General features: G+C 37.7%; 1 protein-coding gene and 1 pseudogene across 1 annotated transcript; one reads left to right on the forward strand and one right to left on the reverse strand.

Moving 5' to 3' along the window:
• Window positions 1-40,425: 40,425 nt before the first annotated feature.
• Ccdc148 (coiled-coil domain containing 148) lies at window positions 40,426-238,525 on the reverse strand. Its single transcript, XM_042683543.1, has 11 exons — window positions 238,442-238,525; window positions 230,840-230,922; window positions 229,495-229,590; window positions 229,230-229,411; window positions 188,156-188,294; window positions 185,124-185,330; window positions 118,136-118,276; window positions 94,653-94,771; window positions 48,692-48,809; window positions 45,236-45,376; window positions 40,426-40,690 (listed from the first exon to the last, which is right to left on the reverse strand). Exons 2-11 carry the CDS (start codon window positions 230,885-230,887, stop codon window positions 40,544-40,546), a joined length of 1,338 nt encoding a protein of 445 aa, XP_042539477.1. The 5' UTR covers window positions 230,888-230,922; window positions 238,442-238,525; the 3' UTR covers window positions 40,426-40,543.
• LOC122110753 lies at window positions 131,265-131,692 on the forward strand (annotated as a pseudogene).
• Window positions 238,526-288,358: the final 49,833 nt, after the last annotated feature.

Genomic DNA, 288,358 nt, shown 5'->3' on the forward strand with positions numbered 1-288,358 from the left:
TTACCCCAAGTACCTACAACAGTGTCACTCACTCAGTAAATACTGTTAAGTGAGGAATTAATGCTCTGCAGGGAAAAACCCTTGTAAACTATCACTTTAATGAGCAGGTAGAGTTGTCATTATATTTGCAGAACCTGGCCCTATGTCCTATGACACAATATTCTAATATATCTCTGAATCCTGGGATACATTAGGATCATCAGGAAAGTCCTTCAAAAAGATAGATCCATTTGAGGATCCATATTCAGTCTTTGGGAAGGGGACTAGGAAGCTGTTTTAAAATGTCCCACAGTGATGGTTTGAGAGCCACTGATTTAGAAAAATGAGTGGCCTTCTGGCTAAACTGCTGAAAGTCTTCAGATGGTTCTGTACCAGAATTGTTCTAGAACAATCAACTCTTTTACTTGACTTGACTTATTCCTTGATGCCAAGAACAATGCCTTAATCATTCTACACCTGCAACCATGGCCTGGGGCATAGCAAGATTGGATGGATTTTATACTTATACACATATAAAATTTGCATGTATATTAATACTATAATAATCATAGATAACTGTAAATTCATGTTCCTTTCAAAAGAATTTTAACACTTTTAGAAAGATAATTCTCTAGACAAGAATGTATTATTGTATTTAAGAGTTTTCATATGCTCCAGGGCAGGCAATTTGGAAAGCATGTTGCTCAACTTATTTTGCTAGCTGGCTGCTGGGCATCACGTATATGACAGAATTGGAAACCTGAGTAAAAGACAGATAAATGGACTCTTCTGCTTGTCTCCAAGCTATAATTCCTCCTGTCTTTCTGTCATGAAAATAAATTAAAATGGTCTGACACATACTGAATTTCACAAAGCCATGGAGAGTTCCCTCCAGGAACACTAAGTGCCTCTAGACATGCCATAGTTTTTGTTTTTGGTTTTTTTTTTTAAAGGAATGCTGGGGTTTGAATTCAGGGCCTTGAGTTTGTTAGGCAAGTTCTCTACCATTCTTACCTCCAGTCACAAGTGGATTTTTTTTGAATATCTAGTCTACATTATTGATTTCAGAGTGAGAGTTAAGTAAACTAATCTCCCAATTGTTAAATATCTTCTTTTGTTCCTTTTAAAAATAAATGAGCAATTATTATCCTTTTCTTTTAAGAATCTATAATATAGCAGAAACTTTACAATACAGTGTTTTCTAAAATGAGTAAGTAGTAACCTTATAATTTTTAATCTGCTTTATTATTCACTTCTCAGATTTTCCCCATTTTTAGTGTGCTTTTTTGCTCTTCCCCATAGGTGCCAATCTACAGTTTCTACAAAATGAGCAATTTTCTTTTGAGAACAGAAACCTACCATTAAACTTTTTCTCCTCTGAAACTTGTGTAAGTATTATTTTTATAAGTATAGTTCTAAAAATCATTAGGCAAACCACCTAGAAACGAAAATCTTATGTTTGTAAAGGGTAGGTCTAGAATTATCTTACCTTAAGGATACTAATTTAGTATTATGCCTATTCTTATAAATTTCTAGAATTTCCTGAAAAAGCTAATACTGTCTACAGTCAACTGTGAATATCTTGAAGTACTGTGTATACTCCCGAAATATACAAATTATCCTGGTCATCTGATTTTTACTACAGAAAGAATAGGTCTTTCAAGATGTTTTTTAAAAATTCTAAATAACTTTTCATCTGAGTTCCTTCGAACTTGCATTTCTTCCTAAATTATACCCAACAAAAACCAGCGATAAGGTAAAACTGAATGTCACTGGGTCACCTGTTGGTTACTGAGACCCATTTTCTACACTTCATGAACCAACTGTCAGCGCTGGCTCCCTTCTTCCCTTGCAAGTAGAGATGGCTTTTAAAGAGCTGGTTTCATTATTAATCCAAGGTTACAATGCCATGGATCCACTCCAAATAAACAAGCAAATGAGAGGACAAATGTATTTACAAACAACCCACTTCCTGTAAGCCACAGGGATAGCAAGGCACAGTCACTCAAAGCAATTTTCAGCCTAATTTGTTTGTGGCACTAAGACAAATATATGAATGACTCCATAGTCATGAAAGAATAGAATGATTATATGAATGACTAATTCAAAGGAAAGTAGGATAGACTAAAAGAGAGAGATGGAAGCAAAATGTTTTGTACCATCTTAAAAAAGGGATGATTATATGGCCTGTCAAGGACTTGAATTTCTTGAACAAGGTAGGTATTTGAGGTGTGCTTTAAGGGTCGTCATTTTGACAGAGACTACAGGCAACATGTTGCCATTGAGGGAAAGCATGAAAGAAGAGGAAAGAGGAAAACAGGAAATATCACTATGGTAGTGAAAAAATCTGGATTGGATGGGGCTGAAGAAGTAATTCCAGAGTCTATTATGTGGAACAAAAGTCAGGTTAAGGTGATTGAATTTACTGTGTGGGCAATGGGATGTAGCTGAAAGATACAAAACATAAAGCAGAAGCAGCAGAAATAAGATTAAGATATAAACCAATAACAAGAACCTGAGGGTTTGGGTGACCATGCCTGGACTAGCTGCATTTCAAAGTGTCAAAATGGATGAAGGGTAGCAATGGATTAAAGATAATATGAAGCCCTCAAATCTTTATTTTTTTGTATATTAGTCAGTCTTTCCATTTGAGATACCTGAGAAGTTCAATGGCTTCAAAGTTTCACCTGATAAGTCAAACAGCTTACACATTTCAGAATAAAAATTTTCTTTTCATGTGCAGATGATGTGTTTCCAACATTTTTTGCTAAAAGGCTGAAAGTTCAAATGTGACAGAGCCAGAGCAATAGCTGTGGGAGAGAGTGGCATTTAAAGGACTGAGGGAGAGATGCCAGCTATGATCTCAGTGTCAGTGCAGATGAAATGTAGGGCTTTATGGCTAACAAAATCAGCTTTCCAAAGAGAATATCTATAAAATGAAATTTATTAAAAAGTAAGTATCAATACATTCTGATACACAGTATAACATGGACAAATCTTGAGGACGTTATATTAGGTGGAGTAACCCAAGCACAAAAAAAGAACAATATTTTATAATTTTAATTGAATAAAGTTCTCAGAGTTCCATATCTTAGCTATGGTAAATAATTCTGCGATAAATATAGTTGTGTTGGTAACCTTAGTATGGCCTTGTGGGATTGCTGGGTCATAGGGGAGCTCTATGTGGAGTCTTTTGAGGAACCTCCATACTACTTTCCAAAGTGGTTGAACAAGTTTACACTCCCACCAACAATGCAGTAGGGTTCCCTTCTGTCCATATCCCCTTCAGCATCTGCTGTTAGTAGAGTTCTTGATTATAGCCATTCTAACTGGGGTGAGGTGGTATCTCAATGTTGTTTTGATTTGCATTTCTTTTATGGCTAGGGAGGTTGAGCATTTCTTCATGTGTCTATTGGCCATCCTTCTTTTCTCTTCAGAGAAGTTTCTCTGTAAGTCTTTAGTCCATAAATGGATCGAGAAAATGTGGTACATATACACAATGGAATTCTATGACTCCATCAGAAAGAATGGCATTGCCCATTTGTTAGGAAGAGGAAAGACTTGGAAAAAAATTACATTAAGTGAAGTAAGCCAGGCCCAAAGAAACATAAGTCCTATGGTTTCCCTTATTTGCAATAACTAGTATACATCTGAGATAAGCAGAAATGGTCAGATAAGTTGATGTTAGGCAAAATGAACCCCAAGATAAGGACTCAAATGGTTTTTCTTTCTTGCTATTGTTTCTAACATATTTATAAGATGATTTCTTTGTTGCTTTGTATGTCCCTCCCCCATGGTATAACCCCTGTTTTCACTGTATTTGATGTTGGTATAATTTGTGGAGGGGAAGGGAAAAAACAAATTGTTTAAATAGGGATACAGGTGGACCCATTGCAACAATGAGATGTACAAGACATTATGTCGAAAAATGAACTTTACAAGTTTGGCGCAAGGGATGAGGGTGGGGCAGGGGTGGAGATGGGCAGGGATGGTAAGGGTAAACAAACTAGGAGACAACAATCCTTGATAAGAAATGTACTCATTACCTTGCTCATCTAATTGTAACCCCTCTGTACAGTATTTTCACAAAAAAAGTTCCAAGAGTAATCATATTTACACAAAAGAAGGTAGACCAGTAGTATTTGGGGCTGAGCAGGAAGAAATGAGAGTTATCATCAAATTAGTGCAGTCTAGAGCTGGACTGTTGGGAATAGTTTGAACAAAAATATGAATGTACTTCAAATTATAAATTGTACATGCAACAAAGGTTAAAATAGCAAAGACTATATTTTACCATAATAAAAATGTAAAGATTCAATGTGGTTGTGTTGGTGGTTTTTATAATATGAACCCCAGTTTAACCATTTTTAGAGAGTTCATGCTATATGTCTTGATTCTCATGCCTGTGAGTTGGCATTTCTACAGGCAGAAGATAAATGACTCTCAGAAGTTACTTGTGAAGAATTGGAGCAAAGGGGTTGGGTACTAGCAGGAAGGAAGATAGTTTAGCCTGATGTCTTTAACTCTATATAGAAGTATTTCTGCCAAGGAGACCTGAATCTTTTCATCAGCCAATATGGGCTGGTGCAAGATAATATACCTGACCAAAGTTGTTTTATAAAGCACATACATCAGAGTCAAGAATGCAGTGAGAAGATATGACTAACACATCAACAGCTATCACAAAAAATGATTAAATCTAAAATACTCACTGGAGAGAACAAACAAAGAAAGATGCCAAAGAGTATTTCCACAGGATTGAAGTCTGTGAGTTTAAATGAAATTTTCCTGCCTCTAACCCACTATGCATTGCCCTTTGCATAAATGTTTTGGCATCTCAATGACACCCAAAGGCCAACTAATAATACTATTTATCTTCTCAGGTTGTCATTTCATATGGGAGTATGCTGGGGCAAAATACACTTCCAAAGAAAGAATGATACTGTAGGAAGTGATGAAAGGTAATAAGGAATAAAAGTGAAGGAAAAGATAGAGAAGGAGGAAACCTCATAAGGAAGACAGTGGTAAAAATAGGATTCTTGGAAAGATAAAGTCTGGGCTAGGAAGGTGGCTCAGTGGTAGAGCGCTTGCCTTGCATACATGAGGCCCTGGATTTGATTCCTCAGCACCACATAAGCAAAAAGAAAAAAGCCGGAAGTGGTACTGTGGCTCAAGTGATAGAGCACTAGCCTTGAGCTGAAGAGCTGAGGGACAGCACCCAGGCCCAGAGTTCAAGCCCCATGACCGGACTCCTCCCCCCCAAAAAAGAAAGAAAGATAAAGTCTTTGGGTGTGGGGGGGGCTTCCACGAGATGGAGAGCTGAGGGCTGGGATGTAGCTCAGTGGCAAAGTGCTTGCCTAGCAAGTGCAATTTCCTGGGTTCGATCCCCAGTACCAAAAAAGAAAAGACAAAAAAATACAGTTAAAAAAAAACCAACCACGAGTTCCGGGAAGATGGCGGAGGAGAAGCTGGAATCTGAACAAGCTCTTGCATAGAAAGCAGTTTCAGAGTTCCAGTGAACAGTCCCAAGCCAGAGAATCACACCAAGTGTGCCATCACAGGACAGAGAGTTAGTCAAGAGAGGGGAAGCCAAGCAGACACATCTGAGCAGCTGCCGCTGCGGCGGCAGGGTCGCAGCGGCGACCACCGCCGCGGAGGCATACCTGAGACGCAGTCCGGGACGAAGGAGCCAGACGCAGCGGATGAGCGGATTCTACTCAACACCAGCAAGAACCGACAAGGAGCGGACAACTTCATCCTGCACTTTGCAGACCAGAGACGACCCGGGATCCAAGACTCGACGTGAGTAGAAGCCCCACTTCCTCACTCCTCTGGGAGCAGAGGAGGGAAGGCCACCCCTCCCCCCCCAGCACCGGTGATCTCCATCTTGGATACCGACAAAGCTCGGAGGAGCGGCTAGCTCCAGCTCAGGCCTTGGAATAAAACGAGTCATTTAGCAGGTCACAAGAACTTAATGGCGAAGTGACCTCACAGACTCAGTTCCATCCAGGGAAAAGTCACCCAGCTCAGGCGCCAGCCATTGGAGTGGCTTTCCTCACTGGGTAACCAGAGCCAGAGGCTGCCCCGCCCTCTAGAAGCCTCCACAATCAATTGAAAAACAGAAACCCTGAGAATGGCTCCAGGCTGGGTGCTGTGAGGTTTTTTCACAAAATAGCCCCAGGGAAAAGCTACTGTTCTTTGAAAGGCCTCAACTCTACCCAGCCTAGCCTCATCACTGCATCCCCCTCTTTTGTGATTCTCAAAGCAGATCACCCTCCCAGTAAACTAACCTGGGAGGGGGATCTCAAAATCTTGGGTAAAGCAGAGCATTTTTCTGCCTGTTCCAACAAACTGACTTAAGAAACCAATCAAGCCACAGGACCTCAAGCTGACCAGAGACTCCAACCAGACTCTGGTTACAGACAAAAGGGAGATACAGGACTCTTCCCACCCCTCCCAAAAAAAAAAAAAAAATCAAAGAACTTTTTTTTTTCTTCTTCTTTTCTTTTTTTCTTTTGTTTTGTTTTGTTTTTTTTTCGTTTTTTGTTACCATATATATATATATAAATTTTTTTTTGCTTTTCTAAAACTTTTATTAATCTTTAATTTTTGCCTCTTCTGAAAAAATAATTGTTTTCCATTAACTTTTTTTTTTTTTTTCTCCTCTTATAATTTTTATTTTAGGAATACGTGAATGTGTGTTTTCCTTTCTTTTCTTGTCTTCTTTCTCTTTTTCTTTCATTCTTAATTATCTTTTTGTTTTTTTTTCTACCTCTACTGAACTTCTGATCTTTTCTTCTCACTTTCCTATCCTTTCCATCTTTTCCTCTTTGTTCATCTTTATGTGACTTAACTCTTGTCCTGCACATCCTCAGATAAACCCGTAGTTAACCAGTAGACCCTATCCCCCATTGTGTACACACTTAATCCACAAACTTATTACTCAATTCAAAACCTCTGAGACTTAAATTCATTAATAGCAGTACTACCTCTTTATACCTATATAATATTTTAAGCATTTTTTTAAAGTTTTTCTCATCTCCTCTATGTCCCTCCCTTTCTCTCAACATATTCATATTCCTCTATAAATAGATGGTCTTTTAATCTCTAAAATAACATTAATTTTTATGTTTCTATTTTTTTTTCTGGTCTCTTTTCATTCCCCTTTCCCTTTCTTCTTTTTCTCTCTCTCTCTACTTGCATCCTACCCAACCTATTTCCTGCATTGTGATTAGGACATAGTTAACTCTCCCTGTGCCTCCCCACACCAATCTATTCCTATTTTTTACCCACATCTCTCCCTAACCCTAATAATTTCTGGTTTTCCAAATTCTTCTCTGCGGTTCGAAGTCCTTTAACATATAGTTGTTTGATGTCAAATAGATGTATCTGTTGAACTAGATTGTATCTGTAGACTATTGACTGTACAAATGCAAACTTTGGTTGATGGTTGCCTTAAGATAGTGTTCTAGCACAAAACTGGTGCTATCTTCATCTCAAATGGGCAGAGTAAGCCGGAAAAACACAAGAAAAATGGCAAATTCGGGTATCTCAATTCCCAATCCTGATAATCAGGGGTTAGAACAGATAATGAATAATCCAGAGGAGAGTTCCCAAACAGCTCTACAAACACTGCTGGCAAACATGATAAATGAGAAGTTTGACAACGTACAAAGGACTCTGTATGAGCGTGATAGGGAGAGAGAGGAGGCATCCCAGAAGTTTATACAGGAATATCATAAGCGTGAGGAAGCTACTCAAAAACTGATACAGGATTTGCGTGAACAACTTGAGAATACTCAAAGAGAAAGGGAGGAATGGCGTGAGCAGGCTGAGAACACTCAAAGAGATCTGCAGGAATCCCACGAACGGGAGGAAGCTAATCAAAGAGTAATACAGGAATTGAGAGACCAGGTAGAGAACACACAAAGATCACTAAAGGCATTCATGGAATCCATTAACAAAGAGCTGAAGGAAGTCAGGGAGACCACAAAGGGAATGCTGAATGGAACCCAACAGAAGGAATGGGAGCCCAAAGAAACCATAACCAATCAACTAAGTGATTTGAGGACAAACACTGAACACCAAATTAAGGAAGTAAAGAAATTCATACAAGACCTAAAACAGAGCTTCAACAAAGAACTTGAAGGCATCAAAGCTGACCAACTAGAAGGAAAAGAGATAAAAAACAAAGTAGAGAGTCTTGACAGCAGGTTAGACCATGCAGAAGATCGAATCTCAGGGATTGAAGACAGCCTAGATATTATAGAGAAAGAACATACAACCATCCAAGACAAGTCCAAGAAGTATGATAGATCTATCCAACACCTGGAAGACACCATCAGAAGGCCTAATCTAAGGATAATGGGTGTAGAGGAGCACCTAGAAACAGAAGTTAATGGTCTAGGAAATCTGTTTAACAGGATCCTAGCAGAGAACTTCCCAAACATGCAAAAAGATAGGCCTGTCCAGATACAAGAAGCCTTTAGAACCCCAAATAGACCAGACCAGAATAGGACATCCCACCGTCACATTATAATCCACACAGGATCAACTCAGAACAAGGAAAAGATCCTTAAAGCTGTCAGAGAGAAAAGGGTAATCACTTATAAAGGGAAACCAATTAGAATCACCTCAGATTTCTCAGCAGAGACAATCAAAGCAAGAAGAGCCTGGAATGATGTATGCCATGCCCTAAAAACAAACAACTATCAACCAAGAATACTGTACCCAGCTAAACTCTCCTTCATAACTGAAGGCCAAATAAAAACCTTCCATAGCAAAGAAAAATTGAAACAATACATCTCCACCAAACCAGCCCTACAAAAGATTCTTAAAGATGTCCTACACATAGAAAACCAACAAGACCGCAATAAAGGCCAAGAAACTGCACCCAAACTGAGAATCCAAGAACCATAGGAAGAACCCAGTTTTCGCAGCCCCCAAGAAGGTAGATAACATGGCAGGAACTCCCAAATACCTCTCAGTCCTATCTCTTAATGTTAACGGACTGAACTCTCCAATTAAGCGACATAGACTGTCTAGTTGGATTAAAAAACAAGACCCTTCTATCTGCTGCCTGCAGGAGTCACATCTTGCCCGTAAAAACAAACACATTTTCACTGTTAAAGTCTGGAACAAAATCTACCAAGCAAACGGACCACATAAACAGGCGGGAGTTGCAATCCTAATATCAGATAAAATAGACTTCAAATTAAAATTCGTGAAAAGAGATAAAGAAGGTCGCTACATACTAATTAAAGGATCTCTCCTTCAGGAGGATATTACAATTCTAAATATCTATTCGCCAAACAATGGAGCACCCAAATTTATCAAAGAAACACTACTTTCCCTCAAATCCCATATAGATCCAAAGACATTAATTGTTGGGGATTTTAACACACCACTCTCCCCACTAGATAGATCAACTCGGCAAAAACTCAACAGAGAAACCGCAGATCTAAACAGCTGCATAGATCAACTAGACTTAACAGACATTTACCGAACATTTCACCCAGCAGCATCAGAATACACGTTTTTCTCAGCAGCACATGGAACGTTTTCTAAAATAGACCACATTTTAGGCCACAAAGCAAACTTGTCTAAATTCAGAAACATTGAAGTTATACCTTGCATTCTCTCTGACCACAAGGGAATAAAATTAGAACTCAATACCAAAAGCCACCAAAGAAAGTCCGGTATCACATGGAGGCTGAACAACACACTGCTGAATCATGAGTGGGTCATGGAAGAGATTAGAAAAGAAATTCAAATGTTCATGCTATTCAACAAAAATGAACACACAAAATACCAGCTCCTCTGGGACACAGCAAAGGCAGTACTCAGAGGCAAGTTTATAGCTCTGAGCTCCTACATCAACAAATTGGAGAGATCTGAAACCAACAATTTAATGACACATCTAAACCTCCTTGAAAAAGAGCAGCAAGATAAACCCCAATCCAGTAGACGGAAAGAAATAATCAAAATTAAATCAGAATTAAATGAATTAGAATCCAAAAAAACTATAGAAAGAATCAACAAAACAAAGAGTTGGTTCTTCGAAAAACTTAACAAAATTGACAGACCCTTAGCAAATCTTATCAGAAAAAGAAGAGAACACACCCAAATTAATAAACTCAGAGATGAGAATGGAAACATCACCACGGAAACAAGCAAGATTCAGAACATTATAAGGGAATACTTCTCAAAACTTTATGCTAATAAGTTTGAGAACTTGACAGAAATGGACCTCTTCCTAGCAAATATTGACATGCCAAAACTAAACCAAGATGAGGTAAACTATCTTAACAGGCCCATATCAAGCATTGAAATAGAAACAGCAATAAGAGACCTCCCAGCTAAGAAAAGTCCAGGACCAGATGGTTTTACAGCGGAATTTTACAAGGCCTTCAAAGCAGAGCTCACACCAATTCTCCTCCAACTCTTCAATGAAATTGAAAGAGAAAGCTCACTACCGAACACATTCTATGAAGCCATCATAACCCTCATCCCAAAACCAGGCAGGGACTCATCAAAGAAAGAAAACTATAGACCCATTTCTTTGATGAACATTGATGCAAAACTTCTCAACAAAATTTTGGCCAACCGACTTCAACAATTCATCCAAAAAATCATACACCACGATCAAACAGGATTCATTTCAGGGATGCAAAGCTGGTTCAATATACGCAAATCAATTAATATTATTCATCACATCAACAGGAGCAAGAATAAGAACCACATGGTTATCTCAATAGACGCAGAAAAAGCATTCGACAAGATCCAACACCCCTTTATGATGAAGGTTTTGGAAAAATTAGGAATCCATGGAACATTCCTCAATACAATAAAGGCTGTATATGACAAACCTACAGCCAGCATTATACTCAATGGTGAAAAACTAAAGCCATTTCCTCTTAACTCAGGAACAAGACAAGGATGCCCACTCTCTCCACTTCTCTTCAATCTAGTATTAGAATGCCTAGCTACAGCAATAAGACAAGATGCAGACATAAAGGGGATCCAAATTGGGAAAGAAGAAATAAAACTCTCCCTCTTTGCAGATGACATGATCTTGTATTTAAAGAATCCCATAGACTCCATTCCCAAATTACTCAAGCTGATTCAAAACTTTGGCAAAGTAGCAGGTTATAAAATTAACCCCCAAAAATCAATGGCTTTTCTGTATGCGAACAATGAGAAAAGTGTGGCTGAAATTAGGAAAGCAACTCCATTTGTAATAGCCCCACAAAAAATAAAATACCTAGGAATTAACTTAACTAAGGAAGTGAAGGACCTCTATGATGAAAACTTTAAAATCTTGAAAAAGGAAATCAACACAGAACTTAAAAAATGGCAAAACCTCCCATGCTCCTGGATTGGAAAGATTAACATCGTGAAAATGGCAATACTTCCCAAGGCTATCTACAAATTCAACGCAATACCTATCAAAATTCCACCCTCATTCTTCAAGGAAATAGAAGAGGCAATCCAAAAATTCATATGGAACAATAAAAGACCCCGAATAGCAAAAACGCTCCTCAATGGAAAGAACACTGCTGGAGGAATATCAATACCAAATTTCAAACTCTACTATAAAGCCATAGTAATCAAAACAGCTTGGTATTGGCATAAGAACAGACCTCAGGACCAATGGAATAGAATTGAAAACCCAGAAATGAACCTACAGACCTATAGCCATCTAATCTTCAATAAGGGAGCTAAAACAATAGAATGGAAGACAGACAGCCTCTTCAGTAAATGGTGCTGGCAAAACTGGTTAACTACATGTAGAAAACTAAAGCTAGATCCTTATATATCACCCTGCACCAGAATCAACTCCAAATGGATCAAAGACCTTGAACTCAAAGCAGACACTCTGAAAACATTACAGGATGGAATAGGAGAAACCCTGGGTCTCCTTGGCTCAGGCCGAAATTTTCTGAATAGAGACCCGGAAACACAACAAATCAAAGAAAGGCTGGACAAATGGGATTGTATAAGGTTGCAGAGCTTCTGCAGGGCAAATGACATAGCTAGCAAGATCAATAGAAAGCCCACGGATTGGGAGAAGATCTTTACTAGCCATACAATGGACAAGGGTCTCATATCTAAAATATACTTGGAACTCAAAAAATTAAACCACCCAACAACAAATCCTCAAAGAAACAACTGCCCAATAAGTAAGTGGGCGAAAGACTTAAAGAGAAGCTTCTCTGAAGAAGAAAGAAGGATGGCCAATAGACACATGAAGAAATGTTCAACATCCCTAGCCATAAAAGAAATGCAAATCAAAACAACATTGAGATATCACCTCACTCCAGTTAGAACAGCAAAAATCAAGAACTCTAACAACAACAGATGCTGGAGGGGATGTGGACAGAAAGGAACCTTACTTCATTGTTGGTGGGAATGTAAACTTGTTCAACCACTTTGGAAAGCAGTATGGAGGTTCCTCAAAAGACTCCACATAGAGCTCCCCAATGACCCAGCAATCCCACTTTTGGGCATTTACCCAAATGATCACAAACAAGGCCACACTAAAGCTACCAGCACAACTATGTTTATTGCAGCATTATTTACCATAGCTAAGACATGGAACCAACCCAGATGCCCCTCAGTAGATGAATGGATCAAGAAGATGTGGTATATATACACAATGGAATTCTATGCCTCCATCAGAAAGAATGACATTTCCCCATTTGTTAGGAAATGGAAAGGCTTGGAAAAAATTATATTAAGTGAAGTAAGCCAGGCCCAAAGAAACATAGGTCCCATGGTTTCCCTCATTTGCAATATCTAGTATAGGTATGAGTCAAGCGGAAAAAGTCAGAGAATGTGATGTTAGGAAAACGAAACCTCAAATATGTATTTTAATGTTTTTGTTTCTTTCATGCATGTGTTTCTAACGCATTTATAAGATTATTTCTTTGTTGCTTTGTATGTCCCTCCCCCACAGTGTAACCCCCGCTTTCACTATATTTGATGTCAGTATAACATGTGGAGGAGATTTGGACAAACAAGTCATTTAAGGATTCAGGTGGACCTGTTGCAACAATGAGAAGTACAAAATGTCATGTCAAAACCAGCTTTACAATGTCGGTGGGGGGGGGAGGGGGGTATGAATGGGTGGGAGGGAGGGGGGAGGCTGGGAAGGGAGGTGAAGGGTAAACAAAGGAGGAGGCTGCAATGCTTGGTAAGAAATGTATGCATTATCCTGCCCATGTAATTGTAACCCCTCTGTACAGTATGTTCTCAAATAAAATAAAATAAAATTTAAAAAAAAAAAAAAAAAAAAAAAAAAAAAACCAACCACACAAACAAGATGGAGAGCAGATATACTTTGAAGTGTAACTGTCATCTACAAAACCTGCATGAGCTATTTTTGAAAGGGATCAAATCATGAATTTTTTTAAAAAATAGAAAAATTAAAAGACAGAGTCAGGCCTGAGCTCATCTCTGCAAGCCCACAGGCTTAGGTTTAAAATTCTTGTGGGGTTTTGCAACTAAGACTCTCAACTCCAAAATCTGCCTTTGTGCCTAAGGAGACTCCAGACAATGGGAAAAAAAACATGAATTTCCTTGAGAAGTTCTAAACACAGTGCTGTAAGTCAGGCTTAGAGTTGAAATATACAACACCTTTTAGGACTTGCCTCCCAGGTTTTCTACATTATTTCTCTTTCCAATGTTATATATTCACTGTACAAAATACTAGGTTTCATTATGGTATTTCTACAAATGTGTGTAATGTACAATAACTATATTTACTCATTACTCTCTAATCTACTCTCTTCTCCTCCTGGTCCTCTTCCTCTTCTCAAGTAGTCCTCCTTATTTCATTCTTTTAAAACCAAAATAGTTTTTTTGTTTTTAAAACAAAAACATTAGCTGAATGCTGATGTCTCATGCCTGTAATACTAGCCACTCAGGAGGCTGAGATCTGAGAAAATTGGTTTGAAGTCAGCTTGGGCAGAAAATTCCCCATGAAAATCTTTTCTCCAATTAACTATTTGGAAAAAATTGAAATGATACTGTGGCTTAAGTGACAGAGCATTAGCCTTGAGCAAAAAAAGAAAAAAATGCTTAAGGATAGCACCCAGGCCCTGAGTTCAAGCCTTAGGACCAAAAAAATAAATTACACATTATACATATGAGATAAAATATATAACACTTGTCCTCCTGAGTCTGGTTTATTTTGCTTAACAATTTCATCCAGTTTTGTTCAACCTTATGGCTAAATAAAACTTCATTGTGTTTATTTCTTTCCTCCATTCATGGAAACTGAGTCTGATTCTACAAAGATTTCTGATTCCATACAGAATTTTTTGTAGGACAGAGATGACCCTGGTATTCCTGGAATCATAATATAAAACTATAAAGGAGAACAAACACACACAAGTAGCATAGAATATTCTCACCATGTCACTGTCCTCATAGACAATTAGTTTGTGGCAGAAGGAACAGATTTTGTGTGGGGCACAGTCATTGCACACAAGGTATGATGGGATTAGACCAAAGAACATTTAAAATGATTAAATCTATAACAGAAGCAATAAAAACATAAGGACAAGGAATGGAAAAAGACTAATTTACTATGAATGATGGTGCTGGTGGTAATTATAGCAGTACAACTTGACTGTGCTCAAAAAATTTGAAATGCTCTGCACATATTAACACATTAAAAGTTCACAATAGGGTTCTTATGAGATATTACTATTTTCTCACCTTCCAGATGAATGGACACTGAGGGGTTAAGTAACTTGTCTCAAGTCACAGATCTAATAAGAGACAGAGTTAACATCTGCACAAGAGAATTTTTTATCCAGGAAGCAGGATCATTAAGCATGATAATAATTCGAGGAGTAAATTTTATTTGTAAATGACAGCTTAAATTTCATAACACTTCAAGATTTGAAAATGACATAAAGTGAGAAGATTTGTAATTTTAAAGAGTACTTGGCAAGTAAGCTAAATAGATTAGACACAGCTGAATAATTGTAAAATGTAAAATAGAACTGAGAAACATAGCTAAGAATGCAATATAGACACAATGGACAATACAAATGTAAATACTAAGAAGCAGCAAAAAGAAGACCTAGCTTATTCCTAATAGATATTCAAGAAGGAAAGAATAGAAAGCATTATAAAGAAGTAGTCATCAAAATGGAATGACTAAGAAAACTCAAGAACTGGTAAGAGACATAGATCTTGTAAAAATACAACATAAGTTAAGCCAAATTAAACATGGAAATATTGTACTGAAAATGTCCAAGAAAATTAAGAGAAAAAGGAAAAGAAGATAATAGTGTCAGAGTTCAGAACAGAAACATTGCCAGCTTGAGATTCTGTAACAGGAAGAATATCATTCAAGGGTGAGGACAAAATAAAAGCATTTTTTAAGCAAACAGATGGAGAGAGTTCCCTGAACTTAGATTGTTGATGAAAGAACAACTAATCGAACAATCTATTTCAGGAGAAAATCTGACAAGAAGGATGAGTAAGATGTAAGAAGCAATTGTGAGCAGACCAATTGGCTAACAAATCAACACGGAGAATCATAACTAAGTGCTATATAAAATGAAAGCAGAAGTGTGACCAAAATCAAAGTTTCCTAAGGAATTACCATTATCAGCAAGGAGACAGAAGTGTGAGTGATTTTAGACTTGAATATTTGTGTGGATCAAAATGTAAGGTCTACTGCCAAAACAAATTCATTTAAATGTTGATTTCTCAAGTAATTAGAGGAGAAAAGAAGAAAATACAAAATAATGCGATACATAGAGGAAAAGGAAAAAGAGTTTAAGGATAGGAAAGAATAGAAATGTCATGCTAACCATAAAATAAAACATAGATTTAAATTGACATACCCAGTGAATTATAAGGATACTAGTTATGGTCTATTTGTGGGAGAATGTGCAAGGCATAATAACAGAAAATTGATATTAAAGAGACATATTACCAAACAAAATGGAGAACTATACATTATTTTAAAAAATCCCTCTGTCTTTCCTAAAACACCCAAATCTGGATAAATAATACAAAGATACTTAAAAATGTCATGTTCAACCTGGCTGCCAGAGGCTCACACCTGTAATCCTAGCTACTCAGGAGGGTGAGATCTGAGGATCTTGGATCAAAGCCAGCTTGGGCAGAAAAGTCTATGAGACTCTCAACTCCAATTAACCACAAAAAGCTGGAAGTGGAGCTGTGATGCAAGTGGTAGAGTACCAGCCTTGAACACAAAGAGGCGCAGGGAGAGTGCCTAGGCCAAGTTCAAGCCCCAGAACTGGCAAAAAGAAAAATGTCATGCTTATTTCAGAATTGAGTGGCTGTGACATAGAGCAGGGGTCATATGAATCCCCAAAGTGGGAGTATTTGCTATACAATCTCTAGATAAAAGTTTGCCTACTTCTATTGGGGAATGATGATTGCTAGGCTGATGTAGGGTAAGGGTAAGAAAGAGTAGACTAGACCTTGAGTCTATGAACAGTGGGGAAAATCAGAGATTATCCCCTAAAGCTGACACAAAAGTAAAAAGCTCAGTCTATAAAGAAGTAGGTAAGATGGGCTGGAGGCATGGCTCAGGTAGTAGAGTGCCAGTCAAGCAAAGAAGACAAGCAAGTACAAAACTCTGAGTTTGAACCCCAGTACAATGAAAAATTAAAAAAATAATAACTAAAAAAGACAAGTGGAGAGAAAGGTGACTACATGTAGGGCTCAGATGAGAACTCTGGTTGTAGGGACCTGCTCTGGATAGTGAGTTGTTTTGAAACCCTCAGATGAACTTCTGATGCACCCCCTACCCCTCCTGGCATGGAAATACCATAGGCATTTCTCAGTCACCCCAACTGTGCTCTAAATAAGGAGCTGCTGGCATTTTGTCCTCTTGGTTTTGTGTACTTATCCACTGCGGTAGATTCTTCCTATTCATTCCTCCCTAGATAACAATCGTAAAAATTAATGCTCTGGCTACAGCATTACCTGTATTCAGAGTGAGCTGACTTGACTGATGATTGTTAGCCTTCAGGCATATAAGTAGCAAGAAACAGGTAAATGTAGGTATCATAAGATCTTGGTTAGAGACGACAACCTGTGGGGGGGTCCCTGTTCATCAAAAAAGAACTACAAAGATGTAACTACGGACCAAACAAGATGCAGAACCCAGGCTCTAAGCACTGAGGTAAAATGCAGCAGACTCAGCAGACTCTTTATCATCCTATACCTAGAACCAGGTATAGAACCAGATAGAACCAGTCATAACCTCCTGAAGACATTAGGTTAATGGCTTGGAATTCAGAGCACTCATTCAGAATTTAAAACAAGAGAAAAGAAGTATCAGGCCATTCACCACAGCTTTGGGCTCAGTAAAATCTGAATATTGTAACTTTCATCTCTACTTGCTGAAGGCTTGCTTTGTGGACAGGCCTGCCTGCTCCTCTGCCTCTTGAAAGAACTGTGCAAGAGGGGAAGATTTAATAAATTCAGTCTTCCTCATTTATTTATTAATTTTAGTATTTTAGAGTCAGACTCCACAGATTTTATTTCCACATCACTTTACACCTGACTTTAATCAATTGTGAATAGTTCTTTCATTCACAGACTTCCCTCTCTTCTTTAAATGTTTGTTTTAGCCAAGTATGATGGCACATGCCTGTTATCACAGAATGCTGGAGGCTGAAATAGGTAAGTCTGGGCTACATGTTAGTCAGGCCTACAAAGAAAAATATGGTTTTGGTTTTTTTTTTTTAATTGTTTTGGACCTAGGGATCAGAATCAGGGCCTCATCTTAAACATGTGCTCTACCATTGAACTCCACCCAAGGCACCTCCTCTCGTTTTATCTGATTATAGACAGCTCCTGTAGATGCCTTCTTGAAGCAATTATTGTCTGATTCTGTGCCAGTAAACATTTGAATATTGAATATTTGTCCATATGACAAAGTGCAAAGACCTTGGCTGCCATTCGAGGCCTGTAGGTCTGGATTTACAAAGAACGGTGTTGAGATGGAGAATGATAGGAGTACAGCATAACAGAGAATGCTCTCAAGCCCCCAAAGGTACCAAAAAACAGTAACAGAGTACAGACATAATAGCAGATTCTTTTTTTTTTTAACCAGTCATGATGTTTGAGCCCAGAGCCCCGGCGCCATCCCTGAGTTATTTTGTTTCAGTGCTCTACCACTTTAAGCCAAAGCTTCACTTCCAGTTTTTGAGTGGTTAATTGGAGATGAAAGTCTCATGGAGACTAGTTTGCCTAGGTTGCCTTCGAATCATGATCTTCAGATCTCAATCTCCTGAGTAGCTCGGATTATAGAAGTGAGCCACTGGAGCCAAATAGCATACTCTTCTTTCTTTTTCCTTTTGGTCGTGGGGCTTGAACTCTGGGCCTGAGTGCTGTCCCTGCGCTCTTCAGCTCAAGGTGAGAGCTCTACAGCTTGAGCTACAGCGCCACCTCCGGTTTTCTGGTGGTTTACTGGAGATAAGAGTCTTGGGACTTTCCTGCCCGGGCTGGCTTTGAACTGCGATCCTCAGATCTCAGCCTCCTGAGTAGCTAGGATTACAGGCGTGAGCCACCGGTGCCCGGCACATACTCTTTTTCTTGTGAGGTTGACCAATGGTCAGTAGGCTGTAGAAGTGAAAATTTTGCTCCCAGAAACATATAATCTTTCCTTCTGGAATGATCCCATTGCCACCCAGAAATCATTGCTACTACTTTCTGGAGGCATTCGATAAACTTGGTTCTGTGTTCCAATATCAATGCATACGATCCCACAACTCTCCCTCTGCTGCAGTACACTTAGTGCAAGTTCCTTTATCTACAAACTATGTAGAAGATGAGGGAGCTTTCCATTTCTCACATAGCAGTCTGTGGAATTTAATTGAATCATAGATTTTGGAGTTTGAAAATGAGGCAAAAGAAAATCAAATTATTTTGAAACATAAACTCCGAAGCTTTCACTGGTCTCTTCAGCCAGTTTTAAGCAACTGTTTATATTGACATAACAATGTAGACGAGGAAATACTCTTTAGATAATCTGGTTCGTTTTTAAACAAAACGCTAATAGGGTCCTGCTCCATGTAGTACCTTAAGTTCATGTTGTACTATGCTGTACTGAGTTTCCTTTAGTGAATTTCATTTCCAAGTAAAGTTTTATTGTTGTAGTAGTCTCGAATGAGACTTATTTTGAATTATCTTTCCAAACTATCAGTTTATAACATTGTAATAATAATAATAAGGCATTTTGGCAGCATGTTTTAATTATACTGTGTAGGTAAATATTTCAGATTAACAGAATATTTATACAATGTCTCCATAAATGATGTAAATTGTTTTTTAATTTGTTTATAAATATTAGGAATTGTAAGCATATGTGGTGCTAAGTATTATTGACATTTCTGAGAAAATGTGAAAAATGCAAGGAAAATAAAGCAACCAAACTTTTCCACCATTAATTTCCTACATAAAAATAATGGTTTTGCTGAAGCAAACAAAAATATTTAATGAAATTAGTGAGGCCCACATGACATTAGAAAAATGTATTCAGCACAGTGTGGGGGCTATAATTACAGACAATATATATTTAAAAGAAGTTAGAAAAGGATCTCTAATGTTTTCATTATATGTTTGCACCATAGATACATGTATTGAAACTGTAAGTACTTTATAAATATGTAGAACTTTTGTAGTCAATAAAAGTGCAAATAAAAAGCCAGCATATAGGAAAAAATAGGTAATGATGAAACACAAATCTTAGGGGGAAAAATGTAGCCAGCCAAATCTGATCAAAAGAAAATTGGATTTAGTAGAAATAATGTCCACAAAGTGAAACAAAGGCAGATGTCATGATTGGTCAGGTTTGACATTAACAAAACTTTGAAAATGAGCCAAATTTTACTGCACAATTTCAACAGAAAAATAACTGATGCCAGTGCAAATAACTTCAATAGGCTATAAATAAAACTGGTAAAAACTAGAAACTAAAAAACCTCCCATATATTGAAATACAAACTAGAATTAAGTAGTGAAAAGAATTAGACAGAAATACTACTGAAAATATGAAAGAAAAAGAGTACAGGTATTCATGAGTGAAAAAAATTACCATGCAGCTCTCAAACCACCTTTCTGGAGATTTCAGAATATAAGTACAAAATAAGTTTGATGTTCCATTCATCCCAGAAGATGGAAAGATGCCTTGAATCCTACAAAGTGTCATGCAGCTTGTAAATCCGTTATTGTCATTCAGTGCTACATGAAGGTCAAGGTGAACTATTAACTCTTCCTGTCCTATCAGGATCTCTCTAGTACTTGGTAGTAATCTACCGAGCAGTCATTATCAAAGATATCAATCAGATGTCAGGAAAAGTAGAATTCCAAGATTTTTTTCAGATTTTTGGCCAAATGCCATCATGTCTGAAGTTTAACTGTCTTAAAAAAAAAAAAAAAAACTGTTAGTGTCTTTTCATGACTTTTCTAGGCAAAGTCTTAATATTAAAATCTTTCTGCTGAGGACTATCTCATGCCTGGAATCTTAGATACTTAGGAGGCTGACAGCTGAGGATTGAGGTTTGAAGCCAGCTGGGCAGGGAAGATTCTTATTTCCAATTAGTCACCAAAAATCCAGAAGTAGGTCTATGACTCAAGTGGTAGAGTGCCAGCCGTGAACAGCTTGGGAACAGAACTCAGGCCCTGAGTTCCAGACCTAAGACCAGCACACAAATAAATATACTCTTCCCCATTTAAAAAATGTGTTTATCTTTCTAATGGCTTTGTGTTTTATTTCTGTATTCTTCACTTAAAATCTAAGGAAATAATAGAGTTGTTTAAAGAAGAGCAACATAAAGAAATACAGATTCAATGAAAAATTAACCAGCTGCATGCGGTTCTTACAAATATCTGGACTCTAATAGATGGGTTGAGCACTTTAACAGGGATGAAAATAATGTTATGTTTATCTTCTTTTCAGAGTCGAGGACATTCTATGAAAACAGTACTCAGCAATTACGGTGATACTCCAAAAAAATGAATGTTCCCATCTTCCTATTTTGTGAAGAAAGTGGAAATAAGAGTTGGATAGGTTGCAGAAACGCAAGAGTTATGTGCAGAGGGCAAAAGATTGATGCTGAGCTGAAAAAAAAAGACCAGTGTATCACTGCATTCATATGAGACAGTGAACAGTAAAACACATTCAAGTTATTTAAGTAGGAAAGCAATTGTTTAAAGGATATTAAATAGAATTTCTGCAAGGGATAGAGAGATAGTGTTAGCAGATATCAAGAGGGAAATATGCTCAACTTTCACCTGGAGATTAATGTACCAAAGCATCACTGAGAGCTAAACTATAAGCTAACATTCCCCAATAGCTGAGACTTCACTGAGATTCCTGCCAGAAAATGGATTCTTGCCTTCTCATATAGATCTTTAATGACATCTCAATGAATGCATCTGATTGGCAGGTAATCTACCACAAAAGACTGGGGAAACAGTTTCTAACTCTGAGAGATGAGTATATAAGGTTGGATGTTCACTGGTTGTGAAGGTGGTATGGATAGGCAGCAACAACCCTGGCAGAAATCCTCCTTCAGTGGTATAGCTCCAGTATTGATCCATTCATCCACTGACGCCTGGATTGGTTCCATATCTTAGCTATAATAAATAACGCTGCAATAAACATAGTTGTGCTGGTAGCTTTAGCATGGTATTGTTTGTGTTTATTTGGGTAAATACCCAAAAGTGGGTCATAGGGGAGCTCTAGAGTCTTTTGAGGAACCTCCATACTGCTTTCCAAAGTGGTTGAAAAAGTTTACGTTCCCATCAACGTGACATAGGGTTCTCTTTAAATCTTTAGCCCACTTATTTATCCAGCTGTTGTTTCTTTGAGGATTTGTTGTTGGGGGATTTAATTTTTTGAGTTCCAAGTATATTTTAGTTATGAGACCCTTATCCGTTGTATGTCTAGTGAAGATCTTCTCCCAATCCATGGGATTGATCTTGCTAGCTATGTCCTTTGCCATGCAGAAGCTCTGCAGCCTCATGCAGTCCCATTTGTCCAACCTTTCTTTGATTTGTTGTTTCTGGGTCTCTATTAAGAAAATTTTGGTGAAACAGAAGAAGCAATCCAAAAATTCATATTGAACAATAAAAGACCCTGAATAACAAAAACGATCCTTAACAGAAAGAACAGTGCTGGAGGAATATTAATACCAAATTACTACAAAGCTATAGTAATCAAAACAGCTTGATACTGGCACAAGAACAGACCTGAGGACCAATGGAATAGAATTGAAAACTTAAAAGCTGGGCGCCCGCGGCTCATACCTATAAGCCTAGCTCCTCAGGAGGCTGAGGTCTGAGGATTACAGTTCAAAGCCAGCCCAAGCAGGAAAGTTCGTGAGACTCTTATCTCCAATAAACCACTAGAAAAACCAGAAGTGGTGCTGTAGCTCAAGCGGTAGAGCTGAGCTTTGAGCTGAAGAGCTGAAGGATAGCGCCCAAGCCCAGAGTTCAAGCCCCACGACCAAAATAAAAAAAAAAAAAAAGAAAAAAAAATGAAAACCCAGAAATTAACCCACAGATCTATAGCCAACTAATCTTCGATAAGGGAGCTAAAAAAATAGAATGGAAGAAAGACAGCCTCTTCAGTAAATGGTGCTAGCAAAACTGGTTAATCACATGTAGAAAACTAAAACTATATCCTTATATATCACCCTGCACCAGAATCAACTCCAAATGGCTCACGATCTCGGAGTCTAAGCAGACACCCTGAAAACATTACAGGACCGAATAGGAGAAACCCTAGGTCTCCTTGGCACTTCCAGATTTTGAGTGGCTAATTGGAGATAAGAGTTTCACAGGGACTTTTCTGCCTGGGCTGGCTTCGAACCACAATTCTCAGATCTCGGCCTCCTGAGTAGGATTGCAGACATGAGCCACTGGTGCCTGGCTCAGAATGATATTCTTAAGATAAGGAATGCATATCAGAAAGACATTGCCATAGAACAGACTAAAATTATAACAAAAAATCTAAAATAGCTAAGTTAAAAATTCTATGAAAAAACTAAAAGATGCTGAAAATCATATTATATGAAAGAACATTAATCAAAATCAGGAAAATTAAGAATTTAGGTAATCCATTTTAGGAAATATTATAAACAAAAGAAAAATATTTTAGAAAATAAAGACTAAACTAGAAGTAACAATAAAATTCAACAGATGAAGCCAGGCATTAGTGGTGGTAGATTGTAATCCTAGCTTCTCAGGTGGCTGACATCTGAGGAATGTGGTTCAAAGCCAGCCCAGGCAGGAAGTCTGTATTTCCCTTCTCTTTCCAACCAATCACCAAAAAAACTGGAAATGGATCTGTGATACAAGTTGTAGAATACTGGCAAAACAGCTCAGGAAATACAGTAAAGCCACCAGCACAACCATATTCATTTTAGCACTATTCACTGTAGCCAAAGTATGGAATCAGCCCAGATGCTCCTCAATGGATGAATGGATCAAGAAAATGTGGTATATATTAACAATGGAATTACTGATCTATGAAAAAGAATAATATTGTATCATTTGTGAAACAAATGAAAAGACATGGAAAAGATTATATAAAGTAAAGTAAGTCAGTTCCAGAGAGACAAAATTAGCATATTTTCCTTCATGTGTGGAAGCTAGCTTTAGCTTATAAATTTATAGTTATATACATTGGGTGCTATGCAAGTGTTTATGAGTGTATTAACTGAAATATGGTAGATTCAAGGAAGAAGTTAAATTGTGTAAGTCATTTGAAAATAAGTGTCAGGAATGAGTACTTGAAGAGGTGGGGTCAAGGAGGGAAAAGTAGATGAATGAAGGGGGAGGTGGGAATGCAGTCAAAAACTCAGTGCATATCCTAAAATTTTAAGAAAATGAGGGAAAGAGTAGGTTGTTACAGATGAATGAGAATGTGGATAGAGATGACATTGGTCATGATGTATGAGAATGTTAAAGGGGGTGAGATATATCAAAGATGCCTTGTATTCATAAACTGCTTTGGTAAATTACAACTCCTTTGAACAGGTACTTAAAGAAGATAATAAAATAAAATAAAATAGCTTCAGGACAGTGCCCACGCCCTGACTACAAGCCCCAGGACTAGCACTAAAAAAAAAGTAACAGATGATACTTAAAAAAAATAGAATTTCAATTTTACAATAATAAACAAATACCTCAGAGAAAGAATATTATACTTGAAAAATGGATCTACATTTTTCAAAAAATTGAGGCAATCAACAAAATACTAGCAAATTGAATTTATTGCCACAATTAAAGGATTATACACCATGAAAAAGTGGGATTTATTCCTGTGTTGCTTAAACATGAGAACCAGTCAATATAATGTATCACATTAATAAACCAAAAGTGGGGAATGATGCTGAAATAGTATTTGAAATCATTGATTTTTAAAAACTCAATTAACTAGAAGTACAATAAAGTGTCCAAAATAATAAAAGGTGTACACAAAACATTCACAGGTAACATCATAATCAATGTGAATTTTTTTTAAAAAAGCTTTACTTCTAAGATCAGGAATAAAATGTGAATGCTCCCTTTCCTTACTTTCTGCACTTTCATTCAACATAGTATTACACATTCTACTCATAGGAATTAGGTAAGAAAAAGAAATAAAGGCAATAAATTGAAAGAGAAGAAACGATTTCTGTGCAAACCACATAATCATATATACAAAGATAAGATTCATCAAGGAAGTGGCGCTGTAGCTCAAGTGGTAGAGCGCTCGCCTTGAGCTGAAGAGCTGAGGACAGTGCCCAGGCCCAGAGTTCAAGCCCCATGACCGACAAAAAGAAAAGAAAAGATAAGATTCATCAAAACAAAAATTGTTACAATAAATGAATTCAGCAAATTAATACACAAAAATTAATACACAAAAATCACTTCTATTTCTATACCACTGGTAAACAATCTGAAAAGTGTAATACTGAGATGTACAAGATACTATGCTGAAAACGAGTTGGGGAGGTAGGGAGGGAAAAGATGGTAGAGGAAAAACAAAGGAGGAGGTAACAATGTTTGATAGGAAATGTACTCATTACCTTACTCATGTAACTATAACCCCTCTGTACACTATTTTTACAATAAAAAATACACAAAAAAGAGAAAATAAGGAAACAATTCCACAATAAGCACTTAGAAAATGGCTTAGCCATGGAGGTAGAAGATTTGTACAATAGAAGCTACAAAAATAAGCTAGCCACATTGGTGCACCCCTATAATCTCAGTTCCAGAAGGATCAAGAGTTTTAAGCCAATCTGGGTTATTTGAAGAATTCTAGAACAACATGGTGTATGTAACAAAACACTCTTAAAACAAAACAACAGGAAACAAGCAAACAAAAACTACAAAAGGTTGCTGAAAAAAATAAACGCAAAGAAGAGATATCTCATGTTATTGGATTGGAGGGTAATATCATGATGATGTCCATTCAATTCTAAGCAACAATAGATTTAATGTAATCTGTACAAATATCACCATGGATTTTCTTGCAGAAATAAAAAAAAAATCCTAAAATTTTCAAATAGCCTTCTTTTGGAAGAAGGTATTATATCAATGATGGATTTACTATATTTAGTTATTCTGGGATTATGTAAACTAGCATCCTTACCCTTAGTAAGTGTACACAGTGTTATAGCACAGATAGCTTGCTTTTAAATGGTTCTGAGTAAGATGGAATGGGATGGAGGGAGAGAAGAGAGAGAAGGCAAAAATTGTAAGCAAATTGAATAAAATATTAATATGTGAATCTGGGGAAAAGGTATAGGGATCTTAGTTGCCAATTTTTATATAGATTTGAATTTTCTCTAAGCAAAGCCTGGAAAAAATTAACAGAATTCAAGAAAAGGCAACAAATGGGCAACAAAAATATGTAATATAGCATGACAGCACACTGAAAGTATAGAACAAAAACTAAAAGGGAACACAACAAATATTTTAAAGTACAACTTATAAACATCCAGGAATAAAATCAAATTTGGCTTATGAAAGAGAGTTGTTTACCTTTGCTGACTATATAAATGACCAACATTAACACAAAGTCCAGTAAAATTACTGTATCATGAAGAAAGTGGCAAAACAAAACAAAACAAAACCCAAATCTCTGGCTTACTGCGGAAAAAAGACCAAGTAATTATCAAGGAAAAGAAACTACATTATAACCACCATTTGACATTTTATACCAGGAAAGAAAATGTAAATATGTTATTTTATACCCAGGAAAACCTGACGTTCAACTATAAATACCTCCAAAAAATTCCTAGAACTCTCTAGAAAGCATGATTCAGACAAAATGAAAAGTGAGAGATACTACATAAAACATTATGGTATTAGTAAAAATATAATGACTTATAAAATAAGATTAAATCAGGGCCAAAGTGAGAGTGTATAGCATTTATGTAATCCATGACAACATGGATATAGCACAACTTTAACAATAAGAAAAAATAGGAAGTGTGTAATAAAAAAATTATTGTTGTTTTCATCACATTAGTATTTTAAGACATATGAATAAAATTTGAGATAATGTATATAGTAATTATGTAATATTTTAATATTTTTGTCATTGACACCAGAAGTCTTTTTTTTAATTTAATTTTTTTTTTTGTGAACATACTGTACAGAGGGGTTACAATTACATGGGCAGGATAATGCGTACATTTCTTATCAAGCATTGCAGCCTCCTCCTTTGTTTACCCTTCACATCCCTTCCCAGCCTCCCCCCCTCATTCTCTCCCCCCCACACACACACCAACGTTGTAAAGCTCGTTTTCGACATGACAACTTGTACTTCTCATTGTTGCAACAGGTCCAGCTGTATCCTTAAATGACTTGTTTTTCAGAAGTCTTAATGAGTAAAAGAGAAATACAAGTGTAAAGTGCAAGATGTTAAGTAAAAACCCCATAGAATTTGAGTTCAAAGTAATAAAATGGCCAGACTACTCAGGAGGCTAAGATCTGAGAATCATGGTTTGAAGCCAGCTGGATCAGAGAACTTGAAAGCCAGCTGGATCAAAAAACTTGAAAGATGTTTATCCCCAATTTACTAGTAAAAAGCCAGAATTGGAAGTGTGGTTCAAGTGGTAGAGGCCCATTGTGAGTGAAAAAACCAAGCTAGCGCTCAAGGCCCAAAGTTTAAGGACTAGTATGGCATTGTTATGCCTAGGTCGCAGGACCCCCACCAAGAAGACCACCAAGAGTCAGACTCTATAGCTGTTTTAAGGTTTTATTTAACCAGGCTGCAGCTCAGGCCTCGTCCTATACTCCGACACAGCAGAGCCCAGGAAGAGAGCCCTGAGCTAAAGATTTGCAGAGGTTATAAAGGCACACAACCAACCAGGTGTTTAGATTACCACTACGTGTTGCTCTGCTAGAAACAAGCAACAAGTGGTCACTGCCTCAAAACTTTAACCCTTCATTCCCCTCCTTGACTTATGATCCTGAGACACAATCTTGTGGCCCCGGCCCAAAGCTTAACTCCAACAGCTCTTGATCTTGAACAGGTATAGCCCCTCTCTGACCTTAGCCATACTATTAAACAACAATACCAATAACAATCAGTTCCTTTTTCTTTTCTTGAGGCGTATGCGGATTGGTTAGTTAGGATGCTTGGAGACTTCCCATGTTTCCCCACAGTCGTCCAGGGCAAGGGGGTCAGCCGGTCTGGCATGGGAGCAGTGGATCCAAGCAGCAATGCCATCCACCTTAAGGGCAGTAGGTGTAGCCAGTAGCACCATGTAAGGTCCCTTCCACCGTGGTTCCAGAGATCTCAAGTTGTGCCTTCAAACAAACACCCAGTCCCCTGGTTTAAACGAATGGGGGGGGGGGTTAGGAATAGAAGCAGAATCATATAATGCTCTAAGCTGGGGCCACATACTCTTATGCACCAGCTGTAAATAGTCAAGCTTACACAGAAATTCAGTATCACCCAAATCAGCAAGCAATTCAGTCTGAAGGCTAGGGATAATGGGTGGAGGGTGTCCATACATTATTTCAAAAGGAGTAAAGCCAAGCTGATAGGGTGAATTTCTTACTCTAAACAGGGCAAAAGGAAGGAGCGATACCTAGTCTGCACCAGTCTCCAAGGCCAATTTAGTTAAGGTCTCTTTTAGAGTCCAATTCATTCTTTCTACCTGCCCTGAACTCTGGGGTCTATAAGCACAGTGCAATTTCCAATCCGTCCCCAGTGCCATGGCTATTCCCTGACTTACTTTTGAGATGAAGGCCAGTCCATTGTCTGACCCGATGGTGGATGGGAAGCCATAACTGGGTAGAATTTCTTCCAGGATCTTCTTAACCACGACATTCGTGGTCTCATGCTTTGTTGGGTAGGCTTCAACCCATCCTGAAAAAGTGTCTACAAAAACTAGCAAATATTTATATCCAAATTTTCCAGTTTTAATTTATGTGAAGTCTACTTCCTAATACACACCTGGCCTATCTCCATGGAGGTGAGCTCCTTTGGTAACCGGTTGATTGGGGGCATTGGTGAGCTGACAGGCTTTACAATTTTTAACAATGTCCTCAATGAGTTGATTTCCTTGCCTAATTTTTACTTCTGAGTGTCGGAGCAAGTCCTGCATTCTTCGGGTTCCCATGTGAGAGGCCGGATGGATTCTCTTAAGAATCCCCTTGCCCAATCTTTGTGGCAAGATAAGTTTCCCCTCACCAGTTTTCCACCAGTCTTTATTTTCTTCTCTGCCCCGGGGGTTTATAGGCCATGGAAATTTTCTTTATCCACTCCAAGTCTTCTTGGGAGTACTGAGGCTCAGAAGGCAAAGCTCGTGGCCTGGGTCTACTAGAGTCAGTACTTCTGCTCTGAGCTGGAGGGCCACCTCCTTAGCTGCCTGATCGGCCAAATTATTTCCTTTGGTTATTGAATCAGTTCCCTTTTGATGGCCAGGGCAGTGCATAATGGCAATATTTGCTGGTTCCTATATGGCCTGGATGAGGCTTAAAATTCCCTCAGCTGTCAGCAGCCCCTTCTCTTGGTAAATGGTGCCATGGACATGCACAGTGGCAAAAGCATACCGACTGTCTGTGTACATGTTTAGTCTCTTCCCTTTTCCCATTTGTAGGGCATTTGTTAGTGCCACTAGCTCTGCTCTTTGTGCAGATGTTCCCTGGGGGAGTGCTTCTGCCCACACTATCTCAGTGTCTGTGGTGACTGCTGTGCCCGCATACCTTTTTCCATCTTGAATGAAACTGCTGCCGTCTGTGAACCAGGTATGCTCAGCATGCGATAGTGGCGAGTCCAACAAGTCTGGCTTCTTTTCCTTGGCCCGGTCTCTCTTTTCAAGCTCAATTTCATGTTCTCTATCCTTCCTTTTCTGTCTTTGCTCCTCTGTCTCTCTCTTAGTGTAAACCTTTTCTGCCACGGCTACTAGATCCCTAATAGACTTTTCACCAAATCTGGCTAGAGCCTGCAACTTTCACTTTATGTCTGGTGCAGCTTGATTTATATAGGCAAACATAATCATCTGAGCTGACTCCTGGGTCTCAAGATCATACGGGGTATATTGACTAAAAGCTTCCATCAGCTACTCAAGATATGCTGCTGGACTTCCACTTCCTTCCTGTCTAACATCATAAACCTTGGCCATATTAGTAGGTTGGCGAGCCGCCGCCTTGAGACCTGCCAACAGAGCCTGGCAGACGAGGAGTCGCTGCCTACCTTCAACCATATTATAGTCCCATGTTGGTCAGATCTCAGGAAAATGGGCAGCGATCAGGGCAGGATCCGTGATGGGCGCTCCTGTAGGGCCAGGGATGTGTTTCTGGGCCACCTCTCAGATACGGTCTCTCTTCCTTGGTAAAAAGGACCTGCAAAAGCTGACTACAATCATCCCAAGTGGGTTGATGAGTAAAGAGAATAGTTTCAAGCAAACGAATTAAATCCTGGGGTTTCTCAGAAAAAGGGGCATTTTGGGTGCGCCAATTTATAGATCACTGGTAGAAAATGGCCAATATTGGAGTTGCTGTTGACCATCCACATCCACAGGACCTATGGTGCATAAGGGAAAAACAGCTGCACTAGAAGGGGGGCTGATCCCACGGCGTCGTTAAGTGACTGGCCCCTCAGAAACTTTAAGGCAGGTGCCGAGGGTTCCACTGCTGGTTCTATAGCTCCCTCCTCCTCTTGATCATTCTCAGGCTCTGCAAAAGGAACTTGGGAAGGGGAATATGGGGGAGGAAACATTTCTTCCTGAAAAAGTTATCTCCCTGAAAAAAACGGGGGGGGGGGTACAATTTCTTTTGCTCTTTCTCAGTTTCTTTTTGTAAGTCTAGTGGGCTAGATGGAGTGGTGCCCATGGTTTCCAGTCCCGTCAGTCATACAGTCCAAAAACCAATAAACAGTACAAACAAAACACACACAGGCCTGACAGTTATGAAAAAAAAAGCTTACGAAGTGTAGATCTCCAGAATTGGTCCGCTGACTCCTGTCACAGTGGGGTTCTACACCCACACCCCACAGCAGAAGGAGCAGACCCACAGTGGGTGAGTTGGGCCTCAGTTAGGAGGCTCTCTTGGTCAGTTCCGGCCCAACACTGAACTGACCCCCACCCCACAATTCACACGGCAGGGTTCCAAGGACCCCCGCCCCACAAGAGGATCTGGGATGTCTCCCAGTTCCTCCAGGGTTGTCATGCAAGAGTGTCCGATTTGACAACCCTTTACACAATATGAATTGGAGTGGCCGTCCTCACAAAGGAAAATGAAAATAAAACAGACAAACAACAGGACAATACAAATTAACAAAGACAGCGTTGTTTTACCTTTGGAGTCTGAGGTCTCGGAGTTTTTTTTTGGGGGGGGGGGATCCCGGATGAGCCCCCACTAATATGTTGTGCCTAGATTGCAAGACACCCACCAAGAAGACCACTGAGAGTCAGACTCTACAGCTGTTTTAAGGTTTTGTTTAAACAGGCTGCAGCTCGGGCCTTGTCCTACACTCCAACACAGCAGAGCCTAGGAGGAGAGCCCCAAGCTAAAGATTTGCAGAAGTTATAAGGCACACAACCAACCAGGTGTTTGGATTACCACCACGTGTTGCTCTGCTAGAAACAAGCAACAAGTGGTCACTGCCTCAAAACTTTAACCCTTCAGCATATATACAAAAACACGCACATGTGTGCATACACACACACAAATAGAATGAATTCATATAATATTTGTTTATATGTGCACATGTGGGTACATATGTGTGTATATAGATTCTAGGAACATTTATTAAAAAGGTCTGGAATCTGGGCACTGGTGGCTCATGCTTATAATCCTAGCTACTCAGGACTCTGAGAACTGAGGTTCATGGTTCAAAGCTAGCCTGGACCGTAAAGGCTGTGAGACTCTTATCTCCAATTAAATCACAGAAAAAGACAGAAATGGCACTGTGGCTCAAGTGGTAGAGCACTAGCCTTGAGAAAAAGGAGATCAGGGACAGCACCTAGATCTAGAGTTCAAGAGTTCAAGTTTTAAGACAGGACAAAAAAAAGGCCTGGAAGATCAACCCAGAAGCAATGTCTATCTTTAGCATCCAGCTTTTAATCTTGAAATACTATTTTCCATCAGAAGGAACCAGTTTGTTAAAGAAAAGATTGATTCCAGGCCAGAGCAGGAAATGGTTAAAATGAGCCTGGGCTATCTTATCATGCCAGAAAACAACTATGACAGATTTTCAAAGATGGCTGCAAAAACAATCTCCTAATGCACATAACCCTTCTACAATGTGAACAGCCATTGCCACACTCAGCCAAAAAGTGGGGCTCATTCTTCAACCCTTTGAATTTGGAGAGTTCAATGATCACTTTGATGAACACAGAGATTTTGGGAAGTTCCAGCAGATTTTAATAGACCTTCTAACTTTAAGTATATTTGCTCTTGGAATTCAGCTACTCTTCTATGAGATACCCAAGCCAATGAGAGTCATATGTAGGACATTCAGTTAAAGCAGTATATACTACTAGCTATAGCCATGTCAGTGAATCTTCCCAGCCATCCAGACAAGTTGAGCCTTGTCATGTTAGCTACAACTAGTAATGATTGCAGTATGAGAGATACCCTGTGGCAGGCAGAAAATGCCTTCCAGACACTCCAATTTCAAAATCCCCAGAATCTGTGAATATATTAGGTTGCATGGTCAATTAAGGTTATTAATCAACTGGTCTTCAAATAAAAAGATTATCCTCAGTAGTGAGTCCAGTGTAATGTGAGGAATCCTCCCCAATACAAGAGGCAGACAGAAAAAAAGTATGGAGTGATGGGATGTGAGAAAGAATGGACCTGCCATTACTGGCTTTGAAGACAAAAGAAGGCAAGCCTGAGTCCATCTGTGACCATTTTCTAGAATCTAGAGAAGGCAGTTTCTCCTATAGAGCCTCCAAGAAGCAATATAGCCCCGTGAAACTCAATTCTGACCCCCCCACCCCAAACCATAAGAATTACACATATTGTTTGGGCCTCTATATTTGTGAATAGTTTGTTAAACAATTAGAAATTAATATAGGTTCCAAGCAAGAACTACCCACAGACCCCAGTCATAACACAAATAAGAAATAAAAATGAGTTAAAATTTTGAGCCATACATTTTCTTGCATAGCAATGGATAACTGGAATAATGAAGAAGTTATTAAGTCTATCAGATTGTCTAAATGGAAGCACTGAGTCACTGGGATCCAAAAGACAATTTGAGCATCAATAAGAGTAATCCCCCCCAAGATAAGTATTCAAATGGTTTTTTTTTTTCTCCTTTTATGCAATTGTTTCTAACATATTTATAAGGTGATTTCTTTGTTGCTTTGTATATCCCTCCCCCACGGTATAACCCATGCTTTCACTGTATTTGATATTGGTATAATTTGTGGAGGGGAAGGGAAAAAACAAATCATTTAACTAAGGATACAGGTGGACCCATTACAACAATGAGATGTACAAGTCGTTATGTCGAAAATGAACTTTACAACTTTGGTCGGGGGTGGGGGGAGAATAGGGTGGGAGGATGGGGGAGTATGAGAAAGGATGGGAAGGGGAAACAAAGAGGAGCCAACAATGCTAGATAAGAAATGTACTCGTTATCTTGCCCATGTAATTGTAACTCCTCTGTACCGTATTCTCACAATAAAAAAAAAAAAAAAGAATCCATGACCTTACAAATATAAAACAAAACTAATCACTTTGGGGGGATAGAAGAAAACTAATTCATTATTTTGAAAACTTCTAAGAAAAAATGAAAGCCAAAAAAATAAACATTAAGCTGGATGCTGGTGGCTCACTCTTGTAATCCTAGCTTCTTAGGAGACTGAGATATGAGGATCCTAGTTCGAAACCAGCTGGGGCAAAAACATACATGAGACTCTTATCTCCAATAGACTTCACAGAAAAAGCGGGAAGTGGTGCTGTGGCTCAAGTGGTAGAGCCAGTTCTTGAGCACAAAGAGGCTCAGGACAGCACCTAGGCCTCTGAGTTCAAGCCCCAGTACCAGCAAACACACATAAACACACACACACACACACAGAAAAAGAAAACCCTTTACCTACTGCTCTTATAACCACAAAATTCTAATAGCTTAAGAACTTTTATTTTTCCAAGTTAATCAAGGAAGAGGAGTAATTGAATTACAGTATATTTGCCATATGATCCATAATTAATGATTGGATCTAAAGATTGAGAATTAGTAGCAACAAAAATTTTAAAAGCACCCATGGCTCAAGCATGCATTTTGTGCCATCGTAAGATGGTCTGCAGCTGATAAAGCCATGAGACTCAACTAACAACTTACAGCAAATGCAAAGGATAGAGAAGTCAGAGGAAGTAATTAGACTATACCAAGAGGATAATGTGGGTAATCTCCAACATAGAAAATTCTACATGTAGATTTATGTGTTCCTTCCGAAAATAAATTGCAAGGGGTTAAAAAAGAATTGAGAAAGAAAAGCATAACTTATTCAAAAACCTAACTTAAAAGCTAAAAATATAGCTTTTAAAGCTATCCCATTGGGGCATCCTTTAAAGAGCTAGCAGGTATAATCTGGAACATTTCCAATTAGAAAAGGTTAGAGATAGAGGAGTCAGTAATGGTAACTAAGGCATGACCAAAGAAGTGTGCATGGCTTCCAATCCAGGAGCATGGGAGGTTTTTCCACTTTTTAAGTTCTGTTTTGATTTCTTTTTTCAGGTTTTTAAAGTTTTCATCATAGAGGTCCTTCACTTCTTTGGTTAAGTTAATTCCTAGGTATTTTATTTTTTGTGGGGCTATTACAAATGGAGTTGCTTTCCTGATTTTGGCCACACGTTTCTCATTGTTGGCATACAGAAAAGCCATTGATTTTTGAGGGTTAATTTTATACCCTGCTACTTTGCCAAAGTTTTGAATCAGCTTGAGTAATTAGGGAGTGGAGTACGTGGGATTCTTTAAATACAAGATCATGTCATCTGCAAAGAGGGAGGGTTTTACTTCATCTTTCCCTATTTGGATCCCTTTTATGTTTGTATCTTGTCTTATTGCTATAGCTAGGCATTCTAATACTGAATTGAAGAGAAGTGGAGAGAGTGGACATCCTTGTCTCATTCCTGAGTTAAGAGGAAATGGTTTTAGTTTTTCACCAATTGAGTATAATGCTGGCTGTAGGTTTGTCATATACAGCCTTTATTGTGTTGAGAAATGTTCCTTGGATTCCTAATTTTTCCAGAACCTTCATCATAAAGGAGTGTTAGATCTTGTCAAATGCTTTTTCTGCATCTATTGAGATAACCATGTGGTTCTTATTCTTGCTCCTGTTGATGTGATGAATAATATTAATTGATTTGCGTATATTGAACCAGCTTTGCATCCCTGAAATGAATCCTGTTTGATCGTGGTGTATGATTTTTTGGATGAATTGTTGAAGTCGGTTGGCCAAAATTTTGTTGAGAAGTTTTGCATCAATGTTCATGAAATAAATGGGTCTATAGTTCTCTTTCTTTGATGAATCCCTGCCTGGTTTTAAAGAGAAACTTCTCTGAAGAGGAAAGAAGGATGGCCAATCAACATATGGAAATGCTCAAGCTCCCTAGCCATAAAAGAAATGCAAATTAAAACAACATTGAGATACCACCTCACCCCAGTTAGAACTCTAATGACAACAGATGCTGGAGGGGATGTGGACAGAAGGGAACCTTACTGCATTGTTGGTGGGAGTGTAAACTTGTTCAACCACTTTGGAAAGTAGTATGGAGGTTCCTCAAAAGACTCCACATTGAGCTCCCCTATGACCCAGCAATCCCACTTTTGGGCATTTACCCAAATGATTACAAAGAAGACTATAGTAAAGCTACCAGCACAACTATGTTTATTGCAGCATTATTTACCATAGTTAAGATATGGAACCAATCCACATGCCCCTCAGTAGATGAATGGATCAAGAAAATGTGGTATATATACACAATGGAATTCTATGCCTCCATCAGAAAGAATGACATTGCCCCATTTGTTAGGAAATGGAAAGACTTGGAAAAAATTATATTAAGTGAAGTAAGCCAGGCCCAAAGAAACGTAAGTACCATGGTTTCCCTTATTTGCAATAACTAGTATATGTCTGAGACAAACAGAAACTGTCAGACAAGTTGATGTTAGGTGAAATGAACCCCAAGATAAGGGCTCAAATATTTTTTTCTTTCTTGTGATTTTTTCCAACATATTTATAAGATGATTTCTTTGTTGCTTTGTATGTACCTCCCCCAGGGTATAAGCCCTGATTTCACTGTATTTGATGTGGATATAATTCGTGGAGGGGAAGGAAAAACACAATAGGGTTACAGGTGGACCCATTACAACAATGAGATGTACAAGATGTTATGCTGAAAAACGAACTTTACAACTTTGGTGCGGTGGGGGGTGGGGATGGGGAGGTGGGGGAGAGGTAGGGGATGTGGGGGTGGAGGTAGAGAGGGGAAGGGATGGTATGGGGAAACAAAGGAGGAGATAACAATGCTTGATAAGAAATGTATTATCTTGCCCATGTAATTGTAACCCCTCTGTATGGTATTTTCACAATAATTAAAAAAAAAAAGTTTGTTGAAGGGAAAAAAAGAAGTGCATGGTGTTACAGAAGGGAAGAATGGGTCCCAAGATGGGGCTGTGTTGGGTCTTCGTCTGTCTTTGGATGGATGGGGTCCGAGGAGAGGTAAGTGCGAAGTGAAGTGCAGCCGCTGGCCCCTTCCCCAGCCTCCCTTAGCCCAGGAGACAATCAGACGCAGCGGGGAGTCAAGTCAAGCAGGAACTCGTTTATTAACAGGGAGCATCCCCTTTTTAAAGCAAAAGACTGCGTGCTAGGAGAGGAAATGGGATCAACCAATCACTGAAAGGCCATACCTTATCATGCACCCAAGCTTCCATGAGATGTTTACACACTGAACCTAAACAAATCTAGCTCTGCCCACTCAACTTCCTCTCAGGGCCATCTTTGCTACCTGTGTTCCCCACAGATTTCCCCCACAGGGCTGTTGCTACCCAAATCAAATACTGCCCCCAAAGTCATCAAGGTGAAACACTGAAAAGTAGTCATCATTTTCCAATATGGAGTTTGATGGAAACCTTTCTGACAGCCTCAGGAGAAGATAAGGTTAGAGCAAAATCAGAGCTTGTGACAGAATCTGGAAGATCAAAAGAGGAGACATCACATGTCTATAGGCAATCTCTTTGAGTAGAGAAATAGCCAGGTAGCTAAAGGACACAGTGGAACTAAAGGGAATTTACTTCTGATTTGAGACTTATTTAGAAAGTTGGAGTTTATTCCAACATATTTATATGCTGATGGAGGACTTGAAGATATGGAAGAATAGGAGAAAAGAGAAATGCTTGTAGACTTGAGGAGGGACTGAAACTGAAAACACACATGGAAATAGTGCTCTCAGGCCAAGGAAATGGCTGATTTCTCCACTATAGGAAGTAGAAGAGAAATACACTACCCACTTGGAGGTATCTATACACTTAGTAGTGGTGAAAGGGGATGGAAATTCCTGCCACACAAAAGCACAAAATAGCACATTTTCTTTTCAGTGTGAGATAAGTCCTTCATCTTCGAAGAAATGAAGTTGAATCAGGTTGTAGTATTTATTAAGCATGGAATTGAAAGTAATGTTATTCAATTCGTTTTGGACTATTATCCACCAAGAAATATTTTTTTTATTATGACCTAACACACACACATACACCACCACCACCACCACCACCACTACCACCACCACCACATTTTATAGCATAAGGTTAGGCCTATTAGTTATGAATTCTTCTCTGTTCATTCAGGCAAAGTAAACAAGCACCAAAGTGTAAAAGAAACATGGACTGGGAAGGAAAAAGACAAAGGATCCCATCTTATGCCAAGGTGAATTGGACTTCCAGGAAAGATGGTCTTTGTAACCTATGAAAATCATCCATTTGGATATTAAATCAGAAATTAATGATAATTTCTGTTATATTCAAATACTAAGTGATTATACTTGTAGTAATTTGCTTTTCAAATATTAGTTTTTCATTTTATTGGGAATTTATTACATTGATACATATAAAACAGTTTATAAAGCACTTATGCTATTAAAATGATTAGAAACATCATATAATTGTTATCCTGGTTAAGCAATGAAATGTTTTCAGAGGCTTAGAGGTCCTCACTCCCATCTACCTCCGATTCCTACATGCAATTATCACCTCAATTTCATTTTCACTATTTCTATTTTTTCTATTGTTTTAGTATTGATGTATCCCTAAGCAATGCAAATCAGGTTGGCATATCTTTGTACTTTAGAGAAGTGAAATAAAACATGATATTATGCTTTTGCACTTGGCTCTTTCACTAAATATTATGTCCATGCTGATATATTTTTTCCATTTTTATTGTATCACACAATTTCGTAAGTGAATATTCCATAATGTTTGTATCATTCTACTGTTAATATGCATTTGGCTTGTTCTCATTTGGGAAACCCAGTTTGGTCTCCCCATAAATACATGTAGGTGCTTCTCAGTGGCATCTAGCCAGGAGCAGCACTGCCAGATCAAAGGGTATGAGTTCTGTCACACTCAACAGGTGAGTCTGACCTTTCCCGGCTAACACTAGTAGGTGCTTTCTTATTGTTCTGTCACCACTTCACATTGTAGGCTTCTTAGTGTTGTTGCCATCTAGTGGGTGCAAATTGATATTTCATTGGGGGTTATTTTAGTATTTGTATCTTTGCATACTTTAATCATTTTGACTCCGATATTTTATTTTAAGTAATTAATTGATTTTGTGCTGGTCCTTGGGCTTGAACTCAAGGCCTGGGTACTATCCCTGAGTTCTTTTGTTTAAGGCTGGCACTCTGCCACTTGAGTCCCAGTTCCACTTCCAGATCCTTTGGTGTTTAATTAGAGATAGTCTTGGGGACTTTCCTGGTCCAGTTGGCTTCGAACTGCGATTCTTAGATCTTAGCATTCTAAGTGGCTTGGTTTACAGGTGTGAGCTATCAGGGCCTAGCTCTTATTTTGTTTCATTAAAAAAAAATGCTCATCATGGTTCACTAAATTGATATCTCCATTTGAAAACAACTGATGTAAGGCACACTATTTTACTTTTCTGAACCTGTCTCCTTATCTGTAAAACTGAGATAACATCTCATAACATCTCATACCTGATGATCAGGTATATGAAGAAAAGCAAATATTGTGCTGAATGTAATATTATTTTTCCAAAAGAAAAAAAATAATTAGAGTCTGAGTCTGGACATGACCAATGGCTAGAATGATTCCAAAATGTCCACTCCTGTTTCCATTTAACCCACAATGTTTTGAGTCTTCATTTTCTCTCAGATGGCAGCACCACCTAATTCACGTCCTCCAGCTACTAGGCTTGGGCCATAAGCAACGCTTCACTGAGTTGATACTTAGTAGGATTGGGATGGGATCCTATGGACATTGGGAAGAACTGTAGACTGAGTAGCAGCCATGCCTGGCATTTAGTGAGACCTGTTGTGACAGAACATGGCTAACATGGGTTTCCATTAGAGCACATGGAAAAGAACATGACTCCGAGAGACACCCTCAGGACAAACACCAAGGCTCCCTACTCCCTACCTCTCATCTTTTTTCTTTTTTAAAATAGGCCTCAACTTAGGAGGCAAACACTTTACCACTTGAGCCACAGCTCCATTCCCTTTTTTGCTTTAGGTTATTTTTCAGATAAGGTCTCATGTTTTTGCCCAGAGCTGGCTTCGATTATAATCATCCTTCCTATAACTCCCATGTAGTTGGGATTAAAGGTATGAATCACCACACTCAGGTTATTTGTTGAGTTGAAGTCTGCTAAAATTTTGTCCAGGCTGGCCTTGAACCATGACCTTCACAATCCTTACTTTCCCAGTACCCACTGTACCTGTCCCTTTGTGCTTTTTCTTAAAGATTCCTTTCCCCTCTTTTATGAGATGTTTTGATAATACTGAAGGTTGAACTAAGAGGTATATGAATGAATTATACAATGTGAATATGGGGTTTCCCACAGCATCACCTGTAAAAACTTATTTTTACAAGGTAGACTTGTTGTTTTACTTATTCTCGTTCTGAGAACAACCATAAAGATAAAGAACCCACCAGGCAGTCTGGCTTCTCTCCTTCTTGTACATTATTGCAGTAACTGTCTGGAGGTTACAACCCCTGGGCCGGAAGTGCATGGGAAATGAAGGGAACTGGCAACAGAGTGAATAAAGTGAATATCTTTCTAAGAGTAACCATGGCAACATTCACAACACTGATTAGCTAGGTGCATTAAGCACTTTTTAGGAATAGCCAAAATTTTATGCTTGAGTTTTATTTGAAACACTTCTTTCCTACAAAATCATCGAATATTTCTTGGTATTTTGGAACTTTTGGCAGCATTCTAAATATTATAAAATTGTAAATGTCCACATGTTCCTTCTAATTACATTCAAATGCATTTTTCTAAACTAGGTATTTTTATGCTTGAGATGGTATTTCTAATTCCCAATTTATTATTAAGGGCTAATTTACAAAATGGAATTGTTTTGATGATTGGTTTGCAGTAAACATTGTGTACCAAATTGGTTTCTAAATTTAGAGAAAGATTGATTCTCCTCTTATAATAATTAAGAAATAATAGAGGTATTAATGTTAATGAAGCTTCCATAATCAAAAAGCCAAATTCTGAAAAAAAAAGCAGAAATTAATATTAACAGGTGGAAGCTACATAATTTATAATTCTTACAAAAGCTTGTTTTGAGATCTTTTTATGTGATAATCTTAAGAATGTAGTTTATTAAATGATAAGATACATACCAAAATGTGCCATACTTTGGTGAATTTGGTAATATTAAATATAAGGTAAAGATATAGAAGATAGTGCATAAAATTCTAAAAGCATAAAAAAAGAAAAAGCTGTTTTAATAGATGCTATGATTTCTATATCTGTTTTTAAAATCTTTGAAAATGGTAACTATTATTATCCATATAAATGTTCTCAAAGAAAAAATAATGTTCCCATATAATAAGATTTGAGTACGTGCTCTAGATTTTAAATACAGTAGACTCCATGTCCTTTCTTGGAGGTTTCTGAGGGCTGATTTTTGGTAATACTTCCTTGGCATACAATGCTTTATGAAGTCCCGCCTCTCGAAGTGCTAACTCAAAACGAAGTCTAGGGTCCGAGATTATCTGTAGAAATAAAATGCAACTTCAATAAATAACTCACTGAACTAAAGTAAATCTTATCATTTAGCTTTATATTTTCCCAAATAACATAGATTTTGTTAGTTAAATGACAATACATTTTATGAGTACTGTAATTACAATTCTGATCATTTTTTATTAATAGGTTTTTTATTGTGAAAATACCGTACAGAGGGGTTATAATTACATGAGCAAGGTAATCAGTACATTTCTTATCAAGCATTGGTGCCTCCTCCTCCTTTGTTTCCCCTTACCATCCCTGCCCTCCCATCTCCCCCCACCCCTGTTTCTGATCATGTTTTACTAATGCCCAAGCACTTATGACATTATCACTTTCTAGGATGTTACTTGTTTCCAACACAGGTTGTACAGAATATTGTATATTAGATTAGTCAAAATACAATACAGTAAATGACGAAATGATGAAATAAAATAAATTTTTATTCAATACTGTCATTGATTATTGATGACTAGAATTATAACATATAGGTAATTATTGATTAAAATTAATCTATTTTAATAAATAAATTAACCTGTGCATGTCTTTAAACAGACATTTTAACCTCTCCATCATTGAACAATATGCAAATCAAGTTTACTTAAAAACCAAGATCAATAGAATCTTCTTCAAGACTGGATTTCTATTTCAAACAGAAGTAGAAAATGCCTCCATCAATCTGAACTAAGTGGGAGTAGACAGATGAGTAGATCAATTCTTGTTTTCATTTATAGCAAATTGGGCCTGATTCTTCTTTCTCTCCTATGAATAAGAAATGTCAACAGACACTGTTTGTCATGATAAGAATGTGGTCACATATGGATTTCACCTAATGAGGCATTTTACCTGGATTTGAATCCCCCTAAATGAATGAGGGTAATAAGATACATAGATAAACTGCAGTTTGTGGCAACATGTGCTTGATGCTATATGGATTGTAAAACATGGAGGTACATTGGCTCTGGTTTCAGCTAAGAAGGAATCCAGCTCATGTTAAAGTCCAATTTAGTCTTCTGTAAAGCAGAAGGGGAGAAAGAGAGATTGGACCAGAAAGGAAGTCACACACAAACTTAGAAGTGGATCAATTCTGGGAACAGGGTAAGTTTGGGCAGAACACAGAGTGCCATTGGAGCACACTGGGAGAGCAGGTGATTCTCAGACTTGGATTTGAGTTCAGAAGGCTTGAGGACATGCCATAAATGTGAAGAAGCTAGTGGATGGAAGGGGTTACACCATCACAGTTGTTGATTAGGAAGATGGATGATAAGTTCAGAAGAAATTAAGGTGACAAGAGAAAGTGGTTAGGAATCAAGTGGGAATGTCTGGACATGAAGAAACAACTGCTTGAACTTGGTAGCAAAGAAGAGCTGTTAGAAATACTGAAAGAAAGAATCAATAGAACTTGGCAACCTATCAGATACAAGGGTGAGATGAGCCTGAGTTGAAGAACAGTACAGAAATTTGCATCTGAGCCATCAACCGAGCTGACCTATACATCTCATCTGTCTCGCTACAGTCTCTTTGTTCATTCTTACACACTCCCAGTGATTTGTGTTTGATTTATACGTTATCTCCCCCCCAGGTTTCACCTCTCTTCAGCTTCTGAGTGCTATAATTTTCTTCTATTATTTATTCTATTTTTGAATACAAAGTATAAATGAAGTGGAAACTCTATCCTATCCATACCTCAATTGTGGTTCCAGAGGTTGCTCATCAGTTTCTTACAAATATCTACTAGACACTTTTACTCTAAATACGATGTGAGCATAACAAATTCTCCTTGTGTCTAGGTTTGTTTTCCTAATGTTTTCTTAGGTGGTTAATGGAAGTACCACATAGCAACTATAACTCACTGAATTACTACTTGGTTCAGGCAATATTCTAGACAGTTGCAATTTATTATTTCTAATCCTCCCAGGGACCTTGAAAATTAATTATTTTATAGAAGAAGTAAACAAATATTAAGACATTAATAGCTTTCACAAATGCATTCAGACAATAAATAGTGGGTGTGAACCATAATCCCAATGCAGGCTCTTCCCAATACTAATTTCTATGTAGGTTGGGACCAGCAAGTAATCAGCAACTTTCTCAGCCAGAGGCATTTATGACCCCTTTGACACCACTTCTACAAGGCTTCTGTCATCTTAAAAGGACTTCACCTGATTCTGCTACCATCCTGTTATAAGAACACTTTCAAAAAAAAAACAAGAGTTGCAACTAAAGAAGTGAAAACAAAAGAGTTATCTCAGCAAGACAAAATTTACTACTTTGCAAAAGGGCCCACTATCCGCCAAAAATCTGGCAAGCAAGCACACACAGCAGGCCAGGCTGCTCCTTCTTGATTCTTAATACAACAGGCCCCACCCCTCTGTTTGTATTGGTTGAGCTCAAAATTGCTAGTTTAAAGAGGTTAAGCTATATTAGCATAAGATGACCATTAAAAGACTTTGAAATAAGAATAACACTACCCAGCCTATCTCAAAACCTAGGGTATATCTTCTTTGTGTCTTAATTCCATCTTGGAACTACCAGTTAAGACAAAACTCTGGCCCTGGGCACTGTTCCTCAGCTCTTCAGCTCATGGCTAATTCTCTGCCACTTGAGCCACAGGGCCACTTCCAGCTTTTTCTGCTTATATGGTGCTGAGGAATTGAACCCAGGACCTCATGCATGCAAGGCAAGCACTCTACCACTGATCCACCTTCCCAGCCCTTTTTTCCCTTCCTTAACTTGATGATATTGTTAGAGTAATCAACAAGAACCAAGCCATCAGCTCAAAGCAGGAACTTTCAAGCAAACTACTTTTTGATAGAAAAGATGGCTTTTTTCCCTCAATCCTCACCAAATTTCCACTCAGGACACACAGCTAAAGCATAAATCTGACTATATAATATATAATAGCTGACTACATACTATACTTGCTTTAAAGTCTCATGCCAGATTACAGGAAGAAGGCCACATGCCTACATAGCAGAATTGACTGTGTTTTCAAACTCTCAGGTCTCAGCATTTGTCATATATTCCTCCTCATGGACTCACTGCAAGGGCCCCATCCCACCCTCTTCAACTTGTAAAACCCTAATTTACTTAGCCACTGAGACTTTTGATTCTTGCAGGCCCTATCTGTCTTCCCTACTTGGGCCTCTTGTATCTGGACATATCACATCCTTATAAGAATGTCTCTCCTAATGTATGCTCAATCTATTTTTAGCTTGTTTTATTTTATTGTTTGATTAAAATTCATCTCTAGTAAATTCATCCACCTGAAATCTTGGATGAATGTAGAGCTCGGAAGCTCCATTTCTGATCTGTTCTCTAATCTTCCTATCAGGGGTGAGCATTCATCCCTTCCCCTTGCCACAATGGCTCTGAGATCCCTGTTGAAGAGTTGATCTCATCCTCATGACTTACTCCTGTGTCCCAGCTCCCTTTTCCGGCAGGACTAGTCTATCTTGTTTTGACTGTAGCCCTATCTATATCTTATACAAAGCAGGATCAAGTGTACATTCCAGAAATATTTGTTCAACTAGGAAATGAACATGTGTAACTTTTTGTTCTTTATCAAACTATCCAGTGCGTAGTAGAGAGACCAAAGATTCAGTAAACAACAGAAAACTGCAATTTTCTCATTTTAAAATAAGTATGTAGCTTCTCAGCTTTGATTTGTAAGCTACTAATTTTGCCCTAAATTTCAGAAATATCCATTCATTCTTACATATTTCCATCCACCATCTATCTCTTCATTCTATCCACTTAAGAGATCTTTTTCATATCCCATCTTAGTTCCAGGTACTGTGACTCCTAGGTTTCTAAAATGATTAAATAATCCTCCAGTGGTTTTCCCCAGGAAATGTTGTATTTTACCACCATTCCCATGCACTATCTTCCATTCATTCTCATTTCTAAATGCTTTGCCTCCTCAGCATCAGAAGTTGATTTTTTATTTTTATTTTTTTATTTTATTTTTTTCCCATTGTGGGGCCTGAACTCTGGGCCTGGGCGCTGTCCCTCAGCTTTTCAGCTCAAGGCTAGTGCTCTACCACTTGAGCCACAGTGCCACTTCCAGCTTTTTCTGCTTATGTGGTGCTGAGGAATCGAACCTAGGGCCTCTCATGCATGCAAGGCAAGCACTCTATCACTGAGCCACCTCCCCAGCCCCAGAAGTTGATTTTTAACAGGATTCATGTCACAAGTTTAAATATAAATTCTTAAAACTACAGAGAAATATTCAATCTATAAAAACATTAACACATTTTTAATAGAACTTTATAAAGTTCATTCTTATTGAAAAAATAATTTTCAATGGTGGATTTGAAACCATTTAATTCCATCATCACCCATTGCCCATTTTATAATCTTAAGAAATATGCAGTCATTATGTGCTATTGCGAAGGAAGTCAAAATCATGCTACTACATGCTATTTTTAAAGGTAAATATTGAAAATAATTTGTTACCCAACACACACTTCCATAGCTCTTCCTATCCCCATCCTTACTTTTGCATCTATCATATTAATTCCCATAATTACCTGCTGCTCATTGTATGTGTTCAACGTGAAGAGTGGCTTTTGAAGAGAAAATTCTTCATCAGTGTCACTATCTACCCTTGCTTTCCATGCCATTGTATCTGACATCATCCTAACAGGATCAAATTGGGCAACAACAGCAACCTAAAAAAGGCAATGTGCAACCACTGTGAGCAAGGTACAAGCTAACTAGTTCTGGAAAACTGTATAAATACTAATGACCACTAAACAAATTTTATTGAAGATACAACCCAAGTGATAAGGGCAGAAACAATATTAAAACCAGGTCAGTTCTACAAAATTACAAAGGAGTTAAAACATATATCAAACAAAATATAAAAGACCAGGTTGTTGTAATTATTTGCTAATGGTTAGGGCTTGCTCAAAGACCTGGGTTTGATCCTAAGCATTGAAAAAAAATGTTATTTGTTAATAATTTAAGTAGTCACAATTATGATTGTTAAAAATTTCTCATAAATTTCATAAGGAACTTATTTTTTGTCCATTTTGAGGCTTGAACTCAGGGACTAACTGCTGTCCCTGAGCTTTATTTCCTTAAGGCTAGTGCTCCACCACTGAGCCACAGAATCACTTCTAGTTTTCTCGTGATTAATTGGAGATAAGAGTCTCACAAATTTTCCTGTCCAGCCTGGCTTTGAACTGTGATCCTCAGATCTCAGCCTCCTGAGTTGCTAGGATACAGGCAGGAGCTACGGGCAGCACCTGCCATAGGGAATCTTATACAGAAGTTTTACATCTTGAATGTGATCAAAGTTTTTTTTAATGCTTTTTAAATTAAATTAAATTTTTTAACCTGCTCACAATCTAGGCTATGACAACAATCTCATGAAAGCTTCTTGAAGTTTTAATAACTCTTGAGCATATCACTCATGGTAAAGCCAAATGTGTTGTGAGTGCAGAAGAAGGGTAAATTTCTATTATATCAGGCAATTAGATTTCTTTTTTATATAAGTTTTTTATTGTGAAAATACTGGACAGAGGGGTTACAGTTACATGAGCAGGTAATGAGTCTATTTCTTGTCAAGCATTGTTGCCTCTTCCTTTGTTTTACCCCTACCATCCCTTCCCTCCCACCTCCACAATTACACTCCCCCCCTTAAATTGTAAAGTTCGTTTTTCAACATAGTGCCTTGTACATCTCATTGTCACAATGGGTCAAGCTGTATCCCTATTTAAACATTTTGTTTTTTCCCTTCCCCTCCCCAAATTTGACCAACATCAAATACAGTGAAAACAGGGGTTATACTGTGGGGGAGGAACATACAAAGCAACAAAAAAAAAAACACATAGTACCTTATAAAAACCACCTGTGTCTCTATCTTGGGGTTTGTTTCGCTTAACTTCATTTTATCTGGTCATCTATACATAGCATTTGACCTTTTCTACTTGTCCCAGACATATACTAGTTATTGCAAATAAGGGAAACCTTGGGATCTATAATTCTTTAGGCCTGGCTTACTTTACTTAATATAATTTTTTCCAAGTTTTACCATTTCCTAACAAATGGGGTATTGTCATTCTTTTGATGGGAGGCATAGAATTCCATTGTGTGTGTGTGTTTGTGTGTGTGTGTGTGTGTGTGTGTGTGTGTGTGTATTACATTTTCTTGATCCATTCATCTACTGAGGGGCATCTGGGTTGGTTCCATATCTTAGCTATGGTAAATAATGCTGTAATAAACAAAGTTGTGCTGGTAGCTTTAGTATGGTTTTGTTTGTGATCATTTGGGTAAATGCCCAAAAGTGGGATTGCTGGGTCATAGGGGAGCTCTATGTGAAGTCTTTTGAGGAACCTCCATACAGGCAATTAGATTTCTAAGGACTACGATAAACCATTTTTCCAAAACTGCACAGTCATTTTAACACCAATTTCCTTATTCTGTATGATAATTCAAATCTGCATCTTAAAATGAAAAGAAGCTATTAATTTTGTAAATTATATGTGGCATTCGCAACACCTGCCTGTTAATTCTACAAGAATTACTGTGACATAAATGGCATTCTTAATGCCATTTAGGAACTGTAATAAAATAACTGGAAGGTAAACCTACCATAATCATTGTAGGTTTTCTGGATAAAGTATCTTAGAGTATAATTCTAAACACTGATTACAGAAAATGAGTTCTGATATTTTTTTCAAAGGACTTATAGATGGAAGAGAGTTTGTCCTAATTATTATAAAATAATTATACACCATGGTCTTTTATATTTTGTTTGAGTAATAGCAAAGTGATATTTTGAACAAAAATGTGTCAGCCATTTTATCTCCAAAAGGCTGAGGTATGAATTACTTGTTAGTGATTGAGTAATTTGAATTTTGCCAGATCTAGGGTAACCAGAATCCTTATGCTTTGAATTTATGTCTATAATCTAATTTCTTGAAGAGGACAATGATTAATGAGTTGTTTGTGTTCAGATTGTGTACTCTCACTTAACTAGACCATCTTGTTTTGAATCCCATCTCACATTTAGCAGCTGTGTGACTCCTCAGTTCCCTCTTCTATAAAATGGGGCTGTTAATAGCTGTTACATTATAGAGTTACTCTCAAGATTAAGCCAAGTGACACCTAGGAGTGTTTAGAAGAACATGTTACACTTAGTAAATATCGATTTGAACTTGTATTATTACAAACCCATAAAGCAAGTACTATTATCATTATTTTTCACATTTTTCAAATGAGGAAATTGAGTCAAGGGAGGTTAACCAAATGGCTTAACTTTACTCTGCTAATGAATAGCCAACTTTTGAAGGTCAGTTTCTCACTATGTTGCTATTTGACCCTCATGCACATGGATGGGAAGACAGACAGCTGTTTCCTATGGCTAAGATTTTGGAGTTGGCAGCATCAACCACTCACTTTGGGTTCAGAGTTCTAAAAAAATTACCAGTAGAACAATTTCATCACATTTCCCAAATTCTTAAATTGCCATCTACTATTTACTTTTATCTACTTTGCCAACATCTATTAGGCAAGGTAGTAGGAGTTTGTGTTTCTTCACACACACAAAAATATTTTAAGTACTTTTTAATGTGTTTGTTAATGGTGGGATGATTTCCAAACTGAGATTCCTCCTCCAAAGTTGGTTATCTTGCTCTACCACATTCTTTTTGCTAACAATAAAGTCCTTTGAGTAGATGAAAGGCTCACCTTGCAAATGGATGCTGTTCACCTCATAATCTAGGGTAATATGGGTACATTTAAATCTTGACAGAGCTTTTTTTTTTGAGGCACTGAGCAAGTATTTTTTGTTGTTGTTGTTGGTTTTTAATATATAGAGAAACTGAAAACGGTCCACTACAAATCTAACCCTTTCCATGAGGACGTTATTTTTATAACAGATTCAGTGAGCTAAACCACAGTTTGTTCTTAATAATAACATTCCTTAAGAGTACATTAAAGAGAAACAAATAAACAGACCTCCCAGGAAAGTTCCACACCTGCTTCCGAAGGGCTTCCAATCTCCTCTCTCTCTCCTCTTCCTCGTGTGCTTCTTGAAGGGCCACTTCCTTTTTTTCCATTAAATGCCTCTCCAACAATTCTTGTCTATATTTAACCCTTTTTGAAAAAGAGCACACAGGCGAGTTGAGTGAGCAGGATAATGACTGTGGGGAGTATATGGACAGGAGAGGGGTGGGTTCAGGGCAAGATGACTCCCACAGGTGGCCTCGTTCTCCTACTTCCGTTTTACTTGTCTTTGATTTCCCATATCCAAACATTGAAAGGCAAGTGTGTGCAATTTACAGTGATTTTATTAACAACCAGAGGAATACAGTGAGGCCTGGGGTAAAACCTAGTTCATCTCATTCCTCATGGAAGATTCTTTATACTTTTAAGCCCTGGCTGCCACAGCTGCAACTAATCTGCTGGCAATGACCAGCCCACCCCTGAGACACTGCAGCAGTCTTTTGAGGACAAGTTTTAACATAATTTGTGTAGTTTTATAAAGGCTGCCTTCCTGATTAACATATAAACATTTTTTAAGAAGCAAAGGAAAAGAAATGACAATAATATGTCAGTATTATTTTGCTTACTAAAATTTCAAATATATACAAATAAAAATAAATATGTATATTCACTCATAATGTCAGGAGTGTATTTTCTGAGTGGGTGTGTGCTAAGGAACTTCAAAAATTACACTTTGACATCTGTAGATGGCAGCATAAACATGACTTTCCTTTCTCATTAGATTTGCATCCCCCTTAAAATAATCAGATATTGACCCAGACACATTTAAATAGCACTTAAATAACAGATTGGCCATTCTGTCATCTGTTTTAGGACAGCCTCGATTGCTGTCTTCTTACCCTTTTCATCTCTTCAGTTATGGAGATGTGATACACCTTTTCAAAAAAGTAAGCTCCTGAGTTCTCTTCTATCTTCTACCATTATCAGTCTAAATTTAGCTTTCTCTGTGACATCAGTGACAAATGTCTTTTAGAACACACATTCATATTTTCGACAAAGGTACCTTCTCCAGATCCTTCATGTTCTGAAGCTTCACTATGCATCAGGCCTATGCTAAGTGCTTTGTTTTTTGTTTATTTTTTCTGAATATTTTTATTATCTTTAAGTAGTTGTATAAAGGAGTTGCCACTCACCAATGCAATTCATGAACACAGTACACTTTGATGAATGTCACACACCTACCTCTCCCCTATCCTCCCCTCCCCTTATTTTAAGTTTAGGTTATATATTGCATTTTTTGCCATCTAACAAAGCAGTTTATGTGTATAATGATCTGTGTCACCATTTTAATATCTTTGACCCCCTTTGACCCACCCCTTCCCTTATATTTCTCAATTTTGTGGTGAATTCTTGCCTGCATTTTCCTGCCTTCCCCCTTCATTCTTCTTCCCTCCTCCCCTTGTCTTTACCCTTTCCTCTTGCAAGTGCCCATTTCCTGGTACTTATTTTGTTTATTTTTGTTTGCTTAGAATTCACAACAACTATATATTGAAGTACTTTTTAAAAATCCTATTTGAAAATCTCACTTTGCCCCTTTGGAAGCAAAACAAGTGATATAACATGTCCAAGGTCTTATATTCAGTGAGTGACAGCATCAAAAATCAAATCCAAGATGACTGATCTCAGAGTCCAAGACTACGCCTCACTATCAGACCCCTTTTCCAGCACTGTCCTTTCCCCTTGATCTCTCTTCTCCCCTTCTAAATAATAATCTCTCTTTTCTCTTAAATACCTACTATGTATTAAACCCTTGGCCAGATAATTTGGGCACATTACCAAGAAGCTTACAAATGTCTTTTGGGCAGAGAAGGCAAGTGTGAGGTTGATATATGAGACCCCAGTTACCAAAGGTCACAGGGAGGGGAAAGGTTCTATGTGGCAAGAGCAACATCAAGGATATATGTGGACAGGGAGGTACAGGGAAGCACTGGTGGGCTGAGCCCAACAGTCATATTTTAAGAAAGTATGGAGTATTTTAAGTATGTATGGGAAGGAATATTCTTTGCAAACTGGTAGCTTGGGAGGCTGGCACTGGAGGAGAAGCACATGCAGGGAAAAGAAGGACAGAAACACAAATCTAGCATGGAATTTAGAAGGAAAACCCCAGCTTCATTTGGGGGATCATGGCCATCTTCTAGTTTATCTCCAATATTATGAGTCAGAACAGTCAAGAAGAGTGGATTAAAAGACCCAACAGTCCAGAACTCTCCCTCTCTCCTATGCTTCCATGTCACAGAAAGCTCTATTTCTCATTTTCTCCAGTATCACCAAGGCATGACACAACCTCTCTAATGAAGTTCTACTCAATTTAAGCACTGAGTACAAGCTAAGTGAACTACTGTGAAGGTTCAATTAAAAGATACCCTGGGACTTGGCAATTACCATATGCTAATTCTTGGAACCTTTGGAAAGTTTCTCTTCCTGTGGGATATATAGGTTGCTTTGTCTGCAACAAAGTTTTTCCCTTCTCTGCTTTGTGGGAAAGTAATAGCTGTTCCTGCCAGGGGAGCTTGACAGTGAGGAAGAAACTGCGAGTGAGATTACATGCACTAGTGTCATAGAGAAGCGTAGCTCACATCTACTGTGAAGCTCATTTAACAGTTATTTACTAAGCTAGTTGCCAGTCATGAGTTAAACACTGTACAAGGCACTTGCAACACAATGATCACTATGGAGGTCTATGCTGGGAGAACTGACAATCTAATACTAAGAGTAAAAAAAACAAAAAACAAAGGCAATTATAATTGTTCAGATTGTCTATTCTCTGATAAGACAATGGGGTAGAGGCCTTTGGAGAGGTGCCTTTGCTAGATTTGAGAGCATTTGAATTTGAGACCCAACAAAGGAGTAAAAATTCACCTAGGGAAAGAAAAGATAGGGGTTGTAGGCATGGCCCAGTTGGTAGAGCACCAGCCAATGTCAGGTGCTGAGTTTGAGTCCCAGTCTCAAATCTTAAAAAAAAAAGAAAAGAAAGAAAAGATTTTTAAAAATATGCCAGGAAGAAGAAAAAAATAACATGTGGAAGTCTAAAGCGTGGTGTGTTTGAAAAACTAGAGAAGAGTTAGAAAGACCAAGTACAAACAATGCAAGGTTGATAGGTGCCAAGAACTCAGGATGAAGTGTAAAGATGGGATCAGGTCATGGGGACTCTGCAAATGTGAGAGTTATTAATCAGAGAAATACAATGATCCAAATAAATTTCTCTGCAATATAGAAGATGGGCAGAGCAATTCAGATAGAAGCTGATTGTTTTCTGACCTACGGCAGGGGAGAAATTGCTAGGAGGTCAGAGAAGATGAGAATTTAAAAGATACAGAGGAAATAAAATAAATAGAAAAAGGTTAGTTTATCTCACGGGGAGGGAAAGAGAGACAGAAAGAATATGAGGTTTCTGTCTGGCAGAGTAAACAATGGTGTCTTTCTAAGGCTGGAAACCTAAAAGAGGGACAGGCAAACGAAGAATAAAGGTTCAGTTTGGACACAGAACTACCTTCTGATAGCTCAGCTGGAGAAATGGAGAGGACTGTCATCCAAAGCATGGAATTGAAGCCACCCCAAGGAGCACATGGTGTATCCAGGATGAGAATGTAAAGTTAGAAGACAAGTAGGCCTAGGACTGATTTCCAAGGAAATAATACCAAATGAAGGGACACAAGAAAACTCCTTAGGAAAATGAGGTGTTATAAACGACCCCAAAGTTCTAAAGAATTGTTGATCATTTTTGTATGCACCACACTCTTAAAAAGCGAGTACATAATTGCAAGTGATTTAAAAGCACCTTCAAGTGTAATAACAGGATATGGTTGGTGATCTTGGCAAGAGCAGCCAGTAGAGAGATAGCTGAAGAACTAGTGGCATAAGGCAGTAAGAGATGCAGCAGAGACTCAGGGTAGACCTGGAGGAAGCACAAGATTGGCCACAGAGGAATAAAAGTTAATCTGATGACCTTAAAGACCTGCATAAGAAAATTTAAGGACAAAGGTCGCACATCCATTCTTTATTTTTACAGATGCTGTGACTGAAACTCTACCTCATTTTAAAAAGAGAAAGTCTTAGTTCTTCTTCTTCTACTCTAGCTAGAAAAAAATTCTTTGCCTAAAGAGAAGTGATGCAGAAAAGCTCTTGGGAGAAGGCCAAACACTCACATATTCATGGGGAAAGAAAATAGCAACATAGTAAAGTCAATCATTTGGAAAATTTTTCCACATAAATACTTTTAGCCATTTGAGGTAGCAGATTTTCTCCAAATTAAACTGTTGCTATGAAAGTCAATGTCAGGAAGTGGCTAAACTCAATAGTTTTTAAGTTGTGCTCTGAATTCCCAAATAGGAACCTTGCATTCATTTCTCAGGCTATTTTACGCTCCCTGAGTCTACAAAGGTGAAAGCACTGCAGAAGAGACAGTTTCCACTTCTCTTGGGGGGAGGAAAAGCATCATATTGTTCAAAAGCAACAGCTGCTGTTGAATTGGGCACAGCATTAACAATAACCTGAATAGGAGTTTAGTTAAACCTCCAGGCCTGAATATAGTTGAAGGGACAGTAAGCTTTCATGCAGAAATGGAGAGTTGATATCTCATCCGGGAGACTTTTTATGTGCTCACTATGCTCTAAGAAGTGGGTCCACAAATGCAGGTGGTTTGAAAAACACCTTGAGCTGCAGTAACAGCCCCTACTAGCTTCAATAAAACTTCAGTAAGAAATGAGCAAAGTACACCATTTTGGCTTTCCTGTTATGTGGAGTCACAGGTGATTCCAGTCTCAACAGCTATAGCAACCAATGGTGGAAAAGACTCTTCAGTAAGAAATCAGTGGCAAGTTCTACAGTTAAGAAGCAGAAGAAGAAAGAAGAAGGAAGAAGGAAGGAAGGAAGGGAGGAAGAAGAGGAGGAGGAGGAGATTTAAGGAATACATAAAACAGTCTAGAGACAACTCTTAAGGTGTGGGCTCCAAAAGGATTGAACACATACAAAAATGTTTTGGGGAAGTGATCAAAGGCACTTTATAAACAAACTTACTACTTAGTGTTTAAGTCACAAACTTCCCTACTGAACAGAAAATCTTTAAACAAGCCCAGGCAAGAGGCATTCCTGCCATAGGGTTTCAGGACTAGGACTGTGGGGGAATGTGTTTCTGCCTGTTGGGAAATCCTTTTATTTATTTATTTAATTTTGGCTCCAATCCACTCAGTAGGTGATTCTTCCCAGCAAGAGAAAGGACTTCTCCATTTTCCACAGGATATTGTGACAAGGAACAATGGGCACCTCAAAACAGAGGTAGGCCAGGTGCCTGCACCTCTCAAGCAAAACCGGGGAATGAAGGGAAAATTGCATGAGCAGATGTTCACGATGCACAACATAACCCTCCTGAGTTACCCACAGCCAGGAACACTCCTACACCGTGGGGATTCTGGTGAGGACATCTGCAGAGTCCAATTTCTGCAAATAGTAATGTGAATCCTGACACAAGGCTGTGAGATCCTGGTACAGATGGGCGTGGGGCAAGAACAAAGAGGACTCAAAGCACATTTGCAGAACCAGAAACAGATGAACCCCTGCCAGCCCCAAACAGAGACTATTCTTCCAGTTCAGAGCGCCTACTGGCTCCTTTGTGAGGCTCGTGGAACCCCATTCTTTCACTGATTGTTAATTCACTAAATTAACACATAGTTATTGAAGCACATAGTTACTAGGTGCCAAGCACAGCTCTAGGTACAATAGTAGGGAAAAACAATAACAAGGTTACCACCCTGTGAACTTTTATATAATTCCTATTTTTATGTATATTTTTATGTATTTTATACCTACTTAAATTCATACTCTGGTAAAATGCATAGTTTTTTTCTGAACAAATTATTTGTATTGATTATGAAATCTTAAAATAGAGAGTACTGTTGAGATTGTGGTAGATTGTGATGCTGGTTTTCAACTATGACTGTCATTAGAATCACTGAAACATACAACAACAACAACAATCACCAAAAACAACCTTCAGTGGTCAGAACCCTGGGCCCTACCCTACTAACAACATCACAATCTGATTGTGGAGCCCATGCACTATGTTTGGTGACAAGTGCCCCAGATGAAGCTGGTAGCGTTCAGGGAAAACCAAAACTTCATAGCTCGATAATTCTCAAACACGAGCTTACATCAGTGTCACCTGAAGGATGACACTTCTGGAGCCTCTGATTCCACAGCAGTGGGTAGAGCCCAAAATATCTCCATTTCTAATCCACATGCTGCTGTTGGTCTGGGGACACATCAGAGGGCTCTACGTGACCATTATTATCAAGACAAAAATTGGTACAAATTACTGTCTAGGCACACTCATTTGTGTTTGAGTACTAAACATCACAGTTAACATGCCTCAGAACGGATCCAGCCTAGAAATTCCTGTGTGATGTTGTTGACATTCAATAGCAAAGCATCTTTCAACCCTGTCCTTCCCATCCCTGCCCTCAACACTGTGGCCCAAACATAGATGAATGTCAGGTTCCCTGCCTTTTTAGGCTTGGCTTAGAGCAGATGATGGACAGCTGTAACAATGGCTGGTACTGAGCCACTTTCCTTCTGATGGACAAACCACTGAGAGTCTTGATGACAGTTGAGAACCTCAGGCTTCTTGCTCATATTTAGAGTCTATTCAGAAAAATCAAAGAGGAAGTAACTCGAGGCATCTTGGCCTTATAAAGAACTATGAGCCACTTTCTTTGGTAATAGTTTTTGCAGCCATGAGGTGGTAGATATATTTTATTACACTGGAAGCAAAAACCCATAAATGGGAGTGAAGTATATTGTTTATTGTTGTTGGTTACAGTCAGTTCCAAGCCTACTGCCCAAGTTCACCTGAGATGGAAGTACAGAGATATAAAAGTGCAGAGACTATGTACCAAAAACATGAGAGAGTCCAGAACTGAAAAGCATAATTATTCCTAACTCTTTCTACTTGCTATCTGACTTGCCTAGACTATTCATTGTCAACATTTCACGTGTGAGATAGGCAATGCAAGGTGTTTTATCTATACACATTTAACTATTATCCACAAATAAATAATAATACTAATAATAAGTAACCAAAATCTAATTTTAATCATCACACACCAGCAACTCTAAACTCTGTTAATGATAAATGCTCCAACCTCTAGATGATACTCCCCACCTGCCTCTGCTTTTGATTGGTCCTTTCAATAGTTTTCAGAATTGGGAAGCACAGTTTCTTGAAGGTGACACTACTCTATTGTAATTCCTGGAAATAGAGAGTACCTGTGGAGAAGAGGCTATATTGTCTTTAGTCCCTAGTGACAATTCTAGAAAAGTTTATTCATTTACTTCATGTATTTATTTGCCATTAGGACTTCTCTTGGGAACTATCTGTCTATTTTCTCATTGGATTCTTTTGTTGTTTAAAATTTGAGCACTTTATATAGTCTAGATATTCAGCTTCTGTTCAATAAGTCGATTACAAAGATTTTTCTCCCATCCTATGGATTGTTTCTTCATTTAGATAACTATTATCTATGATGGAAGGTTTTAACTCTGATGCAACCCACTGAATCCATCTGCTCCTGGGCTTTTCTTACTTGAGAGACTGCTTTAATATCATTGTTCATCATTGATCTATTTATGTGGATTTTATCCTTTTGGTTAAATTTTGGTAGGTCATATGTGTCTATAAATTTATTCATTTCTTCTAAATGTTCCAATCTACTAGAATGTAAGTTTTCTAAGTATTAATCATCTTCTGAGTTTCATTGTCATTTGTTATGATTACCCCTCTTTCATCTCTATTCTTAGTAATGTGGGTCCTCTCCTTTCTTTTGGCTAGTTTGCCTAAGTTTGTGAATCTTCCTTACCTTTTAAAGAACAAACTCTTTATTTTATTATTTTTATTGTTTAAATCAACTCTGTCAAGATCTCTTTTTTGTCTTTTCTTTTTTGGTACTGGGAATCAAACCTAAGACATTGCAGTTGGTAGGCAAGAACTTTGCCATTGAGCTACATCCTAGCCCTGTCAAGAACTTTATTAGTTCTTTCTACTAATAATTTCAGGTTTGGTTTAATCTAATGGTACACATTATATTTGGATTTTTATGAGTTTTGAATATAGGAACTCATACTATAAACTTCTTTACACTGCCTCTTCTTAGTCCAAAAAGTTCTGGTAATTTGTGTGTTCATATGCACTTGATTTTTAGGAATTTTTATTCTGCCTCCCTTATTGTTTCAATGACTTATTAACAATCCAAAACTGTACTGTTTATTTTCTACATGTTTGAATATTTTATGTAATTTCTTTTGCTGTTGATTTCTAGTTTCATCATGTCTGGTAAAATGAAGGAGGTTATTTAAATTTTCTTGTTAAAAGTTTAGGTTCTAGAATGATCTATTTTGGATAAAACTCCATGGGTTTCTGCACGTGGCAGTTGTTAGAACATCCTGTGCATGTTTGTTATGCCCATTTCACCTGTAGTGTTATTTGATTATCAATTTTTTATTGACTTTTTGGTCTATCTATTGGTGAGAGTATGGTTATCCACTATTATTTTATTGAGTCTATCTGTGATTTTTATGCCCATGAGTGTTTGTTTAATGAAGTTGAATGCACCAACATTTGGTTTATAGATGTTAACAATGGTTATTTTCTCTTGAGAGATTGTTCCCTTTATTAGTATGACGTAGCATTTGTCTCATTACTCATTTGGATTGAAGTTGACTTCATCAGATATATTTCATCAGTCTAGCTCTTCCTGCTTGTTTGGAGGGCCCTATTGCCTTGGAAAACTTTTGCAGCTTTTCCCTTCAAGCCTGTGTTTGTCTTTGCCTTAGAAGTGCATTTCTTGTAAGCAAGGAATGGTAAGGTCTTGTTTTTTAAACTAACCCACCAACCTGTATCTTTTGATTAAAGAATCAAAACCTTTAATATTCAGTTATTACTAAAATTATACAGTAATTTTTGTCTTTATAATAGTTAATTCTCTCCTAATTTTCACTTGCTTATTACTCCTCTAGTGAGATTCGTTCTTTCCTATATTATCATTGTTATATGTGTATCTTCATCTTCTGTATGTAAGATTGCTTTTCCATATTCTGTAATGCTAACTTAGTAGTTACAAATTCCTTTAGTTTTGCATGTCATAGGTTTTTAATTTCTCTTTCAAATATAAATGAGAGCTTTGCTGTATCAGTAATGTAGGTTGGCAGCTATTTTTTCTTTCAGAGCTTGAAAGACATTATTCCATGCACTCTTTGCTTTGCTTTTAAAGTTTCTGTTGAGAAATTTGCTGTTACACTGAGCATTTGCCTTTATAGATTACCTGGCACTTTTCTCTTGCAGCTTTTGTATTCTTTTTTTTCTGTATAATACTGGCAATGAAGAACTGAGGAACTCTGGCACTCTGGCTGCCAGTCTCAGTGTTTATAGACTGTACCCAGCAGTTCACTACCCTGTGGGAGGGAGGAGGTAAGGGAGATCACGTGATCCTGAGTCTGGCTCTGAGCTCTCTGGCAGCAGACACCTGCAGCTAGTTGACTGGAGGGTAAGCACTCACAGGCTTCGTATTCAAGTTTTAGCTTAGACAGTGGGACTTGTTCATGACATGGTTGGTAGGGCAACTGAGCTGCACACTGCCTGAGCTCCCTACTGAATCAACTTCTATGCAGGTCCACATTAGATTCTCTCCTTTTCCATGACCACTTCTCATGCAGATTCAGTGGCAAGATGTTTCAAGGCTCCCTAAGCCATGGTTGCCTCTTGTTTTCAAGTCTCCACAGTAGCTCAGTCTTTCAGTAGGCTCCCTCTCAACATATAGCTCTCTGAGAAAAGGAGAGTTTTATAAAATGTCTTTCTTATTCAATGCTAACCTGTCACATTGATATAACTTCTTATTCCAAACCCCACACTAGGTTTAATGTTTGAGGGAAGTATGAGCTTACGCCATAGGTAATTCTATGTACTGGGGCCAAGGGCACCTAGCTTGCCTTGTTGTGGAGGCTTCAAGAGCCACTCCTCTCTTGTGGGGCAAAGAAAGTGGGGCTGCAGACTGTTCCCAACTTACTCTGTTGCCCTTCAATTTCTCTGTGTTTTTCAGCTGCTCTCTCCCTGGTTCCTGGCTTCTGATGCTCTTCCTCTTCTTCTGTATTCTGAATATAGAACTATTTGTGGCAGAATCATTCAAGGAGCTGAAGAAGAAGAATTTGAACTACTAGGGAACAAGTCTGTGTCTGGTTTCTTCAGACAACCAGGAGCCATGAATGCCAAAAGCCAAATTAATTCACAATATCCACAATGCAGACTTTTTAGGGTCATAATTTTGGAGGGAGGTCATGGCCAAGAACAATAGGACTGTTTTCAGGAATTATTTATGATGAACTGAAAGGTAAAATGTTATCTAAGAAGAGCAGTATTTATTTGCATAATTGCTTCTATACATTGGCTTATTTAACAATCATATAGGAAAGCACCATGTGCAGGCATGTATAACAACCATATTTCTGCACAAAAAACAAACTTGAACATAATTAGGTTTTTGGTTTTTTTTTGTGTGTGTGTCGGTCATGGGGCCTGAACTCTGGGCCTGAGCACTTTCCCTCAGCTCTTCAGCTCAAGGTTAGCGTTCTACCACTTGAGCCAAAGCGCCACTTCCAGCTTTTTCTGCTTATGGGGTGCTGAGGAGTCGAACCCAGGGCCTCATGCATGCAAGGCAAGCGCTCTACCACTGAGCCATCTTCCCAGCCCCAAACTTGAACATAATTAGAAGCACAAATCAAAGGTCCTGCCTTTGTACACACAGAAGCTGTCACTTGCCCTATGAGTTCACTGAGAAATTATGTCTATTTCACACAAATTAGGTAATTTGCACAGTGACTCTTGAACTCACAGCTAGTTAATGGTCAATACAGTTTAACCTTTCAATTAATATATATTAGACTTTAAAAATCTTTAAGAACCTAAGTGATTATTTAATGATTATAACTAGGGAACTTCAGGTTTAGGGTTTAACATACAACAGCAAAAGCTTTCATTAATTTTTTAATCCCACTTAAGTTTGTAAAGAAAAAGAAATTTATTGTTGTTTCCTTTTTATTTTTGCTTTGTGCCAGAATTAGGGCTTGAACTCAGAACCTTGGCACTATCTCTTAGCTATTTTGCTCAAGCCTAATTCTCTACTACTTAACCACAGTTCCATTTCTGGCTTTCTGCTGGTTCATTAGAGGTAAGAGTTTCATAGACTTCTGCCTGGGCTGGCTTTGAACTATCACCCTCAGATCTCACTCTCCTGACTGGGGAGCCACTGGCACCTGGTAAGAAATGTTTTTAAAAGTAAGAAAATGCTAAGCATGAGTGATTAGGTTTATTCAAGGGTTAACAATTAATTCTCAAAAGGTATATATAATTTCTGAAGCCCAGATTTTCAAAGGGAACCTTCTCAGAATCGCAAATACTCAACAAAGCATACACAATGCTGTTAGTAAAACAGACCACCATGTTGTAAGATCATAACCGTCTGTTTGTATCTATTTTAACTTCTATTTATTGTGAGAATTGGCATTAATGCCCATCCCTGCCCATTTTGGGAGGTAAACATTGCAGAGTGATGTCTTAACTGTTTCCCTTGTTCACTGTAGTGTTGGGTGGAGTGGCACAAAACATGAAAGCAAGCACAGTCCTCTCCCTCAAGCAAATAATTTATGTAAATAATAGTAATAAAACTTGGCTTCTGTAATACTTCTTACATTCTCTTTCTTCCTTCTCAGGCCTCTCAGAACTTTTGTAGACACCAAACATCAAAAGGACCAAAGATTTCTTTTTTTTTTTTTAGTGATTCAGCCGCCCAAGGCAATGAAGTCAACCTTGATTTTCTTTCAGCCTAAAAAAATGATCAGCAAAGAGGCTTCGCAAACAGCTTCTTTAACATTTGATGTGAAGGGAAACAAAAATCAGTGTAACAGAACGGTTACTTTCATAAACACCTTTGGGGTTTTGGTTTTCTTTCATTTCTTTTCTTTTCTTTTTAGTAACCTTTCTAACCTCCCCTCTAGGAACACTATAAACTGTTTTCTTTAGCAAAATGTGTTGGTTAGACATTCAAAATATGCTTTCAAAAAACAAAGACAATAATTTATATTTTGGGTTTGTGGGTTTTTTCCTAGTGCTTTCCCCTTAGCTCTCTAGGAAGCTGACTTAGTCCAGCTATAGTTGATGTTGAACCAGCTTTTTCATTGACTCACTCAGCAGATTCTGTCTCAGGATCAGGCCTTTGGGATTGAGTCCTCAACTCATTATCACTTTTTTTTCTTTAAAGACAGACACCTCCATAAAAAGTACACTCAGGGGGCTGGGAAGGTGGCTTACTGGTAGAGTGCTTGCCTTGCATGCATGAGGCCCTGTATTCAATCCCTCTGCACCATATAAGCAGAAAAAGCTGGAAGTGGCCCTGTGGCTCAACTGGTAGAGTGCTAGCCTTGAGCTGAAGAGCTGAGGGACAGTGCCCAGGCCCAGAGTTCAGGCCCCGTGACCAAAAATTTAAAAAAGTACACTCAGAAAATGAGCCTTTATGTTTATATTTCCAGAGAGAAGACCTTTCCCCAGAGCTCTGGTGCATATCCTTCAGTGTTTTTTGGTGAGGTGCCAAAGTTGGCATTTCTTTTTTGTTGTTTTTTGTATGTTTTTATATTGTAAAAATGCTGTACAGAGGGGTTACAGTTACATGAGCAAAGTAATGATTACATTTCCTATTGAGTATTGTCTCCTCCTTCCTTTTCTGCCTACTATTGCCTTCTCACCCACCTCCCCCCTCCCGCCCCGCCTACCCCTACCCCTACCCCTGTCGAAAATGTAAAGTTCGTTTTCAACATAGTTTTTTGTACATCTCATTGTTACAATGGGTTCAGTCTGTATCCTTACTTAAGCATTTTGTTTTTTTCCTTCCCCTCCCCGAATTAGAGAAGTACATATACAAGATGCATGGCACCAACATCAAATACAGTGAAAACAGGGGTTATACCATGGGGGAGGAACATACACAGTAACAAAATCGCATGATAATTATAAATATGTTAAGAGAAACTTCTCTGAAGAGGAAATAAAAGTGGCCAATAGACACATGAAGAAATGCTCAACCTCTCTGGCCATAAAAAAAGTGCAAATCAAAACATTGAGAGTCCACCTCACCCCAGTTAGAATGGCTATAATCAAAAACTCTAATAACAACATATGCTGGAGGGGATGTGGCCAAAAGTGAACCCGACTGCACTGTTGGTGGGAGTGTAAACTTGTTCAACCACTATGGAAAGCAGTATGGAGGTTCCTCAAAAGACTCCACATAGAGCTCCCCTATGATCCAGCAATCCCACTTTTGGGCATTTACCCAAATGATCATAAACAAGGCCATACTAAGGCTACCAAAACAACTATATTTATCGCAGCATTATTTACCATAGCCAGATGCACCTCAGTAGATGAATGGATCAAGAAAATGTGATATATGTATACACACACACACACACACACACACACACATACACATATAATGGAATTCTATGCTTCCATCAGAAAGAATGACATTGCCCTATTTGTTAGGAAATGGAAAGACTTGGAAAAAATTATATTAAGTGAAGTAAGCCAGGCACTAGTTGTTTGCAATAACTAGTAGATGTGTTGGACAAGCAGAAAAGGCCAAAAGCTATATATATATGACCATATAAGATGATGTTAAGCGAAATAAACCCCAAGATAGGGACACAAGTGGTTTTTTCTTGCTTGCTATTGTTTCTAACATATTTATAATGTATCATGTGATTTTTTTTGTTGCAAAGGTGGCATTTCTACCAAAAGAGAAGTGTGTAGCTCTTTCCCGAGGCCAAGCACATAATGTTGAAATAGTATTATCAATTCACTAGAGAAGGAGCCAACTTTATCAAAAAAGGTAATAAACAGCAGAGATCCACATAATTTACAAATAATACCTAGATCATTGAGCTTCATCTTCCATTTTAAGGACATATACATTGATACTTTCTCAGCCTCATTTAGGTGGGAATGAAAATGAATCTTCAGAAACCCTGTATTTTCCTTTCCTACATGAAGCAACAGATGTCCACAACTATCTTCCATAGGGCATCTCTTTAGTCACTTTCCAAAGGAAATGAAGAAACTTCTAGATGGCAGTATAATTAGGGAAGTATCATGAAATGGGGTTCTAACCAGTCACAATTTTAAAAATTCAATAGTATATCCTAACCCTAATTAAACCACTAACTTGAGAGTAGCTGGAGGGGGGGGGGGGGGCGGGAATAATCCTAAGAGAAGCAGGGAAGCGTTTCTTAAGTAAGTTTTTGGAGTGAACAAATAGTTACCTAACTTTTACAAATTTTCACTTTAATAAATGCTGTGTACCAGCCCAACATTGCTCAATTTCAACAGAGTTGACAAGGGTCACTAAAAGAAGAGCCCTGTCTATATCAACACAGATAGTCAAGCCATATCATGAGAGAAAATAAAAGCAGGCTCCTAACATAAGGAGTCCTCTGATCAGGCCCAGAGGACAGACTGGCTCTCTCCTGGAGCCATGTCATGACCCTATAATCAGTAAATATGCTGAAAAGTTTATTTCATCCTTTTTTTTTTTTTAAAGCAAAGTCTGACTATATATCCCAGGTTGGCCTCAGATTTTACTCTGTAGCTCATGGTAGCTCACAACCCTCCTACCTCAGCCTCTTGCATTTTGATATTACAGATGTAAACCACTGTTCAGCTTTCATCCACATTAAGCTGAAAAAAGGTATTATTAAGTATTAATGGTGCCCCTTAAAGTTAGGTTGCTTACTTTGACATAAGCTATTAGGTAGTCCTGTTGTCTGGGTAGAAAAAAGAAGGATATTTTATTTTTTTTCCTAAAGCTATAAGTTAGTGTTTATATGATTCCAGTTTCTTAGAGGCATAGTCAACCTTGCCATGTATATGAAAGGCAACTCACATTTCTAAGTGACTCTGTATTACAATCTTTATTGTCTTCTCCCAGATGTCTCAACTCCTATCTGCCAGATCCTGTTATTTCAAGAGACAAGAATATTCCCTAAAGCTCCCTTCTGAATATACATCTTCCTGATATCATGTCTCTGCTTTGTCTGGTACCTGTCACATCAAGAACTCTATCTTCTGCTCAGATTCTTGGCTTTAAAAATAATTTCATCACTTGCTCACAGACAAGATTATACATATGCATATATGTGTACATATATATAATATGCAGGTATATATTTTTCAAGTAGAAATACCTTGCTTAGACTGACTCAATTCTATGCTTTAAAATGTTCACATATGGATATCAATGTAATTATAGACAGTCTTTCTGCACTGTCTAACTGCTATCCACCAGAGGAGGACCCATTCTGAGCCCATCCAACATAAAATTTGTATAGAAATCTTAGGAAGCTAGAATATTTGGAGGATTGCTTAGATTAATTTACACCAAAGACTTCTAATGTGAAAAAAAAGGCTCCAGTAGCCTTGTTCTTTTAGAAACACTTAGAACTTTCAAACCCTCTCAATCAAGCTAGTAATGACAATTTTTCATTTGTGAGATTTGGAAGAGTTATAAAGAATAAGAAGCTATAATATTTTGACAAAGTGATACATTTTTCTCCTAGTTTGTTTGATGGAAACCTGTGGACTTTTCCTCTTCAATAATAAGATATTATAACAACAAGCACATTTGATGATATAAAGTGTTTTTAGGAACACTTAGATACACATACTTATTAGGTATGTATGAAATGTCTTATGTTTTGAAAATCATCTATTTAAAGGTATCACATATACATTATCAAGCCATATTCTCATAAAAATACTTATTATTCAACTAATATGTAAAATGCTTGTATATACTTCTGACTGAATAAGAAAGAAAGCAAGTCTAAGCTGGGCAACAGTGGCACATGCCTGTGATCCTAACTACTCAGGAGCCTGAGCTCTGAGGATTGTGGTTCTGAGCCAACTCAGGCAGAAAAAATCTTGAGACTCTTATCTCCAGTGGAGCATGTACACATACGTGCAGAGGTGGACCTATGGCTCAAGTAGCAGAGCACTAGATTTGAGCTAAAAAGCTCAGAGACAGTGCCCTGGCCCAAGAAGAGCACAAGAAAAAAGAAAATAAAATAGTTATAATTTTTTTACTTTAATTAAGATGGATACTCCAACTATTTCTAAAAAAATTTGAAATCATATATGTGTGTGTGTGTGTGTGTGTGTGTGAAAAATCAAAGATAAAAAGTCAAATACAAGGAGTGGATATTTCCAAAGCAGCTGACAGTTAATTGTCCCAGCTGGGCCATGAATTTGCTTCTCACAGCACTTGCTCCCCAGGTTGGACTGCAAATGCTGTACCTGTTCAACCCCATGTTCAGAAGTGTTTCCAGCCCTGTCTCACCAGCAGAGGCCATGGATTAGTTATGCTGTATTACTCAGAAACCAGCTGCACTGGAATCTTCAATTACACCTGTTTTTAAAATGTAGGTTCTCAATCCTAGGTTCTGTAATCTGTATTTCACATATTCACCAAGTAATAATTTTGCTCTCTAAAATGTTGAAACCCCTGCCTTTCTAGAATTGGTGCCGATGGCATAGAAAAGCCAGTATCACGGAGATAAGAAAATTATTCTACTGAACAGTACATTGAATGCTACTTTATTTCCTATTATTTTTGCCCTGTGCTAACAAGGTTTTCCGATGTCTGATCCAAAATCTACTACATTTTCCTTTTGGTTGGACAGGGTCTTTTCTGATTATAATGTAATTCTCTCTCCAGTATCCCATCTGCATCCTGCTCATATACTCTTTATTATTTCCTACCATAGACTCCTGATGGTTGTGCTTGTCCTATAACCTAAACTACTCTGATTAGTCCATTAAGTGTTAATATCTCTTTTTGTCTTGTTTGGGACCATTCGCCTCATTTTGGTTCTGGGCATGTGTGAGATCCTTCCTCCACCAATGTCCCACATGTAGGAGAGTTTATCTGTTATCCTTTGCCCTCTCTCTCTCTCTATTGGTCTGGGCTCTGTCTCTGAGCTTTTTTACTCAAGGCTAGTGCTCTTTCTGTTATTGGTGGTGGTGTTGGTCATGGTGCTTAAACTGGGAGCCTGGACACTGTCCCTGGGCTCTTTTCTTAAGGGTAGCACTCTATCACTTTGAGCCATAGCTCCAATCCCATTTCCAGCTTTTTAGTATTTAATTGGAGATAAAAAGCCTCACAGACTTTCCTGCCCAGGCTTGCTTTGAATCTCAATTCTCATATTTGGGCCTCCTGAGTAGTTTAGGATTACAGGTGTTAGCCACCAGCTTCCAGTTAATACTTTGTTTTTTAATGCTGTTTCTAGTTCACTGGATTTATTGGCTTATCCTCCATATTTGAATTATATAGCTTCTGTTTTTTCTTCTCTCCAAGTGCTCACAGACACAGTTTGCATTTGTCATTTTCCACTTTCCCCAATATATTCATTGACTTATACAATTGTCTTCAGAGATGCTTTCATAATTGGCAATTTTGCATGAAGCTACTCTATACCAAAGTGATCTTAATTTCCACACTAAAATTATCAACCGTGTAGTTATATGTCTGAGGATTCATCATCATTTAACATTCATTTATCACCAGTAATTTTGTTCTTTTTTTATTGTGAAAATACTGTACAGAGGGGTTAAAATTACATGGGCAAGATAATGAGTACATTTCTTATCAAGCATTGTAGCCTCCTCCTTTGTTTTCCCTTCCCATCCCATCCTTCCCCCGCCCCCCCCCCCCAATTTTGTTCTTTTTGTTTGCTGTTATTCCCAGAAAACTTCTCCTTTTTCTGTTAGTATTGCTTCCATAGCCTCCAGTTTCTTTTTGCTTTCCTATTATATTTTCTTGTCTTTTTTTAAAATTCTAAGACACCTGTCAAAAATATTCACTCCACTGGGTACTGATTGCTCATGCCTATAATCCTAGTTATTCAAGAGGCTAAAATTTGAGGATTGTCGTTCAAAGCCAACTTGAGCAAGAAACAAGACCAGATTTCCAATTAACCAGCAAAAAGCTAGAAGTGGAACTGTGGCTCAAGTAGTAGAGTACCAGCCTTCGGTGAAAAAAACTAATGGACATTGTCAAAGCCCTCAGTTTAAGCCCTACTATCAAAAAAAAATCAACAAAAATTTCATTCCATTTTTGAGAATTTTTTTATCCCTACCTAAGATCACTCAGAAAACTATTTTAAAAAGATAATACTTGCTGGGCATTGGTGGCTCATGCTTGTAACCCTATCTACTAAGGAGGCTGGGATCTGAGGATCAGAGTTCAAAGCCAGCCCTGGCAGGAAAATCCATGAGACCCTCATCTCCAATAAACCTCCAGAAAACCGGAAGTGGCACTGTGGCTCAAGTGGTAGAGCACTCGCCTTGAGCGGAAGAGCTGAGGGACAGTACCCAGGCCCAGAGTTCAAGCCCCATGACTGACCAAAAAAAAAAAAAAGATAATATTTAGCACATCCTGAGAGTTTTCTGTTTTCTTTGCTCCCAAAGATATCTGCCTCAACAAGAAAAGATGGAAACACAAACTTCACACCCAGCTTCACCAAACTACTACTATACAAAACTCTGTTTCCAGGACAACTTTCACCTGCCTTCAAATTCACTGCACAAGCCAGGACAAGGGCCAAGGATCTGTTGGATGTAGTAAGGCCTCGGACGTTACTTCCTGTTTTTTTTATAAAATTCACTAGGGGAGGTAGCACAGATAATGTGACATGTCAGGCCTGCTCACAGGCAATTCCATGTAGCTGGGGGAACCAACTGTCAAACTTTAGTATCTTTGCAGCCTACTTGGTAAACTTAGCAATTATTATACATTAAACTATATAATATAAACACACAATGAAAGAATATATTAAAACAAAGATAATGAATACTTGAAACTCAACTCTTTCTAGCATCTTACCATGTTTTACATTTATTGATGCTTTGGAGGTTATGTCTATATAGTTAAACATGATGTTGTACAATCACATATCTCTTTCCAACTTTGTGTTCAATGACATCAGCTTGCAATTTGACCTAGGTTATGGTGGAGATACTTGTGCCTTAGAAACCAGCATATGCAACAGTTCAGGTCCTAACCTGCATCCCTCCTTCTACCCACAGCCAATTGTTAAGTGCATGATTAAGATGGAAAACACACAATTACACTCGAATTATGGGTTAAATTTCTCTTATTTACTATTTTCTCCCTTCTATACAACCTTCTTTCTTTCTTTTCTTTCTTTCTCTCTTTCTTTCTTTCCTTTCTTTCTTTCTTTCTTTTTTGTCAGTTGTGGGGCCTGAACTCTGGGCCTGGACACTGTCCCTCAGCTCTTCAGCTCAAGGCTGGCACTCTACCACTGGAGCCATAGCACCACTTCCGGCTTGTTCTGCTTATGTGGTGCTGAGGAATCAAATCCAGGGCCTCATGCATGCAAGGCAAGCACTCTACCACTGAGCCACCTTCCCAGCCCACAACCTTCTTTCTTTTTAATGTGGTCAAGCACAAATCTAGCCAAAGACTGTGGAAAGATGACTCAATCTAATAATCACCAGAGGAAAGTTCACACTAACTTGTTTATTATCCCTCCTTCAGAAATCCTTTCACATAAATTTAATTTCCTCTGCTAATTGTCCTTGCTCTTTTACAAACTATGTTGTATTGAACTTTACTCTCTACATATGTGTTTGGACACACACACACACACATCATTATATTCTAGAGAGTATAATTACTTCTGGTTGACTAGCTTCCAATTAAAATAACTATGACCCCAATTTAATATCTACTAAAATGCTAGAAAAGAAAATCATTAAATGTCTTAAAATCAATATTTGAATTCTTAAGAGGTAATTCAGAAGGCAAGCAAACACTAAAAGATCAGAACACTGACTCAGGAAATCTAAAGAAAGTTAGACTCCTTACATGGCACTGATAAGACTAATGGGAAACTGAAAGTGATCTTGAAGAATGATTGGGACTTGATACAGAGAAGTCATTGTTCTCTGTTTCCACTCAGGATAAGTCAAGAGGGATTCAACTTACAGCATTTCATCAAAAGAACTTTAGAAGAATTCAGTAAGAGAAAATTGTCTTAAGATATTTTTTCTCTTAAGACACTTTTAATCAACTATTTTTATCAATGGTTCTGTTGAAGTTTAATTTGAAGGTAGGGAGTTTTATTACTGAAAAGTCACCAGAAAATACACTCAATAGAAGATAGGATGGCTGTGTTTCCCCTATATAGATAGAAAGTCAAGCTTTCTAGATATTCTCCAAAGCTCTAAGCTTAAGTAAAGATCATATGTACTAAGGCTGTCCAAAGTAAGAGATATGTATAACTATGAGATAAGGCAATAATACATAAGACACATGATACTGAATAAAACCAAAGAAACATCCTGCTAAAATTCTATTTCTGATGATGTTCCTGAGGTCATTTTGTAGGAGAGCTGGGCAAGGCCTCACATAAACAACTTCTTTCCCCTAATAACGCACAGATCCACTCATATGCCTAATGCGATTTTAAATCCATTTATGCAATTAATATGTGCAACCTCCATGGTTAACTGTATTTGTACTTTTTTCTGCTGCTCTAATGGTAGATAGAGTTTCTATACAAGGTTCTTCTAGGATCCTGGAATTTATTAAAAATCTCTCTACATGTATCATAAATACATTACTGCATCACCTAAGACAACTGTAAGAACTTTAGAGATGCTGTACTTTCACCACCTTCACATGGTGGTGGTTGAAGGAGAGATACAGATTAGATGTGGAATATAGAAGATATAAACCAGTAAGTGCATTTAATAATTGCTTAATGCAATGACAGAAATAATACATTAATTAAAGCAGCCACCATTTATCACATTCAAAAATTGCAAGATTTAAGGCCTTCATAAGACTCCCATAATTTGGCTTTTACTTTACTTCTTTTCTTAACATACTTTCCTAATACACTCCAAGTTCTATTTTCCAGTTATACTAAATTAGTTTATTCCTTAAAAGTGCCATGGCTATTTGGTTGGGCTTTTTTGCTTGTTTGTTTATTTGTTTTTGAACTCTGAGCCTGGGCATTGTTCCTGAGCTCTTCAGCTCAAAGTTAGTGCTCTACCATTTTGAATCATAGTGCCACTTTTAGTTTTCTGGTGGCTAATTAGAGATAAGAGTCTCATGGACTTTCTTGCTCAGGCTGGCTTTGAACTGTGATCTTCAGATCTCAGTCTCCTGAGCTGTAGCTAGGATTACAGGCATGAGCAACCAGCACCCAGCTGGATATTTGTTAAGAAGACATGTCCCATTCCTGGAAGACTTCCTCATGAAGACTTCTTACTCATTTCCTGTTATCCACTGCCTAATTTAAGTGCTGTCTCATAGCACTTTGTGCTTGGCCTCACCAACAATTATGTCCTGAAAGACAGGACTTGTGTTTTTGCTCATCACTGTGTCCCAGGATAACAATTATTCAATAAATATTATTAAATGTTTAAATTAAATACGTTGGTGGTGCTAAAATAATACCACCATTGTTTTCCCATATAAGAGACGAGTCTATCCACTCTTTAACTCTGCAAAGACTGGCTCAACTTCATAGCCATGATAGTCATCATTCTCTGACACACACCAGGAATCAGGAAATCTCTTATATTAAGTGAATGATTTTAGGCTTTCATCCCTACAGTTGCCAGGGGTTTCTTTGGGCTTTTGGCTGATGTCTTCACATGATACCTGCAATGGCGTCATGCTTTCTTTTTTTGTAGTTTTTTTTTTTTAAAGATCTCTTAGAACTATCAACTTCTAAGCATTATTTGATGAGTAGAAAATTAAGAAATGGTGAAATAAGTTTAACTATATCTTAGGTTCCATTCTGTATGTTACCAGAAGCACAAACTTTATCCTGTTGATAGAGGAAATTAAAAGGCCAGTGTAAGGTCCAAGAACTTCTACTCCCCTAAAGAACAAAAGGAGGAGATAACTTCTATTGTAATGAGAAAAAAAATACGTTTATAGCTTTGCCCTTATGAAGATGACTTCTAATGGAGAAGAGCAAACTAAGTAGAAAACAAGAGGCAGGAATTTTGAGATTGGTAAAGATCAGAGGTTGGCTCTAGGATTACATATGTACAGGCTCTCAGAAAACACGGAGGGATATGACAGTACGATATAAATTAAGAAAACATATTTGGGTCTTAAGAGATCTTGTTTGGTTTTAATTAGTTTGCTCTAAAATACATGGTTATTTCAATAGACATATGTTGATATTGTTAAAAACTTGTTTTCAGCTTCTAAGTTATTTTAAATGATTTTTCTCTAACAAAACTCAGGTCCTTCTAGACACCTTTTCTGAAATAAACTGAGGTTTTTAATTCCAAGTCCTACTTCACAGTAAGTTCAGAGATAACAAAGATTACTTTAGGGCAGCTATGATTAAAATATCTGTATAGATTTTTATTAGAAATGAGGAATTTTTTTCCTTTGGGAATGAACAGCTTGGGGGTGTAGCAATCCTTTTGAGCTGCTTTTCCTCTGAACTTTTGATGAAAAAAATCATTAAGAAAGCAAGTTTATGAAGCAAAAGAGAGTCAAAGAGGCCTGTGTTTTAATCCCCAATCTCCTCATAAGTGGGAAATTTGTATCAGTTCATCATAAGTGGATAGTCATATCAATTGTATCAACTGAGTCATGCAGTGGATTGGCAGAAGTAATATTACGAAAATGACCATACTGCCAAAAGCAATGTAAAAATTTGATATAATACCCATTAAAATTACAGTATCATAAAATTACAGACATCAGTACAAAAATTCACATGGAAGAAAAAAAGACCCTGAATAGCAAAGTAAAAGAGTACCACTGGAGCTATCACAAGCTAGGCTTCCAATTATAATTGAATATAGAGCCACAAATACACCATGGTTACTGGCACAGAAATAGACCCAAAGACCAGTGGATCAGTATAGAAAACCCAAGAATAAAACCTACAACCAACTTTTTTAAACAAAGAAGCTGAAAACATACAATGAAGAAAATACATCCTCTTCAACAAATGATGCTGAGAAAATCGGTATCTACCTTCAAGAGACTGAAACTGGATCTCTATATCTCACCATGTACAAAAATCAACTGCATTAGACCAATGAGCTCAAAATAAGACCTGAAACTTTAAACCTACTACAGGAGAATGCAGAAAAACCCTGGGAAGTTTTGGATACATGTAAGTTTTTTTTCTGAATAGGACACGGTTGCCCACAGAATGGGAGCCAGATTGAAAAATGGGATGATATCAGATTAAAGAGTTACTGCACAGTAATCAAAATAATCACCAGAACCAAAAGACAACAAAAACAAAACAAAACATCCTTTGGATTGGAATCTTCACCAGCTACTCAACAAATAAATGATTGATATAAAAAATAAGAACTAAAAAAATTAAGCAGCAAGAGAACAAATAATCCAATTAATAAATGGACATGTGAAGTGAACAGATTGTTCTCACAAGAAGAAATACAAATAGCTGATAGACACATGAAGAAATAATCAGTATCCTTAGCCATAAAAATGCAAATCAAATAACGCAATAAAAATCCATCTCACTCTAGTCAGAATGGCAACTTCCAGGAAAATAAATAACAAAAATGCTGATGAGCATCAGGGGGAAAAATCAATCAATCAATCAATAATCATACACTGTTGGTGGGAATATAAACTAGTACAACCCACTATGGAAATTTGTATTAAATTCTTCCAAAGATGACCTAACCTATGACAAAAGTAACTTTATAAAACCATAAGTCTACATGCACAAGCAAAAAGAACCTCAGTAACAGCTGTTGATCAAGAGGGACAATGCAAGAACAAAACATTGACTCTGTTCAAGGAGTGGGTATTAGTAGGAAGGGGTTATGCTAACAAGGAGGATAAAAGGTTTAGATATACTGAGTTGAAATAGCTTGTTTGCAGCTCTGAAAATAGAACTATGAAACTTACTGAAATTGGTTGGGAAGGGAAAAGAAAGCAGAGGGATGCGGGAAGAATATTGATTGAAATATATTGCAAATGTGCGGGAATATAACAACAAAATCACTTTCTCCTTCCAAATAACTGATGTAAGCCAATTAAAAAAAACTTGAAGAGATAATTATACTAACAGGTTCTCCAATAGCAACAAAGGAACACACACATACATACACACACCATGAAAAGCAAGGCAAAATGACTCCTCTAAAAGCTTATAACTCCTCAATAACTGAAATGCCAGACAAAATAATTTTTAAAATATTATTTAAAAATTATTGATACTTACAAAGATGATTCAAATAAACAATGAAAGAAGAAATTAATGGTGGGATGAGAAATTCAACTTGAATGAAAAATTCAGCAAAGATACACAAACCCTTAAAATTATGGAAATGAAATCCTGAAATCCAATGAAAAGTAATCAATTGAAAGTCTTACAAATTGACTATGACAATCAGAACAAAGGCAGAGAAATTATTGTATTCAGATAATTAAAAAAGGAGTAAGTAAACATAACCACAAAATTCAAAATCTCTAGAAGACAACTAAGAAACCCAGCCTATAAATGTGTGGTATAGAAGAAGGAACTGTGATACAGACAAAACACATAGAAGCTTCTTCAATGAAATTATAGTAGAAATTTCCCAAAGCTAGAAAAAGCAAGGAATCTTAGGATAGAAGAGGCATTTAATCCCCAAATAAACATGACTAGAAAAGAACTTTCCTGCATCATATTGTAGTTAAAATGACAATAGTCCAAAACAAGGAAAAACTGCCAAAAGCTGCAAAAAAGTAGCATCAACTAATTAATGAAGTAAATAAATCAATGTTACTAAAGAAACATTAGACTTCTCAGGAGAAACCCTAAAAAGGAGAGCATGAACTAATGTATTTAAATCCTTGAGGCAAACTAATTGCCAATCAAAAGTACTATGTCTAGAATAGCCTTTCAAATAGAAGAAGAAATAAAAAACCCTAAATATTAAGTATAAACAAAGGCAATTCATGATTTCCAAGCCAGGAATGAAGAAGATATTTAAAGGAATACTTTCAATATGAAGAAAGGTATACTCAAGAATGAGAGTTCAGGAAATAATGAATCTTGCTGGGAGAATAGATAAATGAGATGTAGGAAACAATCAAAGATTACTTATTTATAAAAACAACAAACTATTAAGGTATGGAAGGGAAAATTGGTAAATCTATTTCAATAATTGGCCTACAGATAAATGGTCTTAATTCATCTATTAAAAGATAGAATGGCTCAATGGGTTAAAAAATGATTTAACTGCTGTCTATACAAAATTTTCCTTAATGGCAGAAAAACGTTTAGAGACATGGGAAGGATGGAAAATGATATACTAAGCAAGTAAAAATCAAAAGTGATCAGGGATTGCTATATTTGTATCTGAAAAAGAAGATATTAACCCAAAGTTAGACAAAAGGGATGAAGAATGTCAAATATAAATTTAAAAAAGCAAATATAAATAAATATAAATGTGCCAAGTATAGGTGCAGTCAATAAAATAAAAGGAACTGGACGCAAAGAGACAGATGTGCACAAAACAATAATAACAGGTGACTTTATTTTTTTTTTTTTTTGTCGGTCGTGGGGCTTGAACTCTGGGCCTGGGCGCTGTCCCTCAGCTCTTCAGCTCAAGGCGAGCGCTCTACCACTTGAGCTACAGTGCCACTTCCGGTTTTCTGGTGGTTTATTGGAGATAGGAGTCTCACGGTCTTTCTTCCCCGGGCTGGCTTTGAACTGCGATCCTCAGATCTCAGCCTCCTGAGTAGCTAGGATTACAGACGTGAGCCACTAGCGCCCAGCAACAGGTGACTTTAATATACCACTGTAATAAACTGAGTGACTAGACAAACCAAAAAATCAACTATGAATATTCAGAGTTAAACTGGCCAATAGACTGAACACTTTTAACAAACATCTACAAAATCTTTCACCCAACCTCTGTGAAATACACATTCTTTTTAGAAGTTCATTGACTTTCTCCAAAATAGATTTGAGTCCATAAAGTTTATAGAAATACCTAAATAAATAAAATAATTTCTTGTATCGAATCAGATCATAGTGAAGAAATGACAGAAACTATGCCAAGATTTGTAGATTTAACAGTACAGTTTTAATTACCAGGGAAGAAGTTTAAAAAATATAGAATGACATGAAAATGATAACAAAATTTACCATTACCTTTGGAGATACTAAACAGGGAGTTTATATCTAGCAATGCCTGAATTAAAACAGTGAGATTTCAAATAAATAACCCAATAATACACCTCAAACTCTTAGAAAAAAAAGAAACCAATCCCAAAATCAGCAGTCTGAAAGAAATAATAGAGATCAGAATGGAAATTAGTGAAACAGAATAAACAATATAAAGAATTAATGATTGTTCAGTCACTCAGGAAAAGCAGTATGGAGATTCCTCAAAAGACTAAACATATACCTACCCTATAACCCAGCAGTTCCACTCCTGGGCATTTATCCCCTGGAGTACAAACAAGGCCATACTAAAGCTACCACCAGAACTATGTTTATTGCAACATTTTTTTTACCATAGCCAAGATATGAAATCAGCCCAGATGCCCCTCAATGGATGAATGGATCAAGAAAAGATGGTATAAATACACAATGGAATTCTATTCCTTCTTCAGAAAGAATGATAGTGTACCATTTGTAAGGAAATGGAAGGACTTAGTGAAAATTATATTAAACAAAGAAAGCCAGACCAAGAGAAACATAGTTTTCATGGTTTCCCTCATTTGTGGTAGCTAAAATGTGTCTATAAACCTACCAGTAAACACACTAGATGGTTAAAAACATACTTGGACATGATAAATTATACAAGTCTCAAAGTAATCACACATAGTGAGACCAAAGGAGGATATTCTTAGGAGAGGAACGCAAAGGTGCAATATTTTGTGTATCTGATCATATAAAATAATATTTTTCAAAAATGTACTCCAGGAAGTAAAAATAAGAGGTTTTTTCCTTGTTGCGGTTTATCTTTTCTTTTCTTTTTGTCTTGTTTTATTCATTTATAAGTCTTTGGGAGGGTAAGGTGGGACACAGAAATGGTGGGAAAAGGGTGAAAAAATGCAACAGTGGTACTCATTAGACACTATGTTGAAAATGAACTGTACAACTTGTGGGTAGGGACAGGATAGAAAACCTGGGAGAAAACAATGGAAGAGGTAACATTACTCAAGATAAAATATACTCTTTATTTATGTAATGGTAACACCTCTGTGTATTACCTTTATAACAACAATAAAAATGAATGAAAAGAAAAAAAGAAAAGAATTTGACAAATCAATAATTCATAAATTATATAATATTGTGGAAAAATTTTAAACCAAATAAATACATTATTAAAGTTAGAAAATGAAACAAAAATTGTTTCTTTGACAAGACTGGCAAACCACTAACCAAACTAATCAAAAATTTCAAAAAGCGAGAAGGCCAAAATTAATAAAATTAGAAACAAGTGGATATTGTAATGGATACTGCTGACATCCACAGGATTATTAGGTAATACTTTGAAAAATGATATTCTAATACATGTTGAAGTAGTAATAAAGTCTTAAGATGTCCACAACTTTCTTTCAAATGGGATGTCAAAACCAAGTTGTGTGTGAGAAAAAGTAGACAGAATAAGCAAATGATAAGTAAATAAAGCAAAATATTGAATAAGCAGATTGAGTAGAAATTCTCTGTATTACATTTATAATTCTTCTTTAAACTTGAAATTTTATCAAAATTTAAATTAAAAAGGAAAATGGTGAAAGGAAAAGAATAATTACGAACTTTAAAACTGGTCCATACACACATACACAAAAATTTTGCCACTACTGATTAGCTTCTCTCAGGTGGAAAAGCTTGTACTTTTGCTCTGCTTTGGTAGAAGGGCCAGACCATACCCAGAGCTCTGAGTGCTTTACTGTGAAAGAAAGATACAATGCCTTTGGTGTAATGGAATTTCAGCTTTTGTTAGCTTTCCTGAATTCCAGTACAATTTATTAAAAGGCTATCTAGAACCTAAGTATGTAAGAATATTTTGTTTTTAAGTAGCAGTATTAATGCTCTCCCTTTTTCTACAATTCCTACTAGTCATGGGGCCAATAAACTTAATCTATAAAGGGATAAAGGGTGGCCAATATAGTCTCTAGGACTTGTGTAAAACTCAGTGACTGCAAAACATAAAAGCAACTAGAGTAAATAAATAAACATGACTCCGTTCCAACAAAGTTCTACTTATGGACACAGAAATGTTCATTTTGTATAATATTTTTCTCTTTTCCACTTAAAAAATGTAAAAACAACAACAACAAAAAAAAACATTTTATCTTGCAATGTAATACAAAAACCAGGAAAGAGGGCCAGATCCAGAGAACAACAGAGAAAAATAGAAAATTGAATTTTTGGTTGCTTTTTAAATGCCTCACTTAACAATAACAAAGAGCCCCAGCGGACAGTATGACAGGTCTGAGCAGTTCTATGCCCTTAACTTGATGGGGAATTACAGTGGGAATTGCATTCCAGGCCACTAAGATTAAGGAAGCCCAAGAGCTGCTTTACATAGAGCAACTTGCTGTAAGTTTGCAATCAGTGTTATTTGAGGGAGTTTTAATGTGGGTAGTAACTAGCACACAGTATCCACTTCAAAACTGGAGAGAGGACTCCTATTCCCTTCTGAAAGTAATGCCATCTTGTCTATTCTGTGTTTTCTGGTACCTTTACCTTGACAGACTGATTTCATGTTAATACTATTGTGCAAGGAAATTTATTTGTTTTTTAATATATACTTGTCTTATGCAAATAGATTTCTAAATAATAATCTTTGTTGTAATAATTCATATCCTTTACTTATACAGCAACACTAAGCCACAAAATATGCAAATCATCATGCTGTGCTGTTTTTGGCCAAGTGAGCATTTTCCCCCTGAACTCTTCTCCATTGTAAATCGTGAATGAGTTGAAAACATACTCCTTTCAAAAGCTTATAAAAGAAAGTTCTTATAGAGACAGAGATGGTATAAGAAAAGAGCTATATATAACTATCCTCAATACTTAAAGGTTATCAAAGGAAGGAAGTGTCATATTTATTCAATATAGTCTCAAGCAATAGAAGAACAATCACTATAAGGAAGCTACTGGAGACAGATCTGGGCTTAACAACAATGAAAAAACAAAACAAAAAACAAATGAAAAGAAAAAAGTTCTATAGCTGTCTAACAGTGAAATACACTGGCTTAAAAGAGAGCAAATTCAGAGTCAGAGATACATTCATGCCTGGAATGTAGGAGCATTGAGTGGATAAGTATTAAAGAGAGTTGAACCTTAAAACCATGTAACAAGATGACTTTTAAGAACCATGAGTTTTAATGGTTAGGGTTGATAATTTTAAAATTAATTTTAAAGAATAAAGAACAGCCAGTCATGGTAGTATACCCCTGTAATTGCAGCTATATGTGAACAGAAGCAGAAGGATCTCAAGATCAAAGCCAACCCATATAAGAATTACCAAAATCTATTCTGAAGACAAAATAAAATAAGAAAGATGGGGGTGTAATTCAAGATGTAAAGTATGAACCTAGCGTGTTCGAGGCCCTGATTTCAATACCTAGTACCATAGTCAATTTATCATCCATAGAAATCACAAGTAACCAACAAGTTTAACCAGAAGGATTCAACAAATTATGACCTACTACAGACCTAAGTTGATCTAGTCTTATTCTTTCCTCCTCTTAAAGATTATTAAGATTGAGTTACACACAATAGGTCAAATACAAAGATTTGACCCACAATAGGTCAAAAACAGACACAGATTCCTCTTTCAGAGAATTTACCGGAGGAAATAAATTTTAATAAGTAATTAAAATGTGTTAAGATCAAACAGATGAAGGGCACTGTGGTTTTTTTTAAAGACTCACAAATTCTTTGATATAACCCAGATTATATCCCTTTCACTTAAATATGGATAGATCACATCTCTATTTTGACCAGAGATTTCCAAAGCTAAGCAGTGAAAGCTTCTGCTTTCATTAATGGACAATGAGGTCCTAGAGCCGCAAGATACCATATGTGAAGTACTCCTCCCCTGAGAAGCCACATTTCACAGAGTGACTATGTATGACCCCACTTGACAGTTCCCGGCTGTGTTAGTCAGCTTTCTATCACTGTGACAAAACACCTGAGATGATTGACTTATACGAAGAATAGTTTATTTGGGGCTCATGATTTGAAGGTTTCGGTTCATGATTTCTTGGCCCTGTCATTCTAAGACTGAACTGATGATGGGACATGGTAGAGCAAATCATTCACTTCATGGTGCCAGATTGTAAAAAGGAGAAAAGGGAAAGGGAAATGTCCCAATATTCTCTGTAAGGGAATGTTTTCCAGTGACCAAACTTCCTTTTACTAGGTCCTATCTCTTAAAAGTTCTATCACCTCCTAATACTGCCCTGGGCTGAGGAACAAACCCTCAACGTATAGGTCTTGGAGAATATTGTACATTCAAGATCTTGTCTCCCATCAATAACTAAGCTCAGTTTTATAGATTCACAACTTAAGAGTCACCAGATTACTCCTGCCCAGCCATTCAAGTCACTCTCAGCCATTCAAGAATTCCCAAGTGAGACTGCAAACATTATAAAGAAGAGATAAACTGTCCATTGCTATGCCCTTGCTTAATTATTATGTAAAATAATTAATAAGCTAGTCATTGTTTGTCCTAAAACGTTGGAAGATAGTTTGTAATATTGGATACAACTTATTTCAACAGATAACATGGAGGGGGGTAGAATAAACAAGACCTACAATCACTCACTACTGTAGATGGCCTCCCTGAGAAAGTAGAGAAGTAAAGAATACTAGTTGGTCATAAGAGTGTTCCCAATAAGAGAAACACCCAACTGAAGATAGAATAAAGGCAAGAGAGATTCTGTGGCTCTTGAAGGGTACAGAAGTATGGAGAGGGAAGGAATGGACAAGTCAGAAAGGGGAGAGATAAGCTGGTGAGATCTGAACCCACAAGCAGCCTTGATGACTCTTAACTTCAGCCAAAAGAGGCAATCCCACTGCAGGGTGCTTGGCATGAGAATGTATGCTTGGTTTGCACTGTGGTTGTGGCTGAAGTGGTATACTCATGTTCAAATGAGAGAGGGCAGTGACCTGGTCAGGGTGAGAACAAAAAAGGTCATCAACTATGAATTCACAGCATTAAATAAGCAAGGATTCAAGGATCAGGGAGTGAAAGGAGGAGGTGCTGGGCTTTAACTGAACAGTGGGTTGGGGAAGGGTTTTGGTGTCATATGTGGAAAGGGAATCATTGGAGAACAGGCTAGAGAAAGGTATGGATTGCTCCATCTGGGGCATGGAGAATTTGAAGTACTAGAAAGATTGTCATGTGGCAAAGCTCAGGAGCCAGCTGGATGAACCCTGGAGATAAGGAGGAGAATGTGGTAGGAACTAATACGACAGAATGTGCTTTACTCCAGTTAATTCACATGTCATTTCCTCTTATTCTGTTAACAATCATATGGGAGTATTCATAGAGAGAGGAAAGGAGACCAAGGCCTTGGGAATACAAGTGGTAAGGTCAGATTTCAATACAGATGTTCTAACTTCATGTTCAAAGTGCAGAACACTGCACTTCTTTACACCCACACACCCACACACACATACACACCAGTGCCCGGTGATACAATTTAGATTTGGGAGGAAACAAAATCAGCATTTGGGAATGCCTGGCCAATCAGTTAAGTGGGTGACCTGAAAAAGAAAACAGTTCTGAACAAGGGTCAGATCTATAGAAAGCTCTGCAGCTTGCCCAAGCCACATAGCAAACAGCATTGCCACCTGACCTCGTGACACAGTGCTTGTGGTGCCCTAATTGTTCTGATATTCTTTAGAGCATGTCAAACTTTTTATGTGTTTTTGTACAGTAGAGAACCTCGGGGTGTGTGCATTTTTGTAAACTATTGCTTCTCTTGTAGGAATAATTAGTGGCTCACTATTGAACCGTGGGACTTGCTATGAAACTGTCACTTCTCAAATACTTAAAATATGATAGGCTTTGGATAAGTACTTCCTATGTTTTAATTAATTTATTTCCTACAACAATGAAAAGAGATATTGAGTTTGTTAGTATTATTTCCTAGACAAAGGTTAGATTCTTGGCCATAAGAAATCAGGTGACAATGAGACTCTACATACACATAGTGAGCTGTTAAAATAGGGACTGCCCATAGCACAGACTCATGAAAGCAGGTTTGACCTGAAAACATAGGTCATAAGTATATACAGGTGGCTTACATTTCTTTAAACTCCTAGCATACAACTCTTGCGACACTAACATCTCTGTTAGCTGTGGCCCATGGAGCATTCCCATTAAGTAGCTGACATAGAAAGAAAAACCATGACCCATTTTTTCAGCTGCGTCTACATGTAGAGAAGGCCCACATAGAGGAAGACTGCTACAGTGGACTTCTGGCTCAGAGATGTTCTTGAAAGGGGATGGAGAAAGCAAATATTCCACGCAAGCGCAGCTTTAAGAGCATTGTCTTCAATTGTTTTAACTGGGGTAAAAGACTGGTGCATACTAAACAATACAGATAAATGACTGAGTCATGGATTCATAAAATTTTGGAGATAGTAACTAAAAATATAGGCATATTGATTAGAAGAAGTTAAAAAAATAGAACTGGAGATATGAGATAATAAGACTCTAAGACTATACAGATGGGCCTGTTGGATTCTACCAAATGGCAATAGTGCACAGAAGTGATTTAAAAAAATTAAGAGGTATTGGGCAGTGAAGGCTGACATCTGTAATACTAGCTATTTAGGAGGCTAAGATGCTTCAAAGCAAGGCTGGGCAGAAAAGTCTGTAAAATCCATCTTTAATTAACTAGGGCTGGAGGTCTGGCTCAAGACGGAGAATGCCAGAGTAAACATGAAGCCCTGGATTCAAACTCCAATAGCAGAAAAATATTAGAAGGAAGGGTTAACCTGTCAGTCTTGGAGCTTGGTTCTTGGTGAATCAGCTCATGAACATGTTATCTGTTAGTTGATAGGTCATGAAATTTTAGGATTGATTATGGCTAGAAGACGGTTGTTCAAAAAGACGTTTGGGATTCTTGGATTTGAAGTTGATGTTATTAAAAAAAAACAAGAATGTTATTTTAAAAAAAAACATACTCCCTTTGGCAGTAGGGTGAGATTGTTTTAGGCTATAAACCACATAATAACACAAGGTTAAGCGAAAGGTAAGGTTTTGATAGTCAAGTATAGAAAGAGAGTATGTGTTCATTTAAATTGTAGATTATGTTCTTTCATTTTCTTTTTGTCTTCAGCAACTCAGCTTCTAAGTCTTCTTCCTTTGCTGAAGAAATCCTTACTCTGAACTTACTTGCTCTCCTAGATATTTTTGCAGTTAGATAAACATTGAACTGATTTCAGCACATCTCATCCTTTGAAAGTCAAAGAACCAGGCACTGGTGGCTCACGCCTGTAATCCTAGCTACTCAGGAGGCTGAGATCTGAGGATCGCGATTCAAAGCCAGCCCGGGCAGGAAAGTCTGTGAGACTCTTATCTCCAATAAAAACCACTAGAAAACCGTAAGTGGTGCTGTGGCTCAAGCAGTAGAGCGCTTGCCTTGAGCTGAAGAGCTGAGGGACAGCACCCAAGCCCAGAGTTCAAGCCCCACGACCAACCACCCCCCCAAAAAAAGAAAGAGAGAGAAAGAAAGAAAGAGAGAAAGAAAGAAAGAAAGAAAGAAAGAAAGAAAGAAAGAAAGAAAGAAAGAAAGAAAGAAAGAAAGAAAGAAAGAAAGAAAGAAAGAAAGAAAGAAGGAAGGAAGGAAAGAAAGAAAGAAAGAAAGAAAGAAAGAAAGAAAGAAGGAAAGAAGGAAAGAAGGAAAGAAGGAAAGAAAGAAAGAAAGAAAGAAAGAAAGAAAGAAAGAAAGAAAGAAAGAAAGAAAGAAAGAAAGAAAGAAAGACAAAGAAACAAAGCAGCACAGTCTCTGGAGAATCTACTGAGATCCTGGACTTTGCAGCATGGCAGGACTGTGAAGAAAGGCAACATTGCCGTCAGATGCCCAGAGTCAGGAGACGGCAGAGGGAGAAGCAGCCCATTGCATCATGATCAGTGGTTGACTTCTGGGATGATTCTGCAGAGGAAATTGGGTTTCAGTCCTGGTTCTTTCCTGTCTGTTATTCTCAACTGTTTTCTCAGTTGTGTCTGCCATCATATTGATGATTCTGTGAACCCACCAAATAGCTTTCAATTAAATTGTGTGTGTGTGTGTGTGTGTGTGTGTGTGTGTGTGTGTGTGTCTGTGTCAGTCGTGGGGCCTGAACTCAGGGCCTGGACGCTGTCCCTCAACTCTTTAGCTCAAGGCTAGCGCTCTACCACTGAGCCATAGCACCACTTCCGGCTTTTTCTGCTTATGTGGTGCTGAGGAATCAAACCCAGGGCCTCATGCATGCAAGGCAAGCATTCTACCACTGGGCCACCTTCCCAGCCCCAATTAAATCTTTTCACTTCAAAATTCAAATAGGAATAAATACTATTGTTTAAAAACCAGAATCAGAGTTAATACAGGAAGAGTGGGCTATGTACTTCTATAGTTCCTCATAACTTTCAAATTAAATGCCTGTATAATCTACATAACTATATATATATAACAAATATATATACATATATATATATATGTATATATATAAAACAAGCCAGATTGCAAACGTGTTCCCTTCACTGACTTTCTAAGTCTTAACATTACCTCATAAAAATGTGTAAATATGTGTGTGTAGGGGGAGGGATGTGGATGTATATTTGGGGCATGGGGTAGTTCCCAACAAAGAATACACATATTCTGTGCTGTACTGCACTGTACTGTACTGTATCCATGTATCCATATTGCACCCACTACAGCAGTGGCATTCTGTGAAAGCTGTCATTACCTTTTACCCAGTCCATGTTTTTAAGCCTGGTATATTTAAGTACACTTGCTAAGTTTCTGCCTGTCTGCCCCTGAAGATTTTAACTGTATTTTTTTTTTTGTCTTTTCTTTTTTGGTACTGGGGATCGAACCCAGGACGTTGCACTTGCTAGGCAAGCGCTTTGCCACTGAGCTACATCCCAGCCCTGCCCCTGAAGATTTTAAAGTAAAATCTTTGAAAACTCTATGTCTACAAGTCAGCATTCCATTATCTAAAAGTGCTCAGTGAAACTCCCTAACTAAGGATTGGTGAAAAAGACATCAACAAAGTATATAGTAATGGCTTCCACTTCACTCACAAAACTGTGTGAAGCAGAGCTACGATGTCCCCCTGCTGCTAGGGAAAAACAATCAATTACGTCTTCACATTGGTGTAAATGTTGAATGAGAAAGTAAATACAGTTTCAAAACAACCTTATGTACAAAAAGAAAGTGTCAAATATTTTGTAGCATTAATGATGCAATAAAATCAAAGTTATTTTACCAGTTGTGGTGATAGCTACTTCTAATCCAATTACTCAAGATGCTGAGGCAGAAGTGTAATCTGTCCAAGGCTAGCCTAGACTACATAGGGAGACTCTGTCTTGAAAAACTTGTTTAAAAACAAGCTTTTGAAAATTTGAGGTACTTTGAATCTCGTCAATCCATAGCACCTTGATGTCCTCCTATTTGAAATGAACTATTAAAAAACAAAAATAATATTTATTAAGGAAATATAATAAGATAAAAATGTGTAAGAAAGTGTTTCTGAATATCATCTACCCCCTACCAAGTATGTACTTACTGGCAATTCATTTTATAACCTACATAACTGCAGCAGACAGATCAGCATGCCATATAGTAGAAGCCCTGAAGTCTTTTTAATGAGTTCTGATATCTAAAATCATAAAGTTATCTTTAAAAAGTAAAATCAGCTCGAGCTACTAAACAAAAGAACTCTCAGGTTCTTGTGATTTAGAAGGGGCCATAGCTGAGCAACCAGACTTGCATACATTAGGAACTAAATCATCACCCAACACCTTTAGGAAGACCCTCAGCTGCGCCTTCTGTGCCCAGCTGGTACTCCATCTGCCCCTTGGCCCAAGCTACTTGTTTGATTTTCATATGAAAATGGCTGTACATCCTTCTATTCATAAATTTCCTAGGCTCCTTCTGTCAATCAGGCTTGCTCAGCTACGTTCTCTCTAGAACATTACAATTATATCAAAGTAATCTGTGCAACCATGCCTCAGTTTATGAACACATGCCCCACAATTAGTTGTGCTATCCTGATGAGCAGGTATACATATTGTTATTATTATTGTCATTATCAACATTACTTCAATGGGCTGGAAAACAGCATGTTGCCTATCAATGAGATCCTTTTAAGTCTTTTAAATTAATGCTAATTTGCAAAGCATTTCTACTATACATTGAAAAGATATGCCAGCTAGCTTTACTACGAATTCTATTTGTTTAATGGCTCACAGTGACTCTTGAACTACATCATTTAGCACATCCACTTGGAATGAGGATTTGGTTGACAGAGATTTAATGAACAAGAGCATTTCCACTAATTTGGGGGAATCTCATGCCGAGAAGTAAACACATAACAAATATTTGTAAAGTTTCTGATTTAATCACTTTACTAAAGATACTATTTAAAAATCCAAATCACTAGGCCGTTTCAAATGCCCTTCATGCTTTCCAAAACATCATGCTGAAATTTGCACATTGTTAAGAAAAGACATGGGAAATAAAGAGCAACATCTGGTTTTACTACGGAGAAAATGCAGTAACTGTCAGTTCCCTGATGTTGGCAAGCAACTGAAGACCCACATTAGATTAGCAAAGCCAATTCAGTGTTAGGAAGCCAGCTGGTACTAGTCTTTTTCTTCCCAAATGGCCACCCATATCCTTGAACTTCAAATATTTTCTGTATTCCAGCACAGGAAAATGCTGTTACAGTGGAAAAAATTGTACTAACAACTAATATATTTTTTTAAGATACACACACAACTGGTTAGTTAGAATCATGCATAACTTTTTCTTAGAGAGAAATTCTAAAATTGATCAAAATTCCTCCATGAATGTAAATTCCCGTCTACATAACTATCTTGAACTATTTTCAGTGTAGGTATAACATTGGGGGGGGAAGAAATTATGGGTATTTCTATTAAAAAGGTGGGATCTTCTCAAAAACTCAATAAACAACTTCTTCCATACTTAAGAAGGTATAGAAGGAACTCTTGTGTAATGGTTCTCAAACTTCATTGTAGTGTGTAATCCCATGAGAATTTTCATAAATAATATTTTAAGGTTAGAATCCTATCCTCCAAATTACTGATATAGTTGGTCTGGGGTCTGGGGTGGACTTTGTGTTCAGGTGATTCTAACAAAGAATTCAAGAATAGCTGCTGTGGGGTTTAGCAGTCACTGCTCAACTTGTGAGAGCCTGGATTACCATTTGCTATTTTTGTCAGCTTCAGTTCTGTAGTTATGAGATTATATCCACAACTATTTAGCAAGGTAAATCTCTTTTTAGAAGTTCTTCAAAGCATTGAAAAGGTAATTTCAAAGGACATGAGATAAGAAAGGCAATTTATTTATTAAACCACAAGAAAAAGATGATGAAAACAAATAAGAAAAGGCCACAATTATATTTACTCTTATAAATACTATAAAAGGAAATACTGTAAAAAGAGACCCAAACTTTAGTTGGAGATTGAACATTCTACCCAGCATGTACAAAATATCATCTTTGAGGGAGAGATGCTCTTGTGTATAGGAGAATGAAAGGTTTGATTTTTGTACTCTGTAACTTTCATTAGTAATGGGAAGTAAGGATGCTAAGCAGATGCAAGAATCTGTAACCACCCTGTATCCCCACTTCCTGTAAGCATAATCTTTCACCATTCCTCAGGAAAGTTTTAGAGTAGGATAGAGCCATGGCATCTCTATAGAGCTACATGCTATAACAACAAAGGCTCAAAGTTACTTAGGAAGACTGTGGGAGAAAAGTATTCTCAGAAACCCACATGGAAGGAAAGAAAGTATGAAAAAGAAGGGAATCGTTAGGTTCTAGCAGTGGGTGGGAAAGGAAGATGGTGAAAGCAATTAGGAAATCAAAATAGCAAAAGGTTGGGATGGCTAGAAAAGGGTGTGGAGAGTAGAAATCAAGAATTATTTCTTTGTTGCTTTGTATGTCCCTCCCCCACAGTGTAACCCCCGCTTTCACTATATTTGATGTCAGTATAACATGTGGAGGAGACGGGGACAAACAAGTCGTTTAAGGATTCAGGTGGACCTGTTGCAACAATGAGAAGTACAAAATGCCATGTCAAAACCAGCTTTACAATGTCGGTGGGGGGGAGGGAGGGGGGGTACGATTGGGTGGGGGGGAGGGGGGAGGCTGGGAAGGGAGGTGAAGGGTAAACAAAGGAGGAGGCTGCAATGCTTGGTAAGAAATGTATGCATTTTCCTGCCCATGTAATTGTAACCCCTCTGTACAGTATGTTTTCAAATAAAATAAAATAAAATAAAAAAAAAAAAAAAAAGAAAAAATACGAAGTTTACAACTTTGGCAGGGGAGTGGAGTGGCTGGGGGGGGAGGGAGATGGGAAAGGATGGGAAGGGGAAAAAAAGGAGGAGGCAACAATGCTTGATAAGAAATGTACTCATTACCTTGCTCATGTAATTGTAACCCCTCTGTACGGTATTTTCACAGTAAAAAAAATTATTGAAAAAAAAGAAATTAGACAATGCATAAATAAATAATGTTTTTTAATATAAAAGAAATGTATGTTCTTATGTCTACTTTGGATTCTTTTTGGGGGGGAGGGTCGGTCATGGTGCTTGAACTTAGGGCCTGGGCATTCTCCCTTAGCTCTTCAGCTCAAGGTGAGAGCTCTACCACTTGATCTACTTCTGGTGGTTAACTGGAGATAAGAGTCTCACAAACTTTCCTGCCCAGGCTAGCTTTGAACCGTGATCCTCAGATGTCAGCCTCCTGAGTAGCTAGGATTATAGGCATGAGCCACCTGCACCTGGCTACTTTGGATTTTTTATATTATCTTTAAGTAATTGTATGAAGGAGTTTCAATTCAACATGTCAATTTATGAGTACAATGCATCTTGATTAATATGTTTCCTTCCATCATTCTCCCCTACCTTTCCTAACATATTTTGAAAACTAGGTTTCAACTATCTTTAAAAAAAAATGAAGAGTATCTTCTATTTGATACACTTGTATTTGGGTTAGTGTCACTTTATTTCCCAATTGGCTCAGATTTGAAGTCCACAACCAGATAATCAAACAAACAAACAAACTTGAAAAGGCTTTAAAAACAACTACACTGTGTTGCTTTTTCTTAATATCAGAAATGCAGGTTCACAGTGGAAATTTAGAAAATGTAGAAATATAAAGAAAAATATCTGGATGGCAGTGGCTTGTGCCTATAATCTCAACTATGTGGAAGGCTGAACATAAAAAGATAACAGGTTAAGGACAAACCAAGCAAGAAAGTTCATGAGTCACACTGGCATGCATGGTGTCCTATGAGGCCTATGTGGGAAAAAGAAATTGAGAAGATTATGGTTTGAGGCCACTCTGGGCAGAGCAGTCCCCAAGACTTTATCTCAACAGAAAGAAGGTGGATGTGGCAGTGGGTGCCAGCCATATTAGCAACTCTGTGAAGCCTAAACAGTCAATGGTAATCCAGGCCCTGGCAGTAAGTAAGAACCTATCTCAAAATTAACTAGTGCAAACAAAGGGCTGAGGCATGCTTCAGTAGTAGAATACCTGCCTAGAGTTTAAACCCTAATACTGCAAAAGAAAGAAAGAAAAGGAAATTATCCTTTATTACCTAGAAATAACTTTTTTCAGAATTTTTCATATAGATAGATATAGCATATATATATATATATATATACATTATATATATATATATATAATATAATATATAACACTCAGAGCCCAGGAACTATTCCTTAGGTTTTTCATTCAAGGCTGGTACTCTACCACTTGAACCATACTTCTACTTCTAACTTCATACCCTCCCCCCACCCCTCCCCCTATTTGGAAGTCATGTTTCCTTGTGGCCTTCCCACACTACAGAAAGGATTGGTAGGTAAAAATTTCTGATGCCAGCCCCATTATTTTCTGCTCATTGGTGTATCAAACTAAATGGTGGGAAGCTAAATGGAAACACTGAGATATATATTATTTACAAACATTTAGACTGAAGTGGAATACCCCAGAATAAAAAGAAAAAACTAGAAATACATGAATGAACATTTTTGTGATAATTGTTTTCAATAAAGACGTTTTATCAACTTTTTAAAAGTAGCAGTGTTTACTAGTCCACTCTTATGAAAAGACATGGAAAGAAAAAAATTCTTAACAACCTTACCTTTGGTAAGCACCCACATGTCTACCAATTTATTATCAGGATAGCAAAAATGAAATGAATACTACTTCAAAATTAAATAATCAAAGCAACATTTTAAATTTTATAGAATATGGCTGAAGATTTAGAGAAAGTAAAAAATACTAGAGGCAAATGAATTTGTTAGAAGACAGAAAAAAAATGGAAAACCCAATAGCTAAAGCACTCAACTCGGGAGGTCAGATAAACTCTACCACATTCTAGGTCATGTTTCTTTCTTTGTCTTCCCTGAGAATCCATCCTCAGAGTAACAAGTGACCACAACTAAGTGCCATGAATTTCACATCAATGTCTGTCCACTTCCGCACTACCTCTACCTCCCCACCCCCATCTCCTTAATGCAGACATAGTTTCTCACAGAACTTACTGAAGGAAACATCAACTGCTTCCCTGCTCACCAATTTCTACCAAGATAATTTGTTAACATTCACCAGAAAAAAAAAATCTATGAACCTTTCCAAAGGACTTCAGAGCAACCTGGAAGTAGACAGCTACTGGAAGCAAAGACCTAGATTGGATACTAGATTTGAGATAAACGCCAGCACACTTCATTTCAGTACAAAGTCAACAGAATTTTTAAGTTACAAATGACACAAGAATATTTTCAAAAAGAACAATGAGTGAGTACCATGGATCCATGTAGAAATAGCACTATACATGTTTATTTTTCTCAGTACTCAGGGCTCAGAATCTCACATTTGCTAGGCAAGTGTTCTATCACTTGAGCCATATCACCAATTCCTTTTAAAAGTTATTATTTATTTTATCATTTTAAAGGTGATGTACAGAGGGATTTCAATTACATGAGTCAGATAATAAGAACATTTCCTTTCATTCAGTGTCTTCCCTTCCCTCACTCTCTCCTGGTCCCTCCCTCCCATCTCCTCTTACAAGTTGTACAATTCACTTTTATCAGTGTCCAGTGAGCCGAGCTGTACTTTTTCACCCTTTTCTCCTGCACCTGCCCTTCACTTTCCTGAGGATATACACATGGATATACCATGCATAAAGAAAAGAAGATAGAATCATGAAAAAATTAAAATTAAAAAAGAGATCTTATTTCCATATCTTGGGGTTTGTTTCAATATATATATATATATGTATATATATACACATATATACATACATATGTTGTTTTAAATAAACATAAAAGAGGCATGTAGGCATTGAGCTTTTGTGTTTCTCTCCTAAGAGTATCTCTTTTAATCTTTCTGTGTCTGAACATCATTAATAGAATCCTACATAATTTACCAGCCATTTTTGTATTGTTATTTTTCAGATAACATTATCTGGGCTAATCTTTCTTCTGTTACCACCTTCCAAGTAGCTGGGATTGCAGGAGTATGTCACCATACTTGGCCTAGATGAGTTTTTTTCCCAGTTTAATCAAAAGTCCATGTGAATCTAAAAGTAAAACTCAAAATGTAATATACAATAAAGGTGGCATTTCAAAATCAATGTATAAGGATGAATCATTAAGTAATTGGTACTGCGATCGTTGGTCATCCATTTAGGAAAAAAATAGAAGTTAGACATTTAGCTCACATCATTCATAAAAATAAATTCCAGATGGCTACAGAGCTAATTTTCAGAAGAGTTATGAATAATATATGCTCTCTCAAAAGAATTAGGTAGATCTATTTTCAGTAATACTATATATCATTCTGAAGTTTGTGCTTTACTAAAATGGTTCCTGACCCAGGTTATAAATGGGTCAGGATGTCCAGTGCTGTCTCTGCTTGCCAAGCCATGGTTTGGTTGGTTTATTTTAACTTTCTTTAATTTCTGTGCACTCTAATGCTAGAAGGGGACATCTTTCTAATTGGCACAAAGACATTCTAGGCTAGCAGCAACCATTAAGTAGCAGATTGTGGGCAACAGGTATATATATATATATATATATATATATATATATATATATATATATATATATATACTTTTTTAACACAAAGGGTTGAACTGAATATGCCCCTCTTCCATAAAACAAATTATATATTGAGCTGAGTACTGGTAGTAGTTGTAATTGTAGCTACTCTGGAGGCCGCGAGGTTTGTGGTCAGCCAGGGCAGAAAAGTTCACTGAATTCCATTTCTAAAACAAACAGCAAAAAGTTGGCCTGGAAGTATAGCTCAAGTGGTAGAGTATCAGCTGATTAAGTGCAAGGCTCTGAGTTCAAACACCAGTAGTACTAAAAAAAATTCATACATTCATACCTTCCACCCTGAATATCTTAGGAGATGAGGTCTTTGTAAAGGGTGGACCCTCTTGAGGTGAGTAGTGCCTTCTAAGACAGCAGAGGACTTGCTGTCTCCCATTCTCTGAGGACTCACTGAGAAGACTGCCCATTGCTGGCAAAGAAGCCCCAGAACTATGAGAAAAGAAATTTCAGTTGTCTAAACCACTTAAAGTATGCTGTTCACTTATGGCAGCCCTAGCTGACTAATACAGTAGGATCATGGGTTTTATATGTGCTGAGCTTGACAACTTGCTTTAACTTGAATGCCTTAATTTTTATAAGAATATCTTCATTATTATGTATTTTATGTAAAATGTTTGAAACATTAAGTAGAAAGAAAATGATGCTTCCTTGCAAAAGTTAAATGATTTTCCCAAGGTCATACATGATTCACAGAGCAGTAAAGAATAAAACCCTGCTCCATGGCTCCTACTCCTTCATCCTTCTTGTTGTGTTATAGTGTGGCTATTTTTCTCCTGTTATGTAATGTGGATTAATCTTATTTTCTTTTCCTTCTTTTCAACTGAAGTTCTGAATCAGCTAATCTTGATAATTACTGGGACAGGAAGCAAAAGTCTGAAATGATTGTGTAGTAAAGAAGCTCCCTGCTATGTGGGATGATTCTATTAGAAGCATGTCTGCTAATGCTGGGACTCCACATCTGTTCTCTTTCCTTCCAGCCCTTCTCAATTTCTGGGCCTCTTTACTCTTACCTTAAAAAAGTCGTTAGCTGTTTAACTAGTCCTTTGACCACTAACTTTGTCTTAAGTATTTTGTTGTTTGGCAATTGTTGTCTACTTCCTTATTTTTTGAATCACATTGTGGCCCATTTTTCTGCTATTTACTTGTTATCTTGATTTATACTTGTGTTTCTGGTTTCCCCTTGGTTGCTTGACCTCTTAACCTAGAATCCCAGCTTTACTGTATTTCTTGGGTCTCTCAGTAAGAGATTTACATAACTCTAAAGTACTGAGCTGATTGGCAAGTGATAGGCATTTTATCCAGAGAATCCTCAGAAGTACCTAGCATCTGTTTGTACCTCTAGACTCACTCTGCAGTCTTGCTAAGTAGACTTTGAGATAACTGTTCACAGAGGAAACTTCCTAGATATCAGCAAACCTCATTGCATAAAATACATATGTCTTCCAACGTGACATATATAGACACACACACACACATATATACATATATGCATCTTTCTTTCTTTCTCTCTCTCTCTCTCTCTCTCTCTCTCTCTCTCTCTATATATATATATATATACAGAGATACATATATATATATTACATACACACTCTGAGGAGCAAATTTAATAGGCTTTATTTCTCAGAGTAACATGAGGTTGACAGGAAAATTAAGTGGACAGGATTGAGTTCTGCCTTTTTTTTTTAAGGTGACTAAGGTAATCACTAACTTCACTCTTGGAAGGAAACTTGCTGAGATTTGTGTTACAAAAGGAAAGATCTCTCTTTAATTTACCTCTTGTAAAAAGATGACTAAGGATCTAGTTACACTAGATAACTCTGCCTGATATCAATTTACTGTCTCTCTGCTCCAAGCCCATTGATCGTCGTCTGCCGTGTGAAAATGGAGCTGAATCCCCAGGCTCTTAGAAGAGGGTGCTGGAAGGATGCTGCAAAAGGAGAGAACTTCCCTTCCTGACCTCCGGTTGTTCCTGTCACACAGGTCGTTTACATCCGGAGTTGCTTCACTCCTGGCGTCCTCACAGCCACCCTAATCATCTTCTCGTCAAATTTAGAGATACCATCACCATCAGATTTTTCTTTTGAGTCTTGCAGGCTTCCCAGTAATCAGCTTCCAGAGTGCCTAGGCAAAACCCAGATGGGTTCTTCCTGCTGGATGGGTGTTGATGAAATCCGGTTGGCCCACCCATGACTCTCTCCACGTGCCATGGATATTAACTGTAATGTCTACAATGTGGTCTGAATCCGTATCATGAAAGAGAGTCCCCAGTTACAAATGTGCTTCTTCTATTGAAACTCTCCTCAGAATTTTCTACTGTTCTCCACTGTTCTTTATATTTCTCATTTTTTGCTTGTTCATATTTTTGAACTCAGCTCCTCATGCATTTTTAGTATTCTTACCCAGGGCTGGTGCTCAACCACAATCCCACTTCTGGCTTTCACTGGTTAATTGGAGATAGGAGTCTAATGGACTTTTCTGCCTGGACTGGCTTTGAACTGTGACTTTAATTTTCAGATCTCAGTCTCCTGAGTAACTAGGATTTCAGGCATGAGTGACATCCAGCCTACCTATATATATATTTTTTTTATGTAACAAAGATTCTTGTTAGAGTTTATGATGGTTCTTCGTGTTATACTTTTCATATTCATATTTGCTATACTGTTACTATTTTCTGATAGACTCTGATTGACACAGTAATCATAGAAAATAATTTTTATTTATTTATTTACTTATTTTGCCAGTCCTGGGGCTTGAACTGAGGGCCTGGACATTGTCCCTGAGTTTCTTTTGTTCAAGGCTAGCACTCCACCACTTGAGCTACAGCACCACTTGTGGCTTTTTCTGTTTATGTGGTTCTGAGGAATAGAACCCAGGGCTTTGTGCATACCAGGCAAGCACTCTATCATTGAGCCACATTTCCAGCCCAGAAAATAGTTTTAATATCTCAGTATACTCATATTAAAATGAAGAGACTGGGCTAGGTAATCTCAAATGCCCTTTCCAACTCTCAAGTTACATATTTATGGGAGATTCTAGACAAATTTTTATATATGTGGTGAATAAATATATTATGAATACCAAACAGCACTTTATAATTGTTCATTGTCTTCTCCATTCCCAGTCATAGTAAATGGTTTTCCTTCCTATTAGAATAATGATTTCCCCCTTCTGGATCAAAATATTAAGGCACAGCAGCTGCCAGAACCATTTCCTGCACACGGCGGGCAATCAAATACTGTCAGGTCCTCTGTGAGGTTTAACTAGGAAGCTAGTTAAGGAACAAAATGGAAAACTAGAGGTTTATGCATAAAAATGAGAGTTTAAAATACATGATAGATATCATTTTATCCACTTGTGAATATAAATATTGAATAGGTACATTAGATATAAAAATGCTGTCTCTGATATTGTTTATTCTAACATATTACAGGAGATTTTATTACCACCTCCATTATCACACAATTCTCAATGGGTATTTTACCTTTCTCTGTCTTTCACTGACTGCTCAGCCATTAATTTCTTCAGTTCTTCCAGACGCTGGAGATCTCTCATTTCCATTTCTTGCCACTTCTGTTCTTTATTAGCCCAGTATTTTCTTATCTATTGTATAAAGGTGACATCAAATTTAAGTTAACAACAGATTAAAAATAGAGAGGAGAGCTGTAACATTATCCATTGGTTCACATAACAAAGATTGAATTTAAATGGCATTTCTACTTTTTGTTGTTGTTATTGTTCCTTAAAACTGCCTGTAGTATATTGGCAAGAGAAAAATAATTTAAAACCTGAAATGATATGCCCCAAGAAATCTTGTGGTTTAACAATTTCTGAAGTGGAAATGCAGCTTGTGCTAAGACCCAAGGTTTTAATGTTGGCTAAAATAATCAACTTCCAGGGACCCACAATAAAAGCATGTTATTGTTTCTAAAGCATGTGATCTACCCGTTATTCAAGAATATTTTTCTGCTCTTATGGTAATGCAGTATTTAACAAATATAGCATTAAAACTATTTTTACTCTAAAAGCATGGGCTTATTTATGCTAATGGACAGCATGATGTTGAAAACGTTTTGCTACTGGGGAAGTGGCAGGAGATGGGTGGGAGGAAGGAGGGAAAGAACAAATTATCAGGTTGTGGTATTTAGTGGTCCTGACTTATGTGGTAAAATAAAGGTCAAGCTTATCAAGTTCACAAAAGCGAACATATTTTCTTCCTATGCCTGGTTTATTTCTCTTCTCTGGAAATAGAGGTAAAATTTAGAAAACCAAAAGTATACATGTGCTATGTTCAGGGGGCTGGAACTACTTCAGGAATTTGCTGTGTTAATGTTGAAGTTAATACTTATTGTACAGAGGTCTGGGCTTCCATGTTCTATCTGGTACAAGAGACTGTATCTTGCTGGCAAAAGCTACAATGGACTCCAGTGGTGAACACTAGACCAGTGACTGGCAGCATGGTGACTGTGGGATCAGCTAGGTTCATTAGCCTCTCCTTCCACATATGGTGCTTCTTCTGAGAAGTGGATATGAAAAGTTAAGTGCTTTCCTGATGTGACCTAGAAATATGGTCTCTGATTCTTAGAAGATTCCTAAGGAACAATCCTAAGCAACATGGCCACAGTCATAGAAGTTCTGCTGTCTCATTAGTGACATCATTGACTCAATGTAAAGTGATAACTACCCCAGAGATGACTGAGGTATAAATTAGGGAGGGGAGAGATGATATATGTAAGTATATGTAAATATATATACACATATATATCCATAGAGAGAAACAGAAACAGAGACATACAGAGAGAGACAGACATTGAGAAAGAGAGTAAAGACTGACTAGAAAAGAATAATCCAGAGTACTAACATAAATGCCAAATCGAGAAATGCTCACAATAATTACTTTGTCTCTATAGAATTATAGCAGTTTTTATACTTCTGCATTACCTTGTTTTATTTTATTTCTTCCAGTGAATATGTCTGTCCTTATCAGAGGAAAATAAAGTGACTTCAAAACTAAATATTTTAAAAAGGAATTAGTTTCAGTTAGAGTATTTTTCTCTAGGTTGCAACAAATCACTGTTTACTTACTGGCCTTTCAGAAAGGGCAGTAGCCCTTTTGCAGATAATACCTAGACATAAGCAGACTGACCCCAGGGTGCTAACATCCTCAAATCTCTGACACCGCTAGTTCTAAGAAGTATGCTAAACTGGGGGCTTTGGGAAATCTTATAACCAATTATTTCTCTTTCTGGCTGTCTGGTAACTCATCCGCTGCTATGCTATGAACTCTCTTGTATAAATCCCTCTCTCTCTCTCTCTCTCTCTCTCTCTCTCTCTCTCTCTCTCTCTCTCTCTCCTTCCTTTCCTTTTTCCTTATCTATCCTCTACCTCCTGCATCCCTCTTTCTCTCCTTTCCTCTTCTTAGCTCTCACTTTACTCCTTCATAATGCTCTCTACTTATTCCCCTGGAACCTCTGTCATCCACGTAAAATCCTTTATACCTTCAACTCTCAGAACACTACTTTCTTTCCACTGACATTCTCTTAAGTGAAGTCTTCACATTCTCATGTGACATGTAACATGTGCCATGGAGCTAGGTCATGGGTTGAGCGTTTTCTTCATTACAAATTGGCATTTAAAATTTATAGCCTTCTGTCTAATCCTTTCTACTTTTCACATGTGTACTAATGGAATAGATTGCCCTTTACCTATCCTTATCACTGGGCATGTGGGGATTTCCAGGTCACTCAAAAGTGGCTTAATCAAGAATTCAAATATCCAAGCCTCAACCTTTTCCATCATAGCATCTTTATCTTTTTTCTAGACAATATCAGCCCCTGGTAGTCTCACAGTTCCATATTTCCTCCATTCCAGGGAAATGCCTTCTCCTTCAGGACTCTTTATCACTGGAAACAGTTCTCCCTCTGAATCTTGAATTATAACATAGACTCTGTGACTAGAACTGACCCCTTCATCCATTGTCCTCTGGGATCCAGTTGAATAATGCTATTCTAGTTTGGTGCTCATCCCAATGCTTTGATCATTAGTATATATTTTTCCCTCTCTCCTACTAGATTGTTGAAATTGTGGTTTATTTATCTTGGCACTTCTGAAAGAAACTAAAATATCTAGAACATTGTGTGTACTTAATAACCATTTGAATGATGACACAATTGTAGGAACTGGTATCAAATTTATGACTTTAGTCAAATCTTCAAATTAATCCACATTCACTTGATGAATTTTGGTCTGTGTCTCTCAATTTTTCATAATGATATTCCACAGCATTTTTGTTAAGTTCAGCTCTGTGTCTTCTTCTACGTCCTCATGTTATCACAGGAAATAGCAGCTCTAGAAGATCCCTTGCCCATCAGAGCAGAAAGTCCTTCTGTTGATGACACTGCCTCATCAGGACTACAGTCCACATGCCCACAATCCTCTTCTCTAGAACCTTAATCCATCCCTCTACCTCCATCTTCTTTGTCTTTGCCTCTTCCTTCTCTTCACATAGAATTAAACACACATCCCTCCTACTAAAAGAAGCTTAGGAGGGTTTTATTTAGATATCTCAGACTATAATACCACAGTCTTCATTTTTGTTGTTGTTTTCCCCAAACAACTGAGAATGCTTGCTATTCTTCAGTTTTTCATTTCCTCACCATGGCATTTCCAATCTTTGCCTTCCCAACAGGAGGAATTTACCAGGGAATAAGGCAAAGCAGAACATTTCTATACATGTGGTAAATGCCCAAATATATTAGTAACAATCCAGGGAAGATTAATTGCTCTCATCAGTGCCTTCTGAAGGGTCAAATAAACCATCTTTTCTCAGTGTGTGTGCTGTACCTGGGGCTTGAACTCAGGGCCTGGGCGCTGTCCTTGAGCTCTTTTGCTCAAGACTAGTACTCTACCACTTAAGTCACAGCTCTGCTTCCAGCTTTTTGGTGGTTAATTGGAGATAAGAGTCACACACTGCCCTGCTCAGGCTGGCTTTGAACTGTGATCCTCAAATCTCAGCCTCCTGAGTAGCTAGGATTACAAGCCTGAGCCACTGGCACTTGGATGAATAATCTTTTAATTTGTATTTTACTTGGTGTCTCTGTATATTTGATTCCAATAATACTTATTTATCAAGTTACAGACTATTGACTTGGGCATTCATTTGTTCAACAAATATTTACTGAGCACATATTTGAAGCTAGATATCTGTACTATGTACATTGAATACAGTATTTAATAATAGATAAGGCTTCTGCTTTATGATACCAGAACTTCCTAGAAAAGGAAAGAGGCAATAAGCAGGTAAGTAAATAAACAAGATATTACCTGTTGTGTTAGCTCCAAAAAAGGAAATAATCAAGAAGATTATTTAGAAGAATTGGGGTAGAATTCTTAGAAGGCATATTGACAGTAATTTTAATGGGATATTTGGATGGAAATGTGAAGGAGAAAGCCATGCAGGGGGAAAGGGGACAGTGCAAGAACAGGAAGCTGTGGCTCCAAGGGCATTTGACTAGAAAAGATGACTCATATGCTGGGAATCCAGAAGAGGCCAGCACAACTGGAGAGGTACGATGCCTTATGACAAGAAGTGATATTGGACAACTGTAGGAGAACTAGATAATTAGGTGAGGATTTAGTATTTTGAAACAAAGAAAAGTCATTAACAAGTTTAAAGTAAGAGGTGAGAAGGTACAAGTTCCACTAAAAAAAAAAAAACAACAACTCCGACAGTTAAGTAGAGAAACTAATAGCAGAAGGGTTAACAAGAAAACTAAACAGAAGAAGACAGAGAGTCACTTGGACTCAGAGACAGTGAAGTGTTCAGATTTGAGATATGCTTGTGAGTTGGAGGGCAGGGTGTTCTTTAAGGGATTCCATGGTTAAGGAGAATGATTCCTAGGGTTCTCCTTGGGCAACTGGTTGGATGTTGATTTCACTGAGATGAAAGGTTTGGAAAACAAAGGTAAGAGCTCAAGTTTGAACAAACAATGCTTGATGTGCCTATACCACTTCTAAGTGGAGATACCAAGAAAACAAATGGAAGCCCAATTTCATAGCTCAGTTGAGAATTCTGTCCTGGAAGTCTACATTAAGCATTTCTCAACTGAAAATGCTCTTTGATTCCACAAGGCTAGATGAGATCTTTAGAACGAGAATGTAATAGAAAGAAGATGACCAATCATGTAACATCTGTTGCTTTCTTCTCAGCTTCTTCCAGCAGAATGACTTCCCTCCTCCACCTATCAGTCAGGCTCAGTCTTTAAGAGCAGAACAAATGCCAGGGCAAAGTAGTTCCATTCTGACCACACCAACTGCTCTTTGCCTATGCTTATTACACTCTTGTCTTTGCCTTTTGAAACTCTGCCCTGGATTGTTCCTTAGACATTTGGGCAATTACTAGAATGGGTCTTGTAACTGCTGTTTTCCTGCCTGGTAAGTCCCTCCTGTTTATCCTTTAAGAATCAGTGTTAACACAGTCTCCTCAGCCTTTCTTCTCCTCCTCCTCCTCCAGATATAGCTAGGTGTACCCCCTGGGGCACTATTTATGTTTCTTTATCATGGCATTTTCCATATTGATGTACATTATTTATCATTGCATCCCTAGTACCTTGCATCATGTCTGACTCATAATAGGGTTTAACGGATCATGTTTAGGTGAGTAGAGGCTTCCTCTGGTCTTTAGTCCAAGAATAACAAAATCGAGGATGGGAACCAGGCCAGTAGTTTTATTTGCAGGATGGTAAAGTCTGAACTAAATACTTCCCTAAGGACAGTTCCATTCACTTTCATCAATTAATAGACCAGGAAGTGTGGATCAGGAATTATTGGCCTTGTAAGCTTCAAATTAAAGTTAAGACTAAGGGTGCCTTAACTAGCCCTTTGGGACATTTGTTGAAATATAGAAATGTGCACTGACTTTTAGGCTTTTTGAGTGATCCTTAAAATATTCCAGTGAATGTTTAGAAAGTGATGAATTGAATTTATAACCTCTACATGAGATTTCTAAAGAAACAACACAAGCTCTCAGTACCTGCCATCTCCTCTTATTGCCTTTGATTTGTATTGAACACAAGATGTTCCTTTTCATAGTTTCACATATTTTATTCAATTTGGTAAAGTTAAGCCGGTATAAGTGTAAATAAACTGAAGAAATAAACTATTCTCCATATATATTCATGTGCCAAAATAATGCTATATTATTTTTCCCTAGAGGTTTAAGATTATTTTTATATTCTTCCTTACTATTGTAATCTTGAAATCAATGTTTTTCTTATTAAAAACTTAACTGGTAAGCATGATGTTTATGGTTTGAGAATACATCAAAGTTGAACTCTAAGAAACTTAGACTAATATTATACAACCATTAAATTCAGCATGAAATGAGAATTCCTTATGTATACAAAGAAAGAGGAGAGAACTAAAGCATAATATAAGGGAAAGTGAGACCCTCTAATTTCATGTTATCTGTGCACTATTGAACCTTTGAGTGACCAGACTTCTGCACATTGTCCCCTGGTCATTATCTTGAGAGCTTTAATAAAGTTTCCAACAGGAGGCCATAACACTTAACCAGAAACATAAAAGATATGATATATGAATCTCACAGTATTCAGTTCCACATCCCTCAAACAATCAAGATAAAGTATATTGCTAGTCTATTTCCTAGCATCTAATTTCTTTAGATAGTTCCTTGAAACTTAAAATATCTCATTTCTACTTTTGGCCTGGAATATCCAACTCCTCTAAAATATATAGCACTGTTATATATATATTTTTTAAAAAATTAGGATATAATGATGGCGGTATAATTTGTGGAGGGGAAGGGGAAAAACAAGTCATTTAAATAAGGATACAGGTAGACCCGTTGCAACAATGAGAAGTACAAGTTGTTATGTCGAAAACAAACTTTACAACTTTGGGGGGGGCAGGGAGGATTGAGTGGGGGGGAAGTTGAGAAGGGGAAACAAAGGAGGAGGCAACAATGCTTGATAAGAAATGTACTCATTATCTTGTCCATGTAATTGTAACCCCTCTGTACAGTATTTTCACAATAAAAAATTTTAAAAATTCATTTTTAAAAGTTTTTAAACTTTTTTTCTGATCACTTCATTAAGAACAGTGCTGGTATTGCTATCACATAAAATGATGACCAATTGAAGTATAAGTCATCTTTCTACATAATCCATTTATAAACCATATAGATATAGATTTGAGGCAAGTTCTCATTATATTGCTCAGTTTGGCCTCAAACTCACAATCTTCCTCCCTTTGCCTTCTGAGTGCTAGGGTTACAAGCATGCACCATTAAAAGCATCTACAATCACCTGTATTTTGTCATATAATTTTTGATACATTTGCATAAACATCTAGAATGTAAGGAATGTTCTTTTACAGGAATATTTATTTGTATCTAGAATTACATCTTGCAGAAGAAACATGTAAGACATATATTTATTAAATTGATCATATGAAAAAGAATATAGAAAGGTAGCATTACAAAAATACTTTTCATATGTCAGCTTATATAAATCTCTAAGTACCTGAATAGACAATGATGACACTTCTCAGCTAGCTGGCCCATTTATTAAGTCATGTGGGGGTGTGGGGACACTTAATCCTAACAGAGCATGGAGACCTGACACTTCTCTGAGTCAAGTTGTTTGTAGGAGCCAGAATCAGAGTATTTTGTTCTGGACATGGACATTTAGTCACTCATGCTCTCAAAACTCTTTTATCCAATGACATTTCTTCTATAGCCTGTGGTATAACATTCTGTGTGCTTCAAGTTATGACTGACTTCCAGTTTAGAATTTTTAAAATGGCATGAATAGAATTACTTTGTAGGGCAGTAGGGCATTTATAATGCAAAAATTGAGTAAGTCTCTACTTAGGTAAGAAATGAAAGCCAGATCTTTGGTTTTCAAATTGAAGTCAGTTTAGGGGATGAGACATAGTTCAGTGTAGAGCACTTGTCCAGTGAAAATAATGCCCTAGCAAAAACTAATCTCCAGCATTGAAACAAAGGGGAGGAAGGGAGGAAGGGAGGGAGGGAGGGAAGGATGAGAAGAGAGGGAAGAAAGAAGGGAAGGAGGGAGAAATGGAAGGAGGGAGGGAGGGAAGGAAGAAAGGAAAGGCAGAAAAGGGAGGAGGGAAGGAAGGAAACAAAAGAAGCAAAGAAGCAAGGAAGGAAGGGAAGGGAAGGGAGGGAAGGGAATGGGAGGAAAGAAGAAAAGGAAGAAAGGAAGGAAGGAAGGAAGGAAGGAAGGAAGGAAGGAAGGAACTATTGAGTGTGTTTTATTCTTTCCTTTGACATGTGATCCCACTCTGGTGAGCTGCCATGTTGTCTTCCATTAGCAAGGAAAAGCTAAATGCTTTCCTTTAACTTCAGCCAAGTTCAATTACAACACCCTTGTTTACTGTTCATTTGCTGACATAACTATTTTCCCATCTTCTTCATTTTGTCTCTGGTTCTCTCACTGATTTCCCATTTTAATGATTCCTAATAGAAAACAGATGGCACAATCAAAATTAAGATAAATTGAGAAGAATGTAATAAAGGGACAAATGAGACAGGAAGGTTGGGATGCAGGGTAATCACAAGGGATCACTCAGTGCTTGGTTGCTTTACCACCTGTGGACCAAACACAGCGCAGGCTTAGGTGGGAAAAGCTACCAAACCCCGTGGAAACATTTGTGGAACAGACAGACAGACAGACAGACAGACACACACACACACACACACACACACACACACACACACACACACACACACACACACACACAGCTAGTCAGCACAGTCCCACAGAACAAAGGATTGGGGAAAAATTCCCCAATTCCCTCTCTTTCTTTATTCCGCTCTCCTGTGTTCCCCTTTGGCTGAACCAAACCAGAAGCCAAAGGCCAAGGGAGACACACAGAACACTCCCTTCCCCCACCCTCTGGGCACCTACTATCAACGCTGTTTGTTGTGAATTGTTTGGAATTAGGTGGTACCTATGAGCATAAACAACATTAATTCCTTTTAGGCAGTGTTCACTTCAGTCACTTTTGTGAACATTTTTTCTGTAGCAGAGCTGCCTACTCAAATTGGCAATAAGCTATTTTCTGCTGTGATGCATCCTATGTCCTTATAACAGGATGAGGCAGGGAAGTATTCTAGGGTAAACACATTAGTTATCTCCTTCTTAATTGAAATGCCAGGTGGATTTTAAAAAATAACTGTCATGTCTTCTTTAAGAGGAACGTCTATTTTCAGTTTGGGCATTAAAAATTACATAATGATCGTGTCATGTGTTGATATAGTTGAAATGAATTTGTCGGCAATCTTGTTTAATTCCTCTCTTTTGGCCATTCATTAAGAAGGGAGTGTATATACTGAGGATGTTGTATTTACAAGTATGAAGTGTCAGGGAGAGTGAAAAGTGAAAAGTAATCAAATCTCAGAGACATTCAATCATGGCTTCTTAAAGCTGAGGTGATTTTTGTGATCATTTAATCCAACACCACATTTTACAACCAAGGAGGTAAACTTTCTGAGGGGCTGCAAAACTTACCCAAGGCCATCAATCACATTACAGCCTCCAAGTTAGGCATGTCTGCCTCCTTATACAACATCTAAGTTGCATGGTATATAGCGTTTAGTAGCTGTAGTTGTAGATTGCTTGCTCATTCAACTCATTTATTCACCAGTAATCTTTGAGTGACTTGCATCAGACATTGAGGTTAAAGAAATGAAGAAAATGTCTAATTTCTGATGGGGTTTTCATCCACAAAGGAAGTGAAGAAGGTCAACAGATAAATAAAAGTTAAGGAAAATTAATGCAGAAGAATAGATGACAAGGGAGGAGAATTCAGTTTTAAAATGAGTCACCAAGGATGTTCTCTCTAAGATGACATTTGTATGGGGCCATGAGTGGAGTTCAGGAGTGAGTTATGCAGATACCCTGGGGTTGGGGAGGGTGTACCAGGAAAAGGGAACAGCAAGTGCAAGAGTGTAAGAGGTATATGCTATAGTCTCTCAGGGGAAGACATAGCACTTGTGGCTAGAGCAGAGTGGGGGGGGAGGGGGGCAGTGGTGTGTAAGGTCCAGAAGGTGTGGGTGCAGTGCAGAGTTAGATCTAGATCATGCAGGGCCTTCTAAGCCACTGTTAGGATTCTGAATTTTAAGAGGAATGCAAAGCTACTGAAGTGTTTTCTATGCAAGAGTAACATGATCTGAAGTTATATTTAGAAAAATCAGGCTGGTTTATGTTTAGATTGGGGAAGAGTTGGGAAGGAAAGGGGAAGAGGATTTTAGGACACTTTTGTAAAAGTACTGATCATATTTGAAAGCCAGTGCTTTCTGGCCATGCCAACAGCTAAAGGTACTGGGAAATGGGATATTAAGAATCACAGATGAGATTAAGACTTTTGAGCACTGGAGTACAGATTTCCATGTAGAGATATAAGTAGGAATGGATGGGAATACAAGACTATTGTTTGAGCATATTAGATTTGAGTCAGTGGGATGTGAATTTGGTTTCAGAGAGAAAACAGTCCAGAGATATTAAATGATACTATTCAACAAAAGAAATTGAACAATATATTATATTATTATTAGTTGAGATCACCCAGAGAGTATATAAACTTAGGTCTGAGTCCCTAGGGCATTCCAAGGCTTAAGAGACAGAATGGAAGAATAGCCATCCAGCTTTACTTAGATACTTTTGAAGTAGAAGAACACTGATAGAATGACTTCCTAGAAGTTAAGTCAAATTATCCAAAAAGGAGGATAAACTCCTTAAATAACTCTATCATAATAGCTTAAGGAAGATCAGGTCTAGGAATTGGCTACTGGACCCAGAAGTCAGTGGTAACCTTGGCAAGTGCATTGTTGTAATTGAGGGACAAATGGTTCAATAGAGAACAAGAGTGAAAAAAATCAACATCACTAATCGCCAATGGAATGCAAACCTAAATCACCATGATGCATAAACCAGACTTTACCTAAAATGGTCATCATTAAAAAAACAAAAGATAACAAGTCCTGACAAGAATGTGGAAAAATCAGTGAATTCTCACACACTGCTGGTGAGACTGTAAATTAGTTTAACTAGTATGGAGAATAGTATGCTGGTTCCTCAAAAAATTAAAATGGAACTCTCATCTGATGCACTAATCCCAATACTGGGGATGCAGCCAAAGGAACTAATACAAATCAGTCTATTGGAGAGATACTTTCACTACCATGTTATTGAAGCATTACTCATAAAAGCCAAGAAATGGAAACAACTTAAGTGGTCACTAACTGATGAAGAAAGAAAATGAGGTACATATATACAGTGGCATGCCTGCTGCTCATTCATTAGAAGGGATAAAGTCCTGTCATTGGTGACAACATGACTGGTAATAGTGGTCATTAAAATAAACCAGTCACAGAAAGAGAAGACACAATCTCACCCAGGTGGAATAGAAAAATGTTGATATCATGGAGTTTGAGACTACAGTAATGGTTACCAGAAACTGGGGTGGGGGCCAGCAGGAAAACGTTAATCAAAGAATACTAAGTTGTATGTAAATGGGAATAGGAAGTCATATTGTGCTGCTGCACATCTAGAGAGCAATAATGCATTCTTTAATCTTGAGGAAAAGATTTTGAATATTTTTACCACAAAGAATTGATAAATATTTGAGGACAATGGATAGATTCGCACTGGTTTGAGCAATATACAAAGTACACACCTACTAAAACATCATGATACTCTTGGAATATGCATAATTTTAGTGTGTGAATTAAAGAAAATTAAAGTATTTTAGGAAAAGGAATCAGAATCACAATGTTCAGGCTCTAGAATGACAAGAAGATCTCTTCTGAAGAGGATATGGGCTCAAGGAGGGGTAGCTTTTAGATGGAAAGGGCACTATTATACTTATGGACAAGATGAAGAAGGAGGTAAATATGGTGGGAGAAAGATTGTGACAACACTGAGTGGGCATGACAGGACAGGAGTCAGCGTGCTACGGCAGCTGCTCGTAAGTGGGCACATATCTCAATGCTATCAAAGGAGGTAAGGCAGAGTCATGGGTACAGACACTGATAGGCAGTAGGTTTGATATTAGAAGCCTGTGGAAATTCTCCTTACGAAAATATCAAGCAGTTAAAAAATATGTAAGTCACTAATATTTTCTTCAGCCTACTCAAGTTGGATGACACTAAGGAAGTAATGAAGAAGTCACAAATCTGGTTGTAATGTAACCTTATTATAATGACCTAGTTTCTTTTTTTAATAAGTTTTTTATTGTGAAACTACTGTACAGAGGAGTTACAGTTACATGAGCAAGGTAATGAGCACATTTCTTATGGAGCATTCTTGCCTCCTCCTTTGGTTCTTGTTGAAGTGTTTAACTATAGTAGCTCATTAACTCAGAGACATCTGAGAGAATATTAGAAGAGTAGGGAACAGCACCAGTGAGTATGTGAATTTCTAGAACAGAAGAAATTCTACTAGTAAGTAGGCAAGTACCTTTAAAGCATCCATTGGACAGTTCTGAGTAAGCGAGGTCAAGATCAAATCTATGAAAATGATGTTAAAACAAAAAATAGCTCGAAATCAAAGTCGATGAATCACAAACAACGATCAGCAAGGACAATGACAGAATCGCGAACAGCAAAGCATAGTGCTTAAAACAACCTATGGAGACAGCCTGCCTGGGTTCCAATCCTATCAAGGCCACTGAAGGGGTAGGTGACTTTTGGAACACTATATAGAGTCTGTGTGTCTCATTTTCCTCATTCACAAATGAGTATCATATCATCAGTTCCTTAGAGTTGTTAAGAAGATTAAACAAACATAGAGAAGTATGCTGTGCATGACAAACACTGTTAAGGACTCTGTTAATTGTATCAGCTCAATGTGAATAATCAAGACCCAGCCAGAAACTATAGCCAAAAATTAACACCTGGAGTTCATTTTTCAGTTTCTTCCTCCAAAAAGGCCTACTGAGAAATCTTTTGCAGAAAATCAAATGCATCTGGCTCTTAATCATCTTGGCTCTCCTTTTCTTTCTCTTTCTCCTCCTCTTCCTCCTCCACTTTTCTCTTCTTTTTGTTATTGTTCTCCATCTAACTTTGTCTTAAAATTACATCATAACAAATAAAGTGTCCGTTTTCCCATGTTTAGTGGAAATTTTCACTTTTAAAGGACAATTGAAACCAAGAGTGTGAGCTTCCTCCATGGCTGGTTGTCATTCTGTGTTTGCTGACATGCTTTCCCCCATTGACTCATACTGAGATTTGACTCCACAGTTTTTCATCTCATGTTACAAAGTTGCCCTCCGTTCATTTAATAGGCTTGCCTTAATGTTCAATTGTAAAATTTAATAACAAAATAAAGAACACTGAGCATTTCTTTTTTTGTTTGTTTGTTTTTTGTTGGTCATGGGGCCTGAACTCTGGGCCTGGGCGCTGTCCCTCAGCTCTCCAGCTCAAGGTTAGCGTTCTACCACTTGAGCCACAGCACCACTTCTGGCTTTTCTGCTTATGTGGTGTTGAGGAATCAAACCCTGGGCCTCATGCATGCAAGGCAAGCACTCTACTACTGAGCCACCTTCCCAGCCCTAGTAAGCATTTCTTTTTTTAACTGAGCATTTCTTAATTAGCTTGATTCTTGATTCATTTCTTTGGGATGATATGCTTCTTATTTTATGTTAGCTTTTTATGTAAACTATTATTTGGAGTTCTGATATTAAACCTATTATTATTATGCCTCTTGTTTTCTATTAGCTTTTTATGTAAACTATTATTTAGAGTTCTGATATTAAGTCTTGATAAAATAAACTCTGAACCCCCCACTTTATTCTTGAATCCTATCTCTATAAAATATGTGCTATCTTCTCCTTTTTACCATTAAACTACCATAATAGTTAGGCTTTCTTAGTCCCCATATTTGGAGCATTTCATCAGATACCCAAATAAAAATAGAAATAAATAAAAAGAAAAACACTCCCTCAAACTTCTCTATTTATAGGAGTTTTGGATTGAGAAAAGCACAAAATAGAATGTAGGAAGTAATTCAACAGATTGGTCCTCAGCCCAATAGACACACTTCAAGTCTAGTGGCAGGTGGCTGTTTTTTGCAGAGTCTGCTTCGGCTGAGGGATTTGGATGGATGGATGGATGTTAGAACAAAGGTCAGGCTCATATTCAGAGGGAATCAAAGACATGATTTTGTGGTCAAAGAGGTTTATGGGAGTTCTTGTATGCCATATTCTCCATTTTATGAAAACGTAAGAGTGTTAGAAACTGATTTACAATCATCTGAATGTCCCAAAAGTGAGAAGAGGCTACCATGGTGACTTTGCTGCTAACATTTCAGTTGATCCCAGTGGTATATTTCCTAAACTAAATATTTACATGTTTTTAGTCACTTCAGTGTTATTTAATCCAGTTAGTTCTCCTCCCACTTCTTTTCTCTCTCCACCCTACCTCCTTCTCATATACCTTTCAAGGGAACCACAGTCTTCATGATTGTTACACAGATGAGAAAGGAGAATCATGAGAGAAAAGGACCTAGAAGAAAAAAGGGCTTGGCCTGCACCAGAGGGTACCATCTCTGAAGGGCTGTGATTTCTAGGCAGTGCTCTGATTCCAAAAGGTTCTTTTTCTACTACCTAAAGCCCCGCAATCTATATCACCCTCCCTCCTCTGCAGCAGAGCACTCAATGGAGATGAAAGGCAATCAGTCACAGGCATTTGAAGGAAATTGCAGAGGACAGTTCCATATCCTGCAGTTCCTGTGGTGCACAAATGCATGCAATAGCAATTAAGGGCCTAAAAGAAAAGAGGAAAATTAATAGAAAGAGAGTTGATGAGCCTTATTGGAGTCAGTCAGGGCAAAAAGTCTATACTCTGAGCCTTGAACTTTGATTAACGATGGCAAAACTAATAACTTCTATTAATATAAGGGCATTCACAGTAGGAAGCAATCAGACCAGCATAGGCCAGTGTGAAGATAGATGCCCCAAAGATGGTTACCTGATACAAGGCCAGGAAATAAGAAGAGGTCAGGGCTCCAAGGAGAACAAAGGCACTGAGTTTAAAACTTCATTAGTGTTCCCTGAATGGGGCAGGAAGTTCATCTGAAAGCCATATTCTAAGTACCTGTGTATGCAATTAGATATATGTATGCATATACAAACATGCATTTAATTTGCTATGTGTAGTCATGTTTAACAACTAATTACAAGTCTACATACTTTATTATGCATTTTAGTTTATATATAAGGTGTGTATGTGTACATATATATATATATATATATATTCATATATATCATGCTGGAGTTTGAACTCAAGGCTTTGCTAGTCAAGCGCTCTACTGACAGAGCCATGTCCCCATTCCTTTTGCTTTAGTTATTTTTCAGATAGATCATTGGCCTTGGACCACAATGATGCTTTGTTGACTGTCACCTCAAACCACAGCATAAAGAGTGAATCACAATCCTTTGGATTCAAGTGATTATCTACAGCTGAAGATACCTGCATGCTTTTTCTGTGATTAGAAAATTTCATCTTACTAGATCTTTAAAATAGTTACAGTCACTGGTGTTGATGGAGCTGTCACTTCAGAATTGTTCTCCTGACAGGTAAGAGTAACTATATTAAAGCTAATATTTAAATTTACCTGACTTGTGTAACTGTAATCTCTCTCTGTACATCACATTTACAATAACAGCAAATAAATTTGAAAATAAAAAATAAAAATCACTAAAGACTGTGCTCAAAACACTAGTTTCTAAGTCAGCCTTAATACTAGCAGCCATAAATATTATTAGCATTATTTCATTCCTACCCATCTTGTTGGATTCTAATGAAGATTTTCCCAATACCATTCCACTAGAGTAATAATAAAAATAATATCAAGAATTATTTCATTATTTATGGAATAATTTCTAGGTGCCAAGCATGTGCTAACTACTTCACATACACTGTTTTAATTTTTCAGTATCAAAGAGATACAAACATTAAACTTTGGAGAGACAAAGCAATTTCCCATTATGGTCACACACAACTACCAAGTACTGGACCCTAGCTCAGGTCTGAGGGAGTGAAAAAGCCCATGAGCTCAATTCATCCTGAGCCATTGTCCTCTTACAATAGGTTCTTTGTGCTCCGTATCTGCTATCCAGTTTATAGTCTATTTCTTTCCACAATGGCTCTTCCTTATCCTTATTCTGGTAACCAGATCTTCTCAGATCAGCTTCAAGATCTTCATTTCTATGCACTTCTTGGCTCCCTTCTCAATGAGGTTGTTAATATACCACTTGGATAAAGTGGTAAGGTGAATGCATGGTTGTTCTTTGGGCCATGGTCCTTCCTGTAAGCTATTAGTCAAGTATCATTTCAGAGCCACTGACGTGCCAGGTGACATCAAATGTAGCTGACACCCTTGTTAGCAGAAATGCTCATCTTCAACTCCTCACATAGCTTGGCACTCCCCTTCCTTGAGGAAATCACTACCCCTCACTTCGACAAACTGGGGAGCAGTAAGCATGCTCCATTCAGGCTAGTCTTAAACTGCCACCTGTGTTAGAAATTTACACATGACACAGGTTCTCTCTCTCCTGTGCTCCTTCATTTTGAATGGAGTAAGCCAGGTAGGCAAAATGGTAGCTAGGAAAAAACAGAACACTAGTCAGCAAGGCAACATGTCTCAAGTCAAGAGAGTTGCCTATGGGATTATTTGCCAAGCTGTGGTTAAACTATGAGAACCAAGATTTGCCTCCACCATGCCAAATACTTAAAACAAAGAGAATCTGTGTTTGGGGTTAATACATATAAAATATCAAAACTTTTGGGGCAATACATCTGAGTTGTATGGAAATCTCCTTTCCTACCTCAAACACATAGTTATGATATACAAAATACAACATAGCAACTGTGGGTTTACACACAGAGATAAACACATCACTGTTCATAAAGACAAAAATTAAAAACATTGATTAAGGGCTTTGACCCATTTGGAATTGATTCTGGTGCTTCAATTTTCTGCCGTTTTCTGTATAGCCAATTAGACCAACACCATCTGTTGAAGAGGCTTTCATCTATCCTATGTTTTGGGCTCCCTTGTCAAAGATTAGGTTATTACAGGTCTGTGGGTTCATTTCTGGCCTTTATTCCATTGGTCTTCAGGCCTATTCTTGTTCCAGTGCCAAGCTGTTTTTATTACTATGGCTTTGTAATAGAGTTTGAAGTTGGGTATTGATATTCCTCCAGCACTGTTCTTCCTGGTAAGAATCGTTTTTGTTATTTGAGGTCTTCTATTATTCCAAATGAATTCTGGGATGGTTCTTTTATATCACTGAATAATGTTCTTGGGATTGTGATGGGTATTCCATTGAATTTGTAGAGAGCTTTGGGCAATATTGCTATTTTATGATGTTAATCCTTCCAGTCCAGGAGCATGGGAGGTTTTTCCATTTCCTTTTTTGATTTTTTAAAATTTTCATCATAGAGTTCCTTCACATCTTTTTCTTTTTTTTTTTTTTTTGGTTAAATTAATTCCTAGGTACTTTATTTTTTTAGGCTATCACAAATGGAGTTTCTTTCCTGTAAGACCAGACACACTGAAAATATTATAGGAAGGGATAGGGAAAACACTAGGGCTCTTTGGCACAGGTCAAATTTGTAAGTAAAGATCCAGAATCACAGCAAATCAAAGAAAGACTAGATAAATAGGATTGGATCACACTGAAGAGTATCTGCATGGCAAAAGATATGGCTAGCAGGATAAATAGAAAGTCCACAGAATGAAAGAAGATCACTAGCTATACCTCATACAAAGGCCTCTTCTTCTTCTTTTTTTTTTTTTTTGTCAGTCATGGGACTTGAACTTTGGGCCTTGGTGCTGTCCCTCAGCTCTTCAGCTCAAGACAAGCACTCTACCACTTGAGCCACAAAGCCACCTCCAGTTTTATGGTGGTTAATTGTAGATGAGTCTTACAGACTTTCCTGCCCAGGCTGGATTTGAACCAGGATCCTCAGATCTCAGCTTCCTGCATAGCTAGGATTACAGGCGTGAGCCACTGGCACCTGACAGAGAAGGGCCTCTTAGCTAAAATATACTTAGAACTCAAAAAATTAAGTCCTCCAAAATCATATCCTCAAAGGAACAACCACCACACCAATAAGTGAGCTAAAGACTGAGAGACTTTGTTGAAGAAATAAGAATGACTAGTAGACACATGAATAGATATTCAACATATCTAACCATAAAAGAAGTATAAATCAAAACAACATTAAGATTTCACCTCACCCCAGTTAGAATGGCCATTATCAAGAAAACTAACAATAACAGATGCTGGTGAGGATGTGGCCAAAACGGAATACTATTATACTATTGGTGGGAATGTAAACTTGTTCAAACACTCTGGAAAGCAGTATAGAAGTTCCTCAAAAGAGTAAACATAGAGCTCCCAGCAATCCCACTCCAAATGACTATAAACCAGCCTACACTAATGCCACCAGCACTATCATTTTCACTGCCACATTATTTACCATAGTTAAGATATGGAACCAACCCAGGTGCCTCTCAATGAATGAATGGATCAAGAAAATATATACACAATGGAATTCTATGCTTTCATCAGAAAGAATGACTTGGAAAAAATTATATTAAGCAAAGTAAGCCAGACCCAAAGAAATATAGGCTGCACATTATTTACTATAGCTAAGATATGGAACCAACCCAGATGCCCCTCAGTAGATGAATGGATCAAGAAAATGTGGTATATATACACAATGGAATTCTATGCCTCCATCAGAAAGAATGACATTGCTCCATTTGTTAGGAAATGGAAAAACTTGAAAAAAATTATATTAAGTGAAGTAAGCCAGGCCCAAAGAAACATAGGTCCCATAGTTTCCCTTATTTGCAATATCTAGTATATGTATGAGTCAAGCGGAAAAGGTCAGAAATGTGATGTTAGGAAAATGAACCCTTAGATATGTATTCTAATATTTTTTTCTTCCATGCATTTATTTCTAATGCATTTATAAGATTATCTCTTTGTTGCTTTGTATGTCCCTCCCCCACAGTATAACCCCTGCTTTCACTATATTTGATGTCAGTATAACTTGTGGAGGAGATGGTGAAAAACAAGTCGTTTAAGGATACAGGTAGACCTGTTGCAACAATGAGAAGTACAAGTTGTCATGTCGAAAATGAGCTTTACGACGTTGGGGGGGGGGAGGATTGGGTGAGGGGATAAGGGGGGAGGCGGGGGGAGGATGGGAAGGGATGTGAAGGGTAAACAAAGGAGGAGGCTGCAATGCTTGATAAGAAATGTACGCATTATCCTGCCCATGTAATTGTAACCCCTCTGTACAGTATGTTCACAAAAAAAAATTAAATAAAAAAAAAGAAATATAGGCTGCATAGTATCCCTCATCTGCAATAATTAGACTGTGCCTATAAATCTACAAGTAATCCCAATGGATAGTTAAAAACAACTAATTACACTTGGACAGGATTAATTAAACAGCACTCTAAACATTCACACAGAGACAACAAAGGAGGATATTCTTAGGAGAGGATCACAAGGGCTCAAGAGCTATGTGCATGTGATCTCATAAAATGGTGCTTATCAAAATAAACTCCAAGAAATGAAAATAAGAGGCTTTTTATTATACTGTTTTCAGTTCCTTATTTTTCCTATGATTTATTCCCTTTTGTCACTGTCTTTTATTTCTTTACTCTTTATCATATATAAGTTTATCTGGGGAGGCGAAGGAGAAGCACAGAAATGGTGGGACAAAGGGTAGACCAATTCAGCAGTGATATTAGACAGTTTGTAGGAAATGAACAAATTGGGAAGGGGAAGGGGAGTTAAGAGAGAAAAAACTGGGAGAAAATGAGGGAGGGGTGACATTGTTCAAAAAGAAATGTACTCATTACCTGATTTATGTAAATGTAACTGTTCTGTATATCACCTTTAAAATAATTGTTTTAAATTTTAAAAAATAACATTGATTGAAAACTTTAAATTTTTCAGAATCCACAGACACTTCAGGAAAGACTAAGAAGCAATGACCAATGGAAGAATGTATTTTCAATTTATATAACTAATAAAAATAGTATCTAGAATTTATTTATATATTTTAAATTTTTTAAATATATATTTTTGTTGTAAAGATACTGTACAGAGGGGTTACAGTTACCTGAGTAAGGTAATGAGTACATTTCCTATCGAGCATTTTTACCCCCTCCTTTGAGTATCTAGAATTTATAAGGAATCTAAAAGAGCACTTAGTAGTATTTAACTAGGTTTTATGTGCATTAACATGGCAATGTCTTAAAGCCTAAGGTTGAATGAAAAAGTAAAAGTTGCAGAATAATGTAATATAATAGTGTTTGTGAAAAGAGTGAAATCACAAACTATATATCAAAATATTTTAAAATCAATATATGCCCAGGAGATAGAAATAAAATTTATGGCTGTGATTAACTTTAGGGAGGTTAAGAAGGGAAAGAATACTAAGGGTTCAAAAAATGACTTCATAAATAATACTCAATTTAATTTAAATTTTGAAAAATGAAACATTAAGATTTCAATCTAGGTCATGGTTACTAAGTGTGTATATTATGTTAATTTCTGTAATATAAACATATTTGCCAAATATAAAAAGTATTTTTAAAGTCAAATAAATGAAATAAATCTTACCTTTTGTCCTACACAATTGCTGGGGGTTGAAAACAAATCTGGATTAGAGCTTGCTAAAACACCAATGCACCTGTACTGTATACATGCAATACAGAATACTGAATAGTGCATCTCTTACAGTGTCCCTCCTTGTGACATTCAGGATAATGAAGAAATGCCCTACATGATGCTTAATAGAATGCAACCAGAAGCTGAACTATGTATTCTGGGTATAAAACCTGTGATGTCTCCTGTATATATATGTCCTTAATTCTCAAAGGCATAAGTTCAATTTTGCTTTCTAAAAATGTAAGGAGAATAGTTAAGTGTAATTTAAACCTGAATAATGCTATGAAAATTCTCTGGCCTTTGTGCCATGGGCCTAGGCACCTTCTTGCTTTAAGCTACACATCAGTTACCTCTTTCATGAGTCTACTCACAGTTATTGCCTCATTACTCCTTTAATTACTGTTTGGTGTTTCTTTGATGGTTTTAGTTGTTTATGAAGCCAAATATGAGCCCCATATCTAACTCTAGAAGACTTTCTCTCCTACCTTTCAAATTACCTTTCTCTTCTGGAAATCTTTTTTTTCCATTGTATTTTACATTTTATACTAATGTAGAGATCATTGAAGGTATATGGGAGAAGATCATTTAAGGTATATGGGAGAAGGTACTTGGACCATGTAGAAATGTTTCCCATTTTATATATAGGATTTAGGAATCCACAGATTCTGATATCTGAGCTACAACCTAGAACCAATGCCCATATCTGTTGAGGAGGGATTGTCTCAAGGAGATATAATATATATATATATATATATATATATATATATGATTCTGTTAATTATTCTTTATTGTTATCATAAAGGTGATATACCTCTGTTATGGTTACATAATCAGATAAAAAGTACGTTTCTTTTTGAACAATGTCACCCCTTCCCTTGCTCTCTCCCATTTCCCTCTTGTCTCCACCAACAAGTTGTATAGTTCATTTTCAACACAAGTTCTAGTAAGTATCAATGCTGCATTTGTTCACTCTTTGTCCCTCCATTTCCCTCCCAAAGACAAATAGAAGAACATATTTCCATATGACAATGACAACTAGCAATGCCTTTCCCTTCTCTTCTGGGTATCCATGCCAACTATCGAACTCAAATTTAATGCCTTTACCCCCATTCTCAAGACTTGAGTTATGAACTTAGTGTATTTTCCATCTTGATAATGGGATTGGATCTAAATCTCTTTATATGACATTTAAGATGATACTAACATGAAATGTTAGAAATACAATACTTTTTGTGGTTATATTAATCCACAGAGAAGAAATGCTATCTCTGGGAATGGCCTAGGTCAAAGTCAAAACTACAAGGACACTCTTTTCCAATAATATACTTCTGTGACAGGAAATAATCATTAAGTTGACCCACAAAGATGCATGGATTACTTACATTATTTGACAGGCTTAATATTTATGAATTCTTGGGGTACACTCAACTATTCCTTTTAACTGTCAACACTCCTGGTAGGAACCTAATGAAACCACCCAACTTACTTCTTCTTAAAGGTGGAAATTGAGTTCGTTTTTAATTAAAAATGTAAGAACTGTGAAATACATCTTCTTAGTAGCTGACTTTGTGAAATGGTCCTCTATTTCTGTGTGTGTTGCTTTTTTCCATCACATTTCCTCTTTACCAATTTGCTGGTATAAAGGCACAAAACAAATCAATAACAATGACCCACAAAAGTATGCATATTGAAGAAAAACTGGCTAGAGTTTAAAAATCTGTCGTTCTTTTATCTCTCCATGTTCAACTTTGAAGACAAAACTTTTAGACAAGACCTCACTGACTTCATTGGTCACACAGCCAAAAATGTCAACCACATTCACAAAAAGATAGTCTCCCACCAATGCTGTGAATCTGTCAGTTGTTTTCAGTACTGTAAACAGTTTTTCCAAAGACAGCATTTTTACAACATGCAGATCAGACCAATTCCAGAAACATTTCTAGGTCCTGATATGTGCTACTGGTAGAAATATTCCAATGTATTGATTTCCTCTCATTGTGCTGATCCAAAAATAATTGCTTTTTTGTGAATTATTTTGAGTCTGAACTCCATTAAAAAAGTTGGTTGAGGGGCTGGGAAGGTAGCTCAGCAGTAGAGTGCATGCCTTGCAAGCATGAGGCCCTGGGTTCCATTCCTCAGCACCACATAAACAGAAAAAGCCGGAAGTGGCGCTGTGGCTCCAGTGGTAGAGCACTAGCCTTGAGCTGAAGAGTTGAGGGACAGCGCTAAGACCCAGAGTTCAGGCCCCATGACTGGCAAAAAAAAAAAAAAAAAAAAGTTGGTTGATAAAAATGATTTTAAAATACCTTTACTACAAGTTCTATGAATTTTGACAACAAATAAAAATGCTTAAGTAAATATTATGTGTGCATTTAAACTCTTTGACTATATCTTACCTTCGACAGATTATCCACAATCATATCAGTAAGTTTTTGGTGAATAGTTTTAAGATTGTGAAACAAATGTTCATTCACCAAAAAAAGAGATACATTTGTGTCAGTAAGTGAAAAAAAAAACCATCCGACAAATAATAAATCAAAATGTAAACACTTTAAAGGAGATTTTGGCATTCCATGAATTGCATTGCTGTCTCTGGTACAATATATTCTGCCAAAAAGAACATTTCTAACAATCACTTGCCATATACCATACTTCAAGATGCTTTCCTAGTACTTACAATTTTTACCATGTCTCTTCTTTTTTTCTTTTTGTTGGTCATGGGGCTTGAACTCTGGGCCTGGGCCCTGTCCCTCAGTTCTTCAGCTCAAGGCTAGCACTCCACCACTTGAGCCACAGCGCCACTTCCAGTTTTCTAGTTGTTTATTGGAGATAAGAGTCTCATGGACTTTCCTACCCAGGCTGACTTTGAACTGTAATCCTTAGATCTCAGCCTCCTAAGTAGTTAGGATCATAGGTGTAAGTCACCAGCGCCCTGCCCATCTCTTCTTCATACCAGACTTAGGAAGAGCCACAATCCTCCACTTCACTTTTTTGTCCCTGCATCTCCTCTTACAATCACAGATACTTGTGCTCCTATAGTTCAGTAATGTAAGTTTTCATCCATACCCATGTCTGTGAAGCTGTAATAACTAAATAAGCATTCACCAGACTCTCACAATGTTCCCAATGCTGCCTCTGCAAATTTCATGTCAAATACCAAAGTGAATCAAAACTCAGTCGCTTAATCATTCACACATCCAAATCAGAAGACTATGTTTCTACCTTTTTTTTCTTCTCCTCCCTTTGTAATAATTCTTTCTTTTTCCACAGTTTTTCTTTCTTCTTCTCCTGCTCTCTTCTTCGAGCAGAAATTTCCATTTCTAGCCTGGCTACTTCTTCCTGATGGGCTCTCCATTGAAAAACCTAAAACACACAGAAACATCCCATTTCAACATCTGGCTTCTCTATCAAGTACAAGTCGAACTTTTTCCAAAGGCAGTTTAAATTCCATGTGCTTGAATGTATGATTTATTTTTGCAAGATATGTGTTTGTTAATATTAAAAAGAAAAAATTAGCTTTAAAATAATGTCATTCAGAAGTACTTTACCTGGACTTATAGAGTGAATTTGTAGACATTATGATTTTTTTCTTTTTTAACTTCAAAGGATCAGTGAGTTCCCATAAATAGTACTAAAAAAAAACCTTCTGGCTGTAAGATGTTGCTCAGTGATAAAGCACTTGCTAGAACATGCAAGGCTCTGATTCCATACCCAGCACAAAAAAGGAAGGATGGAAAGAAGGAAGGAAGGAAGGAAGGAAATTTATTTTTAAATCTTTATCACAGTAGTTTTCCCCCCTAGAAAGTAGGTAAAACAACTCTCAAAAATTCAAAAATGAGATTATTTCTTTGTTGCTTTGTATGTCCATCCTGGTGCCCCAGTATAACCCCTGTTTTCACTCTATTTGAAGTTGGTATAATTTGGGGAGGGGAAGGGAAAAAACAAATTGTTTAAATAGGGATACAGGTGGACCCATTGCAACAATGAGATGTAGAAGTTATGTCGAAACTTTACAAGTTTGGTGGGGAGGGGAGGTGGGGGAGGGTATGGGAGGGTGGTAAGGGGAAACAAAGGAGGAGGCAACAATGCTTGATAAGAAATGTACTCAGTACCTTGCTCATGTAATTGTAACCCCTCTGTGTGGTATTTTCACAATAAAAAAAGTTACTAATATAAAAAAATTCTAAAATGATCCTATGACCTTCAAAAGCTTAAAAACTACTGAAAATTTTCAGTTTTCATATGTTTAAGTATGGAAAATGGGCATGAATTAATATGAAAAAATTATGACATGGAAAAAAATCTAACTGGGTACCAACATTTGTGATAAGAAGCATAGTGGTTGTAACTTTTATGTAGGCTTTCTGGAAATTTTTGGAAATGTTTATCACAATATAAAATATGCCTAATCTTTGATCAACAACCCTGCTCACAGGAAATGATCCAAGGCAATCAACTGGACAAACTGCAAAACATTCACCTGCTCTTCTGCTTAAAATAGGAAGGGAAGAGTCTAAATGTTTAGCAAAAGGAGATAGCTAAATTAATTATGGTACCTGCATGCAGTACAATTGAAAAAGGATGCTAAATTTCTAATTTCATTGACATAGAAAATATCCACAGTGTGTTATTAAACACAAAAAGTAGGTACAAACCATATTTATAATTTTATTAACATATATATTATTTATATATCCACTGAAATAAAGACATTTGGAAAAAGGTTGCCAAAATAATCATATTGATTATCTCTGAATAACAGCATTTCATACCACTTTTTTTAAAACCTGTTCTTTAAACTATTTGGTGTGTGTGAAATTTTTGTGATAAATGGTATTTTCTTTATAAGCAGGAAATCAATAAAACTAAAAAAAAAACACAAACACCTGATCGATCTGCCTGAGGAAGCAGTGTGGCCGATATTGCAGAAGTGTACAAAATTGATTTTAGAGACGAAAAACTATCCTTCTTAATTAAATATCTAATATTGTACATATTTGGTACATTATTCATTAATCATAATATATAAAATAACACATTGAAAAAAATAATGTCCTACAAATATAATTAAAGTGACACCAAGAAGTTTTTGTTAACTAAATTTATTTTAGTTTCTTAAAAACATATTTTGGCATGATCATCAAAATGAGCAAGGGCCTTGCCCCTTCTGGTTTTCAAGCAGATTCCCCACTGCTGGTTTTCCTGTCATAGGTGCCTTCTTCGTTAAAACTGCAGTCTGAGAAGACATCATCCTGGCCTCTGTCCTCACTACTGTTCCTCACCTTTCCCTTCTGTAGTTCATAGTCTATCTGTACCTGACTTCAGTCAGAATCCAAGGGCTTTGTCAAGGTCTGTCAGCAATTTCTCTTGCTCTTGAATTACCAAAGGGTACTCTGTTCACCTCACCATGGTACCTGATCTGTTGACCATCCTTTCTTGTTTAAAATCCTTTCTCTCCCAGGTCAGACCACAGTTCTCTCTTGCTCATTTGTCAATGGCTATTTATCTCTTACTCCTGCTTTCAATTGTTTACCCTGTACCTCCAACTCTACAGTGTTCTCTGCTGGTCCTCTAGTCTTTCAATATTTGTTATTTAATATTTTTATCCTTTTCTATGGGTTCGTCATTTCTAGGTCTATGTCTGCAAGGCCTATAAGATTGGAGTTTTGTTCTTGTTTTTATTTTTTTAATTTTTGGTGTCAATCCTTGAACTCAGGACCAGGCTGCTGTCCCTGAGTTTTTTTGTGCTCAAGGTTGGTGCTCTATCACGTGAGCCACAGGTCCACATATGGCTTTGAGTAGTTAATTAGAGATGGACTTTCCTGCCCAGACTGTCTTCAAACCCTAATCTTCAGATCTCATCCTCCTTAGTAGCTACCATTGCAGGTATGAGCTACTGACACCGAGTTTAGGAATGGTGCAATCAAATCCTGTAACAAATTCCAAAGGATTTGACTGTTTCTATGTACACTTTAAATCTGACCTTTCCAAAATTAAACTAAATATGTATAATTTGCTTCACATTGAGTCCTTTGTAATTGCCACTCCTTTTCAAATACCTGGTTTGGTCTGTGGCACCAGAAGTCTCTCTGTAGTTTGGATTTATTTTTTATGTATAGCCATCAATGTGACTGTTGTATAACTAAGTTGAAAGGGAATATTGTTTTTAAGGGCTTGGGAACAGTTACTTGGTTCATTCAAAAATCTTTCTGCCACATGCATTTAGAAAAAGATATGGGTATCCAGGTGCCGGTGGCTCATGCCTGTAATCCTAGCTACTCAGGAGGCTGAGATCTGAGGATCACGGTTCAAAGCTAACCTGGGCAGGAAAGTCCATGAGACTTTTATCTCCAATAAACCACCAGAAAACCAAAGTGGTAGAGCCCTAGCCTTGAGCTCAAGAGCTGAGGGACAGCGTCCAGGCCCAGAGTTCAATACCCCACAACCGACAAAAAGAAAAAAGGAAAAAAAAGAAAAAAAAAAGATATGGATGATGTGGATCAATATAAGATCTCCGTATAGTTTAACTATGTCATTTCCAGCCAATGTCTAATTTTAATCTGGGGAGCATGCCTCTGGGTGCTCCCTTACATGGCCATTCTGATTCTCAATTTCAGGGAGCAATTCTAAATTCCACCAAGAATGCTCTCAGATGTCCTCTGCCTCATAAAACGTTCACTGTTCAGCTCATAACCTAGCCATGGCCACCGTCTTCCATGAAACATTCTCCAAATTACTCTCTTCTTTCACATCCTTCTGCCCTTATTTCATGTGCCATATCATATCTGATTTCTACTTATTTTAAACATACTGATGGTTTTCACACAGAATATGGCCAACATATTTGCCTTTCCCTTGTATGGTCTAGCAGAGTACTGGTGTATCATAGGATGCTCAATAATTGTCTTTTATCTAATTCACTAAATAGTTTAATAAAACATAATAAATAAGAAGATACAATTATATTAGAATACATAATTTGTAGCATCTAATTAAATAATGTGTGATAGCTAATGACCATCAATGGTTACTAAAAACTTCATATTAACAGTTGCTATGAAACTTTCAATAGGTGACTCAAGCTGGCAACAAGAGAAACAAGCAGATACTTTGCCTCCTTGTGAAATCATGTGGCATTCACATAACTGTTCTTGACAAAAGAAAAAAGAAAAATAGAAAAGAAACTGGGCACTAGTGGCTTACACCTGTAATATTAACTGTTCAGGGGGCTGAGATATAAAGATTATGATTCAGAGCCGGCCTGGGCAGGAAGGTCTGTGAGACTCTTATCTCCAATTAAATGCCAGAAAAAGGAGAAAAAAAGCTGGAAGTGGAGCTGTGGCTCAAGTGTTAGAGCCCTAGCCTTAAAGGAAAAAGAAAGCTCAGGAACAGCACCCAAGCCCTGAGTTCAAGCCTTAGGACCAGCACAAAACAAACAAAAAAATGAATGGGGCTGAGAAGTTGGCTCAGTGGTAGAGTGCTTGCCTCGCATGCATGAGTCCCTGGGTTCAATTCCTCAGCTCCACATAAGCAGAAAAAGCCAAAAGTAGCTCTGTGGCTCAAGTGGTAGGATGCTAACCTTGAGCTGAAGAGCTGAGGGATGGTGCGCTGGCCCAGAGCTCAGCCCCCACAACTGACAAAAAAAAATGAATCTGATCAAATGTCTAGATCTATGTACCAACTTATAGGAAATTCAGCAATAGAGAAACACATTAAATGTTAGTAGATAAAAAAAATAGACCTGCAATATTTATGAGAAAATTTAAAAGATCAAAAAATAAATTACAAAAAGGGGATAGGACAATTATGGATTCAAGGCATTGATGCACTACTTGGGTTACATTTAGATTCTTATTTGAAGAGAACAAATGTAAAGAGAAATTATGAAATAATTAGAGCCATTTTAATACCTCTTGGTTAGATAATGGTATTAAGAAAATAAAGTTTCTAGGTATAACTTTGAAGGTTTCTACAGTTATGCTCTCTTATTATTTCTTTTCATGTTAAAGAGCTATACTTAAATCTTAACAGACATAATGTCTGACATTTTCACTATTACCCAAGGGGCATAAGAGAATAAATGAAAGTATGAATAAAACAAATCCAACTAATGTGTTGATAAGTATTGAAATGAACTGATGTTAGGCTTTGTATATGTTTTTAAATGTTCATGTTAAAACTTTATTTGAAAAACATAAAACATGATGTCTAATGAATTTATCTACTGAACTACAATGTATTCTATCAAGATTCTGAGACAGCAGGGAGAAGACTGCACTACTTTGAAGTAAGTTTCTTTGTTATGCAAAGAAACAGAGTAGATCCAGATTTCCTGAGTACTGAAACTATGTTTATAGATTGCAATGCAAATAAGTTTGGGTCTTGGAGCTACTTTTCAGCTTTTGCTTTAGGACATATTTAGGAGAATTATCGTTGAATAACTTTTATATATTCATGGAAAGGTCTATAAGTGGAAAGTTCTGTTATCTAAGGCAAATACAGCAAAAAATGATAAAATAGAAGAGAAGAAGGAGGAGGAGGAGAAGAAGGAGAGAAAGAAAGAAAGAAAGAAAGAAAGAAAGAAAGAAAGAAAGAAAGAAAGAAAGAAAGAAAGAAAGAAAGAAAGAAAGAAAGAAAGAAAGAAAGAAAGAAAGAGAGCAGGAAAGAGCCCAAAGCCAAAAATCAGATCAACCAAACTGAAGTAAACAGTTAACCCAACAATTTCCCAACATTTTCAAATCTAAAGGATGCTTCATCTGTTCTCCAGAAAAGATAAGAGTATGTCAATTTTTTAAAAGAAATGCATACTCCATAGGATCATGAAAATACCTGGAAAATTCAACAATCAGAAGACAATGCTATGTAGGTGTCAGGTAACATCTGAAGAAGAGAAAAAAGAATTTTTTGGAGTGGAGGAGGAACCCAGAACAAGGAATCAGCATTCAGAGACTAAATTGCTTCCACTTAATATTTGAACCTTGGGGAGCAATCAAGGACCCATTGATGTTTACTTGAAGTCAATGATTCACAGCATTATTTCTAATTATTATTAAGCCATGAAAAATAGGAGGGTTGAGGCCAGAATTGTGAGATCTTGACAATGAGAAACAAGCTCAGTAGTAATTGGTATCTAAGTAATAAGGTAAAGCTGGGATTTTATGAATGCACAATGGAAAATGGTGAAGTATCTGGAGTAAAAGAGTATCATAGGGGCTGGGAAGGTGGCTCAGTGGTAGAGCGCTTGCCTTGCCAGTGGTAGAGCAGTTGCCTTGCATGCATGAGGCCCTGGGTTCGATTCCTCAGCACCACATAAGCAAAAACAAAAAAGTGGGAAGTGGCGCTGTGGCTCAAGTGGTAGAGTGCTAGCCTTGAGCTAAAGAGCTGAGGGACAGCGCCCAGGCCCAGAGTTCAGGCCCCAGGACCGGACCCCTCCCCCCCCCCCAAAAGAAAAGAGTATCATAGAAAATAATCTTATCCAACGAATCCTCCCAGAGAGAGTCAGGAGATTGGATGGCTTCCATGTAGAGAGAAAGACACTATTACTGGCTTTTCTGAGATACCTAACAATAAAAAAGCAGGCAGGTGGGCAAAAGAATCAATATTAGCACAATAGGCTCACAAAGCACAGAAGGCTTCTGAGTGAATATAAGCAAAAAAGAAAAAAAAGAATGGCCCAGAAGAACATGTCAACAGTTTTATTTTAAAGGCTTTGCTTAATTATATAGCTCTAAACAAAGTATGTGAACATAACTGTGTAGCAGTAATAACTACCAAAGAACATTGTCTCAGTGGTAGTCAGGTACACATTATAAGAAAAGCATTATTTAGATTATTAACTACAGGATATTTTTCTAGATCTTTAGTTAATACTTTAATATTCCTGCCAAGCTTACTAACTTTGAACAAATGAGATTTTAACCTAACAGAAGAAAAATAGCATTTAAAAAATAATCATCTACTACAAATTACAAATGACTTGCTCAGTTGTCTAACATGTTAAAGTGAACAACGGTGCTAGCTGATCTCTATGCTTCCTTCAAGTGCTGTCATCTGATCCTATTTTTATTTTATTTTTTTACATAGAGATATAATAAGGCAGAACATTCTGCAATTTTCTTCTGTCAGCAAAACATTAGAGTCTGTGGGATTTTAGATAATTATAGATAATTAAACATTAATGTTGCCGGGCGCTGGTGGCTCACGCCTGTAATCCTAGCTACTCAGGAGGCTGAGATCTGAGGATCGTGGTTCAAAGCCAGCCCGGGCAGGAGAGACCGTGAGACTCCTATCTCCAATAAACCACCAGAAAACCGGAAGTGGCGCTGTAGCTCAAGTGGTAGAGCGCTCGCCTTGAGCTGAAGAGCTGAGGGACAGCACCCAGGCCCAGAGTTCAAGCCCCACAACCGACAAAAAAAAAAAAAAAAAAAATTAATGTTCAATATTTTTCAGCTGTATTTATAGAAACATAGTATGATGTGGTTTATTTTGTAGGAGAAATCAAAAGAAAGGCACTGTCTAATCAGCAAATATAAACTGACAACGATAAGTCATTAAGACTATTGTTTGTGAGAACTTGTGTGTCGGATCTAAGATCCATTAAGGTGTCAAATATGTGGTGTAAATGAGTGATGTATCCTTGAAACTAACAAGCTTGTCTCCCCTCTTCATCTGCCTAACTTTTTATGTTACCTAAGTCTAAGTTTAGATGTCAGTCACTGAAGGAAGCCTCTAACTCGCCAGGTCATGAACTGGCAGTGTCACTCCTCTGCTTCTCCAGAATCTTGTCCATCTTCTATTATAACATGAATCAAAACATTTGGAAGAGCCAGGAGCCAGTGGCTCACGCCTGTAATCCTAACTATGCAGGAGGCTGAGATTTGAGGATCATGGTTCAAAGCCAGCCCAGTCAGGAAAGTCCATGAGACTCTTATCTCCAATTAATCACAAGAAAACAGGAAGTGGTGCTGTGGCTCAAGTGGTAGAACGCTTGCCTTGAACTGAGGAGCTGAAGGACAGCACCCAGGCCAAGAGTTCAAGCCCCACAACCAATCCAAAAAAAAAGGGGAGGGGGTCAGTATCTTTTCTCTTTAGGACAAGGAATAGATTTTTTTGTGTATTTATAGACTGTGCTTGAAGAGCCATCATAGCATATGGAACTTATTAAAGGTTCAGTACTTGTTGGTGCATGGCTAAGATTCTGAGGTATCTGTATAGTATTTTCCCATTTGTTTCTTAGATTGGTGTTTGTTTGTTTTGGGTGGTAGTTGGGGTTTGAATTTGTGGCCTTATGCTTGTTAGGCAGAAACACTCTCACTTGAACTGTGTTCAATCTTGCTTTCCACATAGCTGACATGACAGGTATGTACAACCATGTCCAGCTGTGTGTGTGTGTGTGTGTGTGTGTGTGTGTGTGTGCGCGTGCACCAGTCCTGGGGATTGGAATCGGGGGCCTGGGCACTGTTGTTGAGCTTCTATGCTCAAAGTTGACACTGTACCATTTGAGCCACAGCTCAACTTTTGGCTTTTGGTGGTTAATAAGTGTCTCACAGACTTTCCTGTCTGGGCTAGTTTTGAACCAAATCCTCAGATTTCAGTCTCCTGAGTAGCTAGGACTACAGATGTGAGCCACTGGCACCCACCTCAGGTCCAGCTTTAATGGAATGAGATGTTGAAAACATCATGCCTAAACTGGCAGTGTATGATCTTCCCCATCTCTGCCTCCCAAGTCACCAGGATTTTAGTTATGAGCCAGGAGGCCCAGCCTCTAACATTTTCCAAAAATGTCAGAGTTTCCTAAGTTTTACTTGTGCCTGTCTGATGAGGAAAATATCCAGAGACTTCATCAGGATTTTCAACAATTAATTCATATTCAGCTTTCTTGGGCTGGGATGTAGCTCAGTGGCAAAGTGCTTGCTCAGCATGTACAACGTCGTGGGTTTGATCCCCAGTAACAAAAAAGAAAGAGAGAAAGAGAAAAAAAATAGAGGAAGGAAGAAAAGAAGGAAGGAGAAGAAAACCCCTTTCTTTGTCTCCTCCCTCAATGCCACTATGTTTATAAATTCAGTTCAGCTGAGTAAACTTCAATTTTTCATTTTATTAAATCTTAAAGAGTTTCATATTTCTATTAATTTTTCCAAAGCTCCATCATTTTCCCATATTATGTATTACCTAGGCATTTTTACCTTGTGTGTGCCTTTTATACTTAAATTCCATCCACAAATTACAGTGCCTGTGATTTTTGCAGATTTTATTAAAGCTTTCTATTCAGCAGTTGGCATTTTTTGCTTAGCAGGAAGATTTGGATTTTCCTCTTGGTTTCACATTTTCTTTTGATTTCTTGGATAGTTTCATAAGTACATTTTTATCACTTGTCTTTGATAACTGCTTTCCATTTGCTGTGGCTTTTTGTCTTTCAGAATCTCAAAGAATTATGTACCATTATTATTTTGACTGTTCCATATCCTATTCTTTTCAAATAAAAATCTTGCGATGTTTAATTTAATTGCATCCTGGAAGGCCTAACCTTAATGTAAAACATGACTTACAGAGGAAGAGACAAACTCAATACCAATAAGCAGAAAATAATCAACAGTTATTTTTTCCCTCAAGGGACAAAATTTACAAACCCACCAGTCAATTTTATTTATGAGGCTGAAAAAGCCAAACCTAGACTAGGAGTCAGGAGCTCACTTGCCTGTGGGTTATTAGGTCTTCAAAAATCACTTATCAGTTCTGGACTTCATATTCTCTTCTAAATTTAAGAGGATTTGATTAGTGTTTTTCAAACCACTCATTAACGGATTAAGAAATCACTTTTATGGTTTAACTAGTATTTTTGATATATGTAAGAACAGAAAAAAACCAGAGTGTATCTGTTGACAATGTAATAATGCTGTTTTAAGAAATCTTTGTTTTCATCCTGCATGTTCATTTGTGATGTAAAATACATTTCTCCTGCAGGTCATTTGTGAAGAAGCTTGAAAATCCGGAAGCTCTGTAAAATCATTCCCAAAACTAAGATTCCATGGCTTTATGATCTAAAGACCAAAGCTATTGTGTATCCTCATTGAGCACAGCCCTCCTACAATCAACTCAGAAGTACAACACAGATAAGAAAAAGCAGTCTTCGAAATCATAAAATGGGGTTTGAGTTCTACCTCTGCTACTTATTAATGGTATTTCCTAGGGCATATTGTTTAGCCACTTTGAACTTTAGATTAATACAAAATGGAAAATAATTATGTATAACCTAGAGGGTTGCTATTCAAATACCATATATTTGCATAAGGCAGGAATTCTGATATCATCTCAACATTGAACTCAAATCTATTACCTATTCCTCCTGACTGTACCTCTTGGCTATCTCTGGGACTCATTTATTTCTCTCCATCTCCACAGTTTCCAGTCTAATTCAAGAAAAGCTCCCATAACACTCCCCTCCCTTAATTTACTGAGGCCAGAGTGAGTATTCTTCAAAATGCACATCGGAACTTGTTTAACTCACTACCTATCCCCTTTCCCCTGTCTGACGTATTTCACTCATTTCCAAAGTATAAACTGCCAGCTATGGACTACCAGGTCGCCAGCCTTTAGCTCTTCCCAGATCTGTAGCCCCAGTTCATAATCCTCTGATAATTACCAATTCACCCCCAGGAGCAATGGACTTTTAACAGACAGATTCCTGCCATGTTCTTCACAGCAACGTGGGTGTTATACAAGCAGTTCTCTTTGCTTGAAATGTTCTTTCCCTCTGCTTCCTTTACTCCTCTTTTCACTCCTCTTATTCACCCTCCAATGTTTAGATCTATTTTTCAGGGAAGCTTTATCCTTTACCCAATACATGAGATAAAGTTCCAAATTGTGTGTGCCCATAACACTATGTTTCCTTTGAGAAGCCTACCCTGGTTTGAAATGAGATATTCAATCTTGTAGTTAGCTGACCAGTGCTAGGTTTTCCACTAGACTGACACCTTGAAAGATTGAATGTATCTGATTGGCTCACGATAGAAGCTCTAGTGCATTATCTTTTCCACCTAATAGATGATCAGCAGATGAGTGCGGATGAAGGTACAATGAGAGGGAAAAAAGCCAAAAGTACCTCACCAATGTTATTTATGTTCCTAGATGGCTGCTGTTACTTTCTAGCCCATTTTCAACACTTGCACTTGACGCATTATGCACACATCTGTTTGATTAACAGTCACACTTTTTTTCTCTTTCTGCCAAATTGCTAAAATAGTGGCTTTGGGGCAGCCATTTCAAGTGGCTTTATAACTACTCATTTATGTATTTTAGACACTGCATTTTTCTAACTTGTTGTAAAGGAAGACTCAAACTCTGAAGGTGTATTTGGACTTGACCACATACACACAACTTTATTTTCTATTACTCCCCAGAGCAAACAGATCAGCTCTTCTTCTTTTTCTGGCTCTTTCTTTCTTCTTTTTGCATACACATTTGTTTTAACTCTGTCCTAAGACTTTAACCTGAAAAGTTCTCACTCCTCCTCCTCAGTCCTTCAAGGTCAGTCCCAAAGACTGCACCCACCATTTGCCAATCCTGTCTCTGATGTGCGCCCAGGACTAGTACCTAAAGTAGTCGCCTCCCAGCTGTCATGCTTTTTATTTGCATTCAATTACCATTACATAAATTATATTATTAGCTGACTGATTTTCTTGGCTATTTCTCATTAGACTATTGGTTCCATGATAATAAGGAATTAATTGCCTTTTTCTAAACCTGCTCCTGGAATAGTGACTCTCCCAATGCAGGTACTCAATGACTTTTTATGATGAATTTAAAAAGTATCTAGCTGGGCACCGGTGGCTCCCACCTGTAATCCTAGCTGTTCAGGAGACTGAGACCTGAAGATCGTGGTTCAAAGCCAGCCCAGGCAGAAAAGTTCCCATGAGATTCCTCTCTCCAATTGACCACTCAAAAACCGGAAGTGGCACTGTGGCTCAAGTGGTAAAGCACTAGTGTTGAGCATGAAGAGACTCAGGGACAGCACCCAGGCCCTGGGTTCAAGCCCCAAAACCGACCCCCAAAAAAGTGTCTAAAGAGCATCAGTTTAGTAATCAAATGCTTATCTAGTCTCTAAAACTCATGACAAGATGACTGTCATTCGGTATATAACTGTTGGTATCCCCTATCATGAGTAAGGACTTTAGGCTGATCAATTCCTTATGCAGACCACACTTCCACCTAGCCCTTCAACCCTTATACCTCTTTATCCTTTTATTAATAAGGTAAACTAAAAATTATTTAAGGTTCCCATAGCTGTAAAGACCTGAGTTCAGTTGTGAACAATTCACAAAAAAAGCAGGCAGATTTTGACTGTAAGACAACAGAAAAGACAATCATACATTTAGTCCTTTTTTTAGGGTATATATTCTATGAAAAACAGATTGTATTAATCAGCTTTCCATTAGTCTAAAAAAAATTGGAGAGAATCACCTTCCAAGGAGGAAAGTTTCTCAGTTTCTGAAGTTTCAGTCTATCATTACTTGGCGCTGGAGCTTTGGGGCAAGAAAATACATCATGGATGGAAAGGAGTGGTAGAACAAGCCACTTACTTTGTGGTGGGAGAAAAAGAGAGCGCAAGAGACAGTGCTTCATAATTCCATCTATGGGAATGCCCCAATGATCTAAAACACCCAACTAGACCCCACCTCTTAAAAGTTTCTACTACTTTCCAACTGCACCAAGATGAGGACCAAGCCTTCAACACAGGGGTATATGGAGGACATTTCAAACTGGGAGACAGATATTTAGATAGACACATACATACATACATACATAGAGAGATGCATTCATACCTACAAATATATAGATACAGATACAAATATGGATACAAGTATAGATATAGGTGTAGACAGATATACCCAGTAGATAGAAGGCGTTGATTTTTTTTCTCCTGTATATCTCCCATAGAAAGTACTGCAGTGCCTGTCACATAGCAAATGCTTAGTAAAAATGTTTTGCTAGAGGTTTAGTCAGAGGCACAGGACCATCTGCAGCTAGGTCTCCAGTGTTCCTGGCTGTGCTCCCTCAGTGCCTCAGTTCCCCTAAAAGGAAGAAGGCCTCGATGTCAAAAGGGAGCTGCTGTGGCCATGGGACATCAAAGTCAGCGGGACTTCCCTCAAGCTTGTGTGCAGTGGAGACTCACAGGTTGTCCTCAGCTCTTAGGTTAAGCTCAGCAGACTGGCCCATGAAAATTTCTGTATTGAGACAAAGGAAAGACTCTGGCAGAAAGCAGCACCTATTAGCCTGGGCTTAACTGCAAGGAAGAGTAACAGGTAGAAATGTAGCCATCTGAAAAGCAGACTGAAAGATGACACAGAAGCTGAAGATGGCTGGTAGAGAGAGGTATAACATTCCGGCCCCTTGATCTAGAAATATTAGTAATAACGAACTATAACTTAATAGAAGACCAAGGATCAGAATTCCCAGATGAAGATTGTTCATGCAAGAAAAATGAAAAGGACATGGTTATAACTTACCACTAGCTGTAGAGCAAGCCATGCAAAATGAAAGGAAGACCAAAGACTTCCCAAATAATCCAAACTGGAATACGAATTTATCAAGCCTAGCTTGCTTTCAAGTCTCAAGCTAAACAGAATTATTGCTGGAGCCAAATCCAGTGAGCCACCATTTCCAAGTGTTCTCCCCAAGCCACCAAGCCTCTGGGCTCCTGTGTCAGAGAATCCTTCAGATTAGAAAACAATGATATGTCTACTGAAACCTTACTTAAATTACAGGCATAAGATTAGGTACTAGTGTTTAAAACTTGCCATGTTTACAAATGATGCTTGATGGGTCTCCAAGTCATTAGGAATGAATTTGTGCAAAACTGTTAGTACTGTGCCAGGTGTCGGTGACTCACACCTGTAATTCTAGCTACTCAGGAGGCGGAGATCTGAGGATGGTGGTTCAAAGTCAGCCTGGGCAAGAAAGTCCGTGAGACCCTCATCTACAATTAACCACCAGAAAACTGGAAGTGGCGCTGTGGCTCAAGTGGTAGACTGCTAGCCTTGAGCTGAAGCACTGAGGGACAGTGCCCAGGCCCAGAGTTCAAGCCCCATGACCAACAAAAAACAAAAACAAAACTGTTAGTACTGCAAAAATATAGACTACATAATGTTTTTATATGCTGTGTGCACTGTGATGTAATAGTACCAGTCAACTTCAAATAACTAAATGATTGTACTTGATAGTGTTCTCAACTGAGGAACTTGTAAGTGAGACCATAGAAGGTTAGATTTGGGAAGAATATTAAAGGAATCTAACTTCACTATTGCAGGGGAGATAGCAGTTAAGGTTAATAGGTCAGGAGGTCAGGTTTACTTTTAGCCAATGATGTATAAAGATTGAAAACTAGGCTGACATTTCAAAATTTAATGTTCTAGAAACACTCAAAACAGTAACATGATGAAAGCTTAATGCACTGTCAGAAGAAAAGGCGAATTTTCTGTAATAGTAGCAGCATCTTACTGAACTGTACAGTAACTAATGTATCACTGGTGCTTGGAAGTTGTTAGACTGAGGGAGAGAACACACAATCTAGTTGAAGTATATGAAGTATAGAATGAAAGTACGAATGAACAAACTCTTTAACATAAGGTAATTAACTGCTAACTATTATCAAAACATCTTCTGGGGGAAGGAGAAAAGACATTTTTTTAAAGTTCATGTTTTGAATTCAGATCATGTACTTTTAAGTGAGTACAAAAGCTTAGGGACAGTACCCAAGCCTTATGTTCAAGTCCCCAGACTGGCACATACACACACACACACACAGAAAACATCCTCAACAAAATTCATTCTTAAAAGTATCTATGATATTTCACATATCTGTGAGGAAATTTGAAGTAATTTTCTGATGAACCCTAAATTTTCCTTCAATGCTGAGGTTTTCCTCAAAGCAATCCAACCCCAGAAATTATTATCCTCTTGATTCTGTGATTCTGAGTTTTCATACTTAGGACTGCAGCTAAAAATAAAGTACAAACAAAATACATAGTACATTTACCCAATAGGGCATGTTTCTAATTAATGCAAAAGAAATGGATTACTGAGAATAAAAAAAAGTTATCTAAAATCCTTTCCTGTAATTAGAGGATTATGATGTCTAAAAGGAGAGGGTGAGAGATACTGGGTATATTATGTAAATAAGTATTTGTAAACTATTTTTAAATTCATGAGGTTTTGTTAGCATAACTGTGGAGCTCACAGCTCTGGTATTTTTCTTAGAGTTATTATTTTAATGAACAGAACCTTGAGAGGATGGCATGTAGATCAGTAACCACTGGAATACTTTGTTTTAAATGAGAATAAGGCCATTTTGAAGCTATGAAATGAAGACCACTGCTGAGAATGAAAATTAAAGGAAGTGATTCTTAAGAGTGTGATAAAAGTGATTACAGTTTATGAATTTCCTAACTAATAGCACCTAAACAGGGAGCCTGTAGTGAGTACTTTCTTCCCGTCTGCTTAGTTCTTTCTAGATAGAGTACAGAATCCACAACAAATACGGTAAGGAACTTAGCAGAACGTTTAATCTCTTCACATGAGAAACTCATTACATTTCACCCATACAAAAGGCTGAAGGGAAGTCAAACAGAAATTACAAGAAAATTAACTGGGAAAAAATCATAGAAAAAATGGCTTCCGTTATTTTCAGCATAGCCACCTTCACTTGTGATACAAAATACTCAGCCATACATATTTCAAACTAGATATGGCATATATATATATATATATATATGTTGCTTGAATGGCTTTCTCTAGAAAGAACTGTCAGAATCCACCCCCCCCCCAAAAAGGCAAAATTTTCATGATAGAAATAGGTATAGTAAGAAGATAAAATGCAAAATTTAGGAGCAATTATATCCATACCAAGGTCTTCACTCTGATTATAAAAAAATGCTCACAGAAATTATATACATTAAATCCCTGATTCATAAGATGGTAAATTGCAGTGTCTTGAATTTCTTCCAAATAGACACTAAGAAAGAGGCAGGATGCTATTCTGGTACAACACAGTATGCTCATAAAAAACAGGAAATCTTATTCTATTCTATAAATTCTTGGTAAACCTTTGAAATAAATGTTTTGGGTAGAATAACACTAGAGCAGTGTGCATTGTTTTAAATTCATTGGTTTTATGTTCAAGACTTAGCCGATTTTACTTCTCAAGGACAACTCTACTGCTCATTTATATACATTCCTTTAACTTCTCCAGTCTTCTAATGACTTACTCTACATATGCTTCTCAGAGGAATAACTGTGACCCTTCACATAAAATTCTACACTATTCAGCCAAGGAGACAACTCTGTCCTAATCCATAAAACCGTATTAAACAGAACATATAAAGCATTATGGTGCGGATCTAATTGCCACTTACGCTGAGAAATTTAGAAATTTGAATTTTGTCTTTTAAGTCTATGTCCTATTGAGTATGTCTTGCTTATCAATAATTATTTTCAAGCAGAAAAGGTGCGGTCATAACGGAGACAATACAACTAACTAATAATTCTAAACAACATTATGTGCAAATGTATCTCTGACATATAAAATTTACTTTAAAAAAAGTCAGATCTGTTCCAACATTTCAGTTTTTTTTTCTTTTTTATTGTGAAAATACCATACAGAGGGGTTACAATTACATGGGCAAGGTAATGAGTACATTTCTCATCAAGCACTGTCGTCTCCTCTTTTGTTTCCCCTTCCCATCTTCCCCCCCTTCTCCCATCTCCCTCCCCCACTGCTCTCCCCTTCTCCCCCCTCTCCTTCCCTCTCCCCTGGCCCCACCAAAGCTGTAAAGTTCGTTTTTGACATAACGTCTTGTACATCTCATTGTTGCAATGGGTCCACCTGTATCCCTATTTAAACAATTTGTTTTTTCCCTTCCCCTCCACAAATTATACCAACATCAAATACAGTGAAAACAAACATTTCCGTTTTCTAATGTGTGATTCCACTAAGTCATGGGCATGTCCTGGATGAATTGTTGATCACAAACTAAACTCATTTTGGTTTGATTTAGTTTAGTTTCATGGTGACAAAATTCAAGCTAATATCAAGTTATTCATTGTAAACGCCATGCAGTATATTAAGTTCCCTGGATTTGTTCTGTACCTTCATGCTTGTGTCCTTTGACCAAAATTTCCCCCAACATTTCTAACCCTGTGCCATTATTCTACTCTCTCCTTCTATGAACTCAACATCTGTAGATTCAACATATAAATAGGGTTATAGAGTCTTTGTATTTCTTTGACTTACTTTACTAAGCATTAACACCAAAAGTTTCATTTGTTGTCACATATGCAAGGATTTTCTTATTTATATGACTGAATAATTATATATAATATATATATGTATATATATATATACATTGAGAAATACTTACATTGTTTCCATATTGTGACTATTGTGAGTAATGCTTCAGTGAACATGAGGGTACAGCTATCACTATGTGGTGCTGATTTCATTTCCTTTGGATAATATATCCATAAAGGAATTACTGGACCATGTAGTTTAATATTTATTATTAATATAATATTTTTAATTTTGGGAAGAAACTCCATTTTGTTTTCTAGAATGGCTGTAGCAGTTTCTATTCTTATCAGCAGTGTATAGATTAACTCATGAGAACATGTTTTCAGGTGTTTTTCTGCTAATAATCATCCTCTCAGGTGATAAGATAACAGCTCATGGTGATTTTGATTTGTATTTTCCTAATGACTGAACACTGTTCTGTGCACTTTTTGGATTTTGGTCAACCTTTTGACTGCAGCTGTGATTGTGGAAACTAGTTGCTCACAGGTTTGACCCAGCAGCAGCTTGTCCTCAAGTAAAGGCTAATTGCCTTTATTTGAAATATTGTTGAATGAGAGCTGGGTAGTCTGTCTCTCTTCCATCTTTTAGAAGAATATGTTTAAGGCATATTCTCTGTGACTCTTCAGTGTTGTGTACCATAATGATCAGCAAAATAATGCATCCTTCTTTGGTTGACTCTTTTAAAGTCACAGCTTTTTTCTGCTTTTTCTTCCTTGAAAATACTTTTCAAAACAAATTAAACTGTACACAACTCTTTGTCGTTGATTAAGCTGTAGGAGATATACAGGCTAAGTCATCTTTTTGAAATAACACAATAAAGAACAGTCTACACTAACATTATGTGGAACACATTTTTCTCTTGGTGAGTATTATTCCTTTCAGGCCTAGCTTCAATCATGAGACATAAGTTAACTGTTGGATCTGTGTGTGTGTGTGTGTGTGTGTGTGTGTGTGTGTGTGCGCGCGCACGCGTGTGCGTACTTCCACGTCTGCAAGTCCCAGAATTTGAACTTTGGGCCTGGATGCTGTTTCTGAGCTTTTTTTGCTCAAGACTGGCGTTCTACTACCTGAGCCACTACTCTACTACTGGCTTTTTGTTGGTTAATCAGAGATAGGAGTCTCACAGACTTTCCTGCCCCAACTGGCTTCACATTGCAATTCTCAGATCTCAGCCTTCTGAAGGCTAGGATTACAGGCGTGAGTCATCAGTATCTGGCTAACCTGTGAATTTTTAATATGTAAGTTTGTCTCCTCAGTTAGAAACATGAAGTATGTAAATAAAGTATTTTAGGTATATTAAAAAGAAAAATATTGCCTGGCACCAGTGACTTGTGCCTGTAATTCTAGCTACTCAGGAGAGAAGATACAGAGGATTGTGGTTCAAGGCCGGCCTAAGAAGAAATATATGTGAGACTCTTGTCTCCAAAATAACCAAACAGTCCGTGACACTCTGTCTTCAAAATAACCAAATAGTCTGTGAGACTCTGCTTGAACCCTGGTTCAAGTTGTAGAGCAACAGCCAAGTAAGCAAGCAGATTGAAAAGGAGGATCTGAGTTCAAGCTCCAATACTGCCAATAAATATTAATTAAATAAATAAAATGTTATCTATCACTTAGTACAGAAGCACATAGCAAAGGACGGTTCCTTTATTTTCTATAAGGAACACAGTGCTTGATTTTGATCACTCCAGCTTCTAAAGATACATGCCATTGGCTCAGATGAAGTCTATGCCTAAGAATTGTCCAGAGAACAATCCAGAGGTGATCCTGGGGTCTTGAAAATATTTGGATTGTTACCACTTTTGTCAACATATTCCTTTTCTCCTTGTTGTCCATATAAATGCAGTTTTTGGTAGAAAGCACAAAAAACTAGCCTTATTCAAAAAATGACCAATTTCTCAATTTTCTTTTCTCTTCTTTTTCCAGTACTGACCTCAAGTTTCTTGATGACAATACAAATATAACAACTATTTTGGGCATAGATGTTTTACATGTATACATTACATGTACATTTATTATATCTACAGGCAGCTTACTTTTCATATTATAGAAAATATTTTGGTATTTTCAAAAGAGGTAAAAACTGATCCTGGTAAAGGCATTTATGAATCTTATTAGAAGGTGGCTTCTGAATTTTATTGTAAGCTTGCTAGATTTATGTTGGAAAAACAGCTCCTGAGAATAATGAGCCATTCAAGTTGGATTTCATGTCAGATAAAAATGTACAAGAAAAGAAACTATACACGTAACCACTTGATATTTACAGTAATCAAGCACTCTAAACATCACAACATATTTCTTTGCAAAATTGGTTCACAATTCATTCATTCATTGTTTCAGCCTAATTTTTATCCCTTCACTTTTATCAACTAATGAGATTAGTAAAGCAGATCTATAGCTACTGTGAGAGTTTTATTTGTACTCTTCTAAATCTCTTACCTAGTAATTCACCACTATATGTGTGGTTTGAAATATATTCATTTTTAGCTTTCTAAAAAATCAAATAAAATGTGACCATTGAATTTTTTATTTAGGGGAATAACTATCATTTAAGCAATATCTCTTAATGGCAAACTTTTTTATTTTCTCACAAAAATAAATTATTTCTCTATTTCCCTAGCCACTTCAGCTTGGAAATTTCAGGCATCTTATACCCACTTTGTCTCCCTGTAATAAATCAAGTTTTATTTAATCATCCTTCGTTTTATTTGATCTTTCTCTTCCATGCCCTCTCCTCTATATCCAAGTCTAAAAATTATGTCTGATGCTCAGATGGCTAATATAAGAACCAATAAGTTAGCACTGAGAAGACATGAAAATTGTTGGACAAGCTTAAAGACAGCATTCTAAGAGGTTTTCAAAAGATTTATATTAGGAGTTTCTAGGGAAATCTCAAGGAGCCATAGCTCAATTCTGACTTAAGAAAAGTCTTGGAACAATCTCAGGGACAAACAGGGCAAGCACTGAGGTAGAGTCTAATATATGGATCCAAAGTGCAAGCTGCTTGCCTTGATAGAAGAGAAGGCTTCAGTACTAGCTCTCTGTACTTTTAGTTCACTGAAAGTGAAGTATGGTTCTTGGATAAGTGGAGAAAAGTATCTCTGAATGAAAATCAAAAAGAAAAAAATGTACTCTTGCTCTTCTTTTCTAGCTCTCTCTGCTCTCTCTCTGCTCTAGCTCTTTCCTCTCTCTTTCCCAGCCACGTGGAGTGCCAACCTTGCCTGGTCCCAGCAGGTCTTCTGAATAAACCTACCCCTTACCTGAATACCACGTGAGTGCTACTGTTCTTACCCCTCTCTCTGCTCTTTTCTAGCTCTTTCCTCTCTTTCCCAGCTCTCTCTCATTGCCAGGCCTTTCAAAACCACGTGGAGTGCCAACCTTGCCTGGTCCCAGCAGGTCTACTGAATAAACCTACCCCTTACCTGAATACCATGTGCGTGCTGGTGCTGTTCTTACTTGGCTACCTCTTTTTAAAAACCTAACATAAATGGTGCCGTGACTCGGATAAAGGCTGAAATTCAGGATAGCTGGGATTTCTCTGTTATTTTCCTCTTTTTTCTTTTTTTGTTCTTCCCTTTTTGCTCTGAGGAATACCCACAGTTCTGACGGCCTTTTGCGAACCAGTCTGTCTGCGGCGGAATCAGCACATCTATACCATTGCTGCCTTCACATCCACGTCCACACCACTTCTCTACTCTGGTGAGTGAAGCTACTCTCTACAGTTCTCTGTTGCTCTCTCTAGAGGGCTCTGGCGGAAGTCGGGACGCCGCTTCTGCCTGGTCAGCTCTCCTTCACTCACCAGACTGACTACTCATTTAATGGGGTGCTACGAATCACGCCTGAGCCGTGAAACCCCTTTGAAATGCCTCCTGCGCTCCCTGGAAAGCCAGAGAGCCTAATTTTATGCCATTCTCAGAAGTACACAGTTTTTGCTACTGCAATGGTAAATGGTCAGAAGTTTAATTTCAGGCTGTCTTTGTTCTCTCTCTGCCATTCATGTCCAACTTTCTACCCTTTTTTCTACAACTTTTTGGCTTGTGCCTTGAAGAGTGCGACGCAGACTGGGTCCCAGGGACCCCCCTTCTAGGTTACCCTCCAAAGGCTAGCCAATGTAGGCTTGATCTATTTGTTCAGACTTTCTTTGCATTCTTTCAGAAGTTCGCCATCTTGGCCACATGGTGGGTTAAGGGTTTGGCCCCATCTGACCCTTAACCTTCCACTAAGTTTATTACTCCATCCATCTATTCTAAGGTGCCTTGCTAACAAGTTGCTCTTTTCACAGGCCCTGGTAACTGAGGCCCAACAATCCGACGTGCTTTGTTAGCAAAGATGCCTAAACGTTGTCAAAATTTTAGGTTTTGAGTTTTGCCTTTTGTGTTTTGTGTTGTGTATTCTACTACTGACTACGTGGTTCTAAAATACTGGGCATATCTGTGCTAAAATTATCATCACATCTAGTGAGTTTTGTCATTTCAGAATATTTGTTGGCAATTCTTGTTAAGGACCAGGTAAGCTCTACTTATTCTACTTGATCTCCTTGTTGCTTTAATTGGAAATAATAAAGGGCTTTTGAGGCAAAGATTGCAGTTCAAAGCCAGCCCAGGCTGAAAAATCCCTAAGACTCCATCTCCCAGCTAAACTCTGCAAGTGGTACTATAACTCAAAGTGGTTCAGTGCTAGCCTTGAGCAGAAGTGCTCAGGGACAGTGCCCAGGCCTTGAGTTCAAACCTCCTTAAATACTAGTGGTACTATAACTCAAAGTGTTTCAGTGCTAGCCTTGAGCAGAAGTGCTCTGGGACAGTGCCCAGGCTTTGAGTTCAAATCTTGAATACCAACTGGGACAAGCCATCCCAGCAATGAGCACCTAGACTCAGCCAGTCTGGGGAACAAGGGAACATGGAGAAGAGTAAGAGGAGATAATGTCACATCAGCTACTTTGTGCCTGCCCTTTCAAAATTAACCTGAGCTGGGAGGTCAGTAGAAGTAAGAAGCCTGCCCATCTAGTGTCCATACCTGTGTACCTATTAACTGAACAGGAATTTAGATTCTTGCCTTTGTCACCTGACTTCTCCACCTAGTCGCCTGATGCCAGAAGTAGCTAGGGACGTTTCTAACAACATTTTCAGCTCAAGTCCTTCCTCTTGCCATTTATGTGCTCTCTAGTATTTTTTTCCAGCCCCTCAATGCTCATGAGACTTCTCCAGACTTCACCTAAGGACTCACGCCACCAAGGGACAGCTGCTGCTCACTGCCTTCTCTGGGAGGGGACCAAATTCCAGCCTTTTACCCCTATTGTCGACGCCCCTTGTCAGCAGGAAGTAGCCAGAGAGAATCCGTGCCCTATTTCATGATTATTAAAAGGCTGGAATGTAAGGTCCGCTCCTGGATGGCTAGCAGACTCCACCCTCCTCGCAGCAAAGTCTCCACTCATTACCTGCATTACCTAGGCAACTGGGACACCTGGAAGAGGTCAGATCTGAATTTGATGTGGCCACACCTTTCCTCGCCCATACCGTACATAAGGCCTAGCCCAGGCCCAGAAGCTCTCTTGCTCTTCTAGCTCTCTTGATCTTGCTCTTCTTTTCTAGCTCTCTCTGCTCTCTCTCTGCTCTAGCTCTTTCCTCTCTCTTTCCCAGCCACGTGGAGTGCCAACCTTGCCTGGTCCCAGCAGGTCTTCTGAATAAACCTACCCCTTACCTGAATACCACGTGAGTGCTACTGTTCTTACCCCTCTCTCTGCTCTTTTCTAGCTCTTTCCTCTCTTTCCCAGCTCTCTCTCATTGCCAGGCCTTTCTCAGCCACGTGGAGTGCCAACCTTGCCTGGTCCCAGCAGGTCTACTGAATAAACCTACCCCTTACCTGAAAAAAAAAAAAAAAAAAAGAAAAGAAAAAAATGTAGAACTCTGCTAAATCTTTGGTAATTCTTATCTTTGACATAGAAAGGAAAAAAAGGAAACTGAAAAATGAAAGCCTCACCTAGCCAGGGTAGACATATCTCCTGATAAAACCACAGTCTCCTGTTGCCAAGAGTAGGTCTCAAAATGCTGCGCAGAGTGAATGTTCAGTAGCTTATTGTGAAGGGTAGGTCAGTAGAATTCACACCAATGTGGAAAATCTATCTTTCTATCTTTCTATTCAAACAAGGATTAAGAAGAGCTTTCCTAAAGCCAAGTTTACAATACTCATGCTTCTGCTCACTATAGGAAGCATGGAACAACAAGTGCCACAATCTTCTGTCTTGCTTCAGAAACTGAAGATCTGTGATAAGTATTTGAGTTGATGGATATGTTAATTAGCTTGAATTTTACCCATTTGAACCATGTATGCATATACTAGTCTCATATTGTATCTCAGAAGTATACATAATAATTTTCTTCAATAAAAAAAACTGAACTTTCGGAACATAAAAGATAGCCATATTTTTTATTCTAATATGAGATTATGACTTTAGATAAGTATAGATTACAGTCCTGGGGCTTGAACTCAATGCTTGAGGACTATTCCTGAGCTTCTTTTGCTCAAGGCTAGCATTCTACAATGTGAGCCACAGGAAGACTTTTCTGTTATGTGGTACTGAGGAATCAAAAACAGGGCTTCATGCGTGCTAGGCAAGCACTCTACCACTAAGCCACATTCTCATCCTAATAACTGGCTATTTTTGAAAAAAGATTAAAAAAAAAACAATTTGTGCTGGTGGCTCATGCCTGTAATCCTAGCTATTCAGGAGGCTGAGATCTGGGGATTCCAGTTTGATGCCAGTCCAGGCAGGAAAGTCCTTGAGACCCTTATCTCCAATAAACTACTCAAAAAAGCCAGAAGTGGCACAGTGGTTCAAGTGGTAGACTGCATGCCTTGAGCAGAAGAAATTCAGGACAGCACTCAGGCCCAGAGTTCAAGCCCCAGGACTGACAAAACAAACAAACAACAACAACAACAAAAACCCACCAATTTGGTTTCTAGCCAACAAATTTTGATTCTATGTGAGTATTTGGTAAAAATTAGGAAGACAATTTTGACAGTAGTCATATCAACCTGAGATAGAAGCTGTCAAACTAAGTGGTGAAGAACCTGAGTTAAAAGTATATATTGGGGCTGGGAAGGTGGCTCAGTGGTAAAGCACTTGCTTTGCATGCTTGAGGCCCTGGGTTCAATTCCTCAGCATCACATAAGCAAAAAGAAAAAAGCTGGAAGTGGCGCTGTGGCTCAAGTGGTAGAGCACTAGCCTTGAGCTGAAGAGCTGAGGGATAGTGCCCAGGCCCAGAGTTCAGGCCTCACGACCAGACCCCAAAAAAATAAAATAAAATAAAAGTATATATTATGGTTAATGCTAACCATCATGCATAAGGAGAAACAATGAAGGAATATTAATGATGAGTGCAAATAACAATATGTGTATCATGTCCCCAGACTGAACTGTGACTACAAATCATATTAGCATCTCAGTACAAACGTATTATCTCATCATATTCACCTCCTCTCACTATAGAATTTCTCTAAAGTATTTGTAGAGCCTAAAAAATGATATATTAACAAGCGTGTATGTAGTGAACATTCTTCTTGGCAGCTCTCAGAAAAGAATCTTCCATCTTGTGTTTGAAGCTGTTCTCACTGGAGCTCTATCTAAATGCCATCTCCTGATGCTGACAAAGCCATCATACCCTAGAGGTTCTAGCCAGCCTTGCATTCCTTCCAAGCTTTTGTGTCATAGTACTGCTAGGTTCCTTAAAAGAAATGGAGTCATTTTTTCTGCATGTGGATATCCAGTTTTGCCAGGCCCCACTTATTGAAGAGGCTTTCTTTTATCCAGCCTATATATTTGGCAACCTTATCAAATGTTAGATGGTTATAGGTCTGTGGGTTCATTTCTAGGTCTCCTATTTTGTTCCATTGGTCCCCAGGCCTATTTTTGTGCCAGTACCAAGTTGTTTTCCTTACTATGGCTCTGTAATACAGTTTGAAGTTTGGTGTTGTTATTCTTCCAACACTGTTCTGCCTGGTAAGGATTGCTCTTGCTATTTTGGGTCTTGTGTTATTTAATATAAATTTTTGAATTGCTTTTTCTATTTTGTAGAATGTTGTTGGGATTTTGATCAGTATTGCATTGAATTTGTAAATTGCTTTGGGCAGTATTGCCCAAATGGAAAGTTTTTTTCCATTTACTTAAACGGCCTTCAGTTTCCTTTTCAACATTTAAAATTTTGCACTATAGAAGTAGAAGGCCTACAGAGTGGGAAAATATCTTTACTAGTTATATAACAGACAAGGGCTTCATATCAAAAATACACCTAGAGCTCTCAAAAAGTTAACCCTCCTAACACAAATCCTCAAAGAAACAATCACCCCATTAATAAATGGACTAAAGAATTAAAAAGAGCCAGGCGCTGGTGGCTCACGCCTGTAATCCTAGCTACTGAGGAGGCTGAGATCTGAGGATCACAGTTCAAAGCCAGCCCGGTCAGGAAAGTCCGTGAGACTCTTATCTCCAAAAAACCACTAGAAAACCAGAAGTGGCGCTGTGGCTCAAGTGGTAGAGTGCTAGCCTTGAGCTGAAGAGCTGAGGGACAGCGCCCAGGCCCAGAGTTCAAGCCCTATGACTGACCAAAAAAAAGAAAAAAAAAAAAGAATTAAAAAGAGACCTCTCTGGAGAGAAAATAAGAACAGCCAATAGACACATAAAGAAATGTCCAACATCTCTGGCCATAAAAGAAATGCAAATCAAAACTATATTGAGCTTTCTCTCTTTCCCAGCTCTCTGTCTTTCCCAGACTTTTCCCAGCCACCTGGATGGCCAACATGGCCTGGTGCCAACCAGAATGATGAATAAACCTACCCCTTACCTGAATACCACATGCATGGTGTGGTTCTTACTCAGCTACCTCTTTTTAAAAACCCAACATACATGGTGCTGTGACTCGAATAAAGGGTTTAAAGTCAGGATAGGTGGGATTCCGCTCTGGGTTTTTTCCTCTTTTTTCTTTTTTTGTTTGTTCTTCCCTTTTTGCTCTAAGGAATACCCACAGTTCTGATGGTCTTTTGTGAACCAGTCTGTCTGCTGCAGACACAGCGCATCGATACCATTGCTGGCCTTCACATCCACGTCCACACCACTTCTCTACTCTGATGAGTGAAACTACTCTCTACGGTTCTCTGTTGCTCAGTCTCTGTCCAGACGTGGCACCATGCCAGAGAGCTTCTACGGCCTTTAGCTGAAAGGCCGGTCACCTCTGAAGCTGAGGACGCTTGGTTTTGGGGGCTTGGCCATTTCTCTCTAGAGGGCTTTGGGGGAAGTTGGGACACAACTTCTGCCTGGTCAGCTCTCCTTCACTCACCAGACTGACTCTCCTATACATTTAATGGGGTGCTGCGAATCACGCCAGAGCAGTGAAACCCCTTTGAAATGCCTCCTGCACTCCCTGGAAAACCAGAGCGCCTCATTTCCATGCCATCCTCAGATATAGACAGTTTTTGCCACTGCAATAGTAAATGGTCAGAAGTCTGTTTACTTTCAGGCTCTCTTTGCTCTCTCTCTGCCATTCATGTCCAACTTTCCCTATCTCTCCCTTTCTCTTTTCTACATTTTGGCTTGTGCCCTGAAGAGTGCGATGCAGGCTGGGTCCCAGGGATCCTCCTCTAGGTTCCCTCTCAAAGGCTAGCCAATGTAGGTTTGATCTATTTGTTCAGAATTTCTTTGCATTTTTTCAGAAATTTGCCATCTTGAATTTGCCATCTTGGCCACATGGTGGATTAAGGGTTTGGCCCCATCTGACCCTTAACCTTCCACCAAGCTTACTACTCCATCCATCTATTCTAAGGTGCTTTGCTAACAAGTTGCTCTTTTCACAGGCCCTGGTAACTGAGGCCCAACCATCTGATGTGCTTTGTTAACAAAGATGTCTACACATTGTTGTCAAAAATTTTGGGTTTTGAGTTTTGCCTTTTTTATTTTGTGTTGTGTATTCTACTACTGACTATGTGGTTATAAAATACTGGGCATATCTGTGCTAAAATTCTCATCACATCTAATGAGTTTTGTCATTGTAGAATATTTGTTGGTCAGTTCTTCATAAAGAGCAGGTAAGCTCTACTTATTCTATTTGATGTCCTTGTTGCTTTAATTGGAAATAATAAAGGGCTTTTGTGGCAAAGATTTCAGTTCAAAGCCAACCTGGGCTGAAAAATCCCTAAGACTCCAATCTCCCAACTAACCTGCAAAGAGCCAGGCTGGAAGCATGGCTCAAGACTCTTATCTCTAACCAGCAAACACTGCAAGTGGTACTATAACTCAAAGTGGTAGAGTATTAGCCTTGAGCAGAAGTGCTTAGAGATAGTGTTCAGGCCTTGAGTTCAATCCTCCTTGAATACTAACTGGGAAAAGCCATCCCAGCAATGAGTACCTAGACTCAGCCAGTCTGGGGAACAAGGGAACATGGAGAGGAGTAAGAGGAGATAATGTCACATCAGCCACTTTGTGCCTGCCCTTTCAAAATTAACCAGAGCTGGGAGGTCAATATGAGTAAAAAGCCTGCCCATCTAGTGTCCATACCTGTCTACCTATTAACTGGACAAGAATTTATATTCTTGCCTTTGTTACCTGACTTCTCCTCTTCCTAGTCACCAGATGTCAGAAGTAGCTAGGAACATTTCTACCAATATTTTTCAGCCCCAAGTCCTCCCTATTGCCATTTATTTGCTCTCTAGTATTTTTTTCCAGCCCCTCAATGCCTCATGAGATTTCTTCAGACTTCATCTAAAGACTCACGCCACCAAAGGACAGCTGCTGCTCGCTGCCTTCTCTGGTAGGGGACGAAATTCCAGCCTTTTACCCCTATTGTCGATGCCCCTTGTCAGCAGGAAGTAGCCAGAGAGAATCTGTGCCCTATTTGAAGATTATTAAAAGGATGGAACGTAAGGTCCGCTCTCAGACTACACCCTCCTCGCAGCAAAGTTACCTAGGCAACTGGCACACCTGGAAGAGGTCACATCTGCATCTGCTGAGGTCACATCTGAATTTGATGTGGCCACACCATTCTCCACTCATACCCTAGATAAGGCCTAGCCCAGGCCCAGATGCCCTTTTTTTCTAGCTCTTTTCTCTCTCTTTCCCAGCTCTCTCCTCTCTTTCCCAGCTCTCTCTCTTTCCCAGCTCTCTCTCTTTCCCAGCTGCATGGAGGGTTAACATAGCCTGGTGCCAGCCAGAATGATAAATAAATCTACTTCTTACCTGAAAAAAAAAACAACTATATTGAGATTCTACCTTACCCCAGTAAGAATGGCCATTATCAAGAAAACAAATAATAGTAGATGCTGGCAGGGATGTGGCCAAAAGGGAACACTACTACACTGTTGGTGGGAATGTAAACTTGTTCAACCACTCTAGAAAGCAGTATGGAGGTTCTTAAAAGACTAAACATAAAGCTTACCTATGATTTAGCAATCCTACTCTTGGGCACTTATAAAAATGATCACACACAAGGCCACACTAAAGCTACCAGCACAATTATGTTCATTGCATCATTATTTACCATAGCTAAGATATGGAATCAACCTAGAAGCCCCTCAGTAGATGAATGGATCAAGAAAATGTAGTATATATAACAATAGAATTCTATGCTTCCATCAGAATGAACGATATCGCCCCTTTCATAAAGAAGTGGAAAGACTTGGAAAAAATCATATTAAGTGAAGTAAGCCAGACCCAAAGAAACATAGGTCCCATAGTTTCCCTCATATCTAGGATAGTCCTAACTGAGGATCACAATAGCTCAATAGCTATGTACATATGACCATACAAAATTATGCTAATCAAAATGAACTCCAAGATATGGAAACAATAGTTTGTGTTGTTGTTTTTAATGTACTATGTGAAGTTATTTCTTTTTTCTTTCATTTTTTTTCCTTTGGTTTATCCCCTGTTGTCACTGTTTTTTTTATTTTGGCAGCCTGTGTCTTGTATATATGTTTATCTGATTTGGGGAAGGAAAGGCTAATACCAAAATGGTGAGACAAAGGACAAAGGGTAAACCAATGCAACAGCAATACTCACAAGACACTGCTGAAAATAAACTTTACAACTTGAGGAGCAGGGGAGTTGTGGGGAAGAAAAGTGGAAGAAAATGAGGGAGGAGGTAACACTGTTCAATAAGAAATATACTCATTACCTTACTTCTGTAATCCCTGTGTATATTACCTTCACAATAAAATAAAATATTATTTAAAAATTAAAAAAATTAAAATTTCATTATAGAGGTCCTTCATAGAGTTGGTTAATTTTGAGGGTTTTTTTTGAAGCAATTGTAAATGATATTGCTTTCCTGATTTCAGCTCTATCTTCTTGTTGGCATACAGAATCACCTTCCACTAGTATCCGTTCAAACTGGATGAAAGACCTCAATGTAAAACCAGAAACCATGAAAGTTTTACAAGAAGGAGTAGGGTAAACACTAGGGTTTCTGGGCACAGGTCACACTTTCCAAGTAAAAATCCAGAAAGAGGACATAGCTAACAAGCTAAATAGAAAGCTCACATCAGACAAGGGCCTAATATCCAGAATATACTTAGAGCTCAAATAATTAAATACTCAAAAATTAAACCCTAAAAGAAACAACTACTCAATTAATAAATAAGCTAATGAGTTAGAGAGATTTCTCGAAGAAGTAACAATGGTCAATAGATATATAAAGAAATGCTCAATATCTCTGGTCATGAAGGAAATACAAATTAAAACAACACTGAGATTTCATCTTATCCCAGTAAGAATGGCCATCATCAAAAAAAAAATAAACAAAAAATGCTGGTGAGAATTTAGCCAAAAAGGAACTCTAATACACTGTTGGTAGAGAACAGTATGGAGGTTCCTCAAAAATCTAAACATAGAACTACCATGCAACCCAGCAATCCTACTCCTGGGCATTTACCCAATAGAACACAAACAAGGTTACAGTAAAGCCATCAATGCAACCATGTTCATTGAAGTAATATTCACCCTAGCCAAGATATGGAATCAGCCCAAATGCCCCTCAATGGATGAATGGATGAAAATGTGGTATATATAAACAATGGAATCTTACTTATTAGAATGATATTGTACCATTAATAAGGAAATTATATTAAGTAAAGTAAGCCAAACACAGAGAAACAAAGGTTGCATGGTTTCCCTCATTTGTGGTAGCTAAAATGTGCCTCTAAATCTATAGGCACATCTATAAATCTATAAATCTAGCCTAGGTGGTAAGAAATGGGTTACAAATGAATTAACAACAGTATAATAGATTCTTTGGAGAACTCAAATAGTATAATTCTTTACAAAGATTAAGTCAAATCCCAACAAAATAAGAAATGGGTACTTACAAGAGTGGGATGGGGCTAAGGGGGGAGGGAAAGATGAAAGAAGGGGGCAAGGGGAAGAGAATGCTGTCTAGAATTCATACTGAAAAACTAAGAAAAGTAAGGGAAGTCAAGCCCCACGACCGACCCCCCCCCCTCCCCCCTGCCTCCCCACCAACAAAAAGAAAGAAAGGAAAAGTAAAGGAAGGGGTAGGTTGAAGCCAGGATAGAGAAGAGAATGTTGAAAGGGTGACTGATCGAGATGCATTGTATTCATAAACTTTGTTATCTGGCACCTCCTTTGTACAACTACTTAAAGATAATTTTAAAAATAATTTTTTAAAAAGTGAATCAAATTCAATATGTCTAACTGAAGGATTCACACACAGGATATTCCTCCACTGTTCTCTATATCCATCTGAAGTACCTGAGTAAGTGGAGAGATACATGATGTAAGACTAAAGGTTCCATTTACATTTAACAGGTTCTGCCTTGCTCTAGTGCACCTCATGAAAAATATCTGGACTCCTTTGAGAAAGATTCTAACCCCAGCCTCTGACTCCTCAGAGAAGAGTAAGTGTTTTCTCTGCACCTTCCTTGCTCTAACATGGGATTCAATAGATCCTAAGGTTACTAGCCTCCATGGCTATGTTCCAGGATGTCAATTACTTCAACACAAGGTAGCCCTATGTTATATAAGCTAATTATGTCCAAGGCTTGAAGATTTTAGTATAATACCACTAGATGATATTAAACTTCTGGAAACAAAAGAAGTGCTTTTAGTCTACACTAAACATGTAGTTAGTGAGCCAGTAGCATGAATATTACCTGAAGGCTTACTAGCAATGTACACTCAGTTTCCCTCCCAGAAACTGCAGTTTGAGATTTTCAGGTCATTCATGTTGACATTAGATTATATATTAGATTTGATGCAATAGATTATATCTATCATATGGATGATGATGATGATGATGATGATGATGATGATGATGATGATGATGATGATGATGATGATGTTACTGACAGTGACATTGCTCAGATATTTGAACTGTGAGTTCTGGACCCATTTACCACAGTGGCCACAATTACTGACTACACACATAGATGTCTGCTGGCATGTCATGTGCAGATGTTTACATATTTGAATGCATATTTTATACTGTTATTTTATTTTATTTTACATTACACTGATTTTTTTCAAGTTACTGGAATAGGTCACATGTAATCCTATAGATTTCACTTTCAGAACACAGATGAGACATTATATGGTATCTTTGTGTGTGTATGCCAGACCTGGAGCTTGCATTGAGGGCTGGGAGCTGCCCCAGAACTTTTATATTCAGGGCAAGCACTCTACCATTTGAGCCACGGCTCCACTACCATGTTTTGTTTTGCTTTTGGTAGTTAACTGGAGATTAAGAGTCCCATAGACTTTCTTGCCTAGGCTAGCTTCAAACCACAATCCTCAGATCTCAGGCTCATGAATAGCTAAGATTACAGGTACAAGCCACAGGCACTTGGTTTACACAGTATTTTTTTTTAACAAATAAAAAGCACTGGGTCTGAGGAAACTGGCAATCACTAGCTAGAGTTCTGGAAGCCACTGGACAAGCTTTAACCAGGGACATAACAAAGTCAGATAGGTTGTTCCAGAAACTTATTCTGGTGGCTGTTTGGGAGATAGATTTAGGATCTGAAGGCTGGTGTTAGGAAAATTACTGTGAGATAATGCAACTCTAGTCTAGTTGCATCTAACAAATAGTCATAGACTAGAAGAAATATAGGACAGAGAGGATCCTCAGAAGTAAAAATGAGTAGATTACAAGAAAGGAACATGTTAACAGAGTCAGATGGATTGTCAGAAATTGTTTAAACTAGTATATGGATTAGCCACAAATATGAATACAGATGGAAATTAGGTCAATTTATTATATTTGGCATAATATTGCTGGGTAAGAATATGGGGAAAAAATAAAAAGAAGGAATATTTACATTTCTCTGAGCAGTACTATTCCTTGTATTTCTACTTCTCCACAAGCCATCTATGTAGACTGTAGAATGTCATCGCAAAGAATCTGCAAACCATATTCTATTCCTCAAGAAAATGCCAATGAGTAACATGATATCTGGCAGGTCAATTTTTTGTGACTCTGTGACCTTTCTGTTGCTTATGCATAATAATTTGTGCTCTCTCTCATAAGATAGCTTTGATTACAGAAAAAAATATGTCAAAGTGTTTGGCGGCAAAGTGAAGTAAACTAAGCAAAACAATGATTGTTATATTGTTTAGATTTAAACAATGAAATAAACTGCCATACACAGTATCTATAAACATAAGCAGGGGATCATATCAGTTTTTCCAGGTAACACTTAGGTTTTATCATTTCTCAAAGAAGTAAGAAAAAGCTTTTGATATTAGCATTTCTCCATAGCCTAACCCTGGGAATCAGGTCTCAGATTCCTGTCAATCTCATATTATAAATCAAAGTATATTCATTGGAGACCTTTGGTGACAGCTGGAAGTCAGAATTGCAGTTGGTTATATTTATTCTATATATTTCATAAAAGTTTTTGATGGGAAAAGTTTAAATTGAAAAAATATCTAAAAACACTAGCATTACTTTAGAAAAGTGTAAGTCATCATAATGACTTTGAAAAGTTGTATATTTTGCTGTGCCCTTGTTCTACCACTGAAGTTCTAGATTGAGTTAGTACCTGTAGTACCCTAAGTTTATATCCTGCTTAACTTTTTACTTTAAAATACCAGAATTATCATGTCTACAGATTATTAGGAAGGCTTCTTCTTCCTTTACTTCTTTCTTTCGTTTCTTCCTTCCATCCTTCCTTCCTTCCATTCCTCTGTTTCTTTTCCCCCTTCTCTTCCTCCACTTCCTCCTCCCTTTTATCCTCCTCTTTTTTCTTTTCTTCTTTTACTCATCTTTATTTCTTTCCAAAAATGCCTAATATCTCATTTCCAAAAGTAAAATTGATTAATTTAAAGTCTTATAAAAATGTTGATGTTTAGTTGTAGATTATTTGACTTGAAACACTGTGAATGTGTGTGTGAGAGAGAGAGAGAGCCCAGAGAGAGAGAGAGAGAGAGAGAGAGAGAGAGTGAGTCCAGAGCTTGAACTCGTCCTGGGTGCTGTTCCTGAGAGCTTTTCTCAATGCTAGCACTCTACCGCTGAAGCCACCACTCCACTTCTGGTTTTTTAGTCATAATTGGAGATGAGTCTTGTGAACTTTCCTGCCCAGGCTGCCCATGAGCTGAGATCCTTAGATCTCAGCTTCTTAAGTAGCTAGCATGAGTCACCAGTGCCAGGCTTGACTCAAAATTTTGGAAGAATCTTATTAATCAGGTCGGATGAAGCCAGAATAAGGCACTAGAAATGTATTGAGTTTGTTTGTTTTTTTTAATTGCCTCATGATTCTATTGGGTTAACTATAAGACCAGACATGCAGGTTATATTAGGTAAGTTGAAATTCCTTTCAGACATACAAAGTGGCATTTTTATTATCACTGGTGAGGACATTCTTTTCAGCCATTTGAAATGTTCTGAACTAAGGAAACATCCAATAGGGGCATTTATATACAGATAATCATGGTACTGGAATAGGTTTGAAAAGAGCTCTTAGGTCACATTGAGCTCCATTATTTAAATATCACACATTTGTTCAAGAATACATGTGCTTTGTTAACATGACAAGTGGAAAAAGTAGGATGTTTCATGCTAATTAGTAGCCTATAAATACAAACTTCAAATTTCCCAGCTAACACTAGAAATTCGCTCACAGATGCAAATTGACTAGAGAGATACTAAAATTGCATTTTACATGCAAATTATGGAATTTTAGAGTTGGAGATAATTTAGTCCAACTCTCTTCCTTGACAGATGAAGAAATTGAGGCCTTAGAATATTAAGTGACCTGTTCACATCCACACACATTATCTGCTAGGCAAATCCTAGAATTCAAAAACTTAAGAAGCAGAAATTAGAGGGACTAATTAGAACCTTAGATCCAACTAGGGTTTACAAATTAATATTGCAAATGTGTAGCATTGTTGAAAAATGTCCCAAGATCACTACATGTAGTTGTTCAGAGTGGATGAATGCACAGCAGTCAAGGGAGTGAGGCCATTTGCATATTAAAGTTGGGCAATACACAACCTGAATGAGTATTCACAGCAGGCTTGAATATTTTATAACAGTCCAGCAAAAGGTTTCAGAAGCTACTTTAAATCACCCTACATTCCCTTGAGGTAATAATGACCATCTGTGACACTTATAGTTCATACCTACTGAGAATGCTTCAAATGAGGCTGTTTTGTCATTATCAAAGAGAATAATTACTAAGCTCAATGATATTGCCATTTTTCTTTCTGACATTGTGGGTGTGTGTGTGCGCGCACGCGCACGTGCATGCACACACACACATACACACACACACACCACGGTATTTGGGAGTTTTAACTTAGGGCCTTGTGTTCTTACTTCACTTTTTTGCTCAAGGATAGCATGCTACTACTTAAGCCACATGTCCACTTCCTCCTGTTTCCTGGTGAATTGGAAATAATAGTCTCATGGCCTTTTCTATCCTATTTACCATTGAACCATGATCCTCAGATCTCAGCCTCTCAGTAGCTAAGATTATAGGCATAAGCCAGTGACATCTGGATTTTCTCCAAGTTTCAAAGAGAAGAAATTAAGACTAAATGCTATAAAGTGTCCACTAAATGCCAAGGACTATGTCATGTGATTTACACCTATGCCTTTTTATTTTTAATTTTTTTTCTGTTTTAATTTTATTTCTTTTATTTGTTTTCTTGTTCATGTGGTACTTAGGAATCAAACCTAGGGATTCATTAATGCTAGGCAAGCACTTTACCACGAAGCCAAATTCACTTTTTTTTTTTTGCTTACTTTATAAATGACTTACAGAGGCTTAGAAGGGTTAAGTAATTTGCTCACTGTAAACAAATGCCTAAGTGATTTGTATGAGACGTGAACCACGCCAGTTTGAGTAGCAAATAAGTAAAGTTCCCTTATAACTAAATCTACAGATAATCTGCAGATATTAATGACTTACTTTTTAAAGCATATTTTGTTTGAAAATAAAATTAGTAATGACTGGCAAACATTTGCCATCCAAAAATGTTGGATTAGTAATAATAACCCCCTTAGAGAGCTAGCAAGAATAATTCCAAGAATTTAGGTAGCTTCCTAAAACTACTACTTCTGATTGATTAGGATGTTCACTGAGAGGAAAGGTGCATTGCTCTGGAAATACAGCAAAGGAGGGTTGCACTGAGGTAGCTCAGCTTTGCCCTGGGTAATTTTTAATAGATGCAGGTACAGATTCTTGAAGCTAAAGGAACAAGTCATGGCACTAGATTCACCAAAGTAAGAATCTGAGCAAAATGCCCTGGGCTCTGGGGTAAGACCTTAGATTCAAAAATGTTCAATTTTAGCTACTCAGGAGGCTGAGATCTAAGGATTGCAGCCAAATCTGTGAGACACATATCTCCAATTAACTTGCAAAAAGCTGGACTGGAGGGGGCTGGGAAGGTGGCTCAGTGGTAGAGCGCTTGCCTTGCATGCTCGAGGCCCTGGGTTCGATTCCTCAGCACCACATAAGCAAAAAGAAAAAAGCCGGAAGTGGTGCTGTGGCTCAAGTGGTAGAGCGCTAAGCCTTGAGCTGAAGAGCTGAGGGACAGTGCCCAGGCCCAGAGTTCAGACCCCATGACCGAACCCAAAAAAAAAAAATCTGGACTGTAGGTATGGTTCAAGTTGTAGAGCACCAGTCAGAGGTGAAAAAACTGAGTGAGAGAGCAAGGCCCTGAGTTCAAGCCCCAGTGCCAGAACAAATCTCAAGGTTAGTACTAGATTTTAATATTTTTAAGCATCGCAGAAATACATAATATATTTACTAGAAGAAAATAAGAGCATTAGGCATCAAATTATTCTTATGAACACTCAGTTCAACAAAGGTAAATAGCCAAAACACAAGTACATGAATAAAAAACATGAGCCACAACCAGGTAAAACAAAAGACATCTGCAGGAATGATCAGAAATAGATTATATACTGAAAACAGAATGTTCATGGAGATAAAATGTGAGCCAGAAATTTTAAACCAAAATTAGAAAAAATCGACTCATACATTTAAATTTTAGAAAAATAAGTAAGTAGATAGCTGGGCACCAGCGCCTTACACCTGTAATCCTAGCTACTCAGGAGGCTTAGATCTGAGAATCATGGTTCAAAGACAGCTCAGACAATAAAGCAAGACTCTTTATCTCCAAATAAGCATTAAAAAGCCAGAAATAGAGCTATAGCTCAAATGGTAGAAGCAAAAAGCTCAAGGACAATGCCCAGGACCTAAGTTCAAGCAAACACACATACACACATGTTTATTCTAACTTTAAAGATATTTCTGAAGACATTTTAATAGCATCAAAGAAACACAAATATCTAGGAATACATCCAGTAAAATTGTAGTACCTCTGCAAAGAAATTATGTAACTTTGAAAAAATTAAAATTAAAGAACACCTAAGTAAGTTATAACATGCTCTTGACTATGTAATGTTCTCCATTCTTTCAAATTGCACCTGTTCCCCTTGCAATATTAACACTTAACAGAATTTGTCTTCAGAACTTGCCAAACAATTTTGAAACTATCATCCTAAGGTCTAAGAATTAGTAAGAAACTTATGAAGAGTAACATAGGAAGATTTGATCTAGCATAAGTCAAAAAACACTCTAAAGTTAAATTAATCCATCAAGAAGTATTGGCTCCTGGTTACTTACAGACAAGTAAAACAGAATGGAGAATCAGGAAATAGATCCACACATTTGCAGACACTTAGTTTATGATACAGATGGGACTGCAGGGCAGACCTCATAGTAAAAGATAGCAGGACAACTGAATGTCCTTATAATAAAAATAAAATTGGACTTTTACCTTTTACCATAACATGAAATTCTAAGTAGATCATAGCCCTGAATATCAAAGACAGAATAATAAAGACTTTAGAAAACTAAAAAGGAAAACTGAACAAAAATGAGTTCAGCAGATTGGAAAAAACATGTCTGAAATATTATACATATCATATATAACCCAATTTATAAAATATATAATGATAAGCATAAATTAAAAGATAATCTGAAAGAGAAACTGGGGAAAGACATGGACAATTTCTTACACAAAAGTCTAAGGTTTTAAAACACACTGTCTCCAACTGTAGCACTTCAACTGGAAATCAGAGATGTGGCTCATCAGCCATTAGTGAAAAAAAAACAAGCAAGGGCAAAAGGCCCTGGGTTCAGGCCATAGTACTGGCAGAGACAAAGGAGAGAGAGAGACAGAGACAGAGAGACAGAGACAGAGACAGAGAGACAGAGACAGAGACAGAGAGAGAGATAAGGGAACTGCACATTAAAACAACTATATAAAATACCAAAACATGTCCAAAAGATTAGAGTAAAATATAGAGTTTGAATATATAAAAATTAGCAGTCATGGGACTTGAACTCAGGACCTGGGCACTGTCCCTGACTCTTTTTCCTCAATGCTACTGCTCTACCACTTTGAGCCACAGCAACACTTCTGGTTTTCTGGTAGTTAATTGGAGATGAGTGTCTCACAGAATTTCCTGCCTGGGCTGGCTTTGAACTGCAATCCTCAGCTCTCAGCCTGCTGAGGAGCTAGGATTACAGGCATGAGCCATAAGCACCTGGCTAAAAATATTTCAGTAAGGCAACTGTAAGTTGGCAAAACCTCTTTGAGAAAAAGGATGGTAGTACTTTCAAAGTTGTGGATACACAAAATCTATGAGCCAGAAATCTCACTCTTAAGTATAGACCCTACATAAATATACATAACAAGAAACACATAGAATATGTTACTATAATAACCTGAATATCCATTAACAGCAAAATGGATCCATGCATTAGGGTATATAGCAGCCACACCAAAAAATAAATAAATAAATCAAGGGAAAATGCCACACACAAGTCAATAATGCACTCTCTTATTCTATTCCCAAAAGTTTAAGCAGAGCTAAACATCTCAAGGGAAAATGATTGTCACAACATGATTATAACATTCTGATGGTGAGGGTTTATAGATAGAGTGGGGCTATATTAAGCTATTGAATGCTAAAGAAAATCCCAAATCCAAAATCTGTTGGGTCTGTTCTGGGGTACAAGGCCAACTGGAGATGTGGAAGTGGTGGAGAAGAGTGAGCCAAAGGATGGCACCAGGCCAAGAGGATGAGATGCGGCTCCAAATACAAAAGCTGGGCAAGAGGGAGGCTGGCATCCAGGAAGTTCTGGGCATCAGCTACCCCCCCCCCCGATCCTGCAGTTTAGGCACTGTGATATATGACACTTCATATGGAGAGCTCGACATAAAAACTTACTGATGGGTCTTCCAGCTTCTGTGTTTGCCCCTTTAGTTTACCCGAAGACCAGCAGTCGAGAGAATTGTTAGATCAAATCAGATCACACAACTGCTTGCCACACATTCAAATTGCTATTTCTCAAAGGGCTCTAGCACTTGTTGCTCCTTTTGTCTAGAGTATATTTCCCCTAGATACACAACAGGCTCACTCATCTCTATCAGGATCTTACTCAATTGCCTCCCTCTCAAAAACGTTTTCCACAAATAGTCTATCTAAATTGCTGGGTTTTTCTTGATTTTTCTTAATATTTCTTAATATTTTTCTAACACCACTCACTTGCACTAAATACTCCACTTATTTATCCTGTAAGTACTCCCACCTTCCATTAGAAACTAAGTTCTACCAGGATTAGAATTAGAATTAGAATTCTTCTAAGTGCAAAGGTTACTGCCTTTGCACTTAGAAGAATGCTAGCATACACTCAGTACTGACTAAATATTCGTGGAATGAGTAACTCCATCCATCCATCCATCCATCCATCTATTCATACAGTAACCAGAACAGAAACCTGGGCACCTCTGCCTCTTTCTTCTCCCTCACCCTGTTCTGCCTATTTGATTTCCTGAATTTCCTACTGTCCCTTCTTCTCTCTGTTGCCATCACTCTGGTTCCAACCTTTCACCCTGAAAACAGTAATCGATGCCTGACTACCCCTCCTTCTGTCTTCACAAAATCTACCTCTGCTCTCATCTAGAGCTATCAGACTGACAAACGCATTATCTCTTACCTACCAAAACCTTTCAATGGTTCTTCATCACACATAGACTAAATTCAATCTTCTTCCTATTTCACTCAAGGTCCTGCAAGGTCTTGGCCTACCTCTCCTTACTCTTTGACCCACAAATGAAGAAGAATCACCAACTTGTTTTTCTATCCTGACATGTCTATGGTCTGCAAAAGTCTGGTTCATCTATCCCCAATGTCTGGAATAGCCTCACCTTCTCATTTACCAAGCTGACAAACACCATCTTGTAGGATTTTGCTCCAATGATTCCCTTTTCCTGTGTTTATCAATATTGCCTGTCCCTTCCTCTAGACTATATTCCTTCCTCTGTGCTCTCATAATTTTTGTATGTGTCTCACCCATGGTATTTCTCAGACTGAGTAATGACCCTGTGCTTTTGTATATCTTGGAACCTCAGATTCCTGAGGACATCTTCCTCATCTCTTAATGCCCAGGGCCTATTACAGAACCTGACACAAAAGGTAGGCATACTCTCTGAGTGTCTGGCTGAAAAAGTAATTGGTGAATAAGTAAATGAATGAATTTCACTATTTGTAAAGGAAAATAATTCTTATAATCATCAATATTATTAGTAATAAGCAACGTGTGTCACTGTCAAATATTCAGGCATTCAACATATGTCTTTAACAAATTCCATTCGGGTGAAAGTAAAGAAATAGGCACAGTGCCCAGAAGAATCACTTTTAACGTCTCTTTTGGTCCTTTCATGCCCAGAAACCTGATTCTCTTTATTATAAATGCCTCAGGCATCAACAGACCATTTTTCTCATTTTTTGTTCAACTTTATTTGTTCACCAGTCTGTCTTTCTCACTCACACAAAAAAAGAACTTCCAGCAAGGCTATAACCAAATGAAACATTTGTTACAATGAGAAAATATAGGAGAAACTCCATATACATTGTTTTAGATGTTTTCAAAATGGGGATTTTCTCAAGTAGTCAGCAGTAAAAATACTCTAATGGGAATTCATTTGGCTAGAACCAGCCTGATAATAAATGCTGGGAATACTATTCAGACTATCAACTGCTCCACTAGGTAGAAATGTACTGGAATATCAAATATCAACACAGAGATTTCCTCTAATAGATAATATATTTAATTTCTCTATTATTTCCCACAGATTTCTATGAAAATAAATGACACATTAAAAAGATATCCTCATCTGTCCATTTGCACACTGTCAATCTTGACCTTGAAATTCTTTAGATCAAAGATTTTTTTGTGCCCTCTGGTCTCAGAGCAAAGAATCAATATTTAAATCTTTCTACCCAATTATCCCCTCACTCACTGCCTTGAGATTTCCCAGTCCAACATTGTTAGGGTAAAAGGGAAATCCATAAAAAACAGATCTACCTTCTGACTGTCTAGCTGAAAAAATAATATAGAAAAACTAGAACAAGATCTGGTGTTATTAAAAAAACAAAATACAAAAAACAATGGGGTTACCTATATAAAACTCAGCTAAAGCCGGGTGCTGGTGGCTCACACATGTAATCCTAGCTATTCAGGAAGCTATTCAGGATTGCGGTTCAGAGCCAGCTTAAGCAGGAAAGTATGTGAGACTCTTATCTCCAATAAACCACCAGAAAAGCAGTAGTGGCTCTGTGATTCAAGTGGTAGAGCGCTAGCCTTGAGCTGAACAGCTGAGGGACAGTGCTCAGGCCCAGAGTTCAAACCCCACAACCGACAAAAAAACAAAACAAACCAACAAAAACCCTCAAGTAAGTTAATGCCACAAACAAATTTTACAATGCAATTTTTTTAAACCATGAAGAACACCAAGTTCAGACATGACAATGTAAAATGATGTAAGTATTAATAGAAACTAAAAATGGATTTTTCATATATTTACAGAGAGTACAGCAAGACTGACATACAAACATTTATATCTGCTATGATGAGTGCAATATGGGAGATGATATGGAGGAGCGGAAGCATGCATTTACTTACTGCCTACTTGGAAAGGCCATTGCTCCAGAGAAAGTTGTGTTATTAATATATGACTCCATCCATATAATGTACAAGGAGCTACCACACCTTGTACTTATCTACACACTAGGCTGTGCCATGTAAAATTGTTGATCTTTTACTAATTCTGGTCTGTTAAAACAATAAATTGACATTTAAATTTTTATTATTTTTCAAAGTCAAGTTGCAGTTATTTCTTCTACAAGTATTTGGTAACCACATTGCAAGCAGAGGGGAGGTAGAGAGGAAGACGAGTAGACAGAATTAAAAGAAGCTCAGGACTAAAGTTATCACCTACCCAACTCTTTTTTTTTGTCCTCTTAATCTTTCCCTGAAAACATAGCATTAAACTCTGTCCTCTAAGAAAAATGAACAGTGAAAAGGGCCCTATGTTTGGCCTTCTAGATTATGGGTCACAGAGACTATGTGCACAAAAGAAACAGAGGCAGTGTCTTAAGGAAGCTAAGTACTCTAAATTCCTTGTTGGTGATTGACAGCGATGGAGTTTGCTAGTTATTAAGTTCCTCCCTTTGTCCATAGCAAGATCCTCTGAAGTCTGGATGAGCACAGACCATCTACAAAAGACTACCTTGCATTCAGATATGGAAAGTACCAGTGAGTCCTGTGTCATGGGAGGTAGTAAGACATCTGTGAAATTTCTGGAATACAAATACAAAGGCTATCAGTGTGACCTACCTCTCCTTCCTGTTGGCTGGAGAAATCCCTCCCTCTCCAGTTCCCTAGTGACCAGGGAATCATTTTATGTATTGTTTTGTACTGGCAAGATCATGATGTATATGCAGCTTTTTGAATTAGAGTTTATTCACCTAGCATGATGAACATTTAATAATTGTCCATGTTGTTAGATATATTAGTAGTGTTTTGTTTGGAATGGTTTTCTTTTGAGACAAATTCTCACTGCATAACTCAGACTCTAACTAGCAATTCTTCTATCTCAAGTTCCAGAGTGCCAGGTATATACAACCATACCTAGTAAATGTGTTGTTTATTATAGCTGAGTAATGGCTTCTTGCATGAAAGTACCAAAATTTGTTTATCCCAGTTGAAGGCATATTAGACTGCTTTTAGTTCTAGATACTCTAAATAAAATTCTATAAATGTGCACTCAGGGATGTACTTTGGCTTGTTTAGCTGGTGTTGGATATTGAACTGGGGGCTTTCACTTACTAGGCAGCCATTCCATCACTTGGGCCATGGCCACCACACTTTGCTTTAGTTATTTTTGGGATAGAGTCTCACTTCAGTGTCTAGGTTGGACTGCTTCCTCTTCTATGCTCTTTATTTGTAGCTGGGATGATAGGAATAAGCCACTATGTCTTGGTAAGTAGAGGTTTTTGTGCTCAGCATAAGTTTTATTTTAAATGAGTAAATGCTTATGGGTAGGGATGATAGATCATATGGTAAGTTTAGCAGTATGAAGAACTGGCATATCCTTCACAAGGGGCCTGCATCAATAATCAGTGGATGAGAATTTAAGTGAGTCTACATTTCTGTCACCATTTGGCCTGGCCAGATTATTCCATTTTATATTTCAAGAGTATGTACTGACACCTTGTTGCAGTTTTGTATTTGAATAATAATATTGAACACCCTTTCATATCTTATTTGATCTGCCTTCTTTGTTGAAGTACCCAAATATTTGCTTTTTTAAAAAAATGGTTATTTTCTTATTGTAAATTTTTAGAATTCTTTATAAATCATAGATGTGATTCAATCATTAGACGTGTAAATTGCAAGTATGTTTCCTAGTGGGTAGCCTGTCTTCTTACTGTCTTATTGATTTCTTTCCATTGTTTGTAGGATGTACAATTTATCAGCATTTCTAGGTGCAGTGACTAAGTAATTTTTGCCTGAGCCAAGAGCAGAAAGATTTTCTCCTCTGTTGTCCTACTTTTTGTATTGTGGTTTTAATTTTTTCAAGTCTTTTAAAGTATGATCCCTTCTAAAGTATTTTTTGTGAAGGGCATGAGATCTGTATGTACCTTTTTAAATTATAAATAAAACACTATGATTATTTTTTGAATTACATATTGTAAAAAACTTGAGGTTTATTTATTCTCAATCTGGACATTCCACTATTTTTTCATAATACTAACATTCAATGAATTAGCTTCATATCTCTGTTGAGAATCAACTGACGTTGGATGCATGAATCTATTTGTGGATTTGCTATTCTGTTCCACTAGACAGACTTAGACTATTTTAATATTCATGTATTTATTTTAACAGCATTAAACATATTAGCTTTTAAACTCCAAGTTGTTGCTTCATCTTTGAATTTCCCAGAAATTATGACTTTGATTGTCTGATTTTTTTTTAGTGAATGAAACTCTCTAAAATACAAACATCTATATTCCAGATCAAACATCTTCATTTGCAAAACATCTTGTAAGATGTGGTTATGTATTGTCACTGAAATATAAAGCTCTCATTATAAAGAACATTAAAAAGTACAGCCTGTTTTGAACTTTATAAAAAGAGACCCCAATGCAGACAAGTATGCTTCATAGAGCTACTTGGAATATAATACTTGGAACTAATTTGTAGAGTCATCAAGTCTCCAAACCCTATGGAATTTTAATTAGCTACCTGCCAAGACCCACAGATAGTACAATAAAAACTGTATATAGGAAATGCCATCTGCTGCTGTGATCAAAACCACTGTGGCATCGATGCCTGTGGATCCTCAGAGCTCTCTTGCTTCTGCAATGTTATACACATGGTTAACCATGGGAAGGTTCTCAGTAAATGCCCCCCACCCCAGCCTCAGAGACTATGGGGAAGCCAGTGACACAAGAAGCTCACCACTAACATTGATTATGTGCTGGTGCATGGCACAATGGAATGCCAAGCACATAGGAACAAATGTCTTAAATTGGCAGAAAGTACTGAATCCTTGTTGATCCCTGTAGTGCATGGGATCTTCAAGTACTCTGATTATGTTTCTTTCAACTTCTTTGATCAAGGAAGCATATTATGTAGAGATGAATAATACCCAAAAAACAACTTGCTACATCTCTCGTTACCAAGGAAACACTCCCTGAGATGATGTCAGAAATATAAATAAGAGCTAGGAATGTGGTTTAGTGGTAGGGTACTTTCCTAGCATGCATGAAACCTTGGGTTTGATTCCTCAGTACCATATAAACAGAAAAAGCCAGAAGTAGAACTGTGGCTCAAGAGGTAGAATGCTAGCCTTGAACAAAAGAAGCTTGGAGACAGTGCCCAGGTCCTGAGTTCAAGCCCCAAGACTGGCAAAACAAGGAATATAAATAAAAATAAATGGATATTAGTAGATTATTATGTGGTGAAATCATCCTTTCTTCTATATTTGCTCACTTAAAACATATGACTGATGGACAAGCATTCTGTGTGCCTACAGCTTGGACCAAGAGAATCATAAGTCACGGTTGGTTTTATTCCCTATTAATTTCTAACCAGCAGTCAACAAACCAATTAGAATAGCATAGCAGGTCTCAGTCATCATCCGTATCAGAATTTTCAGATGCACACAACAAAATCTACCCTCCAAAGCTTTGGGAGGGATAGAGAAGGAAGTTCTAGAACAAGCTTCTAGAAATGAAATGCAGAGCCACACTCAGAGCTATCTATGTAGAGGCCATACTACTCCAGCACAATTGGGAAATTGCTGACATGACCATTTGCAATTACATGGGCAAAATGAATCTGCATGCTACATAGATCTCTTCAAAAACCCTTTGCTTTATAAAATTTATTTTATTTTATTTTTTTATTGGTCATGGGGTTTGAACTCTGGGCCTGGGTGCTGTCCCTGAGCTTTTCAGCTAATGGCTAGTGCTCTACCTCTTGAGCCACAGTGCCACTTCCGGTATTCTAGTGGTTTATTGGAGATAAGAGTCTCATGGACATTCTTGCCCTGGCTGGCTTTGAACCACAATCCTCAGATCTCCTGAGTAGATAGGATTATAGGCATGAGCCACTGGTGCCCGGCTACCCCTTGCTTTTTACTAGTCCTTTTCTATATTTTGATTATCATATAAGTAGATATGAGATTTCTTTGTGTATATCTATCATGGGGATTGTTGAATTTCTTTAAAATAAGTTAATGTTTTACATCAGACTTGCCAAGTTTGAGAATATTACTTACTTAGTATTGACTATTATATTGTCCCTTTCCTCTTCCTTTAGATACACACATTGTATACTTTCTAACCATACATCACATTTCTCCTATGTTCTCTCCACTATTCCTCTTAATCTTATTGTTTCCTCCTTATGGACTTTTGAATATTTTCTACTTTCCTGCTTTCACAATCATCAATTTTGTCTTCTATTATGTCCTATCTGCTATTAAAACCCATCCAATGGACTCTTAACTTAGGTGCTATATGCTGCATTTCTAGAAGTTCTATTTGACCTATTTTTATACATTCTAATTCTAAGCTAAAATATTACATAGATTTATCCTTTTATTTATCTTATTTCTACTTGCTTTAGCATATAAATCAAAATTATTTTAAAGTTCCTCTCTTTCAACTACATTGTTGGGATGTTTACTGAAATTGTTCTCATCTTTAATGATCAGACATCTGTTTTGGTGTGTGATAATTTTTACTATATGCTAGACATTGTCTGTGATATATTACAGAAGTGATGGCTTATGTTATTTTACACTAATTAGTATTGTCCTAAAAGGAAAAGCATTTAAATAGTCAGACAATATGAGTCTTGTTAGTGTTCTATTGCGGTTACTTTTTAGGGAAAATCTGTTTCAATTTTGTCCATAACCTTAATTGTTTTTGTCTGTCATGGGGCTTGAACTCAAAGCCTGGGTGAGCTTTTTTGCTCAAGGCTAGTATTCTACCACTTTGAGACACAGTGCCACTTGTCTATACTCTATGTACAGTCCTTGTACCCAAGCCATGAGATTTTAGAAATTTCAACTGAATCTCTATAGTATCAAGATGTCTCCACTTGAACTGGACTAAAACTCCAATTCTTACAGCCCTTAACTATGCCTATAACTTCTAGAATCTCCATTTAGTCCTTGGCTATCTAGTAGCTGTTTTCTCTAGGCCATTTAGTATTTTACCCTGTACATCAGAAATTATAAGTTGGCAAAGACCGCAAGAGATATTTCATGTGCATTTGGACATTTTTGTAAGTATCACTATATATGTTAGAGACCATTATCCTTTATTATCTTCTCCTTCAAATACTAGCTACCTTTTCAATCCAAACTCCAATCTCTATTTCTTCACATATAAAGACTGTTTTTCCCTGTTTGGGTAATATACTTCTACTCCATATTGAAAAATTACTTCAAGAAGAAACCCATGGTGAATATAGCACTCAACTCATACCCATGCATTAGTTTCCAATGCCTACAAACACTTTTTATACAGTTTATTCCATTTTATAGTTTTTTTTTTTTTTACTTTGTGAGTGAGGCTGATATCACCTATTCATCATCTCTCGAATATAGAATATTTTTAAAGCCCTCTCTATTTAAGCTGATACCAGTGGTACATGCCTATAATTCTAGCTATTCAAGAAGTTATGAGCTGAAGGATTACGGCTCAAAACTAGGCCAGAGAGAAAAGTCCACAAGAGACTCAATCTCCAATTAACCAGAAAAATGTGGGTCTGGATGTTGTGGTCAAGCGGTAGAGTGCTAGCCATGTGTAAAAAGCTGAGCCATAGTATGAGACACTGAGTTTTATTCAAATATGATTTGTGGAATCCAAGTTCAAGTCTTTTTTTTAGGTTCCAGATTGGGACTCCAACTCAGTACTTGATGCTTTTGCTCATTGGCTAACACTCTACCAACTGAGCCATCCTTCCATTCCCCCCCACCCAAGTCTGTTTTGTAACAGTAAAGAAGGTTTAAATAATTGGAAAAAGTGATTACAGGAGGAACTGATTCCATAAAAAACTACTGGATGTGGAAAGAGATCTCAAATGATACTTATTCAAAACAGATTTTTTACTTCAACATTATTTTAAATAAGTTTTTTTATTGTGAAAATACTGTACAGAGGGGTTACAATAACAAAAGCAAGGTAATGAGTACATTTCTTATCAAACATTGTTGCCTCCTCCTTTGTTTTTCCCCTACCATCCCTTTCCTCCCATCTTCACAACTACATGTCCCCCCCCCCCACACCTAAATTATAAAGTTCATTTTTTGACATAGAGTCTTGTACATCTCATTGTTGTAATGGGTCCGCCTGTATCCCTATTTAAACAATTTGTTTTTTCCCTCTCCCTCCCCAAATTATACCAACATCAAATACAGTGAAAACAGGGGTTATACTATGGGGGAGGGACATACAAAGCAACAAAGAAATCAACTTATAAATATGTGAGAAATAATCGCAAGAAAGAAAAACGATTTGAGTCCTTATCTTGGGGTTCATTTTGCCTAACATCAACTTATCTGACCTTTTCTGCTTGCCTCAGATATATACTAGTTATTGCAAATAAGGGAAACCATGGGACCTATGTTTCTTTGTCCCTGGCTTACTTCATTTAACATAATTTTTTCCAAGTCTTTCCACTTCCTAACAAATGGGGCAATGTCATTCTTTCTGATGGAGGCATAGAATTCCATTGTGTATATATACCACATTTTCTTGATCCATTCATCTACTGATAGGCATCTGGATTGGTTCCATATCTTAGCTATGGTAAATAATGCTGCAATAAACATAGTTGTGCTGGTGGCTTTAGTATGGTCTTCTTTGTGATTATTCGGGTAAACGCCCAAAAGTAGGATTGCTGGGTCACAGGGGAGCTCTATGTGGGGTCTTTTGAGGAACCTCCATACTACTTTCCAAAGTGGTTGGACAAGTTTATACTCCCACCAACAGTGCAGTAGGATTCCCTTCTGTCCACATCCCCTCCAGCATCTGTTGTTATTAGAGTTCTTGATTATAGCAATTCTAACTGGGGTGAGGTGTTATCTCAATGTTGTTTTGATTTGCATTTCTTTTATGACTACAGAGGTTAAGCATTTCTCATGTGTCTGTCGGCTATTCTTATTTCCTCTTCAGCCCACTTATTTATTGGGCAGTTGTTTCTTTGAGAATTTGTTGTTGGAGGGTTTAGTTTTTTGAGTTCCAGGTATGTTTTAGATATGAGACCCTTGTCCATTGTATGGCTAGTGAAGATTTTCTCCCAATCCATGGGCTTTCTATTGATCTTGCTAGCTATGTCCTTTGCCATGCAGAAGCTCTGCAACTTCATGCAATCCCATTTGTCTAACCTTTCTTTGATTTTATTTCAGCATTATTTTATTTCCTTGAGTATCAAATTTCTTTTTTGTTGATGATGTTGTTTGAAGGAATTTCTTTGTTTTGTTATTTTCCTGGTCCAGGGCTTGAACTCAGAGCTTCATGCTCTCACTTGGCTTTCTTACTCATAGCTAACACTCGGGTTTCTTTTCTAGGTCATGCAATCAGCTAGTGATGGGAACAAACATCAATTCAAGATGGAGAGAAGAGAGTTGAGTGCCTGGTGATTTTGTTAGTGCCTGAAATATATCCCAGTTTTTATTTTTAAAACTAGACCTGACATCTTAGCATATTCAGTGTTGATAATTAAGTCTTGCACTTTACTTCTTAATGACTTTGCACCTGATATACTTGTTTCTACAGTGAGCTTCCTCATAAATAAAGTAAGAAGAAGATGGTGAAAATAACACTATATCAGAAGGTAGGAAGAAGGGAAAAAAATGCCAGCAGCTCATCCACTTCACTTCATTGGTATTTACTGAGCACCTATCATGTTTAAACACTGAGAAATCCAGTGGAGGAGAGATATTTGTACCAAGATGATTAAGACAGGGCTCATTTACATTCATTTGTAACCCCTTGCTTACCATTCAGTGTGTTTACTTGTAGATTTATAGGCACATTCTAGCTACCACAAATGAGGGAAAACATGCAACTTATGTTACTTCCCTTAAAATAATTTTTCTTAAGTCCTTCCATTTCCTTATGAATGGTACAATATCATCCTTCCTGATAGATGAGTAGAATTCCATCATTTGTATACCACATTTTCTTGATCCACTCATCCATGGAGGGGCATCTGGGCTGATTCTATATGTTGGCTATGGCAAATAAGGCTGCAATGAAAAAGGTTGTGTTGGAGTTCCGGGAAGATGGCGGAGGAGAAGCTGGAATCTGAACAAGCTCTTGCATAGAAAACAGTTTCAGAGTTCCAGTGAACAGTCCCAAGCCAGAGAATCACACCAAGTGTGCCATCACAGGACAGAGAGTTAGTCAAGAGAGGGGAAGCCAAGCAGACACATCTGAGCAGCTGCCGCTGCGGCGGCAGGGTCGCAGCGGCGTCCACCGCCGCGGGGGCATACCTGAGACACAGTCCGGGACAAAGGAGCCAGACGCAGCGGATGAGCTGATTCTACTCAACACCAGCAAGAACCGACAAGGAGCGGACAACTTCATCCTGCACTTTGCAGACCAGAGATGACCCAGGATCCAAGACTCGGCGTGAGTAGAAAGAAGCTGGACTTCCTCACTCCTTCTCAGGGAGCAGAGGAGGGAAGGCCACCCCTCCCCCCCAGCACCGGTGATCTCCATCTTGGATACCGACAAAGCTTGGAGGAGCGGCTAGCTCCAGCTCAGGCCTTGGAATAAAATGAGTCATTTAGCAGGTCACAAGAACTTAACGGCGAAGTGACCTCACAGACTCAGTTCCATCCAGGGAAAAGTCACCCAGCTCAGGCGCCAGCCATTGGAGTGGCTCTCCTCACCGGGTAACCAGAGCCAGAGGCTGCCCCTCCCTCTAGCAGCCACCACAATCAATTGAAAAACAGAAACCCTGAGAATGGCTCCAGGCTGGGTGCTGTGAGTTTTTTTCACAAAATAGCCCCAGGGAAAAGCTACTGTTTGTTGAAAGGCCTCAAATCTACCCAGAACCTAGCCTCATCACTGCATCCCCCTCTTGTGTGATTCTCAAAGCAGATCACCCTCCCAGTAAACTAACCTGGGAGGGGGATCTCAAAATCTTGGGTAAAGCAGAGCATTTTTCTGCCTGTTCCAACAAACTGACTTAAGAAACCAATCAAGCCACAGGACCTCAAGCTGACCAGAGACTCCAACCAGACTCTGGTTACAGACAAAAGGGAGATACAGGACTCTTCCCACCCCTCCCCAAAAAAATAAATAAATAAAAGAACTTTTTTTTTCTTCTTCTTTTCTTTTTTTCTTTTTTTGTTTTGTTTTTTTCTTCTCGTTTTTTGTTACCTTATATATATAAAAAATTTTTTTTCCTTTTCTAAAACTTTTATTAATCTTTAATTTTTGCCTCTTCTGAAAAAATAATTGTTTTCCAGTAACTTTTTTTTTCTCATAATTTTTATTTTAGGAATAACGTGAATGTGTGTTTTCCTTTCTTTTCTTGTCTTCTTTCTCTTTGTCTTTCATTCTTAATTATCTTTTTGTTTTTTGTCTAGCTCTACTGAACTTCTGATCTTTTCTTCTCACTTTCCTATCCTTTCCACCTTTTCCTCTTTTGTTCTTCTTTATATGACTTAACTCTTGTCCTGCACATCCTCAGATAAACCCGTAGTTAACCAGTAGACCCTATCCCCCATTGTGTACACACTTAATCCACAAACTTCTTACTCAATTCAAAACCTCTGAGACTTAAATTCATTAATAGCAGTACTACCTCTTTATACCTATATAATATTTTAAGCATTTTTTTAAAGTTTTTCACATCTCCTCTATGTCCCTCCCTTTCTCTCAACATATTCATATTCCTCTATAAATAGATGGTCCTTTAATCTCTAAAATAACATTAATTTTTACGTTTCTTTTTTTTTCTGGTCTCTTTTCATTCCCCTTTCCCTTTCTTCTTTTTCTCTATCTCTCTACTTGCATCCTACCCAACCTATTTCCTGCATTGTGATTAGGACATAGTTAACTCTCCCTGTGCCTCCCCACACCAATCTATTCCTATTTTTTACCCACATCTCTCCCTAACCCTAATAATTTCTGGTTTTCCAAATTCTTCTCTGAGGTTTGAAGTCCTTTAACATATAGTTGTTTGATGTCGAATAGATGTATCTGTTGAACTAGATTGTATCTGTAGACTATTGACTGTACAAATGCAAACTTTGGTTGATGGTTGCCTTAAGATAGTGTTCTAGCACAAAACTGGTGCTATCTTCATCTCAAATGGGCAGAGTAAGCCGGAAAAACACAAGAAAAATGGCAAATTCGGGTATCTCAATTCCCAATCTTGATAATCAGGGGTTAGAACAGATAATGAATAATCCAGAGGAGAGTTCCCAAATAGCTCTACAAACACTGCTGGCAAACATGATAAATGAGAAGTTTGACAACGTACAAAGGACTCTGTATGAGTGTGATAGGGAGAGAGAGGAGGCATCCCAGAAGTTTATACAGGAATATCATAAGCGTGAGGAAGCTACTCAAAAACTGATACAGGATTTGCGTGAACAACTTGAGAATACTCAAAGAGAAAGGGAGGAATGGGGTGAGCAGGCTGAGAACACTCAAAGAGATCTGCAGGAATCCCACGAATGGGAGGAAGCTAATCAAAGAGTAATACAGGAATTGAGAGACCAGGTAGAGAACACACAAAGATCACTAAAGTCATTCATGGAATCCATTAACAAAGAGCTGAAGGAAATCAGGGAGACCACAAAGGGAATGCTGAATGGAACCCAACAGAAGGAATGGGAGCCCAAAGAAACCATAACCAATCAACTAAGTGATTTGAGGACAAACACTGAACACCAAATTAAGGAAGTAAAGAAATTCATAAAAGACCTAAAACAGAGCTTCAACAAAGAACTTGAAGCCATCAAAGCTGACCAACTAGAAGAAAAATAGATAAAAAACAAAGTAGAGAGTCTTGACAGCAGGTTAGACAATGCAGAAGATCGAATCTCAGGGATTGAAGACAGCCTAGATATTATAGAGAAAGAACATACAACCATCCAAGACAAGTCCAAGAAATATGATAGATCTATCCAACACCTGGAAGACACCATCAGAAGGCCTAATCTAAGGATAATGGGTGTAGAGGAGCACCTAGAGACAGAAGTTAATGGTCTAGGAAATTTGTTTACCAGGATCCTAGCAGAGAACTTCCCAAACATGCCAAAAGATAGGCCTGTCCAGATACAAGAAGCCTTTAGAACCCCAAATAGACCAGACCAGAATAGGACATCCCACCGCCACATTATAATCCACACAGGATCAACTCAGAACAAGGAAAAGATCCTTAAAGCTGTCAAGGAGAAAAGGGTAATCACCTATAAAGGGAAACCAATTAGAATCACCTCAGATTTCTCAGCAGAGACAATCAAAGCAAGAAGAGCCTGGAATGATGTATGCCATGCCCTAAAAACAAACAAGTATCAACCAAGAACACTGTACCCAGCTAAACTCTCCTTCATAACTGAAGGCCAAATAAAAACCTTCCATAGCAAAGAAAAATTGAAACAATACATCTCCACCAAACCAGCCCTACAAAAGATCCTTAAAGATGTCCTACACATAGAAAACCAACAAGACCGCAATAAAGGCCAAGAAACTGCACCCAAACTGATAATCCAAGAACCATAGGAAGAACCCAGTTTTCGCAGCCCCCAAGAAGGTAGATAACATGGCAGGAACTCCCAAATACCTCTCAGTCCTATCTCTTAATGTTAACGGACTGAACTCTCCAATTAAGCGACATAGACTGTCTAGTTGGATTAAAAAACAAGACCCTTCTATCTGCTGCCTGCAGGAGTCACATCTTGCCCGTAAAAACAAACACATTTTCAATGTTAAAGGCTGGAACAAAATCTACCAAGCAAACGGACCGCATAAACAGGCGGGACTTGCAATCCTAATATCAGATAAAATAGACTTCAAGTTAAAATTCGTGAGAAGAGATAAAGAAGGTCGCTACATACTAATTAAAGGATCTCTCCTTCAGGAGAATATTACAATTCTAAATATCTATTTCACCAAACAATGGAGCACCCAAATTTATCAAAGAAACACTACTTTCCCTCAAATTCCATATAGATCCAAAGACATTAATTGTTGGGGATTTTAACACACCACTCTCCCCACTAGATAGATCAACTCGGCAAAAACTCAACAGAGAAACCGCAGATCTAAACAGCTGCATAGATCAACTAGACTTAACAGACATTTACCGAACATTTCACCCAGCAGCATCAGAATACACGTTTTTCTCAGCAGCACATGGAACGTTTTCTAAAATAGACCACATTTTAGGCCACAAAGCAAACTTGTCTAAATTCAGAAACATTGAAGTTATACCTTGCATTCTCTCTGACCACAAGGGAATAAAATTAGAACTCAACACCAAAAGCCACCAAAGAAAGTCCGGTATCACATGGAGGCTGAACAACACACTGATGAATCATGAGTGGGTCATGGAAGAGATTAGAAAGGAAATTCAAATGTTCATGCTATTCAACAAAAATGAACACACAAAATACCAGCTCCTCTGGGACACAGCAAAGGCAGTACTCAGAGGCAAGTTTATAGCTCTGAGCTCCTACATCAACAAATTGGAGAGATCTGAAACTAACAATTTAATGACACATCTAAACCTCCTTGAAAAAGAGCAGCAAGATTAACCCCAATCCAGTAGACGGAAAGAAATAATAAAAATTAAATCAGAATTAAATGAATTAGAATCCAAAAAAACTACAGAAAGAATCAACAAAACAAACAGTTGGTTCTTCGAAAAACTTAACAAAATTGACAGACCCTTAGCAAATCTTATCAGAAAAAGAAGAGAACACACGCAAATTAATAAACTCAGAGATGAGAATGGAAACATCACCACAGAAACAACCAAGATTCAGAACATTATAAGGGAATACTTCTCAAAACTTTATGCTAATAAGTTTGAGAACTTGACAGAAATGGACCTCTTCCTAGCAAATATTGACATGCCAAAACTAAACCAAGATGAGGTAAACTATCTTAACAGGCCCATATCAAGCATTGAAATAGAAACAGCAATAAGAGACCTCCCAGCTAAGAAAAGTCCAGGACCAGATGGTTTTACAGCGGAATTTTACAAGGCCTTCAAAGCAGAGCTCACACCAATTCTCCTCCAAATCTTCAATGAAATTGAAAGAGAAAGCTCACTACCGAACACATTCTATGAAGCCATCATAACCCTCATCCCAACACCAGGCAGGGACTCATCAAAGAAAGAGAACTATAGACCCATTTCTTTGATGAACATTGATGCAAAACTTCTCAACAAAATTTTGGCCAACCGACTTCAACAATTCATCCAAAAAATCATACACCACGATCAAACAGGATTCATTTCAGGGATGCAAAGCTGGTTCAATATACGCAAATCAATTAATATTATTCATCACATCAACAGGAGCAAGAATAAGAACCACATGGTTATCTCAATAGACGCAGAAAAAGCATTCGACAAGATCTAACACCCCTTTATGATGAAGGTTTTGGAAAAATTAGGAATCCATGGAACATTCCTCAATACAATAAAGGCTGTATATGACAAACCTACAGCCAGCATTATACTCAATGGTGAAAAACTAAAGCCATTTCCCCTTAACTCAGGAACAAGACAAAGATGCCCACTCTCTCCACTTCTCTTCAATCTAGTATTAGAATGCCTAGCTACAGCAATAAGACAAGATGCAGACATAAAGGGGATCCAAATAGGGAAAGAAGAAATAAAACTCTCCCTCTTTGCAGATGACATGATCTTATATTTAAAGAATCCCATAGACTCCACTCCCAAATTACTCAAGCTGATTCAAAACTTTGGAAAAGTAGCAGGTTATAAAATTAACCCCCCAAAATCAATGGCTTTTCTGTATGCCAACAATGAGAAAAGTGTGGCTGAAATTAGGAAAGCAACTCCATTTGTAATAGCCCCACAAAAAATAAAATACCTAGGAATTAACTTAACTAAAGAAGTGAAGTACCTCTATGATGAAACTTTAAAATCTTGAAAAAGGAAATCAACACAGAACTTAAAAAATGGCAAAGCCTCCCATGCTCCTGGATTGGAAAGATTAACATCGTGAAAATGGCAATACTTCCCAAGGCTATCTACAAATTCAATGCAATACCTATCAAAATTCCACCCTCATTCTTCAAGGAAATAGAAGAGGCAATCCAAAAATTCATATGGAACAATAAAAGACCCCGAACAGCAAAAACGCTCCTCAACGGAAAGAACACTGCTCGAGGAATATCAATACCAAATTTGAAACTCTACTATAAAGCCATAGTAATCAAAACAGCTTGGTATTGGCATAAGAACAGACCTCAGGACCAATGGAATAGAATTGAAAACCCAGAAATGAACCTACAGACCTATAGCCATCTAATCTTCGATAAGGGAGCTAAAATAATAGAATGGAAGACAGACAGCCTCTTCAGTAAATGGTGCTGGTAAAACTGGTTAACTACATGTAGAAAACTAAAGCTAGATCCTTATATATCACCCTGCACCAGAATCAACTCCAAATGGATCAAAGACCTTGAACTCAAAGCAGACACTCTGAAAACATTACAGGATGGAATAGGAGAAACCCTAGGTCTCCTTGGCTCAGGCCGAAATTTTCTGAATAGAGACCCGGAAACACAACAAATCAAAGAAAGGTTGGACAAATGGGATTGCATAAGGTTGCAGAGCTTCTGCAGGGCAAATGACATAGCTAGCAAGATCAATAGAAAGCCCACGGATTGGGAGAAGATCTTTACTAGCCATACAACGGACAAGGGTCTCATATCTAAAATATACTTGGAACTCAAAAAATTAAACCACCCAACAACAAATACTCAAAGAAACAGCTGCCCAATAAGTAAGTGGGCGAAAGACTTAAAGAGAAGCTTCTCTGAAGAAGAAAGAAGGATGGCCAATAGACACATGAAGAAATGTTCAACATCCCTAGCCATAAAAGAAATGCAAATCAAAACAACACTGAGATATCACCTCACTCCAGTTAGAACAGCAAAAATCAAGAACTCTAACAACAACAGATGCTGGAGGGGATGTGGACAGAAAGGAACCTCACTTCATTGTTGGTGGGAATGTAAACTTGTTCAACCACTTTGGAAAGCAGTATGGAGGTTCCTCAAAAGACTTCACATAGAACTCCACTATGACCCAGCAATCCCACTTTTGGGCATTTACCCTAATGTTTACAAAAGAGACCACACTAAAGCTACCAGCACAACTATGTTTATTGCAGCATTATTTACCATAGCTAAGATATGGAACCAACCCAGATGCCCCTCAGTAGATGAATGGATCAAGAAAATGTGGTATATATACACAATGGAATTCTATGCCTCCATCAGAAAGAATGACATTTCCCCATTTGTTAGGAAATGGAAAGGCTTGGAAAAAATTATATTAAGTGAAGTAAGCCAGGCCCAAAGAAACATAGGTCCCATGGTTTCCCTTATTTGCAATATCTAGTATAGATATGAGTCAAGCGGAAAAAGTCAGAGAATGTGATGTTAGGAAAACGAACCCTCAAATATGTATTTTAATGTTTTTGTTTCTTTCATGCATGTGTTTCTAACGCATTTATAAGATTATTTCTTGGTTGCTTTGTATGTCCCTCCCCCACAGTATAACCCCCGCTTTCACTATATTTGATTTCAGTATAACATGTGGAGGAGAAGGGGACAAACAAGTCGTTTAAGGATTCAGGTGGACCTGTTGCAACAATGAGAAGTACAAAATGTCATGTCAAAACCAGCTTTACAATGTCGGAGTGGGGGGGGAGGGGGGGTTTGTTTGTGTGGGGGGAGGGGGGAGGGTGGGAAGGGAGGTGAAGGGTAAACAAAGGAGGAGGCTGCAATGCTTGGTAAGAAATGTATGCATTATCCTGCCCATGTAATTGTAACCCCTCTGTACAGTATGTTCTCAAATAAAATAAAATTAAATTAAAAAAAAAGAAAAAGAAAAAGCTTGTGTTGGTAGCTTTAGTGTGGCCTTGTTTATATTCTATTGAATAAATGACCAGGATTGGAATTGCTGGGTCCCAGAGTAGCTCTATGTTTAGTTTTTGAGGAACTTCCACACGGCTTTCCACAGTGATTGAATAGGCTTACATTCCCACCAACAGTGCATTAGAGTTCCCTTTTGGCCATATCCATGCCAGCATTTATTTGTGGGTTTTTTGGGGGGTGGGTGTTTGGGTCATGGGGCCTGAACTCTGGGCCTGGGCACTATCCTTCAGCTCTTCAGCTCAAGGATAGCACTCTACCACTTGAGCCACAGCGCCACTTCCAGCTTTTTTTTCTGCTTATGTGGTGCTGAGGAATTGAACCTAGGGCCTCAAGCATGCAAGGCAAGCGCTCTACCACTGAGCCACCTTTCCAGCCCCCCATGCCAGCATTTGTTATTGTTAGTTCTTGATATTGCCCATTACAGCTGGGATGAGGCGAAATCTCAGTGTAGTCTTTATTTGCATTTTCTTTAAGCCAAAGATGTTGAACATTTCTTCATGTGTCTATTGGCTATTGTTACATATCTTTTGAGAAGTCTCTCTTTAAGTCATTAGTCCATTTATTAATTATGTTGTTGTTTCCGTGAGGGTTTATTTTAGGGAGGGGTAATTTTTTGAGCTCTAAGTATATATCGGATATTAGGCCCTTGTCTGATGTATAGCTGTTAAATTTTTCCCTCATTCGGTGGGCTTTCTATTTAGCTTGCTAACTATGTCTTTGGCCATGCTGAAACTTTAAGTTTCATGCAAGCTCATTTATCCCTTCTAGACTCTAGACAGAACACAAATAGTGTCATTCTTTAAAAAAAGACTAAGTCAAAGCCCCCAACAAAATAAATACCACAAATGGGTACTTGCAAGAGATGATGATGGGGCCAATGGGAGAGGAGTAGAAGATTGAAGGGAGGAAGAGGGAAAATGCAGGCCAGTATTCACTAGATATACCACAGAATTGAGAAATATAAGGGAAGGGGTGGGTTGAAGGTAGATGAAGATGTTTCAGTGATGACACAGATCCAGATGCATTGTACATATAATTTGCTTTGTTAAAAGGCAAAAGAAATTAAATACTTAATCTAAAAATTTAGGTAAGCAAGGGAAGGGGTAGGTGAAAAATTTTAAAAGGGTGGCAGTCAAGATGCCCTATATTCATAAACTGCTTTGGTAAATGGCAGCTCCTTTGTACAACTACTAAAAGATAATAAAAATATTCCAAAAAAAACAGGCTCATACTTGCAGATATGTTGGCAAATTAGATTTTTCAATATGCTATCATCATAATCATTATCAAACCATAGTTCTGTGCAAGGGTTAAAGAAAACCAAGAATTTATTCTAACTAATAACGAACACAAGAAAGACTTTTTGCAGCAGACAGTTGAGCTGAATCTTGGTGATAAGTAAGACTTAGACAGGCAAAGGAAAGTAGGGGAAGCATTCCAGGCAAAGGGAACAGCGACAGGAACAAAAGCATGGGGGGGGAGGGGGGGGAGGAATCAAAATAAGGTGCAATTGAGTGGTAGGGGAAGAGAAATACTATATTCTAAGGAATTTGGTATTTCTAAATAGTAAAGTATGAAGGATCTGGAGAAAGGAGGCTAGAAAGTACCAAGAGCCAAGTTACTGAGGGCCTGGAAGGCCAAGAATTTAGCTAGGTAAGCCAAGTAATGCCACTGAGGAATTATCAAGATACCTTGAATTGTATTTTAGATGGAGCATTCTGTCAGCCACTTAGGGCTATAGCTCCAAAGGTCAAACTGAAAGCATAGCCATCAGAAGGCTAATAGTTCAAGAATAATGGCCAGGGCCAAGGAATAGAAAGTAAAAAATTTCAAGAAAATTTCCCAAAGTTATCAAGCAGATATGAAAGTGGGGAAGAATAGGAAAGCAAGTTCTGAGTATGAAGTAACATAGATATTCTCTGGAAAAAAATATCTGATTACGAATGAAAGAATAGACATACGTCCTCCCTAAAGTAGAGTGTGACTTAAAATCCAAGAGAAACTTTCTTTGGAGGGAGTCAACTATGTCTATTGGCTGAGGGAAACACTAAGCAGAGTAAGACACACATGTAGGAAATATTAAGAATTAAGGTATTATGTGGGTCAGAGTTCTTAACCTTAGGGAGAAGGACTAGCTGAGCATATTGGAGGAAGGCCCAGGACTGGCAAGGGACAGAAAGTGAGAGAGGAAAGAATTTGCAGTATTTTTATTCCTTGGTGATGTAATTGCCTAGATAAAGTAGGACATGATTGTCTCCTCAGAGTCTGGACCCCTGAGTGCATGGTGTTCGATAAGAGTGGCAAGCTTTCTAAACAGTCATAAAAGGAACGGGAAGGCTATAGACAAGACCAAGACCTCTCCTGTGGTATGGAAGGTCCTCATGTTCCTTGTTCTTAGCAGCACTGAGCCATCTAACAAGGAAGCAAAGAAAGCAACTGGGGGACAGCTCTGGGAATGAGGCTCCCCAGATAGACTGTAGAAAGACAAATATGTAAGGAAATCAAGAGTGCAGCAATGTAGTCTGGACACTGTGTCGGGCCTACAGATCAGGAAAACCTAGGGAATCAACAAGCAGATTTTGCTGGAGATGTGGCTGGGCGGTATTGCACCAGCCTTAGCAAGCATAAGGCTCTGAATTCATGCTCCATTGCTGCTAAAACAAGACAGGTTTTCTGGCAGCAGGAGAATGAATACTTTCCTTTCCCCGTTCATCTCCTCCCTCTGGTGAGAGATTTAAATGGCTCTGCTTGCTACAGCAACCATTACTGGCAGAAAACCAAAACAGAACAGAGAGGGTATGCATTATCTCACAATTCCTTTACTACTTTTCTTAAAAGGCACAAGTTATCTAAATCATGCCCTAGCAAAAGGACCTTTAAATTCTAAGGCTAAGGACAAAATTATGGTTAAATGTTTAATTAATGATTATTATAGCTAGCATATTAGTTTCAGAAAGGTCAAATTTACAATACAATGAAGTAATATTTTTCATATCCTGTGACTCTAATATATAGCATGCTGGGACCTACAGCGTAATAAATATCTTCAATTATTTTGTAGGATTCTTGTATGCAAACGGTATGGGGCCGAGATAGCACTGAATTTCAAGTTGAGGAGCTACGTGAAGCTTCAGTAAGGTACTTCATATTTCAAGGTTAGTCTTCAGATTTGTAAAATGATGGCTAGGGATAATTCTCCAAGTTTTTATGTTAAAATCATAAGTTAACATTTTTAAGATTACTGTATAATTCCTCGAGCTGCCTCTTTCTTTGAAAAGACATTTTTTGGTCCCCGCCATAATTTAATTAGCCTCAGGCCCTATTAGAAACACAAATGCCAATAATAACACTATTACTGTAGGAATGAGAATCCAATTTTGTGTTCAAATTTCTCTATTTACTGTCTACATTCAGGGTTTACAGTATGCATCCCTGAAAGCTGTTGAAACAACTGAAAGCATTTGATGCTGGAAAATGTCTGAAGAATGAATCAAAGCATCTCCTTTGCCAGCATAGAGCCCTGAGTTCAATCCCCAGCACTACCAAAACAAAATTTACAAAATCAGTAGTCCGATGCTAGTAGATTAACATATCTTTCTTCTGTGTTCAGATTATGGTTTATACTTTTTATTCTTAGATGCTTAGACCCCTTGGTTCACAGTTCAGATGGATGCAGGGCCAGAAGGGACCCTGCTGGGTAATGTGGTAGAGAAAGAAGAAAGAAAACAGACCACATGCAAAAGGGGACAGGGATGTGAGGTAACTTTGCTCTTATGTGAGCTAATTCACCATGTGGGAGCATTATGTTCCTCTCTCTCTCAATATTGCCACACTTTTGGCAAGTGTTCAGAACACAAACCTAGGGGCTCGTGCTCAAACCATATTGAAGATATGGCAACTCTATTGTGAGCATGCTCTCAGAGGAGATGCCATATTCTGTTTATTGTCTCCTAGAGTCATGCTTCTGAATTCAGTAGGGAATATTCTACAGCAACCTCTGCACATCTCAACCTAGATTTATGACAAGGACACTATCACAAAATGCATCTAGAGCATCCCTTAGAATGCCTGATAACCATGAGATGCTCAGTGGGCTATGCCCGACACACTGGAGAGCACGATATATAGAAAACAGTCAAAACATTCTTGTTCCCCATTCAGAGATTATTCCTGTCACCAGACCAAACCCATGCGAATAATAACTTTCTTGATTCAATATACACTTATTGCAAAGTAAAGTGTCAGTCAGATATGAAGGTTGCTTAAAGCTAGCTCTGCAGAAAATTATAGGCAGGAGGACTATGGTCCAAGGATGACCCTGAGCATAATAAACAAGGCCTAAGAGTAAAAAGAGCTACAAGTGAGGCTTGAGTGATACACCACTTGCTTTGCAAACATGAGGCCCCAAATTCAATCCCCAGCTCTACCAAAAAACAATTCACAAAATCAGCATCCACTGCAGTAGATTAATATTTCTTTCCTCTGTGTTCAGATTATGGTTTGCCTTCTTATTCGTAGATGCTTAGACCCTCGAAGGAAGGCAAGGTAAAGAGAACAGCAAAGATCTCACTGACCAGTGACTGGCATTGCTCCAAGAAAACCTATCAGTAGTTAGTGCTGACTTGTGGCCCTCTCCTAGCAAGTCTGTTGCCTTGATATCTTGAGGGCTCTTTTTAGACAAATGCCCCCTTAACGTGGTGTATACAGTTTACCTTTAACTAATCACTTCTCTTCCACAGATCAGGTTGTGACTTAGAGTTGTCCCATTCATGCCTGTTGGAAGCACTGTTGAGCAGAAAATACCCTGGGCAGGATGTTCTTCACAATGATCCCTTGCCTCTAGGCAACAGTTTCTTAAATAGGACACATTAAAAAGTGATGAACAGCAACTGCTTTCTTGAATGGCAATTTCTTTGTACAACTACTTAAAGATAATTTTTTAAAAATCTAAAAATAAATAAAATGTTTTGAAAACATAAAAACCGATGAAAAGTACTTCATTAGAATCTTCTAGCTTCCATTCAAGTATAGAGAGTTGGAAAGAATCCTTACTTCCATTTATACAGAAAAATTTAAAAAGCTGAACTGCTTACATCAGGACTTTTTTTGAACACCTCAGAGGGTAGAGCTCACAAACCAATAAATCAGCCTGAAATTTAGTCAAGGACTAACTCCTCCAAGGGGAGATGCAATGTGGGAAGTGGCTTTTCTGCAGCAAAGCACCTAGTGGAGATAAGCTCACCACAGGAGTGAGCAGGAAGACTGGAGCTAAAATTTTAATGAGCTCATAAATTCAATGATTTAGAGAGCATGAGAAAATAGAAGCTGTAGCCCGGCGCTGGTGGCTCATGCCTGTAATCCTAGCTACTCAGGAGGCTGAGATTTGAGGATCACAGTTCAAAGTGAGCCAGGCCAGGGAAGGCTGTGAGACGTTTATCTCCAATAAACCAGCAGAAAACCAGACGTGGTGCTGTGGCTCAAGTGGTAGAGCACTCACATTGAGCTGAAGAGCTGAGGGTCCCAGGCCCAGAGTTCAAGCCCCATAACCAACAAAAAGAAAGAAAGAAAAGAAAAAGAAAATAGGAGCTGTATAAGCTACAGACACTGGGGAATTTGTACCCATTCACAGCTTTCCTCCACCTATCTTACAGGGTACTCAGAAGCAAGATAGGGGCCAGGGTAGGGTAGCAGAAGGGCCTCCAAAGGTGGTGCAGGTCTTGGCAAGCTGAAACAAACCTTGAAGATCAAATGGCTATAGACTCAAGGAAGAGGAGCAAGCACTCAGGGCACTGTAGCTAAAGGAAAGGACAAGAAAAATCTCTTTTCCTCAGGTGGAGCAGGAAAATGTCACCTTTACAAGAACCACCAAAGGCAGGAGAAACAAGCAGGATAGTTGAATAGGCCCGGACCCAGTAGATAAGCCTGAGAACAGAGATACAGCAGGAAAGCAGAAAACCTCTTTGTATAACTACCTAGTGTCTACTGTATAACACAGCAGAGGGAACAAAAGTTAGGCAGAGATGTTCTCAGAGACACAGGCTCACAGAGAAACCTGAAGCCACTTCTCACAAAGCAACACACGTTGCAAAATCATGAGCACAGCTAAACTATGACAGCTCCATATTTTATAATACTACAACAGTAATAGAAACAACAATTGTTGTTTCTAGCAGAAACCATTGGTAACAAATGACCTGGCTTAACCTCAAACACAGCATACTAAGTGAAGAAAATCTCATTCTACTCTATGTGTCTATGTTTATATGACCATTCTAAAACAGGCAAAACTAGAGAGACAGAGAACAGATCAGTGGTTGTCCAAGGCTAGAGGTGGGTATGGGATTGCTTACCTAGAAGTTTGCCGCATTTTTGAGGATGATAAAACCATTTTATGTCTTGACTGTGGTGGTAGTTTTATATCACAAATTTGTTAATATTCACAGAACTTACTTTTTTAAACTGTCGATTTTACTGTGCGTTATTTAGATCTCAAAAGCACATAAAATAAAAATCAGCATGTTAAATAGAAATAAGTTTTATTCATCCACAAATACCAATAAAGACTAAGGCTGTGGCTCAAATGATAGAATGCTAGGCTAGCAAGTTCAAGGCCTGAATTCAAACCCCAGTGCCTCCAAAACACAAGGCAGAAACATCACTCAGCATATGAAAATACAAAGCATTAACGAAGAAAAATTAAAAAGGGGATGTGGCACTGTGGTTCAAGTGATATAGTGCTTGCTTTGAGCTGAAGAGCTTAGGGATAGCGCTCAGGCCCAGAGTTCAAGTTCCACGACCAACAAGGAAACAAAGAAGATAAAAAGAAATAAATACAACGTGTCCTCAGAATATATAGAGAACATATGAATAATAAGATTATGGAGACAACTGAAGGAAAAAATGGGCAACAGATTTGGGTGGATATTCTACAAAAGAGAACCACCAACTAAGTGGTAAGAATATGAAAAGATGCTCAAAGTCTTTTTCCTAAGACATAATTAGATACCAAATTCAGTTACCCCACATAACTAAAGACTGGTGATATCACTGCTGATAAAGATGTGAAGCAAATAAGTTGCAAATATATAGAATCGCTTTTGAAAACTATTTTGGCAATATTTATTAAAGCTAAATATACAACAGAAATTAGCAACTGTGTTCACCAAAAGATATGTTCAAGAATACCAATAGTATCATAATCATAATGGAAAAAAAGTTAGGCAAAATGAACCCCAAGATATAAAGGTCTCAAATTTTTTTTCTTTCTTGCTATAGTTTCTAACATATTTATAAGATATTTCTTTGTTGCTTTGTATATCCCTCCCCCACGGTATAACCCCTGTTTTCACTGTATTTGATGTGGATATAATTTGTGGAGGGGAAGGGAAAAAACAATTGTTTAAGTAGGGATAAAGATGCACCCATTGCAACAATGAAATGTACAAGCAAGACGTTATGTTGAAAAACAAACTTTACAACTTCAGCGTGGGGCGTGGTGGGCGGTTGGAGATGGGAAGGGATGGGAAGGGGAAACAAAGGAGGAGGCAACAATACTTGATAAGAAATGTACTCATTACCTTGCCCATGTAATTATAACCCCTCTGTGTGGTTTTTTCACAATAAAAAAAAGAAAGGACATTTTTATGAACAGGGAAACATATAAAGAAATTGTAGTATATGCACACTGTGAAATACAACACAATGATTTTAAAATAAAGATCAAATGAGGGTAATGTAAAAGAAGGAAGGAAGGAATCTAATGTGTGATTATATTCACATGAAGTTCTGGACTAGACAAAAACCATCTATAGTCAGAATAGCAATAACAAATGGAGTAGTATTTCCTGAGAAGAGCCATGAGGGAGCCTTCTGAGCTTCTGCCTTCTACATTGTAATCTCAATGGTGTGAACCTGGGTGTATATGTAAGCAAACTCCATCCAATAGTATACTTAAGTACTGTGCATTTTGTTGCATGTATGTTTACCTCATACAATGCAATACGAAGTAAACATCGCTTATACCACAGCCCAAGGGCTAATAATAGTGTGCAGGAGGAGAAGGACTTGTCCTGGTCCCTAATCCTGTACATTTCCTATCAGCCTACAGTGGGGAAGGAACATACATAAGCTCTGTAATCTGTTGTGAACCAACCCTAATTCTATTCCTTTTCAGACCTAAACTAATGCAGTGTGAAAAGAAATATCTTTCTGGTTTATTAAAAATAATGCAGAGCAAGCACTTTCCTCTAATGTTATAAAACAGGAACATTTGTTTTTATATACCTATTCATTGCTATAGCATAATGTCTTCCAGGTTTCTATTTCTATTAAGCAAATAAAATTTCTTGGTGTGCCATCATCCTCTTACTCTATCATATATCAAAAAACCTAAACTTGGGTTTGTACCTGAGTATAATTTCTTTTTCTGGCCCCTGCCAATACTCGGGGGGGGGGGGGGGCAGTAGTGTATCTGCATCAGGCCTCACATACCAAGACTGGCAGGGAGATGGTAGTTATTCCAACACAGCAGATACTCCTTTCAGTTCTGCCACTGAGGCAACAGACTTCAGCCCTCAATTGGGCCAACTACAGGAGGATAACCCAATTTCTTGCCCCACACTTTGTGGAGAGTTATTCATAGCCCAGCAAAGCTTGCCTCAATATATTTTCTGACAAGTGCCCTTTCTCTTCTTCTTATCTTGGCTTCACCCTTTGTTGAGCTGGTTGTTTTGAGATAGAGTCCTACATTCTATCCAGGAGCATACCTGGGCACTATCCACCTCTCTCAGGCTTCCTGTCTTAGCTCAGGTGACAGGTGCATGCCTCTGCACCCAGTTCTTGATTGTAGAGAAGCCTCATGAACTTTTCTGCCCAATCTGGTCTTGTAACAAGATATTCTCAATCAGAGTCTTCCAAGGAGCTAGGATTACAAATGTACACCACCACTACCCAACCATAATTCAACTTCTTAAAAATATCTTTGACATAAATGAAAAGTCCAGCATTATTCAGTTCCTTTACAATCATACCCTGTATTTCCATTTAGCACTTCATCCTAGTGTATAGCATCTATGGTTGATAGTAGATATACCCATAAAATTTTCAACATTAATATCCTATAACTTTAGGTTGAACATTATAAAACTAATGATTGCTGACTGTATTTTACCTGAAAGAATTGTACTTTCTTATGGCTCAAACCAATGATTTCATTCAAAATAGGCTTTACAGTGAAACAGAATGGTAGGTTTAAATTTAAGGAAAAAGAAAAACAGGTTCTGAAATGAAATCCACACAAATTCCAAAATAACTTTACCTTGGCTTTCAGATGAGCACACAATTCTTGTTGCTTTCTCCTGTCCTTGGCCAACATGCTCTCCAGTTCATGAGCTACACAGGCCTCAAGGAGCGTCAACACTGCCTTCTGTGTAAAGTCTTTCCTGTTCTTACTCCAATTTTTTATCAGCATCTTTCGCTGCTCCTTAGCAAAGTGATATTGGACACAATATTTCTCATGTTCTACCTGAAAAGATAATAAATGATCATCATTCATCGCTATGAAAGTGGACCTGTAGCTCATGTCATGGTTATGAAAATGAATAAAAGTAATTATAACTAGTGATTTTGAAAAATTGGGGGACAAGCTTAACTTATGCCCTACTGATTAAATAGCTGCCATGGTCAAGTCATTTAATGTTATAAATCCTTATTTTCCTTGTATATGATGGAATCACTTTTAGATAGCAGTGATTTGCTAAGCAGAAAGCAATATTGCCATCTATATATAATTTTAATACAGTCTTTTAACACTTCCATCAGTGTTTCAGTTAGTTGGTGTGCTAATCAATATAAAATGGCTACAAAAATGAGAAAACCCTCAGGATTGGTCCTTCATGACTAATCTTCTTAGAGGTTAAGATGCCTAAACTCCATTTATGACAATGATGTCACCTCCTCACTCGACGAACATGGGATTTTGTGCTGATAGCAGGAATTTCTCCTCCATGAATCTCAACCATAGGAAGCACAAGGTTTGGAAGGAAGAACAGGACCAGGAGCCTAAGGAGAGATTCCAAAAATCTCTTCATTCAAAGGTATGTCTTCTGAGGTTGAAAGTTGCTGATCTTAGTTATTATTTTTCTTGTACTGATCCCACTTGTTGAAGGAAGAAAAGAATTTAGCAAGGTAAGTATGCCCTATTTAAAAAGAGCATTTTAGGTCTGGTTAATCAGATATAGAAAGAAATAGAATGTGGTCTCAATTAAACCAGCTAGTAAAATCTGTCCTGTAAACTTCTTAGCTTTGCTCCATAAACTCAAAAGCATCCTTAAAACATTAAGAAAGGAGGCATATACCATAAAGAAACAGATACTATCAGTTGAACATAGAAAGTCAATGTAAAAATGTTTATCATTACTGATGGATGAATTTAGGACTTGGACACTGTTCCTTAGCTTTTGTCACTCAAGATTACTGCCCTACCACCTGAAATATAGTTTTACTTCTGGCCTTTTGGTAGTTACTTGGATACAAACAGTCTCATAGACTTTCCTGCCCAGACTGGCTTCAAACTACAATCCTGAGATCTCTACCTCCTGAGTAACTAGGATTACAAGGATGAGCCACTACTCAGCTACTTTTTCCTTAGTCTATAAATTATATGTATAAATGTCTCTGCCATTCTTTAGTAGGTCATCTTTTTAGCTGAGTATGTTTCTAAGCTAGTCATCTATTCTAATTCTCTTACATACTACCTATAAGATGTTAAGTCTGAATCTAAATTATGTATCCCTCCTAATTTTTTCCCTGATGTCAATAATTTTCCAGACTATAGCCATATCTCCAAATCCACTTCTTAGAAAGCATATTATTAAGCAGGTAGCTAATAACATAAGAAACTGGTTTTACAAGTCATTTAAATAAGGATACTGGTGGACCCGTTGCAACAATGAGAAGTACAAGTTGTCATGTCGAAAACAAACTTTACAACTTTGGTGGGGGGATGGGGAGAGGATTGGGTGGGGAGGGGGAGGTTTGGAAGAGATGGGAAGGGGAAACAAAGGAGGAGGCTACAATGCTTGATAAGAAATGTACTCATTATCTTGCCCATGTAATTGTAACCCCTCTGTACAGTTTTTTCACAATAAAAAAAGAAACTGGTTTTATAATCCCAAAAAAAAAATGTTTATCATGTCAATAGTAGAAAAACAAAAAGAAATTTATAAAAGTGATGCTGATTGCAAATTGTTCATTGCATAACAGATTTCAGTTAAAAACCAGAATTAAAACAAATAATCCAGCTAGTCATTCATGGCTCACACTGCAGGAGGCTGAGATCTAAGGATCATGGTTCAAAGCCATCTGGAGCAGGAAAGTTCATGAGACTCTTATCTCCCGTTAACCACCAAAAAGCTGGAAGTGAAACTCGGCTAAAGTGATAGAGACTAACCTTGAGGGACAGCACTCAGTCCCTATGTTCACAAGCCCCAAGACTGGCACTCAAATAAAAGGGAAAAAAATTATGGTAGGAAGTTTGGGAAGGATGGTGACTAGCTGTGTGCTTTTTGTTTCCATTTCTGTACCCAAAAATAAGAACAGTGGTATGATGTTCATTTGCCATTATATGTGTTAAAGGAAATTCTACTTGGTTAATTTGAAATAATTACAAAAGTGCAGAGAATGTGAGAATATTTTGTAGCACAGTTCGTTTAAATGTCAAGAGTTCACCTATTTGTTTTCCACATATAAGTGAGTTATTGCAAAATTAAGTGGTGATGTGGTATCTTCTGTTTTCTTTTCTTTGTGGTCTTACCTACCACAGGATAAACATTTAGTTGTGTTCTGGGCTCTGCATTTGAGTGTTGGACCCATGTAGTGGAGCCAGGCCATCAGGTGATGGGGAGGGTATGTGTAAGGGCCATTCCCTAGGACAAGTTTTGGTTTCTCAATGCCTAGAGAGACTGAAGTATCACAACATTCCACTTTCAGGCAAGACACAAATATGGCAGAACTGATGAGGGTAGGCAGATAACTATGTGGGCACCTGACACTGAGACACCAGCAGAGGAACCATGGTGAAGATCTCTGTGGTAAGAGAGGAAAGAGAGAATGAGTGTGGCTGCAACTGTCCCCTACCTCTTTCAGAAATAAAGACCTGAAAAAAGGACATACAGAGCCTTTAACCTCTAATCTATTATTTTCTGTAACATACAAAATCAAAAACACACTTCTGCACATGCTCTCACACACACACACACACACACACACACACACACACACACACAACTAAACCATTATAAACACTAGAGCAATTCAACTTACCAATATGTAGGAAGGATCGGTACTTACCAAATCGTGCCTAGATTTGTGAGGAAAATATCTCTGTAACATGTCCAGATACAGAGTCCTTCTACCAAAGACTTCCCCAGAATATTGACCTAATACAATCTGGTAAACCCAGTGATCTTCTTTACTTAGTTGAAAGTTTCTAGAAGCAACAAAAAAAAATGTTACAACATGCAGGAATCTCAATTGTTCAAGCCATTAGCAAGTGATAATAATTACATAAAACAAAGTAAGTTTGTGCACTATGTTATCCAGCTTGGTCTCCAATTCCTCTAGCCTCGTTCTCCGTGGTAGCTGGGATTACTGGCAGGTGTCACCACATGTGGCTAAGAGACTTTTTTTAAGTTAGCAAAAATCATTGATAGTGACAGAAATGTTTCTGAATTCTTATACAATGGATTCTTCATTTGGTATTACCAAATAAAAGCATAGTTTGAAGAATTTGATGAGATTTTTTTTGCCAGTCTGGGGGTTTGAACTCAGGGCCTGGGCTCTGGGCCTGAGCCTCTCTGTGCTTTAGTCTAGCACTCTACTACTTGAGCTACAGCACCACTTCCAGCACTGTATGGGTAGTTTATTAGAGACAAGAGTTTCACGGATTTCCCTGCCTGGACTGGCTTTGAACCATGATCTTCAGATTTCAGCTTCCTGAGTAACTAGGATTACAGGCATGAGCCACTGGTTCCTAGCTCAGACATAGTATTTTTTAAAATATTTATTGTATCTCAGCTATGGCAATATTTTAAAATAATAACTAAAGGAAAAAAACAGATATAAAAATAAATTCTTATCCACACAGATGAAGAAGACTTTTTCTTCTTTTGCAAAAAGTTCTTATATCCACAGTGGGAAAAAATATAAATATAGAGAATTAGATCAACTATTACAGAAAAATAAAGATAGACTGAGGGAGACATTTATTAAGATTGAGCCCAAAGGAAAGTCTAACATAATCTTTTACTTTATCCTCTTAACCTCATGCTTCCTTTGGGTAATACTTTATATTAGGGTGAAACAGATAGCCAATAGTGCTATATTTCAGATCATTAAGTAAGTCATTTGTAAGCTGGATCCCTGCAAGTTTCCCTTCAAATCACATGTTTGTTTTGCTCCAAAATCTTGTTCCTTTCAGAAATCACCTGGGCACTGGCAGGATTCCTATTAGATGTAAAATATTAGCAAAGTCTTATGCAAAGTGAAAAGGGTGAATTAACAGCTAGAATTCTAAACTGAATTAATGCCTCTTTATATTCTGAGTTTATTTGCATACTATTATTCCTGTCTAATAAATTAGAATAATCAAATACAAATGCAATCAGAGGAAATATTATTAGCAGCAAACATTTCTTTGAGCTAAGATGGAGATTTGCCATTGTTTATTTCTACTCTACGTCAATGATCTGACATGTTAAAGTTGATGGTGTAATACAGAAAAGTTTTCATTTGTCAATGTGCCCCTGAAAAATACTTGACATTTTAAAACAAAATAAGATGCCCTTTAAAGTAGTGATACTAATGAGGATTCCATTGTTCCCACACAAGGTTTTCTTTTCTGTGAAGTACTTCACTATACTGGTAAGTTAGCAAGAAAAGAAAGATTATTTTTCAAAAAAGAAAACCTTCTCCATCTTCACCATCATAAGAAGAGAAAAGAGAGTTGGAGGTGATCTACCAAGAAAAAGAATACTCTATAGTGCTTCAGGATAGCATAATACAAAAAAAAATTAAAATTACCTTATCCATTGAACATACCAAATGTTTTGGTTCTGTCTAAATAATTTTATATGCTTATATAGTAAAAGCCTTCTTCAAATAAGGCATTTCAAGTAGGAAAATTAATGCAGGAGGCCAATGACTCACGCCCATTTAGGAAGTTGCAATCTGAGAACTACAGTTCAAAGCAAGACCAGGCAGGAAACTCCATGAGACAGACACTTATCTCCAATTAGACACCAAAAAGATGGAAGTAGTGCCACCCTTGAGCAAAAAAGCTCAGGGACAGCACCCAAGCTCTGAGTTTCAAGCCCCAGGCCTGGCAGGCACACACACAGACACACATACACACACACACAGACACAGACACACACACACACACACACACACACACACGTAGGAAATCAAGCCAGAAGAAAGGCTTGCCTGAGTGTACTTGAAAACACCCTCAGGTTTCAAGGACAGTATTTCAGGTCCTTTCTTAATGAACCCATTTTCATTCATAGTCACATGAACACATTTTAATGGTTAACTCAGATAAAATTCTGCAACAGCGAACCACAACAACAAATACCAACAGTGACAACACTAACAAAAAAAAATAGAGCAACAAATAAGAAAAAGTAACAGAAGTTCATGTCCTCACTAATGTTTTTGAAATGCTTCTGAATAAAAAGGCATTGGACAGAGTTTGAATTTCCACTTTCATTTAATTACAAAGATGCATATATGTGGGTGCCCTCTGGAGGGGGGCAATGACAGAACCTGGCTCCAACACATTCCCTACCCCTTTGACTTTGTCATTCATCTGTATGGTGGAGGCTGCTGAGGCCATGGAATCTCCATCACCAAGATGCTGTGAGTCTTGTTAATGACTCCATGATGTCCATCCTTTGCATGGAGATTACCCCAGGGCCAATTGGAAACAAGAGACCACCTTCCCAGCCTCTTCCCAGAGCCAATCAGAACCAGTGGCTGACAGACTCTCTGTGGAAGATCAGTTCATTTGCTTCCAGATGAGAGCAATCTGTAACATCATCCTCCAGATTTTCACTGGGGGGACAAATGGAAAGGGCCTCCCTGCTTAGTCACTTTCCCCTCCCCTGTTCTGCCTCCACACTAGCCTTCTGAGAACATTTCCCCTCCAACACTTACTGTAGAAACCCAGGTCCCAATTGTATTTATATATGGCCCAGCCCAAATAATCTATGAGCAATACTCATGATTTTCAAAATGTCTTAAATCTGTTCGTAAGTAGAGAAGTACTTGTAAACTTTGATGATCTCACCTACTGAAGGGAGGTAGAAGACTGTGGTTGGTTGTGTGCAAAGAAAGTGTGACTAGCAAACACTTTAAAAAATGCTTTTCAAATGAGCGCACACATTAAGCAATGCACATTGCTATAAATAAATAGAACATCAGGAGAATTTGTGGCACTTGGTGCACAGTTTTTATATTTTGTATGAATATATTAATTAGGGGCCATTTTAGTGTCAGTGTTAAAAACCACGTAAACACATAAAATGACTCTAAAACATTAAAACCAGATATCTCAAAAACAAGTATACCATGAACAGTAATGACATCATTTTGAACTTCTTGTTGATGTGAGAGGCTTTTCCTACTTACCATAATTACCCAGATTGCAAGTCATTTGTTCTAGTATAAGTAGAATAAAAATGAAAAACATTCTGAAAGGAAATGACATAGAAATACTCACAATGTTATTATTTTTAGAGTATTTATAGCAGTTTTCTGAGCTGCAGGCTTAAATCTTAAGGCAAATACTCTCATGGGCAATAGTCATGTCACAGCCATACATTTCCATTAGAATGCTGCTTAGGAGGGAGGGAGAAATCCGCTCTAGTGCATATATATCCTATACACAGGCAGTAAAAAAAATCTAATAGAAATGCCCAAACCTAACACTCTCCTCATGGTAACAAAGTAGCCATTTCCTACAATCACCATCTTTCAGCCTCTCACATAAAATTATATCCAGCATTCCACATTTCTAAGTTTAAATCTAGACAGTTACCATTTCTAATCAAGCCTTCATTTTTTGCTTTGTACCTAATATCTTTACTAGTGATTATGATAACAAAACTAGTGAGAGAATTTTTGTTAGTTTGAAAAACATCTATAATTTTAAGCAGTTATGGTAGTATACACCTATAATCACAGCACTATGGATGACTGAGAGTTCAAAGCCATCCTGAGCTCTATAGCAAGATTCTGTCAAAAATTAAAGCAAAATACACACACACACACACACACACACACACACACACACACACACATCAGCACAAACACTATAAGTGTGTGTATACATACACATCTATATACACACAAATGTGGATGTATATGGATATACACACATATATAACAAACTATAACATTTTATGATACATATATGTGTATATATATATACTTTTTATATATTTTTATTGTAAAGATACTGTATAGAGGGGTTACAGTTATATGAGTAAGGTAATGAGTATATTTCCTATCAAGCATTGTTACCCCCTCCTTTGTTTTTCCCCTACCATCCCTTCTCTCCCCACCCCCCAATTCCTCCCTCACCCTCACACCTGAAATTGTAAAGTTCATTTTCAACATAGTGTCTTGTACATCTCATTGTTACATGCTCATACATATGTTTAAATAAAATATAAAGAACACTTGACTTATATTAAATTTCTTTAAACAATATATCTACAAAGACTTTGGCAAATGCCTTCAATGTCTACTCTTTCTGTACTATACTTTCTAATTTAAAGTACTTTGAAATTTTCATCTTTATCGTAGCACACCAAGAATTGACAGTTTGCAATTTCATTGAATTTCACACACTTCCAGCCTACGGAATGGTGGTCCATGTACCACTCAATCCCCAGCCAGCCGCCCCACCCCGGAAAATCAAAGTGCTCAGATACTATATCATTATGGTTTTCTAAGCGGGGAAACCAAATAACTATTTCAAACACAAGGGCAATGAGGTTGTGAAAATTCAGCCCATTATTTCTGAATTTCTGTTTGAGTCCTTCCAAAAGCTGAAGTTGACTCACAATTAATCTAGTTATTCATTTTTACCACAAGTAATTTTAAACCACTTCCCTTAGCTTTTTGATTCATGATATCAGAATACATTTAGGAGCAAGAGGTTGGACAAAGATGGCAAACAGAATGCTTACGTGCACGTGATCAACAGAAACAAGTCTATGGAACTGAATATTGCATTTGTAGATGAAAAGAAAGGTGTTCTTGATTTTCTCCAACTGAAGAGAGTTTTCCAGGCAAAAAGATTTAGTGCTCTCTGAAGCTAGCTAGGCAGTTAGTTATCAGCACTTGAAGACTGCTCAAGATGCAGGTGGCCCCAATGAAGCTGGCAGAAGGCAAAACTCTTATCTCTTGGAATATGATGGATCTGAGGACACCCCGTCCTCCTCCATTAAGTAGCAAGATTGCAGTCACCGGTGGATTAATGTGGATAAAAGACACTCTGTCATAATTCTCTGTCTACTTCGGGCCTGATCCTCTGGAGAACACAACTCTATTTCACTTTTCACTGTCATCTTCCTAAACAAGCATCACCCAAAACTCCAGTCCTAAAACTGCCTTTTTATCCACCAACCATCCTACCCAGGTCTCATGTCTAAACAGAAATCTTTGATTTTCAGCCTGATTTGTTGAGGGGGGGTCCCTGGTCCCAAACTCATTTCCAACCCACAGAAGCCACCCCTCACATTTCCTTGGGTGTATCACATTCTCTCCATGGGTGATCCATATCCATTCTCGCCTCCATGGTCCCTAGGCTTCTCCTCATCTCACTCTTCACGTGGGAGCTGACAACCAGGATGAAGTGGGCTCTAAGAAGCATAGCCAGGCTTCTCTGAACAGAAGAATAAGTTTGTTTAATGTGATTCAAAGGGTACAGCCAGAACTTGCACTGGTAATCAAATGCTCATTCTTTTAAAGGATGATAGGAAAGTGAAAAACATGGTGCAGTTTTCATGGCAATGGCTGTAGGTTTAGGAATTGGACTCAGGTCGGAGGAAGCTACATGATTTATCAGGGAGCTAGGGAGCTAGGCTTCTCAAATGGGAGCATACTGTTAGTGCATCCAGTTGTTTTAGTTTTTGTTTCATCACAGTCCTGGGGCTTGAACTCAGGGCCTGGGTGCTGTCCCTGAGCTTTTTGGGTTTGTTTTGTTTTGTTTATTTTGCTTAAGGCTAGCACTCTACCACTTGAGCCACAGCTCTACTGCTAGTTTTTGGTGGTTAATCGGAGATAAGAATCTCATGGTCTTTCCTACTCAGACTGCCTTCAAACTGCAATCCTCATATTTTGCCTCTTGAGTAGCCAGGACTACAGGTATAAGCCATCCAGACTGGGCTCTACTTGTTTTTTTTGTTTTGTTTTAGTTCTTTGGGGTTTTTAAAATAGTTTACATAAAAAGGCTTAATTCTTTATTGAGAATGTAGACTTTTTAAAGGTAGAGTAGGGAGTAACGGTGAGACTGCCGAACAACTCCTTGTCTCCTATGTGGATCTACTACTATTTAAAAATGCAATATGATTTTTAGAGGAACTTTTGGAATAATACAATCAAAATAAAATATCCTGTTACAAGTAAAATAGAATGGCTCAATTACTCCTTTCACCTGATTTTTAATATATATTCATCATAAAAAGTGAAAGAAAAAAGAACTTACAGACATTGTTACTAGCTCTGCTCCTGCCCACCAGAATGTTGATATTATTCCCCATTCACTTTTCTCCAGCTACCCGCCTCCCTGCTTCTTCATCTCCAGCATTGGAAATGAATACCTGATCCTAATTCACTCACAAACATCCCTCCACAAGGTTCCTGTTCTCCAAGCCAATGTTTGGCTGGTGCGTGGACATGAGGTGGGGGATGGAGGAGAGGAACAGGAGCATGAGGAGGACAAGAACGGTTTCCTTCATTTTGTGGATGGTGTTATTAAACTGTCACAGTTACATAGGACAGAAGGTCACCTAATCTGCAGGAAAACAAGGGCAAGAGAATATAGAAGGGGACACCTCATTTACTTGGGCTTCTCTATTTCTAGACTTCTTGGTAAATAAGAAATTCCTTCATTATCTCAGTTATTTTCACTGGAGTTGAATATTTTCTTATGCTGACATTCTTACTAATAGCAAAAAAGAAAAAGAAAAATGACTTACAAGTTACATTTGAAAATGTAGCATTCTCTCAGGAAACTGAGACTTGAAAGATCTCATTTTGAAGCCAGTGACCTAAAGGCAGAAAAGTCTGCCTTCCAACAACCAGCAAGATGCCAGACTGAAAGCATGACTCAAGTGGTAGAATCCCAGACATGAGCAAGAAAGCCAAATTGGGACTGTGAGGCCCTGAGTTCAAGTCCACTATTAGAGCATGCATACATACACACACACACAAACATACACACACATGCATCCATGTACACACATACACATGTACACACACAATAGCATCCTAATATTCTTTTGGAAAGAAAGACCTAAATACTACAAAGGGATGGAGAGATGACAGAGATGCAGAATTGGTACAGACAGAGACCACTGGCGAGGGTGAGCAATGTCTGATCTATGGCCATATACTTGCAAAATAATTTGGTGGATATCAGGACAGACATAATCTGCTTCACATCAGCTACCTGTGGCCTTTTGCCTGTATTGATAATTTTGTATGGCTAGAGAATGATGTTATAAATATCCAAAAGGCCCTTGGCAGAATAAAGGCTCTCCAGCCCTGAAGCTCTGTGCTGATTGGGGGCAGATGAATTTTCAACACAAAGAGCCATTATAAGACAAAGCAAAACAAAATCTCAAACAGAAATGAATACAGTGAAGACAAGATAATCTACAAATAATTGCTTGCTCTAAAGTTTAAAACTTTGTTATTGAGCCAAAATCTGCTTCTAAGTTATCATTTTATTCATTCTTCACTTTTTGGGAGCAAAAATACTCTTCATTAAAGCTGAATAAAATAAAGATACCTTACACGGATCTTAGGACTCAGTTTCCCAGGTATAATCAAGAATAAAACTGGTCATTTCCTTGTAATATAAATAAAGTTTTAATTAACTATCATCAGGGTTTCTGAAATTTTAATTGCAACATAAAAATGTTATACTATTACTTAAAACAAACCAGCAGCAGTCATTAAGAAATTACAGGAACATATTTTGATAGACTTTTTCTTAGCTATCGTTAAGACATTAACAGTATTCAATTTCATGATTTTATAAGTATCAATATCTCAAGTAAATACAAACCTGTGAATGCAGTAACTGGATTTCCTTACTGGTTCTCGACAGTGTCATTTCTAACAATGGTGGTTTCTAAACCTGATTACTTTTTCCCTAGTTAAATTTCAAGGAATAAGCAGTAGTGAAACTTGCTAAGAATAACTGGCTTGTTATATAAAATACGTGTTATAATTCCCTTCATGTCAAAATTTTACAGTCTTTTTTTTTTTGGGTGGGGGGGTCCGGTCGTGGGGCCTGAACTCTGGGCATGGGCGCTGTCCCTCAGCTCTTCAGCTCAAGGCTAGCACTCTACCACTTGAGCCACAGCGCCACTTCCGGCTTTTTTCTTATGTGGTGCTGAGGAATTGAACCCAGGGCCTCAAGCATGCAAGACAAGTGCTTTACCACTGAGCCACCTTTCCAGCCCAAAATTTTACAGTTTTATCCATAAGGAGTTTGCTCTTATTTGTTCATGGATGCACATTTTTTAGTAACAAACTCAAGATATTAACCAGATTCACAAGTTTAAAAAAAAAAAAGTCCATTCAATGGTGAAAAACTAAAGCCATTTCCTCTTAACTCAGGAACAAGACAAGGATGCCCACTCTCTCCACTTCTCTTCAATCTAGTATTAGAATGCCTAGCTACAGCAATAAGACAAGATGCAGACATAAAGGGGATCCAAATAGGGAAAGAAGAAATAAAACTCTCCCTCTTTGCAGATGACATGATCATGTATTTAAAGAATCCCATAGACTCCACTCCCAAATTACTCAAGCTGATTCAAAACTTTGGCAAAGCAGCAGGTTATAAAATTAATCCCCAAAAATCAATGGCTTTTCTGTATGCCAACAATGAGAAAAGTGTGGCTGAAATTAGGAAAGCAACTCCATTTGTAATAGCCCCACAAAAAATAAAATACCTAGGAATTAACTTAACTAAAGAAGTGAAGGACCTCTATGATGAAAACTTTAAAATCTTGAAAAAGGAAATCAACACAGAACTTAAAAAATGGCAAAGCCTCCCATGCTCCTGGATTGGAAAGATTAACATCGTGAAAATGGCAATACTCCCAAGGCTATCTACAAATTCAACGCAATACCTATCAAAATTCCACCCTCATTCTTCAAGGAAATAGAAGAGGCAATCCAAAAATTCATATGGAACAATAAAAGACCCCGAATAGCAAAAACGCTCCTCAACGGAAAGAACACTGCTGGAGGAATATCAATACCAAATTTCAAACTCTACTATAAAGCCATAGTAATCAAAACAGCTTGGTATTGGCATAAGAACAGACCTCAGGACCAACGGAATAGAATTGAAAACCTAGAAATGAACCTACAGACCTATAGCCATCTAATCTTCAATAAGGGAGCTAAAACAATAGAATGGAAGAAAGACAGCCTCTTCAGTAAATGGTGCTGGCAAAATTGGTTAACTACATGTAGAAAACTAAAGCTAGATCCTTATATATCACCCTGCACCAGAATTGACTCCAAATGGATCAAAGACCTCAAAGTCAAAGCAGACACTCTGAAAACATTACAGGATGGAATAGGAGAAACCCTAGGTCTCCTTGGCTCAGGCCGAAATTTTTTGAATAGAGACCTGGAAACACAACAAATCAAAGAAAGGTTGGACAAATGGGATTGCATAAAGTTGCAGAGCTTCTGCAGGGCAAATGACATAGCTAGCAAGATCAATAGAAAGCCCACGGATTGGGAGAAGATCTTTACTAGCCATACAACGGACAAGGGTCTCATATCTAAAATATACTTGGAACTCAAAAAATTAAACCCCCCAACAACAAATCCTCAAAGAAACAACTGCCCAATAAATAAGTGGGTGAAAGACTTAAAGAGAAACTTCTCTGAAGAAGAAAGAAGGATGGCCAATAGACACATGAAGAAATGTTCAACATCCCTAGCCATAAAAGAAATGCAAATTAAAACAACATTGAGATATCACCTCACCCCAGTTAGAACAGCAAAAATCAAGAACTCTAAAAACAACAGATGCTGGAGGGGATGTGGACAGAAGGGAACCTTACTTCATTGTTGGTGGGAATGTAAACTTGTTCAACCACTTTGGAAAGCAGTATGGAGGTTCCTCAAAAGACTTCACATAGAACTCCCCTATGACCCAGCAATCCCACTTTTGGGCATTTACCCAAATGTTTACAAACAAGACCACACTAAAGCTACCAGCACAACAATATTTATTGCAGCATTATTTACCATAGCTAAGATATGGAACCAACCCAGATGCCCCTCAGTAGATGAATGGATCAAGAAAATGTGGTATATATACACAATGGAATTCTATGCCTCCATCAGAAAGAATGACATTGCCCCATTTGTTAGGAAATGGAAAAACTTGGAAAAAATTATATTAAGTGAAGTAAGCCAGGCCCAAAGAAACATAGGTCCCATGGTTTCCCTTATTTGCAATATCTAGTATATGTATGAGTCAAGCAGAAAAGGTCAGATAATGTGATGTCAGGAAAATGAACCCTTAGATATGTATTTTAATGTTTTTTTCTTTCATGCATGTGTTTCTAACGCATTTATAAGATTATCTCTTTGTTGCTTTGTATGTCCCTCCCCCACAGTATAACCCCTGCTTTCACTATATTTGATGTCAGTATAACTTGTGGAGGAGATGGGGAAAAACCAGTTGTTTAAGGATACAGGTGGACCTGTTGCAACAATAAGAAGTACAAGTTGTCATGTCCAAAATGAGCTTTACAACGTCGGTGTGGGGGGTGGGGGGGGGTGGGGGGGAGGGGGAAGGAGAAGGATTGGGATTGGGGGGGAGGGGGGAGGCTGGGAAGGGATGTGAAGGGTAAACCAAAGGAGGAGGCTGCAATGCTTGGTAAGAAATGTACGCATTATCCTGCCCATGTAATTGTAACCCCTCTGTACAGTATGTTCACAAATAAAATAAAATTAAATTTAAAAAAAATGGTCCATTGACTTGCCTGAAAACCATGGCTTCCATTTCCTCTAATCACTTGGGGAGGGAAGGGATAGTAGGAGAAAAACAAAGGAGAGGGTAACAATGTTTGACAAGAAATGTACTCATTGCCTTACTCATGAAACTGTAACCCTTCTGTACAGCATCTTTACGATAAATAATTTTTTTAAAAAAAGATTATTTTGATTTCACACACATTTAAGAATAGAAACTTCTGGTAAATAACTTTCACCACTCCATTCTATGAAACTAAGATTTTTCCATCTCTTTAAGTATTGAAAATATATAGCATCAATTGCCGTTATACTGTGTACTCTCTAATTGAGATATCTGCATCAAGAATCCACGTGTGACACTCACTTTCTGCCCTACAAAGTAGCTAGACTACGTTGTCCAGTCAGCCTGGGCCATTAAAAGCATGTAATAACCCCGAGTGCTTTACCCCTTCCCACCTGCCTCCAGAAGTCCTTTAAAGTAATCTTTGTAGCCCTTAGACACTGGCAAGTGTTCCACATGGACTCCTGTAGTGTGGTCTGCTGTTTGTGAGGCCCTCATCGCAGAAGTACCTTCCCTGTTAACAGGCATGCTGAACCACACGAACCTGGTCCTGCTGGGATGGTTCTACCCCCATAAGACTTGAAGAAACTGATAGGCACTCCACATCCACAGCTAAGCATGCTGCACTTAAGAGTTGTGTTGGAAAGGAAAGAAATGTAAACACCTGATGTGGAAGAAATAATTGTATTGTCAAAGCTCATAGAATTCACAAACTGTATAGACCATGATAATGACAATTTGCCTTGTGGATGTTAAAATGTATTTGTGACTTTAAGTATCACTATCCCACAATACTGTGAAATATGTGAAATATATGTAATCACCTAATCTCAATTTAAAAATAAAGAAAATTGAAAGAAGGGATGGGTTAGGAGCAATGGGTGACAATGTTGTCAGACACCTTGTATTCATAGACTGTTTTGTAGAATGGGAACTTTTTTGTACAACTATTGAAAGATAATAAATTAAAAAAAAAAAAAGAGCTGAGAGTTGAGAGTCGGCTCACCTAAGAGAGTTGCATCCCCGCCAGCACCACAGCTCCTGCAGACTAGTGCACTGAGATACTTGCAGACATTGCCAACATTAATTACAGCTGAAGAAACTATATGGACATTAAAGTGCCAGCCTAGAAACAAATCCAATACAATATGTCTAACAAACACCCAGAATGTGCAAGCAGGAAAAAGACTTTTACTAAAACTGCCACCATACATAACTGGTAGAGGCAACAATATGCTAGTCACAAATATCAATATAGGAACACAAGAAACAAAAGAAAGCAAGGGAATGTGGCACCTCTACAGGAATGTTATAAATTTCTAGCAACAGACTACAAAGAAAATAAACCAATGAACTGTCAAAAAAAGAACTCAAAGTAATTCTAAGACAAGTTTAAAAGGTCTAAAAATGTATAGACAATTGAACAAAATTACGAAGGAAATTCATAGAATGAATGAGAGATTCAGCAAGGAGAGGGATTGTATTAAAAAATTGGGACTCTAGACTGCATAAAATAAATATTACAGCAGAACCAGTACAGCAGATGAAAGAATGTCTGGGCTTGAAGACAGGTCTTTTGAAATAGGCCAGTCTGAAGTAGCACTGTGGCTTAAGTGGTAGAGTGCTTGCCCTGAGCTGAAGAGTGGAAACACAGCACCCAGGGTGAGTTTAAGCCACATGACTGGTAATTAACCCTCAAAAATCAATGGCTTTTCTGTATGCAAACAATAAGAAGAGCGCGGCTGAAATCAGAAAAGCAACTCCTTTTGTAATAGCCCCACAGAAAATAAAATACCAAGGAATTAACTAAAGAAGTGAAGGACCTCTATGATGAAAACTTCAAAAACCTGAAAAAGGAAATCAAGGCAGAACTTAGAAAGTGGAAAAACCTCCCATGCTCCTGGATTGAAAGGGTCAACATTGTGAAAATAAATGACAATACTTCCCAAGGCTATCTACAAATTCTATGTGATACCTATCAATATTCCAACCTCATTCTTCAAGGAAATAGAAGAAGCAATCCAAAAATTCATATGGAACAATAAAAGACCCCGAATAGCAAAAATGATCCTTAACAGAAATAGTGCTGGAGGAATATCAATACCAAATTTCAAACTCTACTACAAAGCCATAGAAATCAAAACAGCTTGGTACTGGCACAAGAACAGACCTGAGAACTGATAGAATAGAATTGAAATCCCAGAAATGAATGCACAGACCTATAGCCATCTAATCTTGGATAAGGAAGCTAAAAAAAATAGAATGGAAGAAAGACAGCCTCTACAGTAAATGGTGCTGGAAAAATTGGTTAATCACTTGTAGAAAACTAAAGCTAGATCCTTTTCTATCACCCAGCACCAGAATCAACTCCAAATGGATCAAAGACCTCAGAGTCAAAGCAGACACTCTGAAAACATTACAAGATGGAATAGGAGAAACCCTAGGCACAGGCTGAAATTTTCTTAATAGAGACCTAGAAACACAACAAATCAAAGAAAGGTTGGACAAATTGGATTGCATGAAGCTGCAGAGATTCTGCATGGCAAAGGACATAGCTAGCAAGATCAATAGAAAGCCCACAGTTTGGGAGAAGATCTTCACTAGCCATACAATGGACAAGGGTCTCATATCTAAAATATACTTAGAACTCAAAAAATTAAATCCCCAACAACAAATGGTCAAAGAAACAACTGCCCAATAAATAAGTGGGCTAAAGACTTACAGAGAAACTTCTCTGAAGAGGAAATAAGAATGGCCAATAGACACATGAAGAAATGTTCAACTTCTCTGGCCATAAAAGAAATGCAGATCAAAGCAACATTGAGATACCACCTCACCCCTGTTAGAATGGCTATAATAAAGAAATCTGATAACAACAGATGCTGGAAGGGATGTGGCTAAAAGGGAACCCTACTGCATTGTTGGTGGGAGTGTAAACTTGTTCAACCACTTTGGAAAGCAGTATGGAAGTTCCTCAAAAGACTCCACATAGGGACTGGGAGGGTGGCTCAGTGGTAGAGCACTTGCCTTGCATGCTCAAGGCCCTGGGTTCGATTCCTCAGCACCACATAAGCAAAAAGAAAAAAAAGCCGGAAGTGGCGCTGTGGCTCAAGTGGTAGTACGCTAGCCTTGAGCTGAAGAGCTAAGGGACAGTGCCCAGGCCCAGAGGTTCAGGCCGCAGGACCAGACCCCCCAAAAAAAAAAGAAAAAAAAAGACTCCACATAGAGCTCCCCTATGACCCAGCAATCCCACTTTTGGGCATTTACCCAAATGTTCACAAACAAGACCATACTAAAGCTACCAGCACGACTATGTTTATTGCAGCATTATTTACCATAGCTAAGATATGGAACCAACCCAGATGTCTATCCATAGGTGAATAGATCAAGAAAATGTGGTATATATACATAATGGAATTCTATGCCTCCATCAGAAAGAATGACATTGTCCCATTTGTTAGGAAATGGAAAGACTTGGAAAAAATTATATTGTGAAGTAAGCCAGGCCCAAAGAAACATAAGTCCCATGGTTTCCCTTATTTGCAATAACTAGTATATGTCTGAGTCAAGCAGAAAAAATCAGATAAGGTGATGTTAGGGGAATGAACCCCAAGATAAGTATTCAAATGTGTTTTTTTTCTTTCATGCAATTGTTTCTAACATATTTATAAGATGAACTCTATATTTCTTTGTATGTCCCTCCCCCACGGTATAACCCCTGCTTTCACTGTATTTGATGTTGTTATAATTTGTGGAGGGGAAGGGAAAAAACAAGTCGTTTAACTAGGGATACAGGTGGACCCATTGCAACAATGAGATGTACAAGTCATTATGTGGAAAAACGAACTTTACAACTTTGGTGGGGGGAGGGGAGGAGAATTGGGTGGGGGGAGGGGGAATATGGGAAGGGATGGGAAGGGGAAACAAAGAGGAGGCAACAATGCTTGATAAGAAATGTACTAGTTATCTTGCCCATGTAATTGTAACTCCTCTGTACGCTATTCTCACAATAAAAATAAATAAAAATTTAAAAACTATAGACTGAGTTAATGGCAAAAAATTTCAATACATAACCTAAAAATTAAGAAAAGTAAGGGAGGGAGTGGAATGGGAGGGTGGGTAAGAATGTTGAAAGGAGCTGGGCACGGTGGCTCAGGAGGCTGAGATCTGAAGATCGTGGTTCAAAGCCAGCCTGAGCAGGAACATCTTTGAGAGTCTTATCTCCAATTAACCACTCAGAAAACCATAAGTGCCACTGAAGTTCAAGTGGTAGAGTGCTAGCCTTGAGCTGAAGAACTGAGGGACAGTCCCAGGCCAAGAGTTCAAGTCCCATGACTGACAAAAAAAAAAAAGATTGTTGAAAGGGGTGACATTGGTCAAGATGCGACATTGGTCAAGATGCACTACTTTGTTCAATGGAACTCCTTTATACAACTACTTAAAGATAATAATGATATTTTTAATGAGTGAAAACAAAAAGAAGAGGAGGAGGAAGAGGAAGAAGAGGGGTGAACGAGGAGGAGGAGAATGAGGAGGAGGAGGAGGGGAAGGAGAAGAAGGAGAAGAAAGAGAAGAAGGAGGAGGAGGAGGAGGAGGAGGAGGAGGAGAAGGAGAAGAAAGAAGAAGGAGAAGAAGGAGAAGAAGGAGAAGAAGGAGAAGAAGGAGAAGAAGGAGAAGAAGGAGAAGAAGAAGAAGAAGAAGAAGAAGAAGAAGAAGAAGAAGAAGAAGAAGAAGAAGAAGAAGAAGAAGAAGAAGAAGAAGAAGAAGAAGAAGAAGAAGAAGAAAGAAGAAGAAGAAGGAGACCGTCCAAGGAACAGGGCACTGGTGACTCATGTCTATAATCCTAGCTACTCAGGAGACAGAGATCTGAGGATTGTGGTTCAAAGCCAGCCCAGGCAAGAAAGTCCATGAGACTCTAATTGCCAATTAACCAGCCAAAAACCAGAAATGGGGAGAGAGTAACAATGCTTGACAAGAAATGTGCTTATTACCTTACTGATATAACTGTAATCTCACTGTATACCACCTTTACAAAAAATAAAATTTAAAAAAAAAAAACAGAAATCGAGCTATGGCTCAAATGTTAGAGCACCACCCTTGAGCAAAATAGCTAAGGTACAGGTAGGCCCTGAGTTCAAGCCCCAGTACCAACCCCTACTCCACACACACAACTAACTAGGTAATAGGAACAACAAAGAAAAAAAAAAGTGCAGCCGGGCACTGGTGGCTCACGATGTAATACTAACTACTCAGGAGGCTGAGATCTGAGAATCATGGTTCAAAGCCAGACCAGACAGAAACGTTTGTGAGACTCATATCCAATTAACCACCAGAAAACCCAGAAGTGGTGCTGTGGCTCAAGTGGGAGATTACTCATTTTGAGCTGAAGAGCTGAGGGACAGCGCCCTAGCCTAGAGTTTAAGCCCCATGACCGACAAAAAAAAAAAGTAATGGTTTCCCTTATTTGCAATAACTAATATATGTCTAGGACAAGCAGAAAAGGTCAAAAGCTATGTACATGTGACCATATAAGATGATGCTAAGCAAAATGAACCCCAAGATAGAGACACAGTGGTTTTTTTTTTCTTGTTTGCTATTGTTTTTAACGTATTTATAATGTACTATGTGTTTTTTTTTTGTTTCTTTTGTATGTTCTTCCCCCATGGTATAACACCTGTTTTCACTGTATTTGATTCCGGTGTCCTCCATCTTGTATATACATTTTTATAATTTGGGAAGGGGAAGGGAAATAACAAAATGTTTAAATAAGGATACAGTTTGACTCATTGTAACAATGAGATGTACAAGAGACTATATTGAAAACAAACTTTACAACTTGAGGGGGGAAGGGTGTAGTTGGGGAGAGGAAAGGGGTGGTAGGGGAAAAACAAAGGAGGAGGTAACAATGCTCAATAGGAAATGTATTCCTTACCTTACTCATGTAACTGTAACCCCTCTGCACAGTATTTTTACAATAAAAAAATACAAACAAAAAACAAAAAAGTGCAACCTATCCACATAATAAAAGACTATAATTACCAAAGTTGTAAAGGAACTCAAGAAACTTAAAAGAAAAACACTCTAAATAATCCAATCAATGGGAAAAGGATAGAAATAGATATTTCTAAAAAGAGATGTACAAATGGTCAACCAATATGTGAAAAAAAAGTCCAACATCATTGGTCATCAGGGAAGAGCAAACTAAACCATGAGACATGTTTGGTTATTATCAAAAAGACAAAAAATAGAATTGTTGATGTTCACAGTGGCCAAGATACCATCTAGGTATCTACCAAATTTGATGTTGGTATAATTTGTGGCGGGGAAAGGAAAAAGCAAATCGTTTAAATAGGGATACAGGTGGACCCATTGCAGCAATGAGCTGTACAAGTCATTATGTTGAAAATGAACTTTACAACTTTGGTGGAGGCGGGGGAGGATGGGAAGGGATGGGAAGGGGAAACATAGGAGGAGGCTACAATGCTTGATAAGAAATGTACTCATTATCTTGCCCATGTAATTATAACCCCTCTGTACAGTATTTTCACAATTTAAAAAATGAATAAAGAAAATTTGATATTTACAGTGGAATGTCTCTCAGCCATCAAAAGAGTGTGTTTTTATCATTTGCAACAACATGGATAGCACTAGAGCACATTATTAGTGAAGCACAGAAAGAAAAACAATGAATATTCTTGTTTATACATGTGAAAAACAAAATTTATCTCAAAGAAGTAGAGAGTCATATGATAGTAACCACAGCCTGGGAAGGACAGAAGCAAGAGAAATACAGAAAGAGAATGGTTAGCAGGGCTCCAGTTGGATAAGAGAAATAACTTCTACTTTTCTGTATGATATTGGGATAACTATGGTAGATCAGTTAATTGAATTTTTTTCTTTTGCCAGTCCTGGGACTTGAACTCAGGGCCTGAGCACTGTCCCTGAATTTCTTTGGCTCAAGGCTAGCACTCTACCACTTGAGCCACAGCACCAGCTCCAGCCTTTTCTTTTCAATTATTATATATTTTTATTGTAAATATACTGTACAGAGGGGTTACAGTTACATGAGCAAGGTAATGAGTCCATTTCCTATCAAGCATTGTTACTCCCTCCTTTGTTTTTTCCCTATGTGTTTCTGAGGAAGGGCTTCATGCATGCTAGGGAAGCACTCTACCACTAAGCCCCATTTCTAGCCCAATTGAATATTTTAAAGTAACTATTAGAATCTGAATGTTCCCCACACAAAGACACATAAGTATCTGAAATGACATGACATTACCCAGTATATACTGGGTAATGAAATTTCACTGCTCCCTAAAAATATACAATTTCACTATGTCACTTTAAAAAACTACAACTATTGCTTTAAAAAATAAAAGCAGGTTTGGTCTGTGATTGTAGATAATGGTAACCACTTCTCTTGGATATACTTTTCACAAATATGAAACATGCAAGCAAATACAATTAAGCAAATGCTAAGACAAACTTCTGATGTTATTTACTACAAACTTGCATTCAATTTTTCCCTCAATAAAAGGAATTCACCATAGCCAAGAGAATTTAAAATATTTCTTATCCCCACAACAAACCTAAACTACATAGAATAATCACAAAATTTTTCTGACTCAATAGGGCATAAAACCTCTAAGTCATTATTTTTGATGATGTATTCAGTATTTAACAAAGTCACTAAAGCTATATGACAAAAAGAAAACCATTACTCACCTACTCTACAGATATAAATTTCAGTATTTTTTGCAATCACATTGGAATGCACCAAGGGAATCCAGGAGGTATAGGGACCCCAGACAATGGTTGAAGGGGTCATTTAATCAACATGACTAAGTGAAAACAGCAAGATCAAATAATTATGCTTCTCCCTTCTGAGAACATCTTTATTAATCAGTTTTGGTGCCCAACCAACCCACACAAGAATTGTAGAAGCCATTCATTGCACATGCCCGGGCTCCAAATCTTCCTGACAGATCTGAGAATATAGTTTTTAAAAAAGAAAAAAGAACTACTTCATCAAAACTACAATGTGACCTCATTAAAGTAAGCAGGTGTCAGACAATTTGTGTTACCTTTTACTCTCTTTTTCTCTTATATTCATCAAGCAAGATACAGATAAAATAATTTACATATTAAGAAGGCCAAAAGATTTTTAGATCTAAAATACAAATGTGCATGATAACATAGACAATGTTTTGTGCATATACACACAAACTTACTAAAGTGTAGTATATTTAGAGGAGGGGAAGTCTGATAGTGAAACTCCTCTGAACAACTAATCAACTCCTTAACAAAATGAACACCAGGAAATAAAAACATGTTTTGGGGAAGAGCAAAGAGCGGTACACACAAATGGAGGGAGGAGGGGTGATCAAATAGTAATCATTGTATATTATGTAAAAATTGAACCACATAACTTGAGGGTAGGGATGAGAAGGGGAGTAATAGTGGAGAATGATGGAAGGGTTGATATTGATCAAGAGACATTGTCCTCAAAACCTGAAATATAGAATTGTAACCTCTTTGTACATCCACTTAATAATAAATTTTAAAAATTGTTTTGAGGTCCCATATGTATTTGAATATGGCCTGATGATGCTGGCTTTTATTCATCTTATCAGTAACAGAGCATATGGTTTATTTTGGAGAAAAAAAAAGCAAGAGCTTGGCTTATTACAAACTTACATGTATGCTCATTTTCTTTTGTTAAAGTTTCACATAAAAACATGGATAGCTACCTATATGGACAATTATGATAAAAGGGAGTTAGAACATGAACAAGGCCTTGGTGGTATTCACATATGACAGCAACAGACAATACCTTGGATCCCTAAGTTCTGAAAATGAACAAATGGTATGAAATAATCAATGAAAATAGGAATTTTCACTTTTCTTAAGGTCATTGGAACCATACTCTCAAAACTGTCTTTTCCTGCCCTCTGCCCCAGTAATTCTATTTATAGAATTTCACCTTAAGAAAATAATCACACTGTGTTGAAAATGAACTATACAGCTTGTGAGTAGGGTTGGGAGGGAAAACTGAGAAAAGCAAGAAAAGGGGTGACAGTGTCCAAAGGGAAATACACTCTGTACCTGACTTATGTAGCCATAACTCCTCTGTACATCATCTTTATAGTAACAATTTAAAATTTTTTAAGAAAAATCATCACAAAAATACAAACCAAAAAATACTGAGATTCTATCTCACCCTTGTAAGATCGGTCATCATTAAGAATACAAACAACAACAAATGCTGATGGAGAAGTGGGGAGAAAGAAACTCTATTACACTTGTTGATGGGAATGTAAACTAATATAACCACTCCTGTTCGTAAACTAGTACAACCACAACCATAGTAGGTAGTTTCAAGGGATAGAGTTGGGGCTAGGGCTTGGGCTAGAGTTAGAGCCAAGCTCAGGGTTAGGGCTAGAATTCAGATTAGGACTAGGGATTAGGGTTAGGGATAGGGATATGGAGCTAGGGTTAGGATTAGGGTAGGGTTAGGGTAGGCATTAGGGTTAGAGTTAGGGGATAGGGTTAGGATTTGGGTTAGGAATAAGGTTTGGTAGGTTTAGGGGGTTAGGGAAATGGATTTATGGTTAGTGTTAGTTTTTGGTTAGTGTTATGGAAAATTTAGGGTTAACCTGAAAATAAATTTTAGAACTATAAGCTGAGTAAGTGTTAATATGAATGTGAAAGAGCCTTGCTATTAATATTAGGATTTGAGTATTATTAGAGTCAGGCTTAGCTTCTGTGTTCCAGTTTAGGGCTAGTATTAGAAAAAAGTATAGTTGTGCAACATATTTTAATGAGTTATCAGTTAATTCAAGATTAGGATGAAAGAAAACTAGTGTATTTATCCTATTTTTAGCATTTGAGGTTCATTACCCTTAGGGTTAGGGTTTGTTTTCTACTTCAGGTTAGGGTTCATGTCAGAAAAGGGTAAATTTCATAGTAAAACTGAGTTTTCTACTAATAATTCATAGTACAATACATATGAAAACTTTAAAAGTACTATAATATTTTCCTTACTATTATTATTTTTGGTCAGTTAGACTTATACATGTTGTCAGTAGTTAAGGATTTGGAAGATTTTGGTCAAACTGAAAGTAAATTTTAGAACTACAAGCTGAGAAAGTGTTAATACTAATGTGAAGTTGACCCTTGCTATTAATATTAGGATCCTGGTAGCATTCGTGTTTGGGTTAATCTCAGTATTCCAATTTATCTCGGTTTAGGGTGAGAAAAAGAGTAAGATATTGGGTAGAAGTGCCAACCTATGTTAACAAGTATCAGTTAATTCAAGGTTAGGATGAAAGAACACAAGTGTATTTTTAGCATTTGACAGTCATTAGGATTAGGGTTAATGTTAGTTTTCTTGTTCAGGTAAGGGTAGGGTTAGTAACCGGTAAGTTCTATGGTAAAATTGCATTTTCTGCTAACACTTAGGAGTCAAGTGTGAAATTCTTAAAAACCTTCAATATTTTCCTTACATTCACTATTTGGGATCATTCAGAGGTTACAGTTAGGGTTAGGGTTAGGGTCAAGGAAATGGAAAATTTAGGATCAAACAAAGTAAAATTTACAACTGTATGCTGAAAAAGTGTTAGTATGAATGTGAAATAGAGTCTTGCTATTAATATTGGGATTCAGGTAGCATTAAGGTTAAGGTAAGCATCAATGTTCTGGTTCTGGTTCAGGTTCAGATTTTAAAAAGAGGAAAATATTGGGTAAAACTGAAACTCATTTTGACAAGTATTACTTAATTCAGGGTTAGGATGAAAGAAAACTAGTGTATTCTCTTTCTTTTTAGCAATCGAAGGTCATTAGGGTGAGAGTTAGGGCTAGTATTGTAGTTCAGGTTAGGATTATGGTTAAGGAAGGGTAAGATTTAGGATAAAATTGAATTTTCTATGTATTATAAATAAAATACACGTGAACTAAAAAATTACAGTATTATTCTTACATTTACTATTTGTGGGGCATTTAGAGCTACATTTAGGGTTAAGTTTAGGGTTAGTGTTAATGAAATTGAAATTTTAGTCCAACTGAAAGTATATTTTACAATTACAAGTCAATTAAGTTTGTTCATTTGAATGTGAAATAGATTCTTGCTATTAATATTAGAATTTGGGTAAAAGAGTTAATGTTAGCCTCAGTGCTTCAGTTAGGGTTAGGTTTAAAGTTAGAAAAAGGGTAAAATATTGGGCAAAATCTCAACTTATATTACAAGAATCCATTGGTTCAAGGGAGGATGCAAGAAACCTAGATTATTTGTTTTATTTTTATATTCAAGGATCACTAGGCTTAAGGTTAAGATTAGTTTTCTAGTTTAGGCTACGGTTAAGATTTAGGAAGGGTAAGCTTTAGGTAAAACTGAGTTTCTAACAATTAGAAGTAAAACACATGTGAAAGTTTAAAAAAAAAACTACAGTTATTGCAAATAAGGGAAACCGTGGAACCTAGGGGAAACAAAGCTACAATGCTTGATAAGAAAGGTACTCATTATCTTGCTCATGTAATTGTAACCCCTCTGTATGGTATTTTCACAATAAAATTTTTTTTAAAACTACAGTATTTTCCAAATATTTAATATGCAGATTCAACTAAAGTTATGGTTAGGGTTAGGGTTAGCGAAATGGAAAATGTAGGGCCAAACTGAAGTATATTTTAGAACTATAAGCCAAAGAAGCCAAATAACATTTTTCTTATATCTTCTCTTTCAAATCATTAGGGTTAGGTTTCTGAATAGGTTGAGGATTATGAATAGATAAGGTTGAGATGGGGTAAGACACCTTGTAATTCTGCAACCTATTTTAACAAGTACCAATTCATTTCAGTTTAGTATGAAATAATACTAGTTTAGTTGTTTTCCTTTTGTCATTTGAGGGTTAGGATTAGGGTTAGTTTTCTAGTTCAGGCTAGAGTTAGGGTCAGAGAAGTGTAAGTTTTAGGGTAAAATTGAGTTTTCTACCACCAACAAAAAGTAAAATACATGCAAAATTTAAAAGAAACTGTACTATTTTCCTTATTGTTTTTCTTTGGGATCATCAGGGTAACATTTCTGATTAGGTTTATGGGTAGGGTTTTAAAAAGGATAAGATTATTGGGGAAATTGCAACTTACTTTAAATGTGAAATAGATTCTTGCTATTAATATTAGGACTGGGTAGCAGTAGTGTTAGGATTAACCTCAGTGTTCCAATTAGGGTTAGAGTGAGGGATAGGGTTAGGAAAAGGGAATGAAATTAGGTAAAACTTATTTTAACAACTATCTATTGATTTAAGGTTAAGATAAAAAAAATTATTGTATTTATTTTATTTTTAGTATTGGGGGTTATTATGGTGGGGGTTAGAGTTAGTTTTCTAATTCAGGTTTGGGTAAGGGCTAAGGTAAGCTTTAGGGTAAAACTGAGTTTTCTACCAACAATTAGAAGTAAAAAACTTGTGAAATTTGCAAATACATTACATATTTTCCTTACATTTTTTACTCGGGGTCCATTAGAGTTAGGTTTAGGTTAGGTTTGGGGAAATGGAAAATTTTGGGTCAAACAAAATAACCTTTAGAACTACAGGTCTCATAAGTGTTTATATGAATGTGAAATAGAGTCTTGTTATTAATATTGGGATCCAGGTGGCATTTGGGTTAGGGTTAGCCTCAGTGTTCCAGTTGGGGGTTAGGGTTAGGTTAGAAAAAGGATAAGATATTGGGTTTCAACAAGTACCAGTTGATTCAAGGACAAGATGAAAGAAAACCAGTGTATCTGTGTTCCTTTTAGCATTCGAGGGCCATAAGGGTTTGGGTCAGTTTTCTAAGTTAGGCTAAGTTTGCTTTGGGTAGGTTAAGCTATAGGGTAAAACTGGGTGCTGCACTAAGAACCTGAAGTAAAATACATGGGAAATTGAAAAGAAACCACAGCATTTTTCTTACATCTTCTCTTTCAAATCATTAGGGTTAGGTTTCTGAATAGGTTGAGGATTATGGATAGATAGGGTTGAGAAGGGGTAAGATACCTTGTAATTCTGCAACCTATTTTTACAAGTACCAATTCATTTCAGTTTAGTATGAAATAATACTAGTTTAATTGTTTTCCTTTTATCATTTGAGGGTCTTTAGGATTAGGATTAGAGTGAGTTTTCTAGTTCAGGCTAGGGTTAGGGTTAGAGAAGTGTAAGTTTTAGGGTAAAACTGAGTTTTCTACCACCAACAAAAAGTAAAATACATGCAAAATTTAAAAGAAACTACACTATTTTCCTTATTGTTTTGCTTTGGGATCATCAGGGTGACATTCTGATTAGGTTTATGGGCAGGGTTTTAAAAAAGGGTAAGATTACTGGGTAAATTGCAACTTATTTTAAAAATCACCAGTTGATGCCAGGTCAAGGATAGGGTTTTGTATTTGTGTTCCTGTTAGCATTAGATCATCATTACAGATAGGATTTGGATTAGTTTCCTAGTTCAGGTTAGGGTTAGGATAAGGGAAGATCAGCTTCAGGATAAAACTGAGTTTTTGAGCAACAACTAGAAGTAAAACACATGTGAAATTTGAAAGAAACTAATACTTTCCTTACTTTTCTCTTCAGATCATTTAGGGTTAGGTTTCTGATTACATATAGGGATAGGGGTTTAGAAATACAGTAAGACACTGGATAACAGTTCAACCTATTTTAGCCAGAACCCGTTGATTCCAGGTCAGGATGAAAGAAAAATAGTGTATTTTGTTCATTTTAGTATTCAAGTGTCATTCGACTGAGGGTTTTCATTTTATAGTATGCAATATTGTTAGAGTTAGGGAAGGGTAAGCTTTAGGGTAAATCTGATTTTTCTACTAACAACTAGAATTAAAATACATGTGAAATTTAAAAGTACAGGGCTGGGAATGTGGCTTAGTGGTAGAGGGTTTGCCTACCTGCATGAAGCATTGGGTTCGATGCCAGAAGTAGCTAGCCTGGAGCAAAAGAAGCTTAGGAACAGTGCCTAGGCCCTGAGTTCAAGGCCCAGGACTGGAAAAAAGAAAAAAGAAAAAGGAAGTACAGTATTTTCCTAACTTTTACTCTTAGAGATCATTAGCATTCGGATGCTGATTAGCTTTAAGGGTTAGGCTTAGGGTTAGGAAAAATGGTAAGATATTGGGTAAAACTGCAACCTATTTTACCAAGTATCAGTTGATTCAAGGTTAGGATGAAAGAAAACTAGTGTTTGTATTAATTTTAGCAGCTGAGTGCCATTAGGATGATGGTTAGGGTTAGTTTTCTAGTTCAGGCTGTTTAGAGTTAGGGAATGGTATGCTTTAGGGTAAAAGTAAGTTTTCTTCTAACCATTAGAATTATAGAGGAATTTCATTTTTCTTACATTTACAGTTTGGTGTCACACAGTGTTACAGGTAGTGTTAGGGTTAGGGTTAGGGAAATGGAAATTTTAGGGTCAAACTGAATGTAAATTTTAGAACCACAAGTCAAATAAGTGTTGATATAAATGTGAAATTGAGTTTTGCTATTAATATTAAGATTTGTGTATCATTAGGGTTAATGTTAGCCTCAGTGTTCTAATGAGAGTTAGGGTTATGGTCAGAGTTAGAGAAAGGACAAGATATTGGGTAAAACTACAACCTATTTTAACAAGTATCAGTTGGTTCAAGGTTAGAATGAAAGAAAATGTGTGTATTTGTGAATCAACTAAAAGAAATCCTATTCCCTGGTAATGGAATGTAAACTAATGCAACCACTCAGGAAGGTAATTTCAAGATTCCTCAAAGTTGGACATAGAACTTACCCTACAATCCAGTGATACTTCTCTTGGGCATCTATCCAGAGTATCACAAGTCATTTTACGGTAAAGACACTTGGATAGCCATGTTCATTGCTGAACTATTCATGATAGCCAAGATACAAAAACAGTCTAGATGCCCTGCAATGAATGAGTGGATAGAGGAAATATAGTACATATCCACAGTGGAATTTTATTCATCTATTATATAGAATGTCATGTGATGGATGTGAAAAGTTGTTAAGTGATGTCAGGCACTTGAAGAGACAAATGGCATTTGTTTTGTCTTAAATGTGGAAGTTAGAGTTATTATAAAAACATACACAATAACATAAACAGGGTATATGCCTATACATAAAACTGAATAATGGATGGTATAGTTAGAGGAGATGTTCAATGGTGTAATTCCTTTGAACACACTAACTATAAACATAATAAATAACATTTATGTAAATATAAACATAATAGAATAGCATATAAAAGAATATTTAGCAGATGAGTTGAACCATAGAGGAAGCACAGCAAACATTAATTTTTTAAAAATTATGTCTGATAGTATTCAAAGCAGAAAACCAGTAGATAAGTGTATGGCATATCTTTCATTTTTGTTAAGAAGAACTTTTAATTTTTTCTTTGTCTCTATTTTTAAAATTTCTCCAATAAATGTATTTTTTCTATATTAAGAGAATACATAAAACAAAATGTTCCTGTTATGCTAACTAGCTTGAATGTTACTAACAAATAGAGCAAATTCAAGCAATTTACTTTAAAAATGTGAAACTATAAGCATTAGAAACACATGTACAATTGAGGGGCAGAATTGTTGAAAGTACTGTGGATCTTAAATAGCATCTGGATTTAGATTTCATAAAATAATAGAATATAGTTATGAGCCACCATTATAAACTTTAATATACCTGTCAACAATAAAGTAGGAATTACTTGTCACTGCTGTACTGCATTTCCCACATACTGCCACACTTGCCTTCAGATCTGACACAGCTAAATGGAGTATCAGACAATTACATCTCTTCTATATGATTAATTCATCCAAATGTTAGGAAATTAAAGCCACAATCTCATCTGAGTTTAAAACAAGCAATTAGGCTTGTCTTTGTGTTACTAATGAAATACAGTCCAAATAAAATCTAAATAGCTTTGCAAACACCATGAATAAAGGACGAGGTTCACTTGTTGCCAAATTGTTTTTAAAACATGTTTCAGTGAATGGAAGATTCCTTTAAAGCTGGGCTGGTCATGATATTCAAGCCACACTGGCCACATATGGTGTGCAATGTGATAAATCCAAACTCAGATGTACTATAAATATAAAATAGAGAGCAAGCTGGGTGCTGATGGCTCACACCTGTAATCCTAGCTACTCAGGAGGCTGAGATCTGAGAATCATGGTTCAAAGCCAGCTCAGGCAGGAAAGTCTGTGAGATTCTTAACTCCAAAAACCACTCAGTAAACCAGAAGTGGTGCTGTGGCTCAAGTGGTAGAGCACTTGCCTTGAGTTGAAGAGCTGAGGGACAGCACCCAGGCCCAGAATTCAAGCCTCACAACTGACCGAGGAAAAAAAAAAAAAGCAGAGCAAATTTAAGAGACTACATGAAAAAAGAGAACATATCTTTATTGATTATTTTAGCCAGGTACTGGTGGCTCATGCTTGTGTAGTCTTAGTAGTCCGAGTTTCAGGAGGCTGAGATCTGATGATCGCAGTTTGAAGCACATCCCCCAAAATCTATGAGATTCTTATCTCCAGTAAACCAGCAAGCCAGAAGTGGAGTTGTGGCTCAAGTAATAGAGCACCAGTCTTGAATAAGGTAGAGTCCTCTGGACCTATGGTCCAACCCCCATAGCAGCATCAAAAACAATTTTAAAAAATAATGATTTTACAATTGTACATTATAATGAGAATATGTTGGAAATACTGAGTTAAATAAAGTATATTTTCAATATATCTCATCTTTAACTTTTAGTTCCATAATACAGCTACTTAAACATTTTAAATTACCTATGTGGTCCACATTAAACAGCACTGACCTAGTTAGTACACAGCCTGGTTTATCAGCTTCCTGGCACATGAATGAAAATGCTTGAGCTGGGTGCCAGTAGCTCACACCTGTAATCCTAGCTACTCAGGAGACTGAGTTCTGAGAATCCTGGTTCAAAGCCAGACTCAGCAGAAAAGTGATACCCTAATCTCCAATGAACCACTCAAAAAAACTAGATAGCCAGGTACCAGTGTCTCATGCCTGTAATCCTAGCTATTTGGGAGGCTGAGATCTGGGGAATATGGTTCTAAACCAACCTGGGCAGGAAAGCCTGTGAAATTCTTATTTCCAATAAACCACCAGAAAACCAGAAGTAGCACTGTGGCTCAAGTGGTAACGCACTAGCCTTGAGGTGAAGAGCTGAAGGACAGCACCCAGGCCCAAGATCAAGTTCCACGATGGGAAAAAAAAAAACAAAAAACAAAAAAAACTTGGAAATGGAGCTGTAGCAAAGTGGTAAAGTGATAGAGTACTAACCTTGAACAAAAGAGCTTAAAGTTAGTGGTCAGGTCCTGAGTTCAAGCCCCACAATCAATAACAACAACAACAAAAAAAAACAATTGAAGTGGCATGATCTGAGAGGACGATTTCTACTGAGATAGAAGAGACTTGGTCCTGCTGAACCATTTAACAGTTCAGAAGCTAAAAGTAGTTCCAGTTCTTCTTAATCTATAAATCAGAACCACTTTTTTTAAGTGAGATAAGATCTCACTATGTAGCTCAATCTGGCCTCAAACTTGTGATCCTTCTGCCTCAGCCTCCCAATCCTCGAATGAACAGCATGTGCCATCATCCCAGCAAAAACAGAGCTTTTTAAAAAATGGGATAAACTATAGACTAAAATCATATGTAGATGTCTTGTAATAGGCACTGGCTGAATATCAATGGTCTTCTCTTCTTAGATTTTTTTAAATCTATGTTTATATTTTATAAAATATAAAAGGCAAATCCACCAAAAATGTTCATAATTTTATCACAGGATAACTTATATTCCTTCTTTGAGGGGCTGAGATTCTAGTCTTTTCTACTCCTATGGTTGCACATGTGTAGATATAGAAAAAAGAGGTAATTCGTGTTTTATTAACAATTTTTGTGTGAATGTATTGTGGCTTGTACTCAGGATCTTGTGCTCTTGCTTAGTTTTTTCACCGATGGCAGGAGCCTTACCACTTGAGCCATACTGCCTGACCAGATTTTTTGCTGGTTAATTGGAGATAGAGTTTTGTGAACTTTTCTGTCCAGGCTGCCTTTGAGTCATGTTCTCAGACATCAAGATTCTGAGTAGCTAGGATTGCAGGCATTAGCCACCAGTGAAAAATTAACTATTTTGTGATTTGCTTTTTTATTACAATTGTCTGCTGCATTAAACATCAGTGTAGTAATGTCATTGTGGATATGTAATACTATGAAACTGATCCCTCATTTGTGGGATGCGAGAATTTTCTGTAACTAATTGAGAAGAAAACTTCATGTTGAACAAATTTGCAGTGAAATCTTTATATCATTTTATAATTATTCCTTAAAAATCACTTCTAAAAAGACAAATACTCCCACAAGAATTTTTGATGACATACTGCCAGATTGCCTTCTAAAAATATTATATAGCAGTCAAATGTCAAAACATCCCCTTCCCCATACCACTTTCAACCCTACATCCCCTTCCCCATACCACTTCAACCCTACATCCCCTTCCCCATATCACTTCAACCCTACATCCCCTTCCCCATACCACTTCAACCCTACATCCCCTTCCCCATACCACTTTCAACCCTACATCCCCTTCCCCATACCACTTCAACCCTACATCCCCTTCCCCATACCACTTTCAACCCTGGACGCAATTCTTTTGTTTCACAATTCTTACAGGTAGTGTTTTATTTCCATTGCTTCAATGATCAGTGAGGCCCATGAGTTCTTATTCATTTCTATTTAGAATTTCTACAGCTTGCCATGGTGATATCTATTCACCTCCCAGTCTCAGTATCACACACTGCATCCCAAACCACTATATCCCCAAGCCCTTACTATACATGTGAATCACCTACACTCTATCTCCTGTTCTCTACTAAGTCCCAACTCTCCTCTCAACTCCAAGCACCACACAGAAATTCCTTTCTTTTGCATCAGTTTACCCCTTCCCAAGTTATTCTCATCACCATCAGATATATCAATCCTTTTTCTAGTTTGGGCAAAACAAAAACAAAACACACACTGTCTTCATCTCCCACTCATGCAAGTTCATTCCCATCTGTCATTTGTTTTCATTTCTTCTAAGAGAAAGGCCATCAAACCATAAATACTGCCTGGAATGCTTTTCAGGTCAAGTATCTACCTGAGCCTAGTTCTCTTCCACATGTCCTGACTTTATTTCAATGTCACATCCTCAACCAGGGTCAATCCCCAAACTGTTATTTATTTGTTTATTGGTTTTTGTTTTGCTTTGTTATTTTGTTTTGTTTTGTTTTGTTTTTCAATACTGAGATTTATACTCAGAACCTCGTGTATGTTTGGCTGGCACTCTGCCAATTAAACTATGTCTCCAGTCTTCCTTTTTATTTCAGGTTTGAAATCTGCCTTTCACAATACCAACATCATCTTTTCTTCTTACTCTAATGTATTTCTTTCCTTTTATTGGAATATTTTTATTATCTTTAAGTAGTTGTACAAAGGAGTTGCCATTCAACAAGCAGTTTATGAAAAGAGTGTATCTTGATCAATGTCACCCCTTTCAACATACTAACACAGAACTATGCATCGTTTACTTATTAGGTTTGTAGTTTTGCATGTCTCCAACAGAGAATTTTGTCCATTTTATGCCAGTAGATGCTTAATACATTTTTCTTGAATACAGAAATACAATTCATCTTCATCTTTGTTATTTATTTCCCCTTTTTAGTACTCATTGTTAAGTTAATTTGAAAAGTGCCTTTATACATTAGAAACTTTAACCTGATGTCAATGTTTTGATATTGGTTGTTTACTTTTGATCCTGGTCATTTTTTCCCCTTAAAAATTACCTGTTTAGGGCTGGGAAGGTGGCTCAGTGGTAGAGCGCTTCCCTTGCATGCCTGAGGCCCTGGGTTCGATTCCTCAGCACCACATAAGCAAAAAGAAAAAAGCCAGAAGTGGCGCTGTGGCTCAAGTGGTAGAGCGCTAGCCTTGAGCTGAAGAGCTGAGGGATAGCACCCAGGCCCAGAGTTCAGGCCCCACGACCAGACCCAAAAAAAAAAAAAAAAAATTACCTGTTTAGTAACAGAAAATGTTACATGGTTTGAAATTGAAAAACTGTAATGAAAAGAAATGCAATGGAAGTTTTCCCTCACACTTCATCTCTCAGACATTTAGCTTCTCTCCCCAGAGGCAATGAATATTATCATATGTCATAAATTGTTTCAGATATACAAAAGCAACTCCTGTGCGCAGGAGTTGCAACATCTTTACCTCATATTACATAGTGTGCATATCTGTTGTTTTGCTTAGTTGTGCCTCAACCTCACTCTAACTTTGGATATTGTTTCAGGTGAGTAAATGTAAGTTTGTAAGTTGTCATACTTTTTGTCATCTGTAGAATGGTACATACAATAATACATTATGTGGATATAAAATAATATCAAATTCTTCCTCAATGTTTTTGCTGAATTTTTCACAATTTATAACTATAAAATAAATCTTTGTATATACGTGTGTGTGTGTGTGTGTGTGTGTGTGTGTGTGTGTGTGTGTGTGTGTTATACCATGTATTCTTGAGATATGGAAACTATTGAGGAAAAGGTATGGGCTTCTGATTTGGTAAATTTTACCACACTACTGAAAAGGAATAAAACTTTTAAAACAGTTTAAGAAAGCTTGAAAATGAATAACTAGGGGTAGTACGATTATAACTCTAATGTGAACTGTGGATTTGGGGCAGTTATTACTCATGTCAAATTAGTATTTAGTTGCAAATAACTATAAAACTCAAGATAACTGACTTAACACTATGCTTACAATAAATCCCACAATCAGGTACATGGACACACACACACACATACACACTCACTTACTCTATGAGAATTTCCACAAGACCTAATAACTATAACAAAAAGAGAGAAGTGGTCCTATAAGGTGCTGGTGGCTCAAGGCTGTAATCCTAGCTACTCAGGTAGCAGAGATCTGAGGATCACAGTTCAAAGCTCAGGCAGCAAAGTCCATGAGCCTCTTATCTCCAATTAACACAAAAATTGCCACAAGTGGAGATGTGGCTCAAATGGTTGAGTACTAGCCTTGAGCTGAAAAAGCTCAAGGACAGAGACCAGGCCCTGAGTTCAAGCCATAGATCAACACACATGTGCACACATACGCACACACACACACACACACACACACAAACACACACACACACACACAAGTTAATGTAAATCTTGGCAAATAGAAGTTTCAGGAAACTAATTTCTGAAAATTCATTCCATTTTTATGGCTGATTCATTACTTACTGCTTGAATGTTTGTATGTAACTTTTATTTTGTCAGAGTATGTATGTATGTTTCTTCTCCAAAATATTACAAGCCTTCTCAGAGGCAAGGCCATATAATAGACTTCTCTGTTTGCTCTACCGAGGAGTTTAGCAGAGGCATATTAAGGATTAGTCAATAAATATTCATCAAGTAAAGCACATTATCAGTTACATAAAAATGTATTCCAGATAATTATATATGGCAAGCAGACTGTTAACCAAAAATGTATGAACCTTATATTTCTCCAAAACTTATTCCTACTGTCCCTGTAACATGTTTGGCCACACTCTCCATTATCCTTTTTATCTCCAATGTAGTTCAATCATTTAGAAGATATTATATGTAAATATAACAAATTATTTTATCTTTGAGGGATTTCTGGTCTAGTATTTAATCTCCTTCTTCAAAGATTCTCTAACCTACTTTCTCCAAAGTTCTTAATAAGCTTTCTTTCCTCCCCCAGAACTTCCTGCATCCTCCAAGTTTCTTTCCTCTGCAGAAATCTTAGCATGTGGTATAGATTCATCTAATGCCATACTTAATTTCCATGTCATTGCAATTCCCAACTTTCTCTGTGTGTCACAAGGTTTCACAAAAGAAGACTGGACATTGGAATTCATATTCTTCAAAAGGAAATGAACTGGACCATGATTGATGGGTCTTCCCAGAAGGAAAAGATCATACACTGCTAAGCAAACACCTCCATTAAGGAACTGTTAGTCTAGTGATAGCACCAACTCAGCCAGCTTTCTTAAGGGGACAGAGTGTCTGGTAGGAAAGTTACAGCCATAGCTCATCAGCCTGATTATAATGCTCCATCCATCTGCCAAACAAAACACTCTAAAATCTCTATAATTAGGTTGGGATGGAGAGCAGGAAAACATATTTATTTTAGAATTAGAGATGTAAACTAAATTAGAAATGAACATGGTTGCATTAATGCTTCACTGTGACTGAATTCCAATTAAAGGGTAATTAATCAATCAATTATAAAGTATACATATATTATTCATTTATTTATTGGCTTTATTGCAAAGTAGGAAGGAAGAAAGCAAGAGAAAGAAGAGATTTCTGGAGATCAAAAGTAATCTGAAAGGAACACAGGAATACCCTCAAAGAGGTGAAAGAAGGAAGCCAAGGTCAGGAAAGGCTCTAATGTCACCTTGGACTGACTGTATCACCTCAAATATGCATCAATAAGTAGTAATTTTGTCTATACAGCCTGGGTTTTGTCCTAGAACTCAGCTTGGCAGACTTAAGCAAGCTCCCTTGTTATTTGTTGCTTAACACAAGTAGTTTTATTACAGGAACTGCATTACAACAACTAATAAGAAATATAGTACATTAAAATCAACAATAACTGAGAAAGATGTCTTGTGCCCATATCTTGGGGTTCATTTCACTTAGCATCATCTTATATGGTCATATGTACATAGCTTTTGACCTTTTCTGCTCATCTGATAAAAATTATCCTAGATGTAAACTAATTATTGCAAATGAGGGGAACCATGGAACCTATATTTCTTGGGGTCTGGCTTATTTCACTTAATATGATTTTTTCCAAGTCTTTCCATTTCCTAACAAATGGGGCAGTGTCATTCTTTCTAATGGAAGCATAGAATGCCATTGTAAATATATACCACATTTTCTTGATTCATTTATCTAATGAGGGGCATCTGGGTTGGTTCAATATCTTAGCTATGGTGAATAATGCTGTGATAAATATAGTTGTGCTGGTAGCTTTAATATGGCCTTATTTGTGATCATTTGGGTAAATGCCAGAAGAGGGATTGCTAGGTCATTATGTGTGGTCGTTTGAGGAACCTACATACTGCTTTCCAGAGTGGTTGAACAAGTTTACACTTCCCCTCTGGACAATACAGTAGGATTCCCTTTTGGCATCCCCTCCAGCATCCCCTCCAGATGTTTTTGTTTGTTTCCTTTGTATGTTCTCCCCACTGGGGTATATCCCCTGTGGTTATTGCTCTTGATTTTGGTACCTTGCATCTTTTATATACATATATCTAATCTAGGGAAAGGAAGGGGAATAACAAAATGCTGAAACAAGGACACATCGCAACAACGATACTCACAATACACTATGTTGGAAATGAACTTTACAACTTCAGGAGGGCATGGGAGTGGGGGAGGTGGGAGAAGGAAGGGATAGTAGGAGAAAAACAAAGGAGGGGTGACAATGCTCAACAAGAAATGTACTCATTACCTTTCTCATGTAACTGTAACCTCTCTGTACAGAATCTTTACAATAAAATAAAATATTAAAAAAAAAGAAGGCAAGGCCATACTAAAGCTACCAGCACAACTATATTTATCATAGCATTATTCACCATAGCTAAGATATGGAACCAACCCAGATGGCCCTCAGTAGATGAATGTCAAGAAAATGTGGTATATATACACAATGGAATTTTATGCCTCCATCAGAAAGAATGACATTGCCCCATTTGTTAGGAAGAGGAAAGACTTGGAAAAAATTATATTAAGTGAAGTTACCCAGTCCTAAAGAAATTTAGGTCCCACGGTTTCCCTTATTTGCAATAATGAACATCCATTTAGGATAATCTTATCAGATGAACTGAAAAGCTCAAAAACCATTTGTAAATGACCATGTAAGTTGATGCTAAGTGAAATGAATCCCAAGATATGGACACAGAGGTCTGTCTTTATTGTTACTGTTTTAAATGTATCATGTGATTTTATTATTTTTTGTTGCTGTTGTTTCCTTTGTATGTTCTTTCCTCTATGACATATCCCCTGTTGTCACTGTACTCGATTTTGATACCCTGCATCTTGTATATACATATGTCTAATCTAGGGAGAGGAAGGGGAATAACAAAACGCTGAAACAGGGACACAGGATGACCCATTGCATATACCTACTGAACAGTATATTTGAAATGAACTCTACAAGTTCGGGAAGCCAGGCGGGTAGAAGGGATAAGAGTGTGGGAGCTGGAGGAAGGAAGGGATAGTAGAACAACAACAAGGAAGGGAAGGAGTAATACTGATCAAAAAGTAATGTACTCATTGCCTTACTCATGTAACTGTAACCCATCTGCACAGCATCTTAACAATAAAAAAAAATAAATTTAAAAGTACAATCAGATAACTGCATCCTAGAAAATGTTTTTCCACTGAAGCAAAGATTCTTCAAGAATACTAAAGTCGCTCTTTCCCAGCTCTCTCTTTCCCACCTCTCTTTCCCAGCTCTTTCCCAGCTCTCTCTTCTCTTTTCTAGCTCTTTGTCAGCTCTTTCCCACCTCTTTCCAAGGTCTTTCCCAGGCATTTCCCAGCTGCATGGAAGGCCAATGAGGCTTGGTGCCAACCAGAACGATGAATAAACTTACCCCTTACCTGAGTACCATGTGCTACCCCTTACCTGAATACCACGTGCATGGTGCTGTTCTTACTCGCCTACCTCTTTTTAAAAACCTAACATAACTGGAGCCGAAACCCGGGAAGGTTTTAAAGTCAGGATAAGTGGGTTTCCTCTCCAGTTTTTTCTTTTTTGTTTGTTTTTCCCTTTTTACTCTGAGGAATACCCACAGTTTTGATGGCCTTTTGCAAACTTGTCTGTCTGCTGCAGACACAGCGCATCAATACCATTGCTGGCCTTCGCATCCACGTCCACACCATTTCTCTACTCTTGTGAGTGAAACTACTCTCTACGGTTCTCTGTTGCTCAGTCTCTGTCCAGACGTGGCACCATGCCAGAGAGTTCCTATGGCCTTTAGCTGAAAGGCCGGTCACCTCTGAAGCCGAGGACACTTGGTTTTGGGGGCTTGGCCATTTCTAGAGGGCTCTGAGGGAAGTCAGGATGTGGCTTCTGCCTGGTCAGCTCTCCTCCACTCACCAGACTGACTCTCCTATACATTTAATGGGGTGCTGTGAATCACACCCAAGTGGTGAAACCCCTTTGAAATGCCTCTGCACTTCCTGGAAAGCCAGAGCACCTAATTTTGATGCCATTCTCAGATGTAGACAGTTTTTGCCACTGCAATGGTAAATGGTCCGAAGTCTGTTTACTTTCAGGCTCTCTTTGCTCTCTCTCTGCCATTCATGTCCAACTTTTCCTATCTCTTCCTTTCTCTTTTCTACATTTTGGCTTTTGCCCTGAAGAATGCGACGCAGGCTGGGTCCCAGAGACCTTCCTATAGGTTCCCTCTCAAAGGCTAGCCAATGTAGGCTTGATCTATTTGTTCAGAATTTCTTTGCATTTTTTCAGAAATTCTCCATCTTGAGTTCGCCATCTTGGCCACATGGTGGGTTAAGGGTTTGGTCCCATCTGACCCTTAACCTTCCACCAAGCTTACTACTCCATCTATCCTAAGGTGCTTTGCTAACAATTTGCTCTTTTCACAGGCCCTGGAAACTGAGGCCCAACCATCTGATGTGCTTTGTTAACAAAGATGTCTACACATTGTTGTCAAAAACTTTGGGTTTTGAGTTTTGCCTTTTTTATTTTTTTGGGGGGGGGGGGGTCCGGTCATGGGGCCTGAACTCTGGGCCTGGGCGCTGTCCCTCAGCTCTTCAGCTCAAGGCTAGCGCTCTACCGCTTGAGCCACAGCACCACTTCCGGCTTTTTTTTTTCTGCTTATGTGGTGCTGAGGAATTGAACCCAGGGCCTCAGGCATGCAAGGCAAGCGCTCTACCACTGAACCACCTTCCCAGCCCCTTGCCTTTTTTATTTTGTGTTGTGTATTCTACTACTGACTATGTGGTTATAAAATACTGGGCATATCTGTGCTAAAATTCTCATCACATCTAATGAATTTTGTCATTACAGAATATTTGTTGGTCAGTTCTTTATAAGGAGCAGGTTAAGCTTTACTTATTCTATTTGATCTCCTTGTTACTTTAATTGGAAATAATAAAGGGCTTTTGTGGCAAAGATTTCAGTTCAAAGCCAACCCGGGCTGAAAAATCCCTAAGACTCCAATCTCCCAACTAACCTGCAAGGAGCCAGGCTGGAAGCATGGCTCAAGACTCATATCTAACCAGCAAACACTGCAAGTGGTACTATAACTCAAAGTGGTAGAGTGCTAGCCTTGAGCAGAAGTGCTCAGAGATCCTGCCCAGGCCTTCAGTTCAATCCTCCTTGAATACTAACTGGGAAAAGCCATCCCAGCAATGAGTACCTAGACTCAGCCAGTCTGGGGAACAAGGGAACATGGAGAGGAGTAAGAGGAGATGATGTCACATCAGCCACTTTGTGTCTGCCCTTTCAAAATTAACCAGAGCTGGGAGGTTAATAGAAGTGTCCATACCTGTCTACCTATTAACTGGACAAGAATTTATATTCTTGCCTTTGTTACCTGACTTCTCCTCTACCTAGTCACCAGATGTCAGAAGTAGCTAGGGACATTTCTACCAATATTTTTCAGCCCCAAGTCTTTCCTCTTGCCATTTATTTGCTCTCTAGTATTTTTTTTCCAGCCCCTCAATGCCTCATGAGACTTCTTCAGACTTCATCTAAGGACTCATGCCACCAAGGGACAGCTGCTGCTCGCTGCCTTCTCTGGGAGAGAACCAAATTCCAGCCTTTTACCCCTAATGTCAATGCCCCTTGTCAGCAGCAAGTAGCCAGAGAGACTCTGGGCCCTATTTCATGATTATTAAAAGGCTGAAATGTAAGGTCCGCTCCTGGATGGAGAGCAAACTCCACCCTCCTCGCAGTACCTATATTACCTAGGCAACTGGCACACCTGGAAGAAGTCAGGCTAAGGTCACTTCTGAATTTGATGTGGCCACACCTTTCTCCACTCATACCCTAGATAAGGCCTAGCCCAGGCCCAGACACCCTCTTTCCCAGCTCTCTCTTTCCCACCTCTCTTTCTCAGCACTTTCCCAGCTCTCTCTTCTCTTTTCTAGTTCTTTTCTAGCTCTTTCTCAGCTCTTTCCCACCTCTTTCCCAGGTCTTTCCCGGGCCTTTCCAAGCTGCATGGAGGGCCAATGAGGCTTGGTGCCAGCCAGAACGATGAATAAACCTACCCCTTACCTGAATACCATGTGCTACCCCTTACCTGAATACCACGTGTGTGGTGCTGTTCTTACTCGCCTACCTCTTTTTAAAAACCTAACACTATGGCTGCCATGGAATAAATCTCCTTTCTCCGCCCTTCAAAAAAAATGAATATTAAAGTCAAGTGGAAAGAGTTTCCTCAGAATCAAAGTCCAGAACTGAGCAACCAAATTCCTCTGGGGAAAATATTTCTAGACCATGCCTGATCATACTTCAGTGGTCCCCAATGACATCACAAAGTGCAGGTTTTTACAAAGGAAGTACTTGGGTGTAAAGCTTGGTCATTCAAGAGGCCCAGATTAGAAAAAACAAAATATCACCTAGCTAACAAGAACATGTAGCAAACATCATGGTAAGAAATAAAGAAAGGAGAACATGTCTCAGTCTAAGAGAAATCCTATAACTCGCTCGGCAAGAGCAGAACTCCATTTTCCTGGTAGCCATGTGGACCAGTTCCTGCATGAGGGTAACTATGCCCAGGGACTGCACTCCTCAACACCTGTATTCTTGACTGGCATCCTCAAGTATCTGGTGTCCAACATCCTAGACCTGGCTGGCAAGGAGGCCCGCAGAAATGCCAGGACACACATCACCCCAGAACAGGTGAAGATGGTTATAGAAAGCCAGAAGTAATTCCAGCCCTTCCATCATGACATCAAAACTCTAGGTGGTGAGATGACAAACCCAAAGAGTGATGCTGCATCACACACTGGTGGAGTTCGACAACCTCATCTGTCTTCAGAAGTGTCCACACACCATTGAGGCTTATTAAAGCATTTGGACCAAAAAAGAAAAAAGAAATATAAATAGCTGTTATATTTTTAATCTCCCATTGCAAAGTTAAGAAGCTTTTGTTTTTATTTTCAACTTGCTATAAATGTTTGCCTTCTATAATGTTCCTTTCCTTTTAAATACAAGTTCTTTGATGAAAAATTTTGAGACCAACACTGTAGAATAAGGTGCTTTTCTTTTGGGGGGATGGGAGGATTTTTTTCTCTCATTCCCCCCGCCCCATCCCGAAGTTGTGAGTATCATTATTGTATTGGGTCGTCCTCTATCCTTCTTTCAGCATTTTGTTATTCCCCTTCCCTTCTCCAAATCAGACAAGCGTAAACACAAGATGCAGGGTGCCAGAATCAAAGACAATGATTGCCATGGATAGACCAATGACAAAAGCAAAATGAAATAAAGGGAATGCTACTATACTGTTGGTGGGAATGTAAACTGGTTCAGCCACTCTGGAAAGCAGTCTAGAGGTTCCTCAAAAGACTAAACATAAAACTCCCCTATGATCCAACAATCCCATTCCTGGGTGCTTATCCAAATTATCACAAGCAAAGCCACACTAAAGCTACCAGCACAACTATGTTCACTGCATCATTACTTACTATAGCAAAGATATGGTACCAATTTAGATGCCTCTCAATAGATGAATGGATCAAGAAAATGTGGTATATATACACAATGGAATTCTATGCTTCTATTAGAAAGAATGACCTTGCCCCTTTCATAAAAGAATGGAAAGCTTGGAAAAATCATATTAAGTGAAGTTAGCCAGGCCCAAAGAAACATAGGCTCCATGGTTTCCTCATGGTTCACTCATTTGCAATAATTAGTATATGTTTAGGATAGTCCTAGCAGAGTATCATATTAAGTCAATAGCTAGTACATATGACTATGTAGAGTGATGCTAATTGAAATCTCCAAGACATGGAAACAACAGGTCATTTTTTGGTGATTGACCTTGTTGTCATCAATGTACTATAGCTCTTTCTTTTTACTTTATTTCAAGAAGGTGCTTTTCTATAAAATGTCTTATAGAAATTTCACATACAGACACTACCAGAGGCCCTATATGTGAATTACAGCACAGAAGATGACCACTAGCAAACTGAATTTTAAACCATTGACCATTATACTTGTCATTCAGAAGAGGATTATCATTTCTCAAGATATAACCAAAAGTCTATTTTTTAAGTATGTAAGTAAATAATTTAACATTCACAAGAAATTTTTTGTTTGTGTTTTTGGGCTTGAATTCTGGGCCTGGATACTATACCTCAGCTTTTTCACTCAAGGCCTGCTGCTCTGCCACTTGAGCCACAGTTCTACTTTCAGCTTTTCAGTAATTAACTACAAATAAGTGTCTCATAGACTTTCCTGGCTAAGGTGGCTTTAAACTTAGAGCCTCAGATCTTCTTCTCCTGATTTCAGGCATGAGCCATCAGCACTTAGCTAAGAATTTTTTTAATCTGAATAACATACTCTGGGTGACTTACCATAAGACAAAATCAGTGGATTATAAGGAACATAGATATATTTGATTGTAATCAGTGATTAGTGCTGATTTCTAAATTTCCACTTAGAAGAGCTTTATATGTTGAAATGGAAATGTGTAGTTACTAAAAATTTTATTTCAAAACCTTACCTGTGCAATAAGGAAGCCTGTAAGATAGGCATTATCATCATGCTTTAACCATATAAAAATTTTACAAACCATCACACCAGGCAATTATTTGAGGAAAACTCCTTTCCATTCAACAAAGAGTCAATTTAACATTTCTTGACTACATTTCAATCACACAGCAACTACAATCATTAAGTCAGAAACACATTAGCCACCCAAAAAGGTAAAACTGAGTGCTAAGAATCTACATAAGTCAAGTTAATTTAATCTGATAACCTGTGTATGTCTTCTAACTGCAGATCAAAATCATCAAGCTTCTTTTGATATTTCTTTGTAAAGTTGCAAAACTCTTTAAGGATTGAAGATTTCAGATCAGGGTATGGACATTCCAAAGTTTCTAACTCCAGGGGCAGTGCCCTAAGAAACTTAGCTTTCATTTCTGAAGAATAATCTAGAATCTGAAAAAACAATTACATGATAGTTTATATATTATAAATAACAAATGGAAAAGCAAATAAATTACTAGCTACTTTACACTTGCTTTCATGTTGTAGTCTAAAAGATCATTTTCTATCTTCTGTTGCTCCAGGTTAAGTCTTCCAAAGACAGTTTTCAATTGTTTCTTTACAAAGTCAACCTAGAGGACAATGACATGTAAAATAAGTAATAAGCAAAATTGTTGCTATTCAGCCTATATTTATAAGACATGAGTATTATTCTCAAAAAATCAGTAAGTGATGATTAGATAAGAGAAAATTTCCTTGAAGACAAGCCAAAGAGAGCTTCAGGTAAATGAAGTTCAGTGAACTTTCTAGATATATAAGCAAAAAAGAAGAATCACCACTACCTGCACCTACATTTAGATTTGCTCATGGTAAGACAGAAAACTTACAAGATTGTCTAATTCAATCACTTCTCCGTTTCCTTTGGAACCTTGACTAGTCCCTAGCCAGGCATAGGTTTTTTTTATTATTATTCATTAAAACAATATACTATAGAATAGCAGAAAAGTAGAGTCTTGATCCCACCATACCAAGAGTAAGACCCTATAATGAACTGAGTGGAAAGGATAGAACAAAAGCAAAGAGATACGTTGAAATGTGCATGCACAGACAGATTTGGACCAATGTTTACAATAGTGAGCAAATTTGTTTATATATACAAGACATACATGTTTCTTTACTGAAATTGTTCTAGTTGGGACAAAAAAAAATATCTTACATTGTTAAAAGTAGAGGTAATATGCTGGGCTTTGGTGGCTCATGCCTGTAAACCTAGGTATTTGGAAAGATCTGGAGATCAAGGTTCAAAGCCAACCTGGGCAGGAAAGTCTGTGAGATTTTTATCTCCAATTAGCAAAAAGCCAGAAGTAGACCTGTGGCTCAGTGGTAGAGTGCCAATCTTGAGAAAAAAAATCCAAATGAGAGTTTGAAGTCTCAAATTTAAATCCCAATACAGGTATTTATGCGTGTGCACGCACGTGCGTGCACACACACACACACACACACACACACACACAATAGAAGTAACATACTGACCTCTTCTAGTACTAAAACTGAGTTCAATTCCATTTGAAGCTGTGCATACTTTAAAATGTGATGCTGTCTGTACCTCAGATCTGTTCTCAGCTGCTGCACAGGGTTTATCACCCTTTCCAGATATGTGCACCATTGTTCTGACTGCTGTTGTTCTATGATTAAACAACATTGAAACACATTATTTTTTTTACAGTTTCTCAAAAAATTAGTCTTTAAAGGACATACTTTAAATTTTTCTTTAGGAAAAAAAAATAGCTGTTAAAAGAACATGCCCCAGGTGGCCCATTTTTATTCTTCCAAACCAAAATTCCCCTTCAAATATATAATCAAAAAATAAATAAATCTCACCAAAATTTGTAAGGTCACCAAGACATTCATTTCCAATATTATCTTCATTGAAAAAATATTTTATTTCAGATTCCAATTTACATCTGAAACAGACATAATTTCAATCAGCATTTTTGCAATTATAAACACACACATGGGTTCAAAAAAAACAAGTGCAGTAGGAATGATCAGTTGAATGTGGTTTGTTCATCTGTTCTTTAATTCAAACCATGTACTAAATTCCTAGCACGGGCAGAAGGAATAGCATGGCCAGAGGCAGTACACAGCAGGTCCTGGCACTACTCATTGTGGGCAGTGCCAAGAAGCCACTGAAGTATGGCGAGCCAACCTCACCTGCTCAGAATTGTGTTTCACAAAGATTCCCAAGGCAGAAGCTGGAGGTTGGGCCTGAAGTCGGGATAAGCAATGGAAATGGAAGAGAAAGAGGTAGAGATTAGGCAGATTTAGACCAACAAGGGGACCAATTTAAAAGCTCAGAAATGGCTGGTGCATAGATGCAAATTCCTGTTCCCTGGCTAAAACTGTCAGCCCTGCAGGCTGACTAAAAGAGCTCATCCCTGGTTCTGCACCAGTGAGTGGCAGAAGCCGTGTGAGCTCTCTATGGCCTCTGAGGAAATGCCACCTTGCCAAGCCCCAGGATGGGGATGACAATTCTTCTGGTTCCCGAGGAAACTTCTGGCTGATTAGGCCTCACACGTGGCACTAGACCTGTGGGGTAACACTGCTCCTTGCTTCATGGCATCTAGTTCACTGTGCCAACCTAGAGCTCAGAGTCAGGGGTCTGGGCCTCTATTTCAAAACAAAGGAAGGATACAGGAAGACTCCGACAAGAGCACAGCATCTGACACAGGAACTACTCATCCTTGACACTCCAGTTTAGGTAGTGAATGGAAAAAAGCTACTCATCCTTTACTCCGGTCTAGGTAGTAGTTGGAAAAAGGCTGCAGACAAGCTAGGGCAGCCACTGGGTTCTGGGTTCTCAAACCCCAGGGCCAACCCTTGGGGTTTGAGAGTAAAAGAGCGCTTTGTAACCCACTACTTGTGCTCAGAGCACCCAGACACCCACCTCCAAATGCACTTCCCAGGCCTGGAACCGCCCACTGGACTGGGGCAAAATAGACCAATCCCAGGGAAACACCACTAACTCCATGGGGCTGTCTCCTCCCACCTCACCAGCTAACCATGATCCAGAGCTTAACCAACAGCAGAATCCTGCAGCAGGCTGTGCCTGATCATTGGAGAGCCCCAATAGCACATTTGAGTAAGAGCAGGAGAACTACAGTCACAAAGCAGAGGAGCAGAGATTAAAGGAGAGCGTCCATTTTGCTGACTGATCCAAGCACGTATACACATTTCTCCCCAACAAGAAAAATAGATGGACTCTTTTTCCTTTTATAAATTGCCATTTTCTTTACTTTTTATTTTCACTTTGCCATTTTCTCACTCATAAACCACTCTACTAGTGATTTATTCCACCTCTTTCTTTTATTCTTGACTTTTCTTTCCCTTTGCAGTAATCAAACTATAAACAGTGTTTTTTTGTACCTGTTGCCCTCATACTCCTGTCCAATGCCTTATTGCTTCTCTCACTCTTCTTAGTTGTAGCACCTCTATTTGTGTGTGGGGGTGAAGATTCTTTTTAAATTTAATTTTATTGTCAAGGTGATATACAGAGGGGTTACAGTAAGGTAGTGAGTACATTCCTTGTCATACTTGTTACCCTATATTTTAACTCTAACCCAGGTAAGTTTTGTTTTTTCCAACCTCCTCTACTATATGCCCTACTCATCCCTTCATATATAACATAATCTATTGTATAATATTGTTAATGGGGCTTTACCATCTGTAAATCTCTAGATTGGTATTGACTTGATGAATTTACTGTTATTGAATTGTACCCCAAGTTAGTGTTAAGAAATGACCAATCAACCCAGCCACCATCCATTCCTACAAGACTACAGAGAATAATTGAACACAACGTTTTCAAGTGACTAAAATGATATGATCCTATACTTAAAATACCCAAAGGATCACATACACAGACACACACACAGACACACAGACACACACACAGACACACAGACACAGACACAGACACACACACACACACACACACACACACACACACACACACACACACACACTAAGAAAAAGAAACTCCTAGATCCAAGAAGTACTTTTGGCAATGCAGCAGTATGTAGGATCAGCATACAAAAAAACAGTAGATTTTCGATATAGCAATGAAGAGTTCAAAGAAAATTAGGAAAACAATTCAATTCACAATAGCTTAGGTATAAACTAAACTAAGGAAGTGTAAGACCTCTAAATGAAAACTATAAATCCTTGGAGAAAGAAATTGAAAGGAACATCAGAAGGTGAAAAGACCTGTGTTCCTAGATGGAAAGAATTAATACTGTAAAAACCACCAAAAGCAATACACAGAGATTTAATGCAATTCCCAATGAAATCCTAGTGCCACTGTTTGCAGAAATAGAAAATTCATGTAGAAGCACAGAAGACTCTAAATATCAAAAATAATCTTCAGAAGCCAGGCGCTGGTGGTTCACACATATAATCCTAGCTACTTAGGAGGTTTAGATCTGAGGATCATGTTTCAAAGCCAGCCAGGGCAGGAAAGTCCATGAGACTCTTTACTCCAATAAACCACCAGAAAAATGGAAGTAATGCTGTGGTTCAAGTGATAGAGCACTTGCCTTGAGCTGAATAGCTTTGGGACAGTGCCTAGGCCCAGAGTTCAAGCCTCATGACCAACAAAAAAGATAATATCATCATCATCATCATCATAAGCAAAAGAGCCACACATCACAATACTGAACTTATACTACAGTGTCATAGTAATACAAATAGCATGGTGCTGGCACAAAAAGTAAGAAAAGCCAAAGGTCAAAATAGAAGACCCAGAATATACAACCATACAACTACAATCATCTCACTTTTGACAAAGGAATCCAAAGCATAGACTGGAAAGAAGATAGTCTGATCAACAAATGGGGCTCAGAAAACTGTCTGTCTGCACCCAGACCCCTACCTCTCTCCCTACAAAAATCAACTCTAAATGAATTACAGACATTAATGTTAGATGTGTACTTACCAAAGGAAAACAGCAAAAGTCCTGGAAGATATAGGCATAGATAATTACTTTGGGTGTAGGACCCTAATTTCTTGGGAAGAGCAAGAATGAACAAATGGAACTGCATCAAATTAAAATGTTCCTATGCATTTTTTAAAGCCAGAATCAAGACACAGAGTGAGAGAAAAAAATTTTACCAGCTATTCAGACTATACAAAAAGCTCAAAAACATAAACAGCAAAAGAACACACAATTAATAAATGGGTAAATAAATTCAATTAGACAGTACTCAGGAGAGAAATACAAATGACTACTAAAAACATGAAAAAATACCCAGTATCTTCGGTCATAAAGAAACCACGAGTCAAAACTACACTAAGATCCTAACTACCTCAGTCCAAATGGCTAACATTGAAACAACAAATTCTGGTCAGAATGCAGAGAAATAGGAAGCCTTCCTCATACATTGTTAATGGGAATGTAAACTAATATAAGAACTATAGAAATTGGTATGAAGGCACCTCAAAAAAAAAAAACCTAAAAGCAGAACTTCTGTATGACCCTACTATATCACTTTGGGGCCCATATTAAAAGGAGAGTAAATCACTATACCAGAAGCATACACATAGACCCATATTTATGGCAGCTCCAATCATTATAGCTGAAATATAGAATTTATCAACGTGCCAAGAACTGATAAGATATGCAAACATCTACATATATGCATACACATACAATGAACTAGTACTCTGCCATAAAGAAAAACAGAGATCATCATGTTGCTTACAAAAAGCCAAACTCAAAAAGCCACATATCACATGTTCTCATTTATTTGTGGAGTATAGACCTCAAATGATGATGACAATGACTACAATGACCACAAAGACGATGATGACAGAAATGATAATGAGTCATGAAAATAAAAAAGGGACCAGTAGGAGTGGGGGAAGGAAAGGAGAAGATATTGCGGGGGGTAAAGAAGATAAAAGGGTGTATGTACATATACTTATATGTATACACACACACAAATAGATACATATACAACAGCATAGTGAAGCTCACAAATGCTGTGTGAAAAGGAGGAGAGAAGGGGAAGAATGGCAGCATGAAGGAGGGAGTGAATGTTCAAAGTGTCCTTGTGCACATGTAGGAAAATATAGTGAAACCTACTTATATTACAAATGTACACTAATTCAAAACAATGTTCAGGAATGATAAAGAACTCAGGAAAATTTAGGGGAATGAGTATAAAATTCTATTTTATGTTGATAACACTAATAACAGTAAGAATGCTTTATAATCTTTTGCAGTATTTTAAAAATATAATCATTTTAGAGTAAAAACATAACTTGCTCTAAATGGGTATCCAGAATGCTACATTCTATATTATTTGGTTGTGGCTATCAATTAGAATCAAAATTTTATTATAATTATGAATGTACAAAATTAAAATGGTATAGGCAACACTGATCATCACTACAAAAGAAAGTATTGCGATAGTAATATTTTAATACAATGATTATTTTCATTTTTTTCAAATAAAAATCTAGTCCCAACTACATGTAATAATGAAATGTACAATATTTTATATAATAATGTAATAACATTTTATATTGTAGAAACTTTTTTGTTTAATATTACTTTTTAGTTATAATTCTAAATTATTTTATACTATTCCACCATATATAATCATATACATAATTATATTGATGTGTATCTAGATAGCTAGTGCTATCTGCTATCATCTTCTAAGCCATTTTCCTACTTGAGACAGGATTTTTCCTTGCTTTTTTATGGGTAAAGGAGAAGTACTATTATTAATGATATTCCTAGCAGACAGTTTTTGCCAGCAGGTAGTTTTTGCCAAAACACTTTGCAACTGTTACATGGTAGATGGAGACATTGTCATTGAGTTAAACCATAATTTATTTCAGAAAGTTACTTAATCAAAATATAATAGCATGCAAAAACCACATAGCTCAGCTTCCTTATAATATTAGCACCCTAAAACTATAAGAGAACATACAAGCTGCCAGGAAAAGGAAGCAGTAGCATATTTGGGTGTTCTGAGGAGAACGAGTCTCCACCAAGAACTTTGGCACCATCCTTTCCTTTCTGTAGTATAGATTTTAAAGAATTAAAAATGAAACAAGTGCTTAATTCCAGGGCTATGAAACACTAGAAATAAGTGCAAAGATTTCAGTACCTGATCCACAGAAACCAGTTTTTCAACCTTCTGCAAGTAACTATAATCCTCTCAGACTGAAGTCTCATCTGTAACACTGGCTTGTACATTATAGGTTCTTTGTAAGGATGAATGAGATAAAGTGTGTAAAGTACATATTATCTGGTACATACTAAATTATCCAACAACATTAGACAACGTAACCCCTTATCTTCTGAAGACCTGAGATTTTCAATTGGAGTCAACGAGTAAGGCATTAAGAACCTTTTGGTTAAAAAGTGTGGAGATTGTTGGTTGACAATACTGATAAAGTTTAAATTACTGATAAAGCTTAAATTACTAACTTGCTGTTATTCTAAATTCTCCATAAATCTAGCCACCTTTTCGACTTATCTCCCAATGCTGTTTTCAATTGCACTGGACATATATTGAAATGAGCCTACTTTCTAGATAAACACTGCAAACTCTCTTGGAATTCTTTTCTGCCCAATTTTCAATACATTAGGTCATTATTTCTGAACCATTTCTCATTTCCATTGTGTTTGTGTCATTCCAAATCAGCCAGCAGAATTGCTTTTAATAGTGTGATATATTTGCTTTATCCATCTAGCTCAGGAACAACATACACATTGAGAATGTAGGACAGCCAAGATTTAAAAAAACAAACAAACAACAATTTTCCAATGTCTTCTTTTACATTTGGATTAAAACTCTAAACACTATAATTAAAGCTTCCTGGGGGCTTCCCTTGTTATGATATTTTAAGTTATGCAAAAACTTTAAAACTTTTCCAGCAAGTTCAAATATTTTTGTTTCAAAAAAAAAAAAAGAGATGACTTTTTGAAGGATAAGATGTGACTGATGTAGCTAGGCATAGTGGCTCAAGCCTGTAATCCTACCTACTTAGGGAGTAAGGATTGCTGTTCAAAGCCAGCCCGGTAAAAAGCAATTTCCAAGACTGTATCTCAACCACTGGTTGTTTTTGATGATGAGCCTGTTACCTACGCTATGAAGAAAGTACAATGGCTCAGCCCAGTAGTGTGTACCAGTGACACATGGAGCTTAAACCAATCCAAACATAGAAACCCTGCCTTTTAAATGACCATGGAAAGAGGAGCTGGAGTTTTAGTTCAAGTGACAGAGTGCCTCCATTATAAACACAAAGCCCTGAATTTGATCCTCAGTACTGAAAAAATGAAGAAGTATGTAATTCAGTTTGTTTTTATAGCAGAAGTATGGTAATCAAGTCTATATAATTTTGAGTTATGCCTTTATATAAAACTCTTGCTGGCCATGAACCTTTTACCTCAAATACAAGAATCACAGGCCAGAATAAAATCCTATTATGGGGCTGGGAATGTGGCTTAGTGGTAGAGTGATTGCCTTGCATGCAAGAAGCCCTCAGTTCAATTCTTCAGTACTACATATACAGAAAAAGCCAGAAGTGGCACTGTGGCTCAAGTGGTAGAGTGCTAGCCTTGAGCAAATGAAGCCCTGGTCCAGAGTTTAAGCCCCAGGACTGGCTAAAAGTATTTTTTAAAAATCTATTATGAAAAGCATCTAAAGCAAAAGTAACATTAATGGTTTCTGAAACTTGACTTAGCTTAAGATCACAGAAATTGTCTAAATTGATACATAGCAAATGCCTATTACTACACATATTTAAAAGAATATCTTCTTAAATGCATCATTGTTGAAGCAAGTATGTCTTAAATGGAAGAGTAACATATGTCTTCTCTTTGAGTCTTGACTTTTGAATAGAAATTTATCTTTAAACCTTATAATTAATATCAAATATAAATTTGTTATTTTGTTATACTTCTGCTGGAAGTAAATAACAAAGTCAAAAATCAAAGATCAATAAGTAAGCGATGATATAATTATATCACAAAAATCACTGAACAAGTAAACTCTTTAAGCTATTTCCAACTATGTATAAAACACATTTACATATCTTCTACTGTATATCCCATGATGTAAAGAGGAATGTGATGAGAAGGTAGTCCTCACAAGATTACCATTTCAGAGGGAAGACAAACATTACAGTGTCATGTGCAAAGTATAACCCATGCAAAATGCAAGTCTAGGAGAAGCAAGTTCAGAAGAGCAAGTGATTGACAGATAAAGACTATTATCTTTTTTTCCTACAGGAAAGAAAAACCATGTTAACATATTCCCTGGATTCAAAATTAAACTGAGGCAATGAAAAAATTTGCATATGACTCAAATTGTAATGTTTAATTAGCCTGGACCGTTATAAAGCATCTGACCAGATAACTAATGTAGTAATTCTGTGAGTCCTTACTAAGTTCCCCCCAGTTCTTACCTGGCTTCCTTTAGCCTTTGGTGTTCCTGCCACCACACTTGCTTGTGTTGTTTTAGTAACCTTCGTTCTTTAGATTTCTTTGACATGTCCATTGCTTTTCTGATCTACATTTAGACAAAAAGAAAAAAGCAACAATCACTAGGTTTTGAAAAATCCATTTTCCACAGAAATGTTTGATTTGTATGTTTTAAGTACTACTGTTTTTCAGTTTTTATTAGTTCATCTTTTGACACACAACCCACTTAAAATCAGTATTGTGTAATATATATTATATATGTTAAATATATATTATATTATACATATATATGCATATATGTATGCATACATGTATGTATATAATATTATTCTGTAGTATATATACATAGGTATACATAATAAAAATAATTTAAACCTTCTTATAAAAGGGGATGCAGAAAGAATATAAAGAGGTTGGTTTTTATCAAAGTACATCATATGCATGTATGTAAAGCATCACAATGAAACCCCTTTGTAGAATTAATTTATGCTAATCAAAATAAATACATAAATAATTATTGTTTGGAACAGGGAGGAGGAAGGAGAAAGAGAAAATGGCTTGGAATACTGACCAAAGAATGAAAAGAAATTGAAGTCATTCTATAGTCCATGCATATAATAAATAATATCTTAATTCACATGGACCAAGAAAATGTTTCAGGAGTTTTCCACAAACATATCTCCATTTTGGACAAATCTTCCCTCCAGGTCCTATGGGGAATCATCATTTCCATTTTACAGATGAGGACCTCAAAGGTAATAAAGTCCAAAGATTTGGTCAAGATCATAAACATCTGAGTCACACAGAGCCTTGCTGGGTTAGTTTTTATGTAAATTTTCAGCATAAGATGGAGAGAGACACATTAGATGAGATGTTACAGGGTTGGCTTTAGACCCAGCATCAGTACTTAACTAGAAATATAACCTCAAATGTATAATTTTAGTCTTTCAACTCCATGACTTTATAAATACACTTTTTTGGTGATATGGGTTTGAACTCAGGGTTCTCAAAATTGCAAGGCTGGCATTCTATGTAAGTCATATGTCCAGCCCTGCTTTGTGCTGGTTATTTTGGGGATGGAATCCAGCTAAATTTTCTGCACAAACTAACCTCAAACTCCAAATCTCCAAATCTGTTTCTTGAATAGCAAAGATTACTGGCACCTGCTTATAAATATATATTCTTTTAATTTAGGCAAATGTTTTTGCACTAAACAAAAGATAGTGAAAAAAATCACATAACCTGAACACTTAAAAACTTTCAGTTAAATTTAAATTTCCCCAAGCTGGTTAACGTTCAAAAATGTAGCAAATAATGAGTACTTTTTATCAAGTGTGCAAGGCCCAGTTCTGTTGCCTTTGACTAGTTCCTTCCTTCTCTCTGATCTCCAAATCAAGGAGCAGCCTTTCTTTCTCAGGTTGACTTCAAATTGGGTTTAGCCAAAGGAAGATACTGGCCTTGGGAGATTGAGGAAAGAAAGAAGTGAAAGCATTATCTGCATTGCTCTTTTCTCCTCTTAAAGGAGTCGGTGGAGCAAACTGCAATTTTTCCATTACTCCAACTCTTCTCTAGAAATGTCTACTGTACTTACAGATATTTCTGATAACTTCAGTGCATTGTGTATGGTATCTTTGCTTCTTCTTTATGTTCTCTAACATAGGGATGTGAGTGATTTCCAGTGGTTGTTAATATCTATTCCTCATCAACCTCTCACGTTTAGCCTGATCACCTGCATGACCATTTAGATTCCTCTATATCAAATCCTCAAGTGGTGTCTGCTTCCTGGTTTGACTGACTTGTACTCATGTACTCTGAGCTCATATATTCCATGTATAAGTTCTTTTAAACATGTATGGAAGTACAAATCAGAAACTTCATAACATACACATTTCATAAATTCTCTGCTACTAGAACAGCAACGCTCTCTGATGCTATCTTTTAAAAGATCAATAATGAGGATATTAAAACTGCAGGAGACAACTCCCAGAAAGGAATCTTCATAATGCATGCTACGGCCTGGTGTTATTCACTGATTACTTTAACCTTGAGTTTATCTTTCTGCTCTTCTTGATTAAGGATATTTAAAAAAAAAAACAAATTAGCCTAAAGACTACTTTAAAAAGTACAGAGTCAATCTTTTCCACAGAAGTTCTGAGTACTACAATAAAACTTAAGGATAAATAAGTATAATACACTGCAGACAATTATCTAGTAGTCTCTACTTAAAAAGAATAATAAAAACATCTAACATTTCTAAAGTCTGATACTCTAGCACTTGCTTTAACAATGTGTAAAACTTGAGCAAGGCATGGTGGTATGTACCTGAAATTCAAGCATTCAAAGTTCAAGATTCTAAGTTCAAGACTAACTTGGTCTATATATCAAGACTTTATCTTATTTGTTTTAAAGAATAACAAAAGGAATATCTGAAATTTATTCCAACAATGTATTATCTTCAGGTGCTAAAGTTGTTGACAGATATAACTTTTCAAATTAGAGTTCTTTGACATATTTGGTACATGTTGCACAAAAAAATTAAAATACATTGTTAGAAGAGCTGGATTTTTTTTACAGCTTATGGAAGAAAAAAAATCAATACTATTGCCTTGGGGCCCTGGAAAAGGCCAATTAAATAGATTATAAAAGTCAAAATAAAGTTACCATTTTTCACTGTACTCTTCTAATATGTTGTACAACATCCTGATTCTTTTGTTTTTTGTTTTTGTTTTTGTTTTATGGAAATTGACTTATTGATTCTACTTGTATCCTCGGGCCAAAAGTAAAGAAAAATAAAGTTTTAAAAGGAATAAAATGATTTAAAGTTGTATCTTTATCAAAAGATATTTCTAGGTAATTCTAATTCATTTTATTGGGCAATAAGACATGAAATCAATATGTAGGGTAGGCAATGACTTTTGTAGAAAGATGATTTAAAAGTATTTGGGACAAGAAATGTACTTGTTATCTTACTTATGTAACTGTAACCCCTCTGTACATCACCTTGACAATAAAAAATGTATTTTCCTTTGAAAAAAGGGCAAAAATAAAAAATTCAAAAAAGAATCGGAAACTAGAAGTCTCCAGTGTGAGGCTTACTACAATTCTCTAAAATAATGAAACCTTAAATAGGTATCCTGAAACACTACCAAAGATATTTGGGGGCAAAGAATCCATCTCCAGAAATAAACATCAGGCCACACACTGGTGACTCAGGCCTGTAATCCTAGCTACTCAGAAGGCCCAAGATATGAGGATCTTGACTTGAATCTAGAAGCAGAGGCATGAATCAGGTAGCAGAGCACAAAACTTGAGCAAAAACCATTAAGGGAAAACATGAGGTCTTGAATACAAGCCACAGTACTGGCAAGAAGAAAGAAAGAAGAAGAAGGAGGAGGAGGAGGAGGAGGAGGAGGAGGAGGGGGAGGGGGAGGGGGAGGGGGAGGAGGAGGAGGAGGAGGAGGAGGAGGAGGAGGAGGAGGAGGAGGAGGAGGAGGAAGAGGAGGAAAGGAGAATGAGCAGGAGGAGGAGGAGTAAGAGAAGGAGGAGGAGGAGGAGGAGGAGTAAGAGAAGGAGGAGGAGGAGGAGGAGGAAGAGAAGAAGGAGGAGGGAAGGAGGAGGAGGAAAAAAAGAAATAAACATCAGTAATCAGTGAGCAATTGGAAATTACATGTATAACAATATATTTGCCAAAATTAATGGAAAATACACTTAAAATGTGTACATTTTATTATATGTGAGTTTTGCTTCAATAAAGAACTTTCAACACAAATATGAGAAAAAGAAAACTAAGATGCAATTTTACCTATCTTCATCTATCTTTCTTCTATTGAGTTGGCAAACAGTCAACTATTGAGCCAGTCACTAGTAATACTAGCTACTCAGGAGGCTGACAATTGAGGATCATGATTTGAAGCCAGCCCAGGTAGGAAAGTTTGTGTCTTATGTCCAATTAATTACCAAAGATCTAGAAGTGGAAGTATGACTCATCAAGTGGTAGAGTGCTAGCCTTGAGCAAAACAGTTGGGATTCAGCACCCAGGCCATGAATCAAGCCCCAGGGCCAGCACAAAACCAAAATATATTGACCTAGGAACTGGTGGCTCACACCCATAATCCTAGCTACACAGGGTGATGAGATCTGAGGATTGTGGTTCAAAGCCATCCCAGGCAGAAAAGTCCCTGAAACTCTTATCTCCAACTAATCAGTAAAAATCCAGAAGTAGAGATGTGGCTCCAGTAGTAGAGAGCCAGTTTTGAGTGGAAAAGCTAAGAACTGAGAGAGAGTGACCAGGTCCTGAGTTCAAGTTCCAGAATTGGCCTGGCGCGCACACACACACACACACACACACACACACACACACACACACACACACCTATTAAAAACATTTTCAGACATAATTATGTCTTTTAGAACTCTAGTGGTTTTAATATTTTAAAATTCTGTGTTGAAATAATTATATACAAGACATAATGATGGGGCTGGAAAGGTGGCTCAGTAATAGTGTGCTTGCCGTGCGTGCAAGAGGCCCTGGGTTCCATTTCTCAGCACCACATAAGCAGAAAAAGCCCAAAGTGGCTCTGTGGCTCAAGTGGAAGAGTACTAGCCTTGAGCTGAAAAGCTGAGGGACAGCCCCCAGGCCCAGAGTTCAGGCCCCACAACTGACAAAAAAAAAAAAAAGACATAATGATGCCACAAATTTGCCTTAGAACAATCTAGTGGGGGAAGTTTTGTGGGAAAGACTGTAACAGAAACAATGGGTGAAATGTATCATGGTTGAAGGCAGATGATGTTAGGTAGATATTCATTATACTATTCATACAAATTTTGCATGTTTATAGTTTTCCATAAGGTATTTGAAAAGCATTGATTGACACTTGAAGTAGACAAGAAAAATGTTAATTCTTGCTAAGCAAAGAAACTCAAATTAAAAACATTATAATGATTGTTTTTCTATCTAATAAACAGCAAATAAACAATTTGGCAAAATGAGCACAGTCTAGCAAAAGCTATCTTAGTTTCAGCACAAATCTACTTTATGGCTTCAGGTTTAATTTCAGTCTCTGAATGACTCAATGTCTACTTCAGTGTCTCATTGGTATCTATAAATTTATCATAAACAATGACACATTAATTATGTAGATGACTATCACAGTCATTCAATACGGCAGCATTACTAACAAAAATTAGCAAACAGCACTTTCCATATGTGCTTTAACATTATCATTCAGTTTAAATAGACTTAATATGGCCAGAGTAAAATGGTATAATAAATAATAACAGCTGTCAAAACTGTTCTGCATGTATAAAAAATAAGCACACTTAAACAGTAAAATAAACAGAGAGATACAGTTTTAATTAATACAAATCTTAATAGACAATTCATTTAGCCATGTAATATCAGAAGTATTCATATTCTTTTAAGCCACACATATTTTTTATCTTTAAGTAGTTGTACAAAGAAGTTCCCATTTTACAAAACAGTATATGAGTACAAAGTGTCTGACAACATCGCCCATCTCTCTTAACCCATGCCTTTGCTCACTGTTTTTCTTTAATTGAGATTAGATTATTACATAAATTTCACATATTTCACAATATTGTGAAATAATGATACTTAGTTAAAGTCACAAACACATTTTAACCTTCACAAGGCTAATTGTCATTATCGTGGTCTATACAGCTTGTGTATTCTATGAGCTTTGACAATACAGGTTACTTTTTCTACATCAGAAAGATGTTTACATGGCTTTCCTTTTACTTAGCATAGGTTGTTCCACATATTCTGTTCCTCTTCCCGGCTTCCCTCTGTTGTGTGCATATATCTACCATATATATGGTTAAGAACAGGGAGTCATTTAGCAATGATATTACAAAATGGGTGGCTGTCCTTTGTTTCTTGAGTCCTGTTACTTTGCCTTATGTTCTTGTATTTTGGCTTTAGCATCCATATATCAGGGAGACCATGTACCATTTGTCTCTTTGTTCTTGGCTTACTTTGCTCAAAACAATGTACTCTAGTTCCATCCATTTCACTGCAAATGCCATTATTTTGTCCTCTCTAATTGCTGCACAATGTTCCATTGTATATAGGTACCACAATTTTTGGATCCACTCATCAGTAGTGGGGCATCTGGGTTGTTTCAAAATCTTCGCTATTGTGAATGGTGCTGCAATAAACATGGAGATGCATGTGTCTTTGTATACTGGTTCCTGTTGCTCAGGGTAGATGCCTAGGAGTGGTATGGCTAGGTTATAGGGAAGGTCTATATTTAGCTTTCTGAGGTACCTCCAAACTGTTTTCCAAAGTGGTTATATTAGTATATATTCCCACCAGCAGTGCAGTAGGGTTCCTCTTTCTCTGCATCCCCACAAGCATTTGTCATCGGCTGAATTTAGGATGTGAGCCATTCTGACTGGGGGTAAGGTGGTATCTCAGTGGGGTTTTTTTTGTTTTTTGTTTTTGTTTTTTTGCATTTCCTTTACAGCCAGGGATGATGAACATATCCTCATGTGTTTCTTTGCCATTTTCATCTCTTCTTCTGAGAAGTCTCTCTTTAGTTCCCTTGCCCATTTCATGATTGGTTTGTTAGATTTGTGAGGAGTTAGTTTTGTAGAGCATGTGGGCAGCAAGGATGGTGCTGAGAGGGAGTTGAGTGGGCAGTGCCCAATTTGCTTTACGTTCAGTGTGTAACCAGCCCGTGGAAGCTTAGATACATGGTGGGTGTGACCTTGACAGTGATTGGTTCCTTTTCCTCCCCTGCCATGCCACCCACTCTTTTTTGCTTAAAAAAGGGCTGCTCTGTGTTAATAAATGAGTTTCTTCCCGCTTGACTTGACTTTCCCCTGTGTCTGATTGTCTCCCGAGCTGAGGGAGGCTGGAGAATGGGCGAGCAGCCGCACTTCTCTTTCCTCAAACCCCATCCATTTTTCGTGGGACGGACGAAGACCCAACATAGTTTCTTGAGTTCCCTGTATATAATGGATATTAGACCCTTGTCTGATATTTTGCTGGTAAATATTTTTTCCCAATTAGTTGGATGTCTTTCTAGTTTGGTTGCTATTTCTTTGTCTGTGCAGAAGCTTTTTATTTTAAGGTAGTCCCATTTGTCCAGTCTCTCTCCAATTTGTTATGACCCTGGGACTCTGTTCAGGAAGTTCTTGCCTGTGCCTATAAGTTCAAGTGTCTCTCCTACTCTGTCTTGCAGTAGTTTCATAGTATCAGGTTTGATGTTAAGGTCTTTAATCCATTTTGTGTTGATGTTAGTGCATGGTGACAGGCTAGAATCTACTTTTAGTTTTCTGCATGTGGCCACCCAGTTTTCCCAGCACCAATAGTTGAAGAGGTTATGATTCTTCCACTGTACATCCTTGGCTCCTTTGTCAAATATCAACTGACTGTACGTACATATGCTTTATTTCTGGGTCCTCTAGTCTGTTCAGGTCTCTTTTTGTGTCAGCACCTAGCTGTCTTTGTTATTGTGTCCCTATAGTAGAGCTTGAAATCCAGTATTGTGATCCCTCCTGCGTTGTTTCTTTTGCCTAGAAAGAACTATTCTAGGTCTTTTGTTGTTCCATATAAACTTTTGGACTGTTTTCCCTACTTCAGTAAAGTATGTCATTGGGATTTTAATGGGAAGTGCATTGAATGTGTGTATCAATTTTGACAGGATAGCCATTTTCACTAGATTAATTCTGACTATCCAGGAACATGGGAGACCTTTCCATTTCCTGGTATCCTCTATGATTCCTTTTTTTAGGCTTTTATAGTTTTCATGAAATAGACTATTTATATCTTTGGTTAGGTTAATTCCCAGATTTTTTTTTTGAAATTATTGTGAATGGGGTTGTTTCCATGATTTCCCTTTCTGCTTGTACATTGTTGGTGTACAGAAAGGCTACTGATTTTTGTGGGTTAATTTTGTATCCTGCTACTTTGCTGAATGGTTTAAAAGCTCTAAGAGTTTGGGGAATGGAGCCTTTGGGGTTGTTAAAGTATAAAATCATGTCATCTGCAAAAAAGAGATAGTTTAACTTCTTCCTCCCCTATGCACATCCCTTTAATGTCTTTTTCTTGCCTTATTGCTCTGGCTAAGGATTCCAGAACTATATTGAATAGGAGTGGAGAGAGTGGGAATCCTTGCCTTGTTCCTGTTTTTATAGAATTGGTTGTAGTTTTTCCCCATTAACTATAACATTGGCTATTGGTCTGTCATACAAGGCTTTTATTGTTTTAAGGAATGTTCCTTCTATTCTTATTTTTTCCAGAGCTTTTAACATGAATGAATGTTGTATTTATCAAAAGGCTTTCCACATCAATGGAGATAATCATGTGGTTTTTGACCTTGGATCTGTTGATGTGATGGATTACATTTATTGACTTACCTATGTTAAAACCATCCCTGCATCTCCAAGATGAAGTCTACTTGGTCATAATATATGATTTTTTTGATATGTTTCTGGATTCTGTTGGCTAGAATTTTATTGAGGAGCTTTGCATCTGTGTTCATCAAAGACACTGGTCTGTAGTTCTCTTTTTTGTTGGGGCTTTGCCTGGTTTGGGGATGAGTGTGATATTGGCTTCACAGAATGAGTTTGGAATTACTCCCTCTGCTTCTATTTCTCTGAAGAGATTCTGGAGTATGGATATTAGTTCCTCTTTAAAGGTCTTATAGAATTCATAGTGAATCTATCTGGTCCTGGGCTTTTTCTTGTTGGAAAGATTGCTTCCTCTCATTGTAGGTTGGTGTATTTAATTGATTTATCTCTTCTTGGTTCAGTTTGGGCAATTTGTATTTCTCTAGGAATTCATTCATTTTTGCTAGGTTTTCTTTCCTCTGTGAGTACAGAGTCTGGAAATATTTCTTTATAATTGTTTGGATGTCTTGGATGTTTGTTGTAATTTTTCCTGTGGCATCTTTGATCTTATTGATTTGGGTCTCTTCTCTTCCTTTTTTTTTTTTTTTTTAGTTAATCTTGCCAGTGGTCCGTCAATTTTATTGATTTTTTTCAAAAGACCAGCTTTTAGTTTTATTGATTTTATTTATAGTTTTCTTAGTCTCTATCATTAATTTCAGCTCTTATTTTGGTTATCTCGCTCTATCTAGCAACTTTAGTTCAACTTTTTCTTGTGTCTCTAGCAGTTTTAGTTGCATCATGAGATTGTTTATTTGGTCTCTCTCTGTTTTCTTGATGTGTGCATTGAGAGCAATAAACTTGCCCCTCAGGACTGCTTTCGCTGTGTCCCATAGGTTTCTTTGTGATGTGTCTTCATTTTCATTGAATTGTAGGAACTTGTTAATTTCTTCTTTAATTTCTTCTGTGACCCATGTGTTGCTCAGCAGTGTGCTGCATAATTTCCATGTGTTTGAGTTTTTTCTACTGTATGCCTTGTTATTGAGAACTAGTTTGATTCCACTATGGTCAGATAAAATACAAGGGATTATGTTGATCTTCTTGTATTTGCTTAAATTATTTGTATGAACTAAGATATGATCTATTTTAGAGAAAGTTCCATGGGCTGCTGAAAAGAACATATACTGGGTTGTTGTTGGGTGGAAAACTCAGTATATGTCAGTTAAGTCTGCTTGAGATATGATATAATTTAATTCAGGTACTTCTTTGCCAACTCTTTGGTTGGTAGACCTGTCCTTTGGTGAGAGTGGAGTATTAAAGTCTCCTAGTATTGTATTTGGATCCATTGTTTCCTGTAAAAGAGTATTTGTTTAACATATTTGGGTGCACTGATGTTCGGGGCATATAGATTGGCAATGGTGATATCCTCTTCTTGGATTGTGTCCTGTATTATTAGAGAGTGACCTTCTTTGTCTTTTTGTAGTGATTTTAGTGTAAAGTTAATTTTTATCAGATATCATAATGGCAACTCTTGTCTTCTTGCTGGGGGCATCTGCATGGTAGATCTTCCTCCATCCTTTTACTCAAAGTTTGCTTTTATCTTTGGCTGTGATGTGGGTCTCTTGAAGACAGCAAATTGATAGATCTTGTTTTCTGATCCAATCTGCAGTTCTTTATCTTTTGATTGGTGAATTGAGTCCATTAATATTTTTTGGTTATTATAGAGACATATATTGTATTTCCTGTCATTTTCTACTTTCTTAAGTTTTTCTTCTTCCCTTTCCTCCTGTGTTTACTAAGTTGGTCTCCTAACGATATCTATCTGGTCAGGATCTCTGTTCTTGAATGCTTTCTTTGGGTTGTAATCCCACTCTTAGTATTCTTTTGCTGGCTCATTGTTTATGAATTCACTTGATTTTTCTTTACTACTAAAATTTTTAGTTTCTCCCTCGAATGTGAATGCTAGCTTTGCTGGATATATCAGTATGGGTTGGCAGTTGTTGGTTCTCAGGCCTTGGATGGTACTTTTCCAGGCTTTCCTTGCATTCAGAGTCTGTGTGGAGAGATCTGCAGTGATTCTAATTTTTTTCCCATTGTAGTATAGCTCCTTCTTTGCTTTTGCTACATGCAAGATTGTTTCTTTATTGCTAAAATCTAGCATTTTTACTATAATGTGCATATCAGGGTTCCTCCTGGGATCTTGCTTGTTAGGTGTTCTGTAGGCCTCTGTTATCTAGGTAAGATTTTCTCTTTTAAGACTGGGAAAATTTTCAGTGATGATCTTATTGAATGACTGTTGCATTCCTTTATTCTGGTATTCCTCCCCTTCATCCATCCCAGTTATACGAAGTCTAAATTTCTTGGCACTGTCTGCTTGTTCTTGGGCTTCCCTTTGGCATGTTTTGAGTGTTTTTTCCATATCTGTAACTTTTTTACGGTGCCTATATTTTGTCTTCAGTATCTGATACTCATTTCATTTATTCTATAACTGTGGCTTCCATTGTGGTTTCCATGGAGGAAATTGAATTTTATGTAGAGGAGATTGAGCCATTTATAATTTCTATGTCATTCCTTAGAGTACTAATCTCATCTTTTAGCCATGTGTGTACTGCAAATATTTTTTTGTGTATTTCTTGTTCGAAGGCCTGGATTTCTTTTGATAGCTCATACCTTTGTTCTTTAAATTTCTGATCTATTTCTCATTTTAATTCTTGAGTCATTGCCTCTATCATCTCTTGGATGTAGCATTTGTCTTCCATTTCTTTTTCGCTTCCACTGGTGTTCTCCCCTGTGTGGTTGCTGGCCTTTGAGTCTGGTTTACTATCTTGGCTGTTGATGAATTTTGTAATTTTTCACTGTGATTTTCACATGTGGATTCAGGGATTGTTGGAGACCAATTCCAGGCCCTGATTGTTTTAGTCACTAGGTGGCTACCCTTCCTTGGTTCTGGATTTGTTCCTGGATCAATTGATGTAGCTTGCCCTCGGGGCTGGGCTGGTTGAGAGTGTTTTACCTGGTCTGAGGTTCTGTTGTGGGAGGGGCTGCTTTCCTGCTGCTTGTCTGACTCACATTGGGCTTATTCCTATTAGTTTGTGGTGGACAGACACGCTCCACCCTCTTCTAGGTGTACACTCAGGTCCTGACCAGTCAGGGTCAGGCGGTTAAGATAGCTAGGGTTCCTGCCTGGGACAAAGGTAGGGTTCCTTCAACTGCCTACTAGATATCCTAAGCAGTTCCCACCTTTAGTCAAGAACAGCCACCTAGACTGCTTGTGTCCCTCCCAGGGACGCTCTTGGTCAAGCCTGGCCGGCTAGGTGTGTCCACTGGTTGCTGGTACACTTGCACAGCTCCCAGCTTCCTTAGGACCTGTAGTCCAGGTGGTGGTGGGGGTCAAGTCAAGTTCTGTGGGGTTACCACCAGTGCTGGTCTCCTGTGGCAGGGGGGCCTAAGTCCCCTGTCGGGTACTCACTTATCCTGGTACTGATTGGGAGCTGTCCATTGGTGCTGTGGCAGATGGCTGGTTTTCAACACTGTGTTCCACATTCGTTGAGATGATTGTGGGCTATGCTGGGTGGTGGTGCAGGCTGGGTCTGTGTTTCACCGCCTTTACCACTGTTTATGCTGTCCCGTTTGGTGTCGCAGGTCTGGGGTTCCTCACCGCTGCTGCCCCGCTTGGGCTGGACTGCTTCCATGGGCCAGTGCAGGGAGGTGCGGAGTCACACTGCAAGTCTGGGGTCCTTTGCTACCGCTGCTGCCACCTCAACCACCACTGCTCTTCAGGTCTGGGTTGCTTACATGGGCCTGTATAGAGAGGCAACACAGGGCACTGAAAGTCTGGGGTCATTCCTTCGCTGCCACCACTGCTGTCACCGCTGCCCTGAGCTGGGTTGGGTTGCTTCCGTGGGCTGCTGGGAGGAGGGAGTACGGTGGGGGGGGGGGGTCACCAGAGGCCTAGGGTCATTTTCCGCTGCTGCCCCTGCCCGCCACGGCTGCTCCAGCCACCCCAGGCTGGGCTGGGCATTTCCAGCCGGCAGGTGCAGAGACTGGTCTGGGCTGTTCCCACAAGCCCATGTGGAGAGGCTGCGTGCTGCGCATCTGGGGTGGTTTGTTGATGCCCTGCTGCCCATGGATGCCAGCTGCAGCTCAGGGCTGGGCTGGGCTGTTTATGCGTTGCACCATGGGGGGGGGGGTCTTCGTGGGGTTCTGCATTCTGAGGTTTCTGTTTGTATTCTCCAGGTTGGGTACCCCAGGGCTCTTGGGAGTCTTCCAGGAGCCTTGGGACGCTGGCGGCTCTGTGGTCCCTGCTGGGTCCTGAGCTGGGCCGCTCACAGCTCGGCTGGGGCCGGCAGCAGCAAGGGGTGGGGGAAGGCTCTTCCCATTTTACCTCTTTGCGTAGGTTCTGGAGTTTTCCTTTTTCCTTTTTTTTTTTTTTTTCACTTCCTGTATCTCTCTAAGTAATCGCCTTTTTGTTGTTGTTGGTCTTTTGAAGAAAGGTAGCGTTGAGACCCGAACTCTCTATTCGGTTGGAGAGAGCTGCGGTGTTTCCCTACTGTTCCCTCGCCATACACACACACAGGAACAACAGAGATGGTATAACTAATTCTAATTAATACTGAATGTTTGGCAAATTAGCATCCATAACATTAAAAAATAAACTTTAGCACAACTACATAAAAATAAAAGGCGAATTTTGGAATTTTATTTAATTTTCAATTATTTCATCACCTTGAAGCCACTTTAACAAAGGAAAGCTCTAATTAGGAATTGTTTACAACTTCAAGCATAAATTAAAACCAAAATATCAAATTTCCTGCCTCTAAATTAAATGAGGAAACTCCCAAAATCATGTTCAAGAATGTTATTAATATATATTCTTTAATTCAGATATAATAAAAAATAACTGTAGGGAAGAAGGAAAATGGTTAGAAAATTACGTGGTATAAGACAATTTGTGTGTGTGTAAACCAACAATGTGCAAAATATTTAAGAGAAAATCATCATTATGAATCTTCACACACTAAAAACAGAAAATAGAAACTTATCAAAATGGCCACAACAGACTATGAGTCATGTTCAGTAGTTGAAGAGATCTGTCAAGCTAAGAAACCTGAGGCACAAAGATTTTCTAGAAAAATACTTAACTAAAAAGCTTCCTCTTGAGTTATGCTCCATTATGAACAGAAAGGTTCATGACACTATTTAAAATACCTGTTGAAAAGAGCAACTGGTCAAGCTCACAAATGTATAATACAGTTGTCAGAGATGCAATCTAGCAGCTGAAAGTGTTGAGAAATTACTGTTTTTGTATTTAGTGTCAAAATTTCAAAACAAAAATAATAATTAGAAGTTTTAAGTATGCTTATTCTCTGATAGTAAGTCTGTTACAAAAGAGAAATTGGTTTTGACCAGATTCTGATTTTAACACTGAACTGTTCTACATACAGCCAAGTGACTGTTTTGTTACATCTTAGATGGATGGATGGATGGACAGATGGATGGATGGGTGGTTGAATTTAAGATTATATATGTTCATATTCAGCACAGAAAATGATATAGAAGATATATTTGTGGTGGTATCTTTACTAAAACAATAACTTGGGAAAGAAATTTGTTAATAGGTCTCAAAAATACTAAAAATATTCATACATCTTGGCTCAGATATCAAATCATGCTCATTTATACTATGGAGACAGAGCATTCTAAAATACAGAAAAGTGTCTGGGTATGAAGGTTTTATAGTAGTACCATTTCCAATATCATGCAACCCAATACCCCCAAATCAGGTGTGACAATGCATGTATTATTTTCTATTTTGAATACAGGACTTGTGACTCTTGTTTTTGATTAGTTAATTCTTTCTCCTTATTTTCTATTTCATTTTTTTAAGAGCCTTGCTATGTAACCCCAATCTGTTCTCAAACTTCCAGTCCTCCTCAGTGTCAGCCTTCTGAATGCTTTAATAAGCCTGAAGATCTCAATTCCAGTGTCATTTCTTCAAAAAAAGCCTTTCCTGGGCACTCAAATAGGAAAAAAATTCTGCTATTATATACAGGAAAACATGCTTTATTGCAGCTTATATTTAATGTAATTTTATTTCTAGGTTTATTTGATAGACTCTCCTCCAACTGAACAGTGCACTGTTCACTGAGGGAAAGTCAGTGTAGCATGTTATTCGCTATTGTATTGTCAAGGCAAACAAGCAGAAGCACCATAAATTATGTAGACTGGAAGAAGTAAATATCATATAAGAGATAGTACTAAGTTATTATTATAAAACATGAAAAGAACACAGGATTTCATCTTTTTATTTACTCTGGAAGAAAAGAAAACATAGATTAAATTATATACATATATATATATATATATATATATATATATATAATGGGAAAAGGTCAGACTAAAACTCACAGATATGAAAATAGTATTATTAAGATGACAGTGTGTGACTTTTCTATTAAATTTCTTTAGCTATTACTATAGCATAAAATACAGTATATCTGAAGCAAACTAATGATGCCTCAGTTTTTAAATACTCAACTCATATAAATATGGATATATGATAATATCTACAGACTAAGGTATCAAACTTGCTTGGAATTCATATTTATTACAGTTTTTAAAGAAAAGAGTTTGCATTTTTAAATATACAAATATTTAGAATACAAAGGAAAATTTGTAAATTAATGCATTCCTTCACCAAAATTTTGTTTCAATGCACCAAGCAACAGAAATGTTGTTTTGAATGAGCTACATAATTTTGATGAGAGAAATATGCTACATGATTAATCCAAAACTATACATAGTCCTAAAATACTGGCACAATCATTTGCACATAGCCCCTTTCAAATCTAGTCCAAATTGACCTTGTTGTGGCATGGGACATATCTTTGAGCAAATATGGGAATTCTAGAATAGAGAGAATTTGTGAGCATATTTATACAGTGTTGGAAGAGGCCCTAAGGAAGATGATGATCCATGGCTGGTAATGACTAGAATTTTTCATTTTTTTTTGTTTGAAATTGCTGAAAGCTAATGAGATAACTATTGTTCCAAAAATAAAGATGAATTCAGACCTCACAGGATTGTTAAAAACATTGAATGAGTAATGCTTATAAAGTAACAGTGCCTGAGAACATTTCATAAATATTAACTACTGTTCACTATTACTAATAGTTGGAAGATTTAAAGACTGAACAGCCTCTGATTTTTGCGTTTGCAATACAAATACTATTATACTTCTTAGAAGCTCAATTGTCCCAAATCAGAAACACACACACACACACACACACACACACACACACACACACACACACACACACACACACACTAACCTTTAGCTCTACGGAAGCAGAAGCTAATTTTTTTGCTTCAGTTAAGGCACGTAATTGTTGATAGTCTACTGGTTTATACTTGGTTCTTCTCATCTCATTTTCTATACCAAATACCAGGTTACCTATTTTTCATAGAAAAATGACAGGGAAATTGTATAATGTTACACGTTACAATATAGGTAAAGGAAAGATGTTGTCTTCAGATCTCATTGTAAAATATCTTAAAAGCAAATATTCATTCATAATACCTTTAACCTCTTTAAACTCTTATAACATAGCTGTTGTATTCATTGCATACAGAACTTCTAAAAGAACATAGAACAATTCCATGTAAATTAGTGTATTGTGGATTTTAGAATTTTATAATGCCAAGTATAACAACTGGAAAGCCTTGTTTTTATTTAAAATGTCTTAGGCATCCTCTGTGAGCATCATTATTAATAAATTTAAGACCCACTAAAATTACTTAAGTAAATTTGAAGTCATATATGAATTTCTTACCTAGGCACATAATTTAAATTAAATTGCAAATGAAAGCTAAATATTAAATGGTTTGAATAAGATTACAAAGTATTTAAATCTAGTATTCTCCACCTAAGTATATACAATGTCCTAACTTACTAAAAAATACTCACTTTTTCAATAAAGTAAATCATAGATAGGATAAACTAATATAAACCTGAATTCAATGACACATAGACTTTTAATTATATGAGATAACTAATCTGTGTGACATAAAGTAATCAGGATTGAAGAAATCATGGGTTATATGGAAGTGAAAATGTGGCTTAAATGGTATTATATGACTATAAGCAGCTCCTGAATGGTTATAAGAGGCTCAGAATGCAAGAAAGGCAAATTTAGAAGACACCGCTGTCCTGGCCATTGTTGATTAAAACAAATACATTGCAAGAGAACTGGTCGATAAGTCAATGTAAACAGAAAAACTGAGCTTTATTTAAAGTTTTAGAAATGCTTGAATCACACCAAGTGTGCCATCACAGGACAGAGAGTTAGTCAAGAGAGGGGAAGCCAAACAGACACATCTGAGCACCTGCCAGCAGCTGCTGCTGTGGCGGCAGGTCGCGGCCGCCGCAGCGGGGGCACACCTGAGACACAGTCCGGGACGAAGGAGCCAAATGCAGCGGACGAGCGGATTCTACTCAACACCAGCAAGAACCGACAAGGAGCGGACAACTTCATCCTGCACTTTGCAGACCAGAGACGACCCAGGATCCAAGACTCGGCGTGAGTAGAAGCCCGACTTCCTCACTCCTTCTCTGGGAGCAGAGGAGGGAAGGCCACCCCTCCCCCCCCCCCAGCACTGGTGATCTCCATCTTGGATACTGACAAAGCTCGGAGGAGCGGCTAGCTCCAGCTCAGGCCTTGGAATAAAGCGAGTCATTTAGCAGGTCACAAGAACTTAACGGCGAAGTGACCTCACAGACTCAGTTCCATCCAGGGAAAAGTCACCCAGCTCAGGCGCCAGCCATTGGAGTGGCTCTCCTCACCGGGTAACCAGAGCCAGAGGCTGCCCCTCCCTCTAGCAGCCACCACAATCAATTGAAAAACAGAAACCCTGAGAATGGCTCCAGGCTGGGTGCTGTGAGTTTTTTTCACAAAATAGCCCCAGGGCAAAGCTACTGTTTGTAGAAAGGCCTCAACTCTACCGAGAACCTAGCCTCATCACTGCATCCCCCTCTTTTGTGATTCTCAAAGCAGATCACCCTCCCAGTAAACTAATCTGGGAGGGGGATCTCAAAATCTTGGGTAAAGCAGAGCATTTTTCTGCCTGTTCCAACAAACTGACTTAAGAAACCAATCAAGCCACAGGACCTCAAGCTGACCAGAGACTCCAACCAGACTCTGGTTACAGACAAAAGGGAGATACAGGACTCTTCCCACCCCTCCCAAAAAAAAAAAAAAATCAAAGAACTTTTTTTTTTTCTTCTTCTTCTTTTCTTTTTGCTTATTTTGTTTTGTTTTTTTTTTGTCTTTTGTTACCTTATATATATAAAAAAAATTTTTTTTGCTTTTCTAAAACTTTTGTTAATCTTTAATTTTTGCCTCTTCTGAAAAAATAATTGTTTTCCATTAACTTTTTTTTTTTCTTTCTCCTCATAATTTTTATTTTAGGAATACTTGAATGTGTGTTTTCCTTTCTTTTCTTGTCTTCTTTCTCTTTTTCTTTTATTCTTAATTATCTTTTTGTTTTTTCTCTAGCTCTACTGAATTTCTGATCTTTTCTTCTCACTCTCCTATCCTTTCCATCTTTTCCTCTTTGTTCTTCTTTATATGACTTAACTCTTGTCCTGCACATCCTCAGATAAACCCGTAGTTAACCAGTAGACCCTATCCCCCATTGTGTACACACTTAATCCACAAACTTATTACTCAATTCAAAACCTCTGAGACTTAAATTCATTAATAGCAGTACTACCTCTTTATACCTATATAATATTTTAAGCATTTTTTTAAAGTTTTTCACATCTCCTCTATGTCCCTCCCTTTCTCTCAACATATTCATATTCCTCTATAAATAGATGGTCCTTTAATCTCTAAAATAACATTAATTTTTACGTTTCTTTTTTTTTCTGGTCTCTTTTCATTCCCCTTTCCCTTTCTTCTTTTTCTCTATCTCTCTACTTGCATCCTACCCAACCTATTTCCTGCATTGTGATTAGGACATAGTTAACTCTCCCTGTGCCTCCCCACACCAATCTATTCCTATTTTTTACCCACATCTCTCCCTAACCCTAATAATTTCTGGTTTTCCAAATTCTTCTCTGCGGTTCCAAGCCCTTTAACATATAGTTATTTGATGTCGAATAGATGTATCTGTTGAACTAGATTGTATCTGTAGACTATTGACTGTACAAATGCAAACTTTGGTTGATGGTTGCCTTAAGATAGTGTTCTAGCACAAAACTGGTGCTATCTTCATCTCAAATGGGCAGAGTAAGCCGGAAAAACACAAGAAAAATGGCAAATTCGGGTATCTCAATTCCCAATCTTGATAATCAGGGGTTAGAAGAGATAATGAATAATCCAGAGGAGAGTTCCCAAACAGCTCTACAAACACTGGTGGCAAGCATGATAAATGAAAAGTTTGACAACGTACAAAGGACTCTGTATGAGCGTGATAGGGAGAGAGAGGAGGCATCCCAGAAGTTTATACAGGAATATCATAAGCGTGAGGAAGCTACTCAAAAACTGATACAGGATTTGCGTGAACAACTTGAGAATACTCAAAGAGAAAGGGAGGAATGGCGTGAGCAGGCTGAGAACACTCAAAGAGATCTGCAGAATCCCACGAACGGGAGGAAGCTAATCAAAGAGTAATACAGGAATTGAGAGACCAGGTAGAGAACACACAAAGATCACTAAAGGCATTCATAGAATCCAATAACAAAGAGCTGAAGGAAGTCAGGGAGACCACAAAGGGAATGCTGAATGGAACCCAACAGAAGGAATGGGAGCCCAAAGAAACCATAACCAATCAACTAAGTGATTTGAGGACAAACACTGAACACCAAATTAAGGAAGTAAAGAAATTCATACAAGACCTAAAACAGAGCTTCAACAAAGAACTTGAAGCCATCAAAGCTGACCAACTAGAAGGAAAAGAGATAAAAAACAAAGTAGAGAGTCTTGACAGCAGGTTAGACCATGCAGAAGATCGAATCTCAGGGATTGAAGACAGCCTAGATATTATAGAGAAAGAACATGCAACCATCCAAGACAAGTCCAAGAAATATGATAGATCTATCCAAAACCTGGAAGACACCATCAGAAGGCCTAATCTAAGGATAATGGGTGTAGAGGAGCACCTAGAAACAGAAGTTAATGGTCTAGGAAATTTGTTTACCAGGATCCTAGCAGAAAACTTCCCAAACATGCCAAAAGATAGGCCTGTCCAGATACAAGAAGCCTTTAGAACCCCAAATAGACCAGACCAGAACAGGACATCCCACCGCCACATTATAATCCACACAGGATCAACTCAGAACAAGGAAAAGATCCTTAAAGCTGTCAGAGAGAAAAGGGTAATCACTTATAAAGGGAAACCAATTAGAATCACCTCAGATTTCTCAGCGGAGACAATCAAAGCAAGAAGAGCCTGGAATGATGTATGCCATGCCCTAAAAACAAACAACTATCAACCAAGAATACTGTACCCAGCTAAACTCTCCTTCATAACTGAAGGCCAAATAAAAACCTTCCATAGCAAAGAAAAATTGAAACAATACATCTCCACCAAACCAGCCCTACAAAAGATTCTTAAAGATGTCCTACACATAGAAAACCAACAAGACCGCAATAAAGGCCAAGAAACTGCACCCAAACTGAGAATCCAAGAACCATAGGAAGAACCCAGTTTTCGCAGCCCCCAAGAAGGTAGATAACATGGCAGGAACTCCCAAATACCTCTCAGTCCTATCTCTTAATGTTAACGGACTGAACTCTCCAATTAAGCGACATAGACTGTCTAGTTGGATTAAAAAACAAGACCCTTCTATCTGCTGCCTGCAGGAGTCACATCTTGCCCGTAAAAACAAACACATTTTCATTGTTAAAGGCTGGAACAAAATCTACCAAGCAAACGGCCCCCATAAACAGGCGGGAGTTGCAATCCTAATATCAGATAAAAAAGACTTCAAATTAAAATTCGTGAAAAGAGATAAAGAAGGTCGCTACATACTAATTAAAGGATCTCTCCTTCAGGAGGATATTACAATTCTAAATATCTATTCGCCAAACAATGGAGCACCCAAATTTATCAAAGGAACACTACTTTCCCTCAAATCCCATATAGATCCAAAGACATTAATTGTTGGGGATTTTAACACACCTCTCTCCCCACTAGATAGATCAACTCGGCAAAAACTCAACAGAGAAACCGCAGATCTAAACAGCTGCATAGATCAACTAGACTTAACAGACATTTACCGAACATTTCACCCAGCAGCATCAGAATACACGTTTTTCTCAGCAGCACATGGAACGTTTTCTAAAATAGACCACATATTAGGCCACAAAGCAAACTTGTCTAAATTCAGAAACATTGAAGTTATACCTTGCATTCTCTCTGACCACAAGGGAATAAAATTAGAACTCAACACCAAAAGCCACCAAAGAAAGTCCGGTATCACATGGAGGCTGAACAACACACTGATGAATCATGAGTGGGTCATGGAAGAGATTAGAAAGGAAATTCAAATGTTCATGCTATTCAACAAAAATGAACACACAAAATACCAGCTCCTCTGGGACACAGCAAAGGCAGTACTCAGAGGCAAGTTTATAGCTCTGAGCTCCTACATCAACAAATAGGAGAGATCTGAAACTAACAATTTAATGACACATCTAAACCTCCTTGAAAAAGAGCAGCAAGATAAACCCCAATCCAGTAGACGGAAAGAAATAATCAGAATTAAATCAGAATTAAATGAATTAGAATCCAAAAAAACTATAGAAAGAATCAACAAAACAAAGAGTTGGTTCTTCCAAAAACTTAACAAAATTGACAGACCCTTAGCAAATCTTATCAGAAAAAGAAGAGAACACACCCAAATTAATAAACTCAGAGATGAGAATGGAAACATCACCACGGAAACAACCAAGATTCAGAACATTATAAGGGAATACTTCTCAAAACTTTATGCTAATAAGTTTGAGAACTTGACAGAAATGAACCTCTTCCTAGCAAATATTGACATGCCAAAACTAAACCAAGATGAGTTAAACTATCTTAATAGGCCCATATCAAGCATTGAAATAGAAACAGCAATAAGAGACCTCCCAGCTAAGAAAAGTCCTGGACCAGATGGTTTTACAGCGGAATTTTACAAGGCCTTCAAAGCAGAGCTCACACCAATTCTCCTCCAACTCTTCAATGAAATTGGAAGAGAAAGCTCACTACCGAACACATTCTATGAAGCCATCATAACCCTCATCCCAAAACCAGGCAGGGACTCATCAAAGAAAGAGAACTATAGACCCATTTCTTTGATGAACATTGATGCAAAACTTCTCAACAAAATTTTGGCCAATCGACTTCAACAATTCATCCAAAAAATCATACACCACGATCAAACAGGATTCATTTCAGGGATGCAAAGCTGGTTCAATATACGCAAATCAATTAATATTATTCATCACATCAACAGGAGCAAGAATAAGAACCACATGGTTATCTCAATAGACGCAGAAAAAGCATTCGACAAGATCCAACACCCCTTCATGATGAAGGTTTTGGAAAAATTAGGAATCCATGGAACATTCCTCAATACAATAAAGGCTGTATATGACAAACCTACAGCCAGCATTATACTCAATGGTGAAAAACTAAAGCCATTTCCTCTTAACTCTGGAACAAGACAAGGATGCCCACTCTCTCCACTTCTCTTCAATCTAGTATTAGAATGCCTAGCTACAGCAATAAGACAAGATGCAGACATAAAGGGGATCCAAATAGGGAAAGAAGAAATAAAACTCTCCCTCTTTGCAGATGACATGATCTTGTATTTAAAGAATCCCATAGACTCCACTCCCAAATTACTCAAGCTGATTCAAAACTTTGGCAAAGTAGCAGGTTATAAAATTAACCCCCAAAAATCAATGGCTTTTCTGTATGCCAACAATGAGAAAAGTGTGGCTGAAATTAGGAAAGCAACTCCATTTGTAATAGCCCCACAAAAAATAAAATACCTAGGAATTAACTTAACTAAAGAAGTGAAGGACCTCTATGATGAAAACTTTAAAATATTGAAAAAGGAAATCAACACAGAACTTAAAAAATGGCAAAACCTCCCATGCTCCTGGATTGGAAAGATTAACATCGTGAAAATGGCAATACTTCCCAAGGCTATCTACAAATTCAACGCAATACCTATCCAAATTCCACCCTCATTCTTCAAGGAAATAGAAGAGGCAATCCAAAAATTCATATGGAACAATAAAAGACCCCGAATAGCAAAAACGCTCCTCAATGGAAAGAATACGGCTGAAGGAATATCAATACCAAATTTCAAACTCTACTATAAAGCCATAGTAATCAAAACAGCTTGGTATTGGCATATAAACAGACCTCAGGTCCAATGGAATAGAATTGAAAACCCAGAAATGAACCTACAGACCTATAGCCATCTAATCTTCGATAAGGGAGCTAAAACAATAGAATGGAAGACAGACAGCCTCTTCAGTAAATGGTGCTGGCAAAACTGGTTAACTACATGTAGAAAACTAAAGCTAGATCCTTATATATCACCCTGCACCAGAATCAACTCCAAATGGATCAAAGACCTTGAACTCAAAGCAGACACTCTGAAAACATTACAGGATGGAATAGGAGAAACCCTGGGTCTCCTTGGCTCAGGCCGAAATTTTCTGAATAGAGACCCGGAAACACAACAAATCAAAGAAAGGTTGGACAAATGGGATTGTATAAGGTTGCAGAGCTTCTGCAGGGCAAATGACATAGCTAGCAAGATCAATAGAAAGCCCACGGACTGGGAGAAGATCTTTACTAGCCATACAACGGACAAGGGTCTCATATCTAAAATATACTTGGAACTCAAAAAATTAAACCACCCAACAACAAATCCTCAAAGAAACAACTGCCCAATAAGTAATGGGCGAAAGACTTAAAGAGAAGCTTCTCTGAAGAAGAAAGAAGGATGGCCAATAGACACATGAAGAAATGTTCAACATTCCTAGCCATAAAAGAAATGCAAATCAAAACAACATTGAGATATCACCTCACTCCAGTTAGAAAGGCAAAAATCAAGAACTCTAACAACAACAGATGCTGGAGGGGATGTGGACAGAAAGGAACCTTACTTCATTGTTGGTGGGAATGTAAACTTGTTCAACCACTTTGGAAAGCAGTATGGAGGTTCCTCAAAAGACTTCACATAGAACTCCCCTATGACCCAGCAATCCCACTTTTGGGCATTTACCCAAATGTTTACAAGCAAGACCACACTAAAGCTACCAGCACAACTATGTTTACTGCAGCATTATTTACCATAGCTAAGATATGGAACCAACCCAGATTCCCCTCAATAGATGAATGGATCAAGAAAATGTGGTATATATACACAATGGAATTCTATGCCTCCATCAGAAAGAATGACATTGCCCCATTTGTTAGGAAATGGAAAAACTTGGAAAAAATTATATTAAGTGAAGTAAGCCAGGCCCAAAGAAACATAGGTCCCATGGTTTCCCTTATTTGCAATATCTAGTATAGGTATGAGTCAAGCGGAAAAAGTCAGAGAATGTGATGTTAGGAAAACGAACCCTCAAATATGTATTTTAATGTTTTTGTTTCTTTCATGCATGTGTTTCTAACGCATTTATAAGATTATTTCTTGGTTGCTTTGTATGTCCCTCCCCCACAGTGTAACCCCTGCTTTCACTATATTTGATGTCAGTATAACATGTGGAGGAGATGGGGACAAACAAGTCGTTTAAGGATTCAGGTGGACCTGTTGCAACAATGAGAAGTACAAAATGTCATGTCAAAACCAGCTTTACAATGTCGGAGGGGGGGGAGGGGGGGTATGATTGGGTGGGGGGGAGGGGGGAGGGTGGGAAGGGAGGTGAAGGGTAAACAAAGGAGGAGGCTGCAATGCTTGGTAAGCAATGTATGCATTATCCTGACCATGTAATTGTAACCCCTCTGTACAGTATGTTCTCAAATAAAATAAAATAAAATTTAAAAAAAAAAAAAAAGAAATGCTCATTTCAACTTTATATTATTTCAGAATTGCATGATCTCCTCCTATAAATCACAAAACAGAGCCGGAATTGGAAAAAATAAATACCTGAGCTAGCAGTTTCCCGAGTTGCCATAAATGGAAAGTCTCTCTTATTCATGTTTTCTGTATCTGTCAAAGGAGCAAGAGAGTTTAAATTTTATAATGTTTTTCAAAGAGGTTGATTGAAATATTTTCAGAAGTGGGGATCAGGTTGGGGTGGCATTATTCTTCCTTTTTATTAAAATCTGTTCCTCTGGGCCTCTGGAAGCCTCACTCCATTAGTGTATGCCTCTGTGCCCTGCTCATTCTTGACCATTTCTTCCCATCTTTTTGCTCTTAATTCTCCTTCATTGAATTGTGCCCACTGATAAGCAAGGGTGAATGGTGTGTCTGCTTTACTTGAGATCCTGGGAGGAGCTCAAGTAAGACATCACTTGTGATGTACCAGCCATATCCCTCCATCCTGGAATGGACTTGCTGCCTGGCTGTGGTAGTGCAGTCTGCAGATGGCCTAGAGTTGCCACTTCCTCCAAGGCTGGACTCAGCTGCAAAGGTATACACTTCCAGGAACAGCCAATGCCAAGTGACTGAGTAAAGTGGGAGACAAAACAATCCAGGTCCAAGGCGAGACACTGAGAGGTAAAAGTTGCTCCAGAGCTTCCTACTCAGTGAGCCTTGACATTACTGGAACTTGCACTAAAGCTGACTTTTTCCTCAGCTCACTTGTGCTTCCTCTTCCTTCCTTTTCAGAGGTCTGGTTCTCTGTAAATATCTTGTAACATGCCCCCCTCCCCCATCTGCCTTGATATCTTCTTCCTCAGACCGACCTGAAGTAGCACTGAACTAAGTCACCTTCTTTCTAGGAATACAATGCCTCCATTACAGATTAGTCCAGTGGCTCTTCAAAAGCATCCATGAAGATAAACTAACCATATTTAGTGACCTTTGCAGTCATTTAAACTGCCTTAAATGGAGGAGAAATTGGCAAAGGTCCATGACTTTTGAAAACTGTGTCAATATGCAATAAATCGTGCTATTTTCCAACTAATTTGGGCATTTAGCAATAAACACCAGTGTATAAATTCCATAGAGTCCTTGGTCACAAAAGTCTCATTTGAAAGCTTTAAAATGATTGTTAATCCTCCCCGGAAGCTGCTTTCTACTCATACCAAAATCTTACCCATTAAGATTCTTCCAAGGTAAATATCCAGTCTTCTACTTTTGCTGCCTTTAAAAGGGTCATGCCACTTACGCTAGCATTATAGCAGCAGTTCCACTCTGTGCCACCATGGCCCATTCTCCACATAAGTGACCTCGTAGAAACTCTCTGATTTTGATTTGATCCCTTAAGAGGTTTTCTACTCCACTTTTTAAATAGTACCTCAACTCCTTTTGATGGCCTATATCGTCAAGTATGCTTCACTTTCATCAGCTTTCCACCCTCATCTCCTTCACATAGTCCAATATACTCATCTATTTCTTTTTATTACTCCAATGTATCATGTTCATTCAAGGCTTTCCCATTGGCTATTTCCTCTATCTTAAGACACTTCCTTTTGGCATATTCCTGGTTGGTTTCTATTTACCCTTCACCTTGATCAAAGTATCACATCCTCAGAGAGACCCAACCAGACCTCTCCATGTAAATAAGAGGACCTCATGTTTGTCTCTGATACTTTTCTTTTCCATGGTGATTAGTATGTCTTCACATCTGCATTTTTGCTGATTGAGGTAAAGTACAAGGTAGCAGTACCTTGTACTCTGTTGTATTCTTTCTGATTATATCCCTGAGTGTACATGTAGCATAGTCAATAAATTCTATTTGAGGAAATGAATAAAGGGTGGTCCACTCTCCAGGAGGCCTAAGGCAGGAGGATTACGAGTTCAAGACCAGTCTGAACCTGTCTCAAATAAAAATAATAATAATTATTATTATTATTATTATTATGTTGCCCTTTAGGTACTCAGAAGAATGTCAGTTTCTAAGCCTATATTGTAGTCTTTCTACCTACCTTAACTTTTTTATTTCTTCTCATCTACTTTTTTTGGTGCCAGTACAGGAGCTTGAATTCAGGGCCTGAGTATTGTCCTTGAGCTATTTTTTGCTCAAGGCTGATACTCTACCACCTGCATCAGGCTTTTTGGTAGTTAATTAGAGAGGAGAGTCTCACAGACTTTCCTGCCTTGGCTGACTTTGAACTGCGATCCTCAGATCTCAGCCTTATGAGTAACTAGGATTAGAGGAGTGAGCCACTGGTACCTGGCACTTTTCATCTACTTTAATACTAAATTCTACTGCAAGTGTGGCAAATTTAAATGCTCTGTAAGGCTATCAGTTAAGCTAAATGAGAAAAGTGACAAGAAGTAATACTTTAAGAAATGTTTTTAAAAAATAAAGAAAACTGAATATAATTCCACAACAAAGATAACTGAATCCATCATTTTCTTTTTGTAATACAGGTAAGGCAACATATAAAGCAAGACTCCTGAACAAAATGAGGTTGGTTAGCTGTGGCCCACAGCACCTATTCTACTGTTTATATTCTGTTCTTCTACCTATGTTTTTAACTGTACAAGTCTGTCGTCTCTATCTAGGAGGAGATGTCATTGGTTCTCTAATTGATTAGGTTAGTCTTTCCTTAATGGATAGCTGAGGTTCTTTGGATTTAGACTCATTTTTCTTGGTGATGAGATTGAAGAGATTCCGTCTCTGAAACAAAATGAGGTTTTGCAGATTTCCCTTTCAGCTACCTTGGACTAATTCTGTAATTTATCACCTTTGTTATAGAACAAAATCACAGAGGAAACCACAACTCACAAATACTTCTCACCATCTTTACATGGACTTCGAAAATCTAACACATTCTGGAAATAAAAAAACTAATGCATTCTGAATCTCAAAATGCATTCTGGAAATAAAAAAAATGAATCTGTGTTCATGAATGTGAAACTTACTTTAGTTCCAACTATAGAGGAGACCAAATGAAAATATTTCTGGATCTAAATACTTGGGTCTTTTGATATGGATCATAAATAGATACTCTTGCTTTTCAAGAATGGTAAGAGGCTCTAAACCTAAGGAACTATTATAATATAAGCAGTAAAAAATGATTCAATTGTAGTATTTCTTATATCAGGTATACATGTATATATATATATGTAGATATTCAGATTTGAAATTTGAAAAGCTTATAAATAATTTCCTTAGTGCGGTTTCTCCTTTGAACATTTGAGATAGTTTAGAAAAATTACTAGGAAAAGATGTCTAAGTGATTAGCAGTGCTACTTCAGGTTCAAAATCAAAATTATAAGCTACATTATAGGATTACACCTATAATTATAGGATTGCACCTATAATCCTAGTTACTCAGAAAGCTGAGATATGAGGATCATATGAGCATCACAATGAGGCTAGGCAGAAAAGTCCAGTTAACCAGCAAAAAGCCAGAAGTGGAGATGTAGCTCCAGTGGTAGAGTACCAGTCTCATGTGAAGAAGTGAAGCCTCATCTGATCATATAAAATGATGTTTATGGAAATGAAGTCGAAAAAAGAAAAGAAAAAGCCAAGCCAGAGCATGAGCCTTTACTTCAAGTCAGTACCAGCACAGGCGCGCGCACACACACACACACACACACCTCATTATGATACAAAAATGATTAAAGACTTCTTTTTTAAAAAAAAATCAATATGAAGATCAAAGCCAGCCCAAACTGAAATTACATAGTGGCAAGCCTAAACTAAACTGAAGTTTATACTATTTAATAGGAATATTCACACAGTTGTGCAAAAATTATATTGTGTTTAGTGCTTTAACTCAGCTCTAAAAATCTGGGAAAAATTAGAAGTGCATTGATCCCTATACATATCGGGAAGGGACTATGAAACTGTACTAAAACAAACTCTTCCTCATTCTGAAACAAGTGCACATTATCAGGACCTTTATTGATTTATGCTTACCAGAGAAAAGACTCAAACTGACTACTGAAGTCTGTGGTTAAATATTTTGGCTGCTACTTGGGCAATTTTTTTTTCATGTTAAATAATTTAACAGGCTAGGAATGTGGCTTAGGGATAGAGTGCTTGCCTAGCATGCATGAAACCCTAGGTTCAATTCCTCAGTACCACATAAACAGTAAAAGCCAGAATGGTGCTGTGGCTCAAGTAGTAGCATGCTAGACTTAAGGAAAAAAAAAAAGCTCAGGAACAGTGCCCAGGCCCTGAGTTCAAGCCCCAGGACTGGCAAAAAAAAAAAAAATTAACAACATTAAGTTTAGGAAATTACTCCACATTCATATTATGTGACATTCGAGAGGTAGCTTGAGTGCTATCAAAGTGGTAAGCCTTTTAGATATATTAAATTACTGAAAATAATTTAAAATAATGTATTTTCATGAGTTTTTTTGGAGTACAGGAGAAGCACTTTGATACATAATGTAACGAGAACTTTTTAGTGGCTAGCATGTTGAAAAAACATTGAAATGTAAAATTTATTTTTACAGATTTGGTAGAGAATTTTACCTTTTGTTAAAACAAGCAAATAACATAAGCTTAATAAGTCTCTACATGGACTCTACATGATGAGAGGAAAAATAATTATTTACATAGTGAGACATATTGTCACAGAGATAAAGTTTGTATTTTTCTGTTCTCTAAAAAAATTTACCACACTAAGGAAGAAATTGTAACTTAAGACTAGAAAGCATATAGCTTGTTAATTCACCTCACTAAATGGTCAAACGGGTGAGTTTTCTAAGCTGATGGAGATTCTACCAGGCTAAGCAGTATAAGAACAACAATAGCAAGTGTCTATTTAATATGACATCAAAAGTATAACCTTTCTCATATGAAAGATCTCATGACATTTTCAACATTAGTTCAAATATTATAATCTATAGATAGAACAGTATTTTTTGAGCATTCAAAATTCTCTAAAATTCTAAGCAGAGTGGTGCATATTACTTCCATCATGAAACATTATGTATTTTAGTTCACATAAGATAAAATTTATTGTCCTGAAAGGACTAATGGAACCAAAAGATAAATGTTCAGAACTAACAAGAAATAGCTAAACTGCTAAGCTTCAGAATAAATAAAGTCGACTCAAACATAATAGGAAAAGATCTCATACCAAAAAATAAAAACAAAGAATATATCCAGAAATAAACTGTAAAAGAAATTGGTAGAACTTGTATTTGTAAAATATGCAAGAACAAAAAGGCTTTAAGAGAAGTAACAAAAAGCTCAAGACAATAATTCCAATTCTGGCTGCCAAACATGTAAGAGAAGAAATTCCTAGGGAATAGGATTACAGTTAGTTTTGACTTCTTCAGGCTTCAGCATATCTAAATTTTCCTTATTTTACAAAAAGCAGAAAAACATCTTAAAAGAAGCTGGAACAACAGTAATTTCAATACATATTTAACTCCACTATGGTTTCCATAGTTCTATAGTTATAGAAGAAACTAGAATTCATGAAACTATGAATATTTTAAGACAGAACTTGCAAACATATTAGGTTCCATTCTCCACAACAAAAGCAAATTGAGTTCTTTTTCATTTTTGTGCTGGTCCTGGGGCTTGAACTTGGGGATTAATAGGCACTATTCATGAGCTGCTGCTGCTGCTTCTATGATTTCTCCTCCTCCTCTTCCTCCTCCACCTCCTCCTCTTCCTCCTCCTCCTCCTCCTCCTCCTCTGGTTCCTCCTCCTCCTCCTCCTCCTCCTCTTCTTCTTCTCGTTCCTCCTCCTCCTTCTCCTCCTCCTCTCGTTCCTCCTCCTCCTCCTCCTCCTCCTCTTCTTCTTCTCGTTCCTCCTCCTCCTTCTCCTCCTCCTCCTCCTTCCTCCTTCCTTCCTCCTCCCTCCTCCCTCCGCCCTCCTCCTCCTCCTCCTCCTTCTCCTCCTCTTCCTCCTTCCTCTTCTCCTTCTTCTTTTCTCAAAGCTAGTGCTCTACCACTGTGGCCATCTTTTTGGTAGTTTGTTGGAGTAAGGGTCTCACAGACTTTTCTGGCCAAGCTGGCTTTGAACCTCAATCTTCAGATCTCAGCCTCCTGAGTAGCTAGGATTACAGGCATGAGCCACCAGCACCTAATGAATTATTTCTTACCATTTTTTCTCCTAAATGATAGAATATACTAAAACACATTTATCAAATTTTATAAAATTTTAAAATGCTAACATGCTTATTATTTAAAACTAATTTTTAAAAATCTCATGTTATAATGGCAACCTATTTTAACTGGCACTTCAGAGACTAAAATCCTACTTTTAATATAGTTCCCATCTCATTCATGAAAATGAATAGACTTACTGTATTAAAAATCATGTGTCAGTGGACCAGACATTTTCAATAATCTCCAATAATGAAGGGTTTTTATTTCAGATTGTTTATAAAAGTATATATGGGCATGCATATTTGAAAATGCTGTACAATAATAAAAAATGTGTGTCCTCTCCCATTGGAGAGAAGAAAGGCTTATTATGATTCCAGATAATCATGAATTTAACCATTTTTGTGTTCAAAAACAGTTCTGATTTCCAAGAAAACAACCAAAATGAGAGGTAAGGATTAAAGCCAAAATTAGAATGGATAAAAAAAATGTTTCACAAGTCCTTTAAATAAGGATACAGGTGGACCTGTTGCAACAATGAGAAGTACAAGTTGTCATGTTGAAAACGAACTTTACAACTTGGGCAGGGGGGGGAGGATTGGGTGAGGGGGAAGGAGGATGGGAAGGAATGGGAAGGGTAAACAAAGGAGGAGGCTACAATGCTTGATAAGAAATGTACTCACTATCTTGCCCATGTAATTGTAACCCCTCTGTACAGTATTTTCACAATAAAAAAATAAAAATTTAAAAAAAGAAAAAAAATGTTTCATGAAATCTTTTAAAAAAAGAAAAGAAAAGAAAATATTCACAAGGTAATTTTCAAGTGTTCTATGGAAAATAAACAAACATATTAAACCATCTGTCCAATTATACAGGTGGCATTAAGACAATGTCAAATTACATTAAAATTGTATGGTAAAAATGAAACTTTTTGATCCAACTCAGCCTTAATCCAGTTGCATTTAATTTTCAAAGTTTTTAAAAATTCTTTTAAAGATTTTCAATGTTTATCTTGGCATTTGTAGAACTCTTACATGAATGTAATAATGATATAAGAGTTAGGTATCAGTGGCTCATGTCTCCAATCCTAGCTACTCAGGAGACTGGAGCCTGAAAGATCAAAGTCAGAAGACAGCCTGGGCAGAAAAGTCTATAAGACTCCATCTCCAATTACCAAGCAAAATGGCAGGCTGGAGGTGGGATTCAATGATACAACACCAGATGTGAGCAAGAAAGTTGAGCTAGAGTACAGGTCCCATTTTCAGCACACATACAAAAAAAATAACAATGATGAATAGGTTTTTTTTTTTAATTGTAAAGTGATGCACAGAGAGGTAACAGTTACATAAGTCAGGTCATGAGTACATTTCTTTGATGAACAGTTTTCTATATAGTTTCTTTACAGATAATAATATAACTTACCATTTTTCCTTGCAATTTTATTTCTATATCCCTGTATATTCATATACATGTGTCTTTAATAATTACAAAATGATATATAATCAATTTAAATATAAGAATATGAATTTTTCTAAAATAATTCTGCCCTGTAATGCATAACAAAAAAGTCAGAAAAAAGAAATCTATAAAACCTCTGCTCTTTTATAATTCATATACATTTGCTTATGAATAAAATTCCACATCATTCTTCCATAAATACCTCTATTTTTATGTCTCAAAAAAGAGAACCTAAAGGAATCTTTCTAATAAAATGACTCAAATACCAGCCTATTTATACTTAAGTAGAAAGAAAAGCATTAACCAACACAAATAATCTAGAGGGACACTGTTTCTGGGGTTTCCAGGGTTCTACAGAATGTGGGGGTAACTAAAGTACAGCCCCTTAGGATCTACTTCTCTATCCTTAGATGGCATAAAGTCCAGAGGAACTCAACTTTAGACTAATCTGTATCTTAATAATTTATTAGTTCTTAATAATAATTCCAATAGCCCAAGAGAAAAGGTATGTATGTATACCTACTTTTAAACAACCTGGTATATAAAGTGGGAGAGTCTAGGTATTTGGGGGAGGTTTAAGTTTATAAGTCTCGGGAACTTTGACTAGAAGTCACAAGAAGCAATTCCAAGATTTGCCAAACCAATTTATGGAAAATAAATTACTACTTATGAAAATATAGATAACTTTGTGTGTGATGGTGGTAAATATCTGTAATCTTAGCACTAAGGAAAATGAGACAGAAAGAATATGAATTCAGGGTCTGACTGGGCTAAACGGTAAGTTTGAGGCCAGCCTGCATAGTGAGAATGTCTCTAATCTATATACTTCCTAATTTGCCTCTAATCTGGGACTCAAAGAAACAGCAATGACCATGACCCTCTCCTTAAGGAAGACTCACTGTTTTTCCTCCTTACTTGACTTGCCATTTGGGACATTTCTTAACATTCTAACACAGTTTGGAATTGACCTTCTCATTTTACATAGTACAGTTCAATCCTGATTCCCTTTACTCTTAACCTATTTAATTCTAGAAAGGTACTATATAATTCACCCCTCTGAGTCTTCCAGATTGATTTCTGCAATATGTTTTTATCTGTTCTCTTAGCACCAGCCTCCCTTACACAACTGCTCAAATAAAAAAAAAAAAAAAAAAAACAAATACATCACAGAACTCTATGATTTACCAAGGGCTTTGCCATTGCTTTCCAAAATAGAAAGCAAACGCAGCACAGATGACCAGCACTTTTGTTACCCATTTCCCCAAGCATGCCTTACGTATTGCTATGGAAAGTAGGAATGATGGAATCCCAAAAGATGCCCACATAGGTCCTGACCCTCAGAATGTATGAATATATTATGCTGCATAGCAAGGAGGAATGAAGATGGCAGAGATTAGACAGCCAGTCAGCTGATATTTTTTTTTTTTGGGGGGGGGGGGGAGGGTCCGGTAGTGGAGCCTGAACTCTGGGCCTGGGCGCTGTCCCTCAGCTCTTCAAGCACTCTACCACTTGAGCCACAGCGTCACTTCCGGCTTTTTTCTTTTTGCTTATGTGGTGCTGAGGAATCGAACCCAGGGCCTCATGCACTCAAGGCGAGCGCTCTACCACTGAGCCACCTTCCCAGCCCCAGTCAGCTGATCTTATATGGAGACATTATTCAAGTGTCCAAAAGTGAACACAAGGATGATATATTAAAATATATAAAACATAATTTTGGTGGTACTGGAGTTTAAACTCCGAGTGCTTGCTTGACAGACATTGTAGCACTTGAGTCTAACTCCATCCCTTTTATGATTTCTTTTTCTTTTTTTTTTCTTTCTTTTTTTTTTTTTTTTTGCAGGTCATGGGGCCTGAACTCTGGGCCTGGGCGTTGTCCCTCAGCTCTTCAGCTCAAGGCTTGTGCTCTACCACTTGAGCCACAGCGCCACTTCTGGCTTTTTTTTTCTGCTTATGTGGTGCTGAGGAATCGAACCCAGGACCTCATGCATTCAAGGCAAGCACTCTACCACTGAGCCACCTTCCCAGCTCTATGCTTTATGTTTTTTGTAGGATTGATTGTTTTTGCCTGTAGGAAGCCTCAGATCAAAATCTTCTTACCCATTTCTTCTGCATAGCTAGTATTACAGCTTATGCCTGTGATACCTTCAAATGCTGATCTGCCCAAACTTCACCTCCCATGCAGCTAGTGTGACAGGCATATGCCACCATGCCTGTCCCATATTTATTTCTTAATTTGCTCTTTGTTTCGCCTAGTTCCTTGGATTCATGACCTTTAGCAAGTCATGACTATGTCTCCAGAGTACCTCTAATAGAATTGAGTATTATGAGACATTCAATACACATTTTCTAAAAAAGACTTTAGTAATTGTTTTTTATATCAGTCTCATTCCTAAATCATGGTAGCATGAGAAGCAAACACAGTTTTATGTGCCCCTTCCCCTGTTTGTAATCTAGGCTTACCTGTATAAGATAAAAATTGTTACTAAGAATTACATATAGGGGCTGGGAATGTGACTCAGTGGTAGAGTGCTTGCCTTGCATGCATGAAGCTCTGGGTTCAATTCCTCCATACCACATAAACAGAAAAAGGTGGAAGTGGACTGTGGCTCAGGTGGTAGAGTGCTAGCCTTGAGCAAAAGAAGCTCAGGGACAGTGCCCAGTCCCTGGATGTAGCTCAGTGGCAAAGTGCTTGCTTAGCAAGTGCAACATCCTGGGGTAGATCCCCAGTATCAAAAAAAGAAAAGAAAAAATACCTTCATAAGCCACTAGTGGTCACGCTTATAATCCTAGATACTCAGGAGGCTAAGATCTGAGGATCTCAGTTTGAAGCCAGCCCAGCCAGGAAAGTCCATGAGACTCTTACCTCCGGTTAATCCCAGAAAAAGCCATAAGTAATGCTGTGGTTCAAATGGTAGAACACTAGCACTGAGCAAAAGGAGCTCAGGTTCAGAGCCTGGGTCCAGGGGCAGTGAGGATTACTTATAGGTGCTGGTGGCTCACATCTGTAATCCTAGCTACTCAGGTGGCTAAGATTTGAGAATCCCAGTTTGAAGCCAGCCCAGGCAAGAAAGCCTATGAGACTCTTATCTCCAATAAAATACTTAGAAAAAGCCAGAAGTGGCACTGTGGCTTACATGACAGAGGGCTAGTCTTGAGCAAAAAGAAGCTCAGACAGCACACAGGCCCTGAGTTCAAGCCCCAGGACTAGACAACAGAAAAAAGAATTACATATAAACCAGATCTCAATAGTAGTTCATGCTTTAGTCCTAACTATTTGGGGGGCAAGGATTATTGGGAGCACAGTTCAAAGCCATCTATGCAGTAAAGGTCACAAGGCCCCTCCCCCATGAAGAACTGAATGGTGGCACGTGCCTGTTATCCTAGAGACCAGGAGGCTTAACATAGGTGTTCTGGCACGCTGGCTTTCACCTAGGTAAGAATTAAGACTACCTCAAAGAATCCCATGGACTCCACTCCCAAATTACTAGAGCTGATTCAAACCTTTGGCAAAGTAACAGGGTACAAAATTAACCCTCAAAAATCAATGGCTTCCTGGAATGATGTATGCCATGCCCTAAAAACAAACAAGTATCAACCAAGAACACTGTACCCAGCTAAACTCTCCTTCATAACTGAAGGCCAAATAAAAACCTTCCATAGCAAAGAAAAATTGAAACAATACATCTCCACCAAACCAGCCCTACAAAAGATTCTTAAAGATGTCCTACACATAGAAAACCAACAAGACCGCAATAAAGGCCAAGAAACTGCACCCAAACTGAGAATCCAAGAACCATAGGAAGAACTCAGTTTTTGCAGCCCCCAAGAAGGTGGATAACATGGCAGCAATTCCCAAATACCTCTCAGTCCTATCTCTTAACGTTAACGGACTGAACTCTCCAATTAAGCGACATAGACTGTCTAGTTGGATTAAAAAACAAGACCCTTCTATCTGCTGCCTGCAGGAGTCACATCTTGCCCGAAAAAACAAACACATTTTCAATGTTAAAGGCTGGAACAAAATCTACCAAGCAAACGGCCCCCATAAACAGGCGGGAGTTGCAATCCTAATATCAGATAAAATAGACTTCAAATTAAAATTCGTGAGAAGAGATAAAGAAGGTCACTACATACTAATTAAAGGATCTCTACTTCAGGAGGATATTACAATTCGAAATATCTATTCGCCAAACAATGGAGCACCCAAATTTATCAAAGAAACACTACTTTCCCTCAAATCCCATGTAGATCCAAAGACATTAATTGTTGGGGATTTTAACACACCTCTCTCCCCACTAGATAGATCAACTCGGCAAAAACTCAACAGAGAAACCGCAGATCTAAACAGCTGCATAGATCAACTAGACTTAACAGACATCTACCGAACATTTCACCCAGCAGCATCAGAATACACGTTTTTCTCAGCAGCACATGGAACGTTTTCTAAAATAGACCACATTTTAGGCCACAAAGCAAACTTGTCTAAATTCAGAAACATTGAAGTTATACCTTGCATCCTCTCTGACCACAAGGGAATAAAATTAGAACTCAACACCAAAAGCCATCAAAGAAAGTCCGGCATCACATGGAGGCTGAACAACGCACTGCTGAATCATGAGTGGGTCATGGAAGAGATTAGAAAGGAAATTCAAATGTTCATGCTATTCAACAAAAATGAACACACAAAATACCAGCTCCTCTGGGACACAGCAAAGGCAGTACTCAGAGGCAAGTTTATAGCTCTGAGCTCCTACATCAACAAATTGGAGAGATCTGAAACTAACAATTTAATGACACATCTAAACCTCCTTGAAAAAGAGCAGCAAGATAAACCCCAATCCAGTAGATGGAAAGAAATAATCAAAATTAAATCAGAATTAAATGAATTAGAATCCAAAAAAACTATAGAAAGAATCAACAAAACAAAGAGTTGGTTCTTCCAAAAACTTAACAAAATTGACAGACCCTTAGCAAATCTTATCAGAAAAAGAAGAGAACACACCCAAATTAATAAACTCAGAGATGAGAATGGAAACATCACCACGGAAACAACCAAGATTCAGAACATTATAAGGGAATACTTCTCAAAAGTCTATGCTAATAAGTTTGAGAACTTGACAGAAATGGACCTCTTCCTAGCAAATATTGACATGCCAAAACTAAACCAAGATGAGTTAAACTATCTTAACAGGCCCATATCAAGCACTAAAATAGAAACAGCAATAAGAGACCTCCCAGCTAAGAAGAGTCCAGGACCAGATGGTTTTACAGCGGAATTTTACAAGGCCTTCAAAGCAGAGCTCACACCAATTCTCCTCCAACTCTTCAATGAAATTGAAAGAGAAAGCTCACTACCGAACACATTCTATGAAGCCATCATAACCCTCATCCCAAAACCAGGCAGGGACTCATCAAAGAAAGAGAACTATAGACCCATTTCTTTGATGAACATTGATGCAAAACTTCTCAACAAAATTTTGGCCAATCGACTTCAACAATTCATCCAAAAAATCATACACCACGATCAAACAGGCTTCATTTCAGGGATGCAAAGCTGGTTCAATATACGCAAATCAATTAATATTATTCATCACATCAACAGGAGCAAGAATAAGAACCACATGGTTATCTCAATAGACGCAGAAAAAGCATTCGACAAGATCCAACACCCCTTCATGATGAAGGTTTTGGAAAAATTAGGAATCCATGGAACATTCCTCAATACAATAAAGGCTGTATATGACAAACCTACAGCCAGCATTATACTCAATGGTGAAAAACTAAAGCCATTTCCTCTTAACTCAGGAACAAGACAAGGATGCCCACTCTCTCCACTTCTCTTCAATCTAGTATTAGAATGCCTAGCTACAGCAATAAGACAAGATGCAGACATAAAGGGGATCCAAATAGGGAAAGAAGAAATAAAACTCTCCCTCTTTGCAGATGACATGATCTTGCATTTAAAGAATCCCATAGACTCCACTCCCAAATTACTCAAGTTGATTCAAAACTTTGGCAAAGTAGCAGGTTATAAAATTAATCCCCCCAAATCAACGGCTTTTCTGTATGCCAACAATGAGAAAAGTGTGGCTGAAATTAGGAAAGCAACTCCATTTGTAATAGCCCCACAAAAAATAAAATACCTAGGAATTAACTTAACTAAAGAAGTGAAGGACCTCTATGATGAAAACTTTAAAATCTTGAAAAAGGAAATCAACACAGAACTAAAATATGGCAAAGCCTCCCATGCTCCTTGATTGGAAAGTTTAACATCGTGAAAATGGCAATACTTCCCAAGGCTATCTACAAATTCAACACAATACCTATCCAAATTCCACCCTCATTCTTCAAGGAAATAGAAGAGGCAATCCAAAAATTCATATGGAACAATAAAAGACCCCGAATAGCAAAAACGCTCCTCAACGGAAAGAACACTGCTGGAGGAATATCAATACCAAATTTCAAACTCTACTATAAAGCCTAGTAATCAAAACAGCTTGGTATTGGCATAAGAACAGACCTCAGGACCAATGGAATAGAATTGAAAACCCAGAAATGAACCTACAGACCTATAGCCATCTAATCTTCGATAAGGGAGCTAAAACAATAGAATGGAAGACAGACAGCCTCTTCAGTAAATGGTGCTGGCAAAATTGGTTAACTACATGTAGAAAACTAAAGCTAGATCCTTATATATCACCCTGCACCAGAATCAACTCCAAATGGATCAAAGACCCCAGGGTCAAATCAGACACCCTAAAAACATTACAGGATGGAATAGAGAAACCCTAGGTCTCCTTGGCACAGGCTGAAATTTTCTTAATAGAGACCCAGAAATACAACAAATCAAAGAAAGGTTGGACAAATGAGATTGCATGAAATTGCAGAGCTTCTGCATGGCAAAGGACATAGCTAGCAAGATCAATAGAAAGCACATGGATTGGGAGAAGATCTTCACTAGCCATACAATGGACAAGGGCCTCATATCTAAAATATACCTGGAACTCAAAAAATTAAATCCCCCAACAACAAATGGTCAGAGAAACAACTGCCCGATAAATAAGTGGGCTAAAGACTTAAAGAGAAACTTCTCTGAAGAGGAACAAAGGATGGCCAATAGACACATGAAGAAATGCTCAACTTCTCTGGCCATAAAAGAAATGCAGATCAAAGCAACATTAATATTCTACCTCACCCCAGTTAGAACGGCTATAATAAAGAAATCTAATAACAACAGAATCTGGAGGGGATGTGGCCAAAAGGGAACCCTACTGCATTGTTGGTGGGAGTGTAAACTTGTTCAACTACTTTGAAAAGTAGTATGGAGGTTCCTCAAAAGACTCCACATAGAGCTCCCCTATGACCCAGCAATCCCATTTTTGGACATTTACCCAAACTATCACAAACAAGGCCATACTAAAGCTACCAGCACAACTATGTTTATTGAAGCATTATTTACCTTAGCTAAGATGTGGAACCAACCCAGATGCCCCTCGTTAGATGAATGGAAGAAAATGTGATATATATATATGTATATATATATATACATATATATATATATATGACATTATATATACTAAATAGTATATATATAGCAGAATTCTATGTCTCCATCAGGAAGAATGACACTACCCCATTTGTTAGGAAATGGAAAGGCTTGGAAAAAATTATACTAAGTGAAGTAAGCCAGGCCCAAAGAAACTTAAGTCTCATGTTTTCCTTTATTTGCACTAACTTGTATACATCTAGGATAATCTTACCAGACAAGTAGAAAAGTTCAAAAGCTATGCACATATGATCAATAGGATGGTCCTAAGCGAAATGAACCCCAAGATAGGGACACAAGAGGTTTATCTTTGTTGTTGTTGTTAATGTACTTATAATGTACTATGTGATCTCTTTTGTTTCTTGCATATGTTCTTCCCCGGTGGCATAAGCCCTGTTTTCACTGTATTTGAGTCCGGTACTCTGCATCTTGTATATACATTTTTCTAATTTGGGGAGCTGAAGGGAAATAAAAAACTGAAACAAGGATACAGGTTGACCCATTGTAATAATGAGATGCACAAGACACTATGTTAAAAATGACCTTTACAACTTGGGGTTGGTTTGGGGAGTGGTTGGGGAGGTGAAGAGGGAAGGGATTGTTGGGGATAAACAAAGGAGGGGGCAACAATGCTCCATAGGAAATGTACTCATTACCTTACTCATGTAACTATAACCCCTCTGTAGAGTATCTTTACAATAAAAAATATATATATTAAAAAAAGATGCTGCCACTGGAGGTTTACATCAAAGAGAACTTAGCTCCAACCACAATGAAGTCTTTGCATGTTTATAAAATATATATTTATATAATTAAGTGTCATAAACACTACTGCAACAATATTCATGACTAAATATGTTCTATTGTGGAGTTAAATGACATTAGTTTATAAATGATTGTCTCTTGGGTTTTGTTGGTAAGTTTCTAGGCAACAGTCACAGGCATTTCTCAACTTGCCAACTCAAACCAGTTCCCAGACAACTTGACCCTACTAAGTTGCAATGCCCTGTGATGACCAGCCCAAAATAGCCAGTTAACTCTACTTTTAATTTTAAATATAGTTATATAATTTTATACAGATGTGTTGTGCCTGAGAATTTTTTGACACCTTCTTTAACAAAACAATTTTTGAAACCTGCACTTGCGCTTGTGATTAGTTGTTATAAATGTATTGTTCTTTCTCTTGATTACAAGCTTGTTCCTTAAAAGAAAACTGTAAAAGCCAAGGCCACGAGCAAGGTTATACAGTTCAACCATACAGGAATGATGTGCTTTCCACTGTTACTGCAGAGAAATTTATCATCTGAAGTTCCAAACTGACAGACACAGCAAGGTGCTAATATTTATTCTCCTTCTGTTTCTTCCCTAAGAGATTTCTAATTTAGTTCAAGGCAAAATTTCTCATTCCTCTAATACTCCTGGGGCTCTATGTGACCATGTGATAGAGTTCTAACCAATAAGACATGGCAGAGATCTGCTGAGAAAATAAAACCAAGATTTCTCTTCTTCCTTCCCTTCCTCCTCCTCCACCCCCTTCTTCTGCCAGTGGTGGTTATTGAATTTAACTCAGGGTTTTGTACACCAGCTTAGCTTTTTCACTAGAGTCTGGCACCCTACCACTTGAACCATAACTCCACTTTTGGAGATATGAATCTTATCAATTTTCCTTCCTGGGCTGGCTTCAAAACAGGATCCTCAGATCTCAGCCTCCCAAGTAGCTAGGTTTACAGATTTGAGCCACCAGTGCCTGGAAAGTTTTTCTTATTATACAGGCACTGTGCCTTCTTCTCTGACTTCCTCCTTTCCTCCTTCCTGAAACAGGGCTATGAAACTGGATTTCAGGAAGCTGTCTACTAGCATGCACACAAACCATCACACAGAGGAAATCTGAGTTGGGTCTGGAACAATACCAAGGATCTGCTGTTCTGCCCTTATGCGTTCTATGCATTCTATTATGAACAAAAATAATCTCTAAGCTTCTGTCATCAGGCACCATAATTTTCAACCAAACAAAATTATCAAGATCTATACACTGGGATAACATGAAGCATTCAGAAAATGTTTTATGCCATTCCATATAAAGCAGCATAAAAAATGTTCTAGAAAAATACCCACCAGTATAGATCAGAGATAAAACCTTACTGTCAATACTCTTCAACAGCAGCAGGAAAGAACTTAAAAGAAGCAAAACAGCCCATCTTAAAACTCTAATAGTTTAAAATAAACAACTCCAATAGTTTCCTTTGCAGTTTCAACATAGCTGAAAAGGAGTAGGTACAAAGACGTGTAGATAGTTCTGAAAGAGGAAATAAAAAAATACTCAAAATCTTAATTACACTATTAAAAAGTATCAGACATACCACAGAAGAATATGTTGGTGGGTTTACAATAATTTCCCATAAAGGATCAATTTTATAAGAAGCAATTTTCTTCTAAAATGTTACAAAAAAGCTTCTGTAATTGTTAAAGAAAAATAACAATCTACAACAATTAGCAATCTACAACAAAGACTGTAAAACTGTTAAGTCAAAGTAGATAGAACATGGCAGCCACCAATCCATTTTGAATGAATGAAATAATGTTAATTCATTTTCTATTATTGCTAGTTGAGTTTTAAAAGATAGCTAGTCTTGGGGCTGGGAAGGTGGTTCAGTGGTAGAGCGCTTGCCTTGCATGCATGAGGCCCTGGGTTCAATTCCTCAGCCCCACAAAAGAAAAAAGAAAAAAGCCGGAAGTGGCACTGTGGCTCAAGTTGTAGAGCGATAGCCTTGAGCTGAAGAGCTAAGGGACAGTGCCCAGGCCCAGAGTTCAGGCCCCACTACCCAACCCCCCCCAAAAAAAATTTTTATTGTAAAGGTAATGTTCGGGATGGGGGGAGGGTTTACAGTTACATAAGTCAGGTAATGAGTACATTTCTTTATTGAACAGTGTCACACCTCCCCCATTTTCTCCCAGTTTTCCCCTACACCTAATAACTTTCTTTTATATACTTTTTTACTTTAAAGATACTGTACAGAGGGTTACAGTTATGTGAGTAAGGTAATGAGTACATTTCCTATCGAGCATTGTTACCTCATCCTTTCTTTTCCCCTATGTATTTCTACTTTCCAATTCCAAGTATAGATCAAAAAGAGCATTCTTCCTCCATAAAGGCAAACTTACAATTCAGATGCACTGCACAGAAGTGGGTAGCATTTTAGGACAGCAACGATACAATGGATAATGGATAATTTCGAAGTAGCAAAGATAATCTGAGATAAGAGGTAAGTCAATTGCCCTGATCCGATCATTACTGATTGTGTACATATAGTGAAAAGCCACAGGCACCACACAAATAAGCATAGCTACAATGTGTCAATTAGAAATAAATATACTTAGAAGAGGAATCAAAACCTGTAACTCCTCTGAACAACTAAGGTACTATTTATCAAAACAAATACTAGGAAATGAAAGTGCATTTTTTTCTTGAGGGATCGCAGCAAAAGGGACACAGGAATGCAGGGAGGTGGGTGAGCAAACATAGTAATTGTATTTAATGTAGAGTATATAAAAAATTGAACTATGTAACTTGCAGGAAGAGGTAGGCAGGGGAAAGGGGGCTGAGGAAGAAATAGACATTGTTGTTAGAAAGTGATTTGGGTAAGATTTCCATGAGGAAAGCTGGCTGACTCAGGATGAGCAGTTCCTCCTGGAGAAGAAAGAAGGCTAAGAAGTGCTTAAAGGTGAGCTGTTGCGACAGGATGTCAGGCTCAACTTGCTTCCACGTAAGTTCCAACCCATCCGTCACCCAGGAGAAAAGGAGGCAGTTCTTCACTGCCGTTTATTTTGTGATCTTCTAGCAAAAGAACCTATCTTGAAGCCGGGCGCCAGTGGCTCACGCCTGTAATCCTAGCTACTCAGGAGGCTGAGATCTGAGGAACTCGGTTCAAAGCCAGCCTGGGCAGGAAAGACCTTGAGACTCCTATCTCCAACAAACCACTAGAAAATCAGAAGTGGCATTGTAGCTCAAGTGGTAGAGTGCGCCCCTTGAGCTGAAGAGCTGAGGGACAGCCCAGGCCCAGAGTTCAAGCCTCACAACTGACAAAAAAAAAGAACCTATCTTGAATCATCTGAACAATGATTTCAAAGACCTTTTATGAAAACTTGTAGTAATGTGTGAAAGTCAAGAAAAGTAATACAATGAACTTTGCTCTTTTAAAGAAAGAAGAAAGAGAAGGTTCTCCTTTTGTTTTTTGCCTGGGGAGCCAGAAGTAGGGGAATGGGGGACCAAGTATCATGTAACTCAGGGACAACCAGTAAGGATGTGGTTACATAGGATTTTCCAATTGGTTTTAAAAGCTCCACCAAAGTACTTTGGTTCCAAGCTTGGTGTTAGTGGCTCATGTCTATAATTCTAGTTACTCAGGAGGCTGAGATCTGAGAATTGTGGTTCAAAATCAGCCCAGGCATGAAAGGCCATGGAACTCTTATCTCCAATTAACCACCAAGAAGTAGGAAGTGGAGCTGTAGCTCAAGTGTTAGAGCACTAGCCTTGAGCCAAAAACTTCAGGGACAGCATCTAGGCCTTGCGTTAAAGCCCCAAGAATGGGCACACACACACACACACACACACACACACACACACACACACACACACACACACACACAAATACATTTCATTCAAATATGGTCAATAATATGAAATACTAACATATTTTTTATTGTGAAAATACCGTACAGAGGGGTTATAATTACATGGGCAAGGTAATCAGTACATTTCTTATCAAGCATTGTTGCCTCCTCCTTTGTTTCCCCTTATCATCCCTTCCCATCTCCCACCCCCCCAACTTCCCCCACCCCCCCCACCCCCCTCCATAGTTGTAAAGTTCGTTTTTTCGACTCTTATACATCTCACTGTTCTAATGGGCCCACCTGTGTCCCTATTTTTTTTTATTTTTTTATGTTTTTATTGTGAAAATACTGTACAGAGGGGTTACAATTACATGGGCAATATAATGAGTACATTTCTTATCAAGCATTGTAGCCTCCTCCTTTGTTTCCCCTTCCAATCCCTTCCCATCCTCCTCCTGCCCCCCCCCCATGTATCCCTATTTAAATAATTTGTTTTTTCCCTTCTCCTCCCCAAATTATACCAACATCAATACAGTGAAAGCAGGGGTTATACTGTGGGGGAGGGACATAAAAAGCAACCAAGAAATCATCTTATAAATATGCTAGAAACAATCGCAAGAAAGAAAAAACATTTGAATACTTATCTTGGGGTTCATTTCACCTAATATCAACTTATCTGATCTTTTCTACTTGTCTCAGACATATACTAGTTATTGCAAATAAGGGAAATCATGGGACCTATGTTTCTTTGGGCCTGCCTTACTTCACTTAATATAATTTTTTTCCAAGTCTTTCCATTTCCTAACAAATGGGGAAATGTCATTCTTTCTAATGGAGGCATAGAATTCCATTGTGTATATATACCACATTTTCTTGACCCATTCATCTACTGAGGGGCATCTGGGTTGGTTCCATATCTTAGCTATGGTAAATAATGCTGCAATAAGCATATTTGTGCTGGTAGCTTTAGTATGGTCTTATTTGTGATCATTTGGGTAAATGCCCAAAAGTGGGATTGCTGGGTCATAGGGGAGCTCTATGTGGAGTCTTTTGAGGAACCTCCATACTACTTTCCAACGTGGTTGAACAAGTTTACGCTCCCACCAACAATGCAGTAGTGTTCCCTTCTAGCCACATCCCCTCCTGCATCTGTTATTGCTAGAATTATTAATTATACCCATACTACCTGGGGTGAGGTGGTATGTCAACATTGGTTTGATCTGCATTTCTTTTGTGGCTAGAGAGGTTGAGCACTTCTTCATGTGTCTATTGACCATCCTTCTTTCTTCTTCAGAGAAGTTTCTCTTTAAGTCTTTAGCCCACTTATTTATTGGGCAGTTGTTTCTTTGACCATTTGTTGTTGGGGGATTTAATTTTTTGAGTTCCAGGTATATTTTAGATATGAGACACTTGTCCATTGTATGGCTAGCGAAGATCTTCTCCCAATCCATGTGCTTTCTATTGATCTTGCTAGCTATGTCCTTTGTCATGCAGAAGCTCTGCAATTTCATGCAATCTCATTTGTCCAACCTTTCTTTGATTTGTTGTGTTTCTGGGTCTCTATTAAGAAAATTTCAGCCTGTGCCAAGGAGACCTAGGGTTTCTCCTATTCTATCCTGTAATGTTTTCAGAGTGTCTGCTTTGACTCTGAGGTCTTTGATCCATTTGGAGTTGATTCTGGTGCAGGGTGATATATAAGTATCTGGCTTTAGTTTTCTACAGGTGATTAACCAATTTTGCCAGCACCATTTACTGAAGAGGCTGTCTTTCTTCCATTCTATTTTTTTAGCTCCCTTATCGAAGATTAGATGGCTATAGGTCTGTAGGTTCATTTCTGGGTTTTCAATTATTCCATTGGTTCTGAGGTCTGTTCTTGTGCCAGGACCAAGCTGTTTTGATTACTATGGCTTTGTAGTAGAGTTTGAAATTTGGTATTGATATTCCTCCAACACTGTTCTTTCTGTTAAGGATCGTTTTTGCTATCCAGGGTCTTTTATTGTTCCATATGAATTTTTGGATTGTTCCTTCTATTTCCTTAAAGAATGAGTTTGGAATGAAATACTAACATATTATATAGTAATTTGATTGTCATTGATTGCAGCTAATCAATGACAATTTAAAATAATAAATACAATAGCTCTAATCATATTAGAAAAGATCTAAAAAATAAAAATTAGAAGGTATTATCTCTATCGTGTTGGTGATGGGTACTATACAAATAGAATAGGGAGTTATTTGGCAATATACCAAAATTCTTAACATTTATTACTATCATTTGAACCAGTGACAATTCTAAGGGTGGTGAAAGATGACTACAAAAGATGCATTTACAAGGATGCTTACAGGAAAAATATATATTTGGTGAAAAAACTGCAAATAAATTTAAAATGAGTAATAATAGAGGACTGGCAAAAGTAAATATTGGGAGATTCACATAATGGGAACTTTAAAAAAAAGATACTGCTACAGAATAAATCATGATAGACAAATAAAAGAGACTTACTTAAAGCATAATTGGAATCAACCAACCATTATAGTACGTATTGGTTGATAATCCCAGCATTGCGAGCCTGAGACAGGAGAATCCTGTGTTGGGGCCACACTGAGCTACATAATGAACTCTAGGCCAGTATGTCTCAAGATAGATAGATAGATAGATAGATAGATAGATAGATAGATAGATAGATAGATAGATAGATAGATAAACATTTGAAATCAAAACAGCTCCACCTTACAAGTAAAACACACAGTAGTAGTATTGGGCTATGAAAGACTGAAATGAATCTGGACCCACTAGTTATAAAGTATAACAGAGCAACTTACTTACATGGCAGAAAAGACTCAAAATTGAGAAAATTTCAATTTCTCAATATTGGTTTATATAATCTCACTTGAAATCCTAGAAGGTTTCTATGTGTTTGAAAGCTGGTAAGCTGATTTCAAATGTGTGTGAACATGCAAAGGACAGAGAATGCTCAAGAGAATCTTGATGAAGAAAGACTACAGGAACTGAGGTCCATATATTGTGATACATTATGAAGCTACAGTAAGTAAGACAGTGTGCTAATAGAGAATAGATGGGCAAATAGGCCAATGAACAACATAAAGAGATACGAAATAGATCTAACTTGTATGATCGCTTGATTTATGACAGAGCTGAGCCACACTGCTGTGCAATGTGGAAAAAAATAGTCTTCAATAAATAAATGATCCTGCAGCACTCAGACGCCCATATGGAAAAAGTGATTGTTGAATTCCTCCCTCCCAACTATCATAGAAATCATTTCTAGATGTATTAGGGATCTAAATTTGAAGAATTAAAAAAAATGAAGCTTTCAGGTTAAAACTAAGGAAACTTACTCATGATCCTGGAGTTGGCAAAGAGCTCTTTAAAATGGTATCATAAATATAAAGCAAGTTGGGAAATGAAATTAAAAAGTTCTGTTCAAGCAAATGTGCCATTAAGGGAGTGAGAAGGCAAACCAAAAAGTGAATCTATTTCATATATACATTTATCCCTTAAGACACAAATTATTAAGAAAAAGGAAGGCAACCCAATAAAAAAACAAGCATTAAAAACTAAACAGATACCTCAAAATAAAAGGATGCTTAAGTGGCAATAAATAAATGAAAGTATGTTCAACTTTACCCATTAAGAAAATCCAGGGGGGGCGGGGGTTGGGAATGGATGGGAAGGAGAAACAAAGGAGGAGGCAACAATGCTTAATAAGAAACGTATTCATTCTCTTGCCCATGTAATTGTAATCCCTCTGTACAGTATTTTCACAAAAAAAAAAAAAGAGCGAAAAAAAGAAAATCCAAGTTAAAGCCATGGTGTAATATCTTTCTCAATACATTAGGTTACTAAATGAAAATGGAAATGCCCATGTTAGTAAAAAAAGTTGAGCCACCAGAACACTAACTAGTATACCCTTGATGAGAATGTTAGTATATCTTCTTCTGAAAAGTCACAGCAGTTCAGCCATTGTAACCAGCTATTCTATTCCTGCAGGTACCCAATAGAAATTTGTGTATGCAGTTGTTAGAAGACATGTGTAAGTATGCTCATAGTCACATTACTCCTAGTAGTATCAAATTGGAGACTGCCCAGAGGCTGTGGACTGATGGCAGTATCCCTCAAACTCTCTATGTTGAAACTTAAACCCCTATGCTATTAGTAGTTGTGTCCTCTTAAAAATTATTAAATTGCTAGGAGCTGGTGGCTCATTCCTGTAGTCCTAGCTACTCAAGAGGCTAAGATGTGAGAATCACAGTTTGAAGACAGGCAGGAAAATCCATGACACTCTTAATCTCCAATAAATCACCAGAAAGCTGGAAGTGGAACTGTGGCTCCAGTGATAGAGTACCTAGTCTTGAGCAAAAAAGCACAAGGACAGTGAGTTCAAGCTCCAGAATTGACATAAAAAAAACTAACTTTACAGAAGATTATTTAATGACATACAAATATAAAAATCTTCAGGAAAAACATAAAATAGAAATAAATTATATCATATAATCATATAAAAATCTTATTAATAAAAATGCTATATGTTTATATACAAGTGTGTACATGTATATTTAATGAGTACAAGCATATATGTATAAATGCAATTGAAATAATAAACAGAAATACAATTGATTTTTATTTTCTTCTCCTTATCCCTTTACCTACTATAAATTTTCAAAGAAAAACTCTCTTTTTTTATATACTAGATGAAAAATGTTTCCTTTTTAAAATGTAAAACTTTTTAATTTTTTGAAATAATCATTGGCTTACAGAAAAATTGCAAGTACAATATAAAATAATCTTCCATTTCACAGGAAGTTGTTGACTTAATTCTCTGTCATTCCTAAATATTGAACGGTATCTTCCTTAAAAATAAGAATACTTTCCTCTGTAGTCACAGATGACAATCAACAAAAGATTTAACATGGATAATAATGGCTATCAATGTATCCCAAGACATCATTTAAGTTCGGCCAATTGTTCCAATAATTCCTTGATATTAAAAGGCTCCTGTTCAGAATCAAGCATTGCATTTGGTTGTCATGTCTCTTTAGTCACCCTCAGCCTTGAATTGCTCTTCAGTCTGTCTTTGACTTTCATGATCTTGACACTCTGAAGATTACATGCCAGATTTTTTTTGGTAGACTGTCCTTCAAACTGGGCTTGCCTGGTGTTTCTTTCTGATTAGGAACAGGTTATGCATCTGGGGTAGTCGTATCACAGAAAAGATGATGTGCTCTTCTCACGGGACTGCCGGGTTTCCTTTTGCCTATTCTGGGGATGTTCCCTTAGAGTACTTAATTAAAGAAGTGTTGGTAATGTCTCCCACTAAAAAGTCACTGCTTGTTCCACTTGGAACTAGTATGTACTTTGTAGAGAAGCAGTTAATTACTCACCAAACACATAATTTATGTATTTGTAATCAATATAGATTCATTTTATTCAGTAGGCTACACACGGTTACTTTTTTATTTTTGACGCTCAAATTATGAGCACCCCCACCCCCAATCTCCTTTTATTCGCCATAGGTCAAACAAACATTCAGAAAAGTCATAGAGATCTCAGCATCCTTCCTGGAGTATGAGGTAGTCTTCCAAGGTCCCTGGAAAAGGGAAGAGAGCCTAATCTGTCATGATCTGTCCACACCTATCTGCCAAAATAAGGTTATCCTTAAAAAAAAAAAAAAGACAGTGCATTATTTTTCACTGTCCTGCTCCCTCCAA

This window comes from Dipodomys spectabilis, unplaced genomic scaffold (assembly GCF_019054845.1).
Source record: "Dipodomys spectabilis isolate Male_0828 unplaced genomic scaffold, ASM1905484v1 ptg000081l, whole genome shotgun sequence".
Lineage (NCBI taxonomy): Eukaryota > Metazoa > Chordata > Mammalia > Rodentia > Heteromyidae > Dipodomys > Dipodomys spectabilis.

What these genes read in the sequence shown, in the direction of transcription:
- Ccdc148 (XM_042683543.1), bottom strand. Translation starts at nt 230,887, where the DNA reads ATGAAGATAATATTGGAAATGAATGTCTTGGTGACCTTACAAATTTTG. An exon ending in GGGAGGAGAAGAAAAAAAAG is followed by an intron (nt 94,772 to 118,135) that starts GTAGAAACATAG and finishes TTTATACAATAG; the next exon opens with ATAAGAAAATACTGGGCTAA. An exon ending in TGGAAGCCCTTCGGAAGCAG is followed by an intron (nt 45,377 to 48,691) that starts GTGTGGAACTTT and finishes TGCCTTTTTTAG; the next exon opens with GTTGCTGTTGTTGCCCAATT.